Consider the following 288358-nt stretch of genomic DNA (forward strand, 5'->3'; position numbering starts at 1 on the left):
GTTTTTCACTTCTGTTTTCCAAATTCCACTCAACTTTTAGCTCAACTCTAACCCAGTACCATTTTGTTCAACTGCTCAGTCGTGTCCGACTCTGCAACCCCATGGACTAAACACATCAGGCTTCCCTCTCCTTCACTGTCTCCCTGAGCTTATTCAAACTGATGTCCATTGAGTTGGTGATGCCATCCAACCATCCCGCTCTCTGCTGTCGCCTTCTCCTACTGCTTTATCTTTCCCAGCATCAGGGTCTTTTCTAATGAATTGGCTCTTTGCATCAGTTAGCCAAAGTATTAGAGCCTCAGCTTCAGCATTAGTCCTTTTAATGAATATTCAGGATTTATTTGCTTTAGGATTGACAGGTTTGATCTCCTCCAAAGGACTCTCAAGAGTCTTCTCCAACATCACAGTTCAAAAGCATCAGTTCTTTGACACTCAGCCTTCTTTATGGTCCAACTCTCACATCCATGCATGGCTACTGGCAAAGTCAGACAGAGAAGGAGTTTCTGGGTAATGTAGCTCCCAGTTTGACCATATTAATATTGGACAATACAGGTTATGTAAGAAAAAAGATATGGGTAAATAAGAGTGATTGAGTATTAGAGATGCAAGGAAAGGCATTTTATTTTCTAGAGTTTATGTTTCCTAATTTCAAAAGTACAGTGATTCTGGATAATTTAAAAAAATGTCAGTACATGATATAAAAGTTGGGAAGATAATTTGTAGCTGAGCTAACGTGTTGGGGATTGAGAAAAGGTCAAGACAAATGGCAGGAAGAATGATTATTAACTTCATCTTAAAAATATTATGAACAGTGAGTGAGGGCTAAATTGTATAATGAATTAAAAATGGTGATTAGGATGCATAATATCATGATGGGGAGATCATTGCCAATGAAGATGAAGAAGACCAGAAATTCCTTTTTCATAACTCTAAAAGAATAAACAACTTTCCCTTGAGAGGGTCAGTATTCTCAACATGGGTTTGCTTCTTAGTAAAAAGCTGAAGGAAATTGTTAGTGAGTTTGCATCTGTAAATATAATTCTTAGCCATGCAACAGATGTTCTGGCACATGTAATGGGAAAAAATTGGATGAAAGCCTGACATTGAGATGTTGGATCATGAGCAGAAGTGATTAAACACATGGACATTTAAGGTATGAAAATACATGCAATTAAGGAGCTTTTGACTTGCTCAATGATAATGGAAGCTTTAGATATTCATTACTTTTTTAAAAATAATAGTAACATATTAAATGGGAATAACAACAATTTTCCTGGTAGATGAGAAGGCACTTGGAATACTAAGGACTTTTCTGTTGCATCTTGGGATTCTACACTGCAGATAGATCTTTTGTCTGCTGGTTGAACATCTTTATTCCTCTGAAATGAGTCAGTGTTGCTTTGGGTTAATTAAGTAGACTCCAGAAAGGAGCTTGTAACTTACAGGAATTGTCTGTACTTAAGAGAGAGATAGTATCCTTCTGACTGGTAAACTGGATGTCCGCATAGATCTATTGGCAAAAACTAGAGTCATAAGGCCTGTTGACTAATTGCTACGGAAAGAAGAAAATCTACTATGGTTCTGAAAGCTTGTTGAACCACAAAAGACAAAAGATGCTGAGATTTTTTACCTCCGGAAGAGAATTCAATCCAGGACCAGAAATGAGGCTTGGTCACTCAGAGCTTTTCTGTAATAAAGCTTTGTTAAATTAAAAAAGAGACAAAGCTTCTGACATAGACATCAGAAGGCGGCAGAAAGAGTATCCCCCTTTAGTACCCCCATCCAGTCTTTCAGTTCAGTTCAGTTCAGTTCAGTTCAGTCGCTCAGTCGTGTCCGACTCTTTGCGACCCCATGAATCTCAGCACGCTAGGCCTCCCTGTCCATCACCAACTCCCAGAGTTCACTCAGACTCACGCCCATCTAGTCAGTGATGCCATCCAGCCATCTCATCCTCTGTCGTCCCCTTCTCCTCCTGCCCCCAATCCCTCCCAGCATCAAAGTCTTTTCCAATGAGTCAACTCTTTGCATGAGGTGGCCAAAGTACTGGAGCTTCAGCTTCAGCATCATTTTTCCAAAGAAATCCCAGGGCTGATCTCCTTCAGAATGGACTGGTTGGATCTCCTTGCAGTCCAAGGGACTTCCAAGAGTCTTCTCCAACACCGCAGTTCAAAAGTATCAATTCTTTGGCACTCAGTTTTCTTCACAATCCAACTCTCACATCCATACATGACCAAGGGAAAAACCATAGCCTTGACTAGACAGACCTTTGTTGGCAATGTTATGTCTTTGCTTTTCAACATGATATCTAGGTTTCTCATAACTTTTATTCCAAGGAGTAAGTGTCTTTTAATTTCATGGCTGCAATCACCATCTGCAGTGATTTTGGAGCCCACAAAAATGAAGTCTGACACTGTTTCCAATGTTTCCCCATCTATCTCCCATCAGTGATGGGACCAGATGCCATAATCTTCGTTTTCTGAATGTTGAAATTTAAGCCAACTTTTTCACTCTCCACTTTCACTTTCATCAAGGGGCTTTTTAGTTCTTCTTCACTTTCTGCCATCTGGATGTTACTGATTAAAATGAAAGAGGAGAGTGAAAAAGGTGGTTTAAAGCTCAACATTCAGAAAACGAAGATCATGGCATCTGGTCCCATCACTTCATGGGAAATAGATGGGGAAGCAGTGGAAACAGTATCAGACTTTATTTTTTTGGCCTCCAAAATCACTGCAGATGGTGACTGCAGCCATGAAGTTAAAAGACGCTTACTCCTTGGAAGGAGTTACAACATAGATAGCATTTTAAAATGCAGAGACATTACTTTCCCAACAAAGGTCCGTCTAGTCAAGGCTATGGTTTTTCCAGTGGTCATGTATGGATGTGAGAGTTGGACTATGAAGACAGCTGAGCACCAAAGAATTGATGCTTTTGAACTGTGATGAAGGAGAAGACTCTTGAGAGTCCCTTGGACTGCAAGGAGATCCAACCAGTCCATTCTGAAGATCAGCCCTGGATTTCTTTGGAAGGACTAATGCTGAAACTGAAACTCCAATAATTTGGCCACCTCATGCAGAGTTGACTCATTGGAAAAGACTCTGATGCTGGGAGGGATTGAGGACAGGAGGAGAAGGGGACAACAGAGGATGAGATGGCTGGATGGCATCACTGACTCGATGGATGTGAGTTTGGGTAAACTCCAGGAGTTGATGATGGACAGGGAGGCCTGACGTGCTGCAATTCATGGGGTCCCAAAGAGTTAGACGTGACTGAGCAACAAAACTGAACTGATAGAGCTACTAGCAGTCTGCTAATTAAAGAAAGAAAATGTCTCAAAATTCAGAGAATGGCACCAGGTACCTCACCCACAGCATGCATTTTGAGATAACATTGGCACCAGGTGAGTCAACCGCGGCCATAAAATGATTGACATGAATCTTGAAGAAAGGCAGATTTCCATAAAAATACATAGTTTCGTTAACACAGATTAGGAGAACAATGTGTGAGTATAGCATACGGATTTGTTAAGTTGCTTCTGAGCCTTTAGGCAAATCGACTTGAAGACAGAGTCTAGGGTAAATACATATTATATTAACATAGCTTAAGACAAACATTCCCATAAGAAAAATGCATTGGTTAACTCAAGGTTTGAGAAAAGTTAAGTTCAGGTGGAACCAGGTGTAATTATGGCAACACAGAATTTTAAGATAAAACTCTTTTTAAATTTGTATAGAAAGGGGGAAAAAAATACAACACTAATTTGTTTCTTCCTGCCACTTAAGAGAGAGATTAAAAAAATGTTTGACACTTGCAGCCTATTTCCTCTGCTTGGAGACCCCTGGCCTTCCTGACTATTACCCTCTCAGTTTATAAAATAGCCTTTTAAGTAGGAGCTTTCTAGATACACAAGACATTGGGATGTTTGTTTAAAGAAACTGTAATGCAAGTCCTACACCTTGTAGGTTTGGCTCTGAAAGGCAGCAATGCTGTTGTCTTGGGTAGAGTGGTTTTTGAGGTTGTGCAGTATCCTGGTGAAAATGAAAAGTTATTCCCAAAATGGATTACCTAGATAAATATTTTTTTCTCAATATATGTTGATGTATAACATAAACAAAGTGCAAAAACTATAAGACTGGAACTCCATGAAGAAAACCCAGAAATATATCTACCACCAAGATCAAGATATAAAACAGTACCAGCACTTGAGAGGACTTATTTATGCCTTACCCAGCCATTAATATTCAAAGGTAACCAATCTGCTAACTCTGAAACAGTATCTCTCATGAGCATAAGCACAAAATGTTCAATAAAAAAATAGTAAATCCAATCCAGCAATACATAACAATATAATATAGCATGGTCAAGCAAGTAGAATAAGCAGAAATGCAAATTTAGTTAAATATTTGGCTATAAATGTTTATGTAATCATTAACATGTTAAAAAAAATATGGTTGCATCAGTACTTGCAGAATTTTTTTAACATATTCAACATTGATCTGTGACAATAGATTGTTAACAAATTAAGAATTAAAGGAAATTAACTTGATAAAACTATTTGTAAAGGCAATTCCACCTAATATATTTAAATGAGGAAAATGTAAAAGCATATTCAGTATATCAGGAATAAGGAAAGGATATTTTCTTTCACTGTATTTAACAGTGTAGTGGAGTTCCTAACCAGTGAAGTAAGCAAGAAAACACAGAAATATAAAGATTTGAAATAAATAATTAAAATGTCTATATCCATAGAACATAGGATTTTCTACATGTAAAAGCAAAGAATCTACACAAAAGTTAATGAGACTGATTGAGTGAGCAAGGTTAGAGGCTACTAGATTAATACTCAATAATTAACTACAGTTTTATATATGTTCAAGGAAACAGAGGAAACTGATACATAAAATATTACTCATTATAATAATACCCATAAGCCTAGAATGTGCTTGCATGATAGCTTCCATCATACCCAACACTTTGCAACTCTATGGACTGTAACCCACCAGGCTCAGTCCAAGGGATTCTCCAGGCAAGAATACTGGATCAGGTTGTCATTTCCTCCTCCAGGGGGCCTTCCAGACCCAGAGATGGAACCTACATCTCTTTACATCTCCTGCATTGGCAAAGGTTTTTAACCACTAGCTCCACCAAGGAAGCCACTTTGAAAATATTACTCATTAAAAATGTACCTATAAACATAGAATACTTATGCATAAATATAACAAAAATGTTGCAGATTATATGTGGTCAATGCAAAATATTGTCAATCGCTTCTAAATACAGAAATAACTGAAGCTATATACCATATTCATGGATCAGAAGTCAGAATATTGTCAATGTACTCTAAATTGATCTATAAACTCATAGAAATCCCAGTCAAAGTCACAGCAGAATTTTTGTTGTTGTAAAAATCAATAGGCTAATCTTAAAATGTGCATAGAAAGGGCAAGAATATGTGAAATTTTGTAAAAAAAAAAAAAGTAAAATTGGAAGACTCAAATTATTACTCAAAATATTACTATTTACACTCACTTAAAAAAATCACAAACAAGACAGTTTGGAATTCTTTTTTAAAAGACCCTAGAATATGGCTGGAAAACTTTTACTGTAATTAGTCAGATTAAAAATAAATAAATAGTCAGATTTTTTAAAAAAATAGATTTTGTAGGTCAAAAGCCTCTTTCACATAGCAGCATGGAAGCAATCATAGGTGTTATGTAAATAGATGATCTTGGCCTTGTTCTAATCAGCTTTCCTGGAGAAAACAAGTATTAGGCCATAATTGGCCCATGGGTCATGGTTTACTAAACCCTGAGATAGACAGTCCAAAAATACATCCACATATATGTGGTCAATTGATTTCAAACAAAGATGAAATGTATTTCAATGGGCAGTGGATAGTCTTCAACAAATAGTACTTAAAAAGTTGGACAACTATTTGTATAAAAAGTGTCCCGTAATTATAACCATAATTATGTACACATTTGACCAAACTCCAGGGGATAGTGAAGGAGAGGGAAACCTGGCTTGCTGTTGGCCATGGGATCGCAAAGAGTCGGACTGAACAGCAAAAATATATGCATACATTGACTCATACTTTGTACCATAAGCATGTGTGTGTGCATGTGTGTTTAGTTTCTAAGTCACCTCTGACTCTATTGTGACCCCATGAATTGTAGCCCACGAGACTGCTGTCCCTGGGATTTTCCAGGCAAGAATACTGGAGTGGGCTGCCATCTTCTCAACTCATGGATTGAACCTGCATCCCTTTCAACTCCTACATTGACAGGCGAATTCTTTACCACTGAGACAGCTGGGAAGCATTAACTCAAAATGGATCATTATCATAAATTATTTCTCAAATAAGCTGTAAAAATTGTTTATAGATTTTAATGTAAAACTAAAGGTATAAAATTTCTGGAAGAAAACATAAGAGAAAACTCTTTGTGATTTGAGTTAGCACATATTTTTTTGATAGACAGTGACACCATAAATAAGCTGTAGAGGGAACAGTCCAGAGATAGCGGGAAATAGGATTGGGAGACCACTTTTCCCCCACAAATACATCAAAAGATCATCTGCATTTGGAGCAACTTCCACCAAACAACTTTTGAACATTTGCAGAGGACCTCAATACCCAGAAAGGCAAATCAAACACTTCAAAATGAGATAGAGCAAAATACAAAGATGAAAAGAGACACAAAGGATTTAGGAATAGAGACCCATTCTGGAGAAGGAGTTGTAAAGGAAGAGAAGTTTCCACACAGTAGGAAACCCTCTCACAGGCTGGGTCAGTAGGAAACAATGGAATCTCAGAGGGCAGCATAACATAAAAAAGAAAGAAAGAAAGAAAAGCATCTGCTGGCAGTAAATGGAGACTGGGTGAGAAGGCGCTGGTGGCTGCATCATTCCTCATTAGGGTAAGGACCGTGGTTGAATGCTCTGAGGAGGCTCTGAGGGTACTAATGTGACAGAGCCTCTCAAACAGTGAAAATGCCTGAAAGAGAAACAAAGGACATTACCTGCAGGAAGGCTCGAACAATGCACTCTGACCCCTGGCACTCTCATAGAACAAAGGGTTGTGCCCTAGTGAATACCAAAGGAGAGCAAGCTGGTTGCCATTTATAGTCCTCCCCAGAGGCAGTGAGACAGGTGTGTGACAGACAGAGGCAGAAGGCAAGGGGTTACTGCAGTCTCAGTCCCAGGGGATGCATCTCCTGCCAAACTGTGAGCAGAGAGCTAGTTGCTAACTATGTCTTCCTGGGATCCTGGATGGTTCATATCTGCCAGGAGTGTCACAGTCTGAGACCAGCTACCTTGAGGACATGCACAGCCCATTTGGACTGTGCCCTTGTGATCCAAGCAGGTGAATCTAGAAGATACATTATTATTTTTGTTTTTTTAATGTTTTAAAATCTTATTTTAAAATTTATTTTAAAATTATTAATTTTTCTCTTTTTTTCCCCTTTCTTCCCCATTCTCTTTTTCTTTTCCCCCTCATACAGTCCTAGTATGCTTATTTATTGCTCTTTTAACTTTTATTTTTATAGTCTAGATAGCCTCAGAGACCTCTGGGACAATGTTAAACACCCCAGCATCTGAGTGATAGGCATCCCAGAAGAAAACAAAAGGAAGGGGAGTGAGAAAATATTTGATGAGATAATAGTTGAAAACTTCCCTAAATGGGTAAGGAATTAGCTACTCAAGTCCAAGAAGCCCAGAGATTCCCATACAGGATAAACCCAAGGCAAATCACATCAAGGCACATAATAATCAAACTAACAAAAATTAAACATAGCATGAAAATATTAAAAGCAGCAAGGGAAAAGGAACACATAATACACAAGGGGATCCCCATAAGGATAGCAGTTGATCTTTCAACAGAAACTCCCCAGGCAAGAAGGGAATGGCAGGATATAGTTAAAGTGATGAAAGGGAAAAGCCTACAATCAAGGTTACTCTACCCAGCAAGGACTTCATTCAGATTTAGAAATCAAAGCTTTACAGACAAGCAAAAGCTGAGAGAATTCTGCAACACCAAGCCAGCTTTTCAACAAATGCTAAAGTATCTTCTCTAGACAGGAAACACAGAAAAGGTTTATAAAAGTGAACCCAAAGCAATAAAATAAATGATAATGGAATCATACTTATCAATAATTACCTTAAACGTAAATGGATTAAATGTTCCAACCAAAAGACAGAGACTCACCCAATGGATTAAAAAACAAACAAACAAGACCCCAATATATTAGGTCTACAAGAAACCCACCTCAAATGTAGGGACACATACAGCCTTAAAGTGAGAGACTGGAATGAGATATTTCATGCCAATGGAGACCAAAAGAAAGTGGGAGTAGCAATACTCATCAGATAAAATAGATTTTAAAATAAAGACCATCATTAGAAACAAAGAACAACACTACATAATGATCAAGGGATCAATACAAGAAGAAGATATAATAAATATAAATGTATTTGTACCCAACAAAGGAACACTTCAATACATAAGGCAAATGTTAACAAAATTGAAGGGGATATTGACAGTATGCACAATAATAGTGGGGGATTTAATACCCCACTCACACCAATGGACAGATCATTCAAACAGAAAATTAACAAGGAAATGCAAGCTTTAAATGATACATTGGACAAGTTAGACTAATTGATATCTACAGAGCATTCCAACAAACAACAATGGATTTCACTTTTTTCTGAAGTGCACATGGAACGTTCTCCTGGATATATCAAATCCTGGATTATGAATCTAGTTTTGGTAAGTATAAAATTTAAATTTTAAATTCAATTTTAAAAAATTGAAATTGTTTCAAGCATCTTTTCTGATCACAATGCTGTAAGATTAAATAGCAACTACAGGGGTTAAAAAAAAAAAACAGTAAAGCACAAACATATGGAGGTAAACAACTTGCTTCTGAATAACAAACAGATCATTGAAGAAATAAAAAATGAAAAAGAAAAAAAAAGAAATGAAATCAAAAGAAATAAAAAAGAAAATAAAAATATGCATAGAAAGATATGATAATGAAAACATGACAACATAACAACCCAAAACCTATGGGGTTTAGTAAAACCAGTGCTAAGAGGGAGCTAAGAGCTAAGTGAAAATTTCTTAGTCATGCCTCACTCTTTGCAAATCCATAAACTATGCAGTCCATGGTATTTTCCAGGCCAGAATATTGGAGTGAGTAGCTGTTCCCTTCTCCATGGGATCTTCCCAACCCAGGGATTGAACTCAGGTCTCCTGCATTGCAGGTGAATTCTTCACCAAATGAGCCACCGGGAAAGCCCAAGAATATTGGAGCAGGTAACCTGTCCCTTCTTCAGCAGAATTTACTGACCTGGGAATGAACCCAGGTCTCCTGCACTGTAGGTGGATTCCTTATTAACTGAGATACCAAGGAAGCCCATAGCAATACAAGAGGGAAGTTCATAGCAAATCAAGCCTACCTCAAGAAAGAAGAGAAGCATCAAATAGATAACCTAAATTTATACCTAAAGCAACTAGGAAAACAACAACAACAAAAATTAGTAGAAGGAAAGAAATGATAAAAATCAGAGCAGAAATAAATGAGAAATAAATGAATGTGAGAATAGCAAAGACCAGTAAAACTAAAAGCTGGTTCTTTGAGAAGATCAACAAAGTAGATAAACCATTAACCAGAGTAATCAAGAAAACAAGGAAGAAGACTCAAATCAATAAAATTAGAAATGAAAATGGAGTCATTACAACAGACAACACAGAAATAAAACCATCATAAGACACTACTATGAGTAACTATATGCCAATAATACAGACAATTTGGAAGAAATGGGCAAATTCTTAGAAAAGTATAACCTTCAAAAACTGAACCAAGAAGAAATAGAAAATTTGAATAGACCAATCACAAGCATGGAAGTTGAAACTGTAATAAAAATTCTTCCAACAAACAAAAGCCCAGAAGCAGATGGCTTCCCAGGTGAATTCTACCAAAAATTTACAGAAGAGTTAACACTTACCCTACTCAAACTCTTCTAGACAATTGCAGAGGAAGGAACACTCCCAAACTCTTTCTACAAGGCTACCATCACCCTGATACAAAACCAGATGAAAATGCTACAAAGCAAAGAAAACTATAGGCCAGTATCACGGATGAACTTAGATGCAAGAATCCTCAACAAGATTCTGGCAAACGGAATCCATCAGCATATTAAAAAGATCATACCTCTTGATCAAGTGGGCTTTACTCTAGGGATGCAAGTATTCTTCAATATTCACAAATTAATCAATGTGATACACCATATTAACAAATTGAACAATGAAACCATATGACAGACACAGAGAAAGTCTTTCACAAAATTCAACACTCATTTATGATAAAAAAATCTCCAGAAAGTAGGCATAGAAGGAACATGCCTCAACATAATAAAAACCATATATGGCAAACCCACAGTAAACTTTATCCTCAATGGTGAAAATTGAAAGTATTTCCCCTAAAATCAGGAATAAGACAAGTGTGCCCACTCTCACCACTAATATTCAACATAGTTTTGAAATTCATAACCACAACAATCAGAGAATAAAAAGAAATAATGGAATCCAGATTAGAAAAGAAGTAGAATTCTCACTCTTTGCCGATGACAAGATGCTCTATATAGAAAACCCTAAAGATGCCACCAGAAAGTTACTAGAGCTAATCAATAAATACAGTAAAGTTGCAGGATATAAAATCAAAACACAGAAATCACTTGCATTCCTATACACTAACAATAAAAATTCAGACAGAGAAATTAAGGAAACAATTCCATTCACCATTGCAATGAAAAGTATAAAGTATTTAGGAATAAATTTACCTGAGAAACAAAAGACCTGTGCACAGAAAGCTATAAAACACTGAAGAAAGAAATCAAAGATGACAGAAACAGATGGAGAAATAGAAACCATGTTCATGGATTGGAAGAATCAGCATAGTGAAAATAAGTATACTACCTAAAGCAATATATAGATTCAACACAACCTCTATCAAACTACCAATAATATTTTTCACAGAACTAGAACAAATAATTTCACGATTTTCATGGAAACACAAAATACCCCAAATAGACAAAACAATCTTGAGAAAGAAGAATGGAACTGAAGGAGTCAACCTTCCTGACTTCAGACTATACTACAAATTTACAATCAAGAGTGTTTGATACTGACAAAGACAAAAATACAGATAATGGCACAAAATAGATAGTTTAGAGATAAATCCATGCACCTATGAAGAGCTTTTGTGTAAAAAAGGAGGCAAAATTATGCAATGGAGAAAAGTCTGTCTCTTCAACAAGTGGAACTGTGAACTGGTCAACTATGTGCAAAAGAATGAAATTAGAACACTTTGTAACATAATACACAAAAATAAACTCAAAGTGGATTAAAGACCTAAATGTAAGACCAGAAATGATAAAACTGTTAGAGGAAAGCATAAGCAGAACACTCTCTGACACAATCACAGCAAGATTTTCTATGACTCACCTCTCAGAGTTATGAACACAAAAACAAGAAAATGGGACCTGATTAAACTTAAAAGCTTTTGCTCAACGAAGGAAATTACAAACAACGTGAAAAGACAGCCCTCAGAATGGGAAAAAAATAATAGCAAATTAAACAACTGACAAAGAATTAATCTCTAAAACATATACATATATGAATATATGTATAATCTCCAAAATAAATATAATATATAAGTTGTAGCTCAATGCCATAAAAGCAAACAATCCAATCAAAAAATTGGCAAAAGATCTAAAAGGCCATTTCTCCAAAGAGGACACATAAATAGCTAATAAACACATGAAAAGATGCTCACTCCTTATTCAGTTCAGTTCAGTCGCTCAGTCGTGTCTGACTCTTTGTGACCCCATGAATCGCAGCATGCCAGGCCTCCCTGTCCATCATCAACTCCGGGAGTTCACTCAGACTCACGGACATCGAGTCAGTGATGCCATCCAGTCATCTCATCCTCTGTCGTCCCCTTCTCCTCCTGCCCCCAATCCCTCCCAGCATCAGAGTCTTTTCCAGTGAGTCAATTCTTCGCATGAGGTGGCCAAAGTACTGGAGTTTCAGCTTGAGCATCATTCCTTCCAAAGAAATCCCAGGGCTGATCTCCTTCAGAATGGACTGGTTGGATCTCCTTGCAGTCCAAGTGACTCTCAAGAGTCTTCTCCAACACCACAGTTCAAAAGCATCAATTCTTCAGTGCTCAGCTTTCTTCACAGTCCAGCTCTCACATCCATACATGACCACTGGGAAAATCACAGCCTTGACTAGACAGACCTTAGTCCACAAAGTAATGTCTCTGCTTTTCAATATGCTATCTAAATTTGTCATAACTTTTCTTCCAAGGAGCAAGCATCTTTTAATTTCATGGCTGCAATCACCATCTGCAGTGATTTTGGAGCCCCCCAAAATAAAGTCTGACACTGTTTCCACTGTTTCCCCATCCATTTTGCATGAAGTGAAGGGACCAGATGCCAGGATCTTCATTTTCTGAACGTTGAGTTTTAAGCCAACTTTTTCACTCTCCACTTTCACTTTAATCAAGAAGCATTTTGCTTCCTCTTCACTTTCTGCCATAAGGGTGGTGTCATCTGCATATCTGAGGTTATTGATATTTCTTCCAGCCATCTTGATTCCAGCTTGTGCTTCTTCCAGCCCAGCATTTCTCATGATGTACTCTGCATATAAGTTAAATAAGCAGGGTGACAATGTACAGCCTTGTCGTACTCCTTTTCCTATTTGGAACCAGACTGTTGTTCCATGTCCAGTTTTAACTGTTGCTTCCTGACCTGCATATAGGTTTCTCAAGAGGCAGGTCAGGTGCTCTGGTATTCCCATCTCTTTCAGAATTTTCCACAGTTTATTGTGATCCACATAGTCAAAGGCTTTGCCATAGTCAGTAAAGTAGAAATAGATGTTTTTTCTGGAACTCTCTTGCTTTTTTGATGATCCAGTGGATGTTGCCAATTTGATCTCTGGTTCCTCTGCCTTTTCTAAAACCAGCTTGACCATCTGGAACTTCACGGTTCATGTATTGCTGAAGCCTGGCTTGGAGAATTTTGGGCATTACTATACTCGTGCGTGAGATGAGTGCAATTGTGCGGTAGTTTGAGCATTCTCTGGCATTTCCTTTCTTTGGGATTGGAATGAAAACTGACCTTTTCCAGTCCTGTGGCCAGTGCTGAGTTTTCCAAATTTGCTGGCATATTGAGTGCAGCACTTTCACAGCATCATCTTTCAGGATTTGAAATAGCTCAACTGGAATTCCATCATTAGATAAAGCAAATCAAAACCAAAATGAGATATCATCTCATACCAGTCAGAATGACCATCATCAAAATGTCTACAAACAATAAATGTTGGAGAAGTTGTGGAGAAAATGGAACCCTCTTATACTATTGGTGTTCATGCACATTGATACAGTCATTACCTAGAAACTATATTTTTATTCCTTATAACCCTATGACGAGCTCTCATATGACCCAGAAGTCCCACTGCTGGGCATAGACACCAAGGAAACCATAATTGACAGAGACACATTTACCTCAATGTTTATTGTAACACTATTTACAATAGTTAGGACATGGAAGCCACCTAAATGTCCATTGGCAGATGAAAGATTAAAGAAGTTGTGGTACATATACACAATGGGATATTATCAGCTATAAAAAGGAACATATTTGAGTCAGTTCTAATGAAGTGGATGAACCTGGAGCTTATTATACAGTGTAAAGTAAGTCAGAAAGAGAAGTCAAATAATGTATATTAACACATATATATGGAAATTGGAAAGATGGTACCAACAATTCTACATGCAGGGCAGCAAAGGAAACACAGACTTTTGGATTAGTGGGAGAATACAGGGTAGGATGTTTTGAGAGAATAGCATTGAAACATGTACATTACCATATGTAAAAGAGATGACCAGTGCAAATTTGATGCATGAAACAGGGTACCCAAAGCCACTGCTCTGAGACAACCCAGAGGGATAGAGTATGGAGGGAGACGAGGGCATGTGTGGTTCAGGATGGGGAAACGTGTATATCTGTGGCTGATTCACATTGATGTATGGAATAAACTATCACAATATTTCAAAGTAATTATCCTCCAATTAAAATAATTAATTTAAAACATAAGCTGTAAAAGAAAATAATACAGTAAGCTTTGTCAAGATAAAATATTTCTGTTCTTAAAATGTATTATTAATAAATTGTTCATAAGGTCAGAATTGAAAGAAAATGTTTGTCAACATACATCTTATCAATGACTCATATCAGGAATATATTCCCATAAAAATAAAAGAAAATATATCTTGAAACCCAACATTAGGAAAACAACCTAGTAAAAACATTTGAGCAAATAACTTGAATAGACATTTCAGTAAAGAAGACGTATGGAATGCAAACAAGCATGTAAGACAAACACATCATCATCATTCATTATTCAGTACAGTTCAGTCACTCAGTTCTTTCCACTGTGTGGAACCACTTGGTGATTATGGAAACACAAACTTATTTCACTATGAAATACCTCTGCACAGCTATTACAGTGGCTAATTAAAAAAAATGAAAGAAGTTATAATATAAAGTATTGGCAAAGATGTGAAAGAACTGAATATTCTGCATTGCTCAGTTCAGTCACTCAGTCATGTCTGATTCTTTGTGACCCTGTGGACAGCAGCACGTCAGGCTTCCCTGTCCATCACCAATTCTCAGAGCTTGCTCAAACTCATGTCCAATGACTCAGTGATGACAACCAACCATCTCATCCTCTGTTCCCTTCTGCCTTCAATGTTTCCCAGAATCAGAGTCTTTTCCAATGAGTCAGTTCTTTGCATCAGGTGGAAAAATTATTGAAGTCTCAGCTTCAGCATCAGTTCTTCCAATGAATATTAATGACTGATTTCCTTTAGGATTGACAGGTTTGATCTCTTTGCAGTCCAAGGGACTCTCAAGGGTCTTATCCAACACCACAGTTCAAAAGCATCAATTCTTCAGCATTCAGCTTTCTTTATAGTTCAAGTCTCACATCCATACATGGCTACTGGAAACAACATACCTTTGACTAGATGGGCTTTTGCTGGGAAAGTAATGTCTCTGATTTTTAATATGCTGTCTAGTTTGGTCATAACTTTTCTTCCAAGGAGCAAGTGTCTTTTAATTTCATGGCTGCAGTCACCATCTACAGTGATTTTGGAACCCCAAAATATAAACTCTCTCACTGTTTCCATTATTTCCTCATCTATTTGCCATGAAGTGATGGGACCAGATGCCATGATATTAGTTTTCTGAATGTTGAGTTTTAAGCCAGCTTTTTCACTCTCCTTTTTCACTTTCATCAAAAGGCTCTTTTGTTCTTTGCTTTTTGCCATGAGGGCAATGTCATCTGCATATCTGAGCTGGTTGATATTTCTTCTGGAAATATTGATTCCAGCTTGTGTTTCATCCAGCCCAGCATTTTGCATGATGTATTCTGCATATAAGTTAAATAAGCAGGCTGACTATGTATAGCCTTGATGTACTCTTTTCCCGATTTGGAACCAGTCTGTTTTTCCAGGTCCAGTTCTAACTGTTGCTCCCCTGGTAGCTCAGCTGGTAAAAAATCTACATTGCTATGAAAACAATAGTATACAGCTAATGTGGGAAGTAATGTGGTATATTCCCATACAGTTAAAGTGAAAGTGAAAGTCATTTAGTCATGCCTAACTCTTTGTGACTCCATGGACTGTAGACCACCAGGCTCCTCTGTCCATGGAATTCTCCAGGCAAGGGTACTAGGCACACAGTTAACACACATGTAAGTATAGAACTGTCTTACATCTAGATTGAGGTACCTCTATGCTTAATCCACAAGAATATCTGCAATCTGGAACTGACCCATAGCAAAAAGCTGAATATGGTTATCTAGTCCTTTTAGTACAGTCTTTACATCAAAAGTCTCCTAGAGGCACTTTGCACTATCTTGTCAACATTGTTTAGTGATAGACTGGTTTTCCCTATGTGATCATTGGGATATGAAGTCCTTTTTGTGAAATTCTGTCTTGGTATTGTTCAAACAGGGACACATTGCTCATTACTTTGTGGTTCATAATCCAAAAATAAGGTGACACTGTGTGACCAATAAAGAACACTGAGAATCATATATTTGTCTGCACCTATGAAATACCTAGAATAGTCAAGTTCATAGAGTCAAAAAGTACACTAATAGATGTCAGAGGTCCCAGGGGTAAGAAGGTGAATAGGAGGAATGGGAAGTTAATGTTTTATGTGGAAGAGTCTCAGTTTAGGAAAATGAAAAATTCAGGAGATGGATGAGAGAAAGAGGAAAGAAGTGGTTGAGAATCTTTTATTTGAGGCTGCTCAAGAACTGTGATTACTGATGGGAACATATTTGTGGTACTTGTAGGTGGCAAATTCATGGTTGAGGAGATGGCTAAATGTATTAGAAAAAAACAGACATATATAAGGTAAGCAAGTAATGCAGTATGTTAGCTGCTTCTGTCTGCTTTGGTGAATGGAAAGTAAAAGAAAAATAGCTCCAGGCTTCCAGAACCACCTTGTTATGGCTGATGGGTCAGTCTAAAAAGAAGAGAGATGTTACCTTAAAGGAGCATATACCTATTTTGATTGAAATATGACCTGTATCATAATAAAAATATAGTATAGTGTACAAGTGCATGGAATCAAGAGACTTCTAAAATATGGGACTATTCAGTCAATAGTTAAATTATTTTGTGTATCTCCCTAGGCAACCTCCTGTTGAAATACTTTTACTGAGCCTATTTTGAAATAAGTTTTATAAATTAATGAAAAGGAAACTACTGTTACCAAATTCAAGCTTGCTTTGCTTACTTTAGTACAGGCCAATGAACTTGAGAGATGAGGTGTTGAGACAAGGAATAAAACTTTATTTGGAAATGTGGCTGGTTGAGAAGATGACAGACTAGTGTCTCAGAGTAACCATCTTGTCAGAGTCTGGATGCCATTTTCTTTTTTAGAGTGAGAAAGAAGCAATAGGAACTAAAGTTGAAAGCTAGATTAGAGAGGGAGAAGCAGTGAGAAAGTAACGTGAAATAGAGGGAGAGCAATTGGGGAAGTAAAGTGAAAAGGTCTCAGTCTTGCTAAACATCTCCAGGAATGACCTGTCTTTGGAAGTGGTGTGTAATATCTTCTTTTTGTTGCACCTATTCACAGGTGGTGAGGGTTAAATTATTTCTCTATGAGCTGAACAGAGTCACTTTATTTTACAATCAAGCAGAAGGACAGGGTCCTTTGAGGCAGGCTATTTTATTTGATTATAATAGCAAATCTAGCTTCCCAAGTGGTGCTAGTGGTAATGAACCCACCTGCCAACGCAGGAGTCATAAAAGAGGTGGCTTAGATTCCTGGGTTGGGAAGGGCCTGGAAACTCACTCCAGTATTCTTGTCTGGAGAATCCCATAGACAGAGGAGCCTAGTAGGCTACAGTCCATGTGGTTTCAAAGCATCAGACATGACTGAAGTGACTTAGCATACATTATAACAAAAGCAACAAAAAGAAAGTCAAAAAAACAGTTTCTAACATGGAATCAGAATTGATTTCTTCTCCACGACATTGCTTCTTTTGATTTTTGAGCATGCTTGCTCAGTTGCAGCTGATTCTTTGTGACCCAATGAACAGCAACCCACCATGCTCCTCTGTCCATAGAATTTTCCAGGCAAGAATACTGATGTATTTTGCTATTTCTTACTCCAGGTGTTCTTCCCACCCAGGGATTGAGCCCATGTATCCTTCGTTACTTGAATTGGTAGGCAGATTCTTTACCACAGAGCCACCTGGGAGGCTCCCTTTCTTGATTAAGATACTGTCAACTGGAAGGGCTTATTTAATTTTTCTCAGGGTCCACAATTAGATGCACCTTTTCCAAAATATGGACATGTGACAAAATTACAATTAAGTGAAATAGAGATGGAGTTCAAACATGCCTTAACAATTTAATTGTCTGGTTTTCCTTTGATACTTGTAGATTCTTGTAAGAATAGTAAAATATTGAGCATGCCGTCACCTTTGTATTTTTTCTTATTATGCTAGTAAAGTTTCCTATAATTCTATGCCTTTAGCCCAAGTGATACTTGATGCTCCGTTAAAAGAGATTCCCAGCTTCTTATGAGACTCTGTTGGAAATAAGGAGGCACACTAGGGAGAGTAATATTAGGACCTTTTTGCCAATCTCATGATATAGCTTTAGCCATTGGGAATGAATGGTGAGAAAGCATGTACTATTGCTCGTTTATCTACTCATTTTTGTTTCATTGTGTTGCTAATGGTGGCGAGATGGTAATCAGAGTTCTTGTCTGCAGAGCTGCAGAATGGAATTCACAAACACTCAAGGTAGCAAGAAAATAGGATTTATTAAAGAGGAGAAAAGTATAAAGCTCTCAGCACAGACACTGAGAGGGAGTAAGAAGTCACACCAAAGTGGGCCTTGCAGTACTTTTTGTATCCTTACTTAAATCACATTATTTCTACCAAATCATTTTAAAGGTCAAGGCGTTTAACATCTTTATGGCTTCTCTTGATTCTTGGATAAAGTCACCACGCTTTTTCATGCTCTCTGGCCATTTTTACATGGTCCAGATGAGCGGACTTAAGATTAATGATCATCAGTTGTTCAAGCATATGGAACAGAATATAATTACTGCCCTCCCCTGGATCTGAGTGCTGATAGTTTATTAGGCTAAAGCCACATTCCAGGAATTCAGGAAAATGGAGTGGGATGCCGGGAGCCAGCATGGAAGATCCCACCCATGACAAAGTCATGCGAAGGAGACCTGACAAGCAAGGCTTCAGGACTCGAGGGACTCCCTGGGCTGATCCTACCCATGACAAGGTCATGTGGAGATACCTGATGAGCAAGGCAGATCAGGACTCGAGGGACCCCCTGGACCTACTCGAGCATCTACCCCAAAACCAGAATCTGTCTGTCTTACTATTTTATGCCTTTCACCAACTTTTCTGACATTAACAGGGGGCTATCCCCGACCACCTTTTTCAGGGAAAAATTAACTTAGGGCTCTAGTTGATAAATCTCCTGGGCATGAAAGGAGTGTTTCAATTCAAACCCCCTGTTACCATTCTAGCTTACTTGGCAGGTTTATCCAGACTCTTGCAACATTGTTGAGCCAATGCTTGCTGCCAAATTCCCACATCCCTTATCCATTGTGTTTCTGGGAGTGCATATAGTTAAGACATAGAACAAACAAGTAGTAGCCTTAACATTAGCAACATTAGACTTTGAGTTAATAGTTCTTTCTTTGCTATAACCCACTAACTCTTTGTTCCATAAAAATGTGACTCTACTTTAAAGGTGATGCAGGTAAGGAATTTAATAAAAAACATTTCAAGGAAAAGTAAGTGTTTTAACTGACCAACCTTTATCAAAAAGGGATTGTAAAATGTCAACAGGCCTCCGGGCCAGAAGATAATGTACAAAAAATAAGACCCTTGTTTATAAAACAGTATGCAGGAAAAAACCTGGTGGTAAAAGTTAATACTGATGGAATGTTGAGCTGACTCTGCATTTTCACTTTGTTCAATGTACAACTCAGGGTATAAAAGCTCCCTCTGAAAATAAAGTGATGGGCCTTGCTCACCAAAGCTTGGTCTCCCCATGTCATTTTTTATTTCTTTCCTTTTCAGGTTGCCTCCCTGGAGCCCAGGGGCCTTCTGAGTTCAGTTCCCTGCCCAGGCTTCTAAGACCCTCTGGAGAAGGTGTTCTGTGCCTTTGCCCCATCGAGAGGGCACCTGTGGCCTCCGTAAACACAGCAAGTACCATGCAGGGGCATTATTTGCTTTCTGTGTAAACCAAGAAATATCAACCTCTTTTTCTCCTCTATTTTCTTAACTGTAACATTCTTTCTTTATCTCTCTCTATATCTGTATATCTCTCTCACCAACGCCATTTATGCTCCAGATATCTCTGGATCCTGCTCGGGCTGGACCCTGATAGTGGGATGCTTACTGAAAACAAGACTGAAGTCTCAGAGTTCTATACTAATTGCATAGTAATTTCTACTTCAGTCCTCTCCCTCTAGAGATGGAGACTTTATCTGCCATTATAGGTAAAAAGGAAAGATGACCGATTTGGCTTCTCAAGCTATGTAGGGGTGTCGTTAAGGGATGGCAGTTAGGTCTCCACCAGTGGGATGATCTAGTGGACCTCGGTATATCATCTTAGGCTCCATTTCCATAACCATTTGAAGTTTGATAGTTTCTATGTGAGATATTACAAAGCAAGAGAGGCAATTTATAATACAAGGACCAAAAAAGCAATAAGAGTAAAACAAGGCTTCCTATCAGGACCAGAGGTTTCTGCCAGGTGGAGGTTGATATCCAGTCCAATAGGGTGGTCCCAAAAGAAGTGGAATCAGCCATTGCTTGGACATGACTCTCCATGTCTTTTGAAAATTGAGTCCATAGGCAACCCAGCCCAGTACTCTTGCCTGGAAAATCCCATGGACAGAGGAGCCTGGTAGGTTGCAGTCCATGGGGTTGCTACTGAGCAACTTCACTTTCACTTTTCACTTTCATACATTGGAGAAGGAAATGGAAACCCACTCCAGTGTTCTTGCCTGGAGAGTCCCAGGGATGGGGGAACCTGGTGGGCTGCCATCTATGGGGTCGCACAGAGTCGGACACAACTGAAGCGACTTAGCAGCAGCAAGAGTGACATCACTTCATGGGAAGTAGATGGGGAAATGGTGGAAACGGTGTAGGACTTTATTTTGGTGGGCTCCAAAATCACTGCAGATGGTGACTGCCGCCATGAAATTAAAAGATGCTTACTCCTTGGAAGGAAAGTTATGACGAACCTAGATAGCATATTGAAAAGCAGAGACATTATTTTGCTAACAAAGGTCCGTCTAGTCAAGGCTTTGGTTTTTCCAGTGGACATGTATGGATGTGAGAGTTGGACTGTGAAGAAAGCTGAGCACCAAAGAATTGATGCTTTTGAACTGTGGTGTTGGAGAAGACTCTTGAGAGTCCCTTGGACTGCAAGGAGATCCAACCAGTCCATTCTAAAGGAGATCAGTCCTGGGTGTTCTTTGGAAGGAATGATGCTCAAGCTGAAACTCCAATACTTTGGCCACCTCATGCGAAGAGTTGACTCATTGGAAAAGACTCTGATGCTGGGAGGGATTGGAGGCAGGAGGAAAAGAGGACGACAGAGGATAAGATGGCTGGATGGGGTTACCGACTCAATGCACATGAGTTTAAGTGAACTCTGGGAGTTGGTGATGGACAGGGAGGCCTGGTGTGCTGTGATTCATGGGGTTGCAAAGAATCAGACACAACTGAGTGACTGAACTGAACTGAACTGAAGGGTGACACTAACCAAGGCAGTCCATAATGATAAGACTCCACAGACCCAATAGTCTGATCGATTTTGGAACATTGCATAAGAATGTGCATCTTAGGGATGGGGAAGCCTGTTGGTCTGCCGTCTATGGGGTCGCACAGAATCAGACACGACTGAAGTGACTTAGCAGCAGCAGTGCTCATGAAGTGAAAACATTATCTTGTGTCCAATCTAAAGGGACTCGGCAGGCCATTATTACATTAAGAAGAACAAAATAGAGTAATGTATTTCTGAGCATGTTGAGTTAGAAGAATTACTTACCTGGGCACTTCTTGAACAGTCCTTTTAATCCTTCTAAGGGGGTATATTGGTGTTCCAAACAATGAGAATTTTCCTGTGATTTTTCCTCTGGGGGTGTTGGATGGTCCTTGTGATTTTCTCCAGGAGACTTCAAAGGCTTTATCCTTGTGTGATGAATCCAGGCATCGATACCTATAAGCTTAATAGCAGTGGGTGAAGAGAGAATGATAGAAAACAGTCCCTCCCATGTGGAAACTAAGCTGGGACCATTGCCAGGAATAGTCTTTACTAATACCAGGTCCCCAGGATTATAAGGACTTTGTACTTTCTTTTGGTTGTGAGATCCCATCTTCTAGGGATTGTAGCTGTTTTCGAAAAGAAATTAAGCTAGTGACATATTTTGTTAGTTCAGCAGTTTCTTGGGGTAGAAATAAATAATTTTTGAGAAATGTCCTCCCATATAACATTTCAAAAGGCTTAAGTTCCAGTGACTGTGGAGTATTTCTTATTCTCACTAGAGCTAAAGGAAGTAATGAAGTCCAGGAAAGGTGAGTAGGTTGTAAGTGTTTTCATAAATGTCTCAATTATATCATTAGCTTTTTCTACCTTCCCAGAGGACTGAGGCCTCCAGGCAAAATGTAAATGAAACTAAACTCCTAGGGCCTGGGAGAAGCCCTGTGTTATTGTAAGCTTGAAAAAGAAGGGCCATTGGCACTTTGAATCATGAGTGGCAGGAAAAAGTGAAGAATGATCTCATGCATTAAAGTTTTAATGACTTGTTTTTCTTGTTCTGTTTTACAAGGGAAAGCCTCTATCCACCCAGTAAATGTATCTACCTAAAACAGTAGGTATTGATGTACATTGGCTTTTGGCATATGAATGAAGTCTATCTGCCAGTCCTCTCCAGGATATCTTCCAGTACACTGTAAGCCTGGGAGAGCTGACAGGTTGTTATGGGATTATTCTTTTGATAGACTTAACATCTTTTGACAATCTGGCTTACAGTTTTTACTAATCCTTTTCCCTTGAAAAGACTTAGCAAGTCAATTTCCATTTCAATTTCCAAATGGAAAGTGTGATGCAGAGTTTTAAGAATTTTCCATTGGGTGCTGTGGGCAGTACAATTTTTTCATCTTCTGCTTGAAGCCATCCAGAGTGGACTAGAGTATCTCCATGAGAAAGATAGTGTTGACATTCCTTGGGAGAACACTGGAGTTTTATGTCAGTCAGGAATTTATCCCACAAGAGGGGAGTCTGAGTATTAAAAGACTGAGTGGCTGCCTCTTTTGATTGGTGGTCAGCTCTCCTACTTCCCTCTGTTATGTCAGAATCATCCCTTTGATATCCCTGGCAGTGTATCACTACCACTTCTTTGGGTAGTTTAATTGTATCTAAGAAGTGCATAATTTCTTGGCAATATTTAATGGAACTTCCATCTGAGGTCTTAAAGTTACTTTCCTTCCAGATAGCAGAATGAGCATGAAGTACTAATTAAGCATATTTAATCAGTATAGATATTCACTCTCTTGTCAGGACTAACCTCTAAGGCTCTGGTTAAAGCAATCAATTCAGTTATTTGAGCACTAGTTCCAGTGGGTAGGAGATTACGTTCTAAAATTTTAGATAATGTGACCACTGCATACCCATTTTCCCATGAAGGAGAAGCCATCTGTAACATAGTTTCATCAGGATTTTCTAAAGGCTTATATTTTAAGTCCTCTCTGGATGAGTAATTTAAAGATAGGACTTCATGGTAATCATGTTCTGGCTTCTTCTGTAATGATTCAGGAAGGAATGTTGTAGGATTAAAGGCTGGGCGAGATTTCAGCTGCGTTATGGGTCCTTCTAAGAGCAGGGATTTTTATCTGAGAAGCTGATTGTCAGAAAGTCATAGCTATCCTTTAGAATTTAAAATTCCAGAGATATCATGTGAAGTATAGACTATCAGATCTCGGCCTATAATTGACTTAGTAGCTTCAGAAATTAAAAGAGCTTCTGAGGCCACTATTAATAGACAATGTGGTCATCCTTGGGCTATAGAATTGAGCTCTTTATTTAAATAAGAAACAGGTTGTTGTGAGCTTGTTTTCATCTGAGTTAGAACTCCCAGGATTATTCCTGATCTCTTTGTTACAAAAAGTTTAAATTGGTCTCCTGTAGGCAGGCTGAGTACAGGACCCTGAAAAAGAGCCTGTTTTAAAGTCTTAAACACATGTATTTCTCCAGGATCCCATTGTAATACATTTTGTCCTGATTGTTGAGTCTTTTTAAATAACTTATATAAAGGTCAAGCCAGCTCTCCATATCCAGGAATACAGTAGCCAGCTATGCCAAAGAAACCTCGGAGCTGTCTGAGAGTATTAGGGAGAGGATGTTGTAAAATGGGTTCCATTCTTTCTTTGCCCAGAGCTCAAACTTCATGGGAGAGGTTGACTCCTAAATATTTGACTTCATGTTGGCATATTTGAGCTTTTGATTTTGATATCTTGTAGCCATTTCATGTAGGGCTACCCAAGATGGACAGGTTATGGCAGAGAGTTCTCAAAAAATGTGGCTCACTGGAGAAGGTAATGGCAAGCCACTTCACTATTCTTGCCTTGAGAACCCCATGGACAGTACAAAAAGGCAAAAGATAGGACACTGAAAGATGAACTCCCAGGTATATAGGTACCCAATATGTTACTGGAGAGGAGTGGAGAAATAACTCCAGAAAGAATGAAGAGACAGAGTCAAAGCAAAAACAATGCCCAGTTGTGAATATAACAGGTGATGGAAGTAAAGTCTGGGGCTATAGAGGACAATATAGCATAAGATGCTGGAATGATAGGTCCATGAAGCAAGGTAAATGGGAAGTGACAAAAACAGGAGATGGCAAGAGTAAACATTGACATTTTAGGAATCAGTGAACTAAATGGTCTGAAATAGGTAAATTTAATTCAGATGACCATTTATATCTACTATTGTGGGCAAGAATCCCTTAGAAGAAACGGAGTAGCCCTCATAGTCAACAAAAGAGTCAGAAATGCAGTACGTGGTGGCACTCTCAGAAATGACAAAATGATTTCTGTTCATTTCCATGGCAAACCATTCAATATTGCAGTAGTCCAAGTCTATGCCACAGCCAGTAATGCTGAAGAAGCTGAAGTTGAAAGATAAGAAACCTTCCTCAGTGATCAATGCAAAGAGATAGAGGAAAACAATAGTGTTGGAAAACCTAGAAATATCTTCAAGAATAATAAAGATACCAAGCGAAATTTTCATGCAAAGATGTGCACAATAAAGGAAAAAAATGGTATGGACCTAACAGAAGCAGAAAATACTAAGAAGAGGTAGTAAAATACACAGAAGAACTATACAAAAAAAGATCTTCATGACCCAGATAAAAATGATGGTGTGATCACCCACCTAGAACCAGACATCCTGTAATGGGAAGTTAAGTGGGCCTTAGGAAGCATCACTACAAATAAAGCTAGTGGAGGTGAAGGAATTCCAGTTGAGCTATTTCAAATCTTATAAGATTATGCTGTTAAAGTTCTGCTTTCAATATGCCAGCAAATTTGGAAAACTCAACAGTATACACAGGACTGGAAAGGGTTAGTTTTCATTCCAGACCCCCCTCCCCATAAAAGCAGTGTCAAACAATGCTCAAATTATCACACAATTACACTCATCTCACATGCTAGCAAAGTAATGCTCAAAATTCTCCAAGCCAGGCTTCAACAGTATGTGCACCATGAACTTCCAGGTGTTCAAGCTGGATTTAGAAAAGGCAGAGGAACCAGAGATCAAATTGCTAACATCTGTTGGATCATTGAAAAAAACAAGAGAGTTCCAAAAAAAAAAAAAATCTGTCTGCTTTATTGACTACGCTAAAGCCTTCGACTGTGTGGATCACAGCAAAGTGTGGAAAATTCTTAAAAAGATGCTAATACCAGACCACCTTACTTGCCTCCTAAGAAATCTATAGGCAGCTCAAGAAGCAACAGTTCGAATCTAGCATGGAACAACAGACTGATTGCACATTGGGAAAGGAGTACCTCAAGGCTGTATATTGTCAGACTGATGATTTAACTTATATGCAGAGTACATCAGGTGAAATGCCAGGTTGGATGAAGCACAAGCTGGAATCAAGATTGCCAGGAGAAATATCAATCACCTCAGATACACAGATGACACCACCTTCACGGCAGAATGTGAAGAAAAAATAAAGAGTCTCTTGATGAAAGTGAAAGAGGAGAGTGAAAATGTTGGCTTAAAACTTAACATTCAGAAAATTAAGATCATGGCATCAGGTCCCATCACTTCATGGCAAATAGATGGGGCAACATTGGAAACAGTGAGGCACTTCATATTCTTGGGCTCCAAATTCACTGTGGATTGTGACTGAAGCTATGAAATTAAAAGTTGCTAGCTCCTTGGAAGAAAAGCTATAACAAGACTAGACAGCATCTTAAAAAGCAAGAGACATTACTTTGCAACAATATCCATCTAGCCAAAGCTATGGATTTTCCAGTAGTCATGTTTGCATGTGAGAACTGGACTATAAAAAAAGCTGAGCATCAAAGAGTTGATGGTTTGGAACTATGGTGTTGAAGAAGACTCTTGAGATTCCCTTGGATTTCAAGAACATCAAACCAGTCAATCCTAAGGAAAATCTGCCCTGAATATTCATTGGAAGGACTGATGCTAAAGGCGAAACCCCAATACTTTGGCTACCTGATACACAAACTGACTCATTGGAAAAGACCCTGATGCTAGGAAAGATTGAAGACAGGAGGAGAAGGTGATGACAGAGGATAAGATGTATGGGTGGCATAACTGACTTGATGGACATGAGTTTGAGCAAGCTCCAAGAGTTGGTGATGGACAGGGAAGCCTGGCTTGCTGCAGTTTATGCAGTCACAAAGAGTTGGACATGACTTAGCAACTGAATTAACTGAGCCACATCGAGCTAGATAATTAAGATTATCACAGGTGGCTTGGTAACATATTTTCTCTGTGTCAGCATAAAGGAGAATGTCATCTATATATTGAAAGACTATTATAGATTCAGTTGTCCAAAATGCAGCTAGGCCTTTGGCTAAAGCCTGCCCGAACAACTGAGTGCTATTTCTGAATCCTTGGAGAAACTCTGTCCAAGTTAATTGAGTAGGAATCAAATGGATCCTCAAAAGCAAGTAAAAACTGTGAACTCTGAACTAAGGGTTTGCATAAAAAAGGCATCTTTCAAATCTAAAATGGTAAAATAAGTGGCTGTTTATGGGATTTGGGACAGTAGAATATAGAGGTTAGGCATGACAAGATGTAATGGAATTGCAGCCTCATTAATGAGGCAGAGATTCTGAACTAGGTGCCATTCCCCATTAGGCTTTTGGATTCCCAGGATATATGTATTACAATGGCTGTTACATTCTATTAAGAGCCCCTGCCCTTTGAGGTTTTCAATTAAGGGAATGAGTCCTTCATTTGCCTCTGGCTCTAGAGGGTATTGTTTCTGGTGAGGAAAGTTATTAGGATTTTTGAGTTATCTGCACTGGTTGAGCTGAGATGGCTCTTCCTATCTTTCCTCTGGTTGCCCAGACTTCGGGTTAATTTCTACTTCTGTCAGGGGTAAGCATACATTTTCTGTAGATTCCATTTCCATATGAATTTATGCTTGCATTTTAGATAGAATATCTCTTCCTAGGATCAGGGTTGGGCTTTCTGGTATTACCAGAAAGACATGAGGGAAAAAAAAAAAAAAAAGAATGGAATCCCGTTATAACTCAACTGTTGTGTAAATAATTTTGTAATCAGTTTTCCAGAAATGCCAGGTACAGTAGCTGACTTAGTAGAAGGAAGACCTAGATTAGAGAGGAGGGCTGAGAAAGTGGCTCCTGTATCGAGTAGGAAGTTAACAGGATGGCCTCCTACAATTAGTCACCCGAGACTCCTGTGGGGTGATGAGGACAGGAGCCAACGTAGGAAGCCCTGAGCCCTGTCAGCCTTGATCCTGGGTCTGAGTTTCTGACCCCTCAAACCTACATCCCTGGGGACAGTTACTATTCCAGTGATCTCCTTTGCAAGTGGGGCAAGGCCTATGTGATGGCTTATGTTTGCCTTGGGGACATTGTCCTTTTAAGTGTTCATCCTTGCCACAACGGAAACAGGCTCCAGGCTTTTGCTATTGTCCTTCTGACTTTGGAGCACTAAGGTAGGGCCATAATAAAACCTTTGGCATTTCTCTTATCTCTCCTCTTTTTCCTTACATCCCTCCTGATCTCTCTTGAAGAATACTGATGTGGTAGTTCTTAGAAGGCACTGTAAATCCATATTGGGGCAGAAGACCAATTTCTGGAGTTTCCTTCAAATACCTGGAGCTGATTGAGTAGTAAATTTGTCTTTAAGAATAAGTTGGCCTTCTGGGGAATCTGGGCCCAAATAAGTGTGCTTTCTCAATGCCTCCCTGAACCTTTCCAAAAAAAGCTGTGGGATTTTCCTTCTTTTCCTGAGTCACTCCAATTAGTTTGGAGTAGTTTAAGGGTTTAGTTCACAATTTTTTTAAACCTTCCTTATTGTAAGTGATAAAGTGAACTCTCTTCCAGTCATCGCTCTTTGTTGAGTGCCAAATTAGGATCAGCTATGGACACTGCCTGGAGTCCTGTAGGTAACCAGGTTGATTCACTGTCAGAGCTCTCCTGCATGCTAGTAGCATATCATTGATCTCCCCATTCTCTGTCATCCCCTTCTCCTCCTGCCTTCAATCTTTCCCAGAATCAGGGTCTTTTCCAATTAGTCAGCTCTTTGCATCAGGTGGCCAAAGTATTGGAGTTTCAGCTTCAACATCAGTCCTTTCAATGAACACTCAGGACTGATCTCCTTTAGGATGGACTGGTTGGATTGTCTTGTGGTCCAAGGGATTCTCAAGAGTCTTCTCCAACACCACAGTTCAAAAGTATCAATTCTACATTGCTCAGCTTTCTTTATAGTCCAACTCTCACATCCATACATGACTACTGGAAAAACCATAGCCTTGACAAGACAGACCTTTGTCGGCAAAGTAATGTTTCTGATTTTTAATATGCTGTCTAGGTTCGTCATAACTTTGGGGGAAGTTATAGGCAGCATAGAGGGAACAAGCCCACAACTTCTGTGTAAGAAGGTGTTTTCTCTCAAGGCAAAGAAAACCTGTATATATGGGACTTCTGATCTTTTCCTTCTCATATACAAAAGAGGTCTAGTTGGAGGATGGTATTATAATTAAGTGCACCTTGGGGTGGTCCAGGGGTGTGTGTGTAGGGCATTCTTCACCATCAGATAGATTATATTGAGGCCATGACTCAGTGCAGAAAAAGATTGTATGTTTCTTTAACAGGATCTGAGGGTCAAATGGCTTCCAGTTCTTCAGTATACATGCCAAATGCATCCACTTTGAGTAGGGTATGGGACTCGAAGAGGTTGCTCCCATCTGAAAGAGAGAAGACCAGTTTCCAGTGCTTTTTGTCTTTTCTCTGATTCGTCAGATAGAGGGTGTCCCCTCCTTATGGAATGGGAGCAAAGAAGCACCCATAAAAGATGCTTCCCTCAACTTTGAAGTGCACCCAAGCTTGACCACTTTTATTTGGGTGCCCTGGCCTTTCTCCTCTTCCTGTCTCTATCTTCCCTTCCACTTAAAGATAGAAGGAGTGAGACCCTAGGTTGGTGAACTTCCTATGCTCCTAAACATTGGGTACACCTAAACGGGAGTTTCCCTAAAGCAAGCTATGCAGTACACAAGGTTAGTAGTATTTATACATGTTCCAAGATGACCCTACCTTAATTGAAAAATCTCACAACCTCTAGATGTTAGGAAAGAGAAACTGTAGATGTCCTATGGTTCTCGCTGAGTCAGCAGGCTTGCAGAGGGTTCTCTCAGCACCTCCAGGTCAATCAGCTGGCCAATACTGAGACCTGAGTCCACTGTTTACTAACTCTGTCTGCCTTTGGAACTCGTGCAAACTTGTGAGACAAAGAGTGGCTCAAGAGACTATGCAGTTAGTTTAAGTAGCAAGAGGTGAATTGAGAGTGAGTGTCTGTGCACCTTGAGTAGGCATTGAGGAATCCCGGACAAGCCCCCAAAAGATGAGAGAGGAATCTGAGTTCTTGTCCACAAAGCCAAACAATGGAATCCAGGAACACCTAAACACTCATGGTAGCAGGCAAATAGGATTTATTAAAGAAGAGGAAAGTACAAAGCTCTCAGCATAGGCACTGAGAGGGGGTAAGGAGTCACCCCAAGGTGGGACTTACAGCAGTTTTTATATCCTTCATTAAATCACATTATTTCTAATCAATCAATTTAAAGGTCAAGATACTTAACATCTTTATGATTTCTGTGATCCTTGGATTAAGCCACCAACCTTTTTCATGCCCTCTGGCCATTTTAACATGGACCAGATGTATGGACTTAAGATTAAGGATTACCAGTTGTTTTTCACTCAAGCATAGGGAACAGAATTTAATTATAACCCCTCCCTGGATCAGAGTGCTGATAATTTATCAGACTTAAGACACATTTCAAGAATTCAGGACAATGGAGGGAGATGTTTACTGAAAACAAGGTCTCAGAGTTCTACACTGAGTAATTTCTACTAGTAATTTCTACTTCAGTGTCATTAGTGTTACAACCCATATGCCAACGCCAAAAATGTAAGAGACACAGATTTGATCCCTGGGCCAGCTTCCCTGGAGGTGGGCATGGCAACCCACTTCATATTCTTAATTTTTTTTTTAAATTTATTTAGGCTGTGCTGAGTCTTCATTGTGGCATGCAGGCTTCTCTAGTTGTGGTGTGAGAGTGGCATGTGGGATCCAGTTCCCTGACCAGGGATTGAACCTGGACCCCCTGCAATAAGAGCTCAGTCTTAGCCACTTGACCACCAGGGAAGTCTCCACTCCAATATTCTTGCCTGAAGAAGCCCATGGACTCTTCAGAGGAACAGAGAAACCTGGCGGGCTACAATCCATAGTGCTACAAAGAGTCAAACTCCCCTGAAGCAACTTAGTACATACACATGCAGCCATCTGAACACTGGTGAAATTATTATTATACTATAATTTTAATAGATGTCTATAAGACATTAGTAATCTAGCTATGCCAACAATAACTCAAAATGTTAAAGGACTTTAATGTATTAATTTAGCCTGACTTTGAATTCTGATGATGTTATAAAAGAAGAAGCTTCAGGCCTTTTAGAATCAATGCTTATTAAAATGAGTGTAGGTAAGGGAGAGGATTTTGATTAAAAATGATAGAACAAAAGATCTCTTAGTGAAACTCACAGTAGTGTACCAAAGGCCATTTGCCTAAGTATGAATAAAATGGACTGAAGATTGTGAAGAAACTTCATAGGGTCTGTTGAATGCTAGTGTGAATTAGCCTGGCTAAAGTATAGATCCCACAAAAATGGTAAACTACTTATATAACTTTCACTGGACATAATAGAAATATTATTTTGACATCAAAAATATGTTGTATTTGACAGCTCCAAAATTATTGCTTGAGATGTTTGGTTTCTGGAGAAATCAGGTATCTGTTTCGCTGAAAGTTTTCATTTTTGTCTCAGGTTCAAAGGATATGTTAAAAAAAATAGGCCACTCGTTATATACAAATAAATAATACAAATATTTATTAGATAATTATCTAGCTTATTTTCAACATACTAACATCTTCGAAGGTAAGGGGCAACGGCTGTGCTTTGCTGGAGCAGCCGTGAAGAGATACCCCACGCCCAAGGTAAGAGAAACCCAAGTAACATGGTAGGTGTTGCAAGAGGGCATCAGAGGGCAGACGCATTGAAACCGTACTCACAGAAAACTAGTCAATCTAATCACACTAGGACCACAGTCTTGTCTAACTCAGTGAAACCAAGCCATGCCCACGGGGCAACCCAAGATGGGTGGGTCATGGTGGAGAGATCTGACAAAATGTGGTCCACTGGAGAAGGGAATGGCAAGCCACTTTAGTATTCTTGCCTTGAGAACCCCATGAATAGTATGAAAAGGCAAAATGATAGTATACCAAAAGAGGAACTCCCCAGGTCATTAGGTGCCAAATATGCTACTGGAGATCAGTGGAGAAATAACTCCAGAAAGAATGAAGGGATGGAGCCAAAGCAAAAACAATACCCAGTTGTGGATGTGGCTGGTCATAGAAGCAAGATCCAATGCTGTAAAGAGCAATATTTCATAGGACCTGGAATGTCAGGTCCATGAATCAAGGCAAATTGGAAGTGGTCATACAAGAGATGGCAATGATGAACGTTGACATTCTAGGAATCAACGAACTAAAATGGACTGGAATGGGTGAATTTAACTCAAATGACCATTATATCTACTATTGTGGGCAGGACTTCCTCAGAAAAAATGGAGTAGCCATCATGGTCAACAAAAGAGTCTGACATGCAGTACTTGGATGCAATCTCAAAAACGAAAGAATGATCTCTGTTCATCTCCAAGGCAAACCATTCAATATCACAGTTATCGGAGTCTATGCCCCAACGCTGAAGAAACTGAAGTTGAACAGTTTTATGAAGACCTACAAGACCTTTTAGAACTAACACCCCAAAAATATATCCTTTTCATTATAGGGGACTGGAATGCAAAAGTAGGAAATCAAGAAACACTTGGAGTAACAGGCAAATTTGGCATTGGAATGCAGAATAAATCAGGGCAAAGACTAATAGAGTTTTGCCAAGAAAATGCACTGGTAATAGCAAACACCCTCTTCCAACAACATAAGAGAAGACTCTACACATGGACATCACCAGATGGTCAACACCGACATCAGATTGATTATATTCTTTGCAGCCAAAGATGGAGAAGCTCTATACAGTCAACAAAAACGAGACGAGGAGCTGACTGTGGCTCAGATCATGAACTCCTTATTACCAAATTCAGACTTAAATTGAAGAAAGTAGGGAAAACTGCTAGACCATTCAGGTATGACCTAAATCAAATCCCTTATGATTATACAGTGGAAGTGAGAAATAGATTTAAGGGCCTAGATTTGATAGATAGAGTGCCTGATGAACCATGGAATGAGGTTCATGACATTGCACAGGAGACAGAGATCAAGACCATATCCATGGAAAAGAAATGCAAAAAAGCAAAATGGCTGTCTGGGGAGGCCTTACAAATAGCTGTGAAAAGAAGAGAAGTGAAAAGCAAAGGAGAAAAGGAAAGATATAAGCATCTGAATGCAAAGTTCCAAAGAATAGCAAGAAGAGATAAGAAAGCCTTCTTCAGTGATCAATGCAAAGAAATAGAGGAAAAGAAAAGAATGGGAAAGACTAGAGATCTCTTCAAGAAAATTAGAGATACCAAGGAAACATTTCATGCAAAGGTGGGCTCGATAAAGGACAGAAATGGTATAGGCCTAACAGAAGTAGAAGATATTAAGAAGAGGTGGCAAGAATACATGGAAGAACTGTACAAAAAAGATCTTCACGACCCAGATAATCATGAGGATATGATCACTAATCTAGAGCCAGACATCTTGAAATGTGAAGTCAAGTGGGCCTTAGAAAGCATCACTACAAACAAAGGTAGTGGAGGTGATGGAATTCTGGTTGAGCTATTTCAAATCCTGAAAGATGGTGCTGTGAAAGTGCTGCACTCAATATGCCAGCAAATTTGGAAAACTCAGCACTGGCCACAGGACTGGAAAAGGTCAGATTTCATTCCAATTCCAAAGAAAGGCAATGCCAAAGAATGCTTAAACTACCACACAACTGCACTCATCTCACATGCTAGTAAAGTAATGCTCATAATTCTCCAAGGCAGGCTTCAGCAATACATGAACTATGACCTCCCTGATGTTCAAGCTGGTTTTAGAACCAGAGATCAAATTGTCAACTATGCTGGATCATGGGAAAAGCAGGAGATTTCCAGAAAAACATCTATTTCTGCTTTATTGCCTATGCCAAAGCCTTTGACTGTGTGGATCACAATAAACTGTGGAAAATTCTGAAAGAGTTGGGAATACCAGACCACCTGACCTGCCTCTTGAGAAATCTGTATGCAGGTCAGGAAGCAACAGTTAGAACTGGACATGGAACAACAGACTGGTTCCAAATAGGAAAAGGAGTATGTCAAAGCTGTATATTGTCACCCTGCTTATTTAACTTCTATGCAGAGTACATCATGAGAAATGCTGGACTGGAAGAAGCACAAGCTGGAATCAAGTTTGTGGGGAGAAATATCAATAATCTCAGAAATGCAGATGACACCAATCTTATGGGAGAAAGTGAAGAGGAGCTAAAAAGCCTCTTGATGAAAGTGAAAGAAGAAAGCGAAAAAGTTGGCTTAAAGCTCAATATTCAGAAAACGAAGGTCATGGCATCCGGTCCCATCACTTCATGGGAAATAGATAGGGAAACAGTAGAAACAGTGTCAGGCTTTATTTTTGGGGGCTCCGAAATCACTGTAGATGGTGACTGCAGCCAAGAAATTGGAAGACGCTTGCTCCTTGGAAGAAAAGTTATGACCAACCTAGATAGTATATTCAGGAGCAGAGACATTACTTTGTCGACTAAGGTCCGACTAGTCAAGGCTTTGGTTTTTCCTTTGGTCATGTATGGATATGAGAGTTAGACTGTGAAGAAGGCTGAGCGCCGAAGAATTGATGCATTTGAACTGTGGTGTTGGAGAAGACTCTTGAGAGTCCCTTGGACTGCAAGGAGATCCAACAAGTCCATTCTGAAGGAGATCAGTCCTGGGATTTCTTTGGAAGGAATGATGCTGAAGCTGAAGCTCCAGTACTTTGGCCACCTCATGTGAAGAGTTGACTCATTGGAGAAGACTTTGATTCTGCGAGTGATTGGGGGCAGGAGGAGAAGGGGACGACTGAGGATGGGATGGCTGGATGGCATCATGGACTCGATGGATGTGAGTCTGAGTGAACTCTTGGAGGTAGTGTGGACAGGGAGGCCTGGCGTGCTGTGATTCAACTGAACTGAACTGAACATTGAAAAAAAAAGAGAAATAGGAAGAGCAGAGAACATCATCAAATTGGGTTTTGACAAACATCCAGTGTTAAACAGCCCTGGGATGTCCCATGTCACAGCACATCTGGAGTACCAGTTGGGAAAGGGAACCAGACAGCTTTTTCACCTATTGGGTGAGACTTCAAAGATTGCAGTCTGGGTTCAGTCAGTTCATTTCAGTTCAGTCCCTCAGGCATGTTCAACTCTTAGCGACCCCATGAACTGCACCACGCCAGGCCTCCCTGTCCATCATCAACATCCAAAGTTCACTCAAACTCACGTCCATCGAGTCAGTGATGCCATCCAGTCATCTCATCCTCTGTCGTCCCCTTCTACTCCTGCCCCCAATCCCTGCCAGCATCAGAGTCTTTTCCAATGAGTCAAATCTTCACATGAGTTGGCCAAAATACTGGAGTTTCAGCTTCAGCATCATTTCTTTCAAAGAACACCCAGGACTGAGCTTCTTTAGAATGGACCAGTTGAATCTCCTTGGAGAAGGGACTCTCAAGAGTCTTCTCCAACACCACAGTTCAAAAGCATCAATTCTTCGGTGCTCAGCTTTCTTCACAGTCCAACTCTCACATCCATACATGGCTACTGGAAAAGCCATAGCCTTGACTAGATGGACATTTGTTGGAAAAGTACTGTCTCTGCTTTTCAATATGCTATCTAGATTGGTCATTACTTTTCTTGCAAGAAGTAAGTGTCTTTTAATTTCATGGCTGCAATCACCATCTGCAGTGATTTTGGAGCCCAGAAAAATAAATTCTGACAGTATTTCCACTGTTTCCCCATCTATTTCAAATGAAATGATGGGATCAGATGCCATGATCTTCGTTTTCTGAATTTTGAGCTTTAAGCCAACTCTTTCGCTCTCCTCTTTCAATTTCACCAAGAGATATTTTATGTCCTCTTCATTTCTGCTAAGGGTGGTGTCATCTGCATATCTGAGGTTATTGATGTTTCTCCTGGCAATCTTATTCCAGCTTGTGCTTCTTCCAGTCCAGCATTTCTCATGATGTACACTGTATATAAGTTAAATAAGCAGGGTGACAATATACAGCCTTGACGTACTCCTTTTCCTATTTGGAACCAGTCTGTTGTTCCATGTCCAGTTCTAACTGTTGCTTTCTGACCTGCATATAGGTTTCTCAAGAGGCAGGTCAGGTGGTCTGATATTCACATCTCTCTAAGAATTTTCCACAGTTTATTGTGATCCACACAGTCAAAACTTTGGGATAGTCAATAAAACAGAAACAGAGGTTTTTCTGGAACTCTCTTGCTTTTTCAGTGATCCAGCAATTGTTGGCAATTTGATCTCTGGTTCTTCTGCCTTTTCTAAAACCAGCTTGAACATCTGGAAGTTCATGATTCACGTACTGCTGAAGCTGGTCTTGGAGAATTTTGAGCATTACTTTACTGACGTGTTATATGAGTGCAATTGTGCAGTATTTTGAGCATTCTTTGGCATTGCCTTTCCTTGGGGTTTGAATAAAAATTGAGCTTTTCCAGTCCTGTGGCTATGCTGAGTTGTCAAATTTGCTGGCATATTGAATGCAGCACTTTCACAGCATCATCTTTCAGGATTTGAAATAGTTCAAATGGAATTCCATCACCTCCACTAGCTTTGTTCATAGTCATTCTTTCTAAGGCCCTCTTGACTTCACATTCCAGGATGTCTGGGTCTAGGTGAGTGATCACACTAACATGATTATCTTGGTTGTGAAGATCGTTTTTGTATAATTTTCCTGTATATTCTTATCACTTCTTCTTAATATCTTCTGCTTCTTTTAGGTCCATACCATTTCTGTCCTTTATCGAGCCTATCTTTGCATGAAATGTTCCCTTAGTATCTCTAATTTTCTTGAAGAGATTTCTAGTCTTTGCCATTCTGTTGTTTTCCTGTATTTCTTTGCACTGATCGCTGAGGAAGGCTTTCTTATCTCTCCTTGCTATTATTTGGAACTCTGGATTCAGATGCTTATATCTTTCCTTTTCTGCTTTGCTTTTCACTTCTCTTCTTTTCACAGCTATTTGTAAGGCCTCCTCAGACAGCCATTATGCTTTTTTGCATTTCTTTTCGATGGGGATTTTCTTGATCTCTGTCTCCTTTACAATGCACTAACCTCCGTCCATAGTTCATCAGGCACTCTGTCTATCAGATCTAGGCTCTTAAATCTATTTCTCACTTCCACTGTATAGTCATAAGGGATTCGATTTTGGTCATACCTGAATGGTCTAGTGGTTTTCCCTACTTCCTTCAATTTAAGTCTGAATTTGGCAATAAGGAGTTCATGATCTGAGCCACAGTCAGGTCCCAGTCTTGTTTTTGCTGACTGTATAGAGCTTCTCCATCTTTGGCTGCAAAGAATATAATCAATCTGACTTTGATGTTGACGATCTGGTGATGTCCATGTGTAGAGTCTTCTCTTGTGTTGTTGGAAGAGGGTGTTTGCTATGACCAATGTGTTATGTTGGCAAAACTCTATTTGCCTTTGGCCTGCTTCATTCTGTATTCCAATGCCAAATTTGCCTGTTACTCCAGGTGTTTCTTGACTACCTTCTTTTGCATTCCAGTCCCCTATAATGAAAAAGACATCTTTTGGGGGGTGCTAATTCTAAAAGGTCTTGTAGGTCTTCACAGAATCATTCAACTTCGGCTTCTTCAGGATTACTGGTTGGGGCATAGACTTGGATTACCATGATATTGAATGGTTTGCCTTGGAAACGACCCGAGATCATTCTGTCGTTTTTGAGAGTGCATCCAAGATCTGCATTTTGGACTCTTTTGTTGACCATGATGGCTACTCCATTTATTCTAAGGGAATCCTGCCCACAGTAGTAGATATAATGGTCAATTGAGTTAAACTGACCCATTTCAGTCCATTTTAGTTCGCTGATTCCTAGAATGTAGTCATTCACTCTTGCCATCTCCTGTTTGACCACTTCCAATTTGCCTTGATTCATTGACCTAACATTTCAAGTTCCTATGCAATATTGTTCTTTACAGCATCAGACCTTGCTTCTGTCACCAGTCACATCCACAACTGGGTATTGCTTTTGCTTTGGCTCCATCTCTTTATTCTTTCTGGAGTTATTTCTCCACTGATCTCCAGTAGCATATTGGGCACCTACAAACCTGAGGAGTTCCTCTTTCAGTATCCTATCATTTTGCCTTTTCATACTGTTCATGGGGCAAGAATACTGAAGTGGTTTTCCATTCCCTTCTCCAGTGGACCACATTCTGTCAGACCTTTCCACCATGACTTGCCCATCTTGGGTGACCCCACACAGCATGGCTTAGTTTCACTGAGTTAGACAAGGCTGTGGTCCATGTGATTAGATTGACTAGTTTTCTTTGATTATGGTTTCAGTGTGTCTGCCCTCTGATGCCCTCTCTTAACACCTACTGTCTTACTTGGGTTTCTCTTACCTTGAACGTAGGGTATCTTTTCATGGCTGCTCCAGCAAAGCGCAGCTACTGCTCCTTACCTTGGAGGAGGCGTATCTCCTCACCACGGCCCCTCCTGACCTGACATGGGGTTTCTCCTCTCGCTACCACCCCTGACCTCAGGCATGGGGTAACTCCTTCTGGCTGCAGTCTCTGGCCTCAGGGCCAGGTACTGTTTGGGTTACCTGCTTATAATCCCAGAATAGAGGCAAATTGATATCATCATCAATCTGTGACCAAATTGCAACCCTGATTTCATGTTAATGCTGTTTGTTTTGTCTGGTAAAACTTGGACTGTTGCTAAGCCTGGGGTTTAGTTGACCAGGCTTCCTCCAGGGGCTCAATAATCTCAAGATTCCTCCTCCATCTTATCTATGGTGTTGCAAGTCTTGGACTCACAGCAGGCAGTCACTCCCAGTCACTCCCAGTGAAGGCAGTGTCCAGTCAGGTTAGATGCAAGGTCAGAGGAATACTCTGCTTTGTCTCTGAAGCCTAAACAAGACTGTTTGATTTCCCTAACTGTATCACATCTGAGACTTCTGTTAGCCCCTAGTTACAAGGTTACCAGGAGAAGAACTGAATTTAAGAAGGCTCTGAGCAACGAAGATCTTTGTGGAAGTTTCTAAGAGACACAGCTCAATTATTCCCTTGGTTTCCTATGTTCCTCTACAATCTTGGAAATTCAAGTAATGAGCTTGAGCTCCAATAATATTGGAAGCTTCAATAATATTGGAAGTATCCACTATGTGCAGTCATGCTGATGTGAGCCTTGGACAGAAATCTTTTTGATTTTCTATGAAAAACATATTCTAATTCTTTTTGTTAAATTTTGTTAATTTTCTTTTATAAAATTATGTTATTGGGAATATATCAATTTATAATTATTTTATATGACTCACAATTTAAGACTATAGTGTGAAATGCCTTATTTACAATGGTAAGGTTCTTGTCACTGTCTTCTTCATCTAATGAGTTAGGTACATCAGAGTTTTTCTGATTTATTTTTGCATGCTACGTACTTATCTATACTCTAACTTATAACATCTGCTCTTAAGAAACAGATTTTTGTTTTACTTCCCTACTAAAAAGTACTTTTCATAATACTTGGAATATTTTCTCTTTATATATTGTATAATTATTGCTATACTTAGTTTAGATCTATAAGCTTTCTTTTGCTTTCTATTGTTGAACTTGTTTTGTTGTTTCTATTTTGCTTTTTATTTTGGATTAGTCAAGATTTTCTTTTAAAGAATTTCAATGTTACTAGTACCTTGTTAGTTATATGTTAATTTATAATTTATTACCATATTCTATAATTGGCATAGACTGCTGTTGTGGTCCTTTAATGGACTGGAACTTGGTGGTCTGGAGTCGACAATAAGAAAGTGAAAGAGAGAAAAAGAGAGAAAGAGAAAGGAAGACAGAAAGACACGGGGACCCAAGCTCTGATGGAACAAGGGTGTTTTATTAGCAGAAATGTAGGCTTATGTATCTTTAGTAAGATGACTACTCAGCTATTACACAGGATGAAATTTTATCAACAGCCATAATTTGGATAGTCTAATAGATCATGGCATCCAGTCCCATCACTTCATGGGAAATAGATGGGGAAACAGTGGAAACAATGTCAGACTTTATTTTTTGGGCTCCAAAATCACTACAGATAGTGATTGCAGCCATGAAATTGAAAGACGCTTACTCCTTGGAAGAAAAGTTATGACCAACCTAGATAGCATATTCAAAAGCAGAGACATTACTTTGCCAACTAAGGTCCGTCTAGTCAAGGCTATGGTTTTTCCTGTGGTCATGTATGGATGTGAGAGTTGGATTGTGAAGAAGGCTTAGAGCCAAAGAATTGGTGCTTTTGAACTGTGGTGTTGGAGAAGACTCTTGAGAATCCCTTGGACTGCAAGGAGTTCCAAGCAGTCCATTCTGAAGGAGATCAGCCCTGGGTGTTCTTTGGAAGGAATGATGCTAAAGCTGAAGCTCCTGTACTTTGGCCACCTCATGCGAAGAGTTGACTCATTGGAAAAGACTCTGATGCTGGGAGGGATTGGGAGCAGTAGGAGAAGGGGCGACAGAGGATGGGATGACTGGATGGCATCACTGACTCAATGGACGTGAGTCTGAGTGAGCTCCAGGAGTTGATGATGGACTGGGAGGCCTGGCGTGCTGCAATTCATGGGGTCGCAAAGAGTCGGACATGACTGAGCGACTGAACTGAACTGAACTGAATACATACAAAGTCACTGCCACTGAAAAGTCACTACCTGTCTCATCCTATGACCTCAGTCTTGAGAACTACATGCAGCTCTACTCGTTCTCAGAATAGGGACTGATAAGGAACAGAGAATCCTTGAGAAATAGAAAACAAGACGCAGGAAATCTCCTGTTAACTGTTCCTAGACAGACTGCTTAGTCACTGCTTGAAATTTTTACTTCTAACCATTTTCTGAAAAATGGAAAGATCTTAAGATAGTTTAGCTGGATTTTGATCTATTATTTAGTTGAATTTTGGTCTATACTTAATAGAATTTCAGATACAATTACAGTTACATGTTAGAAAATTATCCACAAAGATATATTTTTCAGGATCATCTTTTCTTTTAAAGTATATCTGGAATTATTTTCTCTTCATCTTGAAGAATTCTCTTTAGTATTTCCTTAGCATTTCTTTTTAATATTTATTTAAGAATTATCTTTAGTACTTCTTTCTTTTTAGTATTCTGTACAGGTTTACTGACAAACTGTACTAGTTTGGGGTTCATTTTTTTCAAAAATGATGAAAGTTTTTACATTGACAAAATTGTATTCTTTGATGTTAAAGATATTTTAAAATGTTTCTTCTGTCTTGTATGTTTCTAAGGTCGTCAGTTTTAATTTTACTATTAAAATAATAATGATATTTCATTTTTTCTAGATGCTTTCAATTTCAAGATGTTTTCTTTGAATACAATTTTCCAGTGTTTATCATTATATATCTACATTTAGTTATAGCCTGAAAGTAATTTAATTAAATATAATCTATACTTGTTATACTTCATCTTGCTTGAATTTTACTGATAGGCACAACACTTCATTCTAATCATAAACTGAATTAAATGAGACTTGGCTGAGGTTGTGATCATACTCATTGAACATCTGGCTCTTTTCTGTTTCCTATGGAGTACTCTTAGGTTTTTAAATCAGAATCTAGAAGATTTTAATGTTCAGTTTTTCAGATGTGCCATTTTGTCTTCTGAATATCAATTAATCTCCTTAATCTCTTGGCCAGAGATGGCTGAATAAACATAAATAAAAATACACACATTTACTAAACATATATACATTTTTGTGTATTTGCAATTTCTAATTTTAATCATTAATATATTTTTATATAATTTTATACACAACTGTAATTTTTATTTACTTATTTCTAGTTTTTCAGTAAAAGCATTGGTCTACTATGCTCAAATACATCCTTCTTACAAGCAGACTACACAATTCTTGGCTTATATTTTGAGAACAATATTGACAGCTGGCCTCAGTGACCAAATGGAATTTATTTTGAGCAGCATTTAGTTACTTGTGGCAGTTCTAGAAACATTATCTATTACATCCTATATTTTCATTTGCTGCTGCTGCTGCTGCTAAGTCGCTTCAGTTGTGTCTGACACATTGATCCCATGGACTGCAGCCTACCAGGCTCCTCCATCCATGGGATTTTCCAGGCAAGAGTGCTCGAGTGGGGTGCCATTGTCTTCTCCATTTCATTTGCTAGATTAGTAAATTTAGGGATATATGTGTATATTTATCAGCTGAGTTCAGTCACTCAGTTGTGTATGACTCTTTGCAACCCCATGGACTGAAGCATGCCAGGCTTCTTATCCATCACCAAATCCTGGAGCCTACTCAAACTCATGTCCACTGCATCAGTGACACCATCCAACAATCTCATCAGCTGTCATCCCCTTCACATCCTTACTTTAATCTTTCCCATTATCAGGGTCCTTTTTCAATGAGTGCATTCTTCTCATTAGGTGACCAAAGTATTGGAGTTTCAGCTTCAGCATCGGTCTTTCAAATGAATATTCAGGACTGATTTCCTTTAGGAATGACTGGTTGGATATCCTTGCAGTCCAAGGGACTCTAAAGAGTCTTCTCCAATACCAGAGTTCAAAAGCATTAGTTCTTCACACTCAGCTTTCTTTACAGTCCAACATTCATATCCACACATGACTGCTGGAAAAATCATATCTCTGACTAGATGGACCTTTGTTGGTAAAGTAATGTCTCTGCTTTTTAATATGCTGTCTAGTTTGGTTATAACTTTCTACCAAGGAGCATGTGCCTTTTTATTTAATGGCTGCAGTCACCATGCTCAGTGATGTTGGAGCACCAAAAATAAACTCTCTCACTATTTCCATGGTTATGTAATCTATTTGTCATGAATTGATGGGACAGGATGGCATTATCTTTCTTTTCTGAATGTTGAGCTTTAAGCCAACTTTTTCACTCTCCTCTTTCAATTTCCTCAAAAGGCTCTTTAGTTCTTCACTTTCTGCCATAAGGGTGGTGTCATCTGCATGTCTGATATTACTGATATTTCTCCTGGCAATCTTGATTCCAACTTGTGCTTCATCCAATCCAGCATTTCACATGAGGTATTCTGCATATAAGTTAAATAAGCAGTGTGGCAATATACAGCCATGAAATACTCCTTTCCCAATTTGGAATCACTAAAATCATGGCATCTGGTCCCATCACTTCATGGCAGATAGATGGGGAAACAGTGGAAACAGTGTCAGATTTTATTTTGGGGGGACTCAAAAATCACTGCAGATGGTGATTGTAGCCATGAAATTAAAAGACGTTTACTCCTTGGAAAGAAAGTTATGACCAACCTAGACAGCATATTGAAAAGCAAAGATATTACTTTGCCAACAAAGGTCCATCTAGTCAAGGCTATTGTTTTTCCAATAGTCATATATGGATGTGAGATTTAGACTGTGAAGAAAGTGAAAGAGGAGAGTGAAAAGTTGGCTTAAAGCTCAACATTCACAAAACTAAGATCATGGCATCCGGTCCCATCACTTCATGGCAAATAGATGGGGAAACAGTGGAAACAGCGGCTGACTTTGTTTTCCAGGGCTCCAAAATCACTGCAGATGGTTATTGTAGCCATGAAATTAAAAGACACTCCTTGGAAGGAAAGTTGTGACCAACCTAGACAGCATATTAAAAAGCAGAGACATCACTTTGTCAACAAAGGTCCATCTAGTCAAGGCTATGGTTTTTCCAGTGGTCATATATGGAGGTGAGTTGAACTAAGAAATTTGAGTGCCAAAGAATTGATGCTTTTGAACTGTGGTGTTGGAGAAGACTCTTGAGAGTCACTTGGACTGCAAGGAGATCCAACCAGTCCATTCTAAAGGAGATCAGTCCTGGGTGTTCTTTGGAAGGAATAATGCTCAAGCTGAAACTCCAGTACTTTGGCCACCTCATGCGAAGAGTTGACTCATTGGAAAAGACTCTGATGCTGGGAGGGATTGAGGGCAGGAGGAAAAGGGGACGACAGAGGATGAGATGGCTGGAGGCATCACCAACTCGATGGATATCAGTTTGAGTGAACTCCGGGAGTTGGTGATGGATAAGGAGGCCTGGTGTGCTGCAATTCATGGGGTCACAAAGAGTCAGACACGACTGAGCAACTGAACTGAACTGAATTGAACTGTTGTTCTATGGACTGTTCTAAGTGTTGCTTCCCGACCTGCATACAGATTTCTCAGAAGGCAGATCAGGTGGTCTGGTATTGCCATCTCTTTAAGAATTTTCCACAGTTTGTTTTGATCTGCACAGTCAAGAATTTGGTGTAGTCAATAAAGCAAAAGTAGATGTTTTTCTCGAACTCTCTTGCTTTTTCCATGATCCAGTGGAGTTTAGCAATTTGATCTCTGGTTCCTCTGCCTTTTTTAAAACCAGCTTGAATGTCTGGAAGTTCATGGTTCACATACTTATAAAGCCTGGCTTGAAGAATTTTGAGCATTACTTTGCTAGTGTGTGAGATGAGTGCAATTGTGCGATAGTTTGAGCATTCTTTGGCATTGCCTTTCTTTGAGATTGGAATGAAAACTGACCTTTTCCAGTCCTGTAGCCCCTGTTAAGTTTTCCAGATTGACTGTCATATTGAGTGCAGCACTTTCACAGCATCATCATTTAGGATTTTAAATAGCTCAACTGGAATTTCATCACCTCCCCTAGCTCTGTTCATAGTGATATTTCTTAAGGCCCACTTGACTTCACATTCCAGGATGTCTGGCTCTAGGTGAGTGATCACACCATCCTGATTATCTGCATTGTGAAGATCTTTTTTGTATAGTTTTTCTGTATATTCTTACCACCTCTTAATATGTTCTGCTTCTGTTAGGCCCATACCATTTCTCTCCTTTATTGTGCCCATCTTTGCATGAAATCTTCCCTTGGTATCTCTAATTTTCTTGAAGAGCTCTCTAGTCTTTCCCATTCTATTGTTTTTCTCTATTTCTTTGCATTGCTAGCTGAGGAAGGCTTTCTTATATCTCTATGTTATTCTTTGGAACTCTGCATTCAAATGGATATATGTTTCCTCTGCTTCTTTGCTTTTAGTTTCTCTTCCTTTCTCAGCTATTTGTAAAGCCTCCTCTGACAACCATTTTGCCTTTTTGCATTTCTTTTTCTTGGAAATAGTTTTGATCACTGCCTCCCATACAGTGTCACAAACCTCTATCCATAGTTCTTCAGGCAGTCTGTCTATCAGATCTAATTCCTTGAATTTATTTGTCACTTCCACTGTATAATTGTAAAGGATTTGGTTTAGGACATAGCTGAATGGTCTAGTGGTTTTCCCTACCTTCTTCAATTTAAGTCTGAATTTGGCAACTAGAAGTTCATGATCTGAGCCACAGTCAGATCCAGGCCTCATTTCTTCTGACTATATAGAGCTTCTCTGTCTTTGTCTGCAAATAATATAATCAATCTGATTTAAGTATTGACCATCTGTTGATGCCCATGTGTTGTGTCTTCTCATGTTGTTGGAAGAGGGTGTTTGCTATGACCAGTGTGTCCTCTTGGTAAAACTCTGTTAGTCTTCACCTTGCTTCATTTTGTACTCCAAGGTCAAATTAGCTTTTTACTCCAGCTAGCTCTTGACTTTCTACTTTTGCATTCCAGGTCCCTATTAAGAAGAAGACATCTATTTTGGGTGTTAGTTCCGGAAGGTCTTGTAAGCCTTCATAGAACTGTTCAATTTCAACTTCTTCAGTATTACTTTTAAGGCATAGACATGGATTACTGCGATATTGAATGGTTTGCCTTGGAAATGAACAAACATTATTATTTCATTTTTGACAGTGCATTTCTTCGTTTTGAGAGTGCAAGTATGGATTTTGGACTCTTTTGTTGACTATGATGGCTACTCCATTTCTTCTAAGGGATTCTTGTCCACAGTAGTAGATATAATGGTCATCTGAGTTAAATTCACCCATTCTAGTTCATTTTAGTTCATTGATTTCTTTTTTTTTTTTAAGGATTTACAAAGATTTTAATCTCCATGTCTTCTGTAAAATTCACAATTAGCATATTTTCAAAGAACAGACTCTATAACAGGTAATATTATCATCACTGTTCTTTTTTTTATTATTTTTTTATTTTACTTTACAATTCTGTATTGGTTTTACCATACATTGACATGAATCCACCACGGATGTACATGTGTTCCCAAACATGAACCCCGCTCCCACCCCCCTCCCCACAACATCTCTCTGGGTCATCCCCGTGTACCAGCCCCAAGCATGCCGTATCCTGCATCGGACATAGACTGGCAATTCAATTCTTACATGATATTATACATGTTTCAATGCCATTCTCCCAAATCATCTCACCCTCTCCCTCTCCCTCTGAGTCCAAAAGTCCGCTATACACATCTGTGTCTTTTTTGCTGTCCTGCATACAAGGTCATCATTGCCATCTTTCTAAATTCCATATATATGTGTTAGTATACTGTATTGGTGTTTTTCTTTCTGGCTTACTTCACTCTGTATAATAGGCTCCAGTTTCATCCATCTCATCAGAACTGATTCAAATGTATTCTTTTTAACGGTTGAGTAATACTCCATTGTGTATATGTACCACAGCTTTCTTATCCATTCATCTGCTGATGGACATCTAGGTTGTTTCCATGTCCTGGCTATTATAAACAGTGCTGCGATGAACATTGGGGTACGTGTGTCTCTTTCAATTCTGGTTTCCTCAGTGTGTATGCCCAGCAGTGGGATTGCTGGGTCATAAGGCAGTTCTATTTGCAATTTTTTAAGGAATCTCCACACTGTTCTCCATAGTGGCTGTACTACTTTGCATTCCCACCAACACTATAGGAGGGTTTGCTTCTCTCCACACCCTCTCCAGCATTTATTGTTTGCAGATTTTGGGATCGCAGACATTCTGACTGGTGTGAAGTGGTACCTCATTGTGGTTTTGATTTGCATTTCTCTAATAATGAGTGATGTTGAGCATCTTTTCATGTGTTTGTTAGCCATCCGTATGTCTTCTTTGGAGAAATGTCTATTTAGTTCTTTGGCCCATTTTTTGATTGGGTCGTTTATTTTTCTGGAATTGAGCTGCAGGAGTTGCTTGTATATTTTTGAGATTAGTTGTTTGTCAGTTGCTTCATTTGCTATTATTTTCTCCCATTCGGAAGGCTGTCTTTTCACTTTGCTTATATTTTCCTTTGTTGTGCAGAAGCTTTTAATTTTAATTAGGTCCCATTTGTTTATTTTTGCTTTTATTTCCAGAATTCTGGGAGGTGGATCATAGAGGATCCTGCTGTGGTTTATGTCGGAGAGTGTTTTGCCTATGTTCTCCTCTAAGAGTTTTATAGTTTCTGGTCTTACATTTAGATCTTTAATCCATTTTGAGTTTATCTTTGTGTGCAGTGTTAGAAAGTGATCTAGTTTCATTCTTTTGATTTCTAAAATGTCAATATTCACTCTTCCCATATCCTGTTTGACCACTTCCAATTTGCCTTTTTTCATATACCTAACATTCCAGGTTCCTATGCATTATTGCTCTTTGCAGCATCGAACTTCCATCATTCATCATATCCACAACTGGGTGTTGGTTTTTCTTTGGCTCCATCGCTACATTCTTTCTGAAGTTATTTCTCCACTCTTCTCCAGTAGAATATTAGGCACCTACCGACCTGGGGAATTCATCTTTCAGTGTCATACCTTTTTGTCTTTTCATACTGTTCACAGGGTTCTCAAGGCCAGAATACTGAAGCGGTTTGCCATTCCTCTTCTCCAGTGGACTATGTTTTATCAGAACTCTCCGCCATGACCCATCTGTCTTGGTTGGCCATACATGGCATTGCTCAGCATCTCATTGAGCTAGACAAGGCTGTGGCAGTTTGGTTAATTTTCTGTGATTGTAGTTTTTCATTCTGTCTGCCCTCTGATGGATAAGGATAAGAGGCTTATGGAAGCTTTCTGATGGGAGAGACTGACAGAGGAGAAACTGGGTCTTATTCTGATGTGCAGGGCATGTTCAGTAAATCTTTAATCCAATTTTCTGTTGTTGGGAAGGGCTGTATTCCCTCCTTGTTACTTACCTTAGGCCAATCTATGGTGGAGGTAATGAAGATAATGGGACCTCCTTCCAAAGGTCCCATACACTTATTGTTGGACACTGCTCCTTTCTCCTAGCTCCTGATGTGCACAAGGTTTTGTTTGTGCCCTCCAAGAGTCTATTTCCTCAGTCCTGTGTAGGTTCTGGTGGTTCTATGGTGGGGTTAATGGTGACATCCTCCAGGAGGGTTTATGCTTTATCCAGAACTACTGCACCCAGAGTCCCTTCAGCAGGCCACTGCTGACCTGTACCTCCACAGGACATTCAGACACAGTTCTGGCTCAGTCTCTGTGGTTTGGGTGTGCATTTTGTGCCCTTCTCATGTCTGAGCAACTCAGGCAACCAGGTGCTTGGTGTGCACACTGTCCCGAGTGAGCCATGCATCTTAATCACCTCCCTGGTCCCAGACACTCGGTTTCTCCAGGTGCTCACACCTGGAGAGCACCGTCTCAGGTGTGCCATATGTCTCCTCTTGAGAGCTGATCTCAGGCTGTGACCCTCCTGCCAGAAACCAACCATCCAGGATCTCAGGAAGACATGGTTAGCAGCTGGGAGCCTGCTCACAGTTTGGTGGAAGATGTTGTCTCTGGAGCTGAGATTGGAGCCGTCCCTTGTCTTCTGGCTCTGACTGTCTCAAGCCTGACTCTCTGCCTCTGGGTGGACAGGGGCTGGTACACACTGGTTAGGTTGTTAGGTTAGAGTTTTTTGCAGGAAAGTTCTCTTTTCTGGAATTGCAGTTAGGCATGTATTCTATGTTTTCTTTTCTTTTTTTTTCCCCCTCTTGTTTATTTTTGCCTTATGAGATTCCAAAACTCTCCACAGACCCATCTGTGAGCAGGTTTCCTACTCTGTGGAAACTTCTCCTCCTTGATGACTCTCTCCCCAAGACAAGTCTAGTCCCTAACTCTTTTGTCTCTCTTTTTGTCTTCTATATTTTGTCTATCTCCTTTTAAAGAGAATGGGCTGCCTTTCTGGGTGTCTGGTGTCCTCTACTCGTGTTCAGAAGTTGTTTTGTTGAATTTGCTCAGCATTCAAATGATCTTTTGAAGAATTTATGGGAAGAAAGCGGTCTCCCTATCCTATTCCTTCATGTATATTTATACATCCACCTATATTCTGCTTTGGGATATTGGCCAAAAAAAATATAATAAAAGTGTCAAATTTATTATTCAGATTCATTTAAATAGAAAATATTCATTAATAGTCCCACACTCATTAATAGTATTTTTTTAAACCCCAAATACTGTTGCATAGTGTTTCATATAATAACAAGCTTGTTTTAAAGTAAACTTACTTAATTGCAGATATGAAGAAACTTTTGAATAATACTAAATTTGTTTCTCTGGAGAGTCAGTCTGTTACTATAATACAGTATGTTACAAAGAATTGTCATTATTCAATATTAAAGATACGATTTGGGGGAAAATATCAAGTTGAGTCTATGAATTTTGAAAATCTGGAGAAATTGCCACATGTATCTTTATCATTGGTTCATAGATATAATTAATGATAGCCCCAGTATCCAACTTTTTCTTTTCCTACTTTAATAAGAAGTAAAACACTAACACAGTAGTTCTGTCAAAAGCCAATGGCAAGTAAATTAATATAATCTTCCTCTAGTTATCAATTATGGATTTTCTGAAAATGTGTGATAATAGGATCATTTTTAGCTATTTAGTCTAATAAAGACAACAATGTAGCTTTAAAGGTGTAAAAAGTGAATTCATTGGATCAAAACATAATTTCAATGATTAAAGTAGACTTTAGGAGGGAAATCCTTTTTCAATATTATACATGAGAAAATGTAAGTGCTTGTTAAATGTAAATGTTCAAAGATGTCTAATAAAACCATATTTATAGAAAGTTTTATTAGATTAGAATAAAAATTCTTACAGAGGTTGCTATGGATATGAATTATTAGGCTCATAAAGCCAGTTATATTTTTTAATCATTTCAATATTAGCTTGGAAAATCCCATGGATGGAGGAGCTTGGTAGGCTGCAGTCCGTGGGATCGCTAGGAGTTGGACACGACTGACGACTTCACTTTCACTTTTCAATTTCATGCATTGGAGAAGGAAATGGAAACCCACTCCAGTGGTCTTTCCTGGAGAATCCCAGGGACGGGGGAGCCTCGTGGGCTGCCTTCTATGGGGTCGCACAGAGTCGGAAATGACTGAAGCGATTTAGCAACAGCAGCAGCAATATTAGCAGTGGCTGAAGAGAAGACTCCTGAGTCCCTTAGACTGCAAGGAGATCCAACCAGTCCATTCTAAAGGAGATCACCTCTGAGTGTTCTTTGGAAGGAATGATGCTCAAGCGGAAACTACAGTACTTTGGCCACCTCATGTGAAGAGTTGACTCACTGGAAAAGACTCTGATGCTGGGAGGGATTGGGGGCAGGAGGAAAAGGGGATGACCGAGGATGAGATGGCTGGATGGCATGACCGACTCGATGGACATGAGTCTGAGTGAACTCCGGGACTTGGTGATGGACAGGGAGGCCTGGTGCACTGCAATTCATGGGGTCGCAAAGAGTCGGACACGACTGATCGACTGAACTGAACTGAGAGTCAAATAAGGTTGATATCTTTGTTGTTACCCTACTTTTCCCCCTTTTTTAATATTAATAGACTTCTAATTTTTTTACTGTTACCTGTTTATATATCATAAAAGAAGGCAAATTTAGTTAAAACATATTAATGATCACTTTTGCTATCTCTCCAAAATTACCATATTCTTCGATTCTATATTTGTGTTAAATTTGGCATACCAGTTGTATTAATAGTTTTTAACAGTATTTCTTTATATGTATATATACTTTTAGTTACCTTTAATTCTTTCCTTCCTGCAGGATTTTGGTCTAGTATTATTTTCTTTCTTCCTGAATGACTCTCTTGGACTTTCTTTTAGTGCAGGTTTACTGAGAAATATCAATAACCTCAGATATGCAGATGACACCATCCTTACGGCAGAAAGTGAAGAGGAACTAAAAAGCCTCTTGATGAAAGTGAAAGAGGAGAGTAAAAAAGTTGGCTTAAAGCTCAACATTCAGAAAACGAAGATCATGGTATCCGGTCCCATCACTTCATGGGAAATAGATGGGGAAACAGTGGAAACAGTGTCAGACTTTATTTTGGGGGGCTCCAAAATCACTGCAGATGGTGATTGCAGCCATGAAATTGAAAGATGCTTACTCCTTGGAAGAAAAGTTATGACCAACCTAGATAGCATATTCAAAAGCAGAGACATTACTTTGACGACTAAGGTCTGTCTAGTCAAAGCTATGATTTTTCCAGTAGTCATGTATGCATGTGAGAGTTGGACTGTGAAGAAGGCTGAGCACCGAAAAATTGATGCTTTTGAACTGTGGTGTTGGAGAAGACTCTTGAGAGTCCCTTGGACTGCAAGGAGATCCAACCAGTCCATTCTGAAGGAGATCAGCCCTGGGATTTCTTTGGAAGCAATGATGCTAAAGCTGAAACTCCAGTACTTTGGCCACCTCATGCGAAGAGTTGACTCATTGGAAAAGACTTTGATGCTGGGAGGGATTGGGGGCAGGAGAAGAAGGGGACAACAGAGGATGAGATGGCTGGATGGCATCACTGACTCGATGGACGTGAATCTGAGTGAACTCTGGGAGTTGGTGATGGACAGGGAGGCCTAGCATGCTGTGATTCATGGGTTCGCAAAGAGTCGGACATGACTGAGTGACCGAACTGAACTGAACTGAACTGAACTGAACTGAACTGATATTGAAAGCTTATAGATTTTGTTTGACATAACATGTCTTTATTTCTACCTCATTTTTATAGGATTTTTTTTTTTTTTTTGGAGAGGTGGGTTATAGAGCTGTTTGTACAAGTCACCTTAAAGATGCCATCAAAAGCTTCAAACATTCAACATATATGAAATTTAGTTTTGAATTTTTATTTTTTGTTTCTTTCAAGATAACATAACACGTTTTTTCTTTGACTCCTTGGAAGATTCATTTGCCTTTACTTTTCTTTGTATTTAATCTGATTGGTATTTGCACAGTTTCTTGAATCTGTGATTTGAGTCCTTTTGTGAATTTTGGAAACCTATCAATTACAACATTCTTGAATATAATGTTAGTCTTATTCTGTCTGTTGCTCTCTTTCTCTTTCTTTCCATTCCTCTTCTGGAATTTTATTTAATAATATGAAAGATTTTCTCACTGTGTCCCTGGTAGCAGCAGTCTCCAACCTTATTGGCACCAGGGACCAGTTTTGTGGAAAATAATTTTCCCATGGACTGGAGTGGATGGAGAATGGCTTCAGGATGTTTCAATCACATCACATTTATTGTGCTCTTGATTTATATTATTATTACATTGTAATATGAAATAATTATACAACTCACTATAATGCAGAATCAGTGCGAACCTTGAGCTTGTTTTCCTACAACTAAACAGTCCCATTCCAAGCTGGCAAAAGACAGAGACACCAAAAGTGGTTTGCTTCTATCCAGTCTATTCCATGATCTTTTTTGATTGTTGCCATCCAAAAAATCCTGTTTCACAAAGAATGTTGGAAACAGAAGCTGGCTTGTCAGTGCTTTTATTGAGTTTAATCCGGAATATATGGAGATTTGAAGTTGTCTCAAACATACTTTCAAGACCATTGTCATTTAGATATCAAGCAGTTGATCTTCTAGCATGGACAAAGTTGATTTACCTGGTTTATTCACAAGTGGTTCAAGGATCCATTCCTCCCTATTTTGGGAATCTTTTGTTGTTGGGAATCAGTGTCCAAACTCTTTTGAAGGCTGAGATATGTGTTTATATGCCACCTGGGAGAAAAGAAGACTCCAGTTTGGCCTCTTTCAAAATCTCTGCTAATGTTTGTTAAAACATGTCAAAAATTCCAAGTTTCAGTATTTTCCCCCATAATTTCAATTTGGCTTTGAAAGTAGCCATTTTGTCTGCTGACTTACACAGTTGTTATTCTTCCCTGAACAGACAGATTGGGTTCATTGAGAGACTGAATATGCCAGAAGTTGTGTGACCAATTCTGTGTCACTGAAATGTGCTGCCAATGGTGACTGTTCTTCTAAAGGAAATCTCTAGAGTGGCCTGGTAACTCAAAAGCTCTGGCCTTTGACCTACCTTTAGAAAATCATCTCCCTCTTCTGTATAAGAGAAGACATATATGTTCTGTGTTCCTCTCCTCACTGCATGAAAAGACCTGAGTTAAAGACATGTGATTGATAATTTTAATCACATTTTGCAAAACATTGTTAAACTCAGTTGATACTTTTCAGCTAGCCAGGATTTCTCTATCGATGACAAACTGCATCAATTCACATTTAGAAACAACTTCTTTGACTCAAGTTGTGAAACCAGAAAGCCATCCAGTCACTACAGACAATCCATCCATGCATATACCAAGACAAAATGAGCAGTTCACTTTTCCTGATATGTAATAATCAAAGACTGGAATAGTTCTACAGCTCTGGTGTTGGTTAGCAACAAAACTAAATATAATATATCCTCATGTACATCTTCTTGAAAAATATATCACAGAAAACCAAACATTATTGCCTTTTTTCAGCATTGGTATATTCACCAACCAGGATAGTGTATGACAGTTCAGTTCAGTTGCTCAGTTGTGTCTGACTATTTGTGACCCCATGAATTACAGCACGCCAGACCTCCCTGTCCATCACCAACTCCCAGAGTTCACTCAGACTGACATTCATCAAGTCGGTGATGCCATCCAGCCATCTCATCCTCTGTTATCCGCTACTCATCCTGCCGCCAATCCCTCCCAGCATCAAAGTCTTTTCCAATGAGTCAACTCTTCGCATGAGGTGGCCAAAGTACTGGAGTTTCAGTTTGAGCATCATTCTTTCCAAAGAACACCCAAGACTGATCTCCTTTAGAATGGACTGGTTGGATCTCCTTGCAGTCCAAGGGACTCTCAAGAGTCTTCTGCAACACCAAAGTTCAAATGCATCAGTTCTTCAGTGCTCAACTTTCTTCACAGTCCAACTCTCTCATCCATTCATGACTACTGGAGAAACCATAGCCTTAAATAGATGGACCTTTATTGGCAAAGTAATGTTTCTGCTTTTTAAAAGGCTATCTAGGTTAGTCATAACTTTCCTTCCAAGGAGTAAGCATCTTTTAATTTCATGGCTGCAATCACCATCTGCAGTGATTTTGGAGCCCCCCAAAATAAAGTCTTCCACTGTTTCCACTGTTTTCTCATCTATTTCCCATGAAGAGATGGGGCCAAATGCCGTGATCTTAGTTTTCTGAATGTTGAGCTTTAAGCCAACTTTTTCACTCTTCTCTTTCACTTTCATCAAAAGGCTTTTTAGTTCCTCTTCACTTTCTGCCATAAGGGTGATGTCATCTGCATATCTGAGGTTATTGATATTTCTCTCAGCAATCTTGATTCCAGCTTGTGCTTCCTCCACCCCAGCGTTTCTCATGGTGTATTCTGCATAATTTAAATAAGCCAGGTGTCAATAAACAGCCTTGACGTACTCCTTTTCCTTTTTGGAACCAGTCGGTTTTTCCATGTCCAGTTCTAACTGTTGTCTCCTGACCTGTATATGGGCTTCTCAAGAAGCAGGTCAGGTGGTCTGGTATCCCCATTGCTTTCAGAATTTTCCACAGTTTACTGGGATCCACACAGTCAAAGGCTTTGGCATTGTCAATAAAGCAGAAATAAATGTTTTTCTGGAACTCTCTTGCTTTTTCCATGACCCAGTGGATGTTGGCAATTTGATCTCTGGTTTCTCTGCCTTTTCTAAAACCAGCTTGAACATCTGGAACTTCATAGTTCACGTATTGCTGAAGCCTGACTTGGAGAATTTTGAGCATTACTTTACTAGCATATGAGATGAGTGCAACTGTGCAGTAGTTAGAGCATTCTTCGGCATTGCCTTTCTTTGGGATTGGAATAAAAACTGACCTTTTCCAGTACTGTGGCCATGCTGAGTTTTCCAAATTTGCTGGTATATTGAGTGCCGCACTTTCACAGAATCATCTTTAAGGATTTGAAATGGCTCAACTGGAATTCCATCACCTCCACTAGCTTTGTTCGTAGTGATGCTTTCTAAGGCCCACTTGACTTCACATTCTAAGATGTCTGGCTCTAGATTAGTAATCACACCATCCTGATTATCTTGGTCATGAAGACCTTTTTTGTACAGTTCTTCTGTGTATTCTTGCCACCTCTTTTTAATATCTTCTGCTTCTGTTAGGTCCATACCATTTCTGTCCTTTATCGAGCCCATCTTTGCATGAAATGTTCCCTTGGTATCTCTGATTTTCTTGAAGTGTTCTCCAGTCTTTCCCATTCTGTTGTTTTCCTCTATTTCTTTGCATTGATTGCTGAGGAAGGCTTTCTTATCTCTTCTTGCTATTCTTTGGAACTCTGCATTCAGATGCTTATATCTTTCCTTTTTTCCTTTTCTTTTCTCTTCTCTTCTTTTGACAGCTATTTGTAAGCCTTCCCCAGACAGCCATTTTGCTTTTTTGCATTTCTTTTCCATGGGGATGGTCTTAATTCCTGTCTCCTGTACAATGTCATGAACCTCTATCCATAGTTCATCTATCTATCAGATCTAGTCCCTTAAATCTCTTTCTCACATTCACTGTATAATGAAATCCAAAGGGATTTCATTTTGGTCATACTTGAATGGTCTAGTGGTTTTCTCTACTTTCTTCAATTTAAATCTAATTTTGACAATAAGGTGCTCATGGTCTCTGCCACAGTCAGCTCCTGGTCTTGTTTTTGCTGACTGTATAGAGCTTCTCCATCTTTGGCTGCAAAGAATATAATCAATCTGACAGTGTCCCATTAATTCTTCTAATAATTGTGCTTCAATATTCTCTTCTATTTCATCAATTTGTCTAGTTATGGTGCCAGCCAAAAGAGGAATATGTGCCACATTTTGAACTGCAGCCTCTCCTCAAAGTTCATTGCAAATATCCTTGGCAGTAGGCAGGATCATCCCTTCACCACTGTTAAAGGGCTTCTTAACTTTAGCTATGTAGTTAGCCATAAAGAATGATGTCCTCAGTAAAGACATATTTGATGAAAAGGAGTAATTTCTTCATGTTCACTTATTTTTTCCTTTGAAAAATTTCAAAGGCTTGTCTTTTAATGCAGGGTGCTTGATTTCAATTTGGCAAAGTGGTTTTGAAGGTTTCATGGCTCCACTGGATAGCTGGTCACCACATTTTATACAAAGCCAACTTGGAGATACTGAATTACCTTTTGCAGTGAACTGAACTCGTAATATAAGTAGGACTCTTGATATTTCCTTTTAAATGCAATATTCTCTTTTCGTTAGCAGTCAGAGTACTCTGCTAAGAGGAGTTAGAATACTCTGCTAAGTACATCATTGAATCTTTCTCCTTTTTCAAACAAACTCTCTAAAGACATTTGTTTTCACTCATTTTGGCTAGGACTAGTTTACCAAAGGGGCTTTCCTGGTAGCTCAGCTGGTAAAGAATGCACCTGCAATCCAGGAGACCCCAGTTTGATTCCTGAGTTGGGAGGATCTCATGGATAATGGTAGGCCACCCACTCCTATATTCTTGGGCTTCTATGGTAGCTCAGATGGTAAGAATCTGCCTACAGTGTGGAAGACCTGGATTCCATCCCTGGGTTGGGAAGATCCCCTGGAGGAAGACATGGCAACCCACTCTAGTATTCTTGCCTGAAGAATCCCCATTGACAGAACAGCATGATTAGCTACAGTTCATGGGGTTGTAAAGAGTCAGACAGGACTGAGTGACTGAGAACAGGACAGCACAGCACAGCACAGCATAGCTTACCAAAACTGTGTTTGAGACAAGTGCTGAGTGAAGGAAAGAGATACAGATGGGAAGTGGTAAATAAATAAAACAATGAGTAGGCTCTGCATGGACTAAAGTAAGTGTCAGATTCTGACATAGTACTTGGCACCAGATACAGTTGTACAATTGAAGTACATAGACTCATTGCCACTATAACACCTGCCACAAGGTACAAGTTAATTGTTACTTGCCTCTCACTGCCAGGGTTCTAATATGAATCTGCCAGCAATTGATTCATTATGGTCTCTGTGTAGACCTCTCTGCTAATGATAACTTGTATTTTCAGTCACTCCCCAGCATCATCTCAGGTCATTAGGCATTATATTCTCATAGTGTGCAACCTAGATCCATTACAAAGGCAGTTCACAGTAGGGTTCACACTCCTATGAGAATCTAATGCTGCCACTGGTCTGACAAGAAGCAGAGCTCAGGCGGTAATGCAAGCAATGAGTGTGTGTAAAAACAGATTAAACTGGTCAAGCACTTGTAAAAGAATGAAACTAGATCACTTTATAACACCATACACAAAAATAAACTCAAAATGGATTAAAGATCTAAATGTAAGACCAGAAACTATAAAACTCCTAGAGGAGAACATAGGCAAAACACTCTCCGACATAAATCACAACAGGATCCTCTATGATCCACCTCCCAGAATTCTGGAAATAAAAGCAAAAATAAACAAACGGAACCTAATTAAAATTAAAAGCTTCTGCACAACAAAGGAAACTATAAGCAAGGTGAAAAAGCCTTCGGGATGGGAGAAAATAATAGCAAATGAAGCAACTGACAAACAACTAATCTCAAAAATATACAAGCAACTCCTGCAGCTCAATTCCTGAAAAATAAATGACCTAATCAAAAAATGGGCCAAAGAACTAAATAGACATTTCTCCAAAGAAGACATACAGATGGCTAACAAACACATGAAAAGATGCTCAACATCACTCATTATCAGAGAAATGCAAATCAAGACCACAATGAGGGACCATTCCATGCCAGTCAGAATGGCTGTGATCCAAAAGTCTACAAGCAATAAATGCTGGAGAGGATGTGGAGAAAAGGGAACCCTCTTACACTGTTGGTGGGAATGCAAACTAATACAGCCACTATGGGGAACAGTGTGGAGATTCCTTAAAAAAAACTGGAAATAGAACTGCCTTATGACCCAGCAATCTCACTGCTGAGCATACACACTGAGGAAACCAGAATTAAAAGTGACACGTGTACCAATGTTCATTGCAGCACTGTTTATAATAGCCAAGACATGGAAGCAACCTAGATGTCCATCAGCAGATGAATGGATAAGAAAGCTGTGGTACATATACACAAAGGAGTATTACTCAGCCATTAAAAAGAATACATTTGAATCAGTTCTAATGAGGTGGATGAAACTGGAGCCTATTATACAGAGTGAAGTAAGCCAGAAAGAAAAACACCAATACAGTATACTAACGCATATATATGGAATTTAGAAAGATGGTAATGATAACCCTGTATGCGAGACAGCAAAAGAGGCACAGATGTATAGAACAGTCTTTTGGACTCTGTGGGAGAGGGAGAGGGTGGGATGATTTGGGAGAATGGCATTGAAACATGTATAATATCATATAAGAAATGAATTGCCAGTCTAGGTTCAATGAAGGATGCAGGATGCTTGGGGCTGGTGCACTGGGATGACCCAGAGGGATGGTGTTGGTGGGGAGATGGGAGGGGGCTTCGGAATTGGGAACATGTGTACACCCGTGGAGGATTCATGTTGCTGTGTGGCAAAACCAATATAATATTGTAAAGTAATAATAATAACAATAATATTTTAAAAAGAACAACAACAACAACAACAAAAGAAACAGATTATTGTTTGCTTGCTAGACCACTGCTTATCGCCTGCTATGTGGCCTGGTTCCTAACAGTACCAGTTCATGGTCCAGGGATTGGGGGCCCTTGGCTTTTAGTTCTGTCTCACAATTTTTATTTTTCCCCTTTCTATATATTTGCATCATTTCCTTATTTGGACCTCTATCCAGATATTTTTCTGATCTTTCAATTTACCTATATTCTGTTCTGCCACAACTAACTTTCTTTTAAATATATCTATTGGACATTTTCTTTTGGTTACTGTATTTTCTTCTTCTACAATGAACATTTGAATTTTTTTAATATATATTTTAAATAGCTGATGCTATTCATGTTCACTTTTTGTCGACAAAAATCTTCATAATCAAAACCATTGTTTTTCCAGTAGTCATGTATGGATGTGACAGGCATACCCTGAAGAAGACTGAGCACCAAAGAATTGATACTTTTAAATTGTGGTGCTGAATAAGACTCTTGAGTGTACCTAGGACAGCATGGGGACCAACCAAACCCTGGTTTGAAAATCACCAAATTCATATACCATGAATATTCAGGAAATCAACCCTGAATACTCATTGGAAAGACAGATGATGAAGCTGAGGCTCCAATCCTTTGGCCACCTGATGCAAAAGATCTGACTCATTGGAAAACGTCCTGATTTTGGAAAAGATTGAAGACAGGAGGAGAAGGGAATGACAGAGGAAGAAATGGTTAGATGGCATCACTGACTCAATGGATATGAGGATAAGCAAACTCTGAGAGATAGTGAAGGACAGGGAAACCTGGTGTGCTGCAGTCCATAGGGTTGCAAAAAGTCAATCATAACTGAGTGACTGAACAACATTTTTTTTAATGTATTATTCTCTATTTTTGTAAATACGTTGACCTGATTCACTTTAAAGATGTGTCTGAAAATTCTGAAGTCTAGATGAACAAGGTAGTTATTTTTGTTTTTATTTTATTCTTTTTTCCATTCCAGCTTCCTTTTATTTATTTATTTTAATTTTATTTTTAATTTACAATACTGTATTGGTTTTGCCATACATTGACATGATTCGACCATGGGTGTATACAAGCTCCCAATCCTGAATCGCCTTCCCACCTCCCACCCCATATCATCTCTCTGGATCATCCCCAAGCACCAGCCCCAAGCATCCTGTATCCTGTATTGAACATAGACTAGCACTTCGTTTCTTACATGATAGTATAGATGTTTCAATGCCATTCTCCCATATCATCCCACCCTCTCCCTCTTCCTCAGAGTCCAAAAGTCCATTCTATACATCTGTGTCTCTTTTGCTGTCTCGCATACAGGGTTATCATTACCATCTTTCTAAATTCCGTATATATGTGTCAGTATACTGTATTGGTGTTTTTCTTTCTAGCTTACTTCACTCTGTATAATCGGCTCGAGTTTCATCCATCTTATTAGAACTGATTCAAATGTATTCTTTTTAATGGTTGAGTAATACTCCATTGTGTATATGTACCACAGCTTTCTTATCCATTCATCTGCTGATGGACATCTAGTTTGTTTCCATCTCCTGGCTATTATAAACAGTGCTGTGATGAACATTGGGGTACATGTGTCTCTTTCAATTCTGGTTTCCTCAGTGGGATTGCTGGGTCATAAGGCAGCTCTATTTGCAATTTTTAAAGGAATCTCCACACTGTTCTCCATAGTGGCTGTACTAGTTTGCATTCCCACCAACAGTGTAAGAGGGTTCCCTTTTCTCCACATCCTCTCCAGCATTTATTGCTTGTAGACTTTTGGATCACAGCCATTCTGACTGGTGTGAAATGGTCCCTCATTGTGGTCTTGATTTGCATTTCTCTGATAATGAGTGATGTTGAGCATCTTTTCATGTGTTTGTTAGCCATCTGTATGTCTTCTTTGGAGAAATGTCTATTTAGTTCCTTGGCCCATTTTTTGATTGGGTCATTTATTTTTCTGGAGTTGAGCTGCAGGAGTTGCTTGTATATTTTTGAGATTAGTTGTTTGTCAGTTGCTTCATTTGTTATTGTTTTCTCCCATTCGGAAGGCTGTCTTTTCACCTTGCTTACAGTTTCCTTTGTTGTGCAGAAGCTTTTAATTCTAATTAGATCCCATTTGTTTATTTTTGCTTTTATTTCCATTATTCTGGGAGGTGGATCATAGAGGATCCTGCTGTGATTTATGTCGGAGAGTGTTTTGCCTATGTTCTCCTATAGGAGTTTTATAGTTTCTGGTCTTATGTTTAGATCTTTAATCCATTTTGAGTTTATTTTTGTGTGTGGTGTTAGAAAGTGATCTAGTTTCATTCTTTTACAAGTGGTTGACCAGTTTTCCCAGCACCACTTGTTAAAGAGATTGTCTTTACTCCATTGTATATTCTTGCCTCCTTTGTCGAAGATAAGGTGTCCATAGGTGTGTGGATTTATCTCTGGACTTTCTATTTTGTTCCATTGATCTATATTTCTGTCTTTGTGTAGAACCATACTGTCTTGATGACTGTGGCTTTGTAGTAGAGCCTGAAGTCAGGCAAGTTGATTCCTCCAGTTCCAGTCTTCTTTCTCAAGATTGCTTTGGCTATTTGAAGTTTTTTTGTATTTCCATACAAATCTTGAAATTATTTGTTCTAGTTCTCTGAAAAATACCGCTGGTAGCTTGATAGGGATTGCATTGAATCTGTAGATTGCTTTGGGTAGTATACTCATTTTCACTATATTGATTCTTCCAATCCATGAACATGGTATATTTCTCCATCTATTAGTGTCCTCGTTGATTTCTTTCATCAGTGTTTTATAGTTTTTGATATATAGGTCTTTAGTTTCTTTAGGTAGATATATTCCTAAGTATTTTATTCTTTTCGTTGCAATGGTGAATGGAATTGTTTCCTTAATTTCTTTTTCTACTTTCTCATTATTAGTGTATAGGAATGCAAGGGATTTCTGAGTGTTAATTTTATATCCTGCAACTTTACTATATTCATTGATTAGCTCTAGTAATTTTCTGGTGGAGTCTTTAGGGTTTTCTATGTAGAGGATCATGTCATCTGCAAACAGTGAGAGTTTTACTTCTTCTTTTCAAATTTGGATTCCTTTTATTTTTTTTCTGCTCTGATTGCTGTGGCCAAAACTTCCAGAACTATGTTGAATAGTAGTGGTGAAAGTGGGCACCCTTGTCTTGTTCCTGCCTTTAGGGTAAATGCTTTCAATGTTTCACCATTGAGGATAATGTTTGCTGTGGGTTTGTCATATATAGCTTTTATTATGTTGAGGTATGTTCCCTCTATTCCTGCTTTCTGAAGAGTTTTTATCATAAATGGATGTTGAATTTTGTCAAAGGCCTTCTCTGCATCTATTGAGATAATCATATGGCTTTTATTTTTCAATTTGTTAATGTGGTGAATTACATTGATTGACTTGCGGATATTGAAGAATCCTTGCATCCCTGGGATAGAGCCCACTTGGTCATGGTGTATGATCTTTTTCATGTGTTGTTGGATTCTGATTGCTAGAATTTTGTTGAGGATTTTTGCATCTATGTTCATCAGTGATATTGGCCGGTAGTTTTCTTTTTTTGTGGCATCTTTCTCAGGTTTTTGGTATTAGGGTGATGGTGGCCTCATAAAATGAGTTTGGAAGTTTACCTTCCTCTGCAATTTTCTGGAAGAGTTTGAGTAGGATAGGTGTTAGCTCTTCTCTAAATTTTTGGTAGAATTCAGCTGTGAAGCCGTCTGGACCTGGGCTTTTGTTTGCTGGAAGATTTCTGATTACAGTTTCAATTTCCATGCTTGTTATGGGTCTGTTAAGATTTTCTATTTCTTCCTGGTTCAGTTTTGGAAAGTTGTATTTTTCTAAGAATTTGTCCATTTCTTCCACGTTGTCCATTTTATTGGCATATAATTGCTGATAGTAGTCTCTTATGATCCTTTGTATTTCTGTGTTGTCTGTTGTGATCTCTCCATTTTCATTTCTAATTTTATTGATTTGATTCTTCTCCCTTTGTTTCTTGATGAGTCTTGCTAATGGTTTGTCAATTTTATTTATCCTTTCAAAGAACCAGCTTTTGGCTTTGTTGATTTTTCCTATGGTCTCTTTTGTTTCTTTTGTATTTATTTCTGCCCTAATTTTTAAGATTTATTTCCTTCTACTGACTCTGGGGTTCTCCACTTCTTCCTTTTCTAGTTGCTTTAGGTGTAGAGTTAGGTTATTTATTTGACTTTTTTCTTGTTTCTTGAGGTATGCCTGTATTGCTATGAACTTTCCTCTAAGCACTGCTTTTATAGTGTCCCATAGGTTTTGGGTTGTTGTGTTTTCATTTTCATTCCTTTCTATGCATATTTTGATTTCTTTTCTGATTTCTTCTGTGATTTGTTGGTTATTCAGAAGGGTGTTGTTCAGCCTCCCTATGTTGGGATTTTTAATAGTTTTTCTCCTGTAATTGAGATCTAATCTTAGTGCATTATGGTCAGAAAAGATGCTTGGAATGATTTCGATTTTTTTGAATTTATCAAGGTTAGATTTATGGCCCAGGATGTGATCTATCCTGGAAAAGGTTCCGTGAGCACTTGAAAAAAAGATGAAATTCATTGTTTGGGGGTGAAATGTCCTATAGATATCAATTAGGTCTAACTGGTCTATTGTATCATTTAAAGTTTGCATTTCTTTGTTAATTTTCTGTTTAGTTGATCTGTCCATAGGTGTGAGTGGGGTATTAAAGTCTCCCACTATTGTGTTATTGTTAATTTCCCCTTTCATGCTTGTTAACATTTGTCTTACATATTGCAGTGCTCCTATGTTGGGTGCATATATATTTATAATTGTTATATCTTCTTCTTGGATTGATCCTTTGATCATTATGTAGTGGCCTTCTCTGTCTCTTTTCACAACCTTTTTTATAAAGTCTATTTTATCAGATATGAGTATTGCTACTCCTGCTTTCTTTTGGTCTCTATTCGCATGGAATATCTTTTTCCAGCCCTTCACTTTCAGTCTGTATGTGTCCTTGTTTTGAGGTGGGCCTCTTCTAGGCAGCATACATAGGGATCTTGTTTTTGTAACCATTCATCCAGTCTTTGCCTTTTGGTTGGGGCATTCAACCCATTTATGTTTAAGGTAATTATTGATAAGCGTGATCCCATTGCCATTTACTTTATTGTTTTGGGTTCGTGTTTATACACCCTTTTTGTGTTTCCTGTCTAGAGAATATCCTTTATTATTTGTTGTAGAGCTGGTTTGGTGGTGCTGAATTCTCTCAGCTTTTGCTTGTCTGTAAAGCTTTTTATTTCTCCTTCATATTTGAATGAGATCCTTGCTGGATACAGTAATCTGGGCTGTAGGTTATTTTCTTTCATCACTTTAAGTATGTCTTGCCATTCCCTCCTGGCCTGAAGAGTTTCTATTGAAAGATCTGCAGTTATCCTTATGGGAATCCCCTTCTGTGTTATTTGTTGTTTTCCCCTTGCTGCTTTTAATATTTGTTCTTTGTGTTTGGTCTTTGTTAATTTGATTAATATATGTCTTGGGGTGTTTCGCCTTGGGTTTATCCTGTTTGGAACTCTCTGGGTTTCTTGGACTTGGGTGATTATTTCCTTCCCCATTTTAGGAAAGTTTTCAACTATTATCTCCTCAAGAATTTTCTCATGGTCTTTCTTTTTGTCTTCTTCTTCTGGGAATCCTATAATTCGAATGTTGGAGCATTTCATATTGTCCTGGAGGTCTCTGAGGTTGTCCTCATTTCTTTTAATTCGTTTTTCTTTTTTCCTCGCTGATTCATTTATTTCTACCATTCTACCTTCTATTTAGCTAACCTATCTTCTGCCTCTGTTATTCTACTATTTGTTGCCTCCAGAGTGTTTCTGATCTTATTTATTGCATTATTCATTATATATTGACTCTTTTTTATTTCTTCTAGGTCCTTGTTAAACCTTTCTTGCATCTTCTCAATCCTTGTCTCCAGGCTATTTATCTGTGATTCCATTTTGATTACAAGATTTGGATCATTTTCACTATCAATATTCAGAATTCTTTCTCAGTTAGATTCCCTATCTCCTCCCCTTTGGTTTGGTTTTTTAGCCATTTCTCCTGTTCCTTTACCTGCTGGGTATTCCTCTGTCTCTTCATTTTGGTTATATTGCTGCATTTGGGGTGGCCTTTCTATATTCTGGGAATTTGTGGAGTTCTCTTTATTATGGAGTTTCCTCACTGTGGGTGGGGTTGTATCAGTGGCTTGTCAAGGTTTCTTGGTTAAGGAGGCTTGTGTTGGAGTTCTGGTGGGTGGAGCTGGATTTCTTCTCTCTGGAATGCTATGAATTGTTCAGTAATGGGTTGTGAGACGTCAATGGTTTTGGAGTAGTTTTGAGCTGCCTGTATATTGAAGCTCAGGGGTGTGTTCCTGTGTTGTTGGAGAATTTATGTGGTATGTCTTGCTCTGGAACTTGTTGGCCTTTGGGTGGTGCTTGGTTTCAGTGTAGGTATGGAGGCATTTGATGAGCTCCTATTGATTAATGTTCCCTAGATTCAGGATTTCTCCGATGTTCTTAGGATTTGGACTAAGCCTCCTGTTTCTGGTTTTCAGTTTTATTTTTACCCTAGCCTCAGGACTTCTCCATCTATACAGCACTGATGATAAAGCATCTAGGTTAAAGATGAAAGGTTTCTCCACATTGAGGATCACCCATAGAGGTTCACTGAGTTACATGGAGAAGAGAAGAGGGAGGGGGTAGTTAGAGCTGACTGGAATGAGATGAGGTGGGATCAAAAGAGGAGAGAGCAAGCTAGCCAGTAATCACTTCCTTATGTATGCTCCACAGTCTGGACCACTCAGAGGTGTTCACGGAGTTATACAGGGAAGAGGAGAGGGAGGAAGGAGACAGGGGTGGCCAGGAGGATAAAAGAGGGAAATGAAAAGGAGAGAGACAGATCCAGCCAGTAACCAGTTCCCTAAGTGTTCTCCACCGTCTGGAAAACACAGAGATTCTCAGGGTTGGGTAGAGAAGAGAAGGGGGAGGGAGGAGACAGAGGCCACCTGGTGGAGAAAAAGGAGAGTCCAAAGAAGGGGAGAGTGGTCAAGCCAGTAATCTCACTCTCAGGTAAAATTGGGTACTGAAGATTGGGTTTTTACATGTACAAAATTGACAACAAATACCAAAAAGCAAAGATTAAAAATCTGGAGTAGAGATTGGATTTTCAAAAATACAATATTAAGGAAAAGAAGAAGAAGAGGGAAAAAAGAAAGAAAAAACAAGCAAACAAACAAAACAAACAAACACAAACAAACAAACAAACAAAAACACAAAGCCACACAAATTATTAAAAATAATAATTAGAGAAATAGAGTACTTAAAAATTTAAGAAAGTTAAAAAAAAAGAAGAAAAAAAAAAAAAAAAAAAGAAGAAGAAGAAACAATCACGCAACCCCATCAACTAAAAAAAAAAAAAAAAATTGGTTGTAAAAGTAGTAAAGGTATATCTGGCCCTTTCTCTGGTATTGTGGGTTGTGTGGGGTCCCTTCCAAGGCAGTTCCCTCTGTTTAACTTCCTCTGTTTGCTGGTCTCTTCAGTATCTGATTTCCATCTTGACACAGGGAGGGCAGTGGTGGACACACTAGGCTCACTATTCAGTCGCACTGTGGGGAGGGAGGGATGCTACAAACAAATATTACTGGCGTGTGCTTGCAGTGTCTCAGCCACTCTGGGCTTGCCCCTGCTTGTGGCGCACACTGCTCAGGCTCTACTTAGCTCTGCCAGGGAACCGTCTGAGGCCGGCCCTAGGCTTCATGCACCTCCCCGGTCTAAGCCACTCAGGCAAAGAGCTCAGGAAGCCCTCAGAGGCACAGATTTGGTTGGGCCTGCATTTTGTGCCCTTCCCATGTCCGAGTAGCTCAGTAGTTTGGCGAGCGCAATTGCTGCAACTATGGCCTTTCCCTGCTGCTCAGTTTTCTGGGTGTACTACTGGCGTTCCTTCTCAGGCGGATGATGACTGTCCAGAACCCCCAGAAGTCTTAGTTAACAAAGAAGCCTGCTTGCATTTGGTAGGTAATGTCTCTCTTGGGCTGCAATTGCCCCCTTCCAGCCCTTAAGGCTCTGGCTGCCTGTCACCGGAGGGGGATGGTCTGCAGCCGGCTATTTCTGATCTGTCCTTTGTTCTGTGCGTGGTCCTGGCGGTGTCTTATGTTCGAGCGTTTCACGTGGTAGCTATCCCACAGTCTGGTTTGCTAGCCCAAATTAGTTCGCTCTGTCCACGTGCGGGGCGTTCCAGCCCGATTCTCAAAAAAGCACTGCAGCCCGCGCTCCCGAGGCCTGATTCTTAAAAAGCACTGCTGGCTGCGCCTCCTGCTCCTCCCTGCCCGGCCCCCACTTGCTACTGGCAGATGCAGGTGTCTGCGCTGCTTTTCCACCGGGGGAGTTACTGTTGGGCTCGTAATCTGTTGGTTTTAATTATTTATTTATTTTTCCTTCTTGTTATGTTGCCCTCTGTGCTTCCAAAGCTCGCCACAGACTTGGCTGCGAGAATGTTTCCTGGTGTTTGGAAACCTCTCTTTTTAAGAGTCTCTTCCCGGGATGGGATTCCCTCCCTACCTCCTTTGTCTCTTTTTTCATTTTATTATATTTTTTCCTACCTGTTTTTGAAGCCAATGATCTGCTTTGCTGGGTGTCTGATGTCCTCTGCCAGCATTCAGAAGTTGTTTTGTGGAATTTACTCAGCATTGAAATGTTCTTTTGATGAATTTTTGAGGGAGAAAGTGGTCTCCCCCTCCTATTCCTCCTCCATCTTAGGACCGCCCCCCTTGTTTTTATTTTATTTTTGGCTTTAGGTTAGTTGATGTTCCCTTATGCAATATGATTCTTTCTTTTGACCTAGAGAATTAAGCTTTCCCTTTGCAAGGAATATAGATGGCTTCATTTGTGGCTCACTTGGTAAATAATCCACCTGCAGTGCAGGAGACCTGGGTTTGAACGCTGGGTTAGGAAGATCCCTTGGAGAAGGAAATGGCAACCCATTCTAGTATTCTTGCCTGGGAAATCTTGACAGAGAAGCCTAGTGGGCTACAGCCCACCATACATTCTCAAGAGTCAAACAAGACTAAGCAACTAAATCAAATCACCATTGCTAGAAAAATTGAGTGACTGATGACCTTAATTCAATCCAGACCAAAATGAATAAAAGGTGTTTTATGTTTGGAATTAATTTATATTTTCTGTTTCATGTCTAGTCATCAAGCATATCCATGTAGTAGTTCCACCTGAGTCTAGGGTGTTATGCAACACTGATGTATATCCAAACTAAACTATGATTCAGGGTCTCAAGTACCTGTCTGTTATCTTTTGTGTCTTAAAAATTGCTATAAGAATTTGTCCTTTTATTTCTCAGTATCAGATCATTCCTGCAGTACTTTGTTGAAATCATAAGATTTTGATGTGTTCTCAGAATTCAAGAATGTCCTAAGGGAAATAGCTGCTTCAGCGTGTGTTTGTTCAGTCATTCAGTCATGGATTGCAGCCTGCCAGGCTGTACTGAACATGGAGTTTTCCAGTCAAGAATACTGGAGTAGGTTGCCATTTCCTATTTCAGGGGATCTTCCCAACCCAGGAATTGAACCCATGTTTCTTGGTTCTCTTGTGTTGGCAGGTGGATTCTTTATGACTAGTGCCACATTGGAAGCCCTGGCTGCTGCAGAATGCCATACCAAATTTTAGCACAGTTCCCATTTCCTAGGTTTGGGTTCTCTCAAGTCCTTGCTGCCTTAGAAGATTTCTGATGCCTTCAAGTATATTTAATTTGTTTATTACTTTTTCTTGTCAATGGGATTCTCTTATTCCTTTTAGATCAGTTGATCTATTGCAAGATAAACCATCTTTTCTGAAAGCAGAACTATACTGGTCTTATAAGTCTTTCAAATTACTTAAATTATAATTTTAAGCAATCTTTTAAAAAGAAGATTTTACTGTCAACTTTGAGAACAAGCTGTTTGGATGTCTATCTGTCGTCAGAGTAAGTCTCAGCTATTCCCAGTTGTAACTGACTGAGTAAAATGTCCCAGCCAAATTTGATGAAATAATATAACTATCCTAATTTCTCATGAATTTCTCACTATCCTAATTTTCTCATAGGCTGTTATGCTAAAAGAATTCATCACATATTTCTGAATAGTTTACTTTTATTCCTAAATGAAAATATTATTTGCAAAGGATAAATGCACATATATATATATTTTTTAAATTTGTTAAATAGCAAGTAGTCACCATCTAAAGAACCACAATTTTTAAAGAGTTCTAAAATATATTAGGAAAAAATAATTTGTGTTTGATCTCTACCTCATACCATATATGAAAATAAACGAGCTATGCTTAATAATTGAAAATAACAAAAGTTAAGTGAACATAAAGAGGGCATGAAATAATATTTAAGATGTACTGTGTGGAGGTCTTCCTAAGTAAGAAAGCATCATATACAAAAGTGATGGAAACAACTTTCAAATTACCCATATGTACACATTTTCCACCCTTGGGGTCATAATACTTGATTTCTGAACTTCCAAGGATATTTTTAGCCTCTTCACTGTTGACATTTGCTCCCAAAGCCACATAATCAAATTCTCAGCACCAAAAAAGTAATTGCCCAAATCAGAAAATCTCTAGTAATTTCTAGGCATACCATTGAAATTGCTACTCAAAGTCATTGTGACAAGAAATCAATTAATTCAATTTTATTTTCACTGTTTCTAAAACTCCAACTTTCTTGATATTTCAAGAAATGCTTCTGGTCTTTTTTTTTTTTTTTAGATGCTTCTTCATAAATTATCTCAAAACACTTTTGCCACATTGCTCTCTAACAATCAACTGACAGAGTGAATTTACTTAATCTATGGTATCACTTTTCAGTTTCTGCAAAGTTCAAAAATCTCAAAGAAAAAAGAAAACTAGACATTTAAATAAATAGTTCAGATTTCTAGATTTCATTATTTAAAAGTCAACTGGTAGAAATAGAATTATGAATGCTGTTTATGTGTCTTCACTGAGCATCATTAATGGAGAAAACTGCATACTGTATGCACTGAATTCATGTTAAATTAGTAAACCCACACCTCAAACAGGCTCTCAATATTGCCTAGTCTTAAAAATTAATAATTTAGAATAAGTGTGAGTTTCTATCTTAAAGTTACATGTTTTTATTGGTAAAGATTCTCTAGAGCAACAGAACAATAGGATATGTGTATGTGTGTGTGTATCTGTATCCCTAGAAATGGAACCCACAGAGACTAAGGGTTGATTGTACTTTGCCATTTTATATAAGCAACTTGAGTATCTGAAGATTTTGATATCTTTGGAATTCTAGAGCAAATTTCCCATGAATACCTAGGGACACCTGAGATAAAGACGGAAAGACGATTTATTTTTATTTTTAGGAATGGATACAATTGTGAGGGTTGGTAAATTTGAGATTTCTAAGACTGGCCAACAAGATGGAAATTTGTGGGGGTATGGATCGGTGGTTGCTTGTTATACCAATCTAATCATACATCTCGGAAAATTTAATTGACACATTCCAAACCAAATAACTTTTAACTGTTTCACAGATGTTTGTATTTATACTTTCCTGCATACATCCACATTAATAATCTTTGATTAACAATTTATTAAAACTACAGTAACTAAACCATGAAAAACTTGAAAACCACTGCTGAAACAAGTCACTATTACTTTTCAATATATGTTTGGTTGAAAATTTGAGTTCATTTATCAAAGTGTATGGAGATGCCAATAAAACATGAATTCATGAATAAAAGGAGTGAATCAAATGGAACTGGGTCAACAATAAACAGAAGAAATATACAAATCTCACTAGGTTTTATATTTTTACATCACATCACATTCAAAAGAATATCTAATTCTACATTTTACTACAATAGTACTATACTATATTAGTACATTATTTCTGTGTTTGTACTGGTATGAGATTTTTGTTGTACAATTATAGGGTGAGGAATAATGTAAACAAAATAAAACAAACAAAAAAAAAAGGCTTTAAAAAGCTCTGCTTGGACCTTTTCCATTTCCATGGATTAAAGAGGAAAAAAAAAAAAAGCCTTTTCCATGTTTGAAGAATAGAGATATGGGCAAAATTAGCTTTTCACTACCATTTTAAAGGGAATAATTATTTGATTATAATATTGAGCTAGAAGGAGGGAAATCAGACAGATTAATCTCATTACCTAAAGTCAACAGGAAAGAATAAACTATAGAAACAAAACATCTGGATTATTGAAGAGAAATTAATTAACAGAGTAAGAAAAAAAATATGCCTTCCCTCTGAATTAGGAAGGAACATTATAAAGGGTATAATCACAACACTGACAATGATTGCCAACACCTCTTGTAGTAGGCACAGGTTTTCCCTAAGGAGACACATAATTACAACAAATTGTGATTTGGTAGGCATGAGTTTTCTCGTAAATTCAAACACTTTTATGTCACAGAAATGTACCTTATAAGTGCTTAATTTATCCTTAGAACTATAGATTTTAATATTCTAATCATCACAAATCACCAAGTAATTACTAAAATAAGCTATTTAATATTATTTTTGATAAGATATATAAAACACTATTTTATATTATAATGTATGTACTGAATTTGGAAGTATAAAAACCAGTCACATAATCAAATAACTTAATCACACTGTAAGACTGAAGATGCCTAAATGCCCTCTGTCACATTTTCTTCTTTGTTTGTTAAAGCCAAGAAGTAAACACCATGAACATTGGGGTACACATGTTTCTTTCAATTCTGGTTTTCTCAGTGTGTATGCCCAGCAGTGGGATTGCTGGGTCATAAGGCAATTCTATTTCCAGTTTTTTAAGGAATCTCCACACTGTTCTCCATAGTGGCTGTACTAGTTTGCATTCCCACCAACATTGTAAGAGGGTTCCCTTTTCTCCACACCCTCTCCAGCATTTATTTCTTGTAGACTTTTGGATCACAGTTAACCTCCAATTAAAATAAATAAATTTATATTAAAAAAACACAATGTACTTGATTCAACTCCATGCAAATAAAATTTAAATCTTAAAAAAAAAAAAAAAAAGAAGTAAACACCACTGGGAACACATTTATGTTTAATAAAATTAGCTTTGACTTCCTTGGTTTTCCAGTAGTTAAGACTCCATGCTTTCAATGCAGGGGGCACTGGCTTAATTCCTGGTGGGGAACTAAGTTCCCACATGCCATACTGAGTGGCCAAATAAATAAATAAAATTAGGTTTCTGAGTTTGGTATATCAAGGAAAATATATCTTAGGAGAAATGAAGATGTCCTGAGACAGCTGGAGTGGGGGTGCTTCTTTGAAGATTTAAAATTATTGTAAAGGATTTAAGGAGGGGTTAAATAAAAGAGAGAGAGATACCTAATAGATGATGTCAAGAAATTATGGCAGTTCAGAAAATAATTTTAAAACCAAAAAACTGGCATCACGTTCATTCAGAAATTATTCTGGGAATTGGCAAAATTAAAAATAATAATAATAATAATAAAATATATTTATGAGGTCTGACTTAAAAAAAAAATACCAGAACAATGCTTACCTGGGAAGGATTGCAAGTGGGGGCATAGGGTGGAAATTAATGGAAATGGAAATATGAGAGCATTCTTGTCATCAGAAACTGTTCTATGACATAATGTGGTATAATTTACCTGGCTATATCCATTTGGCAAAATTGTAATGCTGTTTTAAGGCTGGCAATGATGACTATGTACTGTTGATTAAATAAATCTATTAATCATTAAAATTATGGCAGTTCAGTGATTGCATTTTAAAATCAACTTTATAAAACAGTAGTCTTATTGGTTATACAGAGAAAGGGGTATTTAGTCATTTTTGTCACTGATGTGGCCTTCTATCACACTGAGAGTATAATTCTAATGTAGACATTTCTGAGCTTCACCATTTGACTCCCAGCAATGTTAATGTTTGTTGTTGTAATTGTTGTTCAGTCAGTCTGTCATATCCAACTCTTTGTGACCCCATAGACTACAGTATGCCAGGCTTCCCTGTCCTTCAATATTTTCTGGAGTTTACTCAATCTCATGTCCATCAAGTTGGTGATGCCATCCAACCATTTCATCTTCTGTTGCCCTCTTCTCCTCCTGCCTTCAATATTTCCCAGGATCAGGGTCTTTTCCAATGAGTTAGCTCTTCACACTAGGTGGCCAATGTATTGGAGTATCAGCTTCATCATCAGTCTTTCCAATGAATATTCAGGGTTGATTTCCCTTAGGGTTGACTGACCTGATCTCAAAGTCCAAGGGGTTTTCAAGTATTCTCCAGAACCACAGTTCAAAAGCATAAATTCTTTGGTTCTCAGTCTTCTTTAAGATCCAACTCTCAAATCCATACATGACTACTGGAAAAACCATAGCTTTGACTACATGAACCTTGGTTAGGAAAATGATGTCTCTTCTTTTTAATATGCTATCTAGGTTTGTCATAGATTTTCTTCCAAGGAACGAGTGGTTTTTAATTTCCTTATGGAATTACAAGTCTCATAATGCAATGGGGAATAAGGGAGAGAAAAATTTATAAGCGCCCCCTTTGATTAGGGGGAAGTGAGAGATGACTAGTCACTGGCTAAGTTATTTTGCAATACAGTAGGCATATTTGCACCCCAAAGTAGAGAGTCGAGGAATATTTCATTTGACTTCTCAGTGTGGACTCTCCAATGCATTTTCTCTGCAACTTTCCCTTTTGTTCTCTAGGAAACTCTTGCTTTTTACCCTTCTTGAACACTTCTGAATAAGGCATTGGGTTATATGCTCTTCAAGTAAACTTCTCAGCCTGTTTTCAGCCTGGAGAAATTTGGGGGCTTAAGGTGTATTTCCATCTTGAAAGTTTTAGCCTCTTTTAATTAAAGGTGGGAGCTAATACAGTTCCTTTTAAAATTTATTTCCTATAAATCTGAATTCTATATGCCAAAAACCATTTTCACACTTTCTATCTAAACATTGCCACTCTGGGCTTGTGATGCTGTGACATATTGTCCTTAAGGTTTCTTGTGCTCAGTCACCCAGTCCCATGCAACATTTTGTGACACTTTGGGATATAGCCCACTAGGCTCCTTTGTCCATGGAATTTTTCAGGAAAGAATACTGGAATGGATTGCCATTTCCTCCTCTAGTGGATCTTCCTAATCCAGAGATTGAACCTGCATCTACTGTGTCTCCTTCATTGCAGGTGGATTCTTTACCTTCCAAGCCATTAGAGAATTCCCTGTGTGGTCTCCTAGAAGTCATTTTACCTGAGAGGACAAATCTCTTTAACTTTTTCTATGGTATTAACAAAGGAAATTACAGTTATATTTCTAATTTGCTTTGCCTCCAGATTTTATTTTAATTTTAGAAGGTTTTTTTTTGTCTAAAAGAGTGGGTGAGAGATACACTTTCTAACTAAAAAAGTTTTCAGCTTCTTATATTTTTTCTAAGTTTTGCTTGCAATATCTCACTTTATCTCTTCAGTTTTTCTCATTTTCTAGTATACTATCATATGCACCTGGTAAAATCTACATAAAATGTTAATATTATTATTCTATGAAACTTTACTTATCAAATCTTAAATGTCCTTAGGCACATGCTTCTCTATCATCCAAGGAATTAGAAGTAGAAACCTAACCATTTTTGGTCACAACTATATTATATGGATTATCATTTTTCAAGCTTTCTGTAACAATTTTTTCACCATATTTCAGCTCCTGCAAATAGTCTCTTCAAACTTTACCAGAGTATGCTACTGAAGAATCTCAAGACCCAAAACTCAAGGTTTGGGTATTTTTGTTTGCTTGTTTGTTCTTGCTTTGTTTTTCCAGCAGCACCACACTCTTGTAAAAAATTCATCTCTTACAGCTATTGTAGAAAAGCAAACCATCTCTATAATATTGTATTTTATTCCATGTCATAACTTCTCAGAGTGTACTCCACGAATTTTTGAGATCCCAAAGTCCTTCTAGGGTCTGTAATTGTCAAAATTGTTTTTTACCATATTTCTAAGATATAATTTACATTTTCCAGTGAAAATTGTACAGCAACGCTTTTCAGATGTCATACGAACTATGACACATTTCTAAATGTTAATGGAATACATAATTGTGTATTTTTTGCCTTAATTTCCCAAGATAGTATGTTTAGCATATAAAATGCATGCATTTTCAGAGACTAGTTCATTTGTCCTCAGTACTCCTCAGTTTAGATCAGTTGAGCCACTCAGTCATGTCCCAATCATAACCCCATGAACTGCAACACGCCAGGCTTCCCTGTCCATCACCAACGCCAAGAACTTGCTCAAACTCATGCCTGTCGAGTTAGTAATGTCATCCAATCATCTCATCCTTTGTCAACTCCTTTCCCTCCTGCCTTCAATCTTTCCCAGCATCAGGGTCTTTTCCAATGAGTCAGTTCATCACATAAGGTGGCCAGAGTATTAGAGGTTCAGCTTCATACCAGTCCTTCCACTGAATATTAAGAATTGATTTCCTTTAGGATTCACTAATTTGATCTCCTTGCAGCCCAAGAGACTCTCAATCTTCTCCAAAACCACTGTTCAAAAGCATCAATTCTTTGGCACTCAGCTTATTTATAATTCATCACTCACATCCATACATAACTACTGGAAGAAACATAGTTTGACTAGGTGAACATTTGTTGGCAAAGTAATGTCTCTTCTTTTTAATATGCTGTCAAGATTGGTCAGAGCTTTCCTTCCAAGGAGCAAGTATCTTTTAATTTCATGGCTTCAGTCACCATCTGTGGTGATTTTGGAGCCACAAAAAACAAAGTTCTTCACAGTTTCCATTGTTCCCCATCTATTTGCCATGAAGTGATGAGACTTGATATCATGATCTTATTTTTTCTGAATACTTATTTTTAAGCCAACTTTTTCACTCTCTTTTTTCCTCTTCATCAAGAAGCTTTTTAGTTCTTCTTCACTTTCTGCTATAAGGGTGGTGTCATCTGAAAATCTGAGGTTATTTATATTTCTCCCAGCAAGTTTGACAACAGTTTTTGCTTCATCCACTACAGCATTTCTCATGATGTACTCTGCATATAGGTTACATGAGCAGGGTAACAATATACAACCTTGACATACTCCATTCCCTATCTAGAACCAGTATGTCATTCAATGTTTTTTTCTAACTCTTGCTTCTTGACCTGCATACAGATTTCTCAGGATGCAGGTCAGATGGTCTGGTATTCCAATATTTTGAAGAATTTCCACCATTTGTTGTGATCTACACAGTCAAAGGCTTTGGTGTTGTCAATAAAGCAGAAGGAGATGCTTTTCTGGAACTCTCTTCCTTTTTTGGTGATCCAACAGATTTTGGCAATTTGGTTTCTGGGCCCACTGCCTTTTCTAATCCAGCTTGAACATCTGGAAGTTCACGGTTCACATATTGTTGAAGCCTGGCTTGGAGAATGTTGAGCATTACTTTGCTATCATGTGGGACGAGTGCAATTGTGTGGTAATTTGAACATTACTTGGCATTGCCTTTCTTTAGGATTGGAATAAAAACTGAACTTTTCCAGTCCTGTGGCCACTGCTGAATTTTCCAAATTTACTGGCATATGGAGTGCAGCATCTTAACAGCATCATTTTTTAGGATGTGGACTAGCTCAGTTGGAATAAATAATTTACTGCAATGCAAAGTTTATAATTATCTCTATCTTCCACATGAACAATGGAAGGCCTCATTTGAAAGAGCTCTGCTGGAATTCCATCACATCCACAATCTTTGTTTGTAGTTATGCTCCTTAAGGCCCACTTGACTTCACATTCCAGGATGTCTGGTTCTAGGTGAGTGAGCACACCATCGTGGTTAACTGGGTCATGATGATCATTTTTGGATAGACTGGGTAATCTTGCTACCTCTTCATAATAATTTCTGCTTCTATTAGGTTTAGCTTATTTCTGTCCTTTATTGTCCCATCTTTGCATCAATATGCTACTGGAGATCAGTGGAGAAATAACTCCAGAAAGAATGAAGGGTTGGAGCCAAAGCAAAAACAACACCCGGTTGTGGATGTGACTGGTGATAGAAGTAGGGTCTGATGCTGTAAAGAACAATATTGCATAGGAACCTGGAATGTTAGGTCCATGAATCAAGGCAAATTGGAAGTGGTCAAACAGGATATGAAAATAGTGAACAACATCCTAGAAATCAGTGAACTAAGATGGACTGGAATGGGTGAATTTAACTCAGATGACCATTATATTTACTACTGTGGGCAGGAATCCCTTAGAAGAACAGGAGTAGCCATCATGGTCAACAAAAGAGTCCAAAATCCAGTACTTCACTGTAATCTCAAAAATGACAGAATGATTTCTGTTGTTTACCAAGGCAAACCATTCAATATCATGGTAATCCAAGCCTATGCCACAATCATTAATGCTGAAGAAGCTGAAGTTGAACGGTTCTATGAAGACCTACAAAAACTTTTAGAACTAACACCCAAAAAAGATGTCCTTTTCATTATAGGGGACTGGAATGCAAAAGTAGGTAGTCAGGAAACACCTGGAGCAAGAGGCTAATTTGGCCTTGGAGTACAGAATGAAATAGAGCAAAGGCTAATAGAGTTTTGCCAAGAGAATGCACTGGTCATAGCAAACACCCTCTTCCAGCAACACGAGAGAAGACTCTACACATGGACATTACCAGATGGTCAACACTAAAATCAGATTGATTGTATTCTTTGCAGTCAAAAATGGATAAGCTCTATACAGTCTGCTAAAAAAAAGACTAGGAGCTGACTATGGCTCAGATCATGAACTCCTTATTGCCAAATTCAGACATAAATTGAAGAAAGTAGGGAAAACTACTAGACCATTCAGATATGACCTAAATCAAATCCCTTATGATTATACAGTGGAAGTGAGAAATAGATTTAAGGGACTAGATCTGATAGATAGTGTGCCTGAATAACTATGGATGGAGGTTTGTGGCATTGTACAGGAGACAGGGATTAAGATCATCACCATGGAAAAGAAATGCAAAAAAGCAAAATGTCTGTCTGAGGAGGCCTTACAAATAGCTGTGAAAAGGAGAGAAATGAAAAGCAAAGGGGAAAAGGAAAGATATTCCCATCTGAAAGCAGAGTTCCAAAGAATAGTAAGGAGAGACAAAAAAAAAAAAAAAGACTTCCTCGGTGATAAGTGAAAAGAAATAGAGGTAAACAGCAGAATGGGAAAGACAAGAGATCTATTCAAGAAAATTAGAGATACCAAGGGAACATTTCATGCAAAGATGGGCACAATAAAGGACAGAAATGGTATAGCCCTAACAAAAGCAGAAGATATTAAGAAGAGGTGGCAAGAATATTCAGAAGAATTGTCTAAAAAAACATTCATGACCCAGATAATCACAATGGTGTGATCACTCACAAAGAGCCAGACATCACGGAATGTGAGTCAAGTGCACCTTAGAAAGAAGCACTACGAACAAAGCTAGTGGAGGTGATGGAATTCCAGTTGAGCTGTTTCAAATCCTGAAAGATGATGCTGTGAAAGTGCTGCACTCAATATGCCAGCAAATTTGGAAAATTCAGCAGTGGCCACAGGACTGGAAAAGGTGAGTTTTCATTCCAATCCCAAAGAAAGGCAATGCCAAAGAATGCTCAAATTACCGCACAATTGCACTCATCTAACCTAGATAGCATATTCAAAAGCAGAGACATTACTTTGCCAACTAAGGTCCATCTAGTCAAGGCTGTGGTTTTTCCAGTAGTCATGTATAGATGTTAGAGTTGGACTGTGAAGAAGGCTGAGTGCTGAGGAATTGATGCTTTTGAACTGTGATGTTGGAGAAGACTCTTGAGAGTCCCTTGGACTGCAAGGAGATCCAACCAGTCCATTCTGAAGGAGATCAACCCTGGGATTTCTTTGGAAGGAATGATGCTAAAGCTGAAACTCCAGTACTTTGGCCTCATGCGAAGAGTTGACTTATTGGAAAAGAACCTGATGCTGGGAGGGATTGGGGGCAGGAGGAGAAGGGGATGACAGAGGATGAGATGGCTGGATGGCATCACAGAATCGATGGACATGAATCTGAGTGAACTCCGGGAGTTGGTGATGAACAGGGAGGCCTGGCATGCTGCGATTCATGGGGTCATAGTCGGACACAACTGATTGACTGAACTGAACTGAACTGAACTGAACATGGTACTAAAGTAACGTTCAAATTTCTCCAAGCCAGGCTTCAGCAATACATGAACCGTGAACTTCCAGATGTTCAAGCTGGTTTTAGGAAAGGCAGAGGAACCAGAGATCAAATTGCCAACATCTGATGGTTCATGGAAAAAGCAAGAGAGTTCCAGAGAAAACATCTATTTCTGTTTTATTGACTATGGCAAAGCCTTTCACTGTATGGTTCACAACCAACTGTGCAAAATTATGAAAGAGATGGGAATACTAGACCACCTGACCTGTCTCTTGAGAAACCTGTATGCAGGTCAGGAAGCAAAAGTTAGAACTGGACATGGAACAACAGACTGGTTCCAAATAGGAAAAGGAGTACGTCAAGGCTGTATATTGTCACCGTGCTTATTTAACTTATATGCAGAGTACATCATGAGAAACCCTGGGCTGGAAGAAGCACAAGCTAGAATCAAGATTGCCAGGAGAAACATCAAAAACATCAGATATGCAGATGACACCACCCTTATGGAAGAAAGTGAAAAGGAACTAAAAAGCCTCTTGATGAAAGTGAAAGAGGAGAGTGAAAAATTTTACTTAAAGCTCAACATTCAGAAAACAAATATCATGGCATCTGGTCCCATCACTTCATGGGAAATAGATGGGGAAACAGTGGAAACACTGTCAGTACTTTGGCCACCTCGTGCGAAGAGTTGACTCATTGGAAAAGACCCCAGTGCTGGGAGGGATTGAGGGCAGGAGGAGGAGGTGATGACAGAGGATGAGATGGCTGGATGGCATCACTGAATCGATGGACCTTTATTTGGGCTCCAAAATCAGTGCAGATGGTGATTGCAGCCATGAAATTAAAAGGTGCTTATTCCTTGGTAGTATAGTTTTGACCAACCTAGAGAGCATATTAAAAAGCAGAGACATTACTTTGCCAACAAAGTTCCATCTATTCAAGGTATGGTTTTTCCAGTAGTCATGTATGGATGTTAGAGTTGGACAGTGAAGAAAGCTGAGCACCGACGAATTGATGCTTTTGACCTGTGGTGTTGGAGAGGACTCTTAAGAGTACCTTGGACTGAAAGGCGATCTAGCCAGTCCATCCTAAGGGAGATCAGTCCTGGGTGTTCTTTGGAAGGACTGATGTTGAAGCTGAAACTCCAATACTTTGGCCACCTCGTGCGAAGAGTTGACTCATTGGAAAAGACCCCAGTGCTGGGAGGGATTGAGGGCAGGAGGAGAAGGTGATGACAGAGGATGAGATGGCTGGATGGCATCACCGACTCAATGGACATGGGTTTGGGTAGTCTCCGGGTGATGGACAGGGAGGCCTGGCATACTGTGATTCGTGGGGTTGCAAAGAGTCGGACACGGCTGAGCGTCTGAACTGAAATGAACTTGCAGGAAATGTTTCCTTAGTATTTCGAATTTTCTTCAGTACATCTCTAGTCTTTCCCATTCTATTGTTTTCCTCTATTTCTTTGCATTGCTCACTGGGGAAAGCTTTCTTATCTCTCCTTACTATGGGTGTACTTTCCTTTTCTCCTATGCCTTTGGCTTCTCTTCCTTTCTCACCTCTCTTTAAGACCTCCTTAGAAAACTGTTTTGCCTTTTTGCATTTCCCTATATTGAGGATGGTATTTATTACTCCCTACTGTACAGTGTCTCAAATCTCCATTCATCGTTCTTCAGGCACTCTATCAGATCTAATACCTTGAATCTATTTGTCACTTTCACTGTATAATTGTAACGGATTTGACTTAGGTCATACCTGAATGGTCTAGTGGATTTCTCTACTTCAATTTTAGTCTGAATTTGGTAATAAGAATTCATGATCTGAGCCACAGTCAGCTCCCAGTCTTGTTTTTGCTGACTGTATAGAGCTTCTCTATCTTTGGCTGCATAGAGATTAATCAATCTGATTTTGATATTGACCATCTAGTGATGTCCATGTGTAGAGTTGTCTCTTGTGTTGTTGGAAGAGGGTGTTTAATATTACCAGTGTGTTCTCTTAGCAGAACTCTGCTATACTTTTCCCTGCTTCATTTTATACTACAAGGCCAAATTTGCCTGTTACTCCAGGTATCACTTGACTTTCTACTTTTGCATTCCAGTTTCCTATAATGAAAAGAACATCTTTTTTGGCTGTTAGTTTTTGAAAGTCTTGTAGGTCTTCATAGAACCACTCAACTTCTTCTTCTTTGGCATTAGTGGTTGGGGCATAAACTTAGATTACTCTTATATGGAATGGGTTGCTTTGGAAAAGAACAGAGTTCATTCTGTCATTTTTGAGATTGCAGCAAGTACTGCATTTCAGACTCTTTTGTTGACTATGATGGTTACTCTATTTCTTCTCAGCAATTCTTGCCCACAGTAATAGATGTAAGGGTCATCTGAGTTAAATTCACCCATTCCAATTCATTTTGGTTTACTGATTCCTAAAGTGTCAATGTTCACCCTTGCCATGTCCTGTTTGACCACTTCTAATTTGCCTTGATTCATAGACCTAACATTTCAGGTTCCTATGCAATATTGCTCCTTAAAGCATCAGACTTAACTTTCATCATAGTCACATCAACAACTGTGTATTGCTGTAGCTTTGGCTCAGTCTCTTCATTCTTTCTGGTGTTATTTCTCCACTCTTCTCTCGGTAGCATTTGGGCACCTAATGATTTCATTAGTTTATCTTTCAGTGTCATATCTTTTTGCCTTTTCTTGCTGTTCATGGGGTTCTCAAGGCAAGACTATTGGAGTTGTCTGCCGTTCCCTTTTCCAGTGGACCATGTTTTTTCTGGACTCTCTGCCATGACCCATTCATCTTGGATGGCCCTACAGGGCATGGTTCATAGTTTCATTGAGTTAGACAAGGCTATTTTTAATGTGATCAATTTGATTATTTATCTGTGATTGTGGTTTTCATTCTATCTGCCCCTTGAGGGATAAGGATAAGAGGTTTATGAAAGCTTCCTGATGTGAGAGACTGTGGGTATATTAAGGGTATATAATGCAATACAGGCCTGTATGAAGCACAAGCTGGAATTAAGATTTCAGGGAGAAATATCAAGAATCTCAGATATGAAGATGACACCACTCTTAGGGCAGAGAACGAGGAGAAATTAAAGAATCTCTTGATGAAATTGAAAGTGGAGAGTGAAAAAGCTGACTTAAAACTCAGCATTCAAAAAACAAAGATTGTAGCATTTTGTCCCATCACTTCATGGAAAATAATGAGGCAACTATGGAAACAGTGAAAGACTTTATTTACATGGGCTCCAAAATGACTACAGATGGTGACTGCAGCCATGAAATTAAAAGAGGCTTGCTCCTTGGTTGAAAAGTTATGGTCAACCTGGGACAGCATATTAAAAATCAGAGACATTACTTTGCTGATAGAAGTCCATCTATTCAAAGCTATGTTTTTTCCAATAGTCATGTATGGATATGAGAGTTAGACCATAAAGAAAGCTGAGCACTGAAGAATTGATGTTTTTGAACTGTGGTGTTGAAGACTCTTGAGAGTCCCATAGACTGCAAGGAGTTCAAACCACCAGTCAATCCTAAAAGAAATCAGTCCTACATATTCACTGAAATCACTGTTGCTGAGGCTGAAGCTCCAATACTTTCGCCAGCTGATGTGAAGAACTGACTCGTTGGAAAAGACCGTGATGCTGGCAAAAGTAGAAGGCAGGAGGAGAAGGGGATGACAGAGGATGAGATAGTTTGTTAGCATTCCCAGCTCAATGGACATGAGTTTTGGCAAGCTCCAGGAGTTGGTGCTGGACACTGAAGCTTGATGTGCTTCAGTCCATGAGGTCACAAAGAGTAGGACAGAACTGAGTGACTGAACTGAACTGAAGTTAACTATTCTTGCTATAATTATTGAGCTCTTTCATAAACAAATTGAAATTTAGAAAAATTTGAAAATAATAATGATAATAATTGAATGATTCAAATTTATTCAAATATGTGTAAGAAATATAAAAACATAAAACATTAAAAATAGATAACATTCAATAAACTAAATAAATATTTGTATTAGTAAAATGTAGTTAAGTAACTGTAATGGGATAATACTCTCATAATGGGCAAATTTAATAGACTTTAATAAAAATCAAATTCTTCACAAGTAATGCAAATAATACACAAAATTTCAATTGCAAACTATAGATCAAGTTGCACCAGTAAGAGTGTAACAAAAAGAAAATAATTAAACTATATTCATTTAAGACAAACACCTTGAAAGATACAAAATATTGTTAGAGAAAATATAATATAATGAAATATTTAATTTACCATTATGATAATCCATTGAGTATATAAAATGATTTCACAATGTATAAAGCAAGTCATGAAAGAATTACAGGAAGAAGAATAGAAATCTGTCTTCAGTGGGAAAGAGTAACATGGCTCTCTTTAATAACTTATAAAAAGTACACAAAATATGTCAGTAGGAATAATGATTTTAACAATAAGAATAAAACAATAACGTAATTGTTTTAATTGGCTATACAGAGAACATTTTCCTCTCCAATAGTTTTCAATTCTGCATAAACATTTACCAATTATTTGAACATAAAATTTGAGCAAATAAATGCAAAGAATTTAAATAAGAATAACACATTTTGGCGAAAACTATAGTTTACTAGAAATTAAGTGCAGAATGTTAACTAGAAATCCAATGTTTAAAAATTAGTGCATCAAATAAAAGATCATAATTTAATTAGAAAATATTTCGAATTAAACAGCAGCAAGAATATCACAAATCAAAACCTGTGATCTGCAGCAAGTTAGAGGATAAGTTCGTCTTTAGATTAACTTAGAGGATAAGTTAGTCCTTTATGCAGAGATGAGCAGTCTGCATATTTAGAGGATAAGTTAATCTTTTATGCAGAGATGAGTAGTCTGGCTTTAAAAAGAACATGTTTTGCAGTGCTGTGAATTATCTTCTTCTGCACTGCTGCTCATCTGTGAAACTCAGATAATAGTTTCCTGAAGCATCCTGACCTAGGATGACCAAGACTAGTCTTTAAGTTTCTAGTGACCAAGACTGTCTTAAGTTTCCCCTCAGCCTGTTTAAACTTTCTTCTTACTTCACGTTCCTTTTCTTAAAGCATTTAGTTTAGGAAACTTCTGTTCTTTAGAAATGTTAGTCTTCTATATCCTAAAATGTTTTTCTCAGGACCAGGGAAGCCATCTCTGTGAAATAGAATCGAAATAAATGATAACACCCCATCTCCAATTTTCTATGGGAAGGTAGGAACCTAACTCTGAAAAGTGACAATTAGAAAATACAGATAGCCCCGTCATGTTGATCAATTATTCTCCTTGTATGCTCTCACACTTTTCTATTAGCTCATCCTAGAACTTAAAAATGCTATTAGCTTTAAATGGCATTGAAACATGTATAATATCATGTAAGAATCGAATCGCCAGTCTAAGTCTGATGCAGGATACGGCATGCTTGGGGCTGGTACACGGGGATGACCCAGAGAGATGTTGTGGGGAGGGGAGTGGGAGGGGGGTTCATGTTTGGGAATGCATGTACACCCGTGGTGGATTCATGTCAATGTATGGCAAAACCAATACAGAATTGTAAAGCAAAATAAAAAATAAAGAAATAAAGAAATAAAGAAAAAAAATTAAATTAAATTAAATATCTTCCACCCTTTCACCTTAGTGGAGTTGAGTTGAATACCTTGCCTTTATTGCACAAGTCTTGAATGAGGTCTTCTTTGCCTGTTTAAGCTTTGTTGGCTTGTCAGTGGCTGCACACATGCATTTAAAACTTTTGAGTGAGTGTAGCATGTTAAGGAGATAGTTATAATTATTAACAACACAACAGTGCCTGCTGTTTGGAAAGCACTCCTGAACCAGGTTACCCATGACCCAAATCACCTAGAAGCAAACAAGTCAAAGATATGATCCTAAGTAGTGAATATTTCTTTAAGCCAGTTGGCCTGTTTATATATTTCACATAGCTGTGTCTTTATTCTCCAAGAGGTGTTTGTCTAGCAAGTTTGTTTCAAGGAAACAGAGGCATTGAAAATTAGGGAGAAGTTATTAATGGGCAGGACTATAGGATCACCAACACCACAGTAAATCCAACAGTTAGTTGGATGCTAGATTACTATCTTTTTAAATGATATGAACATACTGAACAATGCCAACTTTCCAGACCAGGGCAAGGTAAAAGTGGATAAAATAGAATTATAAAAAGGTTCATGGTATAAGAATTAGAAAAAGGATGGTCACAGAGGGAAAGAGAAATGAAAAAAAAAAAAAAAGTTCTTGATCTGATGATTTGGAATGAAGCAATCTACCTCAGTGTAGCTATTTTTCCTCCTATCCCACTTGATTTTGAGGTCTTTGACATTTATACAGGACCAGAGGGGGTGCTGACAACTTATAATTTGACAGCAGCACCAGTCTTCAAGAGTACTTGATAAGGTTCTTTCCTTGAATCTCATTTTTGTAAAAGCTTCATAGTAAAGCAAGCCTCTGCAGACAGCAGAAGCAAGAACCACAACCCTTCAGTCTCTGTAATGGAAATCAAAATCACAGAAAGTTAGTCAAGATGAGAAGGTAGAGAAATAGTTTCCTTATGAAAGAACAAAATGAAACACTAAAAGAACATATAAGTGAAGTGGAGATAGCCAATTTATGAGAAAAAAAAATTCAGAATAAGAATAATGAAGATGATCAAAGATCTTGGGAAAAGAACGGAGGCAAGGATTGAAAGGATGCAAGAAATATTTTTAAAAGACCCAAAAGAACTAAAGAACAAACAACCAGAGATGTGCAATACAATAATGGAAATGAAAAATACATTTGAAGGAATTAACAACAGAAAAAATGAGACAGAAGAAAAGTAAGCTGGAAGACAGAATGGTCGAAGTTTTCCACACAACAGAATAAAAATAAAAAGGATGAAAAGAAGTTAAGAAATTCTAATAGATTTCTAGGAAAGCATTAAATGCACCAACATTCACATTATAAGGGTCACAGAAGGAGAAGAGAGAAAAAGGATGTGAGAAAATATTTGAAAAGTTGATACCACTTTCTTCTAACTTGGGAAAGGTCACAATCATCTATGTCCAGGAAGAACAGAGAGTCCCAGGCATGATAAACCCAAGAACATGCCAAGACATATAGTACTCAAATTGACAAAAATTAAAGATAAAAAACATAAAAAAGCAACAATGGAAAATCAACAAATAACATACAAGGGAACTCCCATTATCTTGAATGTCAGTAAATTTAATCCTCCAAACAAAAGAAATAGACTGGATGAATGAATACGCAAACAAAGCCTGTGTAAATACTGTCTACAAGACATCCATTTCAAATCTAGAAACAAATAGAGACTGATAAAGTAATCAAGTAATAGTGGAGGACTTTAACATCCCATTTTTATCAATGGACAGATCATCCAGTCCGAAAATCAAAAAAGATACACTTCTTAAATGACACATTAAGCTAGATGGATTTAATTGATATTTGTAGAACATGCTATCCAAAAGAAGTAGAATATATATTCTTCTCATGTGTACATGGAACATTCTCCAGGATTGACAACATGCTGAACCATAAAGCAAACTCCAGTAAATTTAAGAAATGAAATCATATCAAGCATCCTTTCCAACCACAACACTGTGAGTTTAGAAAAAGACTACAAGAAAAAGAAAAACTGTAACAAGCACAAACCACTGGAGGCTAAATAGTATGCTGTTGCTGCTGATAAGTCACTTCAGTTGTGTCCGACTCTGTGCGACCCCATAGACAGCAGCCCACCAGGCTCCCCCATCCCTGGGATTCTCCAAGCAAGAACTCTGGAGTGGGTTACTAAACAGCAAATGGATCACTGAAAAATCAAAGAAGAAATTTAAAAACAAATACATAGAGACAAATGAAAACAAAATTGCCACAATCAAAACTTATGGGGTGCAACAAAAGCAAATCTAACAGGGAAGTTTATAGCAATAAAAAGTCCACTTCAGGGCAAAAGACAAATTTCAAATAAATAAACAACCTAAATTTACACCTAGAGGAACTAGAGAAATAAGAATGAACAAAACACAAATCTAGTAGAAGGAAAGATAATATAATGATCAGAGCAGTAATAAATAAAACAGAAATGAAATCAATAGCAAAGATCAATGAAACCAAAAGCTGTTTTTTGTAAAGGCAAAAAAAATTGATAAATTTTTAATCAGACTCATAAAAAAAAGTGGGGGAGGGAGAGGACTAAAATCAATAAAATTAGAAATTGAAAAGGAAAAATTACAACTGACATCACTGAAATGAAAAAGATCATAAAAGATTACTACAAGCAACCATATGCCAATAAAATAGACAATCTAGAAGAAATAAAAAATTCTTAGAAATGTCTAATTTCACAAGACAGAACCAGGAAGAAACAGAAAATAAAAACAGACCATATGCGAGACATCAAAAGAGACACAGATGTATAGAATGGACTTTTGGATTCTGAGGGAGAGGGAGGCGGGGGATGATTTGGGAGAATGGCATTGAAACATGTATACTATCATGTAAGAAAAGAATCGCCAGTCTAGGCTTGATACAGGATACAGGATGCTTGGGGCTGGTCCACAGGGATGATCCAGAGAGATAATATGGGGTGGGAGGTGGGAGGGGGGTTCAGGATTGGAAACTCATGTACACCCGTGGCAGATTCATGTCAATGTATGGCAAAACCAATACAGTATTGTAAAGTAAAATAAAGTAAAAATTAAAATTAAAAAAAAAAAAAACAGACCAATCATAAGTACTGAAGTGGAAGCTGTGATTTAAAAACTCACAACAAATGAAAGTCCAAAAACTGAGGGCTTCACATGTGGTTTCTATCAAACATTTAGAGAATATTTAACACCTATCCTTCTGAAACTGTTCCAAAAAATTGTAGAGAAAGGAAAGTTAGCAAACTCATTCTAAAAACTACAATCACCCAAATACCAAAACTAGAAGAAAATTTTAAAATGCCACACAATATGAAAGCAACTGGCCAATATCACTGATGAGTACAGATGCAAAAATCCTCAACAAAATACTAGGAAGCTGAATCCAACAATACATTAAAAGTATCACACACCATGATCAAGTAGGATTTATCCCAGAGATGCAAGTATATTACAGTATCCAGAACTCAATTAGTGTGACATACCACATCAACAAATTGACTAAAGAGTATGGTCATCTCAGTAGATGTAGGCACAATTTTGACAAAACTAAATACACATTTATGATAAAAATTTTCCAGAAAGTGTTCATAGAGAGTAAATTCCTCAATATAATAGAGACTATACATGATAAACTGACAGCTAACATCATACTCGATGTGAAATGCTAAAAGCATTTCCTCTAAAATCAGGAAGACAAGCATGTACACTCTCACTACTTTTATTCAACATAGATTTGGAAACCAGGGGGAAGAAAGAAATAAAAGGAATCAAAATTGGAAAAGAAGTAGAACTGTCATTGTTTGCAGATGACATGATACTACACATAGAAAATTCTGAAAACACCACCAGAAAATTACCAGAATTCATCAATAAATTTGATAAAGTTGCAAGTTACAAAATTATACACCGAAGTCTGTTGCATTTCTAAACACTAAAAACAAAAGATCAGAAATAGAAATTAATCACATATAAATTGCATAAAAATAAATAAATAAATAATACCTAAGAATAAAACTATCTAAGGAAAACAAAGACCTGTTCCACCTAGAACTCTAAGATACCTGTAAAGGAAATCAAAGACAAAAGAAACAGATGGAAAGAGATACCATGTACTTTGACTGGAAGACTATCTATGCATGGTAATTTACAGACTCATTGCAATCCCTATAAAATTACCAATGCTATTTTTTTTTTGTTTTTTACCAATGGTATTTTTCATAGAACTATAATAAAAAATATTATGTGGAGACACAAAAGACCCTGAATACTCTAAGCAATCTTAAGAAAGAAAAATTGAATGGAGGAATCAGGCTCTCTGACTGCAGACACTATTAGAAAGGTATAATTATCCAAACAGTAAAATTCTGGCACAGAAATAGAAACACGGATCAAAGGGACATAATAGAAAGTCCAGAAATAAACCCATTTATCTATGGTCTATCAATCTTTGATGAAGGAGACAAGACTATACAATGGAGGAAACACAGTTTCTTCAAAAAATGCTTCTTGGAAAACTGGAAAGCTACATGTAAAAAAAAAGAAAAATGAAGTTCCAACATTTTTTAACACCATACACAAATTAATCTCAAAATGAATTAAAGAGCTAAATATGAAAATAGCCACTATAAAACTCTAAGAGGGAAACATACACAGAACACTCTTTGACATAAATCACATCAATTTTTTAAAATCTGTCTTCAAAAGTAATGGAAATAAAAACAAAAATAAACAAACGGGATCTAATTAAGCTCAAAAGCTTTTGCAAGGAATGGAAACCATAAACAACGTGAAAAGACAGCCCACAGAATGGGAGAAATATTTGCAAACTATGCGACCAACAAGGGATTAGCCTCCAAACTTACAACTACTTCATGAGGCTTAATATCATAAAAACAAACCAAAAAAATGGGCAAATGGGCATAGGACCTTAATAGGCATATCTCCAAATAAGACATACAAATGGCTAAGATGAACATGAAAAGATGTTCCTTGTGCTAATTATTAGAGAAATGTAAATCAAAACTACAATAAGATATCAGCTCACACAGGTCAGAACGCCACCAAAAAATCTTTAAATAATATATGCTGGACAAGGGGTAAAGAGAAGGATGCCATCCTATACTGCTGGTGGGAATGTAAATTGGTATTATAACAATGACTGTATCAACTTACATTAACATCAAGAGTATAGGAGGTTACTCAAAAAACAACACTAACAACAAAAACTAAAAATAAAACTACGTTATGATCCTGCAATCCCAATTCAGTTCATATACTCAAAGAAAATATGGTCCAAAGTAGCCACACACCACAATGTTCATTGTAACACTGTTTACAATAGATAAGACATGAAAGCAACCTAAATGTGTATTCATAGAGAAATGGATAAAGGAGTAGTGATACATATATACAATGTAATATTACTGAGACATCAAAAAGAATGAAATAATGTAAAGAATCTGTCTGCAATCTGGGAGACCTGGGTTCGATCCCTAGATTGGGAAGATCCCCTGGAGAAGGAAATGGCAACCCACTCCAGAATTCTTGCCTGGAGAGTTCCATGGACAGAGGATCCTGGTGCGTTACAGTCCATGGGGTCACAAAGAGTCAGACATGACCTAGAGACTTTCACTTTATCCTGCCATGTACCTACACATTGTTATACTAAGTGAAATAAGTGAGAGAAAGACAAATTTCACATGATATCACTTATATGTGAAATCTAAAGTAAAAATTATACAAATAAGCTTGTTTACAAAACATAAACAGACTCACAGACTTGGAGAATAAACTTCAGCTCCATGAACAAGGGTTGACAGGACTCCAGTGGATTGTCTGGTAAATTGCAACCAATTGAAACTATACACCAATTACTATGCTTTATGATATATGTATTTAAAAGTGGTTTTCATAATCCTTTTGGTAACTTGAAACCTTGAAATTATACTGTAATAATGAAATGATGGATATTCATCAAATATCTTGATCATTTCCAAATAAGATAAAACACTAAAACATTAATTACTGAACACAGATTTATCCGCTTTGAGTTCCTTTTATCCTCATTAAGACTTAATTGGAAGTGTCATTGCATCAGTGCTTGATGGCTACTTCAATCTCTACAGAGATGGCACATGCCCTTCTTGTTGTTGTTATTCAGTCACTAGCAAATGCTCTTGACAAGTGCCAGTTTGTAGTTGATAAGCAAGTGCCAGTTTTTAGTTGACAGGCACAAGATATTTTTATTCATAGTAAAGTTTCATCAGGACAAATAGTAAATATTCCTAGTGTAAAAGCAGGCAGATAGCTAGATATAAGCAAAGAGAGAGGGGCAGAGGCCAAGTAGCAGGAAACTATACATATATGAACAGCGAGGGTCCTTGTGGTGACAAAGAAAAGCAGGAACCTCCAAGCTGACAGGAAGATATAAATCTAGAGGCGAGAGTGGTTCTAGAGGCTGTCAAAGAAAGATAGGAAAGGTGGAATCTCTGGTGTCTGAATGTAAACTTTGGCTCATTATGTCCTCATTACAGTTGAAAACCACACTGATATTAAAGTAAATCCAAGATAATACAGTTAGATTTATGGGTCATTTCCTTGATATCATTCAGGCTGACACCTAATTCTCTGATAAAGACAGCTGCTCTTGTCTTACAAACTGAGTCTTTATAAGAACAGAAAAGCCTACATATCCTTTTAAACAATCCTCAAACCTCCTGAAAGTGAAAGTGAAGTCACTCAGTCGTGTCCGACTCTTTGTGACCCCATGGACTGTAGCCTACCAGGCTCCTCTGTCCATGGGATTTTCCAGGCAATAGTACTGGAGTGGATTGCCATTTCCTTCTCCGGCGGATCTTCCCGACCCAGGGATGGAACCCAGGTCTCCCACATTGTAGACAGACGCTTTACCGTCTGAGCTACCAGGGAAGTCCATCCCAAACCTCCTATATTCATTTTAAAATGTTTGCCAAGAGCATTTGCCAGTGACTGAATATCAACAACAAGGGCATGTGCCATCTTTCTCTGCAGATACTGAACCCTATGCTGCTGCTACTGCTGACCTTCAATACTCCCTGAGGGGAATTCAGGATGGAGAGTGAGGCACACCAGTTTCAGGGAAACTGGTGAAACAGGGTTTAGTTGTATATTTTCAGGAACTAATTTCATGATCACAATCCTTGCATCTCTTCATATCTAGAAAATCACTAAATGTCTTCACGGTGCCATCAGCTGCTTGTGACTAGCAGAAAAACTTTTGTAAATTAAGCACTTGATTGCACTGAACTCCCCCTTCACCAAAATCTTATATATCGATCTTCCTCTATCACCTCTTTGGAGTAGTCTCTCAGAGTTATTTGAGGTGCTGGCTCCCAGGCTACAGTCCTCATTTGCCCCCAAATAAAACTGAATTCACAACTCTCAGGTTGTGCATCTTTTCAGTTGACATGCCACATTAAAATTTTTAGTTTAAGGAAGGATATATTTTTATAATTTATTAGTGTGTAAAAATTTATCAATCACAGAATGCTCTTATAACAGATAACCCACAATTGCTTAATTCTTAGTTTTCACTAGAAATGAAGTGTTCTAAGGGTAAAGAACTTTTATTATTATTTTCAATTAAATCTAAGAGACCTAATAATCACAGTAATCCAAGTCTATGCCCCAACCACTAATGTGGAAGAATGTGAGTTGAATGGTTCTATGAAGACCTACAAGACCTTCTAGAACTAACACCTAAAAAAGATGTCCTTTTCATCATAGGGGACTAGAATGCAAAAGTAGGAAGTCAAGAGAGACCTGAAGTAGTAGGCAGTCTTGGCCTTGGGGCACAAATTGAAGCAGAGCAAAGGCTAAAACAATTTTCCAAGAGAATAAACTGGTCATAAAAAAAAAAAAAAAAAAAAAAAACAAAAAAAAACACCACCTTCTTCCAGCAACACAAGGGACAACTCTACACATGGATATCACGAGATGGTTAATTCTGAAAATCAGATTAATTATATTATTTGCAGTCAAAGATGGAGAAGCTCTACAAAGTCAGCAGAAACAAGTCCAGGAGCTGACTGTGACTCAAGTCATGAGCTCCTTATTGCAAAAATTCAGACTTAATTTGAAGAAAATAGGGAAAACCACTACATCATTCAGGTAGGACCTAAATAAAATCCCTTATGATTATACAGTGGAAGTGACAAATAGATTCAAGGGATTAGATCTGATAGAAAGAGTGACTGAGGAACTATGGATGGAGGTTAGGAACACTGTTCAGGAGGTGGTGATCAAAACCATCCCCCCAAAAAAGGAATGTAGCAAGGTAAATTGTCATCTGAGGAAGCCTTACAAATAACTGAGAAAAGAAGAGAAGTAAAGGGCAAAGGAGAAAAGGAAGATATACCCATCTGAATACAGCTTTCTAAATAATAACAAGGAGAGATGAGAAAGCCCTCTTCAGTGAACAGGACAAAGAAATAAAGGAAACAAAAGAATGAGAAAGACCAGAGATCTCTTCAGGAAAACTGAAAATACCAAAGATAGGAACAAAAACAGGACAGAAACGATATAGACCTAACAGAAGCAGAATATATTAAGAAGTGGCAAGAATACAAAGAACTCTACAAAAAGGATCTCAATGACCTAACTTACCATGATGATGTAATCAGTCACGTAGAGACAGACATCCTGGAGTGTGAAGTCAAGTGGTCCTTAGGAAGCTTTACTGTGAATAAAGCTAGCGGAGGTGATGGAATTCCAATCAAGCTACTTAAAATCCTAAAGATGATCCTGTTAAAGTGCTGCAAGCAATATGTCAACAAAATTGGAAAATTCAACAGTGGCCACAGGACTGGAAATCATATTTTCTTTCCAATGCCTAGAAGGGCAATGCCAAAAAATGTTCAAACTACCATTCAAATGAGCTCAGTTCACATGCTAGTAAGGTAATATTCAAAATCCTTCAACTAGGCTTCAATAGTACATGAACCAAGAACTTTCAGATGTACAAGCTAGATTTAGAAAAGACACAGGAACCAGAGATCAAGTTGCCAACATCCATTGGATCATAGAAAAAGCAAGAGAATTTCATAAAAATATCTACTGCTTCATTGGCTACCTGAAAGCCTTTGATTGTGTGGATCACAGCAAAGTGGAAAATTCTTAAAGAGATTGGAATACCAAACCAACTTATCTGTCTTCTGAGAAACCTGTGTGCAGGTCAAGAAGAAGAAACCTGTATCCCAGTGATGGATGGAACTGGGACTTTTACCTCTGGAGGGTGGTGCCATGCTCAGGGGGACCTTGAGACACTTGTCTGATGATTAATGGGCCTTTGTTTCTTCATGTTGATTTTTCATCCTGAGGCAACCGACCACTAGAGACTACCTGCTGTTTGGTGAGGCTAATAGCAGCCTGTGGGAGGGCTCCAGTAAATTAGTACTTCCCAAAACTGCTGATGCCAGTTTGTCTATACGATGAACCACAGCCATACCCTGACCCTGCAGGGATCCCCCAATACAAGAAGGTAGGGCAGGTATGTATGGCACAGTCTCTTATGGGATCACTGCATTTTTTTCCTTGGTTCCTGGTGTGCATGACGCTTTGTGTGCATCCTTCAAGAATGAAATTTCTGTTTCCCCATCTTTGGAATTCTTGCAGTCAAACTCAACTGGCTTTCAGTTCTCTGGGGGCTCCTCTTCCCATTGCCAGACTTCTCAGCTGGAAAGCCTGACACGGGGCTCAGAACTTTCCCTACTGTAGGATAACTTCTGGGGTATAATTTGTTTTCAGTTTGCAGGTCTTCCACCTGGCAGATATCAGATTAATTTTATAATAATTGTGCCTGTTCTATCATTTTGTTGTGACTTCCTCTTTCTCTTTGGATGTATTTCTTACAACCAAAGAGTATATCTATTTTGTTAGGTAGAAGGATTTTGTTGTTGTTGTTGATAGTTGTTCAGCAGCTACTTGTGATTTTGATGTTTTTATAAGAGGTGAGCTCATGTAGTCTATTCTGCCATGTTGAGTTGTTCTTTATTCCATTAGCTTTTCCAATAAACCTTTCAGTGAAGCTATTTTAGAAGTTGGAAGCCTTTCTTTTGCAGGCTAATTACAATAGAGATATTATTCTGTCTGTTTAATTCGGGAAGCTTGCTTTCAACTGCACTTCTTAAATGAATGGTCATGTCAATTTGGAACTTTCCTCATAATGGCAATTTTAACTCTACAGTTTCTTGTAAGGTTTTGGAAGATTTTGATAGATATCTACAGCTTCTAAAACGTGAAATAAGCAAGTTTGTCAGAGGGTAGCATGCTTAATTCTTTGACACTTGAGGATCTTATTTCTTTAGCTAAGCTTTGGGTCTCTTGTGGCCAGACTAATACCTAAGGAGGATATGAAACTGGATAGGGGATTTTATGATGTCTTGCTACTGCTGCTGCTGCTAACACGCTTCAGTCGTGTCCAACTCTGTGCGACCCCATAGACGGCAGCCCACCTGGCTCCCTCATCCCTGGGATTCTCCAGGCACGAATACTGGAGTGGGTTGCCATTGCCTTCGTTGTTATGATGTCTTACAATGGACATTTTTCCATGAAAATTTTCTTGAATTTGTGTGACTTAATGTAGCTATAACTTGTTCTACGACCAGCTTATCTTAGCAAGGTAGTCAGAATTAGGTGGCTCAGCACTCTAACAGGGCTTAAGTCCTCAATCCCACATCCACCAATTTTGTAGCTTTGGCTTCCAAGGTTATCAGTAACAATACATTTATCACCCTTTTCTCAAAGATATATCTTTATAGTGATGGCTAACTTAAAGGTTAATAGTCCAACTAGTTAGATTTTAATTTGCTGTTGGTAAAAACAGTCTGAATTTCTTGTCTTAGTTTATTTCCCCAAGTCTCCCCTATGTTTTTGCTTTGGACTTACCTTGAAGATATGAGTCTCCTAAAGTCTGCACCTATTGCTGACTTCCAATATAACTATCCTGGAAACTGTACAGGGTCCCAAAACCTTTCTGAGAAATTTAACAAGCCACAGAGATTTTTCAGATCTTATTTTATTTTTTGAAAAAAAAAAAAAAAAAAAAAAAGTTTGGATTGGAGAGCTGCACACAAGGAAGCAGAGCTCAAATATCAGTGAATTACCTCATCAAGCCTTGGTAACAACAACCAGAAGCAGTGAGCTCAAAATGTTCAGTGAGCCCCTTGCCTGTGCAATTTATTGCCTTTAGGCTATTAGCAGTCAAGTTCATTCTGTTCCTTCTTGCCCAAAAAGAGCTATCAAAAATTATTGAAAAAGACAATTTAATTGATACAAACAAACTTTATTTAGCACTTCATGAACTGGACAGTCTCCATTTGGAGACCTGAAAAATGGATGTGAGTGGTAAAAACACTTTCATAAGATAAAGAATTAAGAACTAGGACATATAAACCAAGTACCTAATTCCCTATTTTAAATCTATTCATTTTTGCAATAGCTAAAGTCCTATTTGAACCCCAATTATATCAAAAACAAAAAGGAATTTAAGATCTTTATGAATAGTACTATAAAGTTTTATGTAAGATTAAATAATAATTGAATGGAAATAAATGTTCAATAGTATTATCAATAATCACTAAGATAGAAACAATTGGTAAAGAGTAAAATTATGAAAGTAAAAGAGAAACATCAGGAAATACAGTATTTTTTCCAGAGTATAAATTCATATTATTTTAGAAAATAAGTTAAACTGCATATGCTCATTTTTTTTTTAATATTTCAACAATTCCAGTGCTGGGCATTTATAATACAGAAAATATTGAACACATGTACCCCAAGAGATAAGTAATAGATATTCAAACTGACTTTTCCATAATAGCCAAAAAAGGAAATATTATAAATTACCATTAAAAGTACAGGGGGAAAAATAGATTGTGACAGATTAATGTAGTCTTTTCACAAAAATGTAAAATTTTAATAAAAATTTCACAAAAAATTGTGTAATTTTTTCACAGTGATTATATAATATATATATTAATAATATATATTGTTTTACCCCCTCATAACAACAAAAAATTGTGTAATTTTTTCACAGTGATTATATTATATATATATATATATATATAATATATATTGTTTTACCCCCTCATAACAACAACTGTTAGATCAAAACTCAGATTAGTGGGCTGAAATAGTCAAAAAGGAGTTCAAAATTAAGTAAGATAAAACTGTAATTTGAAGGATATGATGGGTGGAATTAGAGTGAACAAATAAAATAGGAGTAAAGAGGACATATATCCTTCAGAGAAGTTAGGGTAGAATTGTATCTTTTTACAAGATGCTTATTTCTTTTTTTAATACAAATTTATTTATTTTAATTGGAGGTTAATTACTTTACAATACTGTATTGGTTTTGCCATACATCAACATGAATCCGCCACAGGTATACGTGTGTTCCCCATCTTGAACCCCCCTCCCTCCTCTTTATTTCTTGATGAATGTGAAAGAGGAGAGTGAAAAATTTGGCTTAAAACTCAACATTCAAAAAATTAAGATGATACATCCAGTCCCATCACTTCATGGCAAATAACTGGGGAAAAAATGAAAACAGTGAGAGGCTTTATTTTCTTGGGCTCCAAAATCACTGCAGATTGTGACTGCAGCCATGAAATTAAAAGACACTCACTCCTCACAAGAAAAACTGTGACCAACCTGGACAGCATATTAGAAAGCAGAGACATTACTCTGCTGACAAAGGTCTGTCTAGTCAAAGCTATGGTTTTTCTAGTAGTCATGTATGGATGTAGGAGTAGGAATATGAAGAAAGATGAATGCCAAAGAATTGATGCTTTTAAACTCTGATGTTGGAGAAGACGCTTGAGAGTCCCTTGGACTGGAAGGAGATCCAACCAGTCAATCCTAAAGGAAATCAGTCCTGAATATTCATTGCAAGGACTGATGCTGAAGCTGAAACTCTAATACTTTGGCCACCTGATGTGAAGAACTGACTCACTGGAAAAGACCCTGATGCTGGAAAGATTGAAGGCAGGAGAACTTGATGACAGAAGATGAGATGGTTGGATGGCATCACAGACTCAATGGACATGAGTTTGAGTAAGCTCCAGGAGTTGGTGTTGGACAGGGAAGCCTGACATGTTGCAGTCATTGGGGTCACAGAGTCGGACATGACTAAGCTAATGAACTGAATTGATGAATTAATAGTAATTATGCTAAACTTTGTTTAGTTATGTAATTCTTTAAACTTATGCACTTAATTTTTTATAAGTTGTTTATTTGTCTAATCTCGGTCAAATATATTTTTATAAGTATCTAAGGTCAGAAGCCAGCATATGTATGATTTGTTCTATGTAAAGCTGTGATTTTTCATGATTAACAAAGAGGTATTTGCTGAATTTCAACAAAAAAGAGGAAGTCTTGGTTTTCCAAAGAAAAGAAAACATAGCATTCTTAAATAAAAACATTTTTGGATTTAAAATAATTTTATAAAATATTATTTCATCTGTACTAAGGAAAAATGTGTGGAGACTAGCGTGAGCATTACTAAATGTGATAGAAAATTCTTGAGTTATTAAAATATTGAGAGATGGAATAAGATTTTTCCTACTTTCATTTTCACACTTCCTAGTAAAAGTCAGCATAACTAAAATTTTTTAAAACCATTTCGATAAAACCAATCATTCTTCACTATTTCAAAACACATAAGACATAGATAAAGATATTTGTATTAGCAAAGAATGCAATTCAAAAGAAAATTCCGGATAAGAAGGAATGAGAGTTATCTCTCTTAAAGTAGAAAATTCTTATTAAATCTACTTTCTTAACTTTTTATCTTACCACCTAAGAAATTACCTCACAAATTTATCTTATTGTGCTAGATATTTAAGGAATATTTCTTCCTGTTAATGAAATGTTTACTTTATGCATTTTCTCTCAATAAAACACTGAGTATTTCATCATTAGAATGGGTCCAATAAACTTACAAAGCAAAACAAGACACAGAAGACCACTGGAAAAATGTAAGATCACTATTGTAAAAGTAAGCATAGTAAAAACCAAACATTTTATCTTCTTTATCCTGATTTAACATATCCTCAAGTTTGATTTGGGTGGAATAAATAATTCACATATAAGATTCATCTACACAATTGAAATGTCAGCTCTTCTTTCTTTCTTTCATTTTTCCTTTAAGTTCAAATCTCCATAAGCAACCACCAAGCAATCCTTTATTTAATAAGCTGATGTTTATTAACACCTTCATGTGCATGAAGAAGTGAAGTGAAGTGAAGTCACTCAGTTGTGTCTGACTCTTTGCGACCCCATGGACTGTAGCCTACCAGGATGCCATCTTACTCATTTTTTGCAAGAGCATGAAGCTGTAAAACTAAAGAGGAATACTGGTTTTATGTCCATCTACTTTTGAGTCCAGCCTTGTAGAAAGCAAGTAAGGATTGTTAAAAGAGGATTACATGAGATAAACAGAAGCAAAAAAAAGGTAAAGATTAGAAATTTTTTTAAATTTTTTTTTATTTTTTTAGAAATTTTAAAAGAAGAATGTAGTGGTTTAGTCACTCAGTTGTGACTGATTCTTGTGACCTCATGGACTGTAACCTTTCAGGATCCTCTGTCCACGAGAATTCCTAAGCAAGAATACTGGAGTGGGTTGCCATTTCCTTTTCAGGGGATCTTCCTGACCCAGGGATGGAAATACAGTCTCTGGCATTGCAGGTTGTCTCCTGAATTGCAGGCAGATTCTTTACTGACTGAGCCACCAGGAAAGCCCCAAAGGAGAATAGTCAGTTTTATTTTAGCACAACATTGATATTTAATACAGTAAAGGGGAGAGGGGTGGGGTAGGATTACATTGGGAGTTTAGGACTAGCAGATGCAAACTATTATATATAGAATAGATAAATAAGAAGTTCCTATCATATAGCATAGGGAATTACATACAATATACTATAATAAACTGTAATGAAAAGTAGATATTGACATAACTGAATCATTTAGCTATATACTAGAAACTAACATAACATTGAAAATCAACTATAATTCAATAAAACAAAAAACAAGAAAAATAGTGAATGGTATGTTAAAAATGAGGTTTCTGATAAAAAACACCTGAAGGAAAACTTGCTGACAATTAAAATAAAATTTTAAAAAATAAAAATAAAATTAAAGCAATTAATGTGTATGCATTATGTATCAGACACTGCCAGATAGTTCTTAATAGAGAAGGGGGGAAAATGTCTCATCTTACAGAATAGCACTCTAATGAAAAAGAGACACTCATAAAAGCTATAATATAAAGTTGCATCTATCATAATGAATATTTATAATTAAGAACATAATTCAACTTTGGATTTTCAAAAATGATATAAGAAAATAACATTTAAATTGAAGTTTAGGTATGAATGGAAGAATAAATGGAAGTTAAAATATTTTTTTTAATATATAGTGAAGAAAATAAAAAATTTTGATACATCTGCAACTATAGTAGTTGAGATAGGTGAAACATAACACATATGAGTATTTTATATGTGGGTATAGCTATGTGATTTAATTCTAAAATTCTTGTCATCCTTGATATATTTTTATAATCATCATGATATTTTTATAATTAGTTTATGTTAAGCCCTTCCTTATGATTTATTAAGAACCAAATATATAGAAATTTCACTGTGTTCATAATCAATACTTAGTGCCTCCATTCCTGTATAAAAACTGTAACTATACTGGTTTGAGAAAAGGAAAAAACTTTCAGCAGAATTTCAAATGAGGACAGATATTTAGCTTAGATGATAGATAAACAGGATACTTTCCATTTAGCAGGAATAATTTTGCAGTGTAAGACAAAATAAATGGTGACTGACAAAGGGCAGATGTGGAATACTTTCTGCAGACACAATTCAACTAATCATAGAAATAGATAAAGAAAAAAATATGAGGACTAGTTGAGAAATGTACATCCTTATAGCAATAAGGACGTGTGCATATCTGTGACCTTTATTATCACAGCCAATTTTCAGTGAAATTACAAAATAAATTTACCTTTGGAATTCTTATGTTTAATTTCTCTTTTTCGGTGAGATAGCAACTTTTCCATTTCCAAATTTTTTCCATTCTCATTATAATTCTCCTATTTAATACTGTTTTATGTTATTCATTACCCAGATTTACCTCTCTTTTACATATTCCTCAGATCATTAAATAAACAGCTCCCCTCTCAATTAGAGCTAAGTCTGGATCTGCTTGTCTCCTTAAACTATATTGAAGTCTTCAATCTGTCATACAATTGGCTAGAATAATTTTAGTTTTAATGGAGAAATTCTTTGAAGTGAGGCATGGTAGATATTTTTGACATCCACATGGGAAAATGAGCTGCTTTTCTGTATCAGTAACTTTCATCAAATTGAATTAGTGCTATATTGCATTAGTTCTCTTTCACATTATTACAACATGAGCATTCTTAATAAGACAATTTTGTACTGTATTAGACAAATTTAATATTTATGCATATTAAAGAAACATCACTAATTTGATAGAAAACTGCTAGGAGGAGCAAATTATTTCATTAAAACTCAAATAAAGCTCACTTTGCATTTTTCCCCTCCTTGAATACCTGTCTATACTAATCAGAGGGTAGAAAAAGCAGATTGGGCTTTAGAGACCAGGTAATACATAATCCATATTCTCACCACAATCTGATGTCACCTTTCAGGCTCAAAATATTTCTACTAGATTGTAGTTGGGAGTATTTAGTACAGAAGTGTTTGTCCTGGGCTTGATACTTTAGGTCAATTATAAATGCAAAAAGAAGACATTCGTGAGCAGTTACAATAGTTAGCTGAATCTTCATGAGCTCTGAGTCAATAAAATGATAACACAAATTTCACATCCTCTTAATGCAACATCTGGTTCATCAGTTGAAAGAATTACAGCCCTTGCTTTGAAAGAGTCTTAATGGGCCAAATCTTAATAGATAAGTAACTAAGATGAATATATTCTTCCCTTCCATGCATAAAGAAAGCATTGTCTTAATTGGAACAGAATTACAGTATATGCTGGATTTTGTAGATAGTCAAACATTTAATTTGGGTTTATAAAATAACACATAGTTCTAAAAATGAAAAGTTCTAAAAGTTCTAAAAAAAAAATAAAGCAATTATTAGAAAACCAAAATGAGTTCAGTATATGAGTTTGCTACAAATTTTACTCTAGAATATCAAAGATTAAATTATCTTTCTACTCTTCTTTTGAAGGTTGCTTAAGTTGTGATTCAACTACTGCATATTCGAAATGCAAGAAAATAAATCATAAATAAGCTCTAATTACTATTTATCATGCAGACAGATATTAAGACAAAAGCCCAGTTACGAATACACCTGAAGGGCAACTGATCATTTGTTTTTTTTGAGTATAGGAATCATTCAGCAGATAAGAAATTAACAAGTGATAGATATGTGCTAATTCTGAAAGTAGTTCTTAGATTTTGTGTGGAAAACTTCTTTTTAATCTGTGTGTATTTTATAAAAATCATCAGAGCATGATGTTTTACCAAAATTTAAAGCTATTCAAATTTATTTTTCAAAGATAATTTTGTATAAATATATCTGCATTGCTGAAGTTGCCAATCAATAGAGAAGAAAGAAAAAGCTAGACTGATTTTGCTGCATTCACAATGGTCCTGACCGTTATTAGGTCCTCGGGGTCATATTCAAGATGGGTCTTACATCTCTTAAGATTCAGGCTTTCAAAATCTTGTCCCTAATAAAATATAAGGAAAGCGTATTATTAGCACAACATAAAGCTTAGAAATACCAATACAAAAGAAAGACATTGCCTGTTAAATATTGGTACCAAATCTTCACCAGTTACACAGAAAACAACATTCTGTAATACAGTTATGCTCCAATTAAAATATAAACATATTCATACTTGTTTGTACCTTGATGGCCAAACACTCAAATGAAAAAAAAAAAAATTACTGATACTGAAATTTGAAAAAACAAAACACAAATAGTTTAATTATCATCTTATTGGATGATATCATCTTATTGGATGATAATTGGATTTTTCTTTTCTACTTGGATTTTTCTGCAATGTATGGTATTTAAACTCTTCATGTATTCCAGCCAAGGGTAAAGCTAATCTGATTATAATGAGAAACAGAATATTAACACATAACTACATTTTTGAAAGCTATAATGTAATATTGGAACTTTTTAGATTTCACAGTTGTTTCAGAAAATTCTCTTGGATTAAACCAATCAGATATTATCTACACCCTAAATATTCTCTCTCACTTTGTTTTCCTCACACACATAGTGAATGGACTCATCCTTGATGCTTGACATCCAAACTGCTTACTACCTTACTCTTTATGTCCTTATAATTCAGAAGAAATTGATAAGTTTATGTAAATAAAAAATGCACAAATATATTAATTTTAAGCTCTAGAGAAATTTCCTTAACAAATTATAGGATTTGTTTTATTTACCTGATACAATGTCCAACTCAAGAAAATAAAATTTGAGTAAACTTTAGGAGCATGATATCAGATACAAAAAAGAAATGTAGAAGTAGAAGATGATATCACATACAGGAATATGTCTAACATCTATTTAAAATAGGAATATGGAAAAACATTAAATTACCATGAGGTTACATTATAGTCAGATGACAGTAATGTAAAAAAAAAAAAAAATTGCCACACTCCCAGATCTTTGTAATTTCATTGCTGGGATAAATTTTGAAATAAGTTATACAGTTTGAATGAAAAAATAATGAGATCAGGAGTAGAATTCACTCTATCCTCTGATTTCTTAAAGAACAAACGTGATAAGCATCATCTTATTGACTTAGGTAGCAATCTTGTAATTTCTTTTCAACCCAACCTGTAAAATGTGCATATAGTTTATGCATATATTGTTATTTTGATTATTTATTTATGATAAGCTGTTCCAATTATAGCAAGTTGTAGCATCTGTGGTTTCATTTATGGAGCCAAAGGAAAGTGATTATTGTATTATGAGGCAGCCAGACTCTAGAGTATAACAAACCATGAAATAGAACTAGGTTGAGCAACTTATTTTTCAGCGATGTGGTTTTCTCTAAGGAGCCACATCTTGTAGTTACCAGATGTTCCACAATAACTATAACTCTGGAGTTGCTTAGTTGTTATAACAAGACAGTTTTACTGTGTAGGAAAAGACTGGCATTTTCTCTGCTGGAAGAAAATGAAATTAGCAATTTGAAACACAATTTTAATGGAGCTACGCGATTTACATTGATTAATCTACCTCATTAGAATATTAGCCAGTCAATCAGAACCTTTTCCTATCCATTTTCTAATCTCTGCCATATGTCTAGGTTATTAAAAAAAAAGAAAGAAAGAAAAAAAATCATTTTCTTTAATTCTGGCTGCTATGGAATCTGCATTAGGAAAGAAGCTGACCTTTTCTCTTAGCCACCAAAAGTTTGGAAGATGAGTTTCATTAAGAAATGCTTTTGTCCTTATTTGAGGAACTTAAGGAGAAGGAAATGGCAACACACTCCAGTGTTCTTGACTGGAGAATCCCAGGGACAGGGGAGCCTGGTGGGCTGCCGTCTATCGGGTCGCACGGACTCGGACACGACTGAAGCGACTTAGCAGCAGCAGCAGCAGCAGCAAGGAGACAAGAATAAAGAAATTTGCGGAAAATCATTTGATTTTGCTTTCGCTATGACCTTTTCTTATTCCTTGGTAGCAGTTTGAAATGACATGAATTGTTCGTCAGTGTCTATAATCTGTTTTACATATACTCATCATAGAAAACTGAATGCATGTCAAATCCAAAACTATGGATAAAAGAAACTATGAATAAATTTATAGACAAAAATATGCTGTTTACATAGTGGACAAATGTCATAGACACAAAAAGGTAGAGTTCCCAAGTTTAATTCCTATAAATAGTTTCTTTTAATGACACTATAGTGCCTTTTTGAGTGCTAAGTTGCTTCAGTTGTGTCTGACTCTTTGCAACCCCATGGACTGTAGCCTGTCAGATTTCTCTGTCCATGGGGATTCTCCAAACAAGAATACTGGAATGGGTTGCCATCCCTTCTTTTTAGTACCTTGGGAAAATATAGACTAGAAAAGGCAAGGAAAGATTTTTCTTAAACATGTTCAGAAAAGGTTCTTCTACTGATAGATTTATGTCATGCCCCAGCTGTTTTATAAAGAATACAGATACATCTATTTAAACCACAAAGATGTATATAGGTCGGTCTTTCGAAAACCTCCATGGATAGATCTCATAAAAATAAGGAAAAGCACAAACACCCATAGTTCATTTAAAAATATGTTTGATGTGCCATTTTCTTTTATTCACAAAAATGGAAAGTAAGTGCCTACCAGTAGGGAAAAGAATGACCCTTTTTATCCCATAGAATATTACACATTCATTGAAATAAGTGGGTTGAATTATGCCATTTAAGCTAGAAAAAATACCTTTTTCCAAGGTATTTTAAAACATGAGTCTGATAAGTGAAAATAATATCATAATCATTTTCAAAGCTATGTGTATATATGTGTATTTGTGTCTATTTTAAACACTGTAAAAGCACAGAGGAAAATGTGAAAGGTTCTGTTAGTTCATGAATGAAACATGGATGATGACTAAAGTGAAGGCAAGTATTGGAGGCAAGCAAGAAGAAATAAAAAAATATTAATGTTTAAATATAATTTAAATGTTAAAAAAGCACAGTATGATCTGAATGCATTTGATATAGCATAGCAATAAATATCAAAGCATAAACATGTGTGTATGTATATAAGAATAAACAAATGAGGTGAAATAATAATAACTTTTAAATTAAATAATAACTTTAAAAATGAGTCCTTCATTGAGCATCCTGTTCAAAATTGTCTTATGAACGACAGATAAATCATTAATAATACTAATGTATGTCATGAGGAAACTCAAAAATTGGAGCCTAAGAAAAAGAGAAGGTACTGACAGACCTTAGAAGGAAACCCTGAAGAGTGTGGCATAATCAAAACTTAGGAAGCAGACAGCTTTAAGACAGAGTGGGTAGCCACTTGTGACAAGCACTAATGAAAGGGCAAGCTAGAGGAGGAAAATAAAGGACCCATAAATTTGGCATCATGGACACAGCTGGTGACATGGATATAAGCCAAAATAATATTCTTCATAATTAACAACCATATTAGCAATGTTTAGCAATCAACCAGGATAGACAGTATTCCAGTCCCAGAACAGGGTCATGGAAAGCATCTATTATGCCAAGCATTAACCCTTTACATGCTAATCTTAGAAAAACTTTGGATATTAAGAAAGGTGATTCAACAAACCACACAGTGGGAGGCAACTCAGGAGCTCATAGCAGCAAGTATTTACCAGTATGGCAGTCTTTCAATACTTTAGCAAACTTTAGGGACATAGCTGTGCACAGCTGTTGAATAACAGTCTGAAATTAAGCAAGCATGACAGAATGAAGGAGGCCGAAGTCAGACTGAAGTCAGTTATAGAGTAAATATAGAAATCCCTTTTCTGACAACACAGCAGATTAGTGGCATAACAATTTAATAATAAAGTGAACAGCAAGGAACCATCTCCCTAATAAAAAAATAAAACCTTACCTATAGTTTTGAAATATCTGCTTGGCCATAAGTATCTCATATTTCCCTTTCTATTGCTCTTTATCTATTTTTATGTTTCTTTTCCTTTTTTTATTTTTTAAAGATCTGCTTAGCTTGTAAGTATAATGAAATGTTTTTATGGTAGTGGAAGGAGTAGGATTTTTAAACTTAAATAAACCCTCTATACAATATATTTTAATATATTATTGAAAATAATTATCATTCTGTTTTTCTCAGAAAGTTGCTGGATTTATTGCAATGTAATAGAATAGATGGGGTCTTCCCAGTGCTAAAATATCCACCTGCCATTGCAGGAGACACAAGAGACATAGGTTCAATCTCTGAGTCAAGAAGATCTCCTGGAGAAGGAAATGGCAACCTACTCCAATATTCTTGCCTGGGAAACTCTATAGACAGAGGATCCTCTTGGGCTACAGTCCATGAGGTTGCAAAAGTGTCAAGCATGACTGAGCACCTAAACAGTAGAGAAGATAATGCATTTGTGATAGAACAAAATCATTCCCAAGAGGGTGAAAATTAGTTCCTGGGGAAGAAAAAATGCCTTACTCATTTTCTGATTAAAACATATTATATCTGTAGTATTAAAATTCTATGTGTTGAAGGGACATTAGCAGAAAATGTTTAAAGCATCCTTCTTAGCTGGGCAATAATGAAAAAAAAGTTAAAAGACACTTAAGTGAATGTTTAACAGTGGGTAAGCTGAGAATAAAAAAACAACTTCTTTTGCCTCTTCCAACAAGAAAAAGACAAAAAAAAAAAGAAGAAGAAGAAGAAGGAAGACCAGAGAATAACAGCCTCACAGAGGGCCTGCAGGCCAGCCAGTTCAGACTAGATTGAGGTAGGACTCAGTTTACCAAGATAAGTACCAGCTGTTGCCAAGAAAAATAAAAGCAAATGACTACTTGATAGCAGAATGTCGAGTCCAGCTCAACAAGCAGAGTTTCAAAAAGTGTGATGCGACGGGAGAACGAGAAACAAGACAAGAGTTCAGTGAAAGGAGAGGATCGAGAAACCAACACCACTCCCAGGTGAAGGTGCTGAAACTGAATCCATTACCAGCTTTATTATACTTTCAGCCATGAAGGAATGAATGTGCAGGGAGTTAAGCTATAACTCATATGCCCTTCAGGGCCAAAGAACAAAGTGATCATTAACCATTGAGTTGCCAATAAACAGTGATTAATAACAAATCAGTAACTAATACTCTTATTTACAGATTTTCCTCCAGATACATAAAGCATGTGACTCTGAGACACCAGCTGGGAAACACTCTGGAGTCAGTTTTTGACCCCAGGATCATATCTTGTTTTCAAGATTATGAACTGTTCCCTCTGGACTTGTTCCAAGAGTCTCATGCCTTATAGCATACAGTCCATCAATAATTATAAATTCTTTTTGAGGGCTTTGTCAGGGGTTGCTTTTCTTTTATTCATCCTATCTCCTACAGCAGAATATATTGAGAGAAAAGAGTTGGGAAAATAATGTATGCAGGAAAAATATAAACATTAAAATATGATGTCAAAGACAAACTGAAGCAGATAAGAGTTAAGGAATTACAGCACTGAGGAAACCTTGGAAGAAAACAAAATCAAGCACAACACAACTCAATGACATTGTCCAGACAAGAAAGCAATAATCAAAATGAGAACTAGTATAATATACCACCTAAGAATTCTTGGAGGTTCAGTGGTAAAGAATCTGCCTATAATGCAGGAGACTGCCTGCAATATAGGGGACACAGGGACAACGCTTGGATTAGGAAGATACTCTGGAGAAGTCTAGTACCAAGTCTAGTATTCTTGTCTGGGAAATCCCATGGACAGAGGAACCTGGCGGGCTACAGTCTATGGGGTTTCAAGAGTCAAACATGGCTTAGTGACTATACCACCATCACCGTGTTTTATCAGCACTTTAAAAAGGATTAGTGATTTTTCCATTTACTTAAATATTCAACTGGGATTAAACAGAATTATAGACAAAAAATAGAATGTGTATGCTATAAATCTCAAAAAGATATACAAAATTATTCTTTAGAAATATCTGATGGTTATAGAAATTAAACAACATTGTAAGTCAATTATACTTCAATTACATTTATTTTTTAATTCAATGTTGGAAAAACTAGATGGCAAGAAGCATATTCTTACTTATTTCCTAAATTTCCAATAAAAAAGACAACTGATGTGATTTTTTTTGGATTACATGATTACAGTAAAAAGTTTATCTATCACTCCATCTCTCTAACTATTCATGTTGCAAGTTGTAGTGGAAGGTCTGAACCTTGAGATGTGAAATCTTGAGGGTGTCAGGTAGCTTAAGTACAATCTCCCTCTCCCTCTCAACCTCATGGATAAGGACACTCTTACCAAATAACCCTTCTTGGGTTGATTGGGAGATGATTAGTGCCTGCTTATTGTTGAATAGCAGGCTTCAGTTCCCTGCTAGCCTACTGAATTATTCAAAGAAGAAAACCACATCTTCCCACTGGAACCAGGAATCATCCCACTTCTTGCTAAGTTATTATGAAGAATGTTTCCATAGTACTTGCTTGTTCAGTCTGCTCCAGAATGCAACTCCCATGTGTCCCTGCATGTTATACAGTGTCCTTCACCTAGAGTTGTGAGTACATGTGACTATGAATGGCTGTCCATCTCATCTGTGTGGTGCTGCATGTCATGTTAGGGTTAGGCCATTCTCTAACCCTAGGGCAGAAATCCCTCCTTCACCAACAGGGTGAAGAGGACATTATCAAAACACAAGTTATGAATAGCCAAAATATCATGTTCAGTGTATGCTCTTGAAACACCTGTTTTCCTTATTTGCAACATTTAAAGCATATAATGTTTTCCCAAAACATTGGAATATTGATTTATCCATAAGAATACTAATAAAAAAACCTGTTGCTTTCTTTCCACTTAAGCACTGAATATGAATAGCTGAGTAACTAAATATATGATCTCATAATGGTCATAAATGTGAACATGTTAGTCATTCAGTTGTGCCTGACTCTTTGTGACCCCATGGACAATAGACCACCAGGCTCCAGTATTCATGGAATTTTCCACACAAAAATACAGGAGTGGGTAGCCATTTGCTTCTCCACCCAGGTCTCCTGCATTGCGGGCAGATTCTTTACCATCTGAGCCCATAATGACCATGAGGGATTTTAAAACTTTGTGCTTTGAAAGTGCTAAGAAGTTCATTTACTTTTTGTTATTAAATTAGATTTTAATACATATACCAACTAGATATATAATTTTATAAATAACTTTAGATGTTTGCCTGTATAAATTACATACATAACAAAATACTGATTTTCCATTTCCATTTTTAAATGATTATAATTATATTTTCCCTTGCTTTATTGAAATTATATTTATGATTTGAAATGGAAGGAAGACAGTGTGCTAATAATTATAATAATATATTTTCATATTTTTGAAAGAAGAATGTAGATATCTCATTTCATCCATTAGAGAGAGAGAGAAAGGAGAGGGGGAAAGAAGGAGAGAAGGGAGGAGATGCTGAAACAGATGGGTACAGAGCAAGGATCTTACCCCTTGCAATTTTACTTGTAAATTAAAAAAAACAAAACTAATAAGAAAGTCACAGTGACTTCTTTTTCATAAGAATTTCTGTAATAGTCACTGGAAAAAAAAATATTTTCAGTCTTAAGGACAAAGACTACAGAATCAATTTACAATTTCCCATTGATTTTGCTGTCAGTCAACCCTTGCACTAAACACAGAAGTAGGCCTTGTAAGATGTGTTAGGGGCAACTAAATTGATAATTAAAGCATGCTTGTACAAGTATGACCTGAAAATGTAAGCAGAGTCACCAAGGGAATGATAGAGGGGGATTGATATGGTTTACATTAACATGCAATTTGGAAGTAAGAGGTTTGAAAAGGGCATGCCCATAAGGGCTGATGTTAAAAAAAGAAGACACACATTTACAGAGCACAAGTATTCAAGAATTAAGATGAAGGAGAAATTCATGATATTCATATAGAAACCATATTTTACAGGAAAAACTAGGATATTATAAAAGTCTAATCTGAACATATCAGACAACTGAGTTTATACTACATATCCAAAGCCACAAAAATCCATTTACCACTATCAGTCAGTAAGTCAAGATTTATAAAAATGTCACTTATTCTGAGATATTTTCATGCATTTACCATAAACTTTAAGGGAAAATAAGCATTTGTTTTGCCTGTATGGTAAGAATGACATCCAAATCACCAAACTCAGTAAACTGAGACATCTCCCATGTACAATAATACTCCATAGATTAAAAAAAAAAGACTATTATTTTATCAGCTCACTTTTTACCACTCTGAAGGAAATAGCAGATCTTTGAAGGCCACATTATAATTAAAAATTAATGTTATTGCCTAAAAAGTCCCATGAAACTTTGTAATATAAGAATACAGATTGTTATAAATCTCTTGGTGAGTTAACCAAAGAAAAAGCTAGACCAAAATTGTCAATATTAGAAATGAAGCAGAAGATATCACATCACTAATGATCCCACAGATACTGAAATTAATATAAGGAAGTATCACGAACAACTTTATATTATTAAATTCTACAACATAAAACAAATGGACCAATTCCTTAAAAGTTACAAACTAATGAAACTAACTCAAGAATAATCTATATTTATTAAAAAAATAAACTTGTGGTTAAAAAGATTTCTAAAGAGAAAATCTGAATCCAAGACCATTTTACTAGTAGATCCTACCAAACAGTACAGAAAGAAAACACAACACTTCTTTGGGAACACTTCCAGAAAATAGAAGTACTTTCTAACTCATACTATGAGGCTAGCATTATTCTAATACCAAAACTAACATACACATACATTTATCTCTCTCACACACACACATTCACATGTACATGCACACATGCTGATTCATTCATAAATCTTTTGAAGAAGTGCTGATATAATTGAGATTGTGGTGAGCGGCCTAAATGTCTGGGTTATTTGCCCATGTAGCTTATGCATGATGTTCGCTGCTCATGCCTGATCCTGATAGAGTACTTCTATTTTCCCACAGATTGTTGCTGGGCTAGTTCAGCTTCATGACTCTAGGGTCTAGAAGATCCCAGTTCATCAAGGGAAGTTTTGAAAGTGTGAATACTTCATGTTCCCCCATGAGGTTGACCTTGTCTGCCAAAATCTAGTACTAGGGCAACTAATGTTTTCTAAAGGTACTTAATTATCTATATCAGATGGCATAGCCTTGCTCCATAATCTGGGATTTTGCACTATGATTTTTCTGTTGAAACTGATAGGCAGGAAATTAGCTGAGAGCAAGGAAAGGTGGCCCTTTCAGCTGACCATCCAACAGCTGCCTAATCCCACCAAGAAATTTACCAGCCCTGCCCTTAATATGTCCATTAGTACTCCAAGAATAGTAGTGCGTGCTAAATTGCTTCAGTCGTGTCTGACTCTTTGCAACCCTACTGACTATAGCCCACCAGGCTCCTCTGTCCATGAATTCTCCAGGCAAAAATGTGGGCATGGGTTAACATGCCCTCCTCCTGTGGATCTTCCTGACCCAGGGATCCAACCCGTGTCTCTTACGTCCCCTGGATTAGCAGGGGGGCTCTTTACCACTAGCTCCCCGAAATAGTCAAAAGACCATTATAAAACCCCTACCCACCAACTGGGGGGATTTTCTCTACTTTAACATATGCACACACCTCACACTATACTGTATTAAAGTTAATTTTTGTGACCATTGTATTCATTAACTGCTCATAAATATTCCATGAATACAAATATGTAATTATAATCGTCAGAATTATGGGAAGAAGTGTGTGGTAGATCATCCTGTTATATAACCTATAGCTGTCAATCAAAGTTGTCAATCAATTACCCCCTTTGATTATGCAAATAATCCTTCCCTAAAAACACTGTACCCCAGCTCTTCAGGGCCATTTTTGTCCCTTGGCACAGCCCACCTCTCTCTTGAGGTATTCTCTTTGTTCATTCTTTGTATGTGCTTAGGTGTGTCCAAGTCTTTGTTCCTTATTGTTCTTTCTTTCCTTATTGTTAATGAACTTTCTTGCAAGGCAGAAGACCTTAGATTCTTCTTGGTGTCCTTATCAAGAACCAAGGCCCACTGGAGGAAGGGTCTCCAGACAGTCCTTCCTCTAAGACCTTGCCATAAACTCTACAAATTACCTTACTGTATACACTAGAAGTTTATCTTCTAGTACCTTAAAGTGTGTCAGGTAATATAGCCCAAGTTGAGAAGTTGCTTATACCATAAAATAGGCTTGCTTCAGTGCTCTTTCCTGTAATAAGCAAAATTCAAAGTTGGCAGCTTTGCTTATCACTTTGTGGTAGGCCAGATCAGTTGTGGAGCATGTCCTTATGTGGAGCATGTTTTCTCCAGAAGTGAAAGAGGATGGTCAGGCTTGAGCTAAATTCTTACCAATTGGGGGGAGAGAGATACAATTTGTAATTTTTTTTTAAATAAAAAACATTTTTGATGATTAATTCTACTTATTTTGGTCTATGAACTTTAATATTTGCGTGAAAGTGAAAAGTGAAAATCACTCAGTCATGTCTGACTCTTTGTGACCTCATGGACTATTCAGTCCATGGAATTCTCCAAGCCAGAATTCTCTAAGCCAGAATACTAGAGATGTTAGTCATTCTCTTCACCATGGGCTCTTCCCAACCCAGACCAGGGATTAAACTCAGGTCTCCCACATTGCAGGTAGATTCTTTACCAGCTGAGCCTCCAGGGAAGCCCTAATATTTGTGTGGTAAACATCAAAGTCAGTATATAGAACAGTTCCATCACTTACCCAAAATTCCTTTACTAAAGTTTTCCCCAATCCATAATATATAGCACCATATGCTTTTCAGCACCATGATTTTGTCTTTTTGAGAATGTCATATAAATGGAATTATACAGCATGTAACTTTGAAATTGACTTCTTCTGATCAGGATACTGTCTTTGAGATTTATCCAAACTGTCCCTATTGTAAATAGTCCATTCCATTTAATTGCCAAGAAAAGTTTCACTGTATGGATATGTTACAGTTTGTTTATTCATTCACCAATTGAAGAATTTGGGGGCAATTTCCAGTGAATTTGGTACACTTATAAATAGAACTGCTGTAAATATTTGTTTTCAGGTTTTTGTGTGAATTTTCCATTTCTCTAGAGTAAATACCCAGGAGTGGAATATCAAGGTCAAGCAGAAAGTATGTTTATAAGAAACTTTAGCTGTTCTTTAGGGTGGTTGTGTCAACTCACAATCTCACTAGCAATGTAGAATATCCTTAGTTCTACAATTTTACCAGCAGTGAGTGCCTAGAATGAACTAACTTACTAACCTGCAAATATTACTCTTGATCTTTTATATTTTCATTTTCCACCCTGTAAATTATACATTCCTACACAAGGCTTCTAAGACTACTTGTTACATTTGCTCATTGTCAGTTAACATGATCCCATCAGAATATGTAGATGGTTCTTTGTATGATAATTTACAGAAGATGAGAAATAATATAACCCTCAGACAAGACTATCAATGTATACTAGATTCTGTCTTTTGTTAATCAAAACTTAGTCTTCTCCCTTATGGAATGTTTTTTATCTGTACCTGAGGCCATGTTATCTTATTCTAATAAAGACAATATGTTTATAATTGCAATTAGGGTCACTAATTGGTTGAGTGTCCAGAAGTTCAGCTAACTTCCAATATCTATCCTGCTTTTCTGGTGAGAAAGACAGTGATTAAATGTGGTCATGATGGGAAACATGTACCCTGAATCTTATGGGTTCATTGCCATTCATCCCAGGATTCTGTTTTTAATTCAATATCCTGATCAGGGTGAAAGAAGTATCATAGGCTTCCATGTTGCCTTCTCTATCATAGGAATTCTTACCTCACAGACCAAGTAATCAATGTGGGAATTCTGACAACTCCCAAGTATTTCCATTATTTTTAAACCATTGAGGACCAGGAAAATGTATACTGGATGGGTTTGTGACCCAGACAGAAAAGTGTGAACTATACCTCAGCCATGTTATGTCTTCACTCTAATAGGGAGATTTAATATCATAAAATTAAATAGTGAGGGCAACAGAGTAGGTGCTATGCATTATTTCAGTGACATTTGTCATAAGGTATCCCATACATTTCTCAGACTCTTATTAAAGAGCTACATGACAACTTAAAAACAACAATGACTCCAGTCATCTATAAAATCGTTTATCATTGTACAATCAAAATAAGTTGATAAATGCTTCCAGTTGTAGTCTTCCATTTACTTTTAGTCATTGTTGCTATTCCAAGCTTAAAGTGTAGGTTTATGTTTCAGTTAGGTTTTTTTTTTTTTTTTTTACTTTCTATGTTTTCTATTTAGTTTTGTGCTATATTCTTCACTTTAATTTTAAACATATTTCAAATCCATGAGTAATCAAAATTTAAAGGATGCCACTGCTAGTGCTATAATTATGAGATACTCAGATGGTTTATTAAGAGATGGGGGGAAACCTGAGTGAAGCTGCAAAATGCTAACTTACAACCTGGGAATCTTTCATCCTATAACATAAATTCATTACCAGCAAATTTTGTATACAAAAACCATACTAGCAGCTGTAAAAGAGCATCAGAGGATTTTAATGAGACTGACATCTGCAATGTATCGATCCTCAACTATACTTATATATATCTTTTCCACTGAGATAATTTCAAAGTTTCACCTGACTTTAAAAATATATTTTGTGGAAATTAATGTATAAGCTAGTAAGAACCAAAACAAATAGTCTTGATATAAGCAGATGTTCTTAGGAAATATTTGGGAGAATATAGCATAAATATAGTTTATTCTTATTTTGAAATAAAGATGATAGTGACTGTGGATGCAATGCCATCTTGATTATTTAATGTACTTAATCCTTAGAAAGGTTTTAATTGGACCTCAATACACATTTACTGTTTACATAGACAGTCATGGGACTTAGATTCTGTTCTGTTTTGGTTTTTTGAGCAAACTTTTGACTGAGCTTGTAAAGAAAAATTCGGTCATCTGCCTTCTTTTCCCACAACAAAATCATGTACTAAAACAATGATCTTTGCAGGGATAAATATTACTTCAAAGACTACAGAATTACTCTTTAAAAGTAAGCAACTATTTTTTTTCTCTTTGACTTTATTAATTAAATAGAAGAAAGGGGATGTTTTCAAGTGATATAAAAAGCAAAATATTTTTACATATTTGGGAGTAAGGGAATAATTATAAATAAGAACATGACTGTTAAAATGGTAATTTATAGAATTATAACTCATAAAACACTGTAATAAAATGTTTTAATAGTTTTATTTATACATCCCCTAAATGGATATTTGGCTCTCACTTTAAGGATAATCCAAGAATATACATAATCACATATGGAATTCACCAGATGGCCACTTTGTAGCTGGGGAGTGTCATGGAATTTCACCATTCAGATCTATGTTTCTATCTACCATAGAATGGCTTCATATATCCTACCTTATTTGTGTGGGTGATTATATGGAGAATGATGGTAGTTCCGACTCTTGCAACCCTATGGACTGTAACCTGCCAGGCTCCTATGTCCTCATGGGACTCTCCAGACAAGAATACTGGAATGGGATGTCATTTCCTTCTCCAGGGAATATTCCTGACCCAGGAATTGAAGCAAGGTCTCCTACATTGCAGGCAGATTCTTTACAGACTGAGCCAAGAGGGAAGGAGAATAAAAACATTCTAAACAGGTTACACACAAATAGCATAATATTTCCTCCCATGCTTTTGTCAATGACATTTCCACAAGTTTGGATGATGTTTTGATAAAGTAAATATATACTGCAGATTAAAAAAAAAAAAAAAAAAAAACCCTGAGATTTCAAGATACATTCAGAAAGAAAGCTTTTTTTTTTCTTCTTCTTCTTCTACTTTCTGTTAACTTGGTCATGACTTCTCGTAGCCAAGATTAGGTAATTGTAGGCTTCTTTAGAGTAGAATCAACCAAATTTTGATACAATTTCCAACTTTTTCAGAAAAAATGAATGCTTTTCTATCTCCATATATTTTTGAGTATTGAAGAAAATGTCAAGCCTATCAAACACAGCAAAGTAAGTTTTAAGGAAGAATGAGTCTCTTCTATATTTTCACACGCTGTTAGAAATATTCATGAAGGTTGAGAAAATGAAGAAATTTGGCCCATGTTTCTCAAAGTGATGCCGTGGACTGTGTTTGTTAAAGAGCTAGGCAAATTTTCCTTGACCAAATGACTTCTAATGAGTAACTTCATCATAAATGGCATGATTTTTTCAGTAAGAAATCCATTTTAAGACATATAAATTCTTTTAAAAGTTAACATTTCAATCAATTTAGGTGTGGTCACTTAGAAAAACAACAATATAAAGATAACGATGTATAAGGAGTTAATATTTACCAGACAACTTCAAGAGTAAATTAGAATTCACATGTTTGAAGAATTTTAACAAACTTCATAAGTCCTTTAGAGTTCCTTCAATCTTTGTTTTACAATATACTGGACAATAGTTTTTAAAATATATTTATACAATCTATTCTTATAGTACATATTATTTTTGATATAGTCCTTTCAGTGTTTTATTACTCATAACTTTGAATGTATTAACATTACATCATTCAATTATCACCTTAACTTTTCTCATATCTCTAGTATTTCTTTCCATGTTCTCTAACTTTGTTTAACCATGATACTACAAATATGTCACCACTCTAGCTTTGCTCACCTTATTCCTCACCTTTTTTTAAGTGAAAATCACACATTCTTTCCAATTACTTTATTTCATGTAATTGTCCTTCCATCTTTCCCCCAATAAACTCTGGCATATTTTTCTTTGCAATTATTCTTTTGCTATGCCAGCTACTATCTCCATGGCAATATTTAGGTTGTAGTGTCCTGTTTTTAGAAAGCTTTTTCCAATCATCAGTTCTTCTGATAATCAGTATGAAACACTTACGAGCAACCTTCCTTGCCTCTTTGAGTTCTAAAAATGAATTATTTGTGCTGCACATGTTGGATGACTCTGGTTTTCACATTCTTTTGTCAGCCAGAGTTGCTATTTAGTTACTACATTAAATATGTAGTTCAAAATTGACCATATAATTAAAAGGTGAAATGGAATTTCAGAGGAAAAAAAATAAATTTCCCAAGAAATACAGCAAGTTTTAGTAGAATCAAAGAAAAAAATTATACACATAGCAAAGTTAACTTCTTACTTTTCAAAGGGCATTACTATTCTTTATTTTTTAAGGGGACCTCGGTCATCTACAACTGTTATGGAGAAATTACTTTTTAAACTATTTAGGCCTCTAAATAAATTATATAAATATATATAATATATGATATTTTATATAATATAATATTATTATATAATATAAATATATATTGATATATAACATTATATAAATATATTATATATAATATATTATATTATATATAATAATATATATTATATATATAATATAGTAGTATTATATATCCATGTTATACCTGCTTCTTTCTTTTGCAAACTATTCCTTTTCTTTTAAAAATCAGGTTTCAAATCTCAAGGGAATGCTTCTACAAAAATCTCCTACTCGAATTTAGCGACAACTAGAAACAGAAGGACAGAAATGCAGGACAAAGGGAGAGCGTAGCTACACTAACCCCACACTGCCACCCGGTGCATACACACACTACTACTTATACTACGACTAAACACACTACTACCATTAGCAAACTACTCATTCAGTACATAGAGTTTATGAAACTGAGTTGTCACAATTATCTTGGCATTTAATTAAGTAATAATATAATGATTAACAGGCTTCCTGGGTGACACTGTAGTAAAGAATCTGCCTGCCAATGCAGGAGACACAAGAGATGAGGGTTTGATCTCTGGATCAGGAAGATACCTTAGAGGAGAAAATGGCAACCTAGTTCAGTATTCTTGCCTGGAAAATTCCATGGACAGAGGAGCCTGGCAGGCTATAGTACATTGGGTCTCAAAGAGTTGGACACAACTGAACACACACACACATACACATAACGATTAACACTTGACTTTTAATTATATATTTTCCAGGCAAATGAATGCTAGGCTAGATGAGATCAAGTATCCGAGGCAAAAAATGAAATAAGTGAGAGAGAAAGAGAGGAAAGAAATATCTCACAAAGCTCATTTTCAACACCTTGATGTTCTATTTGACTTTTTATCTTTTGGTTCTTAATTTTATAAATTGATTGAATATATATTATCATTGTCATACTTAATTTTGAAAAATATATGTGAAAATGACATATATTTTAAAAATTATCTCACACATATATATTAAAATGGCCCAAATATTAAAGTACAACAAATAGAGATGATGTCTACCAAGTGAATACAAGAAAGTAGAAATAATTGCAAGTAGTTATTGAGAGTAATTGTTAGATATATGGAGTTTTTTAACAGACTGATGTTATTTTTGTGACCTGAGTCGCTTACTGACATTATTTTGGACATATTACATCATGATAAATAAGCATTAGTAATTTCATAGCGAAAATGGTGATTTGAATAGTAGCACCCCACTCATACTGTTGTTATAAGTATGATGCTTTTGTCATAACAAATGAAAAATATTTAGCCTAGTTCCTAGCACCTGATAAGAACTATTTCATTATCAATAATGTCTCTGGGACTTTCTCTGTCAGTCAAAATTCTAATCATGATATTCTAACTCTAATTATGAAAATTGGACTAAAGCACTTAAGTTCTCTCGAAGAAAGAAGGTTTAAAGATGAGTCAAGTTACACTGTAGTCTCTTTCATCACAGAGCAGTGCCTTTGTATTTTCCTCAGCTGGTTGAATGTAGCATAATGCTTTATATACAATAAGTACAAAATCATTTCTTGTAAGATGAATGAACCTTTTATCATGAAAGGCAACCCAGGTTACAAAGAATTATGCTTAATAGGATATGCTTTGAATAATAGATTATCTGAAGCAAAACACAATACAATAAAACAATGAAAGGAAGGTCATTTTATTGAGAATTGTGAATTAAGAGAGTAATGAACTAACATTAGTGAAAAAATACACAGTGCAACTCAGATTTTTATCCTCTATTAAAAGTATGACTGAAAACAAAGTTTTCTCTAAGTTTTAAAATTGTAGACAGAAAATAAAACAAGCTGACCAACAATCTTGGTAAAATGTATAAAATATGCTCTTTATTCAAATAACAATTTGCAAACTGAAGCATATTGATAGATTTTATAACTCTAAATAAAATGCAGAGTAATTAGAAAAAATTATAAGAATTCCTTGCAACTCTTTCCATGGAGTTTTTTTTTTTTTTTTGTCTTAAATATCTCATAGCCAACAATTGAGATAACTGTTCCCCTTGATTTCAATTATTACACACAAACCATTTCTCCACTTCCATTCTGTAAAACTGTGTGCTTAAAAGGTTACCCTTTATTTAAAGATCTGTTTTCTCTTCCTTTCTCCAATGCAGGAATTCACAGATCTACTGATCCCTTTGTAATCCTTACATGGGAGATTTAAGAATACCTTATTCATTATTCTTCTCTTCCACTATTCCTGTGACATCAATGTCTTCAACTTCAATGAGGAGGATTCACCCAAGAGTTTATATTTTTCATTTCCAGCTTTTCCTATATACAATCTCAACAACTCACCCTCAATTACAAACCACAGAGTCCATGATCTCTAGTAACAATACCACCTAGGATTCTAGGATTCAAGTATTTCACATGATCAGAGGAGCCTGGAAGGCTGCAGTCTATTGAGCTGCAAAGAGTTGGACATGACTGAGCAACTAAAAGCATGCACACATACTCGTTGAGAACCATCACTCAGTACTCAAGTTCATGTGCTTTGGATTTTCAATGCTACAAAACTGTGAATTCATCAGTGTCTAATCCATCAAGCCCGTCATTTCTTTCACCTAATATATCAGTTCAATTAGCTTAACCTTTTATAGCATAGATTCTATGTTACATGATCATTTTCATAAGTGTACTGTAAATATACTTAGTTCCTTACTCTTCTACATCTTAATTTATCTGTGACTGAAAATATTCCAACACTCAAACTCAAATATCTTTCTTTATCAAGCATTTTTATCTATCTTTTACAGTGTCTATTTTTTTTTTAAATGATTGTTGAAACTCAAAACTTAGCTAAATTTTCTTAGGACAAAAAAATCAAATCACATAAAGAGATGGCTAGAGAACCATTAACTGCATGAACATAAAATTCAGGTCTTAAACTAGCAGAAACAAGCCCTTTTATATGTGTGTATATATATATATATATTTTTGTTTTGTTTTCTGTCAAGTATGACTCTTCTACTATATTTGACTTTTCTGTCATTCTTGCTCTTCTCCAAACTACTCTCTTCAGAACACCAAAACATGAGGTCATGCCACTTATCTGTCCAATATTTCTCATTGACTTAGACTAAAATAGACAATGGGACTGTTTCTTGTCTGGCCTACTTTTGCTTCTCTACTGTCACTTTACTCTCTCCATGGCTCACTATCTTCTAGAATCAGTAGTTCTCTGATTGACTCTAGTATATGCTATGTTCTTTCCCATTTCAGATACTTTATGTCTGATTTTCTCTATACCTTTTAAGGTAGCCAACTCTTTTCATTCCTTCAGGTCATAATTTAGGTTATCTCTACCAGAAGTTATTCTTTAACTACTATCACCTTATTTTGCACTTAACTCAATATTATCTTTGAATATCTCCAATTTTAAAAGAATGATTTTGTCTGTTTATAACTCCTAAGTCCTACTTAATTGTGAGAAGAGAAACTCCATGAGAACAAGAATGATGTCTGCTTTACCTACTAATGTAGGATCAATATTGGCAAGGGATATTAGACTAATATGCGAAACCTGAATGGAAGCAGATAGGTATTTCCAGCAAAATGAAAAAAAATAGTAAAGGGACACAGAAAATCAAATGATGTATTTTCTAGAAAGTGAAATTTATATATATATATGTGTGTATATATATATATATATATATATGAGTCTAAAACAACTTAAATAGGGATCCCAGTAAAGTCATTTGAATATAAGATATACTATGTATTTTGCCTTAACCAGGATTAACAGGGATTTGGAAGTCTTCACACAAGAATAAACAGAGATCAAAATTTTGATTTTGGAAATATCGTTGATTATAGAGAACAAGTTGGAATTAGGAAAACATAGGCATAAGACTGAGGTTGTTATATATATCATTATAGAGATTGTGTGCATATATATACATATATATATATTGTTTGAATCATGCAATAATATTATATATAAATGGTGTGAGAATTATATGAAAATACACATGAAGTGAAGTCTCTGACTCTTTGCAACCCATGGACTATACAGCCCATAGAATTCTCTAGGCCAGAATATTGGAGTGGGTAGCCTTTCCCTTCTCCAGGGGATCTTCCCAACCCAGGGATCAAACCCAGGTCTCCCGCACTGCAGGCAGATTCTTTACCAGCTGAGCCACAAAGGAAGGCCAAGAATACTTGAGTGGGTAGCCTGTCCCTTCTCCAGTGGCTTTTCCCAACCCAGCAATCGAAATGGGGTCTCCTGCATTGCAGGTGGATTCTTTACCAACTGAGCTGTTAGGAAAGCCAGTATATTGACATTAACATTTCCCAGTAATTGAAACCATTGAGAAATGGAGTATTTCCTGCCATGTCAGTAAACAAGTATGTCACAGCCATCAGTGATCCTATGTCTTAAAATGTGAATTTCTGAGCCCAGAGGATGCCCAGTTGGGAGAACAATATCTGCTATCCAGCAGCCATTAAGCTGCAGCTACTCCCTATTTAGCTTGGGAGGATGTGAAAAATGCAGAATAGCTTGAGATATGCACACAAGGAATGATTACATTGAACTTAGACTCTTGCATCTTGCTATACATAGAAAGTGCGAAATTCTTTAACTTGAGATATCTGGTTTTCATTTTGTTGCTGTTGATGTGTTTCAGTCACTAAGTTGTGCCTGACTCTGCAACCCCATGGACTGTAGCACACCAGGCTTCTCTGTCCCTCATCAACTTCTGGAGCTTGCTCAAACTCATGTCCACTGAGTCAGTGATGTCATCCAACAGTCTGCTCCTCTGTCACTCCTTTCTCCTCCTGCTTTCAATCTTTTCCAGAATCAGGATCTTTTCCAATTAGTCAGGTCTTTGCATCAGGTGGCCAAAGTATTGGAGCTTCAGTTTCAGCTTCAGCATCAGTCCTTGAAATGAATATTCAGGTTTGATTTCCTTTAGGATTGATTGTTTGATCTCTTTGTTGTTCAAGGACTCTCAAGAGTCTTCTCCAGCACCACTATTCTAAAGCATCAGTTCTTAGGTACTCAGCTTTCTTCCCTTGTGGCTCAGCTGGCAAATAATCTGCCTGCAATGTGAGAGGCCTGGGTTTGATCCCAGGTTTGGAATATCCCCTGGAGAAGGAAAAGGTTACCCTCTCCAGTATTCTGGCCTGGAGAATTCCATGGATAGTCCATGGGGTCACAAAGAGTTGAACATAACTGAGTGACTTTCAGTCACTCACTCACTCAGCCTTCTTTATGGTTCAACTCTCACATCCAGCCATGACTACTGAAAAATCGTAGCTTTGACTAGATGGACTTTTGTTGGCAACATGATGTCTCTGCTTTTTAACACACTGTCTAGTTTTGTCCTACATTTTCTTCCAAGGAACAAGTGTCTCTAAATTTTGTGGTTAGAGTCACCATGCATATTGATTTTGGAGCCCAAGAAAATAAAGTCTGTCACTTTTCCCCCAAATCTTTGCCATGAAGTGATGGGACAAGATGTCACGATCTTCATATTTTGAATGTTGAGTTTTAAGCCAGCCTTTTCACTCTCCTCTTTCACCTTCATCAGGAGTCTCTTTAGTTTCTCTTCACTTTCTGCCATTAAGTGGTATCATCTGCATATCTGAGGTTGTTGATATTTCTCCCGGCAATGTTGATTCCAGTTTGTGAGTCATCCAACTTGACATTTCACATGATATACTCTGCATATAATTTAAATAAGCAGGATTATAATATACAGCCTTGTTCCACATATTTTTCTAACTATTGCTTCTTCTCCTGCACAGAGGTTTCATTAATTAACAATCATCTTTTGATGTTTGGACTACTTGTGGTGCAATCCTCTGTATAATCTGACTCTTCCCCATGCCTCCTTGGAGAAGTTATCTCGGGGGTACGTGAAATGCTATCTCTTGGACTTAAAGTCCTAAAAATTCCCACCAAATAAAAATATAACTTTCTGCTTTTAAGTCAACATTTTTGGTGACCATGAAGGGACCCAGAGTAGACTCTTCCCCTCTCTCTGAACTCTATGAAGATCCAGAGCCTTGGTACCAACAGAGGCCTCTTATGCCTCTTATACATCACCTTAGGGAGTCCAGGATTTGAGTGAGTCTCTTCTAGTTCTTGGGTCTCTTATATTGGTTTATGATCCTGAGTTTTATTCATTTGGGGAATCAGTTATCCTTGAAATTTTTTTTTGAGAAATTGTATCTGGATTTCTCAGTATAGACAGTGGGTGGGGTATCCTCAGTTGAAGGACTGGGAAGTTCTGCTCAGTTTAGGATCTGAGCAGATGTTCCTCAGGGTTAAGGCACTGGGAAGATTCAGTTTGGATACTTAGTGGTTAGCCTTAGTTTAGAAACTGGGAAGACTTGCCTAGTTAAGCACTGAGCAAGTGAGTTATTTGGGGGAAGACTAGCCTGTCATTTTTCCTTGAGTTGGCTACCTTAATAGAGTTTGTTAAAATAAAACTGAAAGCTTGAGACCTTCTGATCTTTGAAGAAGGGATTCTCTCCTCCTGACTGTAAATGGGTGTTTCAGGTGTCTGAGAAACTTAGTAGAGGCAAGCCCTCACATAGTTCAGCTTGTTCCTATAGGGAAACTCACTCATGTAATTAACAAACTGCTCGATCAGAAATGCACATAAGGATTGACCATGGAAATCTTATACTCCACTGGGAGACCCAAGGCAAGTAATATGGGCCAAAATAACCCTGGGGCAAAATCAGAGAAGTTAATCTCTCAAGCAGCACACACTGGCCCACCGCACTGATGTCACTAGGAATTTTATCTCCACAAACTGATTTCAGATGGGAAATCAAGGTGTCTAAATAAAATAAAAAGGAACAAGAAATTGGCAATATCCCAGCTAAATAAATGTACATACAAAACTTACAACTATTTACTCAATTGGAAATTAAAGGAACTCTCACCCTAAAACTTAAGTGGACTCTTTTATTACCTGTGCAGTTAAGGCTAAAAGCCAGTAAAACCTTAAACAAAGGTCTTCTAGGGGCAAACTTCCATTTCTTGGTGTCTTTGAGATGAAAATGTTCTAACTGATCTTCCCAGGACATTTTGTATTTGTGTGTTTTATTTCTTTATGTTTTTGAAAACTTGGCTCTTGCCATACTATTTTTGGGAGTAAATTCTCTGGATTTAGGTTACATCCTCCCCCACTCTCTTATGGAGCAATCTTTTGTGTCTTAATGGTTTAAATCTCTATTGATATATATTTTATTGATAACCAAATGATAAATCCTTTAAAACTGGAGAAACTAATTAGTGACTCTAGAGTGCTCACATTATAAACAGCTATATTTCAAAAACAAAACAAACAAACAAAAACACCTTCTGTTGTTTAAGAGGAGTAAGAAAAACTAGTTTGGGAAGGTTCCTTTGTGGTCTTTGCTTCCCCTCAATTGGTCTTGACAGTGTCAGTGTTAGTTGCTCAGTCATACATGGACTTTTTGCTACTCCATGGACTGTAACCCACTAGATTCCTTGTCCATGGGATTCTCCAGGCAAGTATACTGAGATGGGTTGCCATTTCTTTTTCCAGGGGGTCTTCCCAACCCCCAGTGATCAAACCTATGTCTCATACCTCTGGCATTGATAGGTGGGTTCTTTACCACTAGTGCCACCTGCAAAACCCCTCAATGTGTCTTACAGATGTCAATAAGAGCATTTACTGTTGCTCAGTTGCCAGGTTTGGTCTAACTGTCTGTGACTCCATGAACTGCAGCACTTCAGGCTTCCCCTATCCTTCACTTTCTCCCTGAGTTTGCTCAAACTCATGTCTACTGAGTCAGTGATGCCACCCAACCAACTTGTCCTCTGTTGCTTTTCTCCTCTTGCCCTCAGTTTTTCCCATCATCAGGGTCTTTTACAATGAGTCAGCTCTTCCTATTAGGTCCCCAAAGTATTGGAATTTCAGCATCAGTACTTCCAATGAATATTCAGGACTGATTTCCTTTAAGATTGATTGCTTTGATCTCCTTGCTGTCCAAGGGACTCTCAAGAGTCTTCTCCAGAGCTGCAATTTGAAAGCATCAATTCTTAGGCACTCAGTTTTCTTTATGGTTCAACTCTCACATCCATACATGACTACTAGAAAAAAACATCTTTGACTACATAGACCTTTGTTGACAAAGTGATGTCTCTGCTTTTTAATACACAGTCTAGGTTTACCATAGTTATTCTTACAAGGAGCAAGCATCTTTTAATTTTGTGACTGCAGTCACCATCCACATTGATTTTGGAGCCTGGGACAATGAAATCTGACACTGTTTCCACATTTCCACCATCTATTTGCTATGATGTGATAGGACTGGACACTGTGATCTTCATTTTTTGAATGTTAAGAGCATTAGAATAATTATAATGTCAACAGGAAAAAAACTTGCAAGGTAAGTCTAGTTATAATTTCCAACAAGGTAGAACTTTCTTAAAAGGACTTATCTCAAACAAATACAGCACTCTTTGGATGGCTATCTAGAATGGAATAAATAAAATGGACATTTATGTGATTAAAACAAAATTTGATATCCTACACTACTTCAGGTTAAATAGGCCAAAAAGGACCAGCTACTGGTACCCCATGTTAAAAGCCAAGCAAGTCTTTCAATTTACCCCAGTTTTAAAATATATGTTTAAAGGGGCTAGAAAAATTTACACTGAGATATCTGGCAAGCAATGATTTGGTATAACAGTTAGGCCAAAGGGCTTGGCCTCCTTGGCTCAATGCCATTCTGGGGATCCTAAAGCTTTTTATTTAAAAGTAGATAAAATGGACAGGAAACAGCAACAGAAATAACATCAAAAATTTTCTAAAACTCCTCCTCTAAGAAAAAAGTGTGTTGATCAGATCCTAAAGAAAGCTAAAGGTATAAAAGTCAATGGAATTTAGATGAAAGTACAAAAAATTGGTATATTTAAGTGGATTTCTATAAGATAATTGCATCTCTTCTTTAATTATATTGTAGGGCAGACATGTTTCATTGGGGAATAATTCCCCAGTGTGTATATAGATTGCCACAAAGAGGATATTAACACTAATATGAACACACTAAACAATAGAGTTATCTGAGTTATAAGTAAATAAAAACTAGAAACTATGTTCTCTGTTTCGCTGTGACTGGCTGAAGAAACACTGTGGCACAGGGACGGTATCCTTGCAGGGCTACTACAGCACTAGGGTGTCAGTTGGTCCCGCCCAGAACACTTCAGTTCTTCCCTAGAACGATATATTTAATAACTGATTGGTTTGTCCTTTGAATACAAGAAAATAGAAAATGAACAGAGGAAATCTTTACCAAAACCAGTGTCGAATTTGGTAAATGCCTTGCTGAAAATATGGAAGAGGAACAAGCTTTTAAAAGATCTAGAAACACTGATGAGATGGTTGAATTATGCATTCTGCTTCAGAGCAAGAATGCTGGGGCAGTGATACGAAAAGGAGGCAAAAATATTAAGGCTCTCCGTACAGACTACAATTGCCAGTGTTTCAGTCCTAGACAGCAGTGACCCCCAGTGCATATTGAGTATCAGTGTTGATATTGAAATGACTGGAGAAATTCTGAAGAAAATCATCCCTACCTTGGAAGATAGCCTGCAGTTGCCATCACCCACTGCAACCAGCCAGCTCCCGCTGAAATCTGATGTAGTGGAATGCTTAAATTGCCAACACTATAAAGGAAGCGACTTTTACTGTGAGATAAGGTTGTTGATTCATCAGAGCCTGGCAGGAGGAATTATTGGAGTCCAAGGTGCTAAAATCAAAGAACTTCGGGAGAACACTTAGACAACAGTCAAGCTTTTCCAGGAATGTTGTCCTCAATCCACTGACAGAGTCGTTCTTATTGGAGGAAAACCTGATAGGTTTGGAGAGTGCATAAAGATCATCCTTGATCTTATATCTGAGTCTCCCATCAAAGGACATGCTCAACCTCATGATCCCAATTTTTATGAGGAAATCTATGATTATGGTGGTTTTACAATGATGTTTGATGACCGCTGTGGACGTCCTGTGGGAGTTCCCATTCAGGGAAGAGGTGGCTTTGATGGAATGCTACCTGGTCTGGGTGGGGGTCCTATGCCTCCTTCCAGAAGAGATTATGATGATATGAGACCTCGTCAAGGACCTCCTTCACCCTCTTCTGGAAGAGGTGGTCAGGGTGGTAGTAGAGTTCGGAATTTTCCTCTTCCACCACCACCTAGAGGAGGTCTAATGGCCTATTACAGAAGAGGAAGACCTGGAGACCATTACCATGGCATGATTAGTTTCAGTGCTGATGAAACCTGGGACTCTGCAATAGACACATGGAGCCCATCAGAGTGGCAGATGGCTTCTGAACCTCAGGGTGGCTCTGGATGTGATTATTCCTATGCAGGGGGTCGTGCCTCATATGGTGATCTTGGTGGACCTATTATTACTACACAAGTAACTATTCCCAAAGATTTGGCTGGATCTTACTGGCAAAGGTGGTAAGTGGATTAAACAAATCAGTCATGAGTCAAAAGCTTCTGCAAAAATTGAGGAGCCTTTAGAAGGATCCAAAGATCAGATCGTTGCCATTACAGGAACACAGGACCAGATACAGGATGCACAGTATTTGCTGCAGATCAGTGTGAAGCAGTATTCTAGAAAGTTTTTCTAAGACTAGTGAAGAACTGATGGAGAGGGAAATGGCAGCCCACTCCAGTACTCTTGCCTACAGAATCCTGCGGACCCAGGAGCCTGGTGGGCTGCCGTCTATGGGGTCACACAGAGTAGACAGACTGAAGCGACCTAGCAGCAGCAGTGAAGAACTGAAGGAGTCCTGCATCTTTTTTTTTTTTTTTTCTTTAATCTGCTTCTGTTTAAAAAGCCAACACTCCTCCGCTTCATAGGTACTATGCATTTGAGATGTGGTAAAATCTTTGCTTTTCACTAGATGTAATGTTTTAGTTCCTTACAAAACAGGGTTGGGGGTGGGGGAGGGTGTCCAAAAACTAACACTGAAATTTTGAAACAGCAGCAGAGTGCAGTGAATTGTAATGTTTGTTCATTGTTGGTGGTTTAAAGAGGTCCCCACCCCTGCCCATATAATTATTGTGAACACTTTGCTTTGTGGTCACTGTAACATTTGGGGTGGTGGGACAGGGAGGAAAAGTAACAGTAGTCCATATGTCTCTGGCTTCTATTCAGAGCAGTGTGCAGAATGCAATGCTCTTTTGTAAGAAACAATTTATGATTTTTAAAATAAAATTAGTGAACCTATTTTTGGTGGTCATTTTTTTTAAGATGGTCATTTTTCAAATGGCTGAATTCCCCTCAACCTACCCCCAAATTGAACACTAGTCTAATTATCAATCCTTTCTTAGATATAAATAAATGGCAAAATATCTTGACATACTCAGTTCTGGTGATTCTTAACAATTTGAAAGCCCATTGCTTAGGAGGAAATTCCACCACACATTCATGCTTATAATAAGCTGGGGACTTTTGTTTGTCTTTGCAAATACTTGCCCCTACTTTGCAATGATTTTCTATTTGTGAAGAACCAGGTGGGGAGCAGCACAATTGATGGAATAGTGGTATAAGTATATACCAGAAGTTTAATAGCAAGTTTTATTAATAAGATTAATACTTGGTTATGGAAGTGACTGATGCTAAATTCTGATTGTTTTTATTAGATACTTTCTCACCTATAGATTTAAACTATCAGATTGGTTGTGTCTCTTAGCTAAACTTTGTAAAATATATACATATGTATGTATATATTCTTATTTTTCCACTGTATGCAAATTGAAAAAAAAAGATGTACCTTTCTTTGTTGTATGTTGGGTTATGTAGGAAATGTTTGTGAACAATTCAAAAAAAGATGAAAAAAAATCCTGTGGATGTTTTGTGTAGTATCTCTTGGCATTTGTATAAATAGTTAAAAGTTCACTACCAAATAAAACTCCCATAATGCTAGATTTGATGTGTGGCCAATTTTGAACAAGGGTTGATTGACACCTGTAACATTTGTTAAAAAGTTATTAAAAAAAATAGAAACTAACATATAAGAGCTAATAAGATAAAGATAGTGATTTTACTTTGGGTTTAATTTGTAGCCTTAGAAAGATGTTTGCTGAGTGCCTCATACAAACCTTTGAAAACACGACAAATTAAGCTCTAAAATTCTAAAACATAATACCAGTAAAATAAATTTCTGTTTCAGTAGAATCTTGTCACTGATACTAGTATCTTTAGATGACAGAATCATTCTTTGGGAAACTAAAAACAACTGACTTTCTCTTGCAAATCTCTAAAAGCCAGAAATGTAAATATAGGCTACAAGGACTTATTTAACTCAGTCAGACAGGACCTGAATAAAAGAGGGGAAAAGTGGCAGTTTTAAAATTAAAATCTCTGGGAATGATCCCTCAGCACAGATAGTAAGCTTTAGCCATCTGAACAAACAACTTTAATGCACTCCAACTATTTGTAAGCTAGTAAGTTTATATCCTAACACCTGACTCATAACTAGCTTTTAAGTGAAGCCATGAGATCCCTAGCTTTGACTGTTTGTGTCTGTGTACAAATTATACATATGAGATATCTACTTTTAAAAGTTACCAAAATTGGATTTATAAATAACTCTATTTATTTTTAATAAAAAGTGTTTACATTTAAAGGAACTGGCCAAAACAGCTTTTGAATTCATGTGAACTGAGAACTATTCAATATTAAATTGATATCTGATACTAATGTTTGTTGATCTAATGAATATAAAACATGTCATTAAAAGTCATCAAAAAATATGTATAATACTTCATTTTACTTAGGCTTAGTAAATAAGACTTATTATATCTGTTACAAGGAAAATAATATGATGAATTTTGTTGAGGATTTTTGCATCTATGTTCATCAGTGATATTGGCCTGTAGTTTTCTTTTTTTGTAGTATCTTTGTCAGGTTTTGGTATTAGGGTGATGGTGGCCTCATAGAATGAGTTTGGAAGTTTACCTTCCTCTGCAATTTTCTGGAAGAGTTTGAGTAGGGTAGGTGTTAACTCTTCTCTAAATTTTTGGTAGAATTCAGCTGTGAAGCCGTCTGGACCTGGGCTTTTGTTTGCTGGAAGATTTCTGATTACAGTTTCAATATCCGTGCTTGTGATGGGTCTGTTAAGATTTTCTATTTCTTTCTGGTTCAGTTTTGGAAAATTGTACTTTTCTAAGAATTTGTCCATTTCTTCCAGGTTGTCCATTTTATTGGCATATAATTGCTGATAGTAGTCTCTTATGATTCTTTGTATTTCTGTGTTGTCTGTTGTGATCTCTCCATTTTCATTTCTAATTTTATTGATTTGATTTTTCTCTCTTTGCTTCTTGATGAGTCTGGCTAATGATCTGTCAATTTTATTTATCCTTTCAAAGAACCAGGTTTTGGCTTTGTTGATTTTTCCTATGGTCTCTTTTGTTTCTTTTGCATTTATTTCTGCCCTAATTTTTAAGATTTCTTTCCTTCTACTAACTCTGGGGTTCTCCAATTCTTCCTTTTCTAGCTGATTTAGGTGTAGAGTTAGGTTATTTATTTGACTTTTTTCTTGTTTCTTGAGGTGTGCCTGTATTGCTATGAACTTTCCTCTTAGCCCTGCTTTTATAGTGTCCCACAGGTTTTGGGTTGTTGTGTTTTCATTTTCATTAGTTTCTATGCATATTTTGATTTCTTTTTTGATTTCTTCTGTGATTTGTTGGTTATTCAGAAGCATGTTGTTCAGCCTCCATATGTTGGAATTTTTAATAGTTTTTCTCCTGTAATTGAGATCTAATCTTAATGCATTATGGTCAGAAAAGATGCTTGGAATGATTTCGATTTGTCATTGTATGGCAAAACCAATACAGAATTGTAAAGTAAAATAAAAAATAAATAAATAAATAAAAATAATATGATGAAACTTTAAAGTAAATATGAGATAAGAACTTTGGGATAAACTCTTTAAAATAATTATATCTTAGAAATGCCTACTTAAAATGATCTCTCCAGATATTTAGTAACTTAAAGTTCTAAGACTGTGTTAATTTAAGTGATGGGAGTTTATTAAATAGCTAAAAGACATGGAGATATCAATTACTAAATAGAGAAATTAAAGGTATTTAGGACTATTAATGGACATATTTGGTGTCACCCTGAGATGTTCTCTATAAAAAAGACAATTGTTTTAAAAAATTATTACTGGTGTTTATGCTCACCCATCTATAGAATGCTAGTGTGAAAAACTGTTCATAATTGCTTAATTCTTAGTTTTTACTGAAAAATTAAGGGTTTAAGAGTTGAGAATTCTAATTTAAATATATAAGTTAAAACTATTAAAAACAATATAGTAGCATCTCAGTAAATACAGTAAAGTAGAATGTGTGTTTTCAGTAAGAAAGTATGAGGAATGAAGCTACATTTTATTGAAGAAAAAGAAGAAATGATTTAGTCTTATTTGATGGAAAATGAGAGACAGACAGACACAGAAAGTGATGAAAGATTGTGGAAAAGAATCCTGAAGAGAAAAAAGCTTTATATATAGTCAGGATTAACTAAATTTAGATTAAAGTTAATTAAATGGATTTTGTTGAGTGAACTATTGCAGGATTACTATTTGTCTTCTCTCTGTTAGAAGTGTTCCTTTTTGATAACAGACTGTGTGAGTTTTTGCACTCTTAAGTGCTCTATACTTGTTTTCTTTTTATTTATAACTGGTTAAATAAGTATTCTTTCACTGATCTATGATCCTGTGTTTTAAAACATTTTTGATACTTCTAACTAACTTCCCAATTATCAAAGTTTTACCAAGCTGTTTTAATCTTAACTCTGGGCTACTTCAAAGAAACATTTCTGTGACATCCCAGAAAAGAATGGTAAACTAAGTTTATTTCATATTTTTAATTTAGAAACATTGTCAAATGATTGGAGGTAAGCTTTAGGTTGCAATGTATGGATAAAGATCATTAAGATAAATGCAAAATTTATATGAAATCCCTGACATCTGATATGTCCTGATATAATGTTATCAGTCATAATTGCAATGATTATCCTAAAATGTTATATGTTTCAGAAATATCCAAGTTTCCTGTTAATTGCATTGTACTCACATTTTTAACCATGCTACTTTACATTTTGTCCTTTATAAACTACCATAATTTTACACTGCTTTCACAAAATGGAGGTTTTCAAAAAGACTCATTAAAAATTAAAAGAACTATTTAAACAAATGTAAGTTTCTGAGAGCCTTTAAGTAATGTCATTGAGCTGGATAATAAATGACAAACTAATAAAAAAAACCTGATTACTGCAGATCAGCAGAAATAAATTAGATGGGACTAAGTGAACTGATAAATCTGATTAATAACTTCGACTTTGAAAAATATACTAGCTTAAATCTGTTTCCCAGTAACCTTTTCTCCCTTATGCTTTGACCTGCAGGTTGATAAAGCATGTCCCTGTAAACAAAATTAAAGCAGTTATCTTTTCCTCTCTACCTGATCCTGCCAAAATTTGGCTTCTCCAGCTGGTTCTTCTACGAACTTATGGTTTACTGCAACTAGACTGCAACTAGTTATACTAATAATTGTTTTAATTTGCTCTTTGTTTCCAAGTTGTTTATGCCATTGTCTCTCCACTACAATATGACTTTGTCAATGTTACTAACTACATTACTTCTTCTTCTTTTTTTTTTTTTTAAATAAGATTATATTCTCTTACACTGTGTATCCAGGCAAATGTAGTGGTGACTAGATAACGTAATTAATCAGATATATAGATCTCTATAGAATCAATAATTATGATGGTGTGATTCTAAGTACAAGAAGAGCAACAAGGGAACTATCTCCTGCATCCTATTAGGTTAGAAGATAGAAGATCCAGAAAATCTTTTATTATCTATCAATAGGCCTAATCCATAAATTAACACCAGGAGTGGCAGAACTTTCAGCTGATCTAGGATGAACATCCCAGCACCATGGGGCAAAAATTAGTCAGAAAATATCTCCCTAACACTGGTCAAATTTCCTTTCCATGAGGAGAGACTGAAAAATGGAGTATTTCCTGCCATGCCAATAAACAAGGATGTTGCAGCCATCAGTGGTACTGGCCCTCCAAATGTGAATTTCTGAACCCAGAGAGTGCCTAGTAGGGAGAATAATATCTGCTGTCTAGTAGCCATCAGTCTGTAGCCATTTCCTGTCAAGCTTGGGGGATAGGAAAAATGCAGGATACTGGCCCCAGTTAGGTGAAATACATATGAAAGTAATGATTTCACTGAGCCTAGACTCTTGCATCTTCCCATTCACAGAAAGAGCTAAATTGCTTAACTTGAGATATCTGATTTTTCTTAATTAGCAGTGATCTTCTGATGTTCAGTCTACTTGCCTTTTGTTGTAAACTTCTATATAAGCTGACTCCTCCCACCACTGCCTCAGAGCACTTCTCTCAGGGTTACTTGAAATGCTATATTCTGGCCTTGAAGCCCTAAAAATTCCCACCAAATAAAACGTAACTCTTAAATTTTAGATTTGAACTTTTTTTTTAAGTTGACACTACTTATATTAAAATAAATTCTTTTGAATTATTACCTTAATTATTTTGTGAGCAGTAAAACTGAGTTTAGCAAAGGTTAAGGAACTTTTCAAAGGTTCTGTACCTAAAAAATGATAAATTTAGACATTCCACAAAAACAATAGGCAGAGTCAGGTTATTTTTATTCAATATGTTTTCTCAAATTCTATGACAAATCAATATGAAGCCGTGAACATAACTGCTAAAACCAAGACTACATTCCCTAGGCACTCTTGCAGCTATAAATGGTGATAACACTGACTTATTTTAATGGGAATGTGAGCAAAAGTGATATATACAAGTTTCAGCAATTGTGAGAAAGTGTTTGTGTTTTATATCTGAGTAAACCATTTTGAAAAATAAGATAACCATTGTGAAACATATCAAGCACAACAAAGCAAGAACATTAAAAACAATTATAAAATACCTAACTCAAGACATTTGTATGAGAAAGAAATAAAACTCAGCTTGTTTAATGCTATAATAGGGGAGTTATATCATTCAAAGACAAATTGAAGCCTAATTGTTAATGAATTTGGTCTTGAATTGTTATGTGGTCTCTGTAAGAACTGATACATATCATAGGTTTAGTAGGGGTGAAAGGGAAAGTGAAGTCGCTCAGTCATGTCTGACTCTTTGCGACCTGTGGACTGTAGCCCACCAAGCTCCTCCATCCATGGGATTCTCCAGGCAAGAATACTGGAGTGGGTTGCCATTTCCTTCTCCAGGGAGGTGTAGTAGGAGTGACCAGCAAATTGCTTAGATATTGTAAACTCAGAAACTGTTAGTGTGATATAAAAGACTTGGAAATTTTTACCTTTTTTCTTTGTTTAGAAGGATGCCACTTGTCAACTAAAGCTGTAGTGTTAGGACCTTTTCAGAAACTTTGATTCTGTTGCCTATTTCAGCAGTACACTTAAGTAGATAGTCCTGAAGCAATAATACTAGTCAGAAACTCAAATTCTTTTTATTCTTCATGTGTTTAAAGAGTAAGGTGAACTCAATATAGAGCTAGATAGCTTAAAAGCAGAGAAGGAGAATTCATGTCTTCTATCACCATCCATAAAAGTCAACCTATTCACAAACTTGTAGGATTAAAAGAAGAAAAACTTTTTTTCCTACTTTCTATATTGAATCAGTTACAACCAATGAATGAAGTAGCAATCTTAGCAGGAAATGGAGACCATAGCCTAAAAATTTTGAAGAAATCTCCCTTTAGAAATTTTGCCCCAACAAAGGAAAAATGTCAAATGCCTTCAGGCATTGACGAAATTCAAGGTGTTGCCTTCCAATCTAAACCTTATTTCTTTTTATACCAAGAGATAATTGCAGCTTCCTTTAAATGAAGAAAGGAAGTAGGAAAGAACATAATATAGAGGTCACAATGTAAGAAACTGTAGTCTGTTTTAAGTATTGAGTCTTAAAAAAGACTACTTTTAAACAAAATAAAGGTTCTGGTCACTAATTCCAATGTGTGTGGGGCAAGGAAAGTTTTCCATCAAACCATTAAACCATTTTCCATCCCTACCTGAGTGTTCAGTTATTCAACTCAATTCTCATACTATGTATCCCAAGACAGTGTCAGTCTCACAGGTAAAGGCTCAGTCCCACAAAACTGCTATCCTCCTCCACATTTCACATGCCAGTCAAAAATCTATGATGTCATCTGTGCTACCTGTGCTATAGATTGGAAGTTCAAATGATCTCCCTTCCTTTGGTTCAATTGATTTCCTAGAAATTAATTTCCTAGAAAGACTCACAGAACTTAGAGAAGCGTTTCACTTACTAGATTTCCAGCTTAGTATTGTATAATGTACTTAAGGACCAGCCTGATGGAAGAAAGGCATAGGACAAAGTATGGGGAAAGAATGCAGAGCTTCCATGTTCTCTCTCAGAGTGTTACTCTCTCATCTCAAAACATATTTACAAAACCAGAGGCTCTCCAATTTCAGTATTTTTTTTTTAATTTTTATGGAGGCTTCATTACATAAGCATATTTGATTAAATTAAATCACTGACCATTTGCAATTGATTCAGTTTACAGCTCCTCTCCTTTCCTCAGAGGTCAGGAGAGCCAGACACAAAGTTTCACTGCTCAAATCATGAGGTTGGATCTCCTGAAAGTCAGCTTCCTTACTTAAAAATGCTTTCCAAAGCTCACCTCATTGATATAAATCCAATGTGTGGTAGAAAGGAGACGATTTTTTTTTATTAATAAAACATCTATTTCACCTTTTTGGCACTGAAGCAATTTTAGGAACATACAGCAAGAGATTGAATTTTATTATAAAAGATGCTCCTGTTGCTCCTATTGCTCAGGAAATTCCAAGGTTTTGGAAGCTATAAACCAGGAACCATGGGCAAAGAGCACATATATATTTCTTATTATAAATTATGATATCTTACAAAGTATATAGATCAGAGGGAGAAGATAGAAGTTGGTTGGTTTTGATGTTTGAGAACCTGCAGTTCTTGAGCACTGAATTTAAAAAGGCAGTCAGTTAAGGGTAATGATGGTGTACATAAGAGAATGAATATAATGATTGACTGTGAAATTTAATCCAGGGAGGAATGGAAGATGATTTGAATGGAATGAGTAACAGTGAAAAAAGTAATTAATAGCTTTTGCAGGTTGTTATGAGAGAGCAATCTGGGTACTAGAAGGATAAGATAGAGAAATGAGCATAGCATTCAGATTATTGGCTCCTAACAAAGGAGGAGCCATAGGCTACTTATACTCTTTCTGTGGCCAAAGGTACAGAAAGCAGGCATCTCATGAGAAAATTGAAGGGTAATAATCAGAGATCTCAGAAGAGAGCAACCTTTCTCTGTAACAAAGAAGGTCACAGAAATGTTCAGAAACGATTCTAGGGAAACAGCATCATTTATGACCTACTGTTATTCCATAATTTGAAAGAGATGGAAAAAATCAGTTATAGAAGGAGATATGCCAGTTTGTATGGAAACTACTTTCTGGGGACATTGTGAATACCTGTAAGTCTCTAGTTTTGTGATAATTGGACAAAATATGACTAATAGTGGTATATAGGAAATTATACATTTCTAAGACTTGCAAATAGAGGCAGCATCTGGAAAAGCTGCTGCCTTGCCTTTAGACAAGCAGAATTTTCTCTTTAATCCATTTTAAAGTGGATATGGAAAAACTTCGTCCACCAGTGTTCATTCTTTGACCCCTCTGTGTGCCTGCATGCTAAGCTGGTTCAGTCCTCTCTGGTGCTTTGCGACTCCGTGGACTGTAGCCCACCAGGCTCGTCTGTCCGTGGGATTCTCCAGGCAAGTATACAGGAGTGGGTTGCCATTTACTTCTCTAGGGAATTTCCTAGCCCAAGGATTGAAATCATGTTTCTTATGTCTCCAGCATTGACAGGCAGGTTCTTTACCCCTAGTGTCACCTGGGAAGCCCCTCAATGGATCTTATAGATACTAACAAGAGAATCTGTTGTTGTTCAATTGATGTCTTGCTTGACTCTTTGTGACCCCATGAACTTCAGTACCCCAGACTTCCTTATCCTTCACTATCTCCCTGAGTTTGCTCAAACTCATGTCTACTAAGTCAGTGATGCCACACAACCATCTTGTCCTCTGTTGCCCCCTTCTCTTGCCTTCAGTCTTTTCCACCATCAAGGTCTTTTACAGTGAGGCAGCTCTTCCCATCAGGTGGCCAAAATATTAGGGCTTCAGCTTCAGCAATGAATATTCAGTACTGACTTCCTTTAGGATTGACGGCTTTGATTTCCTTACTGTCCAAGGGATTCTCAAGAATTTTCTCCAGCACCACAATTCAAAAGCATCAGTTCTTTGGTGCTCAGCTTTCTTTATGGTCCAACACTCACATCCATACATGACTACTGGAAAAACCATAGCTTTGACTAGGTGGACATTTGTTGGCAAAGTAATATCTCTGCTTTTAATATGCAGTCTAGGTTTGCCATAGCTTTTCTTCCAAGGAGTAGTTCAGTTCAGTTCAGTTCACTCACTCAGTCATGTCAGATTCTTTGTGACCCTATGAGCTGCACCATGTCAGGCCTCCATGTCCAACACCAAATCTCGGAGCCTACCCAAACTCAAGTCCATTGAGTCGGTGATGTCATCCAACCATCTCACCCTCTTCTCCTCCTGCCTTCAGTCTTTCCCAGCATCAGGATCTTTTCAAATGAGTCAGCTCTTCACATCAGGTGGCCAAAGTGTTGGAGTTTCTGCTTCAACACCAGGTCTACCAATGAACACCCAGGACTGATCTGCTTTAGGATGGACTGGTTGGATCTACCACAGTTCAAAAGCATTAATTCTTCTGCTCAGCCCTCTTTATAGTCCAACTCTCACATTCATACATGACTATTGGAAAAATCACAGCCTAGACTAGATGGACATTTTTGGCAAAGTATTGTCTCTGCTTTTTAATATGCCGTCTAGTTTGGTCATAACGTTCCTTTCAAGGAGTAAGTGTCTTTTAATTCCATGGCTACAGTCACCATCTGCAATGATTTTGGAGCCCCCCCAAAAATAGTCTCTCACTGTTTCTACTGTTTTCACATCTGTTTGCCATTAAGTGACTGTACCAGATGCAAGATCTTAGTTTTTTGAATGTTGAGCTTTAAGCCAACTTTTTCACTCTCTTCTTTCACTTTCATCAAGAGGCTCTTAGGTTCTTCTTCACTTTCTGTCATAAGGGTGGGTGTCATCTGCATATCTGAGGTTATTGATGTTTCTCCCAGCCATCTTGATTCCAGTTTGTGCTTCCTCCAGCCCAGCGTTTCTCATGATGTACTCTGCATATAAGTTAAATAAGCACAGTGACACTATACAGCTTTGAGGTACTCCTTTTCCTATTTGGAACCAGTCTGTTGTTCCGTGTCCAGTTCTAACTGTTGCTTCCTGACCTGCATATAGGTTTCTCAAGAGGCAGATAGGTGGTCTGATATTCCCATCTCTTTCAGAATGTGTCCACAGTTTATTGTGATCCATACAGTCAAAGAGTTTGGCATAATCAATAAAGCAGAAATTGATGTTTTTCTGGAACTCTCTTGCTTTCTCCATGATCCAGCGGATGTTGGCAATTTGATCTCTGGTTCCTCTGCCTTTTCTAAAACCAGCTTGAACATCTGGAAGTTCACAGTTCACAAATTGCTGAAGCTTGGCTTGGAGAATTTTGAGCATTACTTTACTAGTGTGTGAGATGAATGCGATTGTGCAGTAGTTTGAGCATTCTTTGGCATTGCCTTTCTTTGGGATTGGAATGAAAACTGACCTTTTCCAGTCCTGTGGCCACTGCTGAGTTTTCCAAATTTGCTGGCATATTGAGTGCAGCACTTTCACAGCATCATCTTTTAGGATTTGAAATAGCTCAACTGGAATTCCATCGCCTCCACTAGCTTTGTTCGTAGTGATGCTTCCTAAGACCCACTTGACTTCACATTCCAGGATGTCTGGCTCTAGATGAGTGATCACACCATCATGGTTTTCTGGGTATTGAAAATATTACAAAGCCAACTTTTAATAATAAATAATCACTGATTTATTTATTTTTTATATAGTGCAAAGAATAAAGTATTTGAGCCACACAAACCTACTTTATAATCTCAACTATATCAGATTATAAACCAACAGTCAGATCTGAAGCAATTTTTCCTTGGCATGTCTCTTGTCTAAATATGTCGTACCAATTTAATAAAGTTATTATGAGGCTAAAACAGACTAAGATGTATACATATAAAATGCAACTGCTAAAATAGTTTAATGACACCTGAAAAACTTTGAAAATTTAGTTCTTAGTTCACAAATCAATTGTTAAAAAAAAAAAAGCTGAATTAACTTCAAAATCAATCGCAGGCTAAGAAATGTTTAAAACACAAAGCAAGGGAATCATACAGTACCCATTTATTTTCAGTCTATTTTATACCGAAATGTTAGATATTGAGATTACTAATTTAAAAATTTGTGTAAGGCAATAGTCCCCAAAAGTAGTTGTATGTGTGTCTCATTTCTCATTAGGCAAAGAACAACTTGAGTCAGATTCTTAAAGACTTCACAAGAGAAAATCACATAGTGAATATAAAACATAAATTTAATTATAAAGCAGTTCTTACAGAACTACTCTGAATTGTTTTTATGTTACATAGTTATCAGTGCATGAATCCCATGTTGAAACAAGGCTTCCAATACTATTGCCCTCCTGCAAATGTCCAAACAAGAGATTAGATATGAGAGTAAATAGATCATCTCAGTTTTTAATTACTAATAATCACTTTCCAAAATGACACCTTTATTGATGATATCATTTTAATTACATTTTTGACTCTATAAAATAAGATAATATTACAAATGAAACTAAAGATTTTGCTTAAATTAATGATTTTTATTGTTCTTCATGTCCCTCAAGAGAACTCTGGATCAAAGTTTAATCAGTTTGATGTTTGCTGAGTTTCTTTCTACTCCAGCCAGTACTGCATTAACATGACCCTTGGATTTGGTATTTTGAGACCTGGGAAATAGAGCAAAACTTATGAAGAAAAATGATCCTTAAAAAAAAAGAAAAAGAAAAGAAAAATCATCCTTATAGCCATCAAAAATTTGTAAAAATATTTTTCTAAAAGATAATGTCTGTGATCCAGCAACAGATATATAGTAATTTTGATAGAAACAAGAAAAATGTGAAAGTATACTTCTAATATTGACAATCATTTATCATAAAAAGTTCAATTTTTCAGATGTGTTTCTTTTAATTTTTAAGGATATCACATTCAATGGATCAGCACTTAGTATGTCATTAGTGCATCAATGCTCAATTATATAAAGACAAAATAGTAGAGAAATGAACCATTTTATAAATTCTTACTATATTTAGCTTTTGACTGTGTGGATCACAAGAAACTGTGGAAAATTCTGAAAGAGATGGGAATACCAGACCAGCTGACCTGCCTCTTGAGAAACCTATATACAGGTCAGGAAGCAACAGTTAGAACAGGACATGGAACAAACAGACTGGTTCCAAATAGGAAAAGGAGTACGTCAAGGTTGTTATTGTCACCCTGCTTACTTAATTTATATGCAGAGTACATCATGAGAAATGCTGGGCTGGAGGAAGCACAAGCTGGAATCAAGATGGCTGGGAGAAATATCAATAACCTCAGATATGCAGATGACACCACCCTTATGGCAAAAAGTGAAGAACTGAAGAGCTTCTTGATGAAAGTGAAAGAAGAGAGTGAAAAAGTTGACTTAAAGCTCAACATTCAGAAAACGAAGATCATGGCATCTGGTCCCATCACTTCATGGGAAATAGATGGGGAAACAGTGGCAGTCTTTATTTTGGGGGGGCTCCAAAATCACTGCAGATGGTGATTGCAGCCATGAAATTAAAAGATACTCTTTGGAAGGAAACTTATGGCCAACCTAGATAGTACATTAAAAAGCAGAGACATTACTTTGCCAACAAAAGTCCGTCAAATCAAGGCTTTTTCTAGTCAAAACCAAGTCACTGGTTTTTCCAGTGGTTATGTATGCATGTGAGAGTTGGACTGTGAAGAGAGCTGAGCACCAAAGAATTGATGCTTTTGAGCTGTGGTGTTGGAGAAGACTCTTGAGAGTCCCTTGGTCTGCACGAGATCCAACCAGTCCATTCTAAAGGAGATCAGTCCTGGGTGTTCATTGGAAGGACTGATGCTGAAGCTGAAACTCCAATACTTTGGCCACCTCATGCAAAGAATTGACTCATTGGAAAAGACCCTGATGCTGGGAGGGATTGGGGGCAGTAGGAGAAGTGGACAACAGAGGATGAGATGGCTGGATGGCATCGCAGACTCAATGGACATGAGTTTGAGTGAACTCTGGGAATTGATGATGGACAGGGATGCCTGGCGTGCTGTGATTCATGGAGTCACAAAGAGTCGAACACGACTGAGCAACTGAACTAACTGACTGACTGACTATATTTAGAATTAAAATCTGTCTGTTTTGTGATATCTAGAAATTCTATCTCACACATTATCTTCTCCTTCTCATGTTAGAACCATGGGGGGAAAAATGTACTTATCTAGTCATGGTTGAGTTTATGTTTCACTTCAGTTTTCTAGGCATTACTGGTAGCTTTTATTTCAATTATTTCTTATTTAAGTCTCACACAAGATGACAACAGCATGGGGCAAATCATTTTTGGCTTTATTTGAAATGTTGTTTTCAGGGTATTTTAACAGCAGCAATTTTCATATGAGCAAGTAAAGATCATAAATGTTATCTATATTTCCCCAGATAAACTACAAATAGAAAAACAAACACACATGACAGAATTTGTAAAGTGATGAAAGATATTAGAATTTACTATATCTATTCCATGCTTTAGAGTTTAAGCATGAGGGATATATACGTGAAAGTTGACATACTTTTAAAAGGAACAAGATAAAGGTAAGGAAAAGAAAAATTCTTACAAATTAAACAAACATTACAATTAAAATTTAATCTAATTTTTCTTTCCAGGTGAAATATGTGCTAGGTATTAAAAAATTAACAATTATGAATCATTGTTCTATTTGTGTGTGTGTGTCAGTGTGCTGTATGTTGGGGTAGGAGTATTCTTAAAAACAAAACAAAGCAAAACAAAACAATAAAAGGCTTCTTACCAAAAGGGCACTGAAATTTCTTCAAAAGAAATAGGTTGATGTAAACTTGGGAGCAGGAACTGTATCTTGCAGATTCTTGAACCTTCTGCCTCTAGCAAATGACCACCTACTGGTTGATTAAAAGAAAAAAAAAAAAAACTTAAGAAATGAGATGGCCAATCCACTCACATTTAAATAAATTTTATCACTAAGATTATCCCCATTTAATATTGCTTTATATATTAGAAAAACTTTATATCAAGCAGAACTCATTTTTTCTCTGGTATCATTTGAGATAATAGTAAACCTCTCTGTTGTCATGTTTCAAATGCAAATCTTTATTAATTCATTCATTTCATCTGTGTTTATAAATCTGAATGGACCCTTACACCTGGTCATAATCTTTGAGACCTGTCTACACTTAATCAATATCTGATTTAGAGTAACATATCACAAAGAAAAGTGTTTTTATCTTCCAATCAGTTCAGTTCAGTTCAGTTGCTCAGTCGTGTCTGACTCTTTGTGACCCCATGAGCTGCAGCATACCAGGCCTCCCTGTCCAACACCAAATCCTGGAGCCTACCCAAACTCATGCCCATTGAGTTGGTGATTCCATCCAACCATCTCATCCTCTGTTGTCCCCTTCTCCTCCTGCCCTCAATCTTTCCCAGCATCAGGATCTTTTCAAATGAGTCAGCTCTTTGCATCAGGTGGCAAAGTATTGGAGTTTCAGCTCCAACATCAGAACTTCCAATGAATACCCAGGACTGATCTGCTTTAGGATGGACTGGTTGGATCTCCTTGCAGTTCAAGGGACTTTCAAGAGTCTTCTCCAACACCACAGTTCAAAAGCATCAATTCTTCAGCACTCAACTTTCTTTATAGTCCAACTCTCACATCCATACATGACTACTGGACAAACCGTAGCCTTGACTAGATGGACCTTTGTTGGCAAAGTAATGTCTCTGCTTTTGAATATGCTACCTAGGTTGCTCATAACTTTCCTTCCAATGAGTAAGTATCTTTTAATTTCATGGCTGCAATCAGCATCTGCTATGATTTTGGAGCCCCCAAAAATAAAAAGTCTCTCACTGTTTCCACTGTTTCTCCATCTATTGGCCATGAAGTGATGGGACTAGATGCCATGATCTTATTTTTCTGAATAATCTCAAATTAGCATTGTAATAAACTCTTTACATGGAGAATTATACCATCTTGTTATATAATGAGGCTACTTTCTTCTTTTGTTGCTGTTGTTTAGTTGCTCAGTCATATCCTATTCTTTTTTTTAAATTTTATTTTTTTACTTTACAATACTGTATTGATTTCGCAATACATTGACATGAATCCACCACAGGTGTACATGAGTTTCCAATCCTGAACCCCCCTCCCACCACCCTCCCCATATCATCTCTCTGGGTCATCCCACTGCATCAGCCCCAAGCATCCTGCATCCTGTATCAAACCTAGACTAGTGATTCATTTCTTACATGGTATTATACATGTTTCAATGCCATTCTCCCAAATCATCCCACCCTCTCCCTCTCCCACAGAGTCCAAAAGTCTGTTCTTCACATCTGTGTCTCTTTGCTGTCTCTCACATACAGGGTTATCATTACCATCTTTCTAAATTCTTTGCGACCTCATGGACTGTAGCCCGCCAGTCTCCTCTGCCCAGGAGGATTTCCAGGCAATAATACTGGAGCAATTTGCCATTTCCTTCTCCATGGGATTTTCCCAGCCCAGGGATCGAACTGGCATTTCTTGTATTGCAAGTGGATTCTTTACTACTGAGTCACCGGCTAAGATATTCTTGTACAACTTAAGCATAAGTTTACATGTGCTTTTTTAAAAAGCCATTGAATTACACTGATGATTCCATTGTATGTTTTAAATAAAAGCCAGGCTTTCTTCACATGGAGAAATTAGGTCAAATTCTCCTTTGTGTGTGTATGTAGTTGATGTTTCTGAAATTTACTGTAAAAATTTGCACTTAAGTCCAATTAAAATTAAAATTTTGATTGAAAGGGTGATGACTCAAGCCATATAATTGTATTTAAAATACATTTATTTCTAAATATGAGGAATATTATTTTACCACTTTATGTATTTTAATTTTTCTGCTGAGACTGAGATGAATGGAATTGGGGAAGATATAATACTTTCAGAGATATTATCTAAGATTCATCTACATATAAAAACTGATGGGGAAAAAATCTGACAGCTTGTATTGATTATTACTAAATTTTATTTTCTGTTTTTTGTTTGTTTGTTTTTGTGCTCATAAACATGTCTCTTACCTATCACCTAACTCACACTACTTACTCCTACATATAGTGTACATTCCTTCCAAATGAAAGTAGGACGGGATTTTACCCATGTCAGTTGGGAAACTAAGTGAGCAAATATAAGTTCATTTGAGTTTGATTTGATATCAATGAGTTTACAATTATAATGCTATAGTAGACATTTGCAGTCAAAATCATCTATTTCTAAAAATTAAAATAAGTATACATACCCTAAGAAAAGTAAGTTTCAAAACCAGTAATTTTTTGGAGTGAGATGTGGAAAAAGAAATAGACTATATAATTTTATCACCCCCCCCCAAAAAAAAAATAGTAAAGAAATTTTAGCTGTGGTTGAGTGGCATGAAAGATATGCTTTAAAAGGGCAGTTTTGTTGTGCTGTGTTTGTTCTCTCCTTATGAAAATTGTCCATTGCTCATATTTCTTTGTTTTGATTATTTTTTATTGAATTATAGTTGATTGACTATACTCTGGTATACTGTTTTTACTATACTTTACTGTTCTAATGTGCTATTGTTTATACTTCTAAATATAGATTTACTTGTTGAAACTTATTGTAAGGAGATGATTTTTGAAAGAAGAATTTGTATCCTGTACTCTCCTACTTTTATGACAGGTCAGCAATTCATCTTAGATCTTAGATATATCTAAACAGCATTGCTATACTGACCCTTCTGATTTCTCATTTTAGCTTAGTTTTTTTTTTTTTCTCACCAAGATTCACCAATATTATTTTTTGTTTTTCTACATCTCATATAATTTTTCTAGTATTTATCTCTGTATTTTTATGAGTTCTGAGCTTACTTTGCAACCCTCTTGAATCTTTTAATACATTTTAATGTTTCTATATCATTTCTTTGTCTAATAACTATGTTTCTGAGATACATGTTACCCATTAATAGATGGCTTGTTGTTGTTAAAATGTATATTTAAAAATAAAGAGATACATATGTCTAGGAGAATAAAATGAGCTTATTTAGGGTTTTATTCCAAATTCAAATTCTAAGTTCACTTCTTTTACTGACTGAATTGACAACAATAAACTCTCTGAATGATAGTTAAATGATATAGCCAAATATGAAAGTAAATTAACGCTTTGCTTATATACCATATCTTATCTATAAAATTGGCAAGCATTCAAAAGTTTGCAAAAATAAATTGTTGCCAAGGTTAAAGTGAAGCAAGAACTCAAAAGTTTTGTTGTTGGGAAGCAAAACTGTACAATCAAAATGAGGAGGAATTTGCCAAATTACTTACGCATTTCCCCTTGACACTGACATCTCATTTAAAGAAATCTATCATAAAATACACTGGCAAAAGTCCTAAAATACATATGCCTAAGCATATCTGGTTCAGTAGTATTTGCAATTTTAAACAGTACATCTTGGATACAAGTTATTATCCATCAATAGATTGAATAAACTATATCACCACCCCACAATAGAGACTTTGCAGCTGTGAAGAGTGATAGCATATATGTCTATATACTTTTAGGATGTAAGATTTGGGATTTATTATTTAAAAAATAAAAAGTAGAGACAATTGTATACAGTATCTGGACATGGTATCAATTTATTGCCTCTCAACTCCTAATCTACACTTCTTGTCCTGTTTGTAATACTCAAGCAATATCCTCTGAAAACTTCTTTATGCCTGGCAAAAATATTCAGCTTTGTCAAGAGAAAAAAATTGAAGTAATATTGTAAGGAGACAGAGGTAGCATATCATTTCTTTTTCCATTTTTGGTCTTGCTACTAGTTTTTCATTTTTTTTTTTTTCTTTTATGGCGCATGGTTGCTGAGGTCCATTGATGATCACACTGTAAGGGAAAATACAAATCAAAAATAAGAAGCTTTGGTTTCCCCCATGGCTCAGGGGTAGAGAATCTGCCTGTCAGTGCAGGAGTCATGGGTTCAATCTCTGTCTGGGAAGATCCCACATGCTGTGGAGCAACTAAGCCAATGCATCACAACTATTGAGCCTGTGCTGTAGAGACTGGGAGCTGTAACTACTGAGCCCATGTGCCACAACTACTGAAGCCCGTGCACCCTCGAGGCCCATGCTCAGCAGCAAAAGAAGCTACCACTGTGAGACGTACCACAACTAGAGAGTAGCTCCTGCTTGCCTCAACTATAGAAAAGTCCATGCAGTAACAAACATGCAGCACAATCAACAGAAATAAATAAATACAATTATATATATATATAAAGACTTAATTCTCCCTGTTAAAAATAAGAGACTACCCCAACCTGCCTTTTCTTAGAGCATTTGCTTTGGAAAATGTGTATGTATGTTTGTTTGTTTGTTTCTTTTAAATATGCACATTTTATCTTTTAAAACAGCAAATGAGTAACCCAGGAACCTGGCAACCTAGTCAAGGCCTAGGAGTCATCTCTTTGAAATGTAATCATCAAGCAAGATATCAGCTATATAACCTAGTTTTCAGGCAGTATGGCAGTTTTAGCTGTTTCCTGGCTCCAAATAGCAAACCTAACCTATCTTCCTAAAATTATAATTTTTTTTCTTTTAAAAGCATTTAGCAAAACAAGGGGTTACTCCAATCACCAAATTATTTAGCATGAACTATATGTAACAATTGGTGCTACTGACTCCTCTTACTCAAAGATTAATTATTATTTGGGAAAAAAAAAAAAACCACATGTATACAATGTATCACTTGGCTACATAAAAAGGTAAGATTCTTTGGTATCTTTGAAACTCTAGGGATTGCCTGTAATGCACATCACATTCTAGTTTAATGTTCTTTCAGTAATATAAACTATTTTTATTTATCTTCTACTTTTTTTGGAGAGATTTTCTGGGTCGGTACGAGATATATCTTCAATTATTTACTCCCCCCCCCCACCGTATTAATAGACCTCATAGACTCCCAGTTCAGAGGATGCTCTTATATAAGGTTGTTTTCCTTCAAGCTATCTGGTCCTTGTCTCCCTGCCCCTAAGAGCCTATGTAGAGATCATCTCAAGACACATTCTCTTGGTCAGTGGTCTATTTCTATGAATATGTTGCTACAACCACTCAGATAAACACTTGGCAAAGACTGCCATAGATCCTCTCTGTCTATGTGTCCTAAGTTACCTGTTTTTCAACCAAGCAAGCACTTCCACAGCACCTCTTGCTATAACTTCCATCAACTCTTCCTAACCCAGTGATCACTTCTATAAATATTTTGTGCCCTACCGCATACCTCATGGCAACCCTGGGTAACATCCATGGAATAACTCTAGTCTGTACTCTAACGTAATTTGCATTGACACCAGTAAGGTTTTATTTTTGTTGTTGTTGTTTCATTTTGCTTTTGTGTTTATCAAACCCTCTTCTAAAAGATTTTTAATCTTAGTCCTTGGGCAATGGTCTTCTTTCTTCATCACTCTCCTGTAGTCTATAGAGGGTAGATTCACATTTGCCATGGTTCTGGGAATCAAGAGGTAGAAGTGTGTATGACTCTTCTATTATTCCTAATATCACACTCGCAAAAGATTTGCTTCCTGTACCATATTTTTTTTTTATCTCTGATAGTTTGGAGATCTTAGTTCTCACTTGGGTAATGCTCCCGCTAATGTATACAATAATGAATCCATTGAACTGGAAGATGAGACCAACACCTAGTTGTTTTGGAACCCATAAGCCACTAAGTCAACATGTCAAAAAAGGGCTTACACTATTGGTTGGAAAGATTGGTGCTGCTTACTCAGAGAATTGGATTGTGCTATACAATGAAGGAGCTTCTCAGGTGGTGCTAGTAGTAAAGAATCCATCTACCAATACAGGAGACATAAGAGAAGTTGGTTCAATCCCTGGGTTAGGAAAATTCCCTGGAGGAAGGCATAGCAACTCACTCCAGTATTCTTGCCTGGGCTATGGTCCATAGGATCGCAAAGAGTTGGACATGACTGAAGATACTTAACATATACACATACAATGAAGACAAGAAAAAATATGTCCAATGCCAGGAAATTCTTTGAGGGCACATTTTAGCCCTTCTATTTTCAAATGACTATTAGGAAACTACACCATCAAAAAAGGCAGAAAATTTGAAGCCAGATCATTCAAAAGAGATTTATGTAATTCTACATGATAAGGAACTCAAGCCATCTGAAGATTTTGCTAAGGTCTAAGGAAATGTGAAATGGATGATAGGAAAAGGAAGCCATGGCCACCGGCCATGACCTCAGAATGATGACTTTAGTACCTTTGTGTATTTATTCTTTGCTTCTTAGCAGTATCTGTGTACAGATATCAAATCTTTTTCTTCTTTGTGGTTCTTCCCAATTTTATTTTATTACAATGTGTTATGGCATCCAGTCCCATCAATTCATGGGAAATAGATGGGGAAACAGTGGAAACTGTGTCAAACTTTATTTTTGGGGGCTCCAAAATCACTGCAGATGGTGACTGCAGCCATGAAATTAAAGACGCTTACTCCTTGGAAGAAAAGTTATGACCAACCTAGATAGCATATTCAAAAGCAGAGACATTACTTTGTCGACTAAGTCCATCTAGTCAAGGCTATGGTTTTTCCAGTAGTCATGTATGGATGTGAGAGTTGGACTGTGAAGAAGGCTGAGTGCCAAAAAATTGATGCTTTTGAATGGTGGTGTTGGAGAAGACTCTTGAGAATCCCTTGGACTGCAAGGAGATCCAACCAGTCCATTCTGAAGGAGATCAGCCCTGGGATTTCTTTGGAAGCAATGATGCTAAAGCTGAAACTCCAGTACTTTGGCCACCTCATGCGAAGAGTTGACTCATTGGAAAAGACTTTGATGCTGGAAGGGATTAGGGGCAGGAGGAGAAGAGGACAACAGAGGATGAGATGGCTAGATGGCATCACTGACTCAATGGACATGAATCTGAGTGAACTCTGGAAGTTGGTGATGGAGAGGGAGGCCTGGCGTGCTGCGATTCATGGGGTCACAAAGAGTCAGACATGACTGAGTGACTGAACTGAACTGAACTGACAATGTGTTAGAAGTTAGCTTCACTATTTAGTCTTTCAATTACTACTAAATTTCTGTTAAAGTGCTACAAGATTTGGTTATTTTTGTTCAGTAATACTTTGACAGAAATTGACGAATTACCTGGAGATATGTAAAATTACTATTGAGACTCTTTGACTCCCTATTTTGGGGAGAAAGTGAAACTATTATTGAAAGAGGAATAGCTACATCTTGCTAGGTTTGAAGAATGGTATATATAAAAGGTGAGTAGCAAAAGGGTGGACCATGCCAGTTTATTGATTTAGTTTTTATTTGCTTCAAATCCATCATATTGCCACACTTTTGTGATATCAGAACTCAACCCATAAACTCTGTTTTGGCCAGGCTTTGTTAATAGTGTGGGAAGGAATGCCACTGTAAGTCAAAAGCCTTGTTTACCAGTAAGAAACCACTCTTCTCTGCACTCCTGACCCCTTCCTATCTCTATTTTGGTCTAACCTACTTCAAAGAGAAAGATGACTAGAGGTAGCTCAAAGATATATTGTTCACAATGAGGCCTTAAGGCCATAAACACCTGTCTGTGCATTCTGAGTAACTTTGGGAAGCAGGGGAAATAAAACTTTGTCTTGTGGGCACCAAAGATACAAATTCTGACTCATAAGAAGGGTGAGGGGTGACCAAATTCAATGTATGGGGTTTGAGCAAATTTCATAGTAGGGAAGAAACATGAACATGACCTGGTTGTGAGGCCCTGTAGGTCAAACCAATGAATTATTGTTTCTTCCACATCTGTGTACATAATAGAAATTAATGAGCTTCATGCTTGACCTTCATTATATCATGAGTACCAGAGTATCTTGTCTTGATAATGAAGAGCTTCATGTAAAGAACTTTTAGTGAGACAAACTCCCTTGGAATTTTCCCCCAAGTGGGTTGGTCCGGATTGAGCATAAGTGACTCCATATCTGATATTCTAAGATATCATGCAAAGATGGTGTCCTGTTAGTTGGCAAACCAGAAGCTTCAGTTGCATTAGTCCTGAGTATACAGTTATCAAACTTCTACCAGCAGAGGTAGGTGAAAATGTCTAACAAATTATAGACCTGCTTGCCAAAAAAGTTTTTTGAGACTATGTGAGCATATTCATAATGTTCAGTCTTTCAGGCAGTTGAGTCAAAACTGCCATAGTCTAAGCTCTATTTTCCTTAACTCTGGAAACAGTCTATCAAAAGCAAAAAGGAAAGGAATGACCCCAGATCTTGTAACTTCCATACAATATGCATGTCAACAAACTAGGATGTCTTTTTTAGGCCCATCCTCTTGTATCTTTCTCAGAATGCCATCTGGCTGTTGCTGTGGTCAAGTCAATCATGTTGGAATAACTGTCTTCAAAAACAAGAACTAGATTCAATTATTCCATTGAATTGGGAGCCCAGTACCTACCAGTCATTTGGGAGCCCATGTTGAGGTGCTGTCAACTTAAGCCTCTTAACAGATGTTGGTGCAACTTTCAGAGCCCCAACAATTGTAATCAATGCTTTGGGTTCTTGAATTGTACATTTTATCTGGAATCAACCCTAGTAATTTTTTTTTTCCACTAAGCCCATGATGACATACACTTTAGGGTTGATACAAAAGACTTGAAAATGTTTACAGAAACATTAACTATAGATAATGTAGCCCTAAAATGACTAGGACTGTTTCTCCAAAATGAGCCAAACTTGGTTTTAGTGGTTATCTAAACGAATTAAAAAGTAAGAGGAATCTACAGATACCTAAAATAAAGCAATTACTAAATCAAGGGAGTTGGCATCACTGCAGACATAATTTGTATTGTTGAGCATAGAATATCTGCTTATAATGGCTAAATGATGGAAGTTAAAGTAGAGACTCTGGCCCACATTAGGTAAGGAGTGAAGGTAAAGAAAATAATCTAGGATGTTTGGTATATCATTGATCCTGTTCACTGCACCAATTGTCTTGCTGTATCTCACTGAGCATATTGTTCATTAAATACAGGGTAGGCAAGGCACAAGTTAAGAGGCTGGAAGGAGACTTGAGGAGCCATAGAAACTGCAGACACTATTCTCTCCTGGCTGGCACAGCAGCCATACACAACCTCTCTCCTGGCTGGTGCAGCAGTCAAAGCAATAGCCACGCTATATTCTCTCCTCTCGTGGGTGACTCAACAGACACAGCCATGATGCAGCAGTAATACGCCACTGCTTTCTAGGTGAAGCTGACATTTCCCTACAACACAAAGTACCTTGTAACCAAGCAAGTACCTCATGAAGTGCATGCACAGTGCTACAAGTGATCTCAGTTGTTGCATCATCATTATTTACAAAATGTGGGGTGAGAGAGCCTGAATACACTATCTGGGCTAATTTGCTCTTTCCCCACGTTTGGAAATTTACATTTTTAAGGAAAAAACTTAAAGGAAAAAAGTCACATTTTCAAAAGAAAAATTTGAAGCATACTGTAATTGTATCAGTTTGAGTAAATATATATTTATATTACATATATTTTTTAATATTGTATATTTATTTTAATATACTTATTTATATATTTAATGTATTTATATTTAATATATTTAATACATAATGTTTAATTACACAGTTGATCCTTGAACAACACGAGGGTTAGAGGCACTGACTCCCTAGCTACCAAGGTGCAGTTGAAAATCAGAATATAGCTTACAGGTTAATCCTTCATATCTATAGTTCTGTAACCTCAGATAGAACAAATCACTGGTTGTGCAGGACTGCAATATTTATTTTTAAAAACTCTGCATAAGTGGGCTGGTGCAGTTGATGCCTGTGTTTTTCATAGAATAACTGTATATATACATATATTTAATATAAATATATCTTTATATAAATAAATATGTAATGAAAGTGAATGTGTTAGTTGCTCAGTCATGTCTGACTCTTTGCGACCTCATGGACTGTAGCCTGCCAGGCTCCTTTGTCCATGGAATTCTCCAAGCAAGAATACTGGAGTGGATAGCCATTCCCTTATCTAGGGGATTTTCCTGAACCAGGGATCAAACCCAGGTCTCCTGCATTGCAGTCAGATTCTTTACTGTCTAAGCCACCAGGGATGCTCAATTATTGAGAAAAAACAAGTATGTCCTGCTAAATACCCAGTTTTACCAGTGTGAACAATGATTTTAAGTTGTTTTCCTGGATCAAAAAAAATGAAAACAGAAAAATGAAAACTTCATGGAGACAGTTATATGAGTGTGAATTCTCAGGGTGTATGCAGAAAATAGATTTGATATCTATTTTGCAAGACTGTTCTATGATATACATATATATTTCGTGACACACTAAGTTGCTTCAGTGGTGTCTGACTCTTTGCTACTCTATGGACTGTAGCCTGTCCATATCCTCTGTCCATGGAATTCTCCAGGCAAGAATATTGGAGTGGGTTGCCTTGCCCTTCTCCAGGATAATATATATTATATATAAGTAAGTATATATAATATATGTATATTTATATAAACATAAGAAAAAAAGCAGAGTCATTGTCCAGATTGGTGGAATTAGGTACTCGGCAGAAGAAAACTTTTTTTTTTTTCTTGATAGACTTCTTAGTAGAGTCTATGTTATACTTAACATAAGACTTGACGAGACACTGAGAAATTACTGTAAGTATAAGAAAGAAAATACTTTGCCAATTATGATTGGATACTTACTATGTTTGAAAACTATAAATTCTGTCTTGCAAATAACTAAACTCACATATACACAAGAGTTTTTGTTGTTCAGGGTGGTGAACAATATGATCATCATGATTTGTAACTCTGTTTAGTGTCAGTTCTTTTCCCATCAGCTCTCCTTGCTAAAAAGCTTATAAATATGCTTATAAAATATCAAAAGTCACCATAAAGTGCATTATTTAAGGCAGTAGCATTTTAATCCATAACTTGTTATGGAAAATAAAAATAAATAAAGCCTGTTTTTTTTTCTTTTTTTTTGGTGTTTTCCTGATCAAACTAAAACAGTATTGCACTTTTAATTATTTTTCATTGTTTACATAACTAATTAACTATCTGAGGTAGAAGGCTACACACCTGCAAAGTCTTCACTATGTTAAGGTCAGATAATCAATTTCCTATCCCAAAAGACAAAACTAATATAGTACAGAGGATTATCCCTAAATATTAGCAGCTGCTTTTGTAAGACTGGTGCTTTTCTCGGGAATCCTTCATTAAGGAGTAGGTAGAAAATAGAATTTCATGTATCTGTATCATTGAATTCTGTGAAAGTTGCATGGGTGTTTTTTAACTACAGATGAAAGAGATTAATTTTGCTTTGATTCAAGTAATTGCTACTAAACAATGCATTTGAAGCAAAACATAGAATGGCTATGGAGAAAATATTTCCCTTGTTCTGAATATCATTTGAGATTTCATCCTTAATAAATTTAACTCTAATTACTATACACATAAGAATTTTAGCAGTTTACCTACTATAAACCATTTAATGCAGATATTAACTTTAATACTTGCTACTTCTAAATAGTATCATCAAAAACTAATGGACTTTTATAACCTACAAGTTTAATAAAATTGATAACAGCCCTATGTATTATTTTCTTTTCATAAATTCAAGTAATGTTGCAATAGTCTGTAAAGACTGATTAAATATAAACAATTTCTAAACTTAATTAATGTTATAGATCAGTTTCATTTCATAAAGAAAATACATATGCAATTATATTCTTCTCTAAGGGTTTTATCTTAAAATCTATTAATACAATATAACTCATTAATGTTTCAAATCCTCCTATTTTTAATTCTAGGCATGATACATAGAGGCAAATTATTTAAGTCTTTACCTGAATCATAAACAAAAGAATCAGTAATCTTAATTTTAAAATTATTTCTTTGCCTTTTTAGCTAATTAGTAAAATTCAACACAATTGAACAAACATGTATTTTGTGATAGTCAACACAATTGAACAAATATGTCTTTTGCGATATTCTGTTTTCTCAATCCCCATCAGATTACTAGTTTTTTAGTTTTCTTTCATAGCTGTTTAACTTGATATATTATTACTGGGATTCCTCAAGTCTGTCTTAGAGTCTATTGTTTTCTCCATGTCCACTGTATGTCAAAGCTGTGTTTAGTCGCTCACTCGTGTCTGCCTCTTTGTGTTACCACGGACTGTAGCCCACTAGGCTCCTCTGTCCATGTGGATTCTCCAGGCAAGAATACTGAAGCAGGTTGCCATGCCCTCCTCCAAGGAATCTTCCCAAGCCAGGGATCAAACTAAGGTCTCCCACATTGCAAGCAGATTCTTTATGGTCTGAGCCACCAGATGTCTCTAAGTGAAGTATTTTATGTACAACTTTTTAAAAACATCTGGTATTACCTCTTACAGTTTTAATCTATAAAAACCCAGATCCACATATTCAACTATATTATTAATAACTCCAGTTATACAATTATTTATTGGCCACTTTAAAATTCATATGCTCAGAACTGACAGACTGATCTCTTTATATCTGTGTTGCCAATCTTGTTCATGATGCCAATTGTCTTGCTGTTCTCACTGTTCACTGAACCCAGGGTAGGCAAGGAATGAGCTAAGAGGCTGGGAGAAGACTGGAGGAGCCATAGGACCTGCAGACATGCTTATTCTCCTGTGGCTGGCCCAGCAGACATCCTACATGCTCTCCTCTCATGACTGAGCCAAAGAGCACAGCTGTAATGCAGCAGTAATGTCTCCATTTTTTAGGTGGATCTTACATATGTGCATAGTGCAAAGTAGCCCGTGAACAAGTGAGTACCTCATGATGCACCTGCCCAGTGCTATAAGTGATCTCAGCTGTTACATAAACCTCCAGACGCACATGTGCAGGGCTATAAATGATCTCAGAGGTTACATAGTCATTATTTACAAAACGTGGGATGAGAGAGCCTGACCACTAATTAGCTCTCTCCCTACAATATCCTACCACTTGCCCATCACCAGTCTGCACCCAGGCTTTCACCAATTTAGTGAGCAATTTATTCTGCCTGTGTTCTCCATTTAAATAAGTTTTATTTCATCTAACAGGTTGACTCTTTCTAAAAATTAAAGATTACCTTTGACATAATGTTATCTGTCCATTTCCTCCCTACTTTAGTTTTTTTAAATAGCACCATTTTGTAGATATTTAACATCTAAAATACTTATATTTATTGTGCTACATAATATCTGCCATCATTCTAGTGCAACTACCATCATCTTGCTTCAAAGAACACTTCAGATCTCTAAGATGTCTCTCCTGTCTTGTTCCTTAGGTTTTAACCCACTTCCAATTTATTTTCCAGTGCCAGCCTTTCTATAATTCAAATAATTCAATAATTCCCTGCAGTAATTAGGCTAATTCACAAGCCTACATATTTGCTCCCTGCTTCTGTGCCGTTTCCCATTCATGCTTAACTCACCAATCTTGTCTCTGTTACTGCCACTTTCTACCTCACATACCAGTTCTATTTACTGTGGACCACCCCCCAACCCCACCTTTTTTCTTATACAAAATGTAGTCATTGAATCAAAGAAAATATTCTTCCCATTCCAAGGAATGACCTGCTTTTCACTTGATTACTTCCTATATTTTTTTTTTTCAAATAGACCTAACCTGGCTCTCAAATCCCAAATAAGGATTGCTCTTATACTCTCTTAAACTTATCCTTAGTTTTTCTTCATATTATTAATCATTTAAATTACATATTTGCCTATAACTTTTTCTATCTCTCCATTCAGTCCACTTAGTACCTTTGATCTCTCCGCAATCATTTATTTAGATTCTTCATTAAATTTAAATATCATGATAGGATGTTTGTCTGTATTTGTTTTATTTATTATTGTGTTCCTAAAATCTTCCAATGCTAATAAGTAGCTTGAATTAATATTAAGTATTTGCTGACTGAGCAAAAATTTGAGTAAAACATTATGAATTAACAAATAAATAAGCAAATTATTTACATATATATATATATATATATATGCTGCTGCTGTTGCTGCTAAATCGCTTCAGTCCTGTCTGACTCTGTGTGACCCCAGAGACGGCAGCCCACCAGGCTCCCCTGTCCCTGGGATTCTCCAGGCAAGAACACTGGAGTGGGTTGCCATTTCCTTCTCCAATGCATGAAAGTGAAAAATGAAAGTGAAGTCACTCAGTCGTGTCCAACTCTTCATAATCCCATGGACTGCAGCCTACCACGCTCCTCCATCCATGGGATTTTCCAGGCAAGAGTACTGGAGTGGGGTGCCATTACCTTCTCCAATATATATATATAAATTGCCAAATTTCTTAATGTTAGCAACTTTACATTTACTAGTAATTATGTTTATTAAGTTTTCAGAAATTGAGCTAAAAGCAAAAATTTAATATACCCACCATCAACCTTATATTTGATGCCAAGATGATTATAAAGATTATTGAAGTTCAAAATAGAATAAAAATTAGACATAGCATAATATTGTATTAACTAACAATCTTTTGGCTTAAGTTGACTAAACTTTTGGTTAAATTTAAATTAATATAACATTATAATCTTGTGTACTGTTGATAAAAAACCTATAATATTCAGCCAATTTTGCATTATTTCCTGACAAATTATTGTTATCTAATGGAAATAACTGAAAATTTTCAAAATGTCTATGGAGATGGAGCTTTCAGCTTTTTTTCCTTATATAACTATTGGATACACACTTTGCAATATAGAAGAATAAGAGGAGACATATATACAAATGAATGTTTTTACACAGTGATCTAGAGTTTTAAAATATTTTTAATATTGTCATTTTTGTATTTAGCAAAATTTGTTGTAGAATTAAATGATTACATATGTTTTAGTCACTGAAAAGTCATACACTCTTAGGACAAAATGCTATTATTGTAGTGTAGGTTTATCCATATTTTAAGAAATATTTGTTGATTTAATCATCATTGACAGCAAATAAGCTCTAAATACCTACTAACCTATTCAAAAGTATTTTGTCAGTCAGTCAGTCAGTTCATTTGCTCAGCTGTGTCCGACTCTTTGCGACCCCATGAACTGCAGCTCGCCAGGCCTCCCTGTCCATCACTAACTCCCAAAGTTCACTCAAACTCATGTCCATCGAGTCAGTGATGCCATCTCATCCTCTGTCGTCCCCTTCTTCTCCTGCCCCCAATCCCTCCCAGCATCAGGGTCTTTTCCAATGAGTCAACTCTTCACATGAGCTGGCCAAAGTATTGGAATTTCAGCTTCAGCATCAGCCCTTCCAATGAGCACCCAGGACTGATCTCCTTTATAATGGACTGGTTGGAACCTATTCAAAAGTATTTTCAGTGTTCACTAAATCAACAGGAGGCTTTGAAGATATTTTGTCTCTCAGTGGAGCACACTCTTCTGAAAAATTTGATAACAGAGAAGTTTAAAATATGCTTTATAAAACATCAGGAATACAAATAGGACCACTCAAATGCTCTTTTTATTACAAAGATACCTTAAGAAAAGATAAAAAACATATTGTAACATTTAATGATAAAGTATGATTTATCTTTATTATGATTGGATCTTACTTTTTTAATATAAAACTTGCATTAATTCACATCAACAAAGAACTCATGAAAACTTTGTAAGCTTGGTACCATGGTTCACAGAATTATATAATATGATCTCTTTCTTCAAGGAGCTTATAACTAGAAATGAACCACTTAGTTACATAGAGGTAGTGTCATAACTTGGAAGTATGAGCATTCAGTTCCAGACCAGCAATAGAGTGAATACTGCAATAAAGCAAGTCACATAAGATTTTTGATTTCCCAATTTATGTCTATCATCCTATAGTCTATTATGTTGCAGTAGCATTATGTCTAAAAAACAACATACATATCTCAGTTAAATAATGTGTTGTTGCTACAAAATACTAACCATTATCTGAGCCTTCAGTGAGTCATAATCTTTCTTGCTGGTGTAGGGTCTTACCTCCATGCTGATGGCTGCTCTTATTTAGTGAAGCCTCTTTCATCCATTTTTTTTTTTAAAGCTAGATCTTCTGGATAATTTGCTGCAACTTCTACATCAGCATTTGTTCCTTCATCTTGCAATTTTATGTTGTGAAGATGGCTCCTTTCCTTAAACTCCATGAGCAAATCTCTTTTAGCTTCAAACTTTTCTTCTGCAGTTTTCTCTCCTCTCTAAGTCTCCATAGAATTGAAAAGAGTTAGTCTTGTTCTGGGTCAAGCTTTGGCATAAGGCAGTGTTGTGGCTGGTTTGATCTTCTATCCAAACCACTAAAACTCTCTTCATATCAGGGAAAAGGCTGTTTTGCTATCTTACATTTTTGTGCTCGCTGGAGTAGTACTTTTAATTTCCTTCAAGAGCTTTTCCTTTGCATTCACAACTTTGTTAACTGTTTGGCATAAGAGACCTAATTTTCAACCTATCTCAGCTTCAATATGCCATCCTTACAAGCTTAATAATTTCTAGCTTTGATTTAAATTGAGAAACTTGCAAGTCTTTCTTTCACTTGAAACTTAGAGGCAATTGTAGAGTTATTAATCGGCCTAATTTCAATATTGTTGTGCCTCTGGGAGCAGAGAAGCCTGATGAGAGAGAGAAAGAAGGGGTGGCTCTGAGGAATGACTGGTGGGTGGAACAGTCAGGACATGGAACATTTATCAATTAAGTGTGCTGTCTTATATGGACATGGTTTGTAGCGCTTCAAAATAATTACAATATTAACACCAAAGATCACTGATTATGGATCACAGCAAATGTAATAATAGAAGAAAGAGTTGAAAATATTGTGAGAATTACCAAAATGTGACACAGAAATGGAATGAGAAATTATTTCTGGAAACACTGTGTGGGTAGACTTCCTAGAAGCAGGGTTGCCACAAACCATCAATGTATAAGAAATAAAATACACATGAAGTGCAATAAAGTGAAATGCAATAAATGGAAGTCTGCTTGTACTATATATCTATATTGACTGCTCTCAGAGAGATTTTGACAGACAAAAACAAGACAGGAAGGGGAAAAAATATAATTGCCTTCAGGCCTAACAAATTTAGAAGAGTTAGTCTTTGAGTTGAATTTTAATGATGATAGTTGGATATGTGGAAATGGTAAATTAAGTATCTTCAGAAATATAGACAAAAGTTGGGGAAAGTAAATGATATGTAGTCCAATCTAGTTTTAATTTGAAAATCTAGAAATTCTTAGTAGAGAATAAAAACAAAAAAGAATAATTAAAGCCAGATCTTACATTTGTAGTTTATATTAAATGCTTTGAGCTTTTAGTGGAGTAAATGAGAAGCTATTGAACACTTTTAAAATAAGAATGTTTTCATCATTTCTGTGTTTTCAAGAGGTAACTTTATCCAAACGTGACTACTGCATAAGAAAACAGTCTCATTCCCATACATATTCACTGGTTTAAGGATTATCCATCATTCAGAACCAACTGGCATTAACAAAATGGCCAGACAAAATTAATTTAAGAAAACCAAGGAACTATGCTTTTTCCCACATGATAGGATATATTTCTTAAATCAAAGGTCTCTTTATGCTGACATCTAGTCAATACACAGAATGTAGAGAAACCAAAGATAGGAGGAGAGAGTAACTTATTACACTATTAAAACTATCAATAAAGTGAAAGAAATTTGCTTTTGTCCCCCTACAGTCTTGGTGAGCTAGGAGCTCCTTGTGCTCAGAGAATGAATACTTCTCTAAGAGAAATAAGTCACAATTTTGATAACCTAGAAGCTAAGACTGTCATTTTAGGTTCCTTATTTATTGAACCTATAACAGATGAGAAGGTTGTGTATTAACTGTTCCTCGATAAAACTGGCTCACTCCACACCCTCTCCAGCATTTATTGCTTGCAGATTTTTGGATCGCAGACATTCTGACTGGTGTGAAGTGGCATCTCATTGTGGTTTTGATTTGCATTTCTCTAATAATGAGTGATGTTGAGCATCTTTTCATGTGTTTGTAGCCATCCGTATGAATGAGGGTGTGGAGAGAAGGGAACCTTCCTACACTGTTGGTGGGAATGCAAACTAGTACAGCCACTATGGAGAACAGTGTGGAGATTCCTTAAAAAATTGCAAATAGAACTGCCTTATGACCCAGCAATCCCACTGCTGAGCATACACACTGAGGAAACCAGAATTGAAAGAGGCACATGTACCCCGATGTTCATCGCAGCACTGTTTATAATAGCCAGGACATGGAAACAACCTAGATGTCCATCAGCAGATGAATGGATAAGAAAGCTGTGGTACATATACACAATGGAGTATTACTCAGCCATTAAAAAGAATACATTTGAATCAGTTCTGATGAGATGGATGAAACTGGAGCCGATTATACAGAGTGAAGTAAGCCAGAAAGAAAAACACCAATACAGTATACTAACACATATATATGGAATTTAGAAAGATGGCAATGATGACCCTGTATGCAGGAGAGCAAAAAAGACACAGATGTGTATAGCAGACTTTTGGACTCAGAGGGAGAGGGAGAGGGTGAGATGATTTGGGAGAATGGCATTGAAACATGTATAATATCATGTAAGAATCGAATTGCCAGTCTATGTCTGATGCAGGATACGGCACGCTTGGGGCTGGTACACGGGGATAACCTAGAGAGATGTTGTGGGGAGGCGGGTGGGAGGGAGGTTCATGTTTGGGAACGCATGTACACCTGTGGTGGATTCATGTCAATGTATGGCAAAACCAATACAAAATTGTAAAGTAAAATAATAAATAAATAAATAAATAAATTTAAAAAAATAGAAAAAAAAACTGGCTCACTGTTTCACTATAGAGACAATAAAGTTTTTTTTTTTTTTTTTTAACCAAAGTGACTCACTGTGGTACCTTTTAATTCTTCCTGCCCAATAGTCTCAATAAAGATAAAGCTTTGAAAAGCCCAGATGATGTGGAGTGAAGATTTGGGTTTCTCCACTAAGTGAACATGGAAAGAGAAGAAATTAGATATTATTATAATATGAAGCCTAATGACTAAACATGAAAAAGAGGACCAATCCAAAATGCTTTATCCCAATACATTATTTCATTTTACTAACCTCCCTCCAGCTACCTTATATAAAGAACCCTGAAAAGTTGATATTTTAGGTTTCATGTTGGTAGTAAGAATATGATTGTACAATAGAGGATTGAAAACTGGGGAATTCCATGTTTCACCTAAGTAAAGAAAAGAAGATGTTGATGATAAAAGTGTTGAAGACATAGGATATTATTCACTTGCCTATCCAAATTCACTCTTTATACTGCTATACACTGCTTAGGGCCCCAGGATAGTGGGTGATTCCGTGTATTTATTTAGCTCTATAGCCTTTTGCTTTGGTGTAAGGCCACATATTACACTGGAAGTCCAGCAGGAGACCAAAGAGAGAGATGAATGAGAGGTTGTGTTATGATTTTTTTTTTTTCATTTCACTTTGTACCAGTAAGGCCTCTCCACTAAAGGCCACAACTATTATCAGATGACCTTTTACAGCGTCCTTCTTTTTAAATTTCATTAATCGCACCCTTTCCTTGCTGCAACCCCCTCATTTTATTAAGACTGTTGCCCCAGAATCATACCTCTGCCCTTTCCTTGATAGAAACCAATTACTCTCATCTAAGTTTCAGGATGAAGCTTGCAGGAATAAAAACAAAAACGGGTTGAGGTTTTCCCTGGTAGTTCCACAGCTAAGACTTCATGCTCCCAGTGAAGGGGGCTCAGATTCACATCCCTGGTCAGGGAACTAGATCTAACCTACCACAGTCAAGAGGTGCATGCTATGACTAAAAGATCCTGTATGCTGCAAGGAAGATAGAAGAACCCTTCGGCTGCTTTTGAGATCTAGTTCAGCCAAGTAAATTAAATAAATATTTTCATTTTATTTTATTTAAAAATGGTTGAAATCAAGTATTCCAAAGATGAACAAATGTTTGAATCTAGGAGACTGTGAGCTGATTGTAATTCATTAGCATGCTAAATGACACCCACCAGCACCATGACAGTTGATTAATGACATGACAACGACTGGGAAAGTCCATAAAAGGACTAATGAGAGCTGCATTAGTTCCAGGCCCAAATCACACTGATGTTCTAACACAATTCATGAATATTCCCCCAACTCTTCCCAAATCCCTCCCTAGTACCACAGCCCTACCATATGTTTGGTGTCTTCATCTAGTTTGGGTTGAGACATTGATTTCATTTGTGAACTAGATTCCTCTTCTCTATTCTTTGGTCACTGAATAAAGCTAGTGCTGTTCCAGTCTCAGGATTCATTCTATGCATTCTGTGACAATCTGACAGGATAAAGAAACTCCTTGGCTGAGACAAGGGGTCTTGACTCAGATTAGGATCCAAGCAAGGGTCCAATAGACCAATTAGGTAACACTTCTCTTCACATTGTCATAACTCTTTTGTGATTTTCCTATTCTTATTGCAAACTTTGTGTACTCTGTGAGTTAGTCTATGGCACTAATCTTGCTGAATTTTGGTTTCTCTATAAAATAATAAAACTGATTATTGTGACCTCTAAACTGACAAAATTAAGCTCATCAAATATTGTTTTGTCTATTATTATGTTGCTAGCAGTTCAATAAGGGACTGATACGGTAGGATTTCAATATACATCAAATGGATTTTTTTTTAAGTCCTACAATTCTATAGCATCCTTCTTCAGAAAGTCAATGTGTGACAAATGCATCTGTGAGTTTTGTACCATAATATACTAATCAGTACTAGAAGAAATGTACTTCATTTTCATAGGCAAATTATTTTTGGATTTACCACAATGTGGCTGATTTAAAACTGATAAATGTTAACACAGTTGTATAGAAAAACTTTTCATGATTTGTCAGTATTTTAAATGTGGGAACCATTGTTATTAATTTTTTGAGGGTCTATATTAATTTATTCACTGCATTTGTGGTTTCATTTTTGCTTTCATGTTACACTATATTAATATAATAAACCTTATTGCATGTGTCATATTGTCAGACTATTAAAGAGAAATTTTACTAGCGTGTGAGATGAGTGCAACTGTGTGGTAGTTTGAGCATTCTTTAGCATTACCTTTCTTTAGGATTGGAATGAATACTGACGATTTCTAGTCCTGTGGCCACTGCTGAGTTTTCCAAATTTGCTGACTATTGAGTGCAGCACTTTCACAGCATCATCTTTCAGTATTTGAAATAGCTCAACTGGAATTCCATCACTTCCACTTCCACTAGCTTTCTTCATAGTAATGCTTTCTAAGGCCCACTTGACTTCACATTTCAGGATGTTTGGCTCTAGGTGAGTGTGAGTGATCACACTATCATGATTAACTGGGTCGTAAAGATCTTTTTTGTGCCGTTCTTCTGTGTATCCTTGCCACCTCTTCTTAATATCTTCTGCTTTTGTTAGGTCCATACCATTTCTGTCCTTTATTAAGCCCATCTTTGCATGAAATGTTCCCTTGCTACCTCTAATTTTTTTGAAGAGATCTCTAATCTTTCCCATTCTATTGTTTTCTTGTTTCTTTGCATTGATCATTGAGGAAGGCCTTCTTATCTCTCCTTGCTATTCTTTGGAACTCTGCATTTAAATGGGTATAGCTTTCCTTTTCTCCTTTGCTTTTCACTTCTCTTCTATCCACAGCTATTTTTAAGGCCTACTCAGACAGCCATTTTGCTTTTTTGCATTTCCTTTTCTTGGGGATGGTCTTAATTCCTGTCTCTTGTACAATGTCATGAACCTCCATCCATAGTTCATCAGGCATTCTGTCTATCAGATCTAGCCCCTTAAATCAATTTCTCACTTCTACTGCATAATCATAAGGTATTTGATTTAGGTCATACCTGAATGGTCTAGTGGTTTTCCTCACTTTCTTCAATTTAAGTCTCAATTTGGCAATAAAGAGTTCATAATCTGAGACACAGTCAGCTCCCAGTCTTGTTTTTGCTGACTGTATAGAGCTTCTCCATTTTTGGCTGCAAAGAATATAATCAACCTGATTTCAGTGTTGACCATCTGGTGATGTCCATGTGTAGAGTCTTGTCTTGTGTTGTTGGAAGAAGGTGTTTGCTATGACCAGTGTGTTTTCTTGGCAAAACTCAATTAGCCTTCGCCCTGCCTGCTTCATTCTGTACTTCAAGGCCAAATTTTTCTGTTACCCCATGTGTTTCTTGACTTCCTACTTTTGCATTCCAGTCCCCTATAATGAAAAGGATACTTTTTTGGGTGTTAGTTCTAAAAGGTCTTGTAGGTCTTCATAGAACCATTCAACTTCAACTTCTTCAGTGTTATTAGTTATGGGGCACAGACTAGGATTACTGTGATATTGAATAGTTTGCCTTGGAAAGGAACAGAGATCATTCTGTCATTTTTGAGATTGCATCCAAATACTGCATTTCAGACTCTTTTGCTGACTATAATGGATACTCCATTTCTTCTAAGGGATTCCTGTTCACAATAGTAGATATAATGGTCATCTGAGTTAAATTCACCAATACCAGTCCATCTTAGTTCCCTGATTCCTAGAATGTTAATATTCATTCTTGGCATCTCCTTTTAACCACTTCCAATTTGCTTTGATTCATGGAACTACAATTCCAGATTCCTATACAATATCTCTCTTTATAGCATATGACCTTGCTTCTATCACCGGTCACATCCACAACTGGGTGTTGGTTTTCCTTTGGCTCCATCCCTTCATTCTTTCTGGTTTTTTTCTTCACTGATCTCCAGTAGCATATTGGGCACCTACTGACCTAGGGAGTTCATCTCTCAGTGTCCTATTTTTTGCCTTTTCATTTTGTTCATGAGGTTCTCAAGGCAAGAATACTGAAGTGGTTTGCCATTCCCTTCTCCAATGGACCACATTCTGTCAGAGATCAAATTGCCAACATCGTTGGATCATTGAAAAAGCAAGAGAGTTTCAGAATATATATATATATATATATATATTTCTACTTTATTGACTATGTCTAAGTCTTTAAATGTGAGGATCACAATAAACTGTGGAAAATTCTGAAGGAGATGGGAATACCAGACCACCTGACTTTCCTCTTGAGAAGCCTGTATGCAGGGCAGGAAGCAACAGTTAGAACTAGACAGGGAACAACAGACTGATTCCAAATAGGAAAAGGAGTATGTCAAGGCTGTATATTGTCACCCTGCTTATTTAATGCAGGGTGACAATTTATATGCAGAGTACATCATGCATAGTAGTAGTACATCATGAAATAGTAGTACATTTCTATGCAGAGTACATCATGAGAAATGTTGGGCTGGAGGAACCTCAGCTGGAATCAAGACTACTGGGAGAAAAATCAATAACCCCAGATATGCAGATGACACCACCCTTATGGCAGAAATTGAAGAAGAACTAAAGAGCCTCTTGATGAAAGTGCGAATAAGTTGGCTTAAAGCTCAACATTCAGAAAACTAAGATCATAGCACCCAGTCCAGTCACTTCATGGCAAATAGATGAAGAAACAGTGGAAACAGTGGCTGACTTTATTTTTTGGGGCTCCAAAATCACTGCAGATGGTGATTGCACACATGAAATTAAAAGATGCTTACTCCTTGGAAGGAAAGTTATGGCCAACCAGACACCATATTAAAAAGCAGAGACATTACTTTGTCCACAAAGGTCCATCTAGTCAAGGCTATGATTTTTCCAGTAGTCATGTATGGATGTGAGGTTTGGACTATAAAGAAAGCTGAGCACAGAAGAATTGATGCTTTTGAACTGTGGTGTTGGAGAAGACTCTTGAGAGCCCCCTGGACTGCAAGGAGATCCAACCAGTTCATCCTAAAGGAGATCAGTCCTGGGTGTTCATTGGAAGGACTGATGCTGAAGCTGAAACTCCAATACTTTGGCCACCTTATGTGGAAAGCTGACTCATTTGAAAAGACCCTGATACTGAGAAAGATTGAGGGCAAGAAGAGAAAGGAATGACAGAGGATGAGATGGTTGCATGGCATCACCGACTCAATGGACATGGGTTTGGATAGACTCTGGAGTTGGTGATGGACAGGGAGGCCCAGTTTGCTGCTGTTCATGGGGTTTCAAAGAGTCAGACATGACTGAGTGACTGAACTGAACTGAAAGAGAAACTTAAAAAAAAGTAAAAACAAAATAGTAGTACATTTAATAATTTGTAGAATCAATAAACATTATTTTAAAATAAGGTCTAATATAAGAATGTTTAATTATAAGTATATATCATATATAACATAAATATAGTGTTTGTGATATGTATAACTACATATAGTATATATATTTGGGTTATAAAACTCAATATATTAATTGCTTAATTATTGTGTGAATTTAGTATATTTATAAACAGAAATAGAGTGACATAGACATGCTGACACATGCTGAAAGAATATTTAAAGAATATAATTATTTTATTCCTTTAGTTGAAGGAGAGCTTTTTGTAGAAAAGTAAGCCCCACAATCACAATTTATGATTTTTAATGTTAGATTTATTTCAACATCATTTCTTACAAAATTATCATTTAATTAAAATAATTATAGTGTATATTATATTTATGAAAATTGTGAATTTAAATACATATGAAATTTTCAATTTTAACTAAATATCTATAATTTCTGATAAATGAGTGTGTATACATACACACTCTAACAAGTTTGTTCCTTTTCATCTGTGCCAAATTTCATGATATCCTTTAGTATTTATATTTAAATGTATTTTGTCAGACAGAAATGAATAAATATCAAAAAATCCACCTGTTACCTCTGAGAAATACATGTAAGAAACAATCTACCTGATTCCTCTTAGCTAGAACTATCACAAACTTACAGTACTAATTTTTCTCTTTTTGGTATTATTTCCCCAATGTGTAGTGTATGAAATGGACTGATGTCACTTCAGAAATAGAATCTCGGCTTGTTCTAATGTCATCTGATGAAAATACAAATTATTTTATTATTAAGTAGGGCTATAAAATATACATAAACCCTTTGTTATTTGACTCAAAAATATGTTTTTGTTGGTATGTATTGTTTATTTCATCATCTCAAAGGAATTTACTTTTTAAAAAGATCCAAGAATGTCATTCTGGCAAATCCAACTTTGAAAACTAATTTTCACAACAAGAGACTAGCAGAATGCTCCTCAAAATATCTCTGGATAAAGGCAAATTGATGGATGTGTATGTTCTATGCAATTCAAAATTAATTTGTCACTAAGAATTGGAGGAGCATGGCTACAGTCATTTTTCTATTTATTTTCCTCTGTATTGGTAAATTTTATTCTCTTTTCTCAATGTCAGTTTCTTAGCAAATTATAAAATTAATTATTTTGTTTCCTCATTATGCACATGTGAAAGTGAGCTTAGGCAGCTTTATTTTACGTTTTTAAGTTTTCAGCCATTTCATTTCACTTTTAATTTATGCTATACTGTTTGTTAGTTGGCTTAGTACTCTACCCTTGGAGTATCAGCAAGGTTTAGCACACAGTAGACCAATGATATATTTAACGGATGAATAAATGACATAGCTATGTGTAAACAAATTGTCAGATTACCTATATTACAAACTGACTTATCTCCTATCTAAAGTATTGAAGTTTAACCTCAACACTCTAATACTCTAGAAACATAAAATGATGCTATCATAAAAAGTTCTATTATACACCAGAATATCACTATTAACATTTTGTTTCCCAGTGTAGTTATTCTGAATTCCTTGAAAATTTACACATTGTACTTACCTTAATACATTCTCTTTTGAATGAGGGAGAAAAAGTATCAAAATGATTATATAACGTTTTATTTATAAGATTCAGAGAAGGCACTGGCAACCCACTCCAGTACTCTTGCCTGGAGAATCCCAGGGACGGGGAACCTGGTGGCTGCCGTCTATGGCATCGCACAGAGTTGGAAACAACTGAAGCAACTTAGCAGCAGCAGCAGCATGTATCAGATTACCAATCTACGTTTAACTTTGGGATTTAATTTGGGTTCATGTTGATGTATGGCAAAACCAATATAGTATTGTAAAGTAAAATAAAGTAAAATTTTAAAAAAATAAAATAAATAAAATAATACTAGCAAGACATTACCTAATCAAGAAAAAAAGTCTTGTGATTATTAACTTGATTGCAAATATGGAACTAATAACACTAAATTGTTCATTTCAACCTCCTTTTACTATATCCATATGAGTCAACCAAGTTTGTGTCTAATTTTGAAATCAATAGGAAATTCATAAGGATAGAATTGAGGCATTAAAAAAAATTATAGGTTCATAATAAAGTGGTCTTTCATCCTTTAAGGCTGAAAAATGAGAACAAAGATAATAGACACAAGATAAGGGCTTTCTGCTATGATTAAACTTTATAGCAATCTAAAATCTTAGGTCTGTAAATCAAAATATTCTCAAATAAAAGATATTATAAACAAAATATGCATAACTTTATAGAATTTTTGTCTTAAAAGCATGTTACACTTTCATAGAAAAACAGTGAAGCCCTAAAGTAGACCTTTAACACATATACAAATGAGCAAAATAAAATTTCAGGTTTTATACTAATTACAAAGCACAACATTGCCACAGAGTGTGAAGAGCAGTCAAAAAGTTTCCACTTCCTAAGTGCTTTTTTCAGTTGCTAATAAAAAAATATTTTTGCTCTATCACATTCACATGTACCTCTTATAGCCACAACTCTCTGCCTTGGGCACTTTATGGTGTCAGAGGCTACCATCTGGAAAGTGGTTGTGTACAGCAAATGAGTTTTAACAGAAGCGACTGGGTTGGTTTCCTCCGGAGGAAAGAGCCCCTAACTGTAAAGATTCTTAATACAACATTGCATTTTGCAGGAGAACCTGGTCTACCTATTTGCTGTATACACACTTGCCACCAGTTGTTTTATGTTCTGTTGGCTCCTCAGCTGAGACAATTAAGGGAATAGGATTTGGAAATCTGTATAAATATGACATAAGACTCTGGATCTGTTCCAGGTTGACAGAACATGGGATAAAAACAAGGCTTTGTGCCAGAATAGACTTTTTAATCTTATAGGCAATGATCAAGGAATGAAAAAGACAGATGCTAAGAGGGTAATGTGGGAAAATCTGAAATCCTGGTCATCAGCAAAATATTGTAAATTAAATTAAGTACAGAAAACTAGCTGTATCCTTCAAAACAGGCAGAAGAGAAAATGCTAAAGCTTTGGGGAGGGATAGAAGATTGGGGTATTTTGCTCTGTATGATGTTTTTGTGTACATGGCATCTAGCTATACAGTAACCTTTCTAGCTGTATTCATATCAGTTTTATAATATACCATGCTATTGAGTCCAAAATGGTATAAAGAAAAGAGTTATGGAGATAAAATTTTTGGAAATGATGAATGGGGTAAGGACACGCTCCTTACCAGATGTATTGTTCTAGTAAATAGAAGTACTGTTAAAAAAAAAAAAAAAAACTTCCTATAGACAAAAATTGTTTAGTGACGTTTTAGGTTTTTCCAGGGAACATTTTCACCTTTAGGATTTTTTTTTTATATAGGAAATCTAAAAATAGATATAGGTACATTAAAATCCTAATTATTATGTTCATTTGTATTTGACACTATTGCTTTTTTTCTTCACTTTAAAGTGTCCTATAGTCAATATGTTGTTGTTGTTGTTTTTTAAAAGAAAATATAAAAGAAAGAAAAAAATTGCTTTCTTTCTCATTCTTATAAAATCAGTAATTGAAACTATTTTAATCAGGTTATATATTTCTAGGAAAAAATTATTTATGAATGCACAGATTATTTTAGAAGCTATATTTCCTGCCTTGACTTCTAGTCAAACACTAAACTCATATCAATATTTACTTGATGCCTCAACAAGACAAACATCTCAAAGCTAAAAAAATCCCAAAATAAAAACCTTAACTCTCCTGTCACTTGACCTGCATATCAATCACTCTTTCAATTTTGTGAAAGGTAACATTAGTATCCAGTTACTGAAAACAACACTAGCACCCAGTTGTCAAATCTAAAACCTGGGTTGGGAAGATCCCCTACAGGAGGAAATAACCAGTAGAAAATATCAGAATAACCTAGGGTATCCCAATCAGAAACTGATAAAATATTTTCTTTTAGAAAGTATTTGTTAAACAATAGATGTCATTTTTCTATGATTAACTGTGTCTATCAACTAGGTATAGGTTAACATAAAGAATTTTATTTCCCTACATTATATATTGTCACGGTCTTCGTAGACTGGGACCTGGGGATTAGAGTCGATGAGAAGAGGGACACAGGGGACCCAAGTCTCGAGTGAAACAAGGGTACTTTATTTGTAGAAACACATACTTATATATCTTCAATAAAATGATTACTCAGCCATTACAAAGAATGAAATTCCACTAGTTGCACCAAAATGGATAGTCCTTTAAGTAAAAGGTCACTGAAGAGGGTCACTGAAGGGAATCCAAGCAGGTGCTCTTTCCCATGATCTCAGTCCTGAGAAATTCGTGCAGCTCTGCTCATTCCTGTTTTCCAGGAACTGATAAGGAACAGAGAGTCCTTGAGAAATGGCACACAAAGGAAGAAAACATATTGGATCCCTTAAACCTGAACGTTCCCTGACAATATATAACTTGTCTGTTTCTATCAGAGCAACGTTAACAACTTGCATTTGATGAAAAAAGACAGTGAGCTTTAGTATCTTATTTTTATAACCTGCTCTCATTCTTAACTGATAAAAAGTACATTCATTCTAAACATTATTAGTAGCTGAAGGATAATTAACTAAAAATGTTCCCACTGTTTTAAATGAAGCATTTCTGGCAATTAGCACAAATAAAATGATTTCTGAAGATGTGATGACAGCCCTAAAATTGAATCTCTTAATGCTATGAGAAAATAACAGTGTTCATTAGTAATTTTTAATGACATTAGTAGTTTTAGTCATTTTAATCTATCTTCATGCACCTTCATAGCAATGCTGTTTAAAATTACTATCCAGTTGTTATAAAAGTATTGTATTGCTGTCAATTGCTCAAAAAGTAAGCTAGATGGTGCTAAAGAACACCATTCTATTTATTATATGCTCATATTTACAATGTGACTGTGTTGGTGAAAAGGAATGAAAAGTTAGGGACCTATCACATTGCCTTGAAATTTTGTATACCACTATGAATTAAACAAAAAAGTTTACAAAGAAATCATCCTTAAAATAGGATAAAATTAAGATATTCATAAGCTTGTATTGAAGTATAAGATACATGACCACAAAGTAATAATCCTTACTGTATAACAAGTCTATGAAGAAATTCTACTACAGATATTTTGCTACTCTTTTCATAAATCTGTGGTAAATGTATATTTTCATTATTTTGTGATAATTTTTTTATTTTCTTGTACATGATTTAAAATTTTAATTTCAATTAAATTAGTTAAATTTAAAATACTTTTTAAAACCTCAATTTTGTTAGTAACCCCAATTATATTTATGTCTGAAGGAAAACTGATATTTCAGTTAAAAATACCTATTTTTTTTTCTCAAATTAAAGTGTCATTTTGGATTCCTAAGGCTGCCCTGGTCAAGTGCACCACTTGCTGGTCTGAATGACTCTGATGCAGGCTGAGAATTTTTTGAAGGGCAGGTGCCTACTTGGGCCTTGATTTTAGCTTTCTGCAGCATAGAGACTTTAAGCCCCCCAAAATTGTGAAATAACATTTTTTTAAAAAATAGCTACTTGATAAGTATATGGGTAAATAGTGATATCTCATTGTGGTTTTAATTTTCATTTCCATAGTGACTAGTGATGAACATATTTCCATTATTTTTTTTTTATTCTGGAAACTGGCATGTTACTTTACAAACTGTATGTGCTGCATGCATGCATATTCAGGGACTGATAAATTTTCCAATCTATGAAAAAAGGTATATTATCTTGTACTCACAAAATCCTCCATGATGATAATACACACACATCTGAACATGTCGTTGGTTCTGAATGCTACCAGGTAGAGGAGGGTCAAAGAAGACCTTCCCTTGTGGGCCACAGTTCTTGGCAAGGACACAAAGAAGAATTGAGGGTCTTACTCGTAACAACGACAACAAAAAGTTTATTAAGGAAAGAACAGAAAGAACACCACAGGGGAGAGGTGTACCAAACCAAAAGAGGCATTGGCACAAAAATGTCAGGTTTGTGGGGGTTGTGGGGGGGGGGCGGCAGGGGTGGTGTTTTAAAGATAGGACTTTTATATTTTCATTTAGGTTGGCATGGTCTGACAGTTTTGATTGACATTTATAAGTTACATAATGGCAGGCTCTATGGTGCATGTATTTCCCATAATTCAGTCCATTATAATCAAACACATGTATGTATAGAATATTTATGAACCATTCCATGGACGGAGGAGCCTGGTGGGCTGAAGTCCATGGGGTCACAAAGAGTTGGACATGACTGAGCGACTTGACACACACACACAACAGTGGAGGACTAGGGAAGCCTGGCTTGCTGCAGTCCATGGGTTCGCAAACAATCAGATGCAACTTAGCGACTAAACAACAAAGCAACAACAGCAATAGTCTCCTGGCTGTCTAAGGTCACTTGAGGACACAGCTGTGCATCAAGAGCACACATATACAAGTTGGGGAAGCCCCTGTGGTTGGTTTTTATCCACTGTGTGAAAGTCTGTTGCTTTTTGTAGCTTATCTGTGAGCTTTTCTGCTCCACACTGGAGTTTGTTGGAGTGGAGTTTAGAGATTAGCTTGCATCCTTTTTGGCTAGGTCACCCCTCTCTTGCTCACAACTAACTTTCTACCTAACAAGATGAAATCAGAAATCTTTTCAATGCCTTAAAAGTAACAGGTGATCATTATCATCAGGAATTATAAAATTATGTATTGTTTTTCCAGTTAGTGAGAAATTATTAAGTATATTTTGTAAGGATATAGTTTGATAGTGTGTTTCATATTCTCAAAGGAACAAGCAACTAGATTTGAGAGAGAGTAACTGATACAGGGAATTGAAGAAATTTAAAAAAAAAATTCTAAGAACATCCCAAGTTTACCATAGGTAATATGGGCCCTTTTCTCATGTGATTTCCATAAGGAGGGTATTAGAAATTAAATTAAAACTCTGATTACTTAGGTTAATTTTTGATTAAAATTGCAAAAAAAAAATTGGCAACAGTTATTAACAATAGTGTACAGTGCTTAAAAAACAAGAGATAAAGTATAGAAGTAAGAATAAGCAGATTTTTGAGCTATGCTGAAATTTTAACCTAACAAATTTGTATGTAATATAAGGCAGGGTCATTATATACTCTCACCCCACAAAAAATATCACACTGCTTTATGTTTATTTTTACACTGTTTCATTCAATACAGCGGAGAAGGCAAAGGCAACCCACTCCAGTACTCTTGTCTGGAAAATCCCAAGGATGGAGGAGCCTGGTAGGTTACAGTCCATGGGGTCGCAAAGAGTTAGACATGACTGAGCAAATTAGCAGCAGCAGCAGCATTTAATACAGTTGTGGAAAGTTTTCAGAAACAAACCTGTAGCTACTTTTTCTATTCATCTTCTGAACCTGCTACATGAAGAATCAAATGAATAAACTGCCTGTATTTCTTTTTCTGTTTGAAAGGTAAACCAAAACTTTTTGCAAGAGCCTAAGTGTGAATGAAGCACACACATACACATATACAATTATAAAGTGCAAGAAATTGAGAGCAGATGGATCAGTTCTGCTAGTAAGAACATAACAAAATCATCTCAGAGTTGAGGCTGTTGTTTTATCATTCAAAGCATGAATCCCAGAATATCCCAGAAGTTTAAAATCAAACATACAGATTAAGCTGGGTGAAATGTTAATCATCTAAAGTAGAACTGAAAGATTTAAGTTTCACACAGCAATGTGTACCATATGCATGTTAAATATTGGAAGACAAAGTTTCATCTAGCTAATTGAAAAATAGATATTGAATAAATGTAATATAAAAACATATAGATACAGTGATGTCCTCAAATATATGATTTCTTTAATAAGAAGCTTTCTAGCAAGATGAGTTCTTACAATAGAGTGAACATTATTATAGATCAGTTCCATATTGTAAGTTTTTTTTTATATAATCCATCTATTAAGACATCTTTAAAAAAATGATGGCATAATTGATCTCCATTAGTCTTTCTAAAATTAAAAATCTACAGTTTTCATATAAATAGTTTAAATAATAATTATCCTCTTCTAAGACACTGAATGTTGTAATAAGAAACAGAGCCATATTCCAAAGTGCCATCAAACAGGTCTAAGTACACTTAAGCAATGAAAGATTAATTTGGTAATGGCAATGAGAAGCTGGAAAACTACGGACCATGTTGGTTACTTGCTATTTATTTTAGGACCAAGTAGTGAAAAGTAGAAATGATAGAGCTCTCTACATATTATTAAATAGGCTGAGAGACTAGTAAGTGTGCTTTATGTTACATAAAAGTTAATTCAGGACTCTCATCATTGGGGCATTTCCTTATTAGAAAATGGAAGAGAATTTGGTAACATTATAAATCAGAGCTCGCCTAACTGCATTTAATTCCAACTGTATTCAGTAAATACCTTCTTCCTCTTGGAGAAGTATTGTTGACGGGTATGAAGCACAAGCTGAAATCAAGATTGCCAGGAGAAATATAAGCAGCCAGCTAGCTCAATCCTTTGTTCTATGAGTGGGCCAGGCTGCACATTAGGTTATTAGGTTAGAGTCTTTTGTGGGAAAGTTGTCTTTTCCGCAGTTGCAGTTAGAGGTGTATTCTGTGTCCCCCCCTCCGCCCCCTCTGCCCCCGGTTATGTTGCATTTAACATCTGATAAACGTTTGAAAGGACCTATTATTTTGATGATTTGATAAATGTTTGAAAGGACCTATTGTTTTGATGATCAAGTGTTCATAATTAAAGTATGTATTTTACTTTATCATTATTACTTTTTGGCTTTTGCATACAGGATCTTAGTTCCCTGAACTCGGATCAAACTCATGCCCCCTACAGTGGAAACAAAGTCCTAACCACAAGACCATGAGGGAATTCCTAAAAGTATGTATTTTAAAAGAGCATATTTAACATCCCTTAGGGCTTTCCAGGTGGCACAGTGGTAAAGAATCTGTCTGCCAATGCAGGAGATGCAAGAGAGGTGAGTTCAGTCCCTGGGTTAAGACGATTCTCTGCAGGAAGAAATGACAACTCACTCCAGTATTCCTTCCTGGAAAATCCCATGAATAGGGGAGCCTGGAATGCTGCTGTTCATGGGGTCATAGAGTCAGATCAGACTTAGTGACTAAGCACACACACAGGTTAGAAAATGCACCTTATGAGCATTGTTAATTTTTTGAAATGAGCTATAAATGACAAGTTTTAGGAATCCTTAACCATGATCTTCCGGAGAAGGCGATGGCACCCCACTCCAGTACTCTTGCCTGGAAAATCCCATGGACAGAGGAGCCTGGTAGGCTGCAGTCCATGGGGTCTCGAAGAGTCGGACATGACTGAGCGACTTCCCTTTCACTTTTCACTTTCATGCATTGGAGAAAGAAATGGCAACGCACTCCAGTGTTCTTGCCTGGAGAACCCCAGGACGGGGAAGCCTGGTGGGCTGCCGTCTATGGGGTCGCACAGAGTCGGACACGACTGAAGTGACTTAGCAGTAGCAGCAGCAACCATGATCTTCAAAGTAAAACAAAAATGCATTCTATTTAACTCATTTCATGGCCTCCACCTACTTAAAAAAGAAGCAATTCAAAATATTTTCATTTGTTGTGAAAGTACTTAACCTGATCACCATAACTAACAGATGCTGGTAATAAGAACATATGGTTCTTTCACAATACCTAAAATTAAACTTTAAAACTCTACTATTTGTCTCAGTTTTTTCTATGAAGAATACCTTTCTAGTTTTTATATCTCAGCTTTATATTGTTATGTTTCTTTGTATGCTTAGAGAAAAAAAATATTTTCAAAGTCATCATCAGTCTTACATTGAATAACCAGAAAAATGATAAATTTGAAGTTAATAGAAAAGAATTAGAAATTATACTTTTTAACACTGGATGCTTATTTAACTTTAATGCTATTATATTAAATTAACGTAATAAAAATCAGTTATTCTACATTATGGCTGTGTTGTTGAAGATGATGGAAACTTAAGAAAACTAATTTAGCTTTTATGCCACTAATGTGATGAATGTGGCTTGTAGTAACTAAAGAAGTAAAGAAAGCTCTTTGATAACCACTAACGATAGTGACAATGATAAATAAAATGCAATGTGAGTCTAAACAACCCATGTTAGCTAATGTTTTTCCTGGTTGAAAAGAAAAATTCCTTGCTATTTTTAAAATTATTTAATTTAACTTACTGCAGATACATTTTAAAAAGTATATTTTAATAGTTGTATTCAGGCATATTGTTTTAATTTGTATTTAAAAGTTAGGTTGGTTTCATTGGCAATTAAGGTGTCTAGGGAAAGAAAATAAATGAAGATTCTGATTATGATCTAATTTTTAATTTAGTTCATTATTATTATGCTGAATTATGGACAATAAATAGCATTTAACATATTACTTTATAAGTAGTATTATCAATTTTTAAAATATACTAGTTATGACAAACCTCAACAGTATATTAAAAAGCAGAGACTTTACTTTGCAGACAAGGTCCATCTAGTCAAAGATATGTTTTTCCCAGTAGTCATGTAGAGATGTGAGAATTGGACCATAAAGAAAGCTGAGCACAGAAGAATTGATGCTTTTGAACTGTGTTGTTGGAGAAGACTCTTGATAGTCCCTTGGACTACAGAGAGATCAAACCAGTCAATCTGAAAGGAAATCAATCCTGAATATCAATTGGAAGGACTGATGCTGAAGCTGAAACTTCAATACTTTGGACACCAAATGCAAACAGTTGATTCATTAGAAAAGATCCTGATGCTGGTAAATATTGAAGGCAGGAGAAGGGGAGGACAGAGAACAAGATAGTTGGATGGCATAACGGACTCAACCAACATGAGTTTGAGCAAACTTGGTGAGATGGTGAAGGACAGGGAAGCCTGGCAGGCTGTTGTCCATAGGGCCACAAAGGATCAGACATGACAGCAACAGAAAAATGACAATAGCGTAAATGTCATTTGTATAAATTCATAGCTAATATTTTATGTTTCCAGATAACATTATTGGCAAAATATATTATTCTTAGCTTTCTTATATGTTCCACTGTGGTATGCACAAAAAGATTTGAGGTAGAGCATCCAGGTACTTTCTTTGAGACATCATGGCATAAGGATATGAAAGAAAGGAAGGAAGAAAAAAAAAAACAAGATAAAGGAAGGAAATGATGCTTTTAGTTTAAAAATATTTTATATTAGTACTTCCAAACAATAATGTATTATGCCATAGTTGCCTGATTTAATATTTTAGACTAGATTTTTAACACTTGTATTAAGCTACTGCTGCTTTATTAAGGATAGACATATATATTTTCTATTCATTAACATATTTATTTTATTTCATTACTGGAAAAATGTCTTCTAAATTTCTGACCTAAAACTTCCTTGATAATCCTTCCTACTAAATTATGTGCCTTGATTTACATTGAATATCATTTCAAATTAGCAATAATATTGATTTAACACATCATCTTTTCATACTATTCCTAAATGCTATTGATCTTTAGCTCCATTACTTATTAATTGACTATTGAATCGTCTAGATGATGTAAGAGAGGCAAAGATTTGGCATGTGATCAAAGACATTCAATGACACAATATGTCTTCCATATGTAATATTCTCACCACAAAACACTCATAAAATATCAAATCAGGAAGTTTTTATTGAATATATCATACACCAGTCTGTAAACTAAAGATTCCATGTATAAGGGGCTACAAAACAGATAATAAAAAATCATAAAACAAAAAAATTAATATATATAGGCATATACAATAACAGACACAAGTACTCACATACACAAATAATGCTATATGAACTGAATTACAGAAAGATGTAATAGAGTAAATCATATTTTTATTCATGTTTTTGTCTGTTTTTAAAATAGACCTTATCTTTTAGAGAAGTTTTAGGTTCATAGTGAAATTCATAGTGAAATTGTGCAGAAGGTATAGAAGTTTACCATATACACAATGCCTCCCCCATTATCAACATTCTTTATTATAGCAGTGCATTTGTATGTTTGATAAACCTGCCTTCATGCATAATTATCACCCATGCTTTGTAGTTTTCACTAGGGTACATGTATATTCTATGGGTTTGGACAATTGTAATAATGACACACATTCACAATTATATTATTATCCAGAATAGTTTCACTGCCTTAAAAGTATTTTGCTTTGTCAATTCATCCTTTACTCTTCCTTAAACCTGACAAACATTGACCTTTCACCTGACTCAACTGTTTTGACTTTTTTAGAATTGGAATGCCTTGCCATAGTTGGGATCAAACAGTATATAGAATTGTCAAATTGACTTCCACTTGATAAACAGGCTTTTTTTTTTCCATTTCTTGTCATGGCTTGATAACACATTCCTTTGTAGTGCTGAATAGCATTTCATGTTCTGCATGCATCACAGCTTACTGATCCAAAAGCAGGATGAATTGATAATTATGAGTAAAGTTCTTATGAATGTACAGGATTTTGTAGAGACATAAGCTTTCAATTCCATTATAAAAAAAAAAAAACAACAACAAGGAGTACAATTGCTGGAGCATATGGAAAGAGAATGTGTAGTTTTGCAAGAAGTTGTAAAACTGTTTTCCAAACTGGGCATATTGGGTTCCCACCAGAAATGAATATTTCTGTTGCTTCATAACTCCACAAGCACTGGATGCTATCAGTGATATAAACATAGATCCTCTTTATATATATATATTTATAATATATATCAGAAATATATATACTAGTATTTCATTTTTGGCTTACTTTTCATTTCCCTGACAACATAGAATATGGAGGACCTTTTCATAGGCTTGTTTGCAATCTGTGTATGCATGTGTGCTAAGTCGCTTCAGTTGTGTCTGACTCTTTGTCACCCTATGAACTGTAACCTGCCAAGCTCCTCTGCCCATGAGATTCTCCAAGCAAGAATACTGGAGTGGGCTGCCATTTCTGTCTCCATTTGCAATCCGTATATATCTTCTTTAGTGAGGTGTCTGTTAAAGTATTGCCCCCCACTTTTTTTTCTTGAGTTATTTCTTTCTTAATGTGGAGTTTAAGAGAGTTTTCTTCATTTTGGATAGTAATTTTCATTAGCTATATATCATGGAAATATTTTCTTCCAGTGTGGTTTACCTGCTCGTTTTCTTAAGAGTATTTTTCACAGGGCTAAAATTTTTAATTTTGATGAAGTCAGACTTGTCAAGACTTTTTATCATGGATCAAGGATGTTATATTTAAAAATATCATCACCAAATTCAAAATATATTGCTTCCTATTTTCTAGGATTTTCATATTTTGAATTTTGCATTTAATTCTGTGATACTTTTAAGTTAATTTTTATGAAGCATGCAAAGGTTGGATCTAGTTCATTTCTTTCACATGTGGATGTCTGTTTTCCCTGCATCATTTGTAGAAAAGACTATCCATTGTATTGCCTTTGTTCCAATGTTAAAGATCAGTTTATAGATTTATGTGAATCTATTTCTTGGCTCTTTATGCTGTTCCATTCATCTCATTGTCCATTATTTAGGCCAAAAAATGTTATGCAAGTATAACTCTAAATATAATCAACAAACCACAAAAGAAGAGAATAAAAGATGAAAATTATATGAAAATAAATTTAAAAAAATAACAAATTGTAATTAAGAGCATATTTACTGATTATTACCTGACGTGTAAAAGGTTAAATACTCTAACACAAGACATAGACTGTCTAAATAGACACAAATATAAGATTTGTACACTTATGCTGACTAAAGGAAACACACTTCAGATCTAGAGACACATAGACTGAAAATGAGGGTATGAGAAAAGATATTCCATGTAAAAAGAAATAAAAAGAAAGCTGGACTAGCACTACATATATCAGAAAAACAGATTTTAAAATAAAAATTGTTAAAAGAGAAAAATGAGGATGCAACATAATTATCAAGGGATTAATCCATGAAAAAATAATTGTAAATACATATGCACTCAATATTGTTGTTGTTCTTGTTCAGTTGTGAAGTTGCATCTGATTCTTTGTGATTTCATGGACTGCACCAAGCCAGGCACCCAAGTCCCTCACTATCTTAAGAGTTTAGTCAAATTCATGTCTATTGAGTTGATTTTGCTATCTAACCATTTCATCCTTTGCCATCCCCTTCTCCTTTTGTCTTCAATCTTTCCCAGCATTAGGGTCTTCCAATGAATTGGCTCTTCACAAGAGAGGCTCAAATTATTCGAGCTTCAGCTTCAGCATCAGGCCTTCCAATGAATATTCAGTGGTGATTTCCTTTAAGATTGACTGGTTTGATCTCCTTGCAGTCCAGGGGACTCTCAAGAGTCTTCTCCAGGGTCACAATTCAAAAGAATCAATTCATCAGTTCTCAGTCTTCTTTTTATTATCATTATTATTTTAAAATTTTACTTTATTTTACTTTACAATACTGTATTGGTTTTGTGATACATCAACATGAATCCACCACGGGTGCACATGAGTTCCCAATCCTGAAACCCCCCCACCTCCCCCCCATACCATCGCTCTGGGTCATCCCAGTGCGCCAGCCCCAAGCATCCTGTATCTTGCATCAAACCTAGACTGGCGATTCATTTCTTACATGGTATTATACATGTTTCAATGCCATTCTCCCAAATCATCCCACCCTCCCTCTCTCCCACAGGGTCCAAAAGTCTGTTCTATGCATCTGTATCTTCTTTATGACCCAACTGTCACATCCATACATGATTACTGGAAAAACCATACCTTTGACTTTACAGATTTTTGTTGGCAAAGTGATGTGTCAGCTTTTTAATATGCTGGGTAGATTTGTCATAATTTTCCTTCAAAGGAGCCAATGTATTTTAATTTCATGGCTGCAGTCACTGTCTACAGTGATTTTGGAGCTCAAGAAAATAAAATATCACTGCTTCTACTTTTCCCCCTTCTATTTGCCATGAAATGATGGGACCAGCTGCCATGACATATTGGATCAGTAGATCTTAATTGTTATTTATAGAGCATTCCATCTGAGAGCTTCAGAATACACATTCTTTGCATTTACTCATGGAAATTTCTTTACAATAGATCATATGATGAGTCAAAAAGCAAGCCTCAGTGAGTTTAAGAAAAATAAAATTTTGTCAAGCATCATTTCTGAGCACAATGCTATGAGACTAGTAATCAATTACAGGAAAGAAAAGTTGTAAAATACACAAACACATGGAGGCTAACCAATATGTTACTAAATAACCAATGGATCAGTGAAGAAATTAAAAAGGAAATTTAAAAATACACAAGGAAAAATGACAGTGAAAAAAGGACAATCCAAAAACTATTGAACATAGCAAGAGAAATTCTAAGAGGGAAGTTTTTAGAACTCAAATCGTACTTCAAAAAAAAAAAAAAAACAAGAAAAATCAGAAATAAACAGCTTAATCTTACAGTTAAAGCAACTAAAGAAAGAGGAACAAACAAAACCCAAAGCCCAAAATCAGTAGAAAGAAACAAACATAAAGATCAGATGAGAAATAAATGAAATAGATGACCAAAAAAAAAAAAAAAATCAATGAAACTAAACTCTGGTACTTTGTGAAGATAAACAAAATGATAAAATTTTAGCTGGGTTATCAGTAGAAAAAGGGAGAGAATTTAAATACATAAAATTACAAATTAGGTAAGGGATATTACAAATGACACTACACACACACACACACATACACACACACACACAAAAGGACTGTGAAAGATTACTGCTGCTGCTGCTGTTAAGTCACGTCAGTCATGTCCGACTCTGTCGAATCCATAGACGGCAGCCCACCAGGCTCCCCCGTCCCTGGGATTCTCCAGGCAAGAACAATGCAGTGGGTTACCATTGCCTTCTCTGGTGAAGGATTGCTACAAGCAACTATATGCCAATAAAGTGGACATCCTGGAGAAAAAAGATAAATTTTTAGAGATACAATCTTTCAAGATGAACCAAGAAGAAATAGGAAATGTAAGCATACTAATCACAAGTTCTGAAATTGAAGCTGTGATTAAAAATCTTCTAATAAACAAAACTCTGGTACAAGATGTCTTCACAGATAAATTATATCAGTTAAGGAATACTTAACACCTACCCTTTTGAAATTATTCCAAAAATCATGGATGAAGGAACTCCCCCAAGCTCATTTATGAGGTCACCATCACTGTGATACCAAAATCAGTTAAAGATATCACAAACAAACAAATAAAATAAGGCGATATCACTAATGAACATAGAGACAGAAATCCTCAATAAAATACTGCACATTGAATCCCACAACACATTAAAAGGATTATGCACCATCATCAATGGAGATTTTTCCCAAGAATCCAAAGATTTTTCAGTATCTGCAAATCAAACAATGTGACAGTTCATCAACTTACTGAAGAATATAAATCATATGATCATCTCAACAGATACAAAAAAAAAAAAAAAGCCTTTGACAAAACTCCACATCCATTTATGATAAAAAGTCTCCAGAGAACAGACATAGAGGAAATGTACCTTAATATAATATAACAGACATAGAGGAAAAGTACCTTCACATAATATAGGTCATATCAGACAAATCCACAGTTAACATAATTCTTAATGGTGAATAACTAAAAGCATTTTTTCTAAGATCAGGACTGTGACAACAATATACACTCTTGTCATACGCATTCAGCACAACTTTAGAGGTCCTAGCTATGGCAATAAGAGAATAAAAATAAATAAAAGGAGTCCAAATTGGAAAAAAAAACAAAAAACAAAAAAAAAGAGTAAAGCTGTCAGTATTTGCAGACAACCTGATACCATACAAATAAAATTTTTAAAATGCTACCAGAAAACTGCTAGAGCTCATCAATGAACTTGGTAATGTTGCAATATATATAATTAATATACAGAAAGGTCTCAGATTCCTATACATTAACAACAAAGAATCAGAAGGAAAAATTAGGAAACCATCCTTTTACTATTGCATAAAAAAGAATAAAATACCTAGGAATAAATTTACCTAAGAAGGCAAAATAAATAAATAAATAAATAAAAGCTCAGAAACCTATCAGATACTGATGAAAGGAATTAAAAATGGCATAAAGAGATAGAAAGATATATCATTTTATTGGATATGAAGAATCAGTATTGTGAAAATGACTACAATCTACAAATTCAAAGCAATCCTTGTCAAATTAGCAATGACATTTTCTCAGAATTAGAACAAATTTTCTATAATTTATGTGAGAACACAAAATACTTTGAATAGCCAAATAAATCTTGACAAAGAAAAATAGATTTGAAGGAGTCAGGCTCTCTGAATTCAGGCTATGCTACAAAGATACAGTCATGAAAATTATATGGTAGTGAAATAAACAGAAATCTAGATCAATGGAACAGAATAAAAAATCCAGATAATAAAAAGTCCAAAATAATGCATGTGAAGAATAATAACCACATAGTCATCTTAACAGATGCAAAAAAAAAAAAGAAGGTTTTTGATCAAATTAAACATCCACTTATGACAACTCTATAGAAAGTAAGGATTCCTCAACATAATAAACACCATATATAGCAAACCCACAACTAGCATCATACAAAACAGTGAAAAGTTGAAAGTATTTTCTCTCAGATCAAGAACAAGACTTGGATGACCACTTTCAACATTTTTATTCAACATAGTTCTTGAAGTCCTAGCCACAGCAATCAGAGAAAAAGAGAGAGAGAGTAAAAGGACATGCCCTCATCTCCTCTTTCAAGAGCACCAAAAACCTAACTAGGTATTGAACAATCATCAACAGGAGGACTTTGGAATTCACTAAAAATTATACTCCATGCCCAAAGACAAAGCAGAAATCACAGAGGGACGGTAAGAGGGGCACACTCACAATAAAATAAATCCCATGCCTGCTGGGTGGATGACCCACAAACTGAAGAACAATAATACTAAAGAGGATTTCCCACTGGTATGAAGGTTCTTAACCCCATGTCAGGCTTCCCATCCTGGAGATCTGACAAAGGGACTGGGAATCCCCAGGGAATCTGACCTTGAAGACCAGTAGGGTTTGATCACAGGACTTCCACAGGACTGGTGGAAACAGAGACTCCAGTCTCTGGGGGCACAAACAAAATTTTCCCCACACCAAGACACAGAGGAAAGGATAAGTGACCCAATAGAAGACTGAACTAAAGCAACTTCCTAGTGTTGGAGGGTCTCCTGAGGAGGCATGGGTGAACAGGGACTCACCATAGGATGGGGGCACTGCCACCACTAGAAGACTCTAGGCCTGGGTCACCTCAGGCCAAACAAATACCACAAAGAGAGTACAACCCCACCTATCAGCAGATAATTGAAATAAAGCTTTATTGAGCAAGACCCTGCCCACCAGAGCAAGACCCAGGTTTTCCCATCCAGCCCCTCTCATCAGGAAGCTTGAAGAAGTCTCTTGGCCTTCTCCATCAGTGGACAAACAGAAAAAGCAAGAAGAACCACAGCTCCATAGTGGCTAAAACAAACACCACATTACAGAAGTTAATCAGGATAAAAAAGCAGCAAGTTCTGTCCCAAGTGAAGGGATAAGGTAAAATTCCAGAAAAACAGCTAAATACAGTGGAGATATGCAACCTCCAAGAAAAAGAATTCAGAATAATGATAGGGAAGATGACTCAGGATGTCAGAAAAATAATGAAGAGGATGCAAGAAATGTTTACCAAAAACCTACAAGAACTAAAGAACAAACAAACAGAGATGAACAATACTCTAGAAGGAGTCAATAGCAGAATAACTGAGGCCAAAGAATGGATAAGTCTTCTAGAGGACAGAATGGTGGAGACAATATTAAATGCACCAACATTTGCATTATGGGGTCCCAGGAGGAGAAGAGAGAAAAAAAAGATTTGAGAAAATATTTGAAGAGATAATAGATGAAAGCTTTCCTCACATGAAAGAAAATAGTCAACCATGTTCAGCAAGCACAGAGAGTCCCAGACAGGATAAACCCAAGGAGGAACACATTGAGACACATAGTAATTAAACTGACATAAATTAAAAACAGAGATAAAATATTAAAAGCAACAAGGGAAAAATGACAAATGACATACAAGGGAATTCCCATCAGGCTATCAGCTGAGTTCTCATCAGAAACTCTACAAACCAGAAGGGAATGGCATGATATATTTAAAGTGATGAAAGGAAAGAACTGGCAACCAAGAATACCCTACCCAGCAAGACTCTCATTCAGATTTGATGGAAAAATCAAAAACTTTACAGACAAGCAAAAGTTAAGAGAATTCACCACCAAACGAAACCAGCTTTACAACAAATGCTAAAGGAATTATTCTAGGCAATAAATACAAGAGAAGAAAATGATTGATACAAAATAAACCCAAAACAATTAAGAAAATGGTAATAGGATCATATTTATCAATAATTATCTTAAATGTAGATTGATTAAATGCACCAACCGAAAGACATAGGCTGGCTGAGATAACGAAAACATGTGCATGTATGTACTTCCACTTACTACATCACTCTGCCTGACTCCCTGAATTGTATGTAATTATTTTATATTGGTAGGTTAATCTGGTTCCCATTACAGCTTACAGTTCAACTATCTTTTTTTTGGGGGGGGGGCGGGGTCTGGCTATGATTGTGAAAACTGATAAACATCTTTTACTATTCTGAAAAAAATATTAAACTGTTATATGATTCAATTAATGGAAATGATTTATGTATTTTTGGAAAAGCTTGGATATGTGTATCTGCTATTTCAATTGTAAATTTTGTAAAATCTCAATGCAGATCAATTATGTCTACTGAAAATTTGGCATCCAAACTGAGATGTGCTATAAATGTAACATAGCCACTGGATTTCAAAGACTTAATCCAAAAGGAGAATGTAAAATATTAGTATTTTTAAGTAACTACATGTTCAAGTGATGTTCTTTTTATATATTCTGTTAAATAAACATTATTGAATCTAATTTATCTCTTTCTTTTTTACTTCAAAAAATATGGTTACTAGATAATTTAAAAATTACATGTCTTGCATTGTATTTCTATTGGACAGAACTTCTTCAGTGGGTTTATATGATTAAAAAAGGGAAGTAAAAATTGCTCTGTCATGTCCAACTCTTTGCTATCCCTTGGACTATACAGTCCAGGGAATTCTACAGACCAGAATACTGGAGTGAGTAGCCTTTTCCTTCTCCAGGGGATTTTCCCAACCCAGGGATCGAACCAGGTCTCCTTCATTGCAGGTGGATTCTTTACCAGCTGAGCCACCAGGGAAGCATTTATATGATAAGAATAAATTCAAATACCTTACAATGTCAAAAAAAAAAAAAAAAAGAATAAAAGGAATCCAAATTTGAAAAGGAAGTATGAAACTGTTGCTGTTTGCAAATGACAAAATTTTATTCATAGAAATTCCTGAAAATGCTACCAGCAAACTATTATAGCTCATTAATGAATTTTGTTATAATGCAGGATCCAAAGTTAATACACAGAAATCTGTTGCATTTCTGTACAGTAACAATGAAAGATCAGAATGAGAAGTTTAAAAAGGAATCTCACTCACCATCACATTCAAAAGAATAAAATACCTTGAAATAAACATAGCTAAGGAGGCAAAACATCTGTACTCCAAAAACTATAAGATGTTAGTCAAAGAAACTGAAGATGATATATATTGAAAGGTATTTCATGTTCTTAGCTTTGAAGAATCAGTGTTGCTAAAATGACAGCACTATGCAAGGCTATTTACAGATTCAATGTAATCTATATTAAATTACCCATGGCATTTTTCACAGGACCAGCACAAAATGTTTTTAAAACTTAAATGGAAACACAACAACCCTGAATAGACAAAACAATCTTTAGAAAGTAAAGTGAAGCTGGAGGAATCAGGCTCCCTGACTTTTGAGTATACTACAAAACTACAGTAATCAAAACAGTATGGTACTGGGACAAAAACAGGAAAATAGGTAACTAAAACAAGAGAGAAATAAACCAATGCACCTATGGGCAATTAACCTATGACAAAGGAAGTAAGAATATTCAATGGAGAAAAGTCAGTCTTTTCAATAAGTGGTGTTGGGAAACTGGACAGCTGCATGTAAAAGGTGAACTTTCTCTAATACCATATTAAAAAAAAAAAAAAAAAAAAACCTCAAATTGGATTTTAAATTTAAATGTAACCAGGAATTATAAATATCCCTGAGATAAACACAGACAGATTTCTCTTTAACTTAAATTGTAAGAACAATTTTTTGGATCTCTCTCCTAAAATAATGGAAATAAAATAAAAAGTGAACAAATCAGACCTAATTAAACTTAAAATCTTCACACATCGAAAGAAATCATAAACAAAATGAAAAGATGACCTCTAGAATGGGAGAAAATATTTGCAAAAGGCAAGAGTTTAGCTTTTTTAAATAAACAGACCACTTAAGGAAACAAAATTAAAAAGCTCAATCAAAGAAAAAATGTGTAGGCAATCTAAATAGACATCTTGTAAAGAAGACATACAGATAGCCAATAGACACAGGAAATGTGTTCAACATCACTACTTATTAGGGAAATTCTAATCAAAAGTACAATTAAGTATACCATCTCATAGTAGCAAGAACTGCCATTATCAAAAAGTCAACAAATAATAAATGCTGGAGTGGGTGTTGAGAAAAGGAAGTCCTCCTACACTCTTATGGAATGTAGATTGCCATTCTAGAATTTATATTGCCATTATAGAGTTTCATTAAAATTCTAAAAATAGTTATCATATGGTGTCATATCCAGCAGTCCCACTTCTGTGCACATATACAGCTAAAAGTGTAATTTAAAAAGAAACATGCACCACAATATTTATTTCAGCACTATTTACATTAGCTTTTACATTAGTCAAGACACAGAAGCAACCTAAATATCCATTGGCAGATGAGTGAATGAAGAAAATGTAGTAGGGCTTCCCTGGTGGCTCAGTGGTAAAGAATCTGCCTGCCAATGGAAAACAAGGTTCAACCCCTGACCCATGCCATGGAACAACTAAGCTTGTGTGTCACAACTATTGAGCTTGTGCTCTAGAGAGTAGGGGCCACAGTGAGAGTGTCACAGCTACTGAGGGCTGCACACCCTAGAGCGCATGCTCCACAAAAAGAGAAGCCATTACAGTGAGAAGCCCACACAAAGCAAATAGACAGCCCTCCCTGCAACTAGAGAAAAGCCCACCCAGCAACAAAGACCCAGCAAAGCCAAAAATAAATACATAAAAAATTATTTTTAAAAATGTGGTACATACACTATCTCATTCTTCTTTATGGTTGTAGAGACATATACACACAATGGAATATGTATTGTACACATTTTTATATACAATGGAATATTACTCAGCCATAAATAAGAATGAAATTATGTCATTTGCAGCAACATTAATGAACATACAGATTATCATACTAAATGAGGTGAACCAAACATAGACAAACAAATATAATATGATATTGTTAATAAGTGAAATCTAAAAAAAGAAAAGAAATGACACGTGAGTTTATTTCCAAAACAGAAATAGACTAACAGCCATAGAAAACAAATTTATGGTTATCAGAGGAGAAATGGTGACAGGTGAATTAAGAGTTTGCAATTAATTTAATTTATTACACAGAAATAAATATAAAATGGATAACTAACAAAGAACAACTGTAAATCACAGGGATATATACTCAACAATTTATAATAGTATATAAGTGAAATTAATCTGAAAAAATAATATGTATATACATACATATGTAAAATTGAAATATTTTGCTGTGCACCTGAAACTAACACAACATTGCAAATCAACCATACAGAATTAAAAATAAGTAACATTTATTAAAACAATGAATAGATTCTTTGAACTTTCTTTCCCTTCAAAATTTAAAACAGTCATCTGAGAAAACATATGTATTCAAGGTAGACATCAAATATAAAATCTATTAAGTGTTGGAAAAGGATTCCTCAATTTCAAGATCTTTGATATGTAACATTTCATCTGGTCAAAGCTGATTTTCTTATAGAAGGAGTAAAATGTTATATAGTAAGGATCCTTTCAAACACCACCCACTTTTCTATATTCAAAACAGCCCCTCAATGGTATTAGATAGAAGAAAAATCTATGAACAGATCATTGAAACCGAAAAAATACACTATTGAGATTCTGTAGTGTTTTTTTTATTTCACATTTTTATTTCACATAATGATTTCCAGTTCATTTCCTGATCTAAAAGTAAATTTATGTTGAGCATACCATATATTTACTAGCACACATTTAATTTATAAAATTTAAATTTTAATTAAAACATTTATTTTGAAATGTATAATATTATTGACAAAGGATGGGATGGTTGTATGGTATAACCAATGCTATGGACATGAGTTTGAGTAATCTCTGAGAGTTGGTGCTGGACATGGAGTCACAAAGAGTCGGATGTGACTGAGCAACTGAACTGAACTGAACTAAACTGAACTGAATATTGTCTCATAAAAATATAGTTTGTAAAGGCAATTATTTAAAAATTAAGCCAGCTGATGTCTTCTAAATTTGGTGTTTAATAATAAATTCAACAAAGGAAATTGAGCTGATGGTTGTTTTTAATTTAGTTTAGTTAAATCGCTTTGTCAGTCGTGTCTGACTTTTTGCGACCCCGTGGACTGTAGCCCACCAGGCTCTTCTGTCCATGGGATTCTCCAGGCAAGAATACTGGAGTGGGTTACCATTTCCTTTCCAAGGGATCTTCCTGACCCAGGGATCAAACCCAGGTCTCCTGCATTGCAGGCAGATGCTTTAACCTCTGAGCCACCAGGGAAGCCCTGGTAAACAAAAGTAAAATTTAAAATAAATATATTGAATTACAGTAGTGTAATACCCACTATTGCCTTAAAGTTGGCTTAAAGCTCAATATTCAGAAAAAAAAAAAAAAACAACAACTAAGATCATGGCATCTGGTCCCATCACTTCATGGCAAATAGATGGGGAAACAGTGGCAGATTTTATTTTTGGGGGCTCCAAAATCACTGCAGATGGTGATTGCAGCCATGAAATTAAAAGACAGTTACTTCTTGGAAGGAAAGTTTTGACCAACCTAGAGAGCATATTATAAAGCAGAGACATTACTTTGTCCACAAAGGTCCATCTAGTCAAGGCTATGGTTTTTATAGTAATCATGTATGGATGTGAGAGTTGGACTATAAAGAAAGCTGAGTGCCAAAGAATTGATGCTTTTGAACTGTGGTATTGGAGAAGACTCTTGAGAGTCCCTTGGATTACAAGGAGATCCAACCAGTCCACCCTAAAGGAGATCAGTCCTGAGTGTTCTTTGGAAGGACTAATGTTGAAGCTGAAACTTCAATACTTTGGCCATCTTATGTGAAGAGCTAACCCATTTGAAAAGACCCTGATGCTGGGGAAGATTGAGGGCGAAAGGAGAAGGGGACGGGAGCTGATGACATGGTTGGATGACATCACCAACTTAGTGGACATGAGTTTGGGTAAACTCTGGGAGTTGGCCATGGACAGGGAGGTCTGGCGTGCTGCAGTTCATGGGGTCATAGAGTCAGACATGACTGAGCAACTGAACTTAACTGAATACACACTATAATCTTCTATACTACATGAATTTTTGTAAAAAATAACCTAGTTTTACACATAATTGCAGAGCCCAGATGATTTATACAAAAATTACGACAAATGCAAAAGAAAGTACCTATTCCAATATTTGAAACTGGATTTTCTTACTCCAAAACACTACACCTGACTTAAACCCATGGGTGAAAATGTAGTTATTGTTTGGAGGTAAGTTTGGTGAAAACCTGAGAAAGCTGAGATTCTCCATCAAATATTGATTTATATTGATATTTAGGCTTTAAGTTGAAAATTGCCCATGAATACTTCCAGTTTTTAAAAAGAGATTGCCCTTTTTACATTGTGAATAATTTCAGTATCTAATTTATTCCTACAAAATCTCTAAAATTATATTGCCTATTTACTGTAGCTTAAATTTCCCTTTAAGATATTTTAGTAAATTGTTTGATCAACTTAAAAATGTTCTCAGATATTTTCAGAAGCCACAATATGTAAATGTAATAGATGTCAGCTGCATACTTATTCCTGATTTAATCTTTTAGATTGCAATGCCCCTTTGAAATGTGTTCACCATTGTTTAGGGTTTTCTCATTTGGTTTTACTCAAATAATTTTTCACAGATTGGCAATAAATCATAATTCTTTTTTATTCTTTGTGGTGTCAAGAAAATAATGCAGCTATTTATATCAATAAAAAATATGCAGGTATGTAATTAGAAAGTAATTTAAATTAGCAAGTCTTGCTTGCTAATAACAATAAATGCAGTCAGTTGATGACATTCTGTATCCCAATACAATTTCTCTAATAATTGTTAATGATTATAGTGGCAATTAATCATTATATATATGACTTTAAAGGTAAATCCCACTTTTGATATACAAACTGCTTTATTGAAATAAGGACAACATATGGGGTACAAAATTAGAAAATTTGCTTCCTAGTGATCATTATGTTCATTGGTAAAATACCATTTTTAGTTGTAATACTTGCCATCAAGATAAAAAAAAAGGACAGATTAAATTTAGCGTACATAAAATCTCTTCACTTGCCAATGGATGTGTACATCAATGCAGATATCTGTTTGTGATTTTTTTTTTTTGGTGCTTATTCATGTATGTATCAAATTTTAATTAATTGATAAAATATTTTTTTTAAATCTTAACTATTTTAAAGGAATTGAGTCTTTAGAGTAATAGTGCAGTATTTTGCAAGGATTCTTCAATATTTGCAAGTCAATCAATGTGATATACCATATTAACAGATTGAAAGATATAAAACTATATGATTATCTCAGTGGATACAGAAAAGTTTTTGACAAAACTCAACACCCATTTATGACAAAAACTCTCTGGAAAGCGGGCATAGAAGGAACATACCTCAACATAATAAAAGCCATATATGACAAACCCACAGCAAACATTATCCTCAATGGTGAAAAATTAAAAGCATTTCTTCTAAAACCAGGAACAGACAAGGGTGCACACTCTCATCACCATTATTCAACATAGTTTTGGAAGTCCTAAGCACAGCAATCAAAGAAGAAAAAGAAGTAAAAGGAATCCAGATTGGAAAGAAGAAGTAAAACTCACTGTTTGCTGATGATATGATCCTTTACATATAAAATCCTAAAGATACCACCAGAAAATTACAAGAGCTAATCAATGAATATTGCAAAGTTTCGGGATGTAAATTTAATATACAGAAATCTCTTGCATTCCTATACACTATCAATGAGGAAACAAAAATAGAAATCAAGGAAACAATTCCATTCACCATTGCGATGAAAAGAATAAAATACTTAGGAATAAATTTACCTAAAGAAACAAAAGACCTATATATAGAAAACTATAAAACACTGATGAAAGAAATCAAAGATGACACAAATAGATGAAGAAATATAGCATGTTTGTGGATTGAAAGAATCAATATAGTAAAAATGAGTATTCTACCCAAAGCCCTCTATAGATTCAACACAACCCCTATAAAGCTACCAATGTTATTTTTCACAGAACGAGAACAAATAATTTTAAAATTCATATGGAAGCACAAAAAAACCTCAAATAGCCAAAGAAATCTTGAGAAAGAAGAGTGGAACTGGAGGAATCAACCTGCCTGACTTCATACTATACTACAAAGCTACAGTCATCAAGACAGTATGGTACTGGCATAAAGACAGAAATATAGATCAATGGAACAAAGTAGAAAGCCTAGAGATAAATACACACACCTAAGGACACCTTATATTTGACAAAGGAGGCAAAAAAAATATACAATGGAGAAAAAACAATCTCTTTAATAAGTGGTGCCGGGAAAACTGGTCAACCACACATAAAAGAATGAAACTAGAACACTTTCTAACACCATACACAAAAATAAACTCTAAATGGATTAAAGATCTAAAGGTCAGACCAGAAACTCTAAAACTTTTAGAGGAAATCATAGGGAAAACACTCTCTGACATAAATCACAGCAATATCCTTTATGATCCACCTCCCAAAGTGATGGAAATAAAAACAAAAAATAAACAAATGGGACCTAATTAAACTTGAAAGCTTTTGCACAATAAAGGAAACCATAAGCAAGGTGAAAAGGCAGGCTTGATAATGGGAAAAAACAGTACCAAATGAAGCAACTGACAAAGAATCAATCTTCAAAACATACAAACAACTCATGCAAATCAATATCCGGAAAAATAAATGACTCAATCAAAAAATGTGCCAGAGAGCTAAACAGACATTTCTCCAAAGAAGAAATACAGATGGTTAACAAACACATGAAAAGATATTTAATGTCACTCATTTTTAGAGAAATGCAAATCAAAACCACAATGAGATACCATCTCATATATATATACATTCTCATTCTAATATATATGGAATTTAGAAAGATGCTAAAACCAACCCTATATGCAAGACAGCAAAAGAGACACAGATGTAAAGAATAGACTCTTGGATTTTGTGGGAGTAGGTAACGGTGGGACGATATGAGAGAATTGCATCGAAACATGTTTACTACCATATGTAAAATAGATGGCCAGTGCAAATTCGATGCATGAAGCAGGACATCTAAAGCTGGTGCTCTGGGACAACCCAAAGGGATGGGATGGGAGGGAGGTGGGAGTAGGATTTGGATGGGGGCCACATGTATACCCTTGGTCGTTTCATGTCAATGTATGGCAAACACCAGCACAGTGTTGTAAAGTAATTAGCCTCCAATTAAATAAAGCACATCATTTTTATCCTGAGTAACAGAAAGTCTTTTTTATTATTTTGTAAAAATACAGATTTTTTTTCTTTTACTTTTTATTTTATTTATTTAATTTTTTTTTAAATTTTTATTTTTACTTTATTTTACTTTAAAATATTGTATTCGTTTTGCCATACATTGACATGAATCCACTGTTTTTAGAAATAATGTATTTAAGCTATATCCTGTGGTTCAGTTCAGTTCAGTTCAGTTGTTCAGTCATGTCCGACTCTTTGCAACCCCATGAATCCCAGACCGCCAAGCCTCCTTGTCCATCACCAACTCCTGGAGTTCAGTCAAACTCATGTCCATTGAGTCAGTGATGCCTTCCAGCCGTCTCATCCTCTGTCGTCCCCTTTTCCTCCTGCCCCTAATCCCTCCCAGTATCAGGGTCTTTTCCAATGAGTCAACTATTCACATGAGGTGGCCAAAGTACTGGAGTTTCAGCTTCAGCATCAGCCCTTCCAATGAACCTCCAGGACTGATCTCCTTTACAGTGGACTGGTTGGATCTCCTTGCAGTCCAAGGGACTCTCAAGAGTCTTCTCCAACACCACAGTTCAAAAGCATTAACTCTTCGGCATTCAGCTTTCTTCACAGTCCAACTCTCACATCCATACATGACACTGGAAAAACCATAGCCTTGACTAGATGGACCTTTGTTCGCAAAGTAATGTCTCTCCTCTTTAATGTGCTATCTAGGTTGGTCAAAACTTTCCTTCCAAGGAGTAAGAGTCTTTTAATTTCATGGCTGATATCACCATCTGCAGTGATTTTGGAGCCCAAAAAAATAAAGTCTGACACTGTTTCCACTGTTTCCCCATCTACTGACTATGCCAAAGCCTTTGACTGTGTGGATCACAATAAACTGTGGAAAATTCTGAAAGAGATGGGAATACCAGACCACCTGACCTGCCTCTTGAGAAACCTATATGCAGGTCAGAAAGCAACAGTTAGAACTGGACATGGAACAACAGATTGGTTCCAAATAGGAAAAGGAGTACTTCAAGGCCGTATATTGTCACCCTGCTTATTTAACTTATATGCAGGGTACATCATGAAAAATGCTGTACTGGATGAAGCACAAGCTGAAGGAATCAAGATTGCCGGGAGAAATATCAATAACCTCAGATATGCAGATGACACTACCCTTATGGCAGAAAGTGAAGAGGAACTAAAGAGCCTCTTGATGAAAGTGAAAGAGGAGAGTGAAAGAGTTGGCTTAAAGCTTAACATTCAGAAAACTAATATCATGGCATCTGGTCCCATCCTGTGGTTAATGAACTTCAAAAATCTCCATAATGTGTAGTCCTGTCCCAAGGCCAAAAATGCAAGGTCTTGCACCAAACCACAGAAGTGTAGCCCAGAAACAAAGTCATCTCCAAAGCTAACTGAGTCTCTTTGTCCTCAGTCTCTCAATTGTGTCTGAATCTTTTTGACCCCATGGACTGTAGCCCATCAGGCTCCTCTGTCCATGAGAGACTCTGTCGAGTATTCTCGAAGCAAGAATACTGAAGTGGGTTGCAATTTCCTCCTCCAGGGGATCTTCCTGGCCCAGGGGTTTAACCCACATCTCTTACATCTCCTGAATTGGCAGGTGGATTATTTATCACTGCCCCACCTGGAAAGCCCCTTTACAATTATTGCCATAGCCCTCTGATCCTCACTAGCAAGCTTCCTGACATCAAATTAGGTAAAAATTCCCACCCTGGTAGTCACGTTATAGTACCCTAGCCTATCACCTAATGCCATCCTTCCAGCAGGACTTTGTCTTGAGGCTATAAAGATTAGCTACTAACCCACGGAAAGCATTGGCTTTCCCTAATCTGTCAGGGGTTTAGCCCCCTGCATTTTCAGTGCCTTTATTATCTCTGTTCCTTGCTCTTAAGAAATTCACTCACTTCTGAAATACTCTGTGACAGAAAATTATTTTCCAAACCTGAAATCTGACTGGCAGGACACATAAGTTCAAGATTAAATCAATGAAAGGGTGATACTTCTTTAAAATTTTATGATTCTGAAATATTCAAAAGTGAAGTCGCTCAGTCGTGTCCGACTCTTTGTGACCATATGGACTGTAGCCTACCAGGATCCTCTGTTCATGGGATTTTTCAGGCAATAGTACTGGAGTGGATTGCCATTTCCTTCTCCAGGGGATCTTCCCAACCCAGGGATTGAACCTGGGTCTCCCGCATTGTAGACAGACACTTTACCATCTGAGCCACCAGGGAAGTCATATTAAATTCATCCAAACATTATTCAAAGTACATATTGTGACTTTTTTACTCATTTATTGTTGCTTTCCTCTGCAGTTTCCCTCCCACAGCTACTTTAAAATATGAATTCCTAGATGGTTCCAATGTACAGGTTATTAATAAACAATTTTTTATTCATCTGAAATTTCTTTTTGAATCAACATTGCCTTATTAATTTTCTGGAACTTTTAGCTTCTTGTCTTGGTCATTTAATGAATAATTGATTCTCTTTTTAATTGGTGAGTGCTCTGGATGTGTTCTCCTTTCCTTCATGGGCACACAAGAATAAGACACTTGCATTTATGATGAACACATGACTTAGATTTTTATCTTCTCCTCACTTTGAAGGTCTCAAAAATATACTTTGGTAATCTGTTTTAGAAAATCTCACTTCCCTCTCTACCCATCACTCCTCATAGCCTTGTTCTCAGTCAGTCCCATTCTTCATGAGTATCCTTGAAGAAACAGTTGGCATGTTTGGGACAAGGTTATTCACTGTTAGAGTCAAGTTGGAGAGAAAACTTCAACTGAGTTCTTGGAATAATTTATTTCTTTGGCCTTCATATTCCCCTAGAGGATTTTGCCTTATCTATTTTCTCATTTAACTTTCTCTCTGCTAAATTTCTGTTTACTGAAGGAGATAATTAGCTCTGGGTGATTATGATAATTTTGTCTTCACTCTCCAGTTATCCTCCCAATAGGCTCTCACACACACACACACATACAAATGCTTAGCCAACCGGTTCTTTGTGTCTGTTGGAGAAATGAAAGCTTTATGAGTAGCTTCTGTTATTAGGATGTTTTAGATTTGTATATCTATTTCCAGAATTTCTTCTGAACCTAACCATCTGCTTCAGTTCAAATCAGGAGTAAAAGAAATGACAAGATTATTGCCTACTTAATTTTTTTTTTCTCTCTTGTATCTCATTTTCAAACACACACAAAAAATTTTGTTTGGTTTATGTGAAGGTAGAATGGGCAGGATTAAGAACTAAGAGACTTCCTTTTGCTTTTCTTGCTTCTCAAAACCACTTGGGAGAGTAGGCAATCACCTGCATTTACATCTGTTTTCTGCTTGGATTATTGTGATGTATAGATATAAATATAGATGCAGAAAGAAATATAGCTATAGATGTAGATAGATAAAGATACACAGATATACAAGTTTAAATCAGATAAATTTCAGTTTTCCTTTCACTTTTTCCCCCACTTTTTAGCAACATTAAGTAGAGTTTATTTTATCTTGCAGTACTCTGCCAACACAAGCCACAATTTAGTCTTGAACTCGGGCTTCCATAAGTTTGATTTAACTAGACTTAAACCTCTTAACTTCTTTACTATGGAAATTATGCTTTTAATCTGTGCAGTTTACATATACTTATAGAATATCCAAACCATGTGTCTATAAAGCAAAATTTAATTTGTTCTTATCGCTTCCTTGACAGAGTTCTAGTAACACTTCAGAGTAAGAAAGGCAAAGTCATTACAATTTTGAAGTTTTGAATCTTGTTTAAATTAGTGAATACAGAAAAGTAAATATTTTGACTCAAGTATTTCAAAAAGTATTGGGGTGTAAACAGCTGATTGATGCTACTTTTTGAAAAAAAATAAAAGTTTAATGTTTACTCAAATTGGTTTTTCAGAAAAAAAATGACATCATTTGCAACTTGTATCTCCCTTGTCAAGTGTTCTTTATATTATAATACAACGTCATACTGATGAAGATAGTACACTTAAAAATTTGGTTTGGTAGAAACTAGAGGTAAGTGGCCGTTGATGGTTTTGATTTTCAAAATTCATTGATTTAAAGAAAGTCACATTATGCTTAATTCTCACATTTTTAGTAGCTAAATGAACACTATTACTTTAGTGTATCTTTTGTAACAGAGCCTTTAATGAAAATAATAGAGTGATAAAAGAGAACTTACAATTAAAAGAGAATCTAGTTATCTTCTTCCAATTTAGGAAAATGTTCTGCCAGATTTTTAACATATAATTGGCCACTGTTGGCAAAATAAAATAATCCTGTCAACAAAATTCCCTTCATATCAATATTGAAGGGAGATGGAAACAATTTAACCTTAAATAAACATTACAAATGTGCATGCATGTATGTTAACACAAAAATGACTACAAGTCTGGATGGAATATTACACAAGTTGAACAGTAAAGAGGAATAAAAATTAAAATTCCTTTTGTCTCTTTGAGAAACAAATAGATGTACCTAGTGATTGTCTCCTGTGTTCATTATGAGAAGGTTAATTTCAATTTTACATATGCATGGTACCAAGAGTCAGAAAGACTATAACTTTGAATTGTAAAATCAAACCTTTAGTCCTATTATCTGGCCTATTCTGCTTTCAAGGAGACATCCTACAGAGAGGGATGAGTAGGAATACAGCTGTTACCTCACTGCTCAAAGAATATGGTTTTATTTTACATTTATATAATCCCTTATTTCAATACTTCCTTCCTTCTTTTCTTTATTCATATGTGATATCCTCTTATCTATTTGCTATATGAGTCTATACACACAAAATTTATCATTTCTAGTATTTAATTATGATATATTCATAGATATCTCTTTCCTTTAACTAGACTCTGAGTTCATAAAAGAGGAATTCTGCTTTATTCTTGGTTTCCTAGCCAACCTCTAGTGTGTGCTTGGAAGATACTGAAATTATTTTTATTGATGTAAGTAAAGTTTTATCATTATCCCTATTAAAATGTAATGTCCACAACAGAAAAAAATATCCCAGTGCAAAGAACGGACTTTATTCTTTGTCCTTCACACACTTTACTAAAATTTCCAGGCTTTTGTGAATATTGATTTTTCTACTGCCAGGAGCTATTATGCTTCTGCAGCTGAGCATGCTTACCCAATCTTTTTACTTCTATTTGCTTGTATTAGCATGGACTAATACATTTTTCATTAGAAACTGCATCTAGTGCTCATTTCATACTTATTTTTGCTCTTATTTTAATGGTTTTTCTATTTTGAGAACCAAACAATTTAAGGATGGGTAATTGTATAAATGAAGGATCATCAGTGTGATGCACAAATCATTTTTGATCCAGTGCTATAAATGTTTAATTTCCATGATTTCTAATGTGACCTCTCCACTAAGACAGCTTAATTGCACTTTTAAGGGCAGTACTTCTTTTAAAATTAGAATCTGCTTCCTTACAAAAAGAAAGATTTAGAAGCTGCAAATATCTTCAAACTCTTTTTTTAGTTTGAAATTGTGCAGCATTTTTACTTAGGCTTTGATTGAAGTGAGTATTCTTGGCATCATGTGGTCAGCTAATCTGTTGAGTTTCTTTAACAGAAAAAGACTAAAATGTGTGGAGACACAGCTTTCAGTTGGAGCAACCGAAGAGTACAGAAATAAATGGAAAGAAAATGGGATACAGCCAAAACAAGTAACAATGCTTTAATGTCTTAGAGAAAATACACCTTTAACATAATTTCTGTTCAAAAAACAAAAACTATGCCATTCAACTTTCTCATATTCACCTGTATGTGCTTTAAACATTGAAACACCACAGATGTGTGAAATATTAATGAAAGCTAAATGTGTTTTCTAATATGTCCACATAAATGTGGAATAAAAGTAGATTTTTGGACTCAGTTGGAAAAGGAGAGGGTGGCATGATTTGAAAAAATAGCCTTGAAACATACACATTGCCGTATGTTAAACAGATGAACAGTGTGAGTTCGATGCATGAAGAGGGCACCCAAAGCCAGTGCTCTGAGACAACCTAGAAGGATAGGATGGGGAGGGAGGTGGGAGTGGGGTTCAGGATGTGAGGGACAGAGATATACACACCTATGGCTGATTCATGTTGATGTATGGCAAAAACCATCACAATATTTTTTTCTATGTTAAAACAACTTATTAAGAATAAGCACAATTGTTGCATAATATTGCATATACTTTTGAAAGGTATAACCTTGATGACTTTTAAATTTTTCACATGGGAAGTATGTGATATTAACCTAAGAAATCAGTACATCATCAAGCAGAGTCTTCTTTGTAATGAAGGGAAAATTATTTTCTTTTTTAAAAATTTATTTATTTATTTTAACTGAAGGTTAATTACTTTACAATATTGTAGTGGTTTTTGGTATACATTGACATGAATCAGCCACGAGTGTACAGGTGTCCCCCATCCCGAAACTCCCTCCCATCTCCCTCACCATCCCATCCTTCAGGGTAGTCCCAGTGCACTGACTTTGAGTGCCCTGTTTTATGCATTGAACTTGGACTGGTCATCTATTTCACATATGGTAATATACATGTATCAATGCTAGTCTCTCAAATCATTGCATCCTCACCTTCTCCCACAGAGTCCAAAAGGCTGTTCATTTATATCTGTATCTCTTTTGCTGTCTCACATACAGGATCATTGTTACCATCTTTCTAAATTCCAAATATATGCTTTAATACACTGTATTGGTATTTTTCTTTCTGGCTTCAATTCAGTTCAGTCGCTCAGTCATGTCTGACTCTTTGTGACCCCATGGACTGTAGCACACCAGGCTTCCCTGCCCATCACCAACACAAGGAGTTTACTCAAACTCATGTCCATTGAGTCGGTGATGACATCCAACAATCTCATCCTCTGTCGTCCCTTTCTCCTTCTGCCTTCAATCTTTCCCAGCATCAGGGTCTTTTCAAATGAGTCAGTTCTTTGCATTGGGTGACCAAAGTATTGTAGTTTCAGCTTCAGCATCAATCCTTCCAATGAATATTCAGGACTGATCTCCTTTAGGATGGACTGGTAGGATCTGCTTGCAGCCCAAGGGACTCTCAAGAGTCTTCTGCAACAACACAGTTCAAAAGCATCTTTGGTGCTCTGCTTTCTTTATCTTCCAACTCTCACATCCATACATGAACACTGGAAAAACAAAAGCTTTGACTAGACAGACTTTGTCAATAAAGCAATGTCTCTGCTTTTAAATATACTGTCTCTGTTGGTCATAACTTTTCTTCCAAGGAGTAAGCATCTTTCAATTTCATGGCAAAAATAACCATCTGCAGTGATTTTGAAGCCCCCCAAAATAAAAGCTGCCACTGTTTCCACTATTTCCCCATCTATTTGCCATGAAGTGATGGGACCAGATGCCATGATCTTCGTTTTCTGAGTGTTGAGCTTTAACCCAACTTTTTTACTCTCTTCTTTCACTTTCATCAAGAGGCTCTTTAGTTCTACTTCTTCATTTTCTGCCATAAGGGTGGTGTCATCTGCATATCTGGGGTTACTGATATTTCTCCTGGCAATCTTGATTCCAACTTGTGTTCATCCAGCTCAGCGTTTCTCATGATGTACTCTACATATAAGTTAAATAAGCAGGGTGGCAATATACAGCCTTGATGTATTGCTTTCCCTATTTGGAAACAGTCTGTTGTTCCTTGTCCAGTTCTAACTGTTGGTCCCTGACCTGTATACAGATTTCTCAAGAGGCACATCAGATGGTATGGTACTCCCATCTCTTTAAGAATTTTCCATAGTGGTTGTACTAGTTTGCATTACCACCAACAGTGTAAGAGGGTTCACTTTTTTCAGCACCCTCTCCAGCATTTATTGTTTATATACTTTTTGATAGCCATTCTGACTGGCATGAAGTGGTACCTCATTGTGGTTTTGATTTGCATTTCTCTGATAGTGAGGGATGTTGAGCATCTTTTCATGTGTTAGTTAGCCATCTGTATGTCTTTGGAGAAGTGTCTGTTTAGGTCTTAATTCTTATAGAAACACAGAAGACCCTGAGCAGCCAAAGCAGTCTTGAGAAAGAAGAATGAAGCTGAAGGAATCGAGTATGGTAGTGGCACAAAACCAGAAATATCGACCAATGGAACAAGATAGAAAGCCCAGAAATAAACCCATGCACCTATGGATACCTTATTTTTGACAAAGGAGGCAAGAATATACAATGGGGCAAAGATAGCCTCTTCAATAAATGGTGCTTGGAAAACTAGACAGCCACATGTAAAAGAATGAAATTAGAATGCTTCCTAACACCATACCCAAAGATAATCTCAAAATGGATTAAAGACCTGAATGTAAGACCAGAAACTATAAAACTCATAGAGGAAAACATAGGCAGAACACTTAATGACATAAGCTCATACAAAACTCAATACCAGAAAAACAAACAACCCAAACAAAATGTGGCCAATTTTTTGATTGGGTCATTTATTTTTCTGGTATTGTTCTGCATGAGCTTCTTGTATATTTTTGAGATTAATTCTTTGTCACTTGCTTCATTTGCTATTATTTTCTCCCATTTTGAAGGCTGTCTTTTCACATTGCTTACAGTTTCCTTCATTGTGCAAAAGCTTTTAAGTTTATTTATTTATTTATTTAGCTTTTAAGTTTAATTAAGTCCCATTTGCTTATTTTTGCTTTTATTTCCATTACTCTGGGAGGTAGGTCATAGAGGATCTTGCTGTGATTTATGCCAGAGAGTGTTCTGCCTATGTTTTCCTCTAGGAGTTTTATAGTTTCATTTAGATGAAACTATACATTTAGGTCTTACATTTAGATCTTTAACCCATTTTGAGTTTATTTCTGTCTATGGTATTAGGAAGCAACAGAACTGGACATGGAACAACAAACTGGCTCCAAGTAGGAAAAAGAGTACGTCAAGGATGTATATTGTCACCCTGCTTATTTAACTTATATGCAGAGTACATCATGAGAAATGCTGGGCTGGAAGAAGCACAAGCTAGAATCAAGACTGCTGGGAGAAATATCAATAAACTCAGTTATGAAGATGACACCACCCTTCTGGCAGAAAGTGAAGAGGAAGTAAAAAGCCTCTTGATGAAAGTGAAAGTGGAGAGTGAAAAAGTTGGCTAAAAGCTCAACATTCAGAAAACGAAGATCATGGTATCTGGTCCCATCACTTCATGGCAAATAGATGAGGAAACAGTGGAAACAGTGGCTGACTTTATTTTGGGGGGGCTCCAAAATCACTACAGATGGTGACTGCAGCCATGAAATTAAAAGACGTTTACTCTTTGGAAGAAAAGTTATGACAAACCTAGATAGAAAATTGAAAAGCAGAGACATTACTTCGCCAACAAAGGTCTGTGTAGTCAAGGCTATGGTTTTTCCTGTGGTCATGTATGGATGTGAGAGTTGGACTGTGAAGAAAACTGAGCACTGAAGAATTGATGCTTTTGAATGGTGGTGTTGGAGAAGACTCTTGAAGGTCCCTTGGACTGCAAGGAGATCCAACCAGTCCATTCTGAAGGAGATCAGCCCTGGGATTTCTTTGGAGAGAATGATGCTAAAGCTGAAACTCCAGTACTTTGGCCACCTCATGCGAAGAGTTGACTCATTGGAAGAGACTCTAATGCTGGGAGGGATTGGTGGCAGGAGGAGAAGGGGATGGCAGAGGATGACATGGCTGGACGGCATCACTGACTCAATGGACGTGAGTCTGAGTGAACTCTGAGAGTTGATGATAGACAGGGATGCTAGTGTGCTGTGATTCATGTGGTTGCAAAGAGTCAGACACGACTGAGCGACTGAACTGAACTGAACTGATGGTGTTAGAAAGTGTTCTAGTTTCATTCTTTTACAGGTGATTGGCCAGTTTTCCCAGCACCTCTTGTTAGAGATTGTCTTTACTCCATTGCATATTCTTACCATCACAATAGTTTAAAACAATTTTCCTCCAATTAAAATGAATAAATTAAAAGAGAGTGTAAGTTTCTGAATATTAGAATGTAGTTATATTAAATAAAATTGTAAAGAATATTAAAATAGCAATGCTCATATGATAAGTAAACAAATACTGAGGCATGAAATATAAAATGTATATATTAAAATATTTATTTTATGTTTCTAGAAACAATAAAAATTATCACAATGTAAAGTATACACTGTTACTTATATGAGATTTTAAAGGGAGGTGCTTTGGGTTCTCCTTGTGTGATCAAATTCCACCAGTCTATTTTACAGAAACTGCAAAACTAATTAGACTCACTGTAAGTTTTTAATTTTGAAATGATTGCTTATGTCTGCCTTCAACACTATGGATACATTAAAATAGCCTTTTCCACATTCTGCTTTATTACAAGGTGTGTTCTGATACTGTACTTTATGTTAGTGTTCTTTGTTAAGTAAAATAAATTCAGCACATTTTCTATATGTTCTAAGATGTTTTGTCTTCTGTTTTCAAATAATTAAATGTTATTGAGAACTAAAAATGCATGTTTTACCAGAAACTATAGGAAAAGCTTAGAAATAATTCAGATAGAAGCATAAAGAACAGATAAAAACATCTTGCAAAGTTTTCACATGCATTTGTTGTGCTGGCTCAGTCACTCAGTCATGTCCAACACTTTGTGACCCCATGGACTGTAGCCTGCCAGGCTCCTCTGTCCTAAAATGGGTTGCTTTGCCCTCCTCAGGGGATCTTCCCAATCCAGGGATCTAACCCAAATCTTCTCTGCAATCACAGGCAGATTCTTTACCATTTGATTCACCAGGGAAGCCCATAGTAAACATCTTAGGGGCAAAGATAAAAACAGGATTCTGTGGCAGGTGTATTCACAAATTTTTCAATTTATCTTAATTGTTTTAATATAATTTATTGTGACATATTCTAATTAATATTAAAATAAATTTCACTCACAATTTTTTAACATTATATTTGTTAGAGAGACTGAATTTACATCATCCAATAAACCCATTATTCATAAAATAAAAACCTTGAAACAGAGGAATGAAGTTAGAGAAAGTTGTTTAATTCATAAACAAGATTGAATAGGTTTTTCAAATTCTACTGTTGTTTATCGATACGTTAAATAATGAAGATCTATCCATCAAGAAACTGGTAATGTGCATATGTATGCAAGCTTTGCTTCTATAAGTTAATGTAAGATCCATTTCATTCTGCTAGCCAGGTGAGTAGAAGTGGTATAGCTAAATTTTGAATCAAGCATTAAGTGGTGTTTTTTTTTTGTTGTTGTTGTTGTTGTTTTACACTATAAAGAATAAGAATTTAGACAAAAAGGGAAAATAATTAAATTTAGATTAGCTAAGAATGGTTTCTTCACGTTTTATAACTGAAGGAAGGGTGAAATATGATTACATAAGGAGAACATTTTAGATTTGAGTTCTTTGAGTTTTTCTTGGGCAAGTCATCCAGTTCCATGTCAAATGTGAAGGGTGCTTCAGTGATAGGCTCATCACTCAGGTCCTAGTACTGCTCCAGGTACTGGTGGGCCAGAGCCTGCTCCACTTCAGTCTTCTTGTGAGGGTTGAATGTGAACATTTTGTCCAGTAAATCCAGAGCTTTGGAGTCAGCATTTGGGAACAGCATGTTCTGTGGCACCTTATTTTTGTGTGGAAGAGAGAGTTGATAGTTTCTAGCTTTTAAATTTTTTATATAATTCAGGTCTTTCTGAGATGAGGATCCAAGAATACTCAGAACGTGTTTCAGCTGGTCGAGGTAATGCTTCCTGGGGAAGATGGGCCTGTTGCAGAGTATCTCTGCCAGGAGGCATCCCACAGACCAGATGTCGATGGACTTGGTGTAGTCCTTGAAATTCAACATGAATTCTGGAGCCCGGTACCAGCAAGTAGTCATATTCTCTGTCAGGAACCCTATGTGGTCAGTTCAGTTCAGTCACTCAGTAGTGTCTGACTCTTTACAAACTCATGAACTACAGCATGCCAGGCTTTCCTGCCCATCACCAACTCCTGGAGCCTGCTCAAGCTCATGTCCATTGAGTTGGTGATGCCATCCAACCATCTCATCTTCTGTCATCCCCTTCTCCTCTTGCCTTCAATCTTGCCCAGCATCTGGGTCTTTCCCAGTGAGTCAGTTCTTCACATAAGGTGGCCAAAGGTTTTGGAGTTTCAGCTTCAACATCAGTCCTTCCAATGAATATTCAGGACTGATTCCCTTTAGGATTAACTGGCTGGACCTCCTTGCAGTCCAAGGGACACTCAAAAGTCTTCTCCAATACCATAATTCAAAAGCATCAATTTTAGATTTAGGGTTGGCACAATCAAAGAAATGGATGCTGTGTTTTATCAAAATGTGTTTTATCAAAATGAAATATGTAGATCACTAGATATCATGCATGCATAAACAATCATAAACAATCATCCTATATACTCACTATGTTCCCTGTATATTTAAATTCATATACATATGAATAAGTACATTACAAATTTGTTTTGAAGTGATACCTTACAAGTGAAAAGCTTGTTGAGTATAATACTAAAGTTTGTAATTGAAGTTTTTTCATAAAAGCTTTCAAAATATATCTTCCCTTTAAAAAATGAACCAGATTACATAGATGTGGGTACCAGTATCCTAGTATAGATAGGGAGTAGGACTATCAAGAATAGATGAGGTATTGTTTTAAGGAATGGAAACAAAGACATTTTGATGAGAAGGCATGTATTATCAGTGAACTTTAAAGGCAACTGAGAGGTTCAGACATGAAATTATAGGTAACAAGAGATTAATATAGATTCCTGATTATAGCTGGGGAATGAAGAAAATATACACTTAAGAATATGATTAGAAGTGGTATTTGAGGGAAGATTTGGTGAGTGAAATGTCAACAGCCTGGAATACCTAAGAAGAATTATTTCAGTAAAGCCAAAACATCCCCTGTATTTGGCTATTGTGACTTTACAGCAAACTAGGACAGCTGCATAGAAGTGTGTTGTATGCAGCTAGAAAAATGGAATTAGACATTGAGTAACTTTCATGGTGATAATATTTAAAGCAGTAAAATGAAGTTCTAATACTGTCTCCCCTCTCAATGGTAAAATAAATAAAGTCAAAGAGTGAGAACTGGATATTTCTCTGATTAGGTTAAAACATAATTATTGTAGCATGATATTGCTAGTATGTATCAGAGCCTCATGTAGTCATCTCCAAGTGTAGTTATTAACAGAAAGAGATTCATTCAAAAGAATTTTAACAAATTTTTGTCTTTTACTTTTTGCCAATATGACATATCTCTTAGTCTCTTTCAGTTATGTACTAAATAATTTAGAAGCATATACATATACACAATTTTCCACTACCCTTTACAAAACACTTCTTTACTTTGGATGAAGATTTATGTTTGATAAAGCATCAAGCATGATGCCCAGTGCTGTAGAACTTGATTAAGAACAGGTCCATTATTTTATACAATTCAAAAGCAAAACCAATTAAAGATCACATTAATATTCATGTGAGTCAATATAATTTAATAGATGAATAGGGTTTTAAATTCAGACAAACACTGTTTCAATGTGTGTTGTTCCTTTTGCTAATGTTTACTTAATAGGTATAACTAAAACCAATTATTATGTGATAATATGTTTATATTTTACATATTTTTGAAACATGAGTTCTTATTGTCAATAATATTTTTAAAATAACAGTAAATAATGTCAACCTGAAATATGAAGTGTATGTGAAATAAGTTAATACTGAAAAATTAGAATTTTATTCTATTTCTTAAAAAGAATCAAGACAGGGAATATAAGCTTTGTCACAGATTAGTAAGAGTTAAGAGAAAAAATGAAATGTTTAAATATATTAAAACCTTTTATAAAAAGTTGGATAGTTAGGATCAAAACAAGATTCAGTTCAGTTCAGTTGCTCGAACTGAAACAGTGGTTTCGAGTCTTTGCAACACCTCAGACTGCAGCATGCCAGAATTCCCTGTTCATCACCAACTCCCAGAGCTTGCTCAAACTTATGTCCATTGAGTCTGTGATGCTATCCAACCATTTCTTCCTATGTCTTTGCCATCTCCCCCTGCCTTCAAGCTTTCCCAGCATCAGGGTCTTTTCCAATGAGTCAGTGCTTCATATCAGGTAGCCAAAGTATTGGAGATTCAGCTTTAGCATCAGTTCTTCCAATAAATATGCAGGACTTATTTCCTTTAAGATTGACTGGTTTGATCTCCTTGTGTCCAATGGAGTCTTTTTCCATACCACAGTTTAAAAGCATCATTTCTTCAGCTCTCAGATTTCTTTACAGTCTAACTCTCACATCTATACATGACCACTGGAAAAATCATAGCTTTGACTAGATGGACCTTTATCAGCAAAGTAACGTCTCTGCTTTTTAATATGCTGTCTAGGTTGGTCATAACTTTTCTTCCAAGAAGTAAGCATCTTTTAATTTCATGGCTGTAGTCCCCATCTGCAGGGATATTGGAGCCCAAGAAAATAGTCTGTCACTATTTCCATTGTTTCCCATCTATTTGCCATGAAGTGATGGGACCAGATGCCATGCTCTTTATTTTTGAATGTTGAGCTTTAAGCTCAATTTTTCACTCTCCTCTTTCACTTTCACCAAGAGGCTCTTCAGTTCCTCTTTGCTTTCTGCCATATGGGTGGTGTCATCTGCATATCTGAGGTTATTTATATTTCTACTGGCAATCTTGATTCCAACTGTGCTTCATCCAGCCAAGTATTTAGCATGGTACACACTGCATATAAGTTAAATAAGTAGGGTGACAATAGACAGCCTTGACGTACTCCTTTCCTAATTTGGAACCAGTCCATTGTCCCATGCCTGGTTCTAACTGTTGCTTCATGATCTGCACACAAATTTCTCAGGAGGCAATCAGATTGATTGCATTTTTTGCAGCTGAAGATGGAAAAGCTCTATACAGTCAATAAAAAAAAAAAAAAAAAAAAGAAGAAGAAGAAGAAGAAAAAAAAAAAAGACCAGGAGCTGACTGTGGCTCAGATCATGAAAGTCTTTCTGGAAAACTCAGACTTAAATTGAAGAAAGTAGGGAAAACCACTAGACCATTTAGGTATGACCTAAATCAAATCCTTTAAAATTATAGAGTGGAAGTGACAAATAGATTCAAGGGATTAGATCTGATAGACAGACTCCCTGAAGAAATATGGACAGGGGTTCATGACATTGTACAAGAGGCAGTGATCAAGAACATCCCCAAGGAAAAGAAATGCAAAAAGTCAAAATGGTTGTCTGAGGAAACCTTAAAAATAGCTAAGAAAAGAAGAGAAGGTAAAGGCAAAGGAGAAAAGGAAAGATACACTCATCTGAATGTAGAGTTTCAGAGAATGGCAGGGAGAGTTAAGAAAACCTTCCTCGATGTTCAGTGCAAAGAAAGAGAAGAAAACAACAGAATGGGAAAGACTAGAGATCTCTTTAAGAAAATTAGAGATATGAAAGAAATATTTCATGCAAAGATGGGCACAATAAAGGACAAAAACAGTATGAACCTAACAGAATCAGAAGACATTTAGAAAAGGTAGCAAGAATACACAGAACTATACAAAATAGATTTTCATGACCCAGATAACCATGATGGTATGATCACTCACCTAGAGCCAGACATCCTGGATGCAAAGTCAAATGGGCCTTAGGATGGGTCACTAAGAATAAATGTAGAGATTACAGAATTTCAGTGACCTATTTCAAATCTTGTTAATGTGCTACACTCCATATGCCAGGAAATATGGAAAATTCAATAGTGGCCACAGGACTGGAAAAGCTCAGTTTTTACTCCAATCCCAAAGAAAGATAATGCTAAAAATATTCAAACTACTACACAATTGCACTCACCTCAGTTCAGTTCAGTTCAGTTCAGTCGCTCAGTCGTGTCCAACTCTTTGCGACCGCATGAATCGCAGCAGTCCAGGCCTCCCTGTCCGTCATCAACTCCCAGAGTTCACTCAGACTCACGTCCATCGAGTCAGTGATGCCATCCAGCCATCTCATCCTCGGTCGTCCCCTTCCTCTCCTGCCCCCAATCACTCCCAGCATTAGAGTCTCTTCCAATGAGTCAACTCTTCGCATGAGGTGGCCAAAGTACTGGAGTTTCAGTTTCAGCATCATTCCCTCCAAAGAAATCCCAGGGCTGATCTCCTTCAGAATGGATGGGTTGGATTTCCTTGCAGTCTCCAAGGAACTCTCAAGAGTCTTTTCCAACACCACAGTTCAAAAGCATCAATTCTTCAGTGCTCAGCTTTCTTCACAGTTCAACTCTCACATCCATACAAGACTACTGGAAAAACCACAGACTTGACTAGATGGCCGTTTGTTGGCAAAGTAATGTCTCTGCTTTTCAACATGCTCTCTAGGTTGGTTATAACTTTTCTTCCAAGGAGTAAGTGTCTTTTAATTTCATGGCTTCAGTCACCATCTGCAGTGATTCTGGAGCCCCCAAAAAATAAAGTCTGATACTTTTTCCAATGTTTCCCCATCTATTTCCCATGAAGTGATGGGACTGGATGCCATGATCTTCATTTTCTGAATGTTGAGCTTTAAGCCAACTTTTTCACTCTCCACTTTCACTTTAATCAAGAGGCTTTTTAGTTACTCTTCACTTTCTGCCATAAGGGTGGTGTCATCTGCATATCTGAGGTTATTGATACTTCTCCCAGCAATCTTGATTCCAGCTTGTGCTTCTTCCAACCCAGCGTTTCTCATGATGTACTCTGCAGATCAGTTAAATAAGCAGGGTGACAATATACAGCCTTGACATACTCCTTTTCCTATTTGGAACCAGTCTGTTGTTCCATGTCCAGTTCTAACTCTTGCTTCCTGACCTGCATACAGATTTCTCAAGAGGCAGGTCAGGTGGTCTGGTATTCCCATCTCCTTCAGAATTTTCCACAGTTTATTGTGATCCACACAATCAAAGGCTTTGGCATAGTCAATAAAACACCTCACATACTATCAAAGTAGTGCTCAAAATTCTCCAATCCAGGTTTCAATAATATGTGAACTGAGAGCTTCCAGATGTTCAAACTGGATTTGGAAAAGGCAGAGGAACCAGAGATCAAATTGTCAACACCCACTGGATCATAGAAAAGGCAAAACAAGATGAGTTATGGAAAAAAAAGAAACTACTCAAGAAGGACATCCCAAGGAGAAAATAAATTTCATCATTCAGGAGATTGAAGAAAAAAACAGAAAAAAAATTATAGAAAATTAGTAATGTAAAGTAATTCACTTATATAATTAAAATCATGAGATGAATTGAAGTTAATAACAATAGTGGACAAATATAATAGCTTGAATCACAAATCTCAGAGAATATTATCTCACAAAGGAAACTCCAATTCTAAATGGCTTTTTGAGTAAACTCACTCAAGAATTTAGAAAAAAAAAATACTAATATTACATAAAATACTTCAGAGTTTAGAAAAGTATGTGTTCTGCAAACAATTTTATGTGGAGTATAATATCAAAACTTGAAAAGGATATTACTAGAAAATACTTAGTCAATATCATTTGTGCCTATAAATACAAACTTCTTAAGCACAATCTAGCAAGCTGAGTTTAGTAACACATAATGAATATTTGTTTGTTGGGTGGCACTAGTAGTAAAGAACCCAACTCCCCCAGTACAGGAGACATCAGTTCAGTTCAGTTCATTTCAGTTCAGTCACTCAGTCGTGTCCGATTCTTTGTGACCCCATGAATCACAGCACGCCAGGTCTCCCTGTCCATCACCAACTCCCGGATTTCACTCAGAGTCGCGTCCATCGAGTCAGTGATGCCATCCAGCCATCTCATCCTCTGTCGTCCCTCCTGCCCCCAATCCCTCCCAGCATCAGAGTCTTTTCCAATGAATCAACTCTTCGCATGAGGTGGCCAAAGTACTGGAGCTTCAGTTTTAGCATCATTCCTTCCAAAGAAATCCCAGGGCTGACCTCCTTCAGAATGGACTGGTTGGATCTTCTTGCAGTCTCCAAGGGACTCTCAAGAGTCTTCTCCAACACCACAGTTCAAAAGCATCAATTCTTCAGCGCTCAGCCTTCTTCACAGTCCAACTCTCACATCCATACATGACTACTGGAAAAACCATAGCCTTGATTAGATGGACCTTTGTTGGGAAAGTAATGTCTCTGCTTTTCAATATGCTATCTAGGTTGGTTATAACTTTCCTTCCAAGGAGTAAGTGTCTTTTAATTTCATGGCTGCAATCACCATCTGCAGTGATTTTGGAGTCCCCCAAAATAAAGTCTGACACGGTTTCCACTGTTTCCCCATTTATTTCCCATGAAGTGTTGGGACCAGATGCCATGATATTCATTTTCTGAATTTTGAGCTTTAAGCCAACTTTTTCACTCTTCTCTTTCACTTTCTTCAAGGGGCTTTTTAGTTCCTCTTCACTTTCTGCCATAAGGGTGGTGTCATCTGCATATCTAAGGTGATTGATATTTCTCCTGGCAATCTTGATTCCAGCTTGTGTTTCTTCCAGCCCAGCGTTTCTCACGATGTACTCTGCATAGAAGTTAAATAAGCACAGTGACAATATACAGCCTTGATGTACTCCTTTTCCTATTTGGAACCAGTCTCTTGTTCCATGTCCAATTCTAACTGTTGCTTCCTGACCTGCATACAGATTCTCAAGAGGCAGGACAGGAGACATAAGAGACACCAATTCAATCCTTGATTGGGGAAGATCCCCTGGAGAGGAAATGGAAACCCACTCTGGTTTTCTTGCCTGGGAAGTCCCATGGATAGAGGACCCTGGCAAGCCACAGTCTATAGGGTCGCAAAGAGTCCAATAAAAATGAAGTGACTTAGCACAAGCACTATTTTGTTGTTCAGTTGCTAAGTCATGTCCAGTTCTTTTTGACCCCATGGACTGCAGGGCACAAGGCTTCCCTGTCCTTTACTATCTTAAGAAGTTTGTGAGGCTCACAAACTCATCCTCCACAAACACTTTCATTTTCTGCCTTCAATCATTCACAGCATCAAGATCTTTTCCAATGAGTCTGGCTCTTTGCATCAGGTGTCCAAAGTATTGGAGTTATATATTCAGTATCAGTCCTTCTAATGAATAGTCAGAGTTGATTTCCTTTAGGATTGACTGCTTTGATTTCCATGCTGTCCAAGTGACTCTCAAGAGTCTTTTCCAGTACCACAATTAGAAAGCATAATTCTTCTGCACTCAGCCTTCTTTATGGTCCAACTTTCACCTCTATACATGACTACAGGAACAACCATAGCTTTGACTATCTAGACCTTTGTCAGCAAAGTATGTCTCTCTTTTTTTTTTAATCTGCTGTCTAGGTTTGTCATGGCTTTTCTACCAAGGAGCAAGTGTTTTATTTTTTAATTTCATAACTGCAGTCACTGTCCCCAGTGATATTAGAGCACAAGAAAATAGAATCTGTCACTGTTTTCAGTTTTCTCCCTTTTATTTGCCATGAAGTGATGAGACTGAATGCCATAATCTTAATTTTTTAACATTGAGATTCAAGTCAGCTTTTTCACTCTCCTTTTCACCTCATCATGAAGCTCTTTAGATCCTCTTTACTTTCTGCCATTAGAGTGGTAAAATCTGCATATCAGAGGTTGTTGATATTTCTCCCAGCAATCTTGATTTCAGCTTCTTATTCATCCAGCCAGAAATATTGCATGATGAGCATAGAAGTTCAGTAATGATGGTGACAATATACAGCTTTGTTGTACTCCTTTGCAGTTTTGAACCTGTCCATTGCTCCATGTTCCATTCTAATTGTTGCTTCTTGATGTGCACACAGGTTTCTTAGGAATTAGGTAAGGTATCCTGTTATTCACACCATTTAAAAATTTTTCACAGTTTGTTGGGATCCACACTGTGTTGCCTAGTCAATAAATCGGAAATGTACTTTTTTTTTTTTTCCTGTTCGGGGAGGGGATTCTTTTACTTTCTCTATAATCCAACAAATGTTGACATTTTGATCTCTGCCTTTTCTAGCCCTATCAAGAAGTTCTTTGTTCACATGCTGCTGAAGCCTAACTTTAAAGATTTTGAGCATTACCTTGTTAGCATGTGAAATGGTAGTTCGAGCATTCTTTGGGATTGGAATGAATACTAACATTATCCATTCCTGTGGCCACTGTTTTCCAAATCTGTTGGCACACTGAGTGCAGCACTTTAACAGTATTATCTTTTAGGATTTTAAGATGCACAGCTGAAATTCCATCACATCCACAAGTTTTGTTCCTAGTAGTGCTTCCTAAGGCCCTCTTGATTTCACACTCTGGGGTATCTGGCTCTAGGTGAGTGAACACACCATCATGGTTACCTGGGTCATTTAAATATTTTTTTGCATAGTTCTTTTGTGAATTCTTACTACTTCTTCTGCCTCTGTTAGATCCTTATTGTTTCTGTCCTTTATTGTGCCCATCCCTGCATGAAATATTCATTGATATCTCCAGTTTTCTTGAAGTGAACTCTAGTGTCCTATTCTATTGTTTTCTTCTATATCTTTGTATTATTCTTTTAAGAAGAATTTATTTTTCCTTGCTATTTTCTGGAATTCTGCATTCAGTTGGTCATATTTTTCCTTTCCTTTCACTTCTTTCCTTAACTATTTGTAAAGCCTCTTCAGACAACTGACTTGCCTTCTTACATTTCTTTTATTTGGATGGTTTTGCTCGCTGCCTTCTATACAGTGTTATGAACCTCTGTCCATAGTTCTTCAAGCAATCTGTCTACCCGATCTAATCTTTTGAATCTCTTGGTTGCCACTATTATATAATCATCAAAGTGAAAGTGAAGTTGCTCAGTCGTGTTTGACTCTTTGCGACCCCATGGACTGTAGCCTATCAGGCTTCTCCATCCATTGGATTTTCCAGGCAAGAGTGCTGAAGTGGATTGCCATTTCCTTCTCCAGGGGACCTTCCTAACCCAGGAATCAAACCCAGCTCTCTTGCATTGCAGGCAAATGCTTTACCATGGGAGCCATCAGGTCATGCCTGAATGATCTAGTTGTTTTCCTTACTTTCTTCAATACAAGCCTGAATTTTGCAATAAAGTAACCCACTCCAGTATTCTTGCCTGGAAAATCCCATGGACAGAGGGGTCTGGTGGACTATAGGGTTGCAAAGAATTGACTTAGCACACATGCATGCTCATGAACCAAACCACAGTCTGTTCCAGGTCTTGTTTTTGCTAACTCTATTGAGCTTCTCCATCTTTGGCTGTAAAGAATATAATCAGTCTGATTTTGGTATTGACCAGTTGGTGATGTCCATGTGTAGAGTCATCTCTTGTGTTGTTCGAAGAGTTAGTTTGCTATAACCAGTAGGTTCTTTTGACAAAACTATCCATAAAATCTGAAAGGAATGACATTATTAAAATGAAAATACTGTTCATCAAAAACACTAAAATTGTGGATCATAAACTTGCTAAAATATATATGTAATCCTATATTTGAAAAATGACCTTTTTTAATTGTTTCAGAATTTAGCTAATTAATATGCTTTTTTATTTTTCTATTTTTTAGTTCTTATACAAATTTTAAAGATTACTTTCCATTTACAGCTATCACAAAATATTGACTATATTTCTCAAGAGCCTATTTTACACCTGATAGTTTCTACCTTCCATTCTCCCATTCCATTTTGTATATATATGTGTCTCTGTATATATATATATAGCATATATATGTATATTATGTGTATATATATATGTATATATTACATTTTCTCTTTCCATTTATCCATTGATGGATGTTTAAGTTGCTTCCATATCTTGGAGATAGTAAATAATACTGCTATGAACATTGGGGTACATGCATCTTTTTAAATTAGACTATTATCCAAAATAAATAAAGAACTTCTCCATAAGAGAAGGTAAATATTCCAATAACAATATTTGCAAAACTTATGAACTGTTATATTACAGAAGAAGATATTAACATAGCCAACAAATCTATGATAAGAAGATCATCTTTTTTGTCATTAGAAAAATTAATATTATGACCCTCGTGAGCTATCACTACTGTGCTGATTAGTTTCTTTGGGAAGCGGATGTCAAAAGGATGACTGATGTGTGAAATTTGTTGGGGAGAATGCCTGTGAATGATCAGGGGTAGAAAAAGTAGGTAAAATCCTTAAAGTCACAATGCAAATTTGTGAAAGGAGAGAGAGAAATTGAGGATCATGGAGGAGAAATTCAGACTGCAGGGAGCCCTGAGGATATTTCCATCAACTCAGTAAAGAGTTCCAGTGCAAACATTTCCCACAGAGAAGTCCTGCACTTCTGAGAAGTGGCAAGGCATTGTAGCAATGTTCTGTTCCATCACTGGCTGAACACTGGCCAGGAAAGTGCACAGTCTCAGCTAAAGTCTCCGGCAGAAAATATGGACAAGTGCTATTGCTATTAGACTGCAACATTCTCTGTGTCAGTCTCTGTAGAATCCCAGTCTATTACACCCATAAACCATCACAATGGCTAAAATTAAAACAATTCACAAAAACATTTATTACAAAGAGATTGAATTTTCTCACATTGCAGATGGCAGTATAAATTGGCATAATGATTTTGAAAAACTATTTGATAGAATCTACTAAAGTTAATCATATGCCTATCATTTATCACTGAGTACATATGTTCCTAGGCATCAATCCCCAATGAATTGAGAACATTTGCTAACAAAAAGATTTGTATGCAACATTTATAGTAGCATAAATGCCAAGCATGGTAAATCAAGATGTTATTTGTTATAAGTACATTTTTCTATATTTATATAGTGAAGCGTTGCACAGTGTGAACAAATACTTTACGGAGTAACATATATGAATCTTACTATCACTTTGTCGAGTGAAAAATGTCAGGTGCCAAAGGGTGCATACTGTATGATTCTATTTATATGAAATTCAAGAACAGACAGCACCCAGTGCTAGTGTTTCAATCACTGTGTCAAATCCCTGCCCTGGAATAACACATCTTCTTCAGCAATAGAAACTTTCTGTTTATGAAAGTTTTCTGAACACATTATATCCTGTATTTCTGATGTGACAATTTGAGCTTTGTCTGAAGGAAATTCCCCAATCTTACTATCCTACTTTTCTTGGTTACAATCCTCTTTTCTTGGTTAGCTTTTTCTACTCCTAAAAATGTTGATGTAAAGTTACTTCATTTGGCAAAATTTATAAATCATAAGAAGGATAATATACTCCTTCTATATGCCCTTGCCATCTAGCAAAAAACTGAGATCTTATTCTAAGCATTATATATATATTATCTCAATAGACCATCTCACACACATATCTATAGAATAGTTATTATATTATTATCCTTATCAGCTTACATGCAGGAAAACTAAAACATAGAAAAATAAACAACATGCAAAACAGCATATATTTTTAAAATGATGTATCCTTGTTATTACTTCTTAGCATTTCCTTGCATTTTTCTAATCCTCTCTCACTCAGTCTTATATGTTCATTCTTTGCCCCTAACTCTACAACCATACTACCACAACGTTGTAAAGCAATTTTCCTTCCATAAGAAAAAAAGAGAGAGATGTTAGATACTAGAGATTTCTCTAATGTTTCATCACACTGACACTTGCTATCCTCAAGTGTCTCATGTGATTAAGTCTGCATTAGCTATTTAAATTTTGGTGAATTTATTCAGTGAATAAAATTCAAATGATTTTATGTTAATGGATAATAATATATGAAATTGTTTTCTTACTTCCAAGAAATCACACAAAATGTATGAATCCCCAGTTTGTATGTCTTTCTTGTGACCTTATTTGAGATTAATCTATTTAATTTCTATAGTCTTTAGTAATAGATTTCCAATATATTTCTGTCAGAGATACTTAATAAAAGAGACTACTTACAAAGTAATATCCAGGAGCCAAAGATACAATGGTTAATGTGAAAGATAATTATAATTACATTATATTATAACATTGATTAGAGTGCTTCTGAGAATTAAATTATCATCATTCATTGGAGCTTATCATTATAAAAATATATTAGATAACTCTTTAGCACAAAGTGATTTTAAAGGAAAAGGTCAAATTACTGGTAGTTAAACTTACATATATATGAAGGAAATTATTAAGATTTTTATATATATCAACATAAATATTTATGCAATAATGTATTTTGCATATCCCTTTAAATATTATATTCAAAATACTAGCTAAGATCTAATTAGTAATATATTAACTAACATATTTTTAAAAAATACTCACTTTTCTAGACATAGTATGACTAATTGACTCAGGAAATTTCCTGTATAAATTTAGTGTTATAATTCTAAATTAAAGTAAGGTCAAGGTCATCCTGCTCTTAGGTAATCCAATATTTCCTTTTTTTTTTTATAAGTGCTAGTATCGTCTTATCTCCAAGCTATAGCTGTCATTTTTCATTAAAGCCTTACTTGCAACCAAAATCAGAAGAGAATGATTTTACTTTATGTTGATACTTGGTGAAAGCAAAGGAGAAAAAGAAAGATATAAGCATCTGAATGCAGAGTTCCAAAGAATAGCAAGAAGAGATAAAAAGACTTCCTCAGTGATCAAGGCAAAGAAATAGAGGGAGACAACAGAATGGGAAAAACTAGAAATTTCTTTAAGAAAATTAGAGGTATCAAAGAAACATTTCATGCAAAGTTGGGCTCAATAAAGGACAGAAACGATATGGACCTAACAGAAGCAGGAAATATTAGCAAAAGGTGGCAAGAATACACAGAAGAAATGTACAAAAAAGATCTTCACGACCAAGATACCCACGATGGTGTGATCACTGACCTAGAGCCATACATCCTGGAATGAGAAGTCAAGTGAGCCTTAGAAAACATCACTACAAACAAAACTAGTGGAGGTGAGGGAATTCTACTTGAGCTATTTCAAATCCTGGAAGATGATACTGTGAAAGTACTGCACTCAATATGCCAACAAATTTGGAAAACTCAGCACTGGCCACAGGACTGGAACAGGTCAGTTTTCATTCCAATTCCTAAGAAAGGCAATGCCAAAGAATGTTCAAACTACCACACAACTGCACTCATCTTACATGCTAGTAAAGTAATGCTCAAAATTCTCCAAGCCAGGCTTCAGCAATATGTGAACTGTGAACTTCCAGATGTTCAAGCTGGTTTTAGAAAAGATAGAGGAACCAGAGAGCAAATTGCCAACATCCACTGGATCATCAAAAAAGCAAGAGAGTTCCAGAAAAACATCTATTTCTGCTTTCTTGACTATGCCAAATCCTTTGACTGTGTGGATCACAATAAACTGTGGAAAATTCTGAAAGACATGGGAATACCAGACCACCTGACCGGCCTCTTGAGAAATCTGTATGCAGGTCAGGAAGCAACACTTAGAACCAGACATGGAACAATGGGCTGGTTCCAAATAAGAAAAGGAGCACGTCAAGGCTGTATATTGTCAATTTGCTTATTTAACTTATATGCAGAGTACATCATGAGAAATGCTGGGCTGGAGGAAGCACAAGCTGGAATCAAGATTGCCGGGAGAAATATCAATAATCTCAGATATGCAGATGACACCACTCTTATGGCAGAAAGTGAAGAGGAACTCTAAAAAGCCTCTTGATTAAAGTGAAGAGGAGAGTGGAAAAAGTTGGCTTAAAGCTCAACATCCAGAAAACTAAGATCATGGTATCTGGTCCCATCACTTCATGGGAAATAGATGGAGAAACAGTGGAAACAGTGTCAGACTTTATTTTGGGGGGCTCCAAAATCACTGCAGATGGTGATTTCATCTATGAAATTAAAAGACGCTTACTCCTTGGAAGGAAAATTATGACCAACCTAGATAGCATATTGAAAAGCAGAGACATTACTTTGACAACAAATGTCAGTCTAATCAAGGCTATGATTTTTCCAGTAGTTATGTATGGATGTGAGAGTTGGACTGTGAAGAAAGCTGAGCAATGAAGAACTGATGGTTTTGAACTGTGGTGTTGAAAAAGACTCTTGAGAGTCACTTGTATACTGCAAGGAGATCCAACCAGTCCATTCTAAAGGAGATCAGTCCTGGGTGTTCTTTGGAAGGAATGATGCTCAAGCTGAAACTCCAACACTTTGGCCACCTCTTGAGAAGAGTTGACTCATTGGAAAAGACTCTGATTCTGGAATGGTTTGGGGAAAGGAGGAAAAGGGGACGACAGAGGATAAGATGACTGGATGGCATACCCTACTCAATGGACATGAGTTTGAGTGAGCTCGGGGAGTTGGTGATTGACAGGGAGGCCTGGTGTGCTGCAATTGATGGGGTTGCAAAGAGTCAGACATGACTGAGTGACTGAACTGAACTGAACTGAACTGAAAAGTTTTAAGAGAAATTTAATTTTATATTTTTATTGAATGTTTCATTAATATTAACATACTAGAAATATCAGATGTAAAAATCTCCACTTAAGCATTAAATTGACATGTGCATGTATGTATATTTCATTACTAAGTGACATATTAAGCACCAGAGGAAACAGCAGCATTCTTAATCACATGACCACAGATAGATTATAATTCTTGCTTCTCCCATCTGCCTTCTGATGGATGAGGATAAGAGGCTTGTGCAAGCTGTCTAATGGGAGGCACTGGTTGTGAGGAAAACTGGATCTTCCTCTGGTGGACAGGGCCATGATTAGTAAATCTTTAATCCAATTGTCTATTGATGAGTGGGACTGGTCTCCCTCCCTGTTAGTTATTGACTGGAGGCAACCCAGTTCTGGAGTCTACAGGCTCTCTGACAGAGCTACTGGTGAACTCCAAAAGGACTTATGCCAACATGCATCTCCCAGGACTGCTGCTACCAGTGTCTCTGTTCCCAGAAGCAGACAGAAGAAGCAAGAACTATAATCCCACAACTTTCAGAATGAAGACTACAGGCACATAATGTTAACCAAAACAATCACATAGATCACAACCTTGTGTAACTTGATGAAGTATATATATATATATACTGGTGTTTCATCTCTTACGCTAAAGCCTCTGACTCTGTGGATTACAACAAACTGTGGAAAATTCTTAAAGAGACAGGAATACCAGACCACCTTACCTGTTTCCTGAAGAGCTGATATACAGGACAAGAATCAACAGTTACAGTAGAACTAGACATAGAAAAAGAGACTGGTTTAAAGTTGGAAAAGAAGTAGGTCAAAACTTTATATTGTCATCCTGTTATTTAACTTCCATGTAGAGAACATCATGCCAAAACCTGGGCTGGATGAATCACAAGCTGGAATCAAGATTGCCAGGAGGAAAAATCAACAACCTCAGATATGCAGATGATACCACAAAGGTAGAAAGTGAAGAAGAAGTAAAGAGCCTCTTGAGGGCTAAAGAGGAGAGTTGAAAAACTGGCTTAAAACTCAACATTCATAAAACTAAGATCATGGCATCTTGTCCAATCACTCCATGGAAAGTAGAAGGGGAAAAGGTGGAAACAATGACAGATTTTTTCCCCCATTGGGCCCTAAAATCACTGGATTCTTTGAGAATCTGCCTCCAATATAAGAGACCTCAGTTCAATTTCTAGGTCACGAAGATCCCTTGGAGAAGGGATAGGCTACCCACTTCAGTTTTCTTGAGCTTCCCTGGTGGATCAGATGGTAAAGAATCCACCTGTAATACAGGAGATATGGGTTTGATCCTTGGATTGGGAAGATTTCATGGAGGAGGGCATGGCAACCTACTCCAGTATTCTTGCCTGGAGAATCCCCATGGGCAGAGGAGACTGGCAGGCTACAATCCATGGGGTCACAAAGATTTGGATATGACTAAGCACAGATAAAGTCACTGGGCATGGTGAATGCTGCCACAACATTAAATGTTACTTGCTTCTTTGAAGAAATCTATGACAAACCCAGACAGCATATTAAAAAGCAGAAATATCACTTTGCAAAGGTCCATATAGTCAAAGCTATGGTTTTTCCAGTAGTCATGTACAAATGTGAGAATTGGGCCAAAAGAAGGCTGATCCTTTCAAGCTATGGTGCTGGGAAATACTCTTGAGAATCCCTTGGACAGAAAGGAGATGAAACAAGTCAATTCTAAAGGAAATCAACCCTGAATATTCATTGGAAGGGCTGATGCTGCTGAAGATGAAGCTCCAATACTTTGGTCACCTAACTCGAAGAACCAATTCTTTGGAAAAGACCCTTCTGATGGGAAAGACTGAGGGCAAACAAAGAAGGGGCTGACAGTGGGTGGGATGGTTGTATGGAATCACTGACTCAATGGACATGACTTCTAGCAATTTCCACGAGAAGGTGAAGGACATGGAAGCCTGGCACGTTCCAGTTCATGGGGTCACGAAGAATTGAACACCTCTTAGTGACCGACAAAAGTAACAACACATATTGATGCTGGTAGCCTAAGCCATTGAGATACCAATGCTCTTTCAAATATAATCATTTCACAAAGTGATGAGCATTACTGAAGTAATTCTCCTTTTGTAAAATTTATTCTATAAATGTGTGCCAAGTCCCTTCAGTCATGTTTGACTCTTTGCGACCTGATGGACCATGGTCTGAAAGGCTCTTCTGTCCATAGTATTATCCAGGCAAGAATACTGGAGTGGATTGCCATGCCCTCCTCCAGGGGATATTACCTACCCAGGGGTCGAACCTTCATCTCCTGCACTGACAGGAGAGTTCTTTGCCACTAGCACCACCTGGGAAATATTACAGTCTTTTCACACTCTTGTGAATAATGAAATACAATTTTATAAAGGATATCAGTTTAAATATAGAATAATACATTCTTTTCTCTGGTTGTTATATTTAAGTACTGTATAAGCATGTTTGAGGAATTATCTCTTCCATATAAATTAATTACAAATTTATTTATTTTAATTAATATAGGTTATTTTTCTTTGGTAGAATTGATTGCATCTAATCATAGATCTAATCTTGATGCTTGGATTGTGGTGTGCCATCATCATATAGTGGTTAGTACTCTGTGTTGTGGCTATAGCAACCTTAGTTCAATTAAGAATCATCTAGAGCCAGACATCCTAGAATGTGAAGTCAAGTGGGCCTTAGAAAGCATCACTACGAATAAAGCTAGTGGAAGTGATAGAATTCCAGTAGAGCTAGTTCAAATCCTGAAACAGAATGCTGTGAAAGTGCTACACTCAATATGCCAGCAAGTTTGGAAAACTCAGCAGTGGCCACAGGACTGGAAAAGGTCAGTTTTCATTCCAATCCCAAAGAAAGGCAATGCCAAAGAATGCTCAAACTACCGCACAATTGCACTCATCTCACACACTAGTAAAGTAATGCTAAAAATTCTCCAACCCAGGCTTCAGCAATACGTGAACCGTGAACTCCCTGATGTTCAAGCTGGTTTACATCCACTGGATCATGGAAAAAGCAAGAGAGTTCCAGAAAAACATCTATTTCTGCTTTCTTGACTATGCCAAAGCCTTTGACTGTGTGGATCACAAGAAACTGTGGAAAATTCTGAAAGAGATGGGAATACCAGACCACCTAACCTGCCTCTTGAGAAATCTGTATGCAGGCCAAGAAGCGACAGTTAGAACTGGACATGGAACAACAGACTGGTTCCAAATACGAAAAGGAGTACGTCAAGGCTGTATATTGTCATCCTGCTTATTTAACTTATATGCAGAATACATCATGAGAAATGCTGGACTGGAAGAAACACAAGCTGGAATCAAGATTGCCTGGAGGAATATCAGTAACCTCAGATATGCAGATGACACCACCCTTATGGCAGAAAGTGAAGAGGAGCTAAAAAGCCTCTTGATGAAAGTAAAAGAGGAGAGTGAAAAAGTTGGCTTAAAGCTCAACATACAGAAAATGAAGATCATGGCATCTGATCCCATCACTTCATGGGAAATAGATGGGGAACCAGTGGAAACAGTGTCAGACTTTATTTTTGGGGGGCTCCAGAATCACTGCAGATGGTGATTGCAGCCATGAAATTAAAAGACGCTTACTCCTTGGAAGAAAAGTTATGACCAACCTAGATAGTATATTCAAAAGCAGAGACATTACTATGCCGAGTAAAGTCCATCTAGTCAAGGCTATGGTTTTTCCAGTAGTCATGTATGGATGTGCGAGTTGGACTGTGAAGAAGGCTGAGTGCCGAAGAATTGATGCTTTTGAACTGTGGTGTTGCAGAAGACTCCTGAGAGTCCCTTGGACTGCAAGGAGATCCAACCAGTCCATTCTAAAGGAGATCAGCCTGGGGATTTCTTTGGAAGGAATGATGCTAAAGCTGAAACTCTAGTACTTTGGCCACCTCATGTGAAGAGTTGACTCATTGGAGAAGACTTTGATGCTGGGAGGGATTGGGGGCAGGAGGAGAAGGGGACGACCAAGGATGAGATGGCTGGATGGCATCACTGACTTGATGGATGCAACTCTGAGTGACTCCGGGAGTTGGTGATGGACAGGGAGGCCTGGCGTGCTGTGATTCATGGGGTTGCAAAGAGTCGGACATGACTGAGCGACTGAACTGAACTGAACTCAACTGAACTGCAGAATCTATGTGCAATTATATTATAAAGTATATATTGACTCACAAAAATAACCTTACACTTTGTATTTATGATTCAAATCTTGCACTGATTTTTTTAATTACAATTATTTGTTGGAGTATAATTCCTTTCAGTTCAGTTCAGTCGCTCAGTCGTGTCCGACTTTTTGCAACCCCATGAACCACAGCACTCCAGGTCTCCCTGTCCATCACCAACTGCCTGAATCTACCCAAACCCACGTCCATTGAATCTGTGATGCCATCCAACCATCTAATCCTCTGTCGGCCCCTTCTCCTCCTGCCCTCAATCTTTCCCAGCATCAGGGTCTTTTCAAATGAGTCACTCTTTGCATCAGGTGGCCAAAGTACTGGAGTTTCAGCTTCAATATCAGTCCTTCCAATGAACACCCAGGACTGATTTCCTTTAGGGTGGACAGGTTGGACCTCCTCCCAGTCCAAGGGACTCTCAGGAGTCTTCTCCAACACCACAGTTCAAAAACATCAATTCTTTGGTGCTCAGCTTTCTTTATAGTCCAACTCTCACATCCATACATGACTACTGGAAAAACCATAGCCTTGACTAGATGGACCTTTGATGACTAATGTATCTGCTTTTTAATATGTTGTCTAGGATGGTCTGCCTATAAGCTAAATAAGTAGACTGACAATATACAGTTTTGATGTACTCCTTTTCCTATTTGGAACCAGTCCGTTGTTTCATGTCTAGTTTTTATTGTTGCTTCTTGACCTGCATAAAGATTTCTCAAGAGGAAGGTCAGGTGGTTTGATATTCCCATTTCTTTAAGAATTTTCCACAGTTTACTTGATCCATACAGTCAAAGGCCTTGGCATAGTCAATAAAGCAGAAGTAGGTGTTTTTCTGGAACTCTTTTGCTTTTCCAAAGATCCAGCAGATGTTGGTATTTTGATCTCTGGTTTCTCTGCCTTTTCTAAAACCAGTTTAAACATCTGGAAGTTCATGATTCATATATTGCTGAAGCCTAGCTTGGAGAATTTTAAGCATTACTTTACTAGTGTGTGAGATGAGTGCATTTGTGCGGTAGTTTTGGCATTGCCTTTCTTTGGGATTGGAATGAAAACTGACCTTTTCCAGTCCTGTGGCCACTGCTGAGTTTTCCAAATTTGCTGGCATATTGAGTGCAGCACCTGCACAGCATCATCTTTTAGGATTTGAAATAGCTCAACTGGAATTCCATCACCTCCACTAGCTTTGTTCATAATGATGCTTCCTAAGGCCCACTTGACTTCACATGCCAGAATGTGTGGCTTTAGGTGAGTGATCACACCATCATGATTATCTGGGTCATGAAGATCTTTTCTGTACAGTTCTATTGTATATTCTTGCCACCTCTTCTTAATATTTTCTACTTCTGTTAGGTCCCTGCCATAGCTGGAGGAAGTAAAAACTGGAATCAAGATTGCCAGGAGAAATATCAATAACCTCAGCTATGCAGATGGCACCACGTTTATGGCAGAAAGTGAAGAGGAACTATAAAGCCTCTTGATGAAATTGAAAGAGGAGAGTGAAAAAGTTGGCTTAAAGCTCAACATTCAGAAAACTAAGATCATGGCATCTGATCCCATCACTTTGTGGGAAATAGATGGGGAAGCAGTGGAAATAGTGTCAGACTTTATTTGGAGAGCTCCAAAATCACTGCAGAGGGTGATTGCAATCATGAAATTAAAAGACACTTACTCCTTGGAAAGAAAGTTATGACCAACCTAGATAGCATATTAAAAAGCAGAGACACTACGTTGCCAGCAGAGGTCCGTCTAGTCAAGGCTGTGGTTTTTCCAGTGGTCATGTATGGATATGAGTTGGCCTGTGAAGAAAGCTGAGCGCTGAAGAATTGAAGCTTTTGAACTGTGGTGTTGGAGAAGACTCTTGAGAGTCTCTTAGACTGCAAGGAGATCCAACTATCGGTCCTAAAGCAGATCAGTCCTGGGTGCTCATTGGAAGGACTGATGCTGAAGCTGAAACTCCAGTTCTTTGGCCACCTCATGCGAAGAGTTGACTCATTGGAAAAGATTCTGATTTTGGGAGAGATTGAGGACAGGAGGAGAAGGGGAAAACAAAGGATGAGATGGCTGGAAGGCATCACCAACTCCATGGACATGACTTTGGGTAAACTTCAGGAGGTGGTGATGGACAAGGAGACCTGACATGCTGTAGTTCATGGGGTCACATAAGAATCAGACACGACTGAGTGACTGAACTGAACTGAACTGAACTGAAGGAATATAGACAAAATAGTTTGTCCTTTCCTCTTTTTTGAGAATTCCAGACCCCTATCTCTTCTTCTAGAGCCCCAGACCCCTATCTCCTTCTTGGAGACCCTGGACTTCTCATCAATTTGCCTAGGAATTGACTCTCTCAATGATTTGTTGTCATTGCACATGAAAAGAGAAGATAACACTTCAAAAGGATGATTTTTTTTTTTCATTTGGAATCAGAGCATGAAGCACACACTTATCATACTTTTTCACCTTTCCAATTTGCTTCAAATGCTGAAAAACCACACAGTGATTGGCACTGAGTTATTTGACAAATTCTCATATATTTGTAACAGGATCAAATTTGATGATCCTCTCAATTGTTCATTGTCAACTACTAATGGCTGACCACTATGCTCCTCATCTTCAGCACTCTCTTCTCCTTTGCAAAACCTCTTGAATGAACACTACACTGTACATTCATTAGCAGGTCCCTGTTTAAATGTGTTTCTGATGTTGCTGGCTGTATCCATTGTTTTACAATCCATTTTGAACTCAAAAAAGAAAATTGCTTAAATTTGCTTTTCGTCTAATATCATTTCCCTAGTCTAAAATAAATATTAAAAAAATAATATTGTCACTAGCAAAAAAAAAAAACTAAAGCAAGAAGTGTACATTAAAATGATGTAAAACATAATGCCATTTTTAAAGAATGTATCCCAATATCAAACAGCAAAGTTCAATAATGTAAAACTGCAATTAACTTCCATCCACCTGATATAAGGATAGTGTAACCCAATTTAGCAAAATTATGAATCTGAATATTATACATGCCAGCAATTCTATATTCAGATATTTAGCAAAAACTGGCTTACTCTTTTAAGATGAGTCATGACAACACTGTTTATGAGGACAAAATGTGGACATAATATGGGTTGTCATCAATAAGTGATAGGCACACTGTGCATCTGTATATGATCGGCATCAAGTAGCAGATAGAAGGACTTAGAGCAATACAGAGTACCTTTCAGTTCAGTTCAGTCGCTCAGTTGTGTCTGACTCTTTGCAGCCCTATGAATCATAGCATGCCAGGCATCTCTCTCAAACATCAACTCCCAGATTTCACTCAGACTCACGTCCATCGAGTCAGTAATGCCTTCCAGTCATCTCATCCTCTTTCGACCCCTTCTCTTCCTGCCCCCAATCCCTCCCAGTTTCAGGGTCATTTCCAATGAGTCAACTCTTCACATGAGGTGGCCAAAGTACTGGAGTTTCAGCTTCAGCATCAGTCCTTTCCAATGAATACCCAGGACTGATCTCCTTGAGGATGGACTGGTTGGAACTCCTTGCTGTCCAAGGGACTCTCAAGAGTCTTCTCCAACACCACAGTTCAAAAGCATCAATTCTTTGGCGCTCAGCTTTCTTCACAGACCAACTCTCACATCCATACATGACCACTGGAAAAACCATAGCCTTGACTAGATGGACCTTTGTTGGCAAAGTAATCTCTGCTTTTCAATATGCTATCTAGGTTGGTCATAACTTTCCTTCCAAGGAGTAAGCATCTTTTAATTTCATGGCTGCAATCATCATCTGCAGTGATTTTGGAGCACCCCAAAATAAAGTCTGCCACTGTTTCCACTGTTTCCCCATCTATTTCCCACGAAGTGATGGGACCAGATGCCATGATCTTACTTTTCTGAATATTGAGCTTTAAGCCAAGCTATTACTGATCTCAAAAATAAAAACTTTGAAGCATAATTTATAACAAAATACAGCTCATGAAAATTAAAAATCATATGCAAACAAAACAATGTTTTAAGGATATCTATGTGCACTTTGATACATATGTAAAGATCTTGATCTGTGATAGATATATTAATATAGATATTATGTATGTATATGTGTATTATATACTTGATAATATATAGCTTTGTAAGCTTGGTTAGAATAAAGTTATGTATGTACTCTTTGTACAGTGAAAATGGAATTGATTAATCTCTGACAGTTTGACATTTGATACATGTATATCAATCCAATTTGTGATTAAACAAACACCTCCTTCAATTAAGGATTCCCTCTGCCTTTCAAATAGGATAATTGATTTAGTATTTATCAATAAACTAACATAAAAATTATACTCATACATTAATGTGCATTCCACTTGAGTCAGAAAAACTGAAATATTTATTCAAATTATTCCAGGTCCTTATCTCAGATATACTGAATCACAATCTCTAAAATGGGACCTAGGAACTTGTATGGTTTTAAAGCATTCCATAACTGGTAAGTCAAGTATGTACAATAGGTGTTTACAAGTGTTACAGTAAAATTTCCAAACTGTGGCAAAAAAGATAGAACTAATATTTCTAGTATTAAAATATTATGTAATTTGTTTTTATTTTAACTATTAATTTGTACTGGAATTAAATATATCTTGAATAAAAATATTTTACATTAGTAATATTTGAACATGTATTTAATATCTAGTATATTATTACATTTTAATTTAATTATGTAGCTGTTTTTGCTACTTAATCATAAAGTATTTTATTTTGTGGAGAATTATGTTTAAGGGAAAGATACATTGTCAGTTTTCCTATATGAAGTTGAAATAGCCTCGTGGAGAAAAAATATTTCTCCTGAATTTAGGTACTTTAACTTTTTGTGTCAAATTTTCAAGAATGAATAATTGTCAGTTATTTTTCTCCTAGTCTTCAATCAGCTTTATGCTTAAAACACAAACACATACACATACACATATTTTCTGTTTCAGAGGACAGGAAAGTTCAAGTGCTAATTTTGTCTCCAGAAAATGTGTGCATGTGTTTAGAAACCTGATCTAACATGGTTGCTAATTAGAAAGTATGTTGGACATATATAAAAACTTATATAACAAAAAAGATGAAGTTGTAAGTCAAAACTTGAGAAAATTTTCATAAATGATTAAACATATAATTAAGTGATTAAATCAAGATTAAAAATGATTAAAGATATGTTATTCTGCAAAATTTTTGAATTTGTAATAATAGAAAACTTTGATGAGAAACAGCTATATTAAAGATGTAAAAAGAAACTAGCAAAAGAAGGTGATATATGATTTATATGGATTTTAAAATTAAAATATGAAAAATTCCAAAAAATAAAGAAATATAATTTTACTTTAAGAATTCAAGAATTAAGCAAACATCTTAATGCTACTGCCCTATTAAATGAATAATGAATATATCATCTCGGGTTCAGTTCAGTTCAGTTCCGTAGCTCAGTCGATTTCGACTCTGCAACCCCATGAATCACAGCATGCCAGGCCTCTCTGTTCATCACCATCTCCCGGAGTTCACTCAGACTCACGTCCATCGAGTCTGTGATGCCATCCAGCCATCTCATCCTCGGTCGTCCCCTTCTCCTCCTGCCCCCAATCCCTCCCAGCATCAGAGGCTTTTCCAATGAGTCAACTCTTCTCATGAGGTGGCCAAAGTACCAGACATTCAGTTTTAGCATCATTCCTTCCAAAGAAATCCCAGGGCTGACCTCCTTCAGAATGGACTGGTTGGATCTCCTTGCAGTCCAAGGGACTCTCAAGAGTCTTCTCCAACACCACAGTACAAAACCATCAATTCTTCTGCGCTCAGCCTTCTTCACAGTCCAACTCGCACATCCATACATGACTACTGGAAAAACCATAGCCTTGACTAGACGGACCTTAGTCGGCAAAGTAATGTCTCTGCTTTTGAGTATATTATCTAGGTTGGTCATAACTTTTCTTCCAAGGAGTAAGCATCTTTTAATTTCATGGCTGCAATCACCATCTGCAGTTATTTTGGAGCCCCAAAAAATAAAGTCTGACACTGTTTCCACTGTTTCCCCATCTATTTCCCATGAAGTGATGGGATCAGATGCCATGATCTTCATTTTCTGTATGTTGAGCTTTAAGCCAACTTTTTCACTCTCCTCTTTCACTTTCATCAAGAGGCTTTTAGCTCCTCTTCACTTTCTGCCATAAGGGTGGTGTCATCTGCATATCTGAGGTTATTGATATTTCTCCAGGCAATCTTGATTCCAGCTTGTGTTTCTTCCAGTCCAGCATTTCTCATGATGTACTCTGCAGATAAGTTAAATAAGCAGGGTGACAATATACAGCCTTGATATACTCCTTTTCCTATTTGGAACCAGTCTGTTGTTCCATGTCCAGTCTAACTGTTGTTTCCTGACCTGCATACAGATTTCTCAAGACGCAGGTCAGGTGGTTTGGTATTCCCATCTCTTTCAGAATTTTCCACAGTTTATTGTGATCCACACAGTCAAAGGCTTTGGCATAGTCAATCAAGCAGAAATAGATGTTTTTCTGGAACTCTCTTGCTTTCTCCATGATCCAGTGGATGTTGGCATTTTGATCTCTGGTTTCTCTGCCTTTTCTAAAACCAGCTTGAACATCAGGGAGTTCACGGTTCATGTATTGCTGAAGCCTGCCTTGGAGAATTTTGAGCATTACTTTACTAGCATGTGAGATGAGTGCAATTGTGTGGTAGTTTGAGCATTCTTTGGCATTGCCTTTCTTTGGAATAGGAATGAAAACTGACCTTTTCCAGTCCTATGGCCACTGCTGAGTTTTTCAAATTTGCTGGCATATTGAGTGCAGCACTTTCACAGAATCATCTTTCAGAATTTGAAATAGCTCCACTGGAATTCCATCACCTCCACTAGCTTTGTTCATAGCGATGCTTTCTAAGGCCCACTTGACTTCACTTTCCAAGATATCTGGCTCTAGATTAGTGATCACATCATCATGATTATCTGGGTCATGAAGATCTTTTTTGTACAGTTCTTCTGTGTATTCTTACCACCTCTTCTTAATTTCTTCTGCTTCTGTTAGGTCCATACCATTTCTGTCCTTTATTGAGCCCATCTTTGCATGAAATGTTCCCTTGGTATCTCTAATTTTCTTGAAGAGATCTCTAGTCTTCCCCATTCTGTTGTTTTCCTCTATTTCTTTGCATTGATCGCTGAAGAAGGCTTTCTTATCTCTTCTTGCCATTCTTTGGAACTCTGCAGTCAGATGCTTATATCTTTCCTTTTCTCCTTTGCTTTTCACCTCTCTTCTTTTCACAGCTTTGTAAAGCCTCCCCAGACAGCCATTTTGCTTTTTTGCATTTCTTTTCCATGGAGATGGTCTTGATCCCTGTCTCCTGTACAATGTCACAAACCTCATTCCATAGTTCATCAGGGACTCTATATATCAGACCTAGGCCCTTAAATCTATTTCTCACTTCCACTGTATAATCATAAGGGATTTGATTTAGATCATACCAGTGTGGTCTAGTGGTTTTCCCTACTTTCTTCAATTTAAGTCTGAATTTGGCAATAACGAGTTCATGATCTGAGCCACAGTCAGCTCCTAGTCTTGTTTTTGTTGACTGTATAGAGCTTCTCCATCTTTGGCTGCAAAGAATATAATCAATCTGATTTCGGTGTTGACCATCTGGTGACTCTACCATGTGTAGAGTCTTCTCTTGTGTTGTTGGAAGAGGGTGTTTGCTATGACAGTGCATTTTCTTGGCAAAACTCTATTAGTCTTTGCCCTGCTTCATTCCACATTCCAAGGCCAAATTTGCCTGTTACTCCAGGTGTTTCTTGAATTCCTACTTTTGCATTCCAGTCCTATATAATGAAAAGGACATCTTTTTGGGGTGTTAGTTCTAAAAGATCTTGTAGATCTTCATAAAACCATTCAACTTCAGCTTCTTCAGCATTACTGGTTGGGGCATAGACTTGGATAACTGTGATATTGAATGGTTTGCCTTGGAGACGAACAGAGATCATTCTGTCATTTTTGAGATTGCATCCAAGTACTGCATTTCGGACTCTTTTGTTTACCATGATGGTTACTCCATTTCTTCTGAGGGATTCCTGCCTGCATTAGAAGATATAATGGTCATCTGAGTTAAATTCACCCATTCCAGTCCGCTTTAGTTCTCTGATTCCTAGAATGTTGACGTTCACCTTTGCCATCTCTTGTTTGACCACTTCCAATTTGCCTTGAATCATGGACCTGACATTCCAGGTTCCTATGCAATACTGCTCTTTACAGCGTCAGATCTTGCTTCTATGACCAGTCACATCCACAACTGGGTATTGCTTTTGGTTTGGCTCCATCCCTTCATTCTTTCTGGAGTTATTTCTCCACTGATCTCCAGTAGCATATTGGGCACCTAATGACCTGGGGAGTTCCTCTTTTGGTATCCTATCATTTTGCCTTTTCATACCGTTCATGGGGTTCTCAAGGCAATAATACTGAAGTGGCTTGCCATTCCGTTTTCCAGTGGACCATGCTCGGGTAGGGCCTTAAAATTTTTCCTTGGACAAAAAAGTAGAGAAAGTATAAGTTGGTTTGATCATTATTCTACTGCTATATGCAGAATATTTATAGTTTCTATCACTGATAAAGAACTACAAAGAGGGAGAGATAAGAATCCTGTCATAAAAGGGCCTCAGGACCAATGTGAAAGAGTTACTGATAACAAAATATATGTGATGATAATTGTACTAATTAATACTATCAATAAAATCAATAATTACACATTGAGTCATGAGTAGTTACAGAGGTATAAACATATGGGAAATACACATACCAAATAGCACTTGACTCTGGGTTGTGGATGATTTTAGGGAAATATTTCTAGACAACATAATATTTGATTCATGCTACAGATAGCATATTAAAAAACAGAGACGTTACTTTGCCAACAAAGAACTGTCTAGTCAAGGCTATGGTTTTTCCTGTGGTCATGTATGGATGTGAGAGTTGGAATGTGAAGAATGCTGAGTGCTGAAGAATTGATGCTTTTGAACTGTGGTGTTGCAGAAGACTCTTGAGAGTACCTTGGACTGCAAAGAGATCCAACCAATCCATTCTGAAGGAGATCAGCCCTGGGTGTTTTTTCGATGGAATGATGCTAAAGCTGAAACTCCAGTACTTTGGCCACTTCATGCGAAGAGTTGACTCATTGGAAAAGACTCTGATGCTGGGAGGGATTGGGGGTAGGAGGAGAAGGGGACGACCGAGGATGAGATGGCTGGATGGCATCACTGACTCAATGAAAGTGAGTTTGAATGAACTTTGGGAGTTGGTGATGGACAGGAAGGCCTGGCGTGCTGCAATTCATGGGGTCGCAAAGAGTCGGACACGACTGGGCCTCTGAACTGAACTGAACCGACAGTCCGTGGGATCTCAAAAAGTCAGACAAAACTGAGCACACACACATTGAAACTAAATAGAATTTTGTCACAAGACCAGAGAATTTAGCATATTTAAGATGAAAAGAGGGCTTTCCTGGTGGCTCAGTTTGTAATGAATCTGCCTGCACTGCTGGAAAACTGGATTTGAACCCTCCGTCAGAAAGATCCCCGGGAGAAGGGAATTCCATGTCAGAGAAGCCTGGCAGGCTATAGTTCATGGGGTTGCAAAGAGTTGGACATGACTGAGTCACACACACACACACACACACGCACACACACACACAAGATAAAAATAACATATGAACAAAAATAAATGAGAAAAGCCATGGGAAATTTGAGGAACTGCATGAAGTCCATTACTGCCATACAAGCAAAGTATCCATGTCCATGAAGCATGTCTTATTTCTATCCATAGAACTTAGGATTGTTTTTAAAATATGCCCTTGGTAATGGAAAATAAGCTGAAGCATAGCCAAGATGATTACAGTGTTGTAGGTGTACTGAAAAAGAAGAAACTATGAGGATGAAAAAGCTAAAATTTTGCTTTGTTATAGATTAACTTTACAAAAGTAATAGAAAATCAATAAGCACTCCCCTAAAGAAAAAAATCAATAAACCCCATATATTAATAGCATTAGAAACACAGATGTAGAACCTTTCAGAATAAGCACAGATTTCTGAACCATGGCCTCTTTTTCCCTGGGGCCCAACATGTGCACTTCTTTACCGCCTTTTTTTTTTTTTTTTCCCCACAAAGGAAGTCCTCTTTACAGCCACTTCTTTGTGTTTATGTATATTTTTCACACTAACTCCTGTTTTTGAGATAATCTCAATATATCTGTTTCTTATTGCCATAAAAATCTAAGAAAGGAGGTATAGTACAGATGATGAATGAAGGCTTTCAAACCAAACAAACATGAAATTGTATGTCAGCTCTTGAAAATATTGATTTCTGGCTTGGGCATATAATCTTTCAGAGGTTTAGTTTTATACTGTATAAAATGGAGATATTAATAAGCATGTTTATGTATTTCATATTATCAGTGTTTAAATTATGCTTGATAACTGGCATACAATAAGATAGTAATAAATGTTATTCAGTATTGTCCAATTAACAATAATTGTTATTGAAGGAATAAGTGAGCTGGGGTAGAGAAAATGTTTATATTCAAACCCCAGAGCAAAATCACCAATCTAATTTTTTAATCCAAAGTATTTGCCAGTGTCTTAGAAATTTAGATGGCATGTTTATCAAATTTGCTAATCACATAAAGCTAGTCACACCTATTAATACTGGGGAACAATTAAGTTTTCAGAAAGATCTTGAAGCAAACTAAAAGTGAGAAATTAGAGTCATGTGTTTGGAATTTTTTCCTTAAAGTGAAGGAAAATTTTAGGTACATATAAAAATGTTAAAATTCTTTAAACAAGGTATTTTCTAGAAAACTATCTTACAAAAATAACAAGGGATGCAATAATATATGTACATAAATGCTTTCTGCAGTGTTATTTACAGTCATGAAAAACTAGAGACCTCTTAAATGCTCATTAACTGCTACTGCTGCTGTGTCATTTCAGTTGTGTCTGACTCTGTGAGACCCCATAGATGGCGGCCCACCAGGCTCCTCTGTCAATGGGATTCTCCAGGCAAGAATACTGGAGTGGGTTGCCATTTCCTTCTCTGGCTCACTAACTAGGAAAGTCTTAAATTAATTATAGTGCACTTATATTGTATAGTGGCTAACAGCTATTAAAAGGATGAGAGTGTATTAAAGAGCAAATTTTCTGGAGCCAGATTACCTGGTATAGAATCTCAGATAGTGATGTTGTGCCAGTTAAGCTCTCTATGTTTCTGTTTTTTCATTTGTAAAGTGGGAATAACAGATATACCTCATAAGGTTGTTGTGACATTTATATGAGTTAATATATATAAAAATTTTAGTACATATTCCACATTTACTAGAATAAGCAAATGATATATGACCATTTTCATCATTTCCATACTAAGTGGAAACTGTTCACAATATACAAATTAAAAAAGTGCTGTGCAGAAAGATCTATAGTCTGACTTCTTTTCTGTTAAAAATAAAAATGAAGTGATTTTTCTTATATGTAGAAATAAGTAATAATATAGGGTTAGGACAGGAAATGGAGACTGAAGTGTAAATAAATATAAACAAATGTAAAATTACAATTAGAGAAATAGGAGGAGAAGCTGGCAGAAGTGGAGGAAGAAGAGGAGGATGGCAAGTGGTGGGAGAAGGTAGAAGTAGAAGAGAAAAGAGGGCCAGGGAGATCAGAAGTAATTATAGCTTCCATGAAAAGATTTCTTTCAAAAATCTTTCTACATATTGGAATTCTCTGGAATGCTTTCAAACTAGAGTAGCAATATGCGCAATGTAAAGGTGATTTTTTTTTTTTTTTGCACTTTTTGGATAAAAGATAAAGGTGAAAAGGTGTACTTCCTACTTAAACAAATGGGAAGCACAGGAAAACAAAAGTGTTACATGAGTGCTCTGGTTTTCATAGGGAAACCAATAAGCAGAGATTTCTTATTACATTTTTTAAAAAGAAATAATATCCTAAACATTTTTTCTACTGAGAACATAGGATAGCTGGGAACATGCAATGACATTACTCATATATATTATTTATTTTAAAGAAATCTTTGTGAAAAATCTAGTTTTTATTTTTAGTTTTCCCTTTTCCTTTTCTTCTTATCAGGACATATTCTAAAGTTAAGATAAGCTTTCAAAATATTAATTTTCTCACAGGACCATTAAAGTTCTCTAGTTCATTTATCAGAGAAAGCAATGGCAACCCACTCCAGTACTCTTGCTTGGGAAATGCCATGGATGGAGGAGCCTGGTGGGCTACAGTCCATGGGGTCGTGGGACAAGACTGAGCGACTTCAGTTTCACTTTTCACTTTCATGCATTGGAGAATGAAATGGCAACCCACTCCAGTGTTCTTGCTTGGAGAATCCCAGGGATGGGAGCCTGGTGGGCTGCCATCTATGGGGTCACACAGAGTCGGACATGATTGATGTGACTCAGCAGCAGCAGCAGCGGTTCATTTTATAATAAAGTGAAACTTGGTTAATGTGTTCTGGTTCTTTCTACTAATTGTTCCTTTGTGTAGATGATCATCAGACTTAATGGGAAAGGTGACTATGTCACAATGCTGAAGAAAAACAGCTAAATGATCATTACAGGTCACTTAAAGTATCATTAGCAATAATGCCACTCACAGATTAGAGAACTCTGGCAGCTACCTGTACCTGATCAAAATCTATTTTGTCATGCTGACATTGGAGCAATAAAAAATCTGCTGAAAGTTTGGCCGCAGAGAGGACACCCATTTATACTTGATCAATATATATGATTGGATTCAGTGGGGTTTGAGAAATGGCGTTGACACTCACCGTAGTCAGCTGTTTGTGTACTTACCCAGATGCCTTGTGTGCAATTGATGGCATGCATTTCAGCTTTTCAGTTAAGAGAAGTATATATTCTGCAGTGTAAATCAGATGAGTCAAATATGGTATGGCACAAGGGTAAAAAACTTGTGATTTATGTTCTATCTCCATAGGAATTATTGAAATGGAAAAGGCATGTTCTTTTTAGTAAAAAGCGAACTTGATTATACTGTAATTGCACAGTAGTAATGCATATCAATAATTATGTTCTAACACAAATTAAGCAACAGGGGACCAGTGAAAAGATGTTTATGCTATGCTGCTGCTGCTAAGTCGCTTCAATCGTGTCCGACTTTGTGCGACCCCATAGACGGCAGCCCACCAAGCTCCCCCGTCCATGGGATTTTCCAGGCAAGAGTACTGGAGTGGGGTGCCATTGCCTTCGCTGAAGTTTAAGTGTGCTAGTACATAAAAAAGTGTATCAAAAAGAGAAATAAATGTATATTGTATGTTTACTGCTTTTCAAACTGTCAGTGGGCAATATTTTTCATCTAACTTCCCAATCTTTGCTATGAATGTTTCCCCATCAAAAGTTATGTTTGGGATTTCTAATATATATTCTTAAAATGAAATCCTGTCTATTCTTCAGTATAAATACTTCTATATTATTGAAAGTAAGATAAAGTTTTCTCCTAATTTTCTACTTTTTTTCTTGAGATATAGGTAAAATGTCTGATACCTTATAAGGAAAAGTTACTTCCGTAAAGCTAAAAACTCAATAACAGAAGTAAGAACATTTGTTAATACATTCGTTTCTCTATGAAGATATAATTTACATTATAAAAGCCTCATTACTAGAATTTGAGCAGGGACAGATCTTTATACTGACTTTGGACCTGGAAACTTAGATAATTTTTTATGCTGGAATATTTCATTTCTGTTTCATACAGTCCATTGTGATTCCAGATAGAGCAAAAGAAAATGCAACTTCTCAGAAAGCTGCAATGAAACAGAATCAAACTTATTGAGAGCTCTCAGTTTATTTTCCATTTTTAAAATTTTATTTCATTTTAGCAAACACTTAAAGTCCTTAGTATAGGCCAAACAGTAGGTTTGGGTCTGGACAAACAAAACCCAACCATGACTCTCTCTTACAACAATTTGCAGTGTGGATCCATTATCCTCCATCATAGGAAATGAAGATTCAACTTCCACATATTTGTTCATTTATGAATTCACTCAACCATTCTTATATTTTATATTTGGAAAATAAATTTTTAATACTTATTAATTTTTGTGTTGCTTTCTGTCAGGTCCTGTGTTAAGGATTTAATGAGTAAATTATTTCAATTTTGCAATTTTACCGTCCTATCTTCTCTCTATATATCTAAGCTTCAAAAATTTGGATCATTTACCCAGGAATATATAGTTAATGTTAATGGATAGCAAGGAGAAGTCGTACCTATTTTACTTAAGAAATTCTATAGAATGAACAGTACAATATAATTTTCCAAGTCTAGTCACAAGAAATCTATTTCCTGTGTCCTAGACAGGTTTCAAGGAGGAAAAATTGTGTCAATGGCCAAAAAATTTCTGGAAATACACATCATTCCCTCTCTATACACTATTTATGTTTGTATCCATAAGCTGTGGGAATACTGCACTGAAAAAGACTGCTTGACTTTTTTTTTTCCTACTCCTCTATAAAACCCATATTTTATGTCAGGCACATATTAATATTCCCTGTCATGCACAGGAAAAAAAATTGCAATACACAGGAAAAAAAAAAACAACAAAAACTTAGATAAACACTGATCTACAGGAATAGTTGAGATTATAAACTTGCATTTTGGAAAATGAGAACAAAACAAAGAAAACAAGCTATATTAACTACATAAGTCTAATAATAAAAAAATCTATAAATTCATTGGACAAATGATGAATATTTTCCTGAGTCTTACAGTTTAAAAAGCCTACAATTTGTTTTTGAGGGTTAAAAACAGGCAAATAAGCCAAGCAACAATCAAAACTTTATCACTGTTTACCGTGGTTCATTTAACTATGCTCTGTTAAATAAACTTACACTGTTTTTCCATACCAAGGATGTTGTTTTGTAGCAGTGAGTTTTTAATCACTAGAAGTAATAATGGAAAGCATACAGCTGGTCAATTAGCAAACTATCAACAACTACCAAAACAAAGTAAGTAGCTCATACTTCTAATAGAGACCAATAGATCTGTGTTTGTTTGAAGGAAACTGAACCTTTCTGTGTTACTTTACTTTTATTATTATACCTACCATTGTTGATCTCTTAGATGGTGCCCAGTAAGTACTATATGTGCACCTATTATTTTAACATTGTATCATATAGTAAGCATAGAATGACTGAAGAGTCTTGTAAAATAAAGACAGTGAACTCATTATCACCATTTCTATAGGTTAGGTTTAATAATTTATCAGGCCTAAAATGATTTTGCCTCACTCAAAAAAAAAAAAAAATCAACTTAATTCAAAGTCTTTATGCTCAAGCACTCCCAGAGTTTAGTAGGATTAGTATTATTCTTTATTCCTTGAAGAAAAAATTTATTTCTCATTACTTTTTTTTTTTTTCTAAAGAGGCCTAATAGCAACACTTTTCTTTCTAAATTTTTGTAGATTATTGTATTCTATTTCTCCATCACACTCTTTCTTGTAGGGTAAAATGTATGATTTTTCAGTTTCTTGCTCCTGTGCAATCATTTGCCTCTAATCAACACTAAAACAAATGGGAAGCAATGCCTAAGAAATTATTCCTCAGTGTCTCAAACATCCTTGCTTTAAAATTTAAGAGAGTGCAATAATGAAGTTCTTACTGTCATGCAAGATAGGTGAATCTGTAATTTCATGACACAGTTTAGAATTATTTTCTATTTTGGTGGACTAAAAAAAGTGTTTCTCATATCTGGAAACCAAGAAACTGGCCTCTAACAAAATGTTATGAGTAAATTTAGCTCAACTAGCTGAAAAGAAAAAGGTGGAAGTAAGTCATGCTGATAGACAAAATGGAATAGAGTCCTTCTTTCTATTGCATAAGGAAACATTCTTCTTTTTATTTATTACCTGTATTTTCTCTCACAATACTCACAGAAACCAAAGTAATCAATGTTAGAGGTTTCCAGTAAAAATTTGATTTTTGAAAGATGAAAGGAATTCAGAAGTAAAAGTGGTGGAATTTTGTATTAGGTTTGGGATTGGGGGAAATTGTACTCATTAGCTGGTTAATCAGATTGATCCTCCCACATTATTCAAAAATTTGCATAATATCTTATGAAAATTCTATTGCGTATCTGTTTCAGTCTGTACAGGCTGCTATGGTGAACTAACATAGGCTGAGATGTTTAAAAACAACAGAAATTTATTTCTCACAGTTATGGAGACTGGAAGTTCAAGATCAAAGTGCCAGTATGGTGGGGCTCTGGTGGTAACCATTTTCTGGGCTGCAGACTGTCAACTTTTCACCCTGTTTTCATGTGGGAGAAGGGTTAGAAAGCCTTCTGAGGTCTCTTTAATAAAGATACTGGTTCCATTCATGAGGGCTCAACATGATACAAAGAGCTAACTCATTTGAAAAGACCCTGATGCTGGGAAAGACTGAAGACAGGAGGAGAAGGGGACGTCAGAAGATGAGATGGTTGGATGACATCATCGACTCAATGGACATGACTTTGGGTAAACTCCGGGAGTTGGTGATGGACAGAGAGCCCTAGCATGCTTCAGTTCATGGGGTCTCAAAGAGTCGGACATGACTGAGCAAATGAATCGAACTGAAATAAACAACCCTCACGACCTAATCACCCTCAAATGCCCACCTTCAAATGCCATCACATAGGGGCTTAGGTTTCAACATACAAATTTTGGGGAAATAAAAGTATTCAGTGTATAGCAATGCCTTTCAAGAAATAAATTCCTCATGTAAATAATATAAATGTATCAAAATGTTGTTTTCTATATTGCCAGTTAACATTGCTCTTTATTTACATTATCAGTTCAGTTCAGTTCAGTTCAGTTCAGTCGCTCGGTCGTGTCCGACTCTTTGCGAACCCATGAATTGCAGCACGCCAGGCCTCCCTGTCCATCACCAACCCCCGGAGTTCACTCAGACTCACATCCATTGAGTCAGTGATGCCATCCAGCCATCTCATCCTTTGTCGTCCCCTTCTCCTCCTGCCCCCAATCTCTCCCAGCGTCAGTCTTTTCCAATGAGTCAACACTTCGCATGAGGTGGCCAAAGTACTGGAGTTTCAGCTTCAGCATCATTCCTTCCAAAGAAATCCCAGGGCTGATCTCCTTCAGAATGGATTGGTTGGATCTCCTTGCAGTCCAAGGGACTCTCAAGAGTCTTCTCCAACACCACAGTTCAAAAGCATCAATTCTTCGGCACTCAGCTTTCTTCACAGTCCAACTTTCACATCCACACATGACCACTGGAAAAACCACAGCCTTGACTAGACGGTTCTTTGTTGGCAACGTAATGTCTCTGCTTTTCAATATGCTATCTTAACTTTTCTTCCAAGGAATAAGCGTCTTTTAATTTCATGGCTGCAGTCACCATCTGCAGTGATTTTGGAGCCCAAAAAGATAAAGTCTGCCACTGTTTCCCCTGTTTCCCCATCTATTTCACATGAAGTAATGGGACCAGATGCCATGATCTTAGTTTTCTGAAAGTTGAGCTTTAAGCCAACTTTTTCACTCTCCTCTTTCACTTTCATCAAGAGGCTTTTTAGTTCCTCTTCACTTTCTGCCATAAGGGTGGTGTCATCTGCATATCTGTGGTTATTGATATTTCTCCAGGCAGTCTTGATTCCAGCCTGTGCTTCTTCCATCCAGTGTTTCTCATGATGTACTCTGCATATAAGTTAAATAAGTGCAGGTCAGGAAGCAAGAGTTAGAACTGGACATGGAACAACAGACTGGTTCCAAATAGCAAAAAGGAGTACATCAAGGCTGTATATTGTCACCCTGCTTATTTACATCATAGAAAATATTTAACATCTGCTATCATTTGTTATATCAACATTTATCAAACTTTCTGTACTAAATGATTAAAAAATTCTATGTTGGGTTTCTTCAACCCATTAACATGCAATATTTCCAAATAATAAAATATATTTTCAATACAAATGCATGAACCTGAGAGTTGGGAGAAAGAGCTAAACATAGCCACTAAATAGTAGTATTTTAATGTACTTGTAATTTATAAGTTGAAAAAGTCTAAGTATTTTGGAATTTATTATTTCTATAAGAAAACAAAAGCAAAGCATTCACATTAAATATATGGGGAAATATAAATTCAAATTTTATTTATTTTAAAGTTTTTTTGCTTTTAGATGGGATATTTAATATTTATGAAAAGCATCAAAATATGTTCAACTTTTCTAAATTTTACAATTTATAATGTTTCTTTTACCAAGATATACATACGTAAAATTTTTTCTAGACATTAAGTGAGAATTTGAATAAAAGATCTTTGTGTGTCATACAACAACCATATTTGATTTCTTAAAGCATCCGGGATATATCTATTCTTTTATTTTATGATTGTATTATACAGTTGTCTTTTCACTTCCCTTTTCTCTCTGAGTTCTTAAAATGTCAAAGCAAGATCCTATATATCCACAAAGTATTTCTGGACCTGAGAATTCTGCCTTAAATTTCTAGCATTAGAAGGGATTAAAATCAAGTAAAATCCCCAAGGACTTTCAGCCAACACATATTTTGAGCTAAGACTTTTTCTTTCTTTCTTTCTTTTTTTTTTTTTTTTTTGTTTCATAAGAAGTGTCTAAGAGACTAATGTTATACTGGCTTAAAGGGGCAATTTTTTCCTCTTCCATTGCCAAAAGCACTGAATAGCAAAATAATTGTTTGTATCATCTTTAAGTTTGGAAGGTCCTATAGGAAAGTATTTCCTTAACAAATTATTTTGAGAATTAAAAGAAATAAAAAAAAAATTGCACTGATCTTTTAAAAGGGCTTCTGGACCACATCTTGATTACAGAGAGGAAATAACTGTAATGTTGAAGGCAGTTTTATTTTTTCTACAAAGTATCTAATGATTCATCAACCCTGCTGTTGCTTAGTCACTAAATCATGTCTGACTCTTTGGGACTCCATAGGCTGAAACACACCAGGCTTCCTTGTCCTTCACTATCTCCTAGAGTTTGCTCAACTCATGTCCATTGTGTTGATAATGCCCTCCAAACATCTAGTCCTCTGTTGGTCCCTTCTCCTGTCCACAACCTTTCCCATCATTAGGGTCTTTTCCAGTGGGTCGGCTCTTTACATCAAGTGGCCAACCTGTACTTTATTTTGTTAATTAGCATTTTAATTGTATAAACTATAATAGTGCACAATATACTAACTCTATTTCCATTCCCTCTGTGACTTTAGGAAAATAAATATATCACATTCTGGTCTTGTAGTTTTTCCATTAGTAAAGAGGGTATTTTTGCTTAATTATTATTAATTTTCTCTATTTCTTATACATAATGCTTCTATGGAGTTATATGAATATGAGTTTAAAGAAAATATTTCTTAAGATAGAATAAGATTTTGAATGTTCGCAATTCCCCTGAAAATCTGAAATAAGTGAACATGTATTACGTTTTCTTTTTCTGACAGTTAGCATTACTGTAATTAGGGAATACTATCAGGAATTAGTGGAGAAGGCAATGACACCCCACTCCAGTACTCTTGCCTGGAAAATCCCATGGACAGAGGAACCTGGTGGGCTGCAGTCCATGGGGTCTCTGAGGGTCAGACACGACTGAGCGACTTCACTTTCACTTTTCACTTTCATGCATTTGAGAAGGAATTGGCAACCCACGCCGGTGTTCTTGCCCGGAGAATCCCAGGGACGGGGGAGCTTGGTGGGCTGCCGTCTATGGGGTCACATACAGTTGGACACAACTGAAGCGACTTAGCAGGAGTAGAAGTATCAGGAATTAGAAATCTATAATTCACACATTAATTTATATATACCAATGTATGCTCATTTTAAATAATTTAATGGGGTTGCAAAGAGTCTGACTTTCACTTTCCCACTTTCATTTTCAGACACACATGTAAATTGGTGTATAATTTTCAAAGGGAAAACACATATTGTTTAACCAAATTCTAAGATTAAAAATAAATTATTGTATAAAATTTTCAAAAGTGAAAATTTGGCAGAAAATTTAGAAATTTGAGCATTTATTTCACTAGATTTATGTTATTAAAATTTGTTAGAATTAATGGTTAGAATTTTAATACTGTGACTTCTCATTACTATTTAGTTCTTATGATTTTTGGTTCAAATTAATTTTTAAATAGTATGCTTCTACCACCATTGAATTTAATTATCTCTAAGGCTAACTGTACATTGTGTATTTTGGTAAGTTCATAGAATATTATGACAAAACAGCTCATTAAAGAAACAAACAAATGCTACTTTCTATGTTTTCTTACCAGTAACAGTTGCCAAAACAAGCAATCTAGAACACAGAGCAATTGGTTAGATAATGCTTGGCAAATTAATGCAAAGCCCACTTATTGATTGACTTTAAATTCACACTTCATTTAGTCAACAATTGAACTGCATTGTCATCAGCACAACCAATCAACAAAGAAATAAGTGTTAAACACCTATTATAATATTTTAGATGTTCGGTTCTAGGAAGGAGACAAAAATCTCTGCTATTTTAGCATTTATATTCTGGTAGGAGAAGACAGGAGAAGGAAAATGGAAGCCCACTCCAGAACTTACTCCATACTTGCCTGGAGAATTCCATGGACAGAGGAGCCTAGCATGGGATCACAAAGAGTTGGACATGATTGAGTGACTAACACACAAACGCACACACGCACACAGGAGAGGACAGATAATAAACAAAACATATATTTTCACATGATGGTGAGTGTTTTATAGAAAATTGAGTAAAGGGCCTAGGATATTCCAACTGTTTGTGTCCTTATGAATGGAGGATGGTTTGCAATTTTATCTAGAATGATCACAAAAGCCATCTGAGTAGAGACCTGAAGAAGATGATTTTGTTGTTGTTTTTTAATCACTTAATCATGTCCAGATCCTTGTGACCCCATGGACTACAGCACACCAGGCTTTCCTGTCCTTTACCATATCCTGGAGCTTGCTCAAACTCATGTCCATTGTCAGTGATGTTATCCAGTCATCTCAACCTCTGTCATCCCCTTCTCCTCCTGCCTTCAATCTTTATCAGCATTAGGATCTTTCCTAATGAGTAAACTCTTCTCATGAGGTGGACAAAATATTGGAGTTTCAGCTTCAGCATCAGTCCTTCCAATGAATATTCAGGGTTGATTTCCTTTAGGATTGACTGGCTTGAACTCTCTGCTGTCCAAGCCACTCTCAAGAGTCTTCTCTAACATCACAGTTCAAAAGTATCACTTCTTTGGTGTTCAGCCTTCTTTAGGGTCCAATTCTCACATCCATACATGATTATTGGAAAAATCATAGCTTTGACTATGGACCTTTGTCAACAAATAATGTCTCTGCTTTTTAATATGCTGTCTAGGTTGGTCATATAGCTTTTCTTTCAAGGGGCAGTGTCTTTTAATTTCATGGCTGCAGTCCCCATCTTCTGGGATTTTGGAGCCCAAGAAAAGAAAGTCTGTCACTGTTTCTATTGTTTTCTCATCTACTTGCCATGAAGTGATGGGACCAGATGCCATGATCTTAGTTTTTTGAATACTGCGTTTTAAGCCAGCTTTTTGACTCTGCTCTTTCACTTTCATCAAGCTGCTCTTTACTTAATGCCATAAGGGTGGTATCATATGCATAGCCAAGGCTACTGATATTTCTCCTGGAAATCTTGATTCCAGCTTCTGATTCATCCAGCCTGGCATTTTGCATGATGTACTCTGTATATAAGTTAAATAAGCAGGGTGATAATATACACCCTTGATGTACTCCTTTCCCAATTTGGAATCAGTCTGCTGTTCCATGTCTGGTGATTTTTGACTTGCATACAGGTTTCTCAGGAGGCAGGTATGGTAGTCTAGTACTCCCATCATTTTAAGAATTTTCCACAACCTGTGATCCACACAGTCAAAGACTTTAGCATAGTCAATGAAGCATAATCAGATGTTTTTCTAGAATTCCCTTGCTTTTTCTATGATGATGGAACCAAGCCAAAGAAAAGTGCATTCTACACTATGGAAACAGAAAATACTAAATATAAGACTGGAGTTTGTCTGCTATACTCAAAAGTAATAGTAGGTGAGTAGTAGAAAGCAGATCACTTGGAGACTCCTCAGTTCAGTTTAGTTCAGTCACTCAGTCGTGTCCGACTCTTTGCGACTCCATGAATCACAGCACGGCAGGCCTCCCTGTCCATCACCAACTCCCAGAGTTCACTCATATTCACGTCCATCGAGTCAATGATGACATCCAGCCATCTCATCCTCTATCATCCCATTCTCCTCCTGCCCCCAATCCCTCCCAGCATCAAAGTCTTTTCCAATGAGTCAACTCTTGGCATGAGGTGGCCAAAGTACTGGAGTTTCAGCTTTAGCAGAATATTGTAAATCCTTGTCGTTTACTCTGAGTGACATTGAAGGGCTTGAGCAGAGGAGTGCCTTGATCTAAGTTAATTTTGTAAATAGACCAAGTAGAGCTGTTGAAACAAGAGAGAATTCTGAACACCTTTTGACTTTGAACTTGCTTGATTAGGCATAAAGCAAGCAATGAATTTTTAACCCATATAGCTATAGCTACTGCTAAATCCATGTGTGATAACATACAGTAGAAATGTTTTTGGTTTGTTTCTTTGTTATGTATGAAGGAGTGAATTCATTCTGTAAGCTGTGAATTTATTTGTGTAGTATATATCCCCAAAATGTTTATGCACACCTAAATTGTTAACAGACGTTCAATAAACTTATTTTACTTAAATATTTCTTACACTTAAGCTTTGTTTTCATCTTTTCTTTTGTACTATGTAAGTTAACAGGAATAAAGAAAATAGAGGCACTAGTCCTATTCAATATAAATATATAATATTTACTAATAGGTTTATACAAATCAAAAAGGAAAGTGTTTGATGAGTTATTTACATGAAATATGAATATCATGTATTTTCCTAAAGATGTTAAAATTATCACATAATAAAAATATGGGAAAAAAGTTGATTCAGAATGTCCTTTAATATTGCCGCAGTTCTATACTGACCTGTTCTCAGGTATTCTAAAATCTGTGCATTGTACTAAACAGCAGGCCTCATGAGAATGTTTATGAGCTTTGATGAGGAGCTAGTATATGGCTGCTTTCATGTAATGCATCTGTATAGCAGAAAACCTAAAATGAGAGCACACATCTGCTCTGACTGCAACATGAAATAAAAGGATGCCTGCTCCTTGGAAGAAAAGTTGTGACAAATCTATAGTGAATTAAAAAGCACTGACATCACTTTGCCGCCAGAGATCCATACAATCAAAGCTATCTTTTTTTTTTCCCAGTAGTCATGTATGGATGTGACAGTTGGACTATAAAGAAGGCTGAGTGCTGAATAATTGATGCTTTCAAATTGTTGTCCTGGAGAAGACTCTTGAGAGTCCCTTGGACTTCAAGGAGATCAAACCAATCAACCCCTAAGGTATCGACCTTGAATATTCATTAGGACTGATGTTGAAACTGAAGCTCTAATACTTTGGCCATCTAATGAGAAGAGTTGACTCACTGGAAAAGACCTTGATTCTAGGAAAGATTGAGGGCAAAAAAAGAAGAGGGTGACAAAGGATGAGATGATTTGATGCCATCACCTACTCAATGGGCAGGAGTTTGAGCAAACACCAGGAGATAGTGAAAGACAGGGATGCCTGGCATGCTGCAGTCCATCGAGTTTCAAAGAGTCAGACAGGACTTACCGACTGAACAACAGCATTTTTTTTTTTCATGTATTTTTATTGAAGTATATTTGACTTTCAATGTTTCAGGTGCACAGCAAGTTGACTGTTATATGTGTACACATATATTATTTTTCAGTTTTTTTTTTTCATTATAGCTTATGAGAAGAAAAAGGGTATAGTTCCCTCTACTATACAGTAAATCTTTTTCACTTGTTGCATATCTATTTTTTTTAAATTAGCAATCCAGCATTCAATTCATGCTAGGTTAAACAAGTGGAATCAAAATTCATAAATTTTTTAGTTAGGCAAAATTTGATGTTTTCTAAAATATTTAGAATACTAGTTATATATATGTATACAATTTTTATTAATTTATTTTAATTGGAGTACCACAACAGTATTTTATGAATCATAATGTGGACTATCTTGACAAATGTTTGAAGTGAATGGAAGAAGAATGTATAATTTTCTTTTATTGAATAAAGTAGTCTATCAATGTCAATTATATCCAGTTAAATGATGATGTTGTTGAGTTCAATTGTATTCTTACTGGTATGTGCTGGCTGGGTCTAACTATTTCTGCTAGAGGAGTATGGAAGTCTCCATCTATAATAGCAGATTTATCAATTTCTCTTTATGATTCTAGCAGTGTTTTTCTCTTGCATTTATTAGATACACACAGAATAAGGGTTATAATGTCTTCTAGAATAATTGACCCATTATTCTGTAATGTACCTCTTTATTTCTTAAAACTTTCATAGTTCTGAAATCTATTCTCTTGGAAATTAATATATCTAATCCTTTTTTTGTGTGTCTAGGATTTGCATAGTTTATCTTCCTCCATTGCATAACTTTTAATCTATATGTGTCTTTATATTTAAAGTGTTTACTTGTTGATAATATCTATGTGAATCTTGTTTGTTGTCCATTATGACAATATATTTAATCAGTACATTTAAACCATTGATATTTTAAATTATTATTAATATGAGTGTGTAATGCATTCAGTGACTCAGTCATGTGTGACTCTTTTCAGCTCCATAGACTATTGCCCACCAGGCTCCTCTGCCCATGCAATTTTCCTGGCAACAATACTGGAATGGGTTGCCACTTCCTTCTCCAGGGCAGCTTCCCAAGCCAGGGATCTAACCTGAGTCTCTTGCATCTTCTACATTGGCAGGTGTATTCTTTACCATTGTGCCACCTGGAAAACCTCATATATAAATGTGCTGTACTGTGGTGTGGCAAGTCGCTTCAGTTGTGTCCCACTCTTTGTGACTCTATGGACTTTGCGTGCCAGATTTCTCTCCTCTACGGGATTCTCCAGGCAAAATTACTGGAGTGGATTGTCATGACCTCTTCCAGGGGATCTTCCCAAATCAGGAACTGAATCCACATCTCTTATGTCTCCTACACTGGCAGGTGGTTCTTTACCACTAACACCACTTGGGAAGTCCATATATTTAGATACAAAAACTATTTTAAACAAGCACTTATCTGAACAATTAAGAGTAAAAAAAAAAGCAAATTTATTTTATCTTCACTTATTCATTTTTACATACTCTTACTTTAAGTAGATACTAGTTCCTTGATGTATATAATTTTCTTTTTAACTGAAAAATTACTTTTAACATTTATTGCAAGTCAGACGTACTGATAAAGTTCTCTTAATTTTGGTTTTCCCAAGACTATTTAGTTATACTTCAGTTTTTAAGTATAATTTTACAAGGCATGGAATTTTAGGTTGGTGGGTTTATTTTTTGCAACACTTTATATTTCCCTGTGCCATCATCTTGAATTATGAATAGAAATTGGATGTAACTTTTATTCTTACTTTTCTATAGATAAGGTGTTCTTTTTACTCTAGCTTCTTTCAAGACTTTTTTTCTTTCTTTTTTTATAGTTTATATATATGCTTAGTTTTGTGTTCTCTGAGCTTCCTAAATCTGTGGTTTAGTGTCTAATACTAATTTGAGAAAAATTCTCTGTCATTGGTGCTTCAAATTTCTGTTTTATTCTTTCTCTTTTTTCTTCTTATACCATACCTATTATGGATGAAAGTGAAAGTGTTAGTGGCTCAGTCATGTCTGAGTCTTTGCGACTCCATTGGCTGTAGCCTGCCAGGGAACTCTGTCCATGGAAACCTCCAGGCAAAAATCCTGGAGTGGGTTGCCATTCCCTTCTCTAGTATCTTCCAAACCATGGATTGAACCTGGGTCTCCTGCATTGCAGGTAGATTCTTTACTGTCTGAGACACTGGGGAAGTCCACTAGGATATGTAGCTACTTTTGTATTTGATCTACAGTTCTTAGACATTCTGGGCTTCAACATGTTTTTGCTTTGCTTTTAATATTTGGATTTTTTTTTTCATATTCTCACTCTAAGATATTCTTTCCTCAGCCACACATATTCAACCTTGAATATTAATTAGAAGAACTGATTCTGAAATTGAAGTGCCAATACTTTGCCCACCTGATGCAAATAACTGGCTCATTGGAAAAGACTCTGATCCTGTGAAGGATTGAAAGCAGGAGTAGAAGGGGATGTTGGAGAATGAAATGGTTGGATGACATCCTGATTCAATGGACATGAGTATGAGCAAAATCCTGGGGATGGAGAAGGACAGGAAAGTCTGGCATGCTGCAGTCCATGGTGTCTCAAAGAGTTGGGCAGGACTGGGCAACTGAACAGGAACAATAGCCATGTCCAGTCTGCAAATTATACTATCAAAAGCATATCTGTTACAGTATTTAGTCCAGCGCTACAGTAATAAAGGCAACGTGTTACTGGTGATAGAATAGACAAATAAACAGAACAGAATAGAAAACCCATAAATAGTCACATACAAATATTGTAAACTGATCTTTGACAGAGAATTATAATGGAGCAAAGATAGTCTCTTCAACAAATGATGCTGGAACAACTAGATATCAAATGTTAAAAAAAAATTTAGACACAGACATTTCATTTTTCACAAAAATTAAATCAAAATGGACATAACCTTAAATATAAAATGTAGAACTATATATATATATGTTTATATTTATATTATATACATGTATATTTATGTTATCTTTTATAACTATATATGTATATAACTTATAAAAGATAACATAGAAAATCTAGATGATCTGAGGTATCACTTTTTAGATACAACATCAAAGATATATTCTGTGAAAAAAAAATGACAAGGTGAACTTTATTAAGGTTAAAACTTCTGCTCTGAAGAAGGCAATATCAAGAAAATTTATTATGTTGAGGAATGTTCCTTCTATTTCTGCTTTCTGGGTTTTTTTTTTAATCATAAATGGATGTTGAGTTTCTTCAAAGGCTTTCTCTGCATCTATTGAGATAATCACATGGCTTTTGTTTTTTAATTTGTTAATGTGGTGGATTACATTGATTGATTTATGGTTATTGAAGAATACTTGCATCCCTGGGATAAAGCCCACTTGGTCATGGTGTATGATCTTTTGAATGTGTTGTTGGATTCTGATTGCTAGAATTGTGTTAAGTATTTTTGCATCTATGTTCATCAGTGATGTTGGCCTGTAGTTTTCATTTTTGTGGCATCTTTGTCAGGTTTTGGTATTAGGGTGATGGTGACCTCACAGAATGAGTTTGGAAGTTAACCTTGGTCTGCAATTTTCTGGAAGAGTTTGAGTAGGATAGGTGTTAGCTCTTCTCTAAATTTTTGGTAGAATTCAGCTGTGAAGCCATCTGGTCCTGGGCTTTTTTTTGCTGGAAGATTTCTGATTACAGTTTCAATTTCTATGCTTGTGATGGGTCTGTTAAGATTTTCTAATTCATCCTGGTTCAGTTTTGGAAAATTGTACTTTTCTAAGAATTTGTCCATTTCTTCCACAATGTCTATTTTATTGGCATATAATTTCTGATAGTAGTCTCTAAGAAAGCCTTCTTCAGTGATCAATGCAAAGATCTAGGAAAACAACAGAATGGGAAAGACTAGATATCTCTTCAAGGAAATTAGAGATACAAAGGGAACATTTCATGCAAAGATGGGCTCAATAAAGGACAGAAATAGTATGGACCTAACAGAAGCAGAAGATATTAAGAAGAGGTGGCAAGAATACATGGAAGAACTACACAAAAGAGATCTTCATGACCCAGATAATCATGATGATGGGATCACTAATCTAGAGCCAGACATCTTGGAACGTGAAGTCAAGTGGGCCTTAGAAAGCATCACTACAAATAAAGCTAGTGGAGGTGATGGAATTCCAGTGGAGCTAATTCAAATCCTGAAGGATGATGCTGTGAAAGTGCTGCACTCAATATGCCAACAAATTTGGAAAACTCAGCAGTGGCCACAGGACTGGAAAAGGTCAGTTTTCATTCCAATCTCAAAGAAAGGCAATGCCAAAGAATGTTCAAACTACCACACAATTGCACTCATCTCACATGCTAGTAAAGTAATGGTCAAAATTCTCCAAGGCAGGCTTCAGCAATACGTGAACCGTGAACTCCCTGATTTTCAAGCTGGTTTTAGAAAAGGCAGACGAACCAGAGATCAAATTACCAATATCCGCTGGATCATGGAAAAAGCAAGAGAGTTCCAGAAAAACATCTATTTCTGCTTTCTTGACTATGCCAAAGCCTTTGACTGTGTGGATCACAATAAACTGTGGAAAATTCTGAAAGAGATGGGAATACCAAACCACCTGACCTGCGTCTTGAGAAATCTGTACGCAGGTCAGGAAACAACAGTTAGACTGGACATGGAACAACAGACTGGTTCCAAATAGGAAAAGGAGTATATCAAGGCTGTATATTGTCACCCTGCTTATTTAACTTATCTGCAGAGTACATCATGAGAAATGCTGAACTGGAAGAAACACAAGCTGGAATCAAGATTGCCTGGAGAAATATCAATAACCTCAGATATGCAGATGACACCACCCTTATGGCAGAAAGTGAAGAGGAGCTAAAAGCCTCTTGATGAAAGTGAAAGAGGAGAGTGGAAAAAGTTGGCTTAAAGCTCAACATGCAGAAAACGAAAATCGTGGCATCTGGTCCCATCACTTCATGGGAAATAGATGGGGAAACAGTAGAAACAGTGTCAGACTTTATTTTTCTGGGCTCCAGAATCACTGCAGATGGTGATTGCAGCCATGAAATTAAAAGACGCTTACTCCTTGGAAGAAAAGTTATGACCAACCTAGATAGCATATTCAAAAGCAGAGACATTACTTTGCCGACTAAGGTCCATCTTGTCAAGGCTATGGTTTTTCCTGTGGTCATGTATGGATGTGAGAGTTGGACTGTGAAGAAGACTGAGCACCGAAGAATTGATGCTTTTGAACTGTGGTGTTGGAGAAGACTCTTGAGAGTCCCTTGGACTGCAAGGAGATCCAACCAGTCCATTCTGAAGGAGATCAGCCCTGAGATTTCTTTGGAAGGAATGATGCTGAAGCTGAAACTCCAGTACTTTGGCCACCTCATGAGAAGAGTTGACTCATTGGAAAAGACTCTGATGCTGGGAGGGATTGGGGGCAGGAGGAGAAAGGGATGACCGAGGATGAGATGGCTGGATGGCATCACGGACTCCATGGACGTGAGTCTGAGTGAACTCCGGGAGATGGTGATGAACAGAGAGGCTTGGCGTGCTGCAATTCATGGGGTCGCAAAGAGTCGGACATGACTGAGCGACTGAACTGAACTATGATCCTTTGTATTTCTGTGTTGTCTGTTGTGATCTCTCCACTTTCGTTTCTAATTTTATTGATTTGATTTTTCTCCCTTTGTTTCTTGATGAGTCTGGCTAATGGTTTGTCAATTTTATTTTTTCTCTCAAAAAACCAGCTATTGGCTTTGTTGATTTTTGCTATGGTCTCTTTCATTTCTTTTGCATTTATTTCTGCCCTAACATTTAAGATTTGTTTGCTTCTACTAATCCTGGGGTTCTCCATTTCTTCCTTTTCTAGTTGCTTTAGGTGTAGAGTTAGGTTATTTATTTGACTTTTTTCTTCTTTCTTGAAGTATGCCTGTATTGCTATGAATCTGCCCCTTAGCACTGCTTTTACAGTATCCCACAGGTTTTGGATTGTTGTGTTTTCATTTTCATTCGTTTCTGTGCATGTTTTGATTTCTTTTTTGATTTCTTCTGTGGTTTGTTGGTTATTAAGCAGCGTGTTGTTCAATCTCCATGTGTTGGAATTTTAAATAGCTTTTTCTCCTGTAATTGAAATCTAATCTTACTGTATTGTGGTTACAAAATATGCTTGGAATGATTTCAATTTTTTTTTTTTTTAATTTACCAAGGCTAGATTTATGGCCCAGGATGTGATCTATCCTGGAGAATGTTCAGTGTGTGCTTGAGAAAAAGGTGAAATTCATTATTTGGGGGTGAAATGTCCTATAGATATCATAAGTCTAACTGGTCTATTGTATCATTTAAAGTTTGTGTTTTCTTGTTATTTTCTGTTTAGTTGATCTATCCATAGGTGTAAGTGAGGCATTAAGGTCTCCCACTAATATTGTGTTATTGCTAATTTCCCCTTTCATACTTGTTAACATTTGTCTTACATATTGTGGTGCTCCTATGTTGGGTGCATATATATTTATAATTGTTATATCTACTTCTTGGATTGATCCTTTGATCATTATGTAGTGTCCTTCTCTGTCTCTTTTCACAGCCTTTGTTTTAAAGTCTATTTTATCTGATATGAGTATTGCTAGTCCTGCTTTCTTTTGGTCTCTATTTGTGTGGAATATCTTTTTCCAGCCCTTCAGTTTTAGTCTGTATGTGTCCCTTGTTTTGAAGTGGGTTTCCTGTAGACAACATATATAGGGGTCTTGTTTTTGTATCCATTCAGCCAGTCTTTGTCTTTTGGTTGGGGCATTCAACCCATTTATGTTTAAGGTAATTATTGATAAGTATGATCCCGTTGCCATTTTCTTTATTGTTTTGGGTTTGAGTTTATACATCCTTTCTGTGTTTCCTGTCTAGAGAAGATCCTTTAGCATTTGTTGGAGAGCTGGTTTGGTGGTGCTGAATTCTCTCAGCTTTTGCTTGTCTGTAAAGCTTTTGATTTCTCCTTCATATTTGAATGAGATCCTTGCTGGGATTGTAAGGATCTGTAAGTAATCTGGGTTGTAAGTTTTTCTCTTTCATCACTTTAATTATGTCTTGTCATTCCGTCCTGGCATGAAGAATTTCTATTGAAAGATCAGCTGTTATCCTTAATGGGAATACCCTTGAATGTAATTTGTTGTTTTTCCTTTGCTGCTTTTAATATTTGTTCTTTGTATTTGATCTTTATTAATTATCCTCAATGGTGAAAAATTGAAAGCATTTCCCCTAAAGTCAGGAACAGGACAAGGGTGCCCACTCTCACCACTACTATTCAACATAGTTTTGGAAGATTTAGCCACAGCAATCAGAGCAGAAAAAGAAATAAAAGGAATCCAAATTGGAAAAGAAGAAGTAAAACTCTCACTGTTTGCAGATGACATGAACCTCTACATAGAAAACCCTAAAGACACCACCAGAAAATTACTAGAGCTAATCAACGAATATAGTAAAGTTGCAGGATATAAAATCAACACACAGAAATCCATTGCATTCCTATACACTAATAATGAGAAAGTAGAAAAAGAAATTAAGGAAACAATTCCATTCACCATTGCAACGAAAAGAATAAAATACTAGGAATATATCTACCTAAAGAAACAAAAAACCTATATATAGAAAACTATAAAACACTGGTGAAATAAATCAAAGAGGACACTAATAGATGGAGAAATATACCATGTTCATGGATCAGAAGAATCAATATAGTGAAAATTAATTTACTGCCCAAAGCAGTCTATACATTCAATGCAATCCCTATCAAGCTACCAAAGGTATTTTTCACAGAGCTAGAACATATAATTTCACAATTTGTATGGAAATACAAAACAAACAAACAAACAAACAAAAAAAAAACGCAAATAGCCAAAGCAATCTTGAGAAAGAAGAATGGAACTGGAGGAATCAACCTGCCTGACTTCAGGCTCTACTACAAAGCCATAGTCATCAAGACAGTATACTACTGGCACAAAGACAGAAATATAGATCAATGGAACAAAATAGAAAGCCCAGAGATAAATCCATGCACTAATGTACAACTTATCATTGGCAAAGGAGGCAAGAATATACAATGGAGAAAGACAATCTCTTTAACAAGTGGTGCTGGGAAAACTGGTCAACCACTAGTAAAAGAAAGAAACTAGGACACTTTCTAACACCATACACAAAAATAAACTCAAAATGAATTAAAGATCTAAATGTAAGACAAGAAACTATAAAACTCCTAGAGGAGAACATAGGCAAAACACTCTCCAACATAAATCACAGCAGAATCCTCCATGACCCATCTCCCAAAATATTGGAAACAAAAGTAAAAATAAGAAAATGGGATCTAATTAAAATTAAAAGCTTCCGCACAACAAAGGAACCTATAGTCAAGGTGAAAGGACAGTCTTTCAGAATGGGAGAAAACAATAGCAAATGAAGCATCTGACAAACAACTAATCTCAAAAATATACAAGCAACTCCTGCAGCTCAATTCCAGAAAAATAAGAGACCCAATCAAAAAATGGACCAAAGATCTAAATAGACATTTCTCCAAAGAAGACATACAGATGGCTAACAAACACATGAAAAGATGCTCAACACCACCCGTTATCAGAGAAATGCAAATCAAAACCACAATGAGGTACCATTTCACTCCATTCAGAATGGCTGCTATCCAAAAGTCTACAAGCAATAAATCCTGGAGAGGGTGTGGATAAAAGGGAACCTTCTTACACTGTTCGTGGGAATGCAAACTAGTACAGCCACTATGGAGAACAGTGTGGAGATTCCTTAAAAAACTGCAAATAGAACTGCATATGACACAGCAATACCTCTGCTGGGCATACACACTGAGGAAATCAGAATTGAAAGATACATGTGTACCTCAATGTTCATCACAGCATTGTTTATAATATCCAGGACATGGAAGCAACCTAGATGTCCATCAGCAGATGAATGGATAAGAAAGCTGTGATACTTATACACAATGAAGTATTACTCAGCCATTAAAAAGAATACATTTCAATCAGTTCTAATGAGGTGGATGAAACTGGAGCCTATTTTACAGAGTGAAGTAAGTCAGAAAGAAAGAAAGCTGTGATACATATACACAATGGAGTATTACTCAGTCATTAAAAAGAATACATTTGAATCAGTTCTAATGAGGTGGATGAAACTGGAGCCTATTTTACAGAGTGAAGTAAGCCAGAAAGAAAGACACCAATATAGTATACTAACACATGGAATTTAGAAAGATGCCATACAGATAAACCTGTATGCGAGACAGCAAAAGAGAAACAGATGTATAGAACAGTCTTTTGGACTCTGTTGGAGTGGGTGAGGGGTGGATGATTTGGGAGAATGGCATTGAAACCTGTATATTATCATATGTGAAATGAATCACCAGTCCAGGTCTGATGCATGTTACAGGATGCTCAGGGCTGGTGCACTGGGATGATCCAGAGGGATGGTTGGGGAGGGAGGTGGGAGTGGGGTTCAGGATGGGTAACACATGCACACCCATTGCAGATTTATGTCAATGTATGGCAAAACCAATACAATATTTTAAAATAATTAGCCTCCAATTAAAATAAATAAATTTATATTTAAAAAAAGAAAATTAAGAGACATGCCATATAATAGAACAATACATCTAGAAAAGACAAATCTGATAAATGTTTATTATCCAAAATATCCAAATAAAATTTAAACTCAATTATAAGAAAACAAGCAATCCTGTTAACAAATGGACAAAGGCCTTAGTAGAAAACTCACTAAGGAATATGTACAGATAGACGTGAAATATCTGTGAATATGTTCAACATCATATACCATTAGGTAATTGAAAATAAAAGCAACAATGAAATAACATTACACTCATATTAGAATGTCTGATAAATGCTGGTGAGGATGTGAGGCAATAGGAAAACTTATTCTTTGCTAATGAGAATGCAAAAAAATCATAGCCCCTTTGGAAGACTATTTGTTGGTTTCTTGCAAAGTGAAATATACTCTTACCATATGATAAAGCAATCATCCTCTTTGGTATGTACACAAATGACTTTAAAACTTTTGTTTATACAAGATTCACATGCTGATATGTATAAATATATGGGAGGTTTATTTATAATTGCCAAAACTTGGAAACAACTATGATGTCCATCAGAGGGTAATGGATAGTAAACTGGTACAATCAGACAATAGAGTATTTTTCACTGCTACGAAGAAATGAGCTATCAAGCCATGATAAGACATGAGGAACCTAGAATGCATATTATGACATTCTACACTGTATGAGTCCAATTGTATGACATTCTGGAAAAGGAAAACTATAGTGATAGTACAGTTTCACTGGTTGTCAGGAGTTCTTTGAGGGCTTATGGAATGTATAGGCCGAGCAAAGAGGACTTTTAGGGATTTTAAACTACTCTTCACAATACTATAATGGCAGGTACATATCATTATACATTTGTTCAAATGTGTATATCATAAAATGTACAATACTGAGAATGAACCCTGTTTTAAATTATGAAATTGGGATGATATGCTGTGGCTATGTATTGTAACAAATGTACCATGTGGTGGGAGATATTGCTAATGGAAGAGGGTGGACATGGGGAGAACAAGGAGTACATGGAAACTTTGTAATTTCTTCGTAGTTTTGCTGAGAACCTAAAACGGTTTTTTAAAATAAAGTTTACTAATTAAAAAATATTCAGTACTACTTTTATCTATTTTATTGCTTAAATACTTCAATTGACTGAATCACTTTTAATTTAATGGGCAACTATTATATACTAAGAAACAGAGCAGAGATATCCATCCAGATGTTCTGATTGTGTCAAATCATTTGTTCTCAACAGTAAGGAACCCAAGTAGCACTGTGAAAATTATCTGGCAACTTGTTAGAAATGCACATTTTGGACATTTTCCCAGACATACTGAATCAGAAACTGGGGGTAAGGTCCAGTAATCTGTTTATTACAACAGTCTTGCAGAGCTTTATGTAGGCTGAAGTTAGAACTGAGTTACTATATCATAGTAAATAATTATTTCAACTGTTCTACCTCCTTAGAAGGTCAACATGCCACATACTGCTGGATGTTCCTTTCCTATTCCCAATTTATATGGCCACCGTGGAAGCAAGTTTGACTCTGTGTTAGGCCAGACCTATACAGTTAATTAATATGAGAAGATTAGCTCATTAGAAAAACAGCTTACTGGAGGCTAACAGAAGCCCCTTATACAGAATGAAGGAGGGGTGGCTGTGAGGAGATACCCTTAATCCAAGGTAAGGAGCAGCAGCTGCACTTTGCTGGAGCAGCCATGAAGAGATACCCCAAGTCCAAGGTAAGAGAAACACAAGTAAGACGGTAAGTGTTGCAAGAGGGCATCAGAGGGTAGACACACTAAAACCATAATCACAGAAAACTAGTGAATCTGATCACACTAGGACCACAGCCTTGTCTAACTCAATGAAAAAAAGCTATGCCCTGTGGGGCAACCCAAGACAGGCAGGTCATGGTGAAGAGGTCTGACATAATGTGATCGACTGGAGAAGGGAATGGAAAACCACTTCAGTATTCTTGCCTTGAGAACACCATGAATGGTATGAAAAGGCAAAATGATAGGATACCAAAAGAGGAACTCCCCAGGTCAGTAGGTGCCCAATATGCTACTGGATATCAGTGGAGAAATAACTCCAGAAAGAATGAAGGGACGGAGCTAAAGCAAAAACTACCCAGTTGTGGATGTGACTGGTGATAGAAGCAAGGTCCAATGCAGTAAAGAGCAATGTTGCCTGGGAACCTAAAATGTTAGGTCAATGAATCAAGTCAAAGTGGAAGTGGACAAACAGGAGATGGCAAGAGTAAACGTTGACATTATAGGAATCAGCAAACTAAAATGGACTGGAATGAGTGAATTTAACTCAGATGACCATTATATCTACTACTGCAAGCAAGAATCCCTTAGACGAAAAGAAATAGCCACCATGGTAAAAAAGAGTCCGAAATGCAGTACTTGGATGCAATCTCAAAAACGACAAGAATGATCTCTGTTCATTTCCAAGGCAAACCATTCAATATCACGGGAATCCAAGCCTATGCCCCAACCAGTAATGCTGAAGAAGCTGAGTTGAATGGTTCTATGAAGACCTACAAGACCTTTTAGAACTAAAACCCAAAAAAAGATCCTTTTCATTATAGAGAACTTGAATGCAAAAGTAGGAAGTCAAGAAACACTTCGGGTAACAGGCAAATTTGGCCTTGGAATACAAAATGAAGCAGAGCAAAAGTTAATAGAGTTTTGCCAACAAAATGCACTGGTCATAGCAACAACAGAAGAGCAGACTCTACACATGGACATCACCAGATGGTCAACACCAAAATCAGATTGATTATTATTCTTTGCAGTCAAAGATGGAGAAGCTCTATACAGTTAGCAAAGACAAGACCAGGAACTGACTGTGCCTCAGATCATGAACTCCTTATTGCCAAATTCAGACATAAATTAAAGAAAGTGGGGAAAACCAGTAGACCATTCAGGTATGGCCTAAATCAAATCCCTTATGATTATACAGTGGAAGTGAGAAATGGATTTAAGGGACTAGATCTGATAGAATGCCTGGTGAACTATGGATGGAGGTTCATTACACTGTACAGAAGAAAGGGATCAAGACCATCCCCATGGAAAAGAAATGCAAAAAAGCAAAATGGCTGTCTGGGGAGGCCTTACAAATAGCTGTGAAAAGAAGAGAAGTGAAAAGCAAAGGAGAAAAGGAAAGATATAAGCATCTGAATGCAGAGTTCCAAAGAATAGCAAGAAGAGATAAGAAAATATTCCTCAGTGGTCAATGCAAAGAAATAGAGGAAAAGAACAGAATGGGAAAGACTAGAAATCTCTTCAAGAAAATTAGAGTTACCAAGGGAATATTTCATGCAAAGATGGGCTCGATAAAGGACAGAAATTGTATAGACCTAATAGAAGCAGAAGATATTAGGAAAAGGTGGCAAGAATACACGGAAGAACTGTACAAAAAAGATCTTCATGACCCAGATAATCACGATGGTGTAATCACTCACCTAGAGGCAGACATCCTGGAATGTGAAGTCAAGTGGGCCTTAGAAAGCATCACTATGAACAAAGCTAGTGGAGGTGATGGAATTCCAGTTGAGCTGTTTCAAATCCTGAAAGATGATGCTGTGAAAGTGCTGCACTCAATATGCCAGCAAATTTGGAAAACTCAGCAGTGGCCACAGGACTGGAGAATGTCACTTTTCATTCCAATCCCAAAGAAAGGCAATGCCAAGGAATGCTCAAATTACTGCACAATTGCACTCATCTCATATGCTAGTAAAGTAATGCTCAAAATTCTCCAAGCCAGGCTTCAGCAATACGTGAACCGTGAACTTCCAGATGTTCAAGCTGGTATTAGAAAAGGCAGAGGAACCAGAGATCAAATTGCCAACATCTGCTGGATCATCAAAAAAGCAAGAGAGTTCAAGAAAAACCATCTATTTCTGCTTTATTGACTATGCCAAAGCCTTTGACTATATGGATCACAATAAACTGTGGAAAATTCTGAAAGAGATGGGAACACCAGACCACCTGAACCTGCCTCTTGAGAAACCTATATGCAGGTCAGGAAACAACAGTTAGAACTGGATATGGGACAACAAACTGGTTCCAAAATAAAAGGAGTACTTCAAGACTGTTTTTGTCACCTGCTTATTTAACTTCTATGCAGAGTACATCTTGAGAAACACTATGCTGGAAGAAGCACAAGCTGGAATCAAGATTGCTGGCAGAAATATCAATAACCTCAGATATGCAGATGACACCACCTTTATGGCAGAAAGTGAAGAGGAACTCAAAAGCCTCTTGATGATAGTGAAAGAGGAGAGTGCAAAAGTTGGCTTAAAGCTCAACATTCAGAAAATGAAGATCATGGCATCTGGTCCCATCACTTCATGGGAAATAGATGGGGAAACAATGGGGGGGGGGGCTCAAAATCACTGCAGATGGTGATTGCAGCCATGAAATTAAAAGATGCTTACTCCTTGGAAGAAATTAATGGCCAACCTAGATTGCACACTGAAAAGCAGATATGTTATTTTGACAACAAATGTCCGTCTAGTCAAGGCTATGATTTTTCCAGTGGTCATGTATGGATGTGAGAGTTGAACTATCAAGAAAGCTGAGCACCGAAGAATTGATGCTTTTGAATTGTGGTGTTGGAGAAGACTCTTGAGAGTCCCCTGGACTGCAAAGAGATCCAAGAAGTCCATTCTAAAGGAGATGAGTCCTGGGTGTTCATTGGAAGGAACGATGCTAATCCTGAAACTGCAATACTTTGCGGACATCATACGGAGAGTTGACTCATTGGAAAACACTCTGATGCTGGGAGGGAATGGAAGCAGGAGGAGAAGGGGGAGACATTGGATGAGATGTTTGGATGGCATCACCAACTCGATGGACATGAGTTTGAGTTAGCTCCAGGAATTGGTGATGTACAGGGAGGCCTGGCGTGCTGCGATTCATAGGTTCGCAAAGAGTCAAACACGACTGAGTGACAAAACTGAACTGAAGAACTATATAGAATATGGCTTTAAGATTCACTTACATAAGAACTTAAGTCTGCATTCATGGATGATAGCCATTTTCAAATATACTTTGTTAAGTATGAAAGATAATCTGCCAATATGGAAGGAAAATGACACCAGAATTCAGAGACAGAGATATTTCAATGAGCAACTAAACACATGCCTTCTTTTTCTTTTTTGTCTTTATTATTATTTTTTTAACTCCATCATGACATTGGGTTCTGCTCTGTTCCTGAGGTAAATTTAAACTCCTGAGTTCCTTTGAAACTTGCATGTATTTTTAATAAGATACCTAACTTATTTAGGCTAGATTGATGAGTTTTCTGAATTGAAAAAGTTATAACCATTACGGTATCATCTTCTCATCATTAAGAAACAGTCTACTTCACATATAATTTTTTCTAATATATATTTATTTAAAAATGAAACATTTTATATCTATTTTGAAATGAGCTCAAATAAAAAAATCAAAGATGAAGAGATTATATATTATTACTTATGTATTCCAGTTAAAGGGCAAATGAGCTCAAATCTAAAGTATAAAAGATGAAGAGATTATATATCATTACTTATATGTTCCAGTTAAAGAGCATGTTGTAGTAAATTCTGTATCTTTATATATTAGGATGAGTCAACATGGCAGCATATGCACAATTATCTGTAAAACTCTCTGAACTGCAATAACATCTTGGACAAACACATATACAAGCACACTAATACAAATTCACTCATTTTTTTATTACTATTTCAAACCTCTGTGGTTATTATACAATAGTTCTGACAAGGTATCTGCCTTTATTTCAGATATTTCTCTTTCAATCAAGGCACAGTTACACAAAATATATATGTGACATGTTTGCATACAATACACACATACACACACACACCTACTCTCAGTTCAGTTCAGTCTCAGAGGGTAAAGCATCTGCCGGCAATGTGGGAAACCCAGGTTCTATGCTTGGGTTGGGAAGATCCCTTGGAGAGGAAATGGCAACCCACTCCAGTACTCTTTCTTGGAAAATCCCATGGACAGAGAAGCCTGGTAGGCTAAAGTCCATGGGGTTGCAAAGAATCGAACACGACTGAGTGACTTCACTTTTCACTTTAGTTCAGTTGCTCAGTAGTGTCCAACTTTTTGAGACCCCATGGACTGCAGCACACCAGGCTTTGCTGTCCATCACAAATCCTGAGCTTGCCAAACTCATGCCCATCAAGTATCCAACCATTTCATCCTCTGTTGTTCCTTTCTCCTCCTGCCTTCAATCTCTCTAAGCATCAGGCACTTTTTTAATCCATTCTTTGCATCAGCTGACCTAAGTATTGGAGCTTCAGCCTCAGCATCAGTTATTTCAATGAATATCCAAGACTGATTTCCTTTAGGATTGACTGGTTTGATCTCCTTGCAGTCCAAGGAACTCAATTCTTCAGTACTCAGCCTTCATTATAGTCCAACTCTTACATCCATACATGATCAGTGGAAAAACCATAGCCTTAACTATACGAAACTGTCAGCAAAGTAATGTCTCTGCATTTTAATATGCTGTCTAAGTTTGTCATAGCTTTTACTCCAAGGAGAAAGCTACTTTTAATTTCATGGCTACAATCACCCTCTGCAGTGATTTTGGAGCCCCCAAATATAAAGTCTGCCACTATTTCTATTTTTTCCCCAACTATTTGCCAAGAAGTGATGGGGCCTGATGCCATGATCTTAGTTATTTGAATGTTGAGTTTTAAATCAGCTTGTTCACTTTCCTCTTTCACCTTCATCAAGAGGCTCTTTTAATCAGCCATGGGTATACATATGTCCCCTGCCTCGTGAACCTCCTTTACACCTCCTTCCCAATCCTACCCCTCTGGTTTGAGAGAATACCACTGAAACAAGTACATTGCCATATGTAAAACAGATGACCAATGTAAGTTTGATGCATGAAGCAGAGCACCTAAAGTCAGTACTCTGGGAAAATCCAGAGGGATAATGTGGAGAGGGAGGTGTGAAGGGAGTATAGGATGGGGGTGACACATGTATACGTGTGGCTGATTCATGTTGATGTATGGCAAAAAATCACAATATCATAAAGTATTTTTTATCCAATTAAATAAATTAATTAGAGATAATCCCACCCTGCTAGGTTGTTACAGAGCCCGGGTCTGAGTTCCCTTAGTCATATGGCAAATTCTTATAGTTATGTATTTTACATGTGGTAATATAAGTTTTGGAGAAGGCAATGGCACCCCACTCCAGTACTCTTGCCTGGAAAATCCCATGGGCAGAGGAGCCTGGTAGGCTGCTGTCCATGGGGTCACTGAGGGTCCGACACGACTGAGCAACTTCACTTTCACTTTTCACTTTCATGCATTGGAGAAGGAAATGGCAACCCACTCCAGTGTTCCTGCCTGGAAAATCCCAGGGATGGGGAAGCCTGGTGGGCTTCCATCTATGGGGTTGCAGAGAGTCAGACACGACTGAAGTGACTTAGCAATAGCAATAGCAATATAAGTTTCTGTCACTCTCTCCAAACATCTCTTCTATCTTCCACCCTCATATCCATAAGTCTGTACTCTATGTTTGTGTCTCCATTGCTGTCCTGCAAACAATTTCATCATTACCATCTTTCTAGATTCCATATACATGCATTAATATTCCATATTTGTTTTTCCTTTTCTAACTGACTTCATTCTGTAAAATAAGCTTTAGGTTCATCTACCTCATTAGAATTGACTCAAATTGACTCAGCCTTTTTATGGCTGAGTAATATTTGATTGTATATATATTTCACAGCTTCTTTATCCATTCATCTGTTGATGGACATCTAGGTTGATTCCATGTTCTAACTATTGTAAATAGTGCTGCAATGTATGTTGGGGACATGTGTCTTTTTAAATTTTGTTTTCCTTAGGGTGTATGTCTAGTAGTGGGATTGCTGAGTCATATGGTGATTTTATTCCTAGATATTAAGGAATCTCCCTAGTGTCTTCTATAGTGGTTGTATCAATTTACATTCCCACCAACAGTGTAAGAGTGTTCCTTTTTCTCCACACCTTTTCCAGCATTTGTTATTTGTAGACATTTTGATGATGGCTATTCTGACTAGTTTGAGGTGATATCCCATTAGAGTCTTGATTTGCATTTCTCTAAAACTGAGAGATATTGAGCATCTTTTTTATGTGTTTGCTAGCCATCTGTGTGTATTCATTGGAGAAATGTTTATTTAGGTCTTTTCCTCACTTTTTGATTGGGTTGTTAGTTTTTCTGGCATTTACTTGTATGAACTGCTTGTATATTTTGGAAATTAATCCTTTGTCCATTTTTTCATTTGCTTTCTTTTCTCTCATTCTGAGGGTTGTCCTTTCACCTTGTTTATAGTTTCATTTGTTATGCAAAATCTTTTAAATTTAATTAGGTCCCATCTTTTTATTTTTGCTATTATTTCCATTAGTCTTGGAGGTGAGTCATAGAGGATCTTGTTGTGATTTATGTCATAGATGTTTTGTGTATGTTTTCCTCAAAAAGTTTTATAGTTTCTGGAATTTTATCCATTTTGAGTTTACCTTTGTGTGTGGTGTTAGGAAATGTTCTAATTTCATTCTCTTACATGTAGCCATACAGTTTTCCAGCACCACTTTTTGAAGAGGCTATTTTTGGTGCATGGTATATTCTTGCCTTTTTGTGAAAAATCAAAGTACCCATAGATGAGTCAGTTTGTCTCTGGGCTATCATGTTCTATTGGTTTATATTTCTGTTTTTGTGCCAGTACCATGCTGTCTTCATGATTGTACCTTTGTAGTATAGTCTGAAGTCATGAAGGTTGATTTCTCCAGTTCCATTCTTCTTTCTCAAGATTGCTTTGGCTATTCAGGGCCTTTTGTGTTTTCATATGAATTGTGAAAATTTTATGTTCTAATTCTGTGAAAAATTCCATTGGTAATTTGATAGGGATAACATTGAATCTGTAGATTGAATTTGGTATTAGAGTCATATTCACAATATCGATTCTACCAAAAATATGGAATATTATTCAACCCAAGAACATGGAATATCTATCCTATTTATGTTATCTTTGATTTCTTTCATTAGTGTCTTACAGTTTTCTCTAAGTAGTTCTTTTGTCCACTCTGGTAGGTTTATTCCTAGATATTTTATTCTTTTTGTTGCAATGATGAATGGGATTGATTCCTTAATTCTTTTTTCCTACTATTTCATTGTTATTATAAAAAGAAAAGCAAGTGATTTCTGTGTCTGTATTTTGTACCTTGTGACATTGCTAAATCCACTGATTAGCTTGAGAAATTTTCTGGTAGTATTTTTAGGGTTTTCTATGTATAGCATCATGTCATCTGCAAACAATGAGAGTTTTACTTATTTTCTAGTCTGGATTTCTTTTGTTGATTTTCTTCTCCAATTGCCATAGCTAGGACTTCCAAAGCTGTGTTGAATAATGATGGTGAGGGTGGGTCCCCTTGCTTTCTTCCTTGTCTTAGAGGTAATAATTTCAATTTTTCACCATTGAGAATAATTTTTGCTGTGGGTTTACCATATATAACCTTTATTACATTGAGGTAGGTTCCTTCTTGGCTCATTTTTTGAATATTATTTTATAATAATGGATGCTGTATTTTGTCAAATTTTTTATATCTATTAAAATCATCATATGATTTTTTTATCATATGATTTTTATCTCAATTTGCTAATGTGTATCACATGGATTGACTTGTGTATATTGAAGAATCCTTACATCTCTGGGATAAGCCTAACTTGATCATGGTGTATAATATTTTAATGAGTTGTTGAATTATTTTTGCTAGAATTCTTATGAAGATTTTGCATCTATATTCATCAGTGATATTGGGCTATAATTTTGTTTTTTGTGTTTTCTTTGTCTAGTTTTGGTATCAAGATGGTGGTAACCTCATAGAATGATGTGCAATGTTCTTTGCTCTGCATTTTTTTTTTTTAAGAGTTTTAAAAGGATAGGCATTAGCTCTCTAATGTTAAATACAGTTCAAACAGTGAAGCCATATGGCCTTGAAGGATGTTAGTCACTCAGTTGTGTCTGACTCTTTGTGACTCCATGGACTGTAGCCTACCAGGCTCTTGTGTGCATGGAATTCTCCAGGCAAGATTATTGGAGTGGGTTGCCATTTCCTTCTTCAGGGGATCTTCCTGACCCTGGAATTGAACCCAGATTCCCTGCATTGCAGGGGGGTTCTTGACTGACTGAGCTTTGAGGGAAGCCCAGTTTATGTACTATAGTGATATAAAATCTTGTTTTAATCACATAAATGTCTATTTTACTTATCTCATTCTAAATAGCCATCCAAAGAAGTTTCTTTCTTTTTTTTTTTTAATTCACTTGTGGTAGCTCTGTTTTGTTAAAAGAAAAAAAAATGCCTCATTGAAAAAAATAATTAGACCTTTTTTTATTTTGTTTTGTTTTCATCCAAGTTGGGCTTTTGTTTATAGGGAGGTTTCTGATCACATTTTTTTTTTTTAATTTCAGTACATGTCATTGTGTTGTTTGTAATTTATTTCTTCCTGGTTCAGTCTTGGAAAATAGAACTTTCAAGAATCTATTTCTTCTAGGTTGTCAGTTTATTGCCATATAGTTGCTCATAATTGTCTCTTATAATCCTTTGTATTTCTACATTGTTGTAATCACCCCATTTTTCTTTCTAATTTTGCTGATTTGATTCTTCTCTCATTTATTCTTGATGAATTTGGCTAAAGATTTGTCAATTTTTGTTTATTTTCTCAAAGAACAGCTTTTAGTTTTATTAATCTTTACTACTGTTTCTTTCATTTATTATTCATTTATTTCTGCTCTGATCTATATGATTTATTTCCTTCTGCTAACTTTTTTCCCTTCTTTTACCAGTTTTTTAGTTGTTAGATTAGGTTGTCTATTGATTTTTTGTTTGTTTGTTTCTTGAGGTAAGATTGTATTGCTATAAACTTCCCTCTTAGAACTGCTTTCATTGCAACCCATAGGTGTTGAGTTGACATGATTTCATTGTCATTTGTTTCTAGGATTTTTTAAATTTCACTTTTGATTTTTTCAGTAACATTTTTGTTATTTAGACATGTATTTTTTAATCTCTATGTTTTTGTGTTTTTTAGTTTTCTTTCTGCAACTGATATTTAGTCTCATAGCACTGTGGTTAGAAAAAGTGCTTGGAGGTGGAAGGGGGTTTCAGGATGGGGAACACATGTACTCATGTTGATGTATGGCAAAACCAATATAATATTGTATATTGTAATTAGGCTTCAATTAAAATAAATAAATTTATATTTAAAAAGGTGCTTGATAGAATTTCAATTTTCTTACGTTTGCTTAGGCTTGATTTTTTTTAAATTTTACTTTACAATACTGTATTGGTTTTGCCATACATCAAGATGAATCTGCCACGGGTGTACACATGTTCCCAATCCTGAACGCCCCTCCCACCTCCCTCCCCATACCATCTCTCTGGGTCATTCCAGTGCACCAGCCCCAAGCATCTTGTATCCTGCATTGAACCTAGACTGGCAATTCGTTTCTTATATGCTATTATACATGTTTCAATGTCATTCTCCCAAATCATCCCACCCTTTCCCTCTCCCACAGAGTTCAAAAGACTGTTCTATACATCTGTGTCTCTTTTGCTGTCTCAAATACAGGGTTATTGTTACCATCCTTCTAAATTCTATATATATGTGTTAGTATACTGTATTGGTGTCTTTCTTTCTGGCTTACTTCACTCTATATAATTGGCTCCAGTTTCATCCACCTAATTAGAATTGACTCAAATGTATTCTTTTTAATGGTTGAGTAATACTCTATTATGTATATGTACCACAGCTTTCTTATCCATTCATCTGCTGATGGACATCTAGGTTGCTTCCATGCCTGGCTATTATAAACAGTGCTGTGATGAACATTGGGGTACATGTGTCTCTTTCAATTCTAGATTCCTCGGTGTGTATGCCCAGCAGTGGGATTTCTGGGTCATATGCAGTTCTATTTGCAATTTTTTAAGGAATCTCCACACTGTTCTCCATAGTGGCTGTACTAGTTTGCATTCTCACCAACAGTGTAAGAGGGTTCCCTTTTATCCACACCCTCTCCAGCATTTATTGCTTGTAGACTTTTGGATCGTAGCCATTCTGACTGGCGTGAAATGGTACTGCATTGTGGTTTTGATTGGCATTTCTCTGATCATGAGTGATGTTGAGCATCTTTTCACGTTTGTTAGCCATCTGTATGTCTTCTCTGGAGAAATGTCTATTTAGTTCTTTGGCCCATTTTTTGATTGGGTCATTTATTTTTCTGGAATTGAGCTGCAGGAGTTGCTTGTATATTTTTGAGATTAGATGTCTGTCAGTTGCTTCATTTGCTATTATTTTCTCCCATTCTGAAGGCTGTCTTTTCACCTTGCTTATAGTTTCCTTTGTTGTGAGGAAGCTTTTAATTTTAATTAGGTCCCATTTGTTTATTTTTGCTTTTATTTCCAGTATTCTGGGAGGTGGGTCATAGAGGATCCTGCTGTGATTTATGTCGGAGAGTGTTTTGCCTATGTTCTCCTCTAGGAGTTTTATAGTTTTTGGTCTTATGTTTAGATCTTTAATCCATTTTAAGTTTATTTTTGTGTATGGTGTTAGAAAGTGATCTAGTTTCATTCTTTTACAAGTGGTTGACCAGTTTTCCCAGCACCACTTGTTAAAGAGATCGTCTTTAATCCATTGTCTATTCTAGCCTCCTTTGTCAAAGATAAGGTGTCCATAGATGTGTGTGTGGATTTATCTCTGGGCTTTCTATTTTGTTCCACTGATCTATATTTCTGTCTTTGTGCCAGTAGTATACTGTCTTGATGACTGTGGCTTTGTAGTAGAGCCTGAAGTCAGGTTGTTGATTCCTCCAGTTCCATTCTTCTTTCTCAAGATTGCTTTGGCTATTTGAGTATTTTTGTTGTTGTTGTTTGTTTGTTTTTGTATTTCCATACAAGTTGTGAAATTATTTGTTCTAGCTCTGTGAAAAATACCACTGGTAGCTTGATAGGGATTGCATTGAATCTGTAGATTGCTTTGGGTAGTATACTCATTTTCACTATATTGATTCTTCTGATCCATGAACATGGTATATTTCTCCATCTATTAGTGTCTTCTTTGATTTCTTTCACCAGTGTTTTATAATTTTTGATATATAGGTCTTTGTTTTCTTTAGGTAGGTATATTCCTAAGTATTTTATTCTTTTCGTTGCAATGGTGAATGGAATTGTTTCCTTAATTTCTTTTTCTACTTTCTCATTATTAGTGTATAGGAATGCAAGGGATTTCTGTGTATTGATTTTATATCCTGCAACTTTACTGTACTCATTGATTAGCTCTAGTAATTTTCTTGTGGAGTCTTTAGGGTTTTTTATGTAGAGGATCATGTCATCTGCAAACAGTGAGAGTTTACTTCTTTTCCAATTTGGATTCCTTTTATTTCTTTTTCTGCTCTGATTGCTGTGGCCAAAACTTCCAGAATTATGTTGAATAGTAATGGTGAGAGTGGGCACCCTTGTCTTGTTCCTGACTTTAGGGGAAATGCTTTCAATTTTTCACCATTGAGGATAATGGTTGCTGTGTGTTCGTCATATATAGCTTGTATTATGTTGAGGTATGTTCCTTCTGTTCCTGCTTTCTGGAGAGTTTTTTTTTTTGTTTGTTTGTTTTTTAATCATAAATGGATGTTGAATTTTGTCAAAGGTTTCCTCTGCATCTATTGAAATAATCATATGGCTTTTATTTTTCAATTTGTTAATGTGGTGAATTACATCAATTGGTTTGCAGATATTGAAGAATCCAGCATCCCTGGGATAAAGCCCACTTGGTCATGGTGTATGATCTTTTTAATGTGTTGTTGGATTCTGATTGTAAGAGTTTTGTTAAGGATTTTTGTATCTATGTTCATCAGTGATACTGGCCTGTAGTCTTCTTTTCTTGTGGCATCTTTGTCAGGTTTTGGTATTAGGGTGATGGTGGCCTCATAGAATGAGTTTGGAAGTTTACCTTCCTCTGCAATTTTCTGGAAGTGTTTGAGTAGGATAGGTGTTAGCTCTTCTCAAAATTTTTGGTAGAATTCAGCTGTGAAGCCATCTGAAAGATTTCTGTTTGCTTTTGTTTGCTGGAAGATTTCTGATTACAGTTTCAATTTCCATGCTTGTTATAGGTCTGTTAAAATTTTCTATTTCTTCCTGGTTCAGTTTTGGAAAATTGTACTTTTCTAAGAATTTGTCCATTTCTTCCATGCTGTCCATTTTATTGGCATATAATTGGTGATAGTAGTCTCTTATGATCCTTTGCATTTCTATGTTGTCTGTTGTGATCTCTCCATTTTAATTTCTAATTTTATTGATTTGATTTTTCTCCCTTTGTTTCTTGATGAGGGTGGCTAATGGTTTGTCAATTTTATTTATCCTTTCAAAGAACCAGCTTTTGGCTTTTGTTGATTTTTGCTATGATCCCTTTTGTTTCTTTTGCATTTATTTCTGCCCTGATTTTTAAGATTTATTTCCTTCTACTAACCCTGGGGTTCTCCAGTTCTTCCTTTTCTAGTTGCTTTAAGTGTAGAGTTAGGTTATTTATTTGACTTTTTTTGTTTGTTTGTTTCTTGAGGTATGCCTGTATTGCTATGAACTTTCCCTTTAGCACTGCTTTTACAGTGTCCCACAGGTTTTCGGTTGTTCTGTTTTCATTTTCATTCGTTTCTATGCATATTTTGATTTCTTTTTTGATTTCTTCTGTGATTTGTTGGTTTTTTAGAAGCGTGTTGTTCAGCCTCCATATGTTGGAATTTTTAATAGTTTTTCTCCTGTATTTGAGATCTAATCTTACTGGATTATGGTCAGAAAAGATGCTTGGAATGATTTCAATTTTTTGAATTTACCAAGGCTAGATTTATGGCCCAGGATGTGATCTGTCCTGGGGAAGGTTCTGTGAGCACTTGAGAAAAAGGTGAAATTCATTGTTTTGGGGTGAAATGTCCTATAGATGTCAATTAGGTCTAACTGGTCTATTGTATCATTGAAAGTTTGTGTTTCTTTGTTAATTTTCTGTTTAGTTGATAGATCCATAGTTGTGAGTGGGGTATTAAAGTCTCCCACTATTATTGTGTTATTGTTAATTTCCCCTTTCATACTTGTTAGCATTTGTCTTACATATTGCGGTGCTCCTATGTTGGGTGCATATATATTTATAATTGTTATATCTTCTTCTTGGATTGATCCTTTGATCATTATGTAGTGTCCTTCTTTGTCTCTTTTCACAGCCTTTGTTTTAAAGTCTATTTTTATCGCATATGAGTATTGCTACTCCTGCTTTCTTTTGGTCTCTATTTGCGTGGAATATCTTTTTCCAGCCATTCACTTTCAGTCTGTATGTGTCCCTTGTTTTGAGGTAGGTCTCTTGTAGACAACATATATAGAGGTTTTATTTTTGTATCCATTCAGCCAGTCTTTGTCTTTTGGTTGGTGCATTCAACCCATTTATGTTTAAGGTAATTATTGATAATATGATCCCGTTGCCATTTTCTTTATTGTTTTGGGTTTGAGTTTATACATCCTTTCTGTGTTTCCTGTCTAGAGAAGATCCTTTAGCATTTGTTGGAGAGCTGGTTTGGTGGTGCTGAATTCTCTCAGCTTTTGCTTGTCTGTTAAGCTTTTGATTTCTCCTTCATATTTGAGAGATCCTTGCTGGGTACAGTAATCTGGGCTGTAGGTTATTTTCTTTCATTACTTTAAGTATCTATTGCCATTCCTTCCTGGCCTGAAGAGTTTCTATTGAAAGATCAGCTGTTTTTCTTATGGGAATCCCCTTGTGTGTTATTTGTTGTTTTCCTAGCTGCTTTTAATATTTGTTCTTTGTGTTTGATCTTTGTTAATTTGATTAATATGTGTCTTGGGGTGTTTCACCTTGGCTTTATCCTGTTTGGGATTCTCTGGGTTTCTTGGACTTGGGTGATTATGTCCTTCCCCTTTATAGGGAAGTTTTCAACTATTATCTCCTCAAGTATTTTCTCATGGTCTTTCTTTTTGTCTTCTTCTTCTGGGACTCCTATAATTCGAATGTTGGAGTGTTCATATTGTCCTGGAAGTCTCTGAGATTGTCCTCATTTCTTTTAATTCATTTTTCTTTTTTCCTCTCTGATTCATTTATTTCTACCATTCTATCTTCTACTTCACTAATCATATCTTCTGCCTCCGTTATTCTACTATTTGTTGCCTCCAGAGTGTTTCTGATCTTATTTATTGCATTATTCATTATATATTGACTCTTTTTTATTTCTTCTAGGTCCTTGTTAAACCTTTCTTGCATAAATCCTTGTCTCCAGGCTATTTATCTGTAAATCCATTTTGTTTTCAAGATTTTGAATCATTTTCACTATCATTATTCAGAATTCTTTATCAGGTACATTCCCTATCTCTTCCTCTTTTGTTTCGTTTGGTGGACATTTATCCTGTTCTTTACCTGCTGGGTATTCCTCTGTCTCTTCATCTTGTTTATATTGCTGCATTTGGGGTGGCCTTTCTGTATTCTGGCAGTTTGTGGAGTTCTCTTTATTGTGGAGTTTCCTTGCTGTGGGTGGGGTTGTATCAGTGCCTTGTCAAGGTTTCTTGGTTAGGGAAGCTTGTGTCGGTGTTCTGGTGGGAGCTGGATTTCTTCTCTCTGGAGTACAATGACGTGTCCAGTAATGAGTTATGAGATGTCATTGGCTTTGGAGTGACTTTAGGCAGCCTGTATATTGAAGCTCAAGGCTGTGTTCCCATGTTGTTGGAGAATTTACATGGTATGTCTTGCTCTGGAACTTGTTGGCCCTTGGGTGGTGCTTAGGTTTCAGTGTAGGTATGGAGGCGTTTGATGAGCTCCTATCCATTAATGTTCCCTGGAGTCAGGAGTTCTCTGATGTTCTCAGGATTTGGACTTAAGCCTCCTGCTTCTGGTTTTCAGTCTTATTTTTACAGTAGTCTCAAGACTTCTTCTATACAGCACTGTTGATAAAACATCTAGGTTAAAGATGAAAAGTTTCTCCACAGTGAGGGACACCCAGAGAGGTTCACAGAGTTACATGGAGAAGAGAAGAGGGAGGAGGGAGTTAGAGGTGACCCGAATGAGATGAGGTGGAATCAAAAGAGGAGAGAGCAAGCTAGCCAGTAATCACTTCCTTATGTGTGCTCCACAGTCTGGACCACTCAGAGATGTTCACGGAGTTATACACAGAAGAGAAGAGGGAAGAAGGAGACAGAGATGATCAGGAGGATAAAAGGGGGGAATGAAAAGGAGAGTGACAGAGCCAGCCAGTAATCAGTTCCCTAAGTGTTCTCCACCTTCTGGAACCCACAGAGATTCATAGAGTTGGGTAGAGAAGAGAAGGGGGAGGGAGGAGACAGAGGCGACCTGGTGGAGAAAAAGGAGAGTCCAAAGGAGGAGAGAGCAGTCAAGCCAGTAATCTTGTTCCCAAGTAAAAATTGAGTACTGAAGATTGGGTTTTTGAAGGTACAAAATTGCTAACAAATACCAAAAAGCAAAGTTTAAAAATCTAGAGTAGAGGTTGGATTTTCAAAAATACAATATTAAAGAAAAGAAGAAGAAAAAAAATCACAAGAATTATTAAAAATATATATATATGAAGTTTGCTTTTAAAATAGGGTCTTTTTTTTTTGAAAAGTAATAGTAGGTTATAAAAATGAAAATTAAAGGAGTAATAGAGGACTTAAAATTTTTAAAAAGTTTAAAAAAAAAGAAGAAAAAGAAAAGAAAAGAGAAAAAAGAATGATCGTAAAAATAGTAAAGATATATCTAGAACTTTCTCTGGTGTTGTTGTGGGCAGTGTGGTGTTAGTTCATTTTCGGATAGTTCCTTGGTCTGGCTTATATTTCTCAAGATCTATAGGCCCCTTCCTATGTAGTTGGTACTAATGACAGGGTTTTAATCTATTGCACCTGTCACTTCCAAAGCGGTTCCCTCTGTTTTAGCTTCTTCTGTTTGCTGGTCTCTTCAGTGTCTGATTTCTGCCCTGACACAAGGAGGGGGGGGGTGGTGGACACTTTTTTTAGGCTTACTTGTTCATTCATGCTGTGAGGAGGGAGGGACACTGCAAACAAATAACACTGGTGTGTGCTCGCAGTGTCTCAGCCACACTGGGCCTACCCCCGCTCACAACGCACACAGCTCAGTCTCTAGGTTGCTCCGCTGGGAACCATCTGATGCCGGCCCTGGGCTGCATGCACCTCCCAGGTCTAAGCCGCTCAGGTTCAGGCACTCAGGTAGTCCTCAGAGATGCAGACTCAATTGGGCCTGCATTTTGTGACCTTCCCAGGTCCGAGTAGCTCAGGTGTTTGGTGAGCATGGTCGCTGCGACTTATTGCCTCTTCCATCCCTGCTGCTCGGTTTTCTGGGTGTACAACTGGCACACCTTCTCAGGCGGATGATGACTGTCCAGAACTCCAAAAAGTCTTAGTTAGCAAAGAAGCCTACTTGCAGTTTGGTAGGTAATGTCTCTCTGGGGTGTGATTGCCCCCTTCCAGCCCTTCTGGCTCTGGCTGCCTGTCTCCAGAGGGGGATGGTCTGTAGCCAGCTAATTCTGTTCCATCCTTTGTTCTGTGTGCAGTCCTGGCGGTGTCTTATGTTAGAGCTTTTCACGTGGTAGCTATCCCACAGTCTGGTTTGCTAGCCCAAGTTAGTTCACTCTGGTTACCCTCAGTGCATTCGGGCAGATCCTTAAAAAGCAATGCAGCCTGCGCCTCCTTGTCCAGCCCCTCGCTTGCTGGTGGCAGATGCAGGCATCTGCACTGCTTCTCCACTGGGGGAGTCACCATTGGGCTCTTAATCTGTGGATTTTAATTATTTATTTATTTTTCCTCCCTGTTTTGTTTCCCTCTGTGCTTCCAAGGCTCGCCACAGACTTGGCAGTGAGAGTGTTTCCTGGTGTTTGGAAACTTCTCTCTTTTTAAGACTCCCTTCCCAGGGTGGAGCTCCCTCCCTACCTCTTTTGTCTCTTTTTTTTTGGTCTTTTATATTTTTTCCTACCTCTTTTTGAAGACAATGAGCTGCTTTTCTGGATGGCTGATGTCCTCTGCCAGCATTCAGAAGTTTTTTTGTGGAATTTACTCAGCGTTTAAATGTTGTTTTGATGAATTTGTGGGGGAGAAAGTGGTCTCCCTGTCCTATTCCTCTGCCATCTTCTGGGATCCTTAGGCTTGATTTGTGACCCAAGATGTGTTCTATCTTGGAGAATGTCCCAAGTTTGCTTGAGAATAAAGTATATTTTTCTGCATTTGGATGGACTGTCCTGAAGATATCAATGAGACCCATTGGTCTACTGCATTATTTAAGGCTTATGTTTCCTTATTAATTTTCTCTTCTGATTATCTGTAAGTGAGGTGTTAAAGTCACTTACTATTATTGTGTTATTGTCAATTTTTCCTTTTATGTCTGTTAGTGTTTGTCTTGTGTATCGAGGTATTCCTATGTTTAGTGAATAAATATTTATAGTTGTTATGTCTTCCTCTTTGATTAATCCATTGGTCATTATCCAGAGCCCTTCCTTATCTCTTATAATATTTTTTATTTAAGACATATTTGTCTCCTATTAGGATTGCTACTCCAGCTTTCTTTTCATTTGGCATGGAATGTATTTTTTTCAGCCTCTCACTTTCAGTCTATATTTGTCTTTAAGTCTGAAGTGGGTCTCTTGTAGATGGCATATATATGGGTCTTGTTTTTGTATCCATTTGGGCAGTCTGTTTCTTTTGGTTGGAGCATTTAATTCATTTACATTTAAAGTAATTATTGATATGTATGTTCCCATTTCCATTTTCTTAATTATTTGGGGGTCTGTTTTTGTTGGTCTCGTTCTTCTCTTGTATTTTCTCTCTATACACGTCTCTTTCACCTTCACATATCACTGCCCTGTAGGGGTGAAGAAACGTGCATAACTCAATGAAGCTATGAGCCATGCCACATAGGTCCACCCAAGATTGATGGAAAAGGAGGATTCTGACAAAATGTGTTCCAATGGAGGAAGGCAAACCACCCCAATATACTTTCTGTGAGAACCTCCTGAATTATATAAAAGGAGAAAAAGTTATGATGCTGAAATATGAATCCCCCAGGTCTAAAGTGTCCAATATGCTATTGGGAAAGAGTTGAGGAGAACTACTAATAGCCCCAGAAAGAATGAAGTGGTTGGGCCAAAATAAAAATGATGCTCAGTTGTGGAAGTCAGGAGAAAGATCATATATGTGAATGATATCACTTTACTGGAAGAAAGTTAAGAGGAATTAAATAACCTCTTGATAAGGGTGAAGAGGGAGACTGAAAGAGCTGGCTTAAACCTAAATATTACAAAAACTAAGATCATGGCATCCAGCCTCATTACCTCATGGCAAATAGAGGGGAAAAAGATGGTCATAGTGACAGATTTCCACTTAGACTCTAAAATCACTGTGGATGGTGACTATAGCAATGAAATCAGAAGACAATTGCTTCTTGGCAGGGAAGCTATGACAACCTAGACAGTGTGAAAAAAAAGCAGAGACATTATTCCTCTGACAAAGGTTCGTATAGTAAAAGACTATGACTTTCCCAGCAGTATGGTTGTGATAGCTGGACAGTTGAAAAAAAAAAAGGAGAGTGCTGAAGAATTGATGCCTTCAAACTATGGTGCTGGAGAAGACTCCTGACAGTCCCTTGGACAACGAGGAGACCAAACCAGTCAATCTTAAGGGAAATCAACCCTGAATTCTCATTGGGAAGACTGATGCTGAACATAAAACTCTAGGATTTTGGTCATCTGGTATGAACAGCTCACTCATTGGAAAAGTCCCCTTTGTTGGAAAAGATTGAGGGCAGAAGGAAAAGAAGATGTCAGAAGATGAGATGGCTAGATGTCATCACTAATGCAGTGGGCACGAACTTGGGCAAACTATAGGAGATGGTGAAGGACAGAGAGAACTGGCATGCTTCAGTCCATGCAGTTGCAAAGAGTTGGACACGCCTGGGTGATTGATCTATGACAACATATGTCCCTTTAACATTTGTTGTATAGCTGATTTGGAGGTACTAAATTCTCTTAACTTTTTTTTTTTTCTGTAAATCTTTTGATTTCTCCATCAGTTTCAAATGAGATCCTTGCCAGAGAGAGTAATGTTGGTGTTATGGTCTGTGTGCGGGTTGGAAAAGAATTTCCAGACATAAGACAGAATGAGAGGGAAATAAAGTTTATTAGATTGGGAGATGCTGTTAGAACAGCGGCCAGCACAAGGCAGAACCAATGTTGAACAGAGGTCCTTAGTCCACTTTTATACCCAGAGTACAAGGAGTGAGATAGGGGTCTTGCAGGTCAATTACGGATTGGATGAAGCACATATACTGCAGGGTGGGGGGGGAGGGGCGGTGTGGAGAGTAAGGCAAATATCTTCTCCCTATGGGGTAGGACGGGAGATACTGCTCAGGAGGATCTAAAATCCATTGATAGTTACAACATGGGGGAGAGAAAGGCAATAAGGGTCCGGTTTTTCTGTTCCTGCATTTCAAGGACCTCCTTGGTCTTATCTGCTCTTTCACCTTGGGTCACCACAGTTGGTTGTATAATTTTCTCTTTCATTACTTTAAATATATCCTTCCATTCCCTTCTGGCCTGCAGAGTTCCTGCTGAAAGATCAGCTGTTAAATATAGGCGATTTCCCCTGTATGTTCAGTCAGTTCAGTTTAGTTCAGTCAGTTCAGTTTAGTTCAGTCGCTCAGTCTTGTCTGACTCTTTGTGACCCCATAGGCTCCAGCATGCCAGGCCTCTCTGTCCATCACCAACTCCCGAAGTCCACTCAAACTCATGTCCATTGAGTCAGTGATGCCATCCAACCATCTTATCCTCTGTTGTCCCCTTCTCCTTCTGCCCTCAATCTTCCCCAGCATCAGAATCTTTGCCAGAGAGTCAGTTCTTCGCATCAGGTGGCCAAAGTATTGGAGTTTCAGCTCCAGCATCAGTCCTTCCAATGAATATTGAGGACTGATTTCCTTTAGGATGGACTGATTTGATCTCCTTGTAGTCCAAGGGATTCTCAAGAGTCTGATCCAACACCACAGTTAAAAAGCATCAATTCTTCGGCACTGAGTTTTTTTAGAATTCAACTCTTACATCAATACATGACCCCTGCAAAAACCATAGCTTTGGCTAGATGGACCTTTGTTGGCAAAGTGATGTCTCTGCTTTTTAATATGCTGTCTAGGTTGATCATAACTTTTCTCCCAAGGATTAAGCGTCTTTTAATTTCATGGCTGCAGTCACCATTTGCAGTGATTTTGGAGCCCCCCCACCCCACCCCCCAAAAAAAAAAAAAAAAAACAGAAAAGAAAAGAAAGTCTCTCACTGTTTCCCCATCTATTTCCCATGAAGTGATGGGACCAGATGCCATGATCTTAACTTTCTGAATGTTGACTTTTAAGTCATCTGTTTCACTCTCCTCTTTCACTTTCATCAAGAGGCTATTTGGTTCTTCACTTTCTGCCGTAAGCGTGGTGTCATCTGCATATCTGAGGTTATTGATATTTTGCCTGGAAATCTTAATTCCAACTTGTGGTTCATCCAGCCCATTGTTTCTCATGATGTACTTTCTTTATAGATAAGTTATTTATGCAGGGTGACAATATACAGCCTTGATGTACTTCTTTCCTGATTTGGAACCAGTCTGTTGTCCCATGTCCAGTTCTAACTGTTGCTTCCTAACTTGCATACAGATTTTTCAAGAGTCAGGTCCGGTGGTCTGATATTCCTAACTCTTGAAGAATTTTCCACAGTTTGTTGTGGTCCACCCAGTCAAAGGCTTTGTCATTTTCAATAAAGCAGAAGTAGATGTTTTTCTGGAACTCTGTTGCTTTTTCAATGATCCAGCTGATGTTGGCAATTTGATCTCTGGTTTATCTGCCTTTTCTAAAACCATCTTGAACATCTGGAATTCCATGTTTCATGAACTGTTGAAGCCTGGCTTGGAGAATTTAGAGCATTACTTTACTAACGTGTGAGATGAGTGCAATTGTGTGGTAGTTTGAGCATTCTTTGGCATTGCCTTTCTTTGAGATTGGAATCTTAGTTCTTTTAATATTCTTTCCTTCTGTTTACTCTCTGTTACTTTGATTAGTATGTGTCTTGGTGTGTTTCTCCTTGTGTTTATCCTGTATGGGACTCTCTGCTCTTCCTGAACTTGATTGACTATTTCCTTTCCCATGTTGGGGAAATTTTCAGCTATAATGTCTTCAAATATTTTCTTTTAGTATTCTTCTTCTGGGCCCCCTATAATTTGACTGTTTTTGTATTTAATATTGTCCCAGATATCTCTGAGACTATTATCAGTTCTTTTCATTCTTTCCCACTTCATTTTGCTCTTCAGCACTTTCTTCTACCATTCTGTCTTCCAGCTCTCTTATCTTCTCTTCTTCCTCAGATTTCTTCCTCATACATTCTGCTATTGATTCCTTCTAGAGTATTTTTTTTAATTTCAGTAATGTGTTGTTTGCCTCTGTTTGTTTATTTCTTCTAGTTCTTTGTTAAATATGTCGATTCTTGCATTTTCTCCCTTTTATTTTTGAGATTTTGAATCATCTTTGCTATCATTACTCTGAGCTTTTGTTCAAGTAGTTTGCCTATTTCCCCTTCATTTATTTGGGTTTGTGTGTGTCTAGTTTATTCCTTCATTTGTGCAGTATTTCTCTGCCTTTTCATTTTTTAAAACGTATTGGGTTTTAGGTCTCATTTTCACAGGCTTCTGCATTGAATTCTATCTTGATTTTGGCTTCTGCCCCAGATGAGTAAGGTTGGTCTAGTCAGTGATTTGTTTAAGCTTTATGTAGTGGGTGACTTGTGCTTGTGTTCCCATGGGATAAGGTTTTCTTTTTTTTCCCTTCCCTGATGGGCATGTCTGTGTGAGGTGATAATCTGGTCTGCTGATGATTGGGTTTGCTTTTTTGTCTTGTTTATTGTTTGGATAAAGTGCCCTGCACAGAATGCTGCTGGCAGTTGGGTGATGCTGGGTCTTGTATACATATGGCTGTCTTTGTGGGAGTTCTCACTAATTAATACTCCCTATGGTTAGGAGTTCTCTGTTAGTCTAGGGCCCCCACTCCAAAGGACCCTTTAGATTCTAGTGCTCCCACTCCAAAGGCTGTGACTGATCTCTGGCCTAGGAATGGAGATTGCACAGGTGTGTCATTTGTTATAGCATTAAATGGGATTGACCACTTCCAATTTGCCTTGATTCATGGACCTGACATTCCAGGTTCCTATGCAATATCGCTCTTTACAGCATCAGACCTTGCTTCTATCACCAGTCACATCCACAGCTGGGTATTGTTTTTGCTTTGGCTCCATCCCTTCATTCTTTCTAGAGTTATTTCTCCACTGATCTCCAGTAGAATATTGGGCACCTACTGACCTGGGGAGTTCCTCTTTCAGTATCCTATCATTTTGCCTTTTCATACTGTTCATGGGGTTCTCAAGGCAAGAATACTGAAGTGGTTGGCCATTTCCTTCTACAGTGAATATTTTCGCAGAGTGAATTCAAGAGTGAATGTCGACATTCTAGGAATCACCGAACTAAAATGGACTGGAATGGGTGAATTTAACTCAGATGACCATTATCTCTACTACTGCGGGCAGGAATCCCTCAGAAGAAATGCAGTACCATCATGATCAGCAAACAAATCCAAAATGCAGTACTTGGAGGCAATCTCAAAAATGACAGAATGATCTCTGTACTTCTCCAAGGCAAACCATTCAATATCACGGTAATCCAAGTCTATGTCCCAACCAGTAACGCTGAAGAAGCTAAGGTTGAATGGTTCTATGAAGACCTACAAGACCTTTTAGAACTAACACCCAAAAAATATGTTCTTTTCATTAAGGGGACTGGAATGCAAAAGTAGGAAGTCAGAAAACACCTGGGGTAACAGGTAAATTTGGCCTTGGAATGCAGAATGAATCAGGGCAAGGACAAATAGAGTTTTACCAAGAAAATACACTGATCATAGCAAACACACTCTTCCAACAACACAGGAGAAAACCACACATGGACATCACCAGATGGTCAACACCGAAATCAGATTGATTATTATTCTTTGCAGCCAAAGATGAAGAAGCTCTATACAGTCAACAAAAACAAGACAAGGAGCTGACTTTGGCTCAGATCATGAACTCCTTATTACCAAATTCAGACTTACATTGAAGAAAGTAGGGAAAACCACTAGACCATTCAGGTATGACCTAAATCAAATCCCTTATCATTATACAGTGGAAGTGAGAAATAGATTTAAGGGCCTAGATCTGATAGAGTGCCTGAAGAACTATGCAATGAGGTTCATGACATTGTACAGGAGATAGGGATCAAGACCATCCCCATGGAAAAGAAATGCAAAAAAGCAAAATGGCGGTCTGAGGAGGCCTTAAAAATAGCTGTGAAAAGAAGAGAAGCAAAAAGCAAAGGAGAAAAGGAAAGATATAAGCATCTGAATGTAGAGTTCCAAAGAATAGCAAGAAGAGATAAGAAAGCCTTCTTCAGCGAACAACGCAAACAAATAAAGGAAAAAAACAGAATGGGAAAGACTGGAGATCTCTTCAGGAAAATTAGAGATACCAAGGGAACATTTCATGCAAAGATGGGCTCAATAAAGGACAGAAATAGTATGGACCTAACAGAAGCAGAAGATATTAAGAAAAGGTGGCAAGAATAAACAGAAGAACTGTACAAAATGATCTTCATGACCCGGATAATCACGATGGTGTGATCACTCATCTAGAGCCAGACATCCTGGAATGTGAAGTCAAGTGGGCCTTAGAAAGCATCACTATGAACAAAGCTAGTGGAGGTGATGGAATTCCAGTGGAGCTATTTCAAATCCTGAAAGATGATGCTGTGAAAGTGCTGCACTCAATATGCCAACAAATTTGGAAAACTCAGCAGTGGCCACAGGACTGGAAAAGGTCAGTTTTCATTCGATCCCAAAGGAAGGCAATGCCAAAGAATGCTCAAACTGCCACAAAATTGCTCTCATCTCACATGCTAGTAAAGTAATGGTCAAAATTCTCCAAGCCAGGCTTTAGCAATACGTGAACCATGAATTCCAGATGTTCAAGCTGGTTTTAGAAAAGAAAGAAAAACCAGAGCTCAAATTGCCAAAATCCGCTGGATCATCAAAAAAGCAAGAGAGTTCCAGAAAAACATCTATTTCTGCTTTATTGACTATGCCAAAGCCTTTGACTGTGAGGATCCCAATAAACTGTGAGAAACTCTGAGAGAGATGGGAATATCAGACCACCTGACCTGCCTCTTTAGAAATCTGTATGCAGGTCAGGAGGCAACAGTTAAAACTGGACATGGAACAACAGATTGGTTCCAAATAGGAAAGGGAGTACATCAAGGCTGTAGTTTGTCACCCTGCTTATTTAACTTCTATGCAGAGTACATCATGAGAAACGTGGGACTGGAAGAAACACAAGCTAGAATCAAGATCGCTGGGAGAAATATCAATAATCTCAGATATGCAGATGACACCACCCTTATGGCAGAAAGTGAAGAGGAACTCAAAAGCCTCTTGATGAAAGTGAAAGAGGAGAGTGAAAAAGTAGGCTTAAAACTCAACATTCAGAAAATGAAGATCATGGCATCCAGTTCCATCACTTCATGGGAAATAGATGGGGAAACAGTGGAAACATTGTCAGACTTTATTCTTTTTGGGCTCCAGAATCACTGTAGATGGTGACTGCAGCCATGAAATTAAAAGATGCTTACTCCTTGGAAGAAAAGTTATGATCGACCTAGATTGCATATTCAAAAGCAGAGACATTGTGTGGATCCCAATAAACTAAGATCCGTCTAGTCAAGACTATGGTTTTTCCAGTAGTCATGTATGGATGTGAGAGTTGGACTGTGAAGAAAACTGAGTGCTGAAGAATTGATGAGTTTGAACTGTGGTGTTGGAGAAGACTCTCGAGAGTCCCTTGGACTGCAAGGAGATCCAACCAGTCCATTCTGAAGGAGATCAGTCCTGGAATTTCTTTGGAAGGAATGATGCTAAAGCTGAAACTCCAGCACTTTGGCCACCTCATGTGAAGGGTTGACTCATTGGAAAAGACTTTGATGCTGGGAGGGATTGGGGACAGGAGTCGAAGGGGACAACAGAGGATAAGATGGCTGCATGGCATCACTGACTTGATGGACCTGAATCTGAGTGAACTCCGGGTGATGGTGATGGACAGGGAGGCCTGGCGTGCTGCGATTCATGGGGTTGCAAAGCGTCGGACACAACTGAGCGACTGAACTGAACTGAACTAAATGGGATTGAAACAGGTAAACTACGACAAGAAACAAAAGACACACTTTAGACAAATGGCTTTCAAAATCAGGAAAATAATATTTAAATAATGAAATATGCACACATACATATACATCCAGAAACAAAACTGAAACAGTCCAATAATAATAATAATAATAATAATAGATTGACTTGGTGAACAAAGAAACCAAAAATGATATGAACCAGCTTAAAACAAAGCTAAGTATAGCATAAACTGGAAAACTAACCTAAAGCAAGGTGTCAATTTGGGAATAAAGCAGAAACAAAACAAATCAAACTAGCAAACAGATGAGTAAAAGAAAGAAAAGTAAGAAATGAAAGAATAGAAATGCAAAGTTATATAGAGGTAGACAAAGATGATTTATATATATTATATATTAAAGAATAGCTACAATGTGGAAAGAATGGTAGGAATGAGTAGTAAAAGAATAAATGTGAAAAAAATAGTAAATTTTAAAAATTAAAAAAAAAAAAAGGGAAAAAGGCAAACATTACAGAAACCCAAAAAACCAACATGGAGGTAGAAACATAAAAGAAATAAAAAATGTGCTTTAAAAAGTTCCCAAAAGCTTAAATAGAGTTTCTCAGTCATGTCTGACTGCAACCCCATGAACCGCAGCACTCCAGGCCTCTCTGTCTGTCACCAACTCCAGGAGTCCACCCAAGCCCATTGAGTTAGTGATGCCATCCAACCATCTCATCCTCTGTCATCCTCTTCTCCTTCTGGCCTCACTACTAATGAAATCAACAACTACAACAACAGAGGGGTAAAAGGAGGGGGGAGGGGATCCAGAAGAAACTACAGAACAAGCCAAAATATAAGAATAACACATATTATATTCTTGAATCTCAGCTCTCAGTGTTCTTTCCCTCTCTGGGAGTCACAGTCCATCTTGCCTCCCTAGGATGCCTTCCAACTCTGGGCTGATTTCTTGACGTGCTTTGGGGGCAGCTTAGACTCTAATCTGGTCCTACTCCTTTGTGTTCTTGCCTCCAATGTCTGCATCTGTCAGAATTAGTGTCTTTTCTTTTGTGGGGACTCTCATTGTCCAGACACAGAGTCTACCTAATTGATCACATAGATTTAATCTGCAGCTTGCACAGCTGCTGGGAAGGTTTTGGGTCCTTTTCCTTAGTCACAATTCCGCTGTGTTTTACATGTAGTTTTATCTACACCTCTGCATGTGAGTCACCCATAGGAGTTTGCTCCTGAGGCTGCCTTTGAGGACTTGGTTCTGCCCCAGTGAGGAACAGATGTGGACGTGGTGCAGCTGTGTGGGTCACAGGGGCCCTAGGAGCACCAGGTACTCAGGGGAGCCAGCAGCAAGGGCAGCAGGAAATATGGTGTCAACTGCAAATTGGCATTTTCCAAAAGCATTGCCAATGACTGAACAGCAAGGTCATTTGTCATCTGCCTCTGTGGAAATTGAACCTTGTGCTGTTGCAGCTGTTGACCTTCAACATAAAAGAGATAAGACTTCAACATGACTTCAACATGCCCTGAGGGAATTCAGGGTGGAATGAGGCAATCTTTGCTCCAGGGAGTCTAGTGAAACAGATCTTTATAAAGCTGGATATTTTTAGGAGCCCATTTTATGATCTCAGTCATTACATTTCTTCATATCTAGAAAAGCACTAAATCCCTTCATGGTAAAATATCCTGTGACTAGTAGAAAACCCTTTGTAAAATGAGAGCATAATGTTATTGAACTCTGCTTTGTCCAAAACTTTATATGTTGACCTTCCTCCCACTGCTTCTTTGGAGCAGTCTCTCAGTTATCTGAGGTGCTGTTGAGGTAGAAATTGCCAGGGAGTCAGTGTAGAACTCAGTCTTGTTTGCAGTAAACATCTCACTCTATTAGCTTAGAACTATATCTTTTGTCTTGAATTCCTGAAATGTGTTCCTGATCTGATAAATTATCAAGACTCAGAACCAGGGAAGAGCAGCTTCTGTTTCATATGCTTGAGGGAAAAACAACTGCTGATCATTAATCTTAAACTCATATATCTGATCCATAGTAAAATGGCCAGGGGGCATGAAAAAGGGTGGTGACTCAATTTGAGGACCAAAAGACATCATAAAGAGGTTAAGGATCTTGACCTTTAAACTGATTGGTTACAAATAACATGATTTAAGAAAAGGAGCAAGCTGCAATG

At 36.7% G+C, this 288358-nt stretch overlaps 1 protein-coding gene and 1 pseudogene across 1 annotated transcript; one reads left to right on the forward strand and one right to left on the reverse strand.

Moving 5' to 3' along the window:
• The first annotated feature begins 22197 nt into the window (after positions 1–22197).
• LOC120883227 lies at positions 22198–128038 on the forward strand (annotated as a pseudogene).
• Positions 128039–206284: 78246 nt separating this feature from the next.
• LOC120882996 (mitogen-activated protein kinase 1-like) lies at positions 206285–206758 on the reverse strand (the record flags this gene model as incomplete). The annotated part of the gene is made up of 1 exon (XM_040266852.1): positions 206285–206758. A coding segment is annotated over one exon (411 nt), but the record flags the coding sequence as incomplete, so codon positions are not given.
• Positions 206759–288358: the final 81600 nt, after the last annotated feature.

The sequence above is a fragment of the Oryx dammah genome, unplaced genomic scaffold, assembly GCF_014754425.2.
Source record: "Oryx dammah isolate SB20612 unplaced genomic scaffold, SCBI_Odam_1.1 HiC_scaffold_24, whole genome shotgun sequence".
Lineage (NCBI taxonomy): Eukaryota > Metazoa > Chordata > Mammalia > Artiodactyla > Bovidae > Oryx > Oryx dammah.